This window comes from Pezoporus occidentalis, unplaced genomic scaffold, assembly GCF_034315485.1.
Source record: "Pezoporus occidentalis ecotype Australia unplaced genomic scaffold, CSIRO_AGI_Poc_V1 ctg108, whole genome shotgun sequence".
NCBI lineage: Eukaryota > Metazoa > Chordata > Aves > Psittaciformes > Psittacidae > Pezoporus > Pezoporus occidentalis.
Window position 1 is genome coordinate 1,406,492 of NW_026912865.1, and position 288,358 is coordinate 1,694,849.

Consider the following 288,358-nt stretch of genomic DNA (forward strand, 5'->3'; position numbering starts at 1 on the left):
GACAGCTGTTTTGCTCTGTGCTCGGCTTGATTTGACCATTTTTAATAGCATATTTGAGTACACCTGCTTTACCTGTGATGGTTTTCATATTTGGTTTCATTTTTAATTGGGACAAACCACCAGTGCTGCTGCGGTGCCTGCTGTCCAATGCTTCCATTCTCCTTCAGTCTTTTTGGTCTATGCATTCTCCCTGCCTCAGACACCCAGGTAACCACTGCCCTGCTAGTCAATGACCAAGTGGCTGTGTTCACCCCCTCTGCCTGCTATAGGGGAACCCTCAGACCTAAGCAGTTTGGTTTCTGGTTTTGCCTCCCCACTGGCCTCCTTAAGGATCACACTGCAGCTGTCTGTTCTGTCAAGATGTGTGGTGTTTCTTGTTACTCTCTTAAGCATGTGGCAATTATATCTTACAGTTGCAAAGTAGGCTTAACCCCAGTCATTGCAGCATATTTCAAACCCTAAAACATTATTCTATAGCTATAAAACACGCATAGTTTTAAATGCTTGTGTGAGCAAGGCATTTTCCAATTGTTTTGTTATTTTCTGTACTGCTTTTAAGGACATTGACACCTTGACACTCCATGACAGAAGTTCACACGTTCACACAGCTACAAGCACGCAGACACACACACAGACCCACGCACACAAAGGTCTGCAGAATAGATTTTAAAGTTTCTATGTGCAATAAACAACAAAGTCCCAGTTGAAAGAGCCCAGAGTGAAAGCTGAGCTCCCAAATGAATTAGACTAAAAAAGATAACACCCTGAGGCATCTGTGTGTCTCAGCATTTAAATTATATCCCTTGAAATATCAGTTTGGACTTGGTGCCAAGAAATGGTTGAAGAGCTTTTTCATGGATATACCCAATAGAAGACCAATCTGTTGAAATGAGATGTGTCTCTAATCATTTGGTATAAACATAACATGGTTTTACTTTATTATGTAACCTTGAAACATCTTGGTCTTTTAATGAGGATTTTGGATTGTTGCTAATGCTTTACAATTTCATGGAATTACATTGTCTTGGTGTTATGCTACAGGGAGAATATGCACTAGAATTTAACTTTCCACTTACTTAAATGGATAAAAGGATTTCAAGGTTTCTTTAAAAAACATTTTCTTTCTTTTTTCCTTTGTTTTATGGCTGTGTCTTGTTTGTATAGACATTCCATCCAAATTGCTATAGTGGTGAAAAAGCTTCTTAGCAGATTTCAATTTCTGAGTCATTTGACAGTTAATGTGTTCTTTTCCTTCTCAACTTATAGGTGCTTTTTTTTTATCTTTTTTAGGATTAGCGATTACATGGATCTGACCCCTGTAGATATTGTAGGAAAGAGATGTTACCACTTCATTCATGCTGAAGATGTGGAAGGCATCAGACATAGTCACTTAGACTGTAAGTACTTCCATTTTTGTCAAAATAATCTAGTACAATACTTGATTGTTCCTAAACTATTATTCGTATTGCACGACTGGGGTCTTCATCTTCCACCTACTTTTTTTGTAATAGGGTTTCATAGAGGGTAGCTCAAATACAACTTTTTGTATGATTTATTTTCAAGTCTTTTTATAGACATATAAGATTTTTCACATATGTGGAAATAAAAAATGATACTTGTATTACCAGAGTTTCCAGCAGCTATTCATTTACACGTGCTGTGCATTATTTTACTCTTTCAAAGAGGTATTGCTTGAGTGAGAAATCCCCTCCCTAGCACAGAAAATGAACTCTTATCTTTGTTTTTTATTTCTGAGTCATAATGAGGAGGTCAAAAAATGCAGCATATTTGGGATTTCTCCAGGGTTTTCAATACAGAACTGAGCTATAGCTCTGCCAGTGTTTTAACCACTCTGTGTATTATGATCTAAGTTGTCCTCATCCCAGTAGCATCTATGTCCCTGTTATTTGCACACGGGTAAGTATCTGATAAGGATAAGGGTAACAGAAGTACAAAAAGTATGACAAGATACAAACCTTACCAGAGAGCATGTGCATATGTCTGTGGGGGAAGGGAGGTTCAGCTCGATTCCTTGTAATTAAACTCTTTGTATTGCTCTTATTAAAAGCCATAGGGCCTAATTCTTTTCTTGTTGAGATCTGTTGACTTCAGCGATGGTGCTCCTGATTTACTGTGGTGCGAAAAGAGACTTAGGCCCATAATCTCTAATTTATCTGTGCCTGCAGTGAAGCCAGATAAGTCTTTGGAACTTTCAGTGACTGACTACATTTATGATTGACTTGTGTGTTTTCTTAATGTAAAAGGCTGTCTGCAAACTGCCTCTTAAATTCATAGTCCCAGATTTGAATAACTCTGCTCCCTCTGAACCATGTCCTGCTAGCATTTCTTAATAAAACACTAGCAACCCAAATACTGGCACATTTAATTAGCTTTCACAAAACCATATGACTACAATAGAAGGCAGTATAAATCTTAAATCCAAAATTACCTTGCATGATCTGCAAGGGAAGATAGGAGGATAACTGCAACTGGAAAGCAGGAGAACAGGGACAGTTTCTATGACAATATATGGCAGCCAACAATAGTATAAAGCTCTGTAAAGCTTTCAAATGGTCCCTGAAGTTTCTAGAAGGTGAGCTGTGTTTGGCATAAGAAGGTCAGGCTAGGTGTATGTCTGTGGAAAAAAAAATGAAATCAATTATCCAAAATGATAAACAAAGTAATTTTGCATCATTTGCATTTTGAGCATTTACTATTCAGGAGAATATGTCAGTTGCTCACAAATAAAGGAGCAAATTCAGAAAGTTACTTGGTGCTCTTGAAACTGGAAGTCAAAAATGACAAGTTGCACTTCCACTGCACTATCTGACCGAGGAAATAAAAGATATTTATGACTCAGACTTAACATACCACCTGGCAGAGATGAACATCCCATTTGAAAAAGACCTTAATCTTCTGAATGACCACTTCTCTCTGAAATAGAATATGCTTTATGAAACATTCATCTTCAGAAAACTGAGAGACCTATGCAGACAGTGTGAGTGCAGTGTGGTCCAGTGTATAAGCATCGGACTAGGAATCAGGAGACCCTGGAGACAGGAATGACTTCTAGAAAATGACTTCACCTTCCTGTGTTCCTACTCTCACTGTATGTCCAGTTTAGCTGATTGGGTTGCAAGGTTTATAAACACAGGAACATTCTCCCCTTATCAGCATCTAGCACAGTGCAGTTCCAAACTTGGCTGTGTGTCTGTGGAATAATTATTCTTGCTAGGCTGATTTTTTTTCAGTAGTTGAGGCTGGTTACGTCTCTTATGTTTATTTGTTCCCTTGACTTATAGGATATTCATAGAACCATTCAGGTTGGAAGGGACTCTGTGACATCGTCTAGTCCCACCTCATGCTCGAAACAGGATCAACACTAATTCAAAGCAAATATTTTAGCATGGTCTTGAAAACATCTAAATTCAGACTTTCCACAACTTCTCTGAGAAGCCTGTTCCAATTATCCTTAAAAGGGCTTACCTATCTTCACAGTAATTTTTTTTTCTTTTATCCGGTTAGTTTCCCTGGTTTGATTGCACAGCTCATGGCTCCGTCTTTGCAGTAACCTCCTTACAGGTCTGCAGTTAGGCCCTCATGAAGTCGCCTCTTCTTCAGGCTGAACAAGCCTGGTCCTACAGCTTTTTCTCACTGAGCAAGTACTCCAGCCTCCAACCGTCTTGACAGAACTCTGCTAAGCTTACTGAAGTTTATCAGTACATTTCCTTTGCTGGGAGCCTAAAATTAGATTCCCGATTCAACCTAAAAAGTGAAAAGTGAGAGGAAATAATGACTTTCTGTACACTTTTTAGTACAGCCAGTAGAGCACACTGGTGATTCATGCTTAGCATACTGTCCACCAGAACCCCCAGGTCCTTCTCCACAAAGCAACAACCCAGCCAGTCAGTCGCCAGCTTGTACCAGCAATATCATGCAATATTTTGAAGAGGAGCTTCAAGCTAAGGTAATGGTTAGAAAGCACTCAAGAAAAGCAGAAGCAGAACCTGAGAAAGCAGCAAACTGAAAAGCTTGTGTGTGATGGAGGGCTGCAGAATGCAGCTAAAAATCTTTATGGATTTTTACAGGAGAGAAAATAATTTTTAAAGCTTACAACAAAAAGAATCCCAAATTACAATGGTAGGTCTAAGGGTAAAAAGAAGCACAATTAAAACTGCCACTCTGCCTATTCACTGACAACATATCAGTAAAAACTGAACAAGTAACATCAGTACATCCTGCCTTCTCACCAGGTTTTCCAAAGACATCGAAAAGAAAAACAAGCAAAGAAGAAAATGTTTCACAAAATCACACATAAAAAGTCACGAGGCCTGTTGATGGTTTTAAATCACAGCAGCCCATTAACAACTTTGCAAAACAGGGCTTGTGAACACTATCTGTCTCAGACAAAAGAAGACAAAAGCAGTTTCAGGAATGTGACTATAACAAGTATAATGGTGAAGAATGTCTGCAGAATTATAGCAGTAACAACAGTTTTTCATAAGGGAATTGCTGCCTGAATGAAAGGTCAGTTACAGTCAAGTGACAAGTTTCCATTGGCTTCAGTGGGCATGGAGATTATGCCCTAAAAAAGCAAATTTGTATGGACTAGAATTCTGACCCCAGTGAATAGCAATAACTCCTAATGGATTCAGTGCAGTCAAGACTTCAACTTAGAGATTTTTTGTTAGTTACAGCTTGATTCCCATGGGGATTAATAAAACAGTGTTCATCTCTAACTCTACATATGCCTGCATTTATTCCAACACGGTAATACATGGTGGTGATCCCACGAGTTATTGAAGCATCAGTTTTTTTCAAACAGAAATAAAAAGTTTAGGGATATTGTTTCTATCCTGTTTCATTCAAGCCTTCAATGGTCATGCTTTTTTACAAATCTCTCAGCTAGGTGTTTGGTGTTACAATTCTGCCTTATGAATCTGTTTCCCATTTTATAATGCTTCATGGTCTCACAAGTTTGGGAAACTTCTCATTTATTTGTCTTCACTGTGTTTGTTGAACAAATCACTGGTAGAATCCTGACAGATAGCACTTATCATAAACCAAGTCTCTCTCTCTCAGAGGTCATAGTTAAAATGTTCCCTAGCTTAACAGCTTGTATACCATCCAGCATCGTGGCTTAGCTGTTGGCTCAGCTGACACACAGCAACTGCCTAAGCTGCAACAACTTGTGTTTGAATCCAAGCCCTCAAGAGCTGCAGGTCTAGCTGTACCCTGGCTCAGAGACAGTCCCTAATCCTAGCTTTTCATTAGGATATGTGGCATGAAAGAATTGATGTTGCATGTTTTATGTTTCATAGTTACACATCTAGAACTAACACCCCTCATGCCCCCGGCTCTGCTTTACCACTTGTAAGAATGAGGAGGGTGGTCAACCCTCTCTTTTTACTTACCTCTGCATAGAAACACTGTGGAGCTGAAGAATAGGGTAGTTCATAAATTTTCACAAAGCCATGGATAAAACTGCCCTTGTTCCAATGACAAGAAAATATCCCTGATATTTTGTATTAAAATATCCCTAGAAGGATACATTTTCTGTCAAATCAATATCAGAAATCAAGCAGCTTAATAAAATTACTGTTGTATCAGGTCTTAGCACCATCTGTAGAGCTCAGCAAGGGTAGCTGACAGTGCTCTCTGGATTATAATGCAGTGCTTGTGTGCTTCCCTTTGGTTGACACTGTTAACTTACAGAGGTCTGTAACATCACTTTTTGATTTGTGAAGCACATTTCTTGCTAAGAATGTGTGGGTGTCATGTGCTCTAGGAGTATATGTCTTCCACTTAATTGCAAAAAAATAATTATTTTTGTGAACATCAACTGTTTAGTGTTACTGTTCAATGAAGGTCATTAAGAAAGCTGCAAGGGACAATAAAGTTAAGACATCTGAAGGCAGCTATGAATATACATTCAGACAAATATAGGACAATGTGCCACCATTTGAAAATTAATATGTTGCTTGCAAGAACACTGTCACAAGTATATATTGGTATATAATACGTGTTTTTTCATTTTGGAATCCTAATTGAGGTCTAAATTCAGAAACCTGACACTAGCAAAAAAGGTACTTCTTGTCCTCAGCTATTGCTTAGAAAATATCATCCAGTTTCTTCAGGATTTGATTTACAGCTACAAGAAATACAGTTCCTCAGGAACACTGAGCCAGGGCAGCTCATTTCCCGTAAAGCAATGGTCTCTGATGAGTACGTTTGGTAGCACTCCCTCTGATCTGCTTTATCCGGTTGCCAGTGGTTAGAATAATCCAGTCTTTCTGAAAATAAACTATTCTACATTCACCTTTTTCACAGCTCCCCTGTTTTTCAAGGGATATTACCTTGAAATTACCTGCTTTCAAATCAGTTATATATTCATGATTTCTTTTATGTATGTTCAGTAGAAAAAAATCTATTGCTGTACAAAACATTGCTTAGTGGTTTAGCCTACCAGCTGTAGTTGAACTAACCCTTTTAACTTATGCACATCAGTTATAATTTTTTATTCTCTTAATAACCTCTAACACATGAAAAACAAATAGAATGAGTTGATAATTTCTAACAGTAAAATACACTTCACATATTTTGCTATCATGCTGTGGAATAACTCTGCAATGTCAAGTAGCACACAATTAGTAAAACTGTAGGGGGAAAAAAAGAAGTGTTTTGATCCTGAGGAATTTTTATCCTAATCAGATCGAAATTTCAATGCTCTTGTAGTGCTTAATATCTTCAATCACCAAAAAAATCAAACTGATTCCAATGTCAGGTTTTGCATTCTATGACTGAAATGAAATGCTAAAATATACAAATGAATCTCATGTTTGTACAAGTTTATTATCATCACTAAAAAGCAAGATTGATTCTAAATTAGGCTGATAGAATGTCTGGTGTTTAGCTAATTCTTAAACCAAGCCCGCCTGGCATTCTGATGACAGTCTAGTGCATCGTTTTCAGAGTATTGCAGAAGGGTTGATCTGACCACCTGCACAGTCTTCGTCTCTGTCCATACAATGGGCCAGCCAAGATTTCTGAATTGGACACTAGAATCCCTATGTCCTTTTGACTGGAGATAATGGTGACAGAGCAAGATTAGGGAACAGGAGATGAGAAACTAGAAGAAACAGGGGCCTATGAGGAAAACATTTTTTATTCATACAAGTTAAAAAGGGAGCATGGACTTTGGTTTTAGTCCATGCCTAGTGCTTGTTTTTCAGTAATAATGAATCTTAAAAAGCATACACTTAACCAAGAGTGTGCATGTTCCATGTCCTTTAGTCATACTCTGAAATCCTGCAGACATTGTGTTTGCTCCTGCAAATGCTTCTTTGGGTTAGGAGAGACACTGGTGTGTCTAAGTTTAATTTCTTTGTCTGCTCTCTGACCAAAGCCGGTTACTTTACAAGAATGGGGAAAACTACAATATACATATATGTGCACCTTGCACTCTTGTTTTCTCTGTAATACACTGCTAACTCATGGTTGGTTAATTCATTGAAAAGTGAAAATTTATATATATACTTACATTTCTGTTTGTGGAGGATAGTTATTACTATTGTATTGTTTGGTATTCTAGTTATCCATATTAATATTCAGATAAAATTTTGAATCCTGGTAATTTTCTACTCCTCATAATATTTTGTGGCTTTTTTTACATACAGATAGTGTGCTATTGGAAAATGTTTTCTGTACAAAAAGGATATAAGAGAGTTTACCAGAAGCATCAGATCTTTTGGGTAGTAAACAAACCAGAAAATGTTACAAAGTTAAACCTTTAAGCTACTTAAATCGTTAGCTGCTCAACCTAACTGCAAAGTATTGCCTTCTGTATCTTAGCAATACGCAGTTATTTTGGAAGATGTTTCAGGTATACTTTACATCAATGACCCTTTAAGTTAATTCCTGACACTGTTTCATCTTCAAGTAAAATTTAATGCAATACTGACTAGTACATTCCCATGGCGGTTTGTAGGCTTTCTATTGTAAGACATACACAGCTCAGTCAGTGGAAATTTACAACTAAACTCATCTCCTACTTTCACATTAAAAATGCATATAGTGCCAGCTCTATAAGTACAGCAGCTGCATTAAGGGGCTGTAGAGTGAAGGCTGAGCTCTGACTTCTGCTGGGAACCTCTGGTTTCCCAGTTACTCCCTTAATAATTTTCTTTACTTTTTTTTTTTTTTTAAAGTCTCTTTGTGATCAAAATTTTCAACCCCAAAGATGAATTTATACTTTGACATTATTCTTGTGATAGATTGCAGAGGCACATGATAAATTGCAAAGCCATAGGAATAAAAGGCTTTACTGTACACCTCCAGCAGCTTCACCTTCACTCTGTCCACTATTTCTGTGGTGACTTTTGCTACATAATGTTTTAAAATGGTGGGGAAGAGTACTTCAGCCATGTATCTTTTTACCTTTGTTGCTGAGGTTTGCTCCAAGATTAATGAGACCAAAACTATTCATCAGCTTGTAATCTGAGTCCGAAACAGTGTTGCTCCATTGAAAATCCAAGGATTTAGTTTGTAGCTTACTGTACACCTTGAAATATCCATTGTAAAATGTCATTATATGAAGGTATGAAGAAACTGTAACAAAGTTTTAGAAACACATTAGTGCTACTGTGGGTTTTTTTCCTCTTCCTTTTATTTTTCAAAGGTCTGGATAGCTGACCTTGTGTCTCTGAGGGAGGCAGTTTTCAAAGCCAGAAGGATATGAAAAAAGTATCAGTAAAATATGTAGCATATATCAGATATGTGACAGTGGGGCAATAGGTCTTATTAGAAGGCACACATTTGCTCGCCAAATGTCTACAAGTCTCCTGCCATCTAGCTCATAATTCTGTTTAAGTAACAAACATCATTTACATTGTTAAATATTTTTCATTGATAAAATCCAATTTGTGGATACCTGCCTTTTAAAACATCTAACTCACTAATTACGAAATCTATAGAAAAGTCCTTACAACATCAAAGGCTCACTTGATCCTCAGAGCTGTTACAAATAAAAAACTCTCTCCGTTGCAAGCAAATAAGGCACTTAATGCACTCTTTCTGGCTGTGATGCTATTTTTCCTGTGGGTTTTGAAAATGACCTTCCTGTAAGCATCAAGGACTGTAACTTTTCAGATAAAGAAACTTGTTCTTGTTTTAAGTCTATGCCAGGTTCATTCCCCTATAGCCCACAGTTTTCAAAAGCAGAAGCAAAAGTAATCCAGAATTAAAAAAAAAAAGAAAAACCCCTCTGTTTCCAGAACGAAGTTACCCTGTCAGCTTGCCTTGGGCCTTAGGTGGAGAAGTGGAGATTAAAGAGTCAGTATTCCTTTTCATGTTTCATCTGCCAGTTTTGTGAATGTAGAAAGAGTACTTGTGGCTGCAGCTAAGTATCCGACTATGATATTAAGTATGGCATTTTCATCCTCATGCAGTAAATTAAAAATATCCTTATAAGTTTACCACAAGAGAAATTCAGTATCAATACCATCCAGTCATTGATAAAGGAATTTCAAGGAGAAGGGTGAATAGCACAGCAGATGTAACCTCAATATTTTCACCAATTATAAAGAGCCTCTTTGTGAAGCTGTGTGAATATGTAAGATGATCTCATCATTTCCTATTTACTCAATACTTACCTGAATGCGCAATATAGTGTAGCTTTTAAATGCATATGCACATGAGTAAAATGTCCTTTTGTAAGAGGCTTCGCTAAAAGACTGCTTTTGATACAGAATTTCTTCATCTCCTCTTCAAACTGAATTAAGCTACTTCCTTCTTTTAAAACACAACTCACTATTTAGAAGCTTTGGCTTTGATTTCTCAGAACAGCCTTACAGGAAGAAACTATGTTCTTTTTCTTTTTGTAACCATATTTCTGAAGACAAACTTGTACTGATTTATTTTGATTTTCTAACAGAAATAGGTTCCTGCAAAGAACACTGACTGTTTCTTCTTTCCTCCCCTCCTTCACTCCTCTGCTACAAGAATATTGCTGTGTGCAAAGCTATCAAGGAAAACTGAAATCCCTCTGTTGGGAACTGTGTATATAGCAATATATTCATGCTTCAAGAAATAAGTGAGGTTTTTTTTTTAGGTCTTAACATGACATACTGTGTATTTCGTGATGTTAAGCGCTGAATTCAAATTAAGTAACTAGGTAACATTTGAGCAAATTTTAGTCAAGTTCATCATCGACCATTTTAGGGAATATAGCTGTGCAGCTAACATAAGGGTCACAAGTTTAAAAACACTAACCCTCAGTTATTCCCTTTGATTAAAGAGTGTTTATATATAAGTGTATGCATACAATTATATAACCCAATCCTGCATAAACCCATGAAACTTCAGCCATATGAGCCATCCCACCACTCTGGTCCTAAGTTCCATCTTACCCCATCCCACATTGTCTGCCAGACTGGGTTCTCCATGTGTAATAAAAATAGAAATTTAAAAGTCTGAAATTTAAAAGCTGAACCCTGATTCTCTGTAAGGAATTTGCCTTACAAAGTGCAGTCTGAATTAAGTTCAGGATATGGTCCACATGGCATTACTTTTTCAGAAATTTATGCTAGGCTGAAATCCGTGCTCTGTTGCTAGTAAGAGAACAACTTCACAAGCAGCCCTTAGGGTGGACTAATTCCTCACTTTCATTTCTTCTCTTCTCAAAATCAGTAACTTTATTAAGGGACTTAACAGTGTCCTTCTTAAGCGTCCTTCTAAGCGTGTTTTCTCAAAGTTCTCATCCAATTTCTAAGTTTCAGGTGGGCAATGCTAACAGTTAAAAAATACCATAAATTCAAAAACATTACAGTATTTTTCACTCCTTCCCTTTTATCACATTGAGAAATTTCTTCCCAAGCTATAGTATGAGCTTTCAGAACTGGCTTGGGGGTGCCTAGTGTACTCTCAAAGGATTTAAGCACCAGATTTAGCAGCACGGCACAGCTGGCCTGCCAGAGAATCTCTTTACAGAGAGAATTTTTATATTGAATCGTGGGACTTCCTTCAGAGCGTGGTCCACAAATCTCTCTTATGAAACGTGCTTCAGACAGATGCAGGAACGAAAATCCAGTGTATGTGGTAGTATATCTGAGCTGGCCAAATAGAGAGTGGGAATTTGCAGGTATGTGAACTTCATGGAAAACTCATTTTCAAGACAGTATTTCAGATATTCTTTGGATGTATAGTAATTTGGGAGCCTGAACTCTGACTGCAGGTGGTTTGTATACAACTCTGATGCACTGAATTCTCTTTCTTGGATAAACAAACCTCTTTTCCTTCAGAAATAACTTGCAAGGCTTTAATTTTCCCCTTTTTTTCCATAGTTCTGAAATGAATGTTCTGTTCAGCTTATGATACAGACTTTTCAGTGGTGCAACAACCAATATAAAAGGTACTGAAGGAGGAAGGACTTTTCTAGGATGAAATGGACTGAAAGAGCTGGAGGATCTGCATCCTCATAGCTATCACTATGCAGAATTGCAATGTGCTCTTGAGTCACTGGCCAGTGACTCACCTGGCACCTTGACTTTCTAATGTACATGAGGGCAGTTGTGAGGATTCATTCTTTGGTATTTATATAGCATGGTAAACTCCTCAGATAAAAACTGCTATGAAGAAGACAACAGTATAAGTAGTAGACAAAGGTGCAGATAGATTTTACTAGTTCCTGCACACGCCTGTGGGTGTCCACATTTCCAGAAAGGAGACAATATCACTCCAGACTTCCAGGCAGATCAGTTTTACTGTAAGCAGAGTATTTTGAATGTCTTATTTTACTGAAATGGAGACGTCTACCACAATCAAAACTTACAGCAGTACTTTTCATAACTGATGAAGTTGGGCTAATTTATGTGAGATTGTTTTCTAAAGTGGCGTACAACATTGGCTTCACAAAATTGCTGGGTAGTCTGTGGTTCATATTTTATCTTTATCCTGCTGTATAATGAGGTTTTGAAGCCAGTGAATTATCATAGCAGGGTGTTTAGAGCTTGGAATACAGAACTAAAAATTTAAGGAAACTTAGGGATCTCTGCTAGAAACAAACCTACTTAGCTAGAGGTAGCTGAAAAACAACAGGATCCAGATCAAAACTAATTTTTCCTGTTACAGCTGAACTTAACTTGTGCTTTACATTCACTTCACATTGAATTTTTTCACATGCATTTTTTATTCAGTAGTTGAAAAATTGGAGTGGGGACTGGGGGATCTGTCCAAGGTAAGAAAGTATCTGTGTTTGTATGGCTGCCTTTGTAAATATCTTTTTCTGTAGATATCTGTTGTACATGGATTTAGATACAGATACATTCATATATGTAATTAGGGGTATAGACATTTGGTTAACTTGAAAGCTCCAAAGTGTCGTTTGTCACATTTATGGTGGGAACTTAAATACTTATTCTTTTCTAAAGTGACTTTTTTCTTTCCCTCAAAAAAAAAAAAAAAGAAAAAAAGAAAATGTACTTCATGAAACTATTGTATATGAAGCACTTATTAGCCATAATTAAATGGACAATATGAATTTACTACGTCTTTAGGACTCTGGCTTGTTCTGGTTTAGAGCAAGATGATTAATGCAAATACATATTACTTGAGATAACCATTTAGCAGCTAATTTAGCCAAATTTATTACAGCAGTTAGAGGTTTTTCATTTTAGCAGACGGAGACAAGGACATGACAAAAGCAGAAGGTGTATATGAATGCACACTGCCCTCTAGTGCACACAGCTTGATGGGATTAGTGAGAAACGCAGAAAAGAGGAAGTGCTCCAGTAACAATAATACCCAGATTTTGTATAGTTTAGGTTTTCTGTAAAACCCTGCTGCTCTTTTCCACTGAAGATTTGCATTTCATCCCCTTTTCCTGACACTGAAGCATAAGATACAAACCAACTCTGTTTCAACTTAGCAATATTTTGGCTGAAATATCACTTTAAACACCTGTATTTTTAAGCCTTCTTGCTGTGAGCATTTAATAATGCTGTTTGGCATCACTGACCGCTTTTAGTTGTTTCTCTGTTTCCTAGCATATTTCAAACATTGGAGAGAGCTATTACTCTTTGGCTCTAACCAAGCCATTCTGTGCCTCCCTTAGGCCTCTGTCTCAGTCTGCTGGTGGATTTACTTTGCTCTGGTAGAAAGTAAATTCTCCCAAGACTTTCCCCCCACTGACCAGTGGAGATTTGGTTCATCTGAGAACTGTAAATTCTGTTTGACAAGATCAAAGAAACAGATGTATAAGTTCAGTGGTTGATATCGCCTGCGATAAGGAGAAATGATCAAAGCAGCAGGGGTAGCGTATCTTCCCAAACCTTTCAAATATCCAGAATCTCAAAGAGGTCTACCTAGGAGCTATGAATAAATCACATATAAATTTGCCTCTTTTTTTTTCCTTTACTTTTTTGCAGTTTGACATTGAGTGCATTGAAAATGTCCACACAGCAATAAGTATTCTGTGAACCAAGATTTGTAGTGCTTTTTACTTTTCTACTTTCACCAGAGTTTCCAAAAACAGATTAAAATTATAATTTACAAACTTGTAAAACATACAGCTAGTTATACTGAACTTAAGAGCCTGTCTGTCATCTCACTGGCATGCTGCATCAAACCTAAAGGAAGCCGAAGATCTTCTGCTTATACTTGTGGCATGTTGTACAACGACCAGTTTTACTGTAGTACTAACGTGCACTATATCTTGCTTCTGGTTTGTGCTTTTTTTTTGGCAGTGCTGAATAAAGGTCAATGTGTAACAAAGTATTACCGCTGGATGCAGAAGAACGGAGGTTACATCTGGATACAGTCTAGCGCAACCATAGCTGTCAATGCCAAGAACGCAAGTGAGAAGAATATCATCTGGGTCAATTACCTTCTTAGGTAGGTCTTCCAGTCACTTCTCTCACTTGAACTGCTGCCTCTGTTGCTTATCTCTGTTGGTGAGAGTTTTAGGGAACAATTGCCTACTGGAGAAAGATAAGAAGAACTCTTAATATGGTCCACCTCAAAACCAATGCCATTTGCTTATCTTTGAGACATCTGTCATGTCTCAGTACACTGGAATATTCTTGAATTATTACGCTGCTTTAGTCTTCAAATAAACTCTCCATCCGTTTATTGCATGACTCTGCTGCCCTGAAATCTACTCAACCTGAGCTCAAAGATAAAAATGATCCACACCAACTTTCAGAAGCTGTGTTATAAAATCTGGTGTGAAGTGTTGGGGACTTATTTATTTGGTTATTGGAAAAGCATGGAAGCAAACTTCTGGAATTGTACGAAAAGGTCTTTCTGAAAGGTGTTTGCCAGTTCACTCCAGAGAGAGGAATTTTCTCAGGAGGGAAGTCTTGAATCAATATATTGCTCCTGTAACCATCAGACAGCATTCACAATGAAAAATGCAAAGTAGGATTTAAAAATAGAAGTGGAAATTAAAGCTATTTTAAACTTTTGGAACTATTTTAGACAGAAATAGTGGTAATATCTTGAATGTAATTCCCTAAGAAATTCCATTTTACTGAGGCTCAAGTATTTTCTGAGCTCAGAAGACCAACAGTCACTGAGAGACAGTGAATTGTAAACCTGACCTTTTTCATCTGAAAATGCCTTTCAACACATTCTGTTTTGTGAAAATGTTCAATAAGATCAGGGGATTTTCTGTTTCATTCCAGAGCAGAACAAACAAACAAATAAAATTTGAAACCTTGAGATTGTCATGAAATGCAATTGTCATTTTCTGGCCTGTTCTCCTTTTAAGTTGCTCGTCATGGTTTGTTACATTCCCTTTGATGCCATGAGAGTTCAAAGTGATGTCTAGAGGTTGGATTGTGACTTATTATGCCAAGTCCAGCAAGCCCTGAAGAGACTGCGCCTGCCTAAACTTGCATGTTGAAGTACTTTCGATTCCCCTTTTGGGGAAGAGGAGGAAGTGACCTCTGGAAGGAGAGCGTTGGGAGATACTGTAGGAAACATTCTGCAGCAGTGGAGTGTTCATTGGGGCTTGCACGTTTCTGTCTTGCTATGATTGATCATGGGCATTTTTTAATACATCCTTATCCTGCTACTTTTTGGTCTCTTTTTTCAAGAATGAGGCAGAATGCAGCATTTCAAGAGAGCTTAAGCCTGCCAGTTCCACATTGGAAGTACAGCTTCACTGCCCCAGTCCTAGCAGGGCTTTAAAATGCCCAGAAATGTTCTCATATTCAGCTGGAAAAGTGGTACATAAGAAATATGAGGAGTTGTTTCTATCCCCTTTGCTGCTTCCCAGTGAACCTGTTCCACAAACATCCCACAAAATTGTTTTTTTCTACCAACAGAATATTCCTAAAAAAAAAAAAAAAAAAAGCAGTGTGGTCTTCCCCAGGTCCTCTCCCAGAACTTGATTTTTCTGCTGCATTCCCTCCACTGATCTGTTAAAGCAAGATTAACTCCTCCACTGAATTTGTATTTTTAATTTAGATTTCTCCTAGTACTGGAATCTGTGAAAGATCCAAATGTCCAAATAATATTTTAATGACAGATCAAGGCATAATTAGGTCTACTCTTAGCAGGAGTACTGGTCTGTATACATTTCCATGCATTAGAAAGTATGATTCAGCTGTCTGTAAAAGGATAGACTAATTATAGTGACAGGGAGGATTAATGCTGTTCTTGTTCTAGCAACTTGTTATTCACAGTGTGAAAGCCCTCAAACATCTTTTGCTGGGAGGGGGCAAATTTGGAGACTGCCCTGAGATGCAACAGAATAAAGTCACTTTGTCAGGACAAAACCATAAAGATGATAATTGTAAGAATGGCATTTCAGTGTGAACTGTGTGAACTCTGAATTTTCACAGTACGCTGTAACAGGCTGAATATGGGCAGACTGTCATTGTGATAGTGTGTCAGTCACCCCCAGTGCTGCCTCGTATTGTCCTGCTCAGGACTGTGGATTTTCTGCTCTATCACCAGGCTGGAATTTGAACCGCATAGAAATGTTCACCTATTCAAAAATGATTAAAGACTTTGTTTATTTTCAACATTCCTGTGCCACTTGTGTCTGGCTGTGTCTGTTCCCCTGCCTTTGCATGGATTTGGGAAAGGAACACATTTTAAAGGGTGCAAACCAAGAAAAAGCATAGGGTTGGGTTGGGTTTTTTTTAGTTTCTCTGGTAGTGTAGCTTTTTTACATTGCAGTCATGTTCATTGCTAACAAGTCACAGGTGAGCACCACATGAGCAGATGAAGATATGATTATAATGGGTGTGTTGACAGTTCTTTATCCCTAACATATGCATCTTAACATGCACATGTGCATCTGTCATATAGTTAGAGTAGTTGCTTTTGGTTTCTTGGTGATGTGGATGCATGTGTGCAGTGTTTAAGAAATATTTAACCTTTTTTATCTATTTTTTGGCCAGATTCTTTTAAGCAGTGGACATTTTCTTTAGCCCATACTGAGCATCTTCTTACTAACTGTATGTATGGTCTGCTTGATTAAAGTGTGGAAAACAGGAACATTCAGAAAAACAGGTATTAAAAGGGCTCTGGCAAGGTTGATAGAGAACACTGTTACAGAGATAACTCTAATAGACATTGCCGGTGGGAGAGAAACAGATTGGAAAAGTAAAAACACCCTCTCTGTCCTTCCAGGCACAGTAATGGGATCGAAATCGAGATATTTTCTTGTTGGATGATTACACAGTGTAGCTTTACTGTTAGATATCACACAAGCCGTGGTGCTCCACTTCAGTAAGAATGCTTTGATAGCTCTAAAACTTCACTAGAATCAAATAAGTTTTAGTACTTGGTCAATATAAGTATTTGACAGCAGTATTAAAATAAACCTTCATAAAATCCCTGCTGTGAAGCTCTGAGAAGCCAAAAAATGGATGTGTCTCTGTTTGCTCTGCTATTCTTCCTATTTATGTTCTTTGTTCCTGAACTTTGATATGAAAAGAGGGAAAAAGCATGAAACTGCAAATCATCCAATTGTGCTTGTATTTGCTGTTTTCTCTTCAGTAACCCAGAGTACAAGGACACTCCAATGGATATTGCACAACTCCCTCATCTGCCAGAGAAAACCTCAGAATCCTCGGAGACCTCTGACTCTGAATCAGACTCAAAGGACAACTCAGGTAACACACGTGCTTTGCCTTCACGCCCGCAAAGTTTCATACCATGTGAGCCACGGTCAGGTTTCCTGTTGCTTTTACTTCTTGAAGATTGTTGCATTATAACAAAAGCAAGCAAACAAAAAAATCCTGTAAAATTAAATTGAAAAACACTGGCAAAACCTTTTAATGACCTCATCACTTCCACAGTATCTCCATTTCCTCAGTATTTCTCTTCAGTCTGTGAATGCATCCTTGCCTACATTGCACTAAACTAAATATTTGATTTCCCAGCTAAGCTTCATGAACAGGTATTGTGCCTCATACACAGGGGACCTGGAATTGTAACTGTTCAATATAATTCTAGTTCGTATTTTTCCACGTTTGGAAGATAAGTGTCTGCTATCAATCTTTATGATGCCTTCCAGTATAAATACGTTTTTGAAGAGTCTCACTAGGGGGCAGTGAAGATTGCAAAAGTTGAGGGGTTTCTTGGGTTAAAAGAATTGTATTTTATTGGAAGGTATGGGTTCAAGCACTTGTTTCTAAGCTCCTTAAGTCTGGGACTTCGACTGCTTTTTAAAAGCTAATTGTACTTGTCAAACTCAATGTGTAAATTAGTTCTACAGATGGTCCAGTGCACACATTCCTCATTAGTTTTGAAAGTGGTTACCTAGGCACAGGTACAGATTTGGCTTTGAAAGAAGCGTGGTTTCCTGTGATCCAAGAACTAAGGGGGTTACTCTGCTGTAGTATGCAATAAATGTAGATCTGATTTGTCTCTCATGGCTAAAATAACACCCAAAAACAAAAATCTGGAGAAAATGAATCACAATAACACAAATCAAGCAAAAGCAAGAAGAGGATGAGGCCTTAATGTTATATCATGTGGCTGTTCTCTTTCATCTTTTGCCTTTGTTTGTTCTCCTTTGACAGCTTGGTTTGATGGTTTAAGTCAACATTAGGCACACATACGGGCTTGTTGCCCACCATTGTTGGGAATCTCTTCACCTATTTCCAGTGCTGTTCCTAAATAGCCAGATAACACACATGTGGAGAATGGTTTGCATTTTCTGTATGCACTGTAAGTTTCTCCAGGTGAGACGTGCACATGCATTCATGATTCCTAAGGCTGATACAGAGCAAGAAGCATTCTTTAAAGGTGCACAGATGTCTACATATCAGAAGATGTGTGTGAGTCTTGGCAGACAGCGAAGGCAATGGGTTGTTTCTTACAGAAGAATTAACTAGAAATGCCAAAGGACCTGAAACAGTAGGTCCTGCATGAAACCGACAAGTTCAGTTCAAGCTCTGATAAAATCCCAGGCAAATTTTGTGCTGCTTTAGACTACATCACTTTAAGCCCACTATTGACCAGCTAGAAACCATGGCCTTAAAAGAAAGTGTCTTCAAAAAACAGAAAACAAAATGTAGGAGAAATTGAGCCCTAGGTGGAACAAAAATCTGGATGAGATGTAGGGATTTATGGCTGTTACTTTGCTTCTGTGGGTTTTATTTTTCAAAACGGAGGGTCTCTCTGCTGCTGGCAACTCAACTAAAAGTCACACAAAGTGACTTGTGAAGTTCACTGCCCTGGATCCTCAGGCAGCTTCCCTGCCAAGCCAACCTTTTCCAGCACTGGGAAACTGTTTGGTATTGACAAGGCTCCAGGAATAACCGATCTTTAGAGGAAAACTGGCCCTTCCCCTCTCCCCCTAAAACAAGTATATTGAAAAGGGTAGTACTTGGCTCTGATGAGTGAAAAAAACATCTTTTATTTCCCAACAAAAGATTTCTAGCTGGCCTGTAAAACACAGGGTCTCCTGAAGCCTTTCATGACCCTTTCAAACACAGTATGATAATGGAGCGTATTCAGTTTAAAGACTGCTTTGGCTGTCTGAGTCCAGTGGGCTAGAGTGTTTATCTCATCCATATTAGAATGCGGTGAAAATCTAAAACACAACTAAATGAATTCAGGCAAGAAGAGTGACAGCTTCTCAGTGCTGTAGCTGGGCTATTTTCAATGGCCCTTAGATTTGGATCAATCAAGAATTTAAATCACTGCCTGATTTTCTCTTTTCCTGCGGGGGGGGGGGGGGGGTTTGTGTAGGTTTTTTTTATATATTTGATTCCCTTCAGGGGAATATGAGAAGACAGCCTAACAAGGTAACAGAATAGTTTTAACTGGTTTATTCATTCAGATTTATACACATACGACCTGCTTCTCTCACATGCGAGGAAATCAGCAGTAATTCTGCTCAAGTCAGAGACCATATGCCATTTCAAAAGTGGCAATAATGAAGGGAAAACAAGATGAGAGGACTAGAATCTTCATTAGTGAATAGTGCTACACCTGGATGCCTGCCCACAGTAGGAGAACATGGATGTAGAAGAACAATCACCAGAACATAACAATCATAATGGGATTGTTCAATGCCTCCTCTTTGGGTGACACAGCTACAATGCCATTGTGCTCACAGTTGTCAAAATGATTCTTGTCCCACAAACAGATAAAAAGGCCCTCTTCAGTCAAGGTACAGGACATATACCGTAGGCTTTCGGTGCATTAACAGTCCTGAGTCAGAGAGATTTATGGTGATCAGAACTCTCCCAACACAACATTGCAAAAAACTGCAGCTCTGCAAGAAATCATGCTTTTTGCCAAAAAAAAAAAAAAAATACAGCAATCATATCTCATGGGTAGGTAGAAATCTGGACTTGTGTTATAATATTCTGTTCCGGTTGCTAATGGTTTGTTTCACTTTTCTTTTGCTCCAGAGGACAATGAGAACTCAAAGTCAGATGAGAAAGGAAACCAGTCAGAAAACAGTGAAGACCCTGAATCTGACAGGAAAAAGTCAGGAAATCAGTCAGATAATGAAATGAACTGTAATGATGATGGGAACAGCTCCAGCAACCAGGACAGCAGGGACAGTGATGACAGCTTTGAAAACTCTGACTTTGAAAATCAGAAGGCCCCTGAGGACAGTTTTGGCACCCTTGGCTCTATGCAGATCAAGGTGGAGCGCTATGTTGAGAGTGAGTCAGACTTGCGGTTGCAGAACTGTGAGTCACTGACCTCGGACAGTGCCAAGGACTCAGACAGTGCAGGGGAAGTAAATGCCCAGTCTTCCAGCAAACACCAAAAGAGGAAGAAAAGGAGAAAAAAGCAAAAGGGAGGCAGCATGACCCGGAGAAGGCTGTCAAGCACCTCAAGTCCAAATGGACTTGACCCAGCTTTGGTGGACCAGCCCCAGCTGCTCTCGTCACCAAACAGTGCCTCAGTGCTCAAAATTAAAACAGAAATCTCAGAACCTATCAATTTTGATAACGATAGCAGTATTTGGAATTACCCACCTAACAGGGAAATCTCAAGGAATGAATCACCCTACAGTATGACCAAGCCCCCCAGCTCCGAGCACTTCCCTTCCCCCCAAGCCAGCAGTAGTTTACATGTCTCCATTCCAGACTCCGTTCTCACCCCCCCAGGGACTGAAAATACTGCCAGCCGTAAAACTCAGTTCAGCACCTCATCCAACTCAGCCTTGGCTCCTGTGTCCTCTGACCCTTTGTCACCCCCACTTTCAGCATCTCCACGGGACAAACATCCAGGAGGTCCCACAGCTTCCAACTCTTTGTTGTACGCTGGGGACCTGGAAGCCCTTCAGAGGTTACAAGCAGGCAATGTGGTGCTTCCTTTGGTTCACAGGGTAACGGGAACCCTTGCCGCGACCAGCACTGCTGCTCAGAGGGTCTACACCACTGGCACTATTCGGTATGCTCCAGCTGAAGTTACTTTAGCCATGCAGGGCAACCTCCTCCCCAACACCCATGCTGTTAACTTTGTTGATGTTAACAGCCCCAGCTTTGGGCTGGATCCTAAAACACCGATGGAAATGCTCTACCACCACGTTCACCGACTCAATATGTCGGGACCGTTTGGAAGTGCTGTGAGCGGGGCCAGTCTGACCCAAATGCCTGCAGGGAATGTGTTCACAACTGCCGAAGGACTTTTTTCCACTCTTCCATTTCCTGTGTACAGCAATGGCATTCACACTACACAGACTCTGGAACGGAAAGAGGATTGAAATATGACCACATACTGTGTTCAGTGTTATACTCTGAGGCATAGACTATGTTTTAATTTAGACCTTTAATTCTAGCACTTTGAATTTGAGCAGGTCAGCTTATTCTCTCAATATGATGGTCCCCGTTTCCTTCCCTTTCTCTTTAACTTGACTTATTCTTTAATGTAAAGATATTTTTTTATTTTTGCCTTCAGAGAGTCGAAGTACCAGTTGCCTGCCATTTTGTCTTCTTCTAAGGTGTGTGTTTTTCCTTTGCATCTTTATTAAGATGCCTTTAATATGTGTATGCCTCTGCCATAGAATACTCAGTGTTGTGGTAAAGAGATTTTAAAGTGACAACCATTGGTTTTACTTCAAAATGATCTTGATATGATCAAGATTAAAAGAGACAAGCATAAACAATGTGCCCTGTTTGACTAAGTCAAATGAAAGGGGGTTTTTGTTCCTAATTCCTTTAAAAATAGGGGATAGTATTTTAGAATTTTATGCAGAGTTTAATTCTCTTTTTATGGTTAAGATTTTCTTACTTGCACATAAAATAATTTGGGTTCTTAAAAAGTTAATTTCTGGCCTGTGACTAGAATGTTAAAAAGTTGGACTAAATGTTAATTACTGAAACTTTAACTTAATTTCTAAAACCATGGTGCTATCATTTATTAATCTGCAATGTCTTCATACAATATGCAGCTTGTGGGCTGGGTTTTTTGGAAAGAATGTGTTCCGTACTGGCTTATAGTCGGGTGCTGCAGTCTCCTTGGTTAGTTAAGACAAAAGCCCTCATTAACATTTGCTGCAGGACTTAAAATTTTTTACCTCCAAACTAACAAACATAGCCTCACATCAAATTTAAATGGGTCAGGAAGCCTTTTTCAAAAAGTGCTTAAAAACAAAAAACTCAATTTAATTGACGCGAGGAGCAGTTTCTTAGGTGCATATTGTTTTGCTTTATTTTTTTCTCAGTGTAACTGAGGCTAATTTTACAACATCAAGTAACACTTCAGAGTAAAAAGGAAAAAAAAAAACCAACCAGAAGACCTATTTAACATGTTTTGTTTTGGTTTTCATTTAATATTATAGAGGGAAGGTTGTAAATTTATTTTTGTTCTGTGATTTGGGTATTTTTTTGTTGTTTTTTCCTTATTTCTAGTATTGAAACCAATATGTTCTAAAACTAAAGAATGGGTTAATAAGCTTGAAATAGATAACTACAACTGAAAACTGCACATTAAGTAAAAGGAAAGAAATCTCCTATTTTGTCTTTGTTGCCAGAAATCACAGTGTAGTGTCAAACACTCCAAATGACTGTCAAATATAAATTCTTCTTCCACTCCATCTTTGGCAGCTGTTTGTTAAGGCATCTAATAACAGATGTGAGAACTGTAATGTGTACAATGTGTAAGTGTCCTTGGCTGTCAGTCCCATTGCAGTTTCAATGTGTGTTACTATATGCAGTATATACTAAGCTAATGTAGTTGTTTTGTCCTTTGTCTTCTCTGTGCTTTATCTCTAGTCTGGAGTGGTAAAGTCCCATTCCTGCAGTCCTAGTGAACCAGTGATTCTTGGGGGTTAGTGGTTTTTGTGTGGTGGCCTTCCTCTGTAATGTCACCTTATGCTGCTTCCACTGTCTGTATACCTTTTCATTTCTGCTGTTGCTTTGCTGTTGTGTATTCTCAAACCTCTCTTGCCCCTTCCTTTCTGCCCTACCCTCCACACTTCTCCCCTACCTCTTTCTCTCGCTCTCTCGTTCTCTCTTCTTCACTCTCAGAGATAAAAGACTCTTAACTAGCTCAAGGTTAATGGAGCCATTTTTCCCACAGAGGAATTCTGGGTATGACTTACTCTTCCAGTGTACCCCACAATGCACTACAGAGTAATGCTCAGATATATTAAATAAATTGATGCCATATAGCCTCAGTTGTTAACATTCCCAGAGTCCCTTGTGCTCGAACTGTAAGCAGAGGGTGCATTTCTTTGGTTTTCTCCCAGGTGGGCTGGCAGAGTAATATGTAGAGCAATTACCAGTGAGACAGGAAATGCTTTCAAAGGTTGACCAGCATTGTTTAAAAAGGAAACTGAGCTTAGAATTGTCATATATATTTGCTTGTGTGTGCAATGCTAATCTATTAACTCAGCTGTCCTTTGAATTTTTAATCACTCACTGTGTTGAGTCAATTCCTGCGATAGCTTTGAATTTGAAAAGCAGGTCCAAGCCACATCAGAGTAATAGCGAAAAAGGAATTGGACGCCACAAATTTAATTAATGAACTATTAAAGGTTCCATTGGAAGGATTTAAGTAGGTCTAAAAAAGGCAAGAAAGTTGATTGAGAAATTCAAAGTTTAATTTTGGAAGCTCTACTCTAGCTATGGAACAATCAAAGGAGTGCACCTATCAGCTACAAAGAACAGCTAGACAGCTGTTGTTGTTTTGGGTTTTTTTTATAAATGTTTCTGTGTTGTGTCAAAATGATTTCTGGTGATCTAAACTAACAGATAATCACAGCTGCTGTCTAAATCCATAGTGTTTAAAATTACAAAATGAAAAAAAAATTTCATTACCTGTGAAGACTGTGTCTGTGTTTTTAACTATTTCTTGTACAAATATATGAAATCTTTTATGAGGAGACTGGTGCCAAGTAGCTGAATAACGGGGAAAGGGATTCTGTTCGTATAAATCTTAGCAGTGTTACCAACTATACAATATAAAAAAAAATTAAAATGTTAAAAAGTGACAGCTATGGTACATTTATTTTGTGTTAAGCTAACCGAATCTAACTTCTTGAGTGCCTGGCTTATTTGAAACATTTTTTTCATTGATCATTGATAATGCTGCAAATCAGAAATGTACATACTTCATTTACAACAGGGTTCTTTTTATACTTTTGTAGATTCTCATACATGTCATACATGGTTGTCTTTATGTAACTTAATTTTTTTTCATCCTGCAGGTGCCATTTTCATAATAAACTTCTCTTGGATTTGTTACTATCTGGCATCATTTCTTTTACATATAACCATCCTGACTAATGAGTGCTGGTAGTATTTGTTTGAGCAGGTATTTTTTAACTGTTTTGGTTTGAAAAAAAAAAAAAAAAAAGAAAAAAGAAAAAAAAAACAAGAAAAAATAACCAAAAATCAAAGAGGATAAAGCTAGATATTATTTTATTGCAAAATGAAGAAAAGAAGCTGTCAAGATGTAGGTTAAGAATGCTAATCCAAATACTACAACAAACTTGCCACCATCCTAAATTTTCAGCTACCCCAACTCATTGTCATATTGAGCATTTTTATGCACATTATCAAAGCTGAATAATGGATATGCAACATTAACCACGATAGAAAGTGTGCATTTTTTCTTGATTAATGCACACTGGAAGAGGTCAGCTTTGGTACATTAATCATTTAAAATGCACTTTATATTTTTCATTTTTGTACTCTACAATGTTACAGCGAAACTCTTCAGTCACATTATATCCTACCTAAGCTGCTGATTCTCTTGAATGTGTACTTTCTTTCCCCAGACTGGCAACATGCAAGTTGTTGGTGTTGTGTGGTTAGACTTACAAACTGAGGACAGAAACATTCACCAATGTAAGAAGGAAGAGGTAGAAAGCCTTGACCTCACAACTGAAGGGGAAAAATATGTCAAACACAGTTTTGATCACACAAACATCCACACACAGTGGCTGACCCTGACAGGGAACAGCCATCAGTGGTTACACCTGTGTAAGTTCTGAACAAAGGCCCAGAGCAAGAGAGCTTGGTCTGTGCTGTGAAAAGCAGGGAGAAGCCACACTGCAGGAGGTGACATCCCACCAGGGTGTGCTGACTCTGCGGGGATGGGTCCTGTCATCGGATCTTTCTCACCCACCGTTGACAAGGTCTCTGCGTTTCTCCTTCATTCGTTGGTTCTGTACAGTGCCTCTCCCACCTGTGGCAGTGATTTATTTCCAGATTACATACCTTATTTTGTTATTGCTGCGCATGCAGTCTCTAAGAACACAAATCTGGGGCATGTAAAATCAAGACAGGGCTGCCGAGAGCCAAAATCCATAAGCAACTTTGAGTGCCCAGATCTTTTCCCCTCTATGGTGACTTAGAAGTTAAAACTACTGGGCTAGTCAATTCTGGATCAGATTTTGGTTGCCTTATTAACACTGATTAAAACTGCCTAATCGGTTGCACAGTTTTCAGCACTTCTCTTTGCAGCGAAAGAGACACTTGGCTGAAGTAGAAGCATGTGAATCATCTGGCTTGCTGGACTGATAAAACAGCAAAAAAAAAAAATCATTAAAAATGTATGCATAGTTGTAGCTCAGTGAGCCAGCCCAATAGCTTAATAGCCTGAAGTCTGGCTCTCTGAGTTTCCGAGCAGTTCAGGATTCCCACTTCCCAGGCTTCAAGCATTGAGTTTGATACATCTCCAACTTGCAGGGGGTAGAAAGGAGCAGAGGTTAGCGGTGCTGCTTTCAGCTCTGCTCGCATGTTCCAGTTGGCAATACATCTTGTTTATGAGGTAGCTAAGGGTACGGATGCCAACTGAGAGGAAAACAGAATTCAAATGGAGACTGGAAGAATGACCAGAATAAAGCATAATGGAAGAATAACATGCCTGTTCCAAATAAGTGTTAACCAATATTAACTAAAGCCACTAATTCCAAGAAGGAGCTTGAAGGGGGAGCATTTCTGAGTTGTTATAAAGGCTTTTTCAATCTCAGCCGTACTACCTGTACAGTGCATCAGAGCACAGAGGTAATGGTCAAAATGCATAGATTGCTCTAAGACTTGCAGTTGAAGAAGGAAGTTTGTGTATTAAAGAAAATGATGGAAAGGCTGTTTCATGGGGTTTTTGTTATAGCTATGCTGTTGCACTGGTTTAGCTCTTGGGAATGGATGTCTTAAATACTATTTGTAATAACTTTAGGAAACAAAAACAACTGCTTGAAAAGTTTGAACCCTTTGAAAAGGGTTCTTTGGGGTTGAGCTAGTTGCTATTATAATATTTGAGGGAAAATTGCCATTTGCCATGTAAAAGTTGGGCAACTAGTTTGTCAAGTAATTTCATCAAAGAACATTTCCTAAAACAACTGATCTCAGCAACTGCCATCTCTGGAAAGTTTGTTCCAGGACCACTTGTTTTGCAAGATCATATATGCAGGTATCTAAAAGCCACCTGAAGAGCTGCAAGGGAAAAAAGGGCTCTTTTGAAGCATCATGACTCAGAAAAGTTACAGCGATAAAAAATGCTTTGTGATTGCTTAGGTAACCAGCTCTGGCAGCTTGCACTTTACTGGTGATATTGTAAGGTGGTCATGTCACAGGAGCAGCTGTGATGCCTCTGACAGGACATTTATTGTTATGATTCTAGGAACTGCATTAGTTTAAATGTGTCCATGCTTTAAGAGCTATTTGCATGGTATTTTTCCTTCTTGCCATTGTAATCTCCTTATTTTCATTTGAGGGCTGGGGAGGAGGGTGGAAAGCTTGTATGTGCATTGTCAACTAATTTAATGAATTGTCACCTATCCAGCAAGTTTACTGAGGAGCCTCCAGAAATGTGAACAAATGGGATGTCCCGAGAGCCGCAGATGCTCAGGTAAGATCGAACCATTTATAAAACATGCACATGCATGCATACGGAGATACAGGTCTGCTACCTCTGAAAGACAGCTGGGCTTTCAGACTGGGCAGGGTAGTACCTATATGCCTAATATGCCTAATAAAGGTCCTTTCTTCCCCTCTTCCACCTATTCCTTCAGCTTTTCTTCAGAAAGAGTGAGTACTGGAAACTGTAAAACACAACCAGTCACGTCCACACTTCTTTTTACCAAATTAAACAGGATCTTTCTGAAAGAATAGTATTCAAGATAAGATAAGCCAAGGATGCAGAGTTCTGCTTTTAATTGACCCAAATCAGGATGGGTTTTGTTCAGAATCCTAAGTTCAGCAATGGAGAGTGAAAGAACAGCTTTTATTTCCATAATTATCATTAGTTGGGTCTTTGAGCAAAACAAAAGCCCAGAGTACTTCAGAATTACTTCATATAAATAACCATATTTCTAGAAGCATTTTACTCTAGAAGTAAAACCAGAGAGCTTAGTGACTCAGGTCCAAAGCCATGCAAATGAAGTAAATAATTCTGAGTTTGATTACCTTTGTAGGAAGTTAAAAATCTTCCCCATCTTGTAGGAGTTGTGTAGACTAGATGCAATGCAGAAAAATAAGGGATCTTTTAACAGACACCAAAGTACAAGGAGTACTGACTTAAAGCCCAGGCAAAAAAATAGTCATCGGGATCCAATAAAGGCTTATGGGAAGTCAGTGGAAGAAGGTTTACATTGGTTTGCAGATAGGAGACTTTATTACTGAGTACTTTGTCTCAAATTACCTTTCACTGGTTCTAGAGACATGGAAGGTATTGAGATTACCTTTTCCATTACAAGTTTTCCCGAGTAAAAGGACCCCTGTCTGGTTTGTAATAAAAAGGAATGTAATATTTTCTTACAAAAGGAAGGGAATCAGGTTTTCCTCTTGCTTTAAAAGCATTCACAGATTTATAGCAGAAATGACAGGAACAGGATGTATTAACCATATGACCCCTGCAGAATGGGTCTACTCTCTTGATTGATTTAAAAGTTTATCTGTGTCCTCTGAATAGCCACAAAGGGTCAAGTCTTGGTCCTGCTCACATCAATGAGAGCTTGACTAATGACTTTAATAGCTTCAGGAATAGGACCAAAGTTTTGAGCCAATACTTACAGGTGAATAACAAAACAGCCTATAGAAAGAACTGCAGACACATGGTGCCAGGCTAATTGGTACAGTGCATCAAGTTTCCTTTCTAGTCCTGTACGACACCACTCACACGCAAAGAGAGCAGCTCTTTTTTGTTTAATTAAAAAGGTCTTTCCCAGTCTTACCAAACTGCATGGTCTCATCCTTCCAGAGAATCCTGCCTTTGAAACAGGTGGGGTGTAAGACAGAGGCGCAGATAGGACTGGGGGGACTCTGCCTTCACATGCATGCTCCCTGGGAGTCGGCTTGGCTGCCTGGGTCTTTAATATGAAATCAAAGGACTCTGAAGTGGAAATTCTGGTGGACATCAAAGCTTGTATTTTCTTGAACTACCAGCAGTGCTACCTGATAGCAGCACCAATATCACCAGTACATCTTTCCCAGATTCTCTTCGAATCCCATCCAGGAGATGGGAAAGTTCAGCACATTGTAATGAGGTGAGTATTCACTGAAACCAGTTTCCAGTTTCTTTTCCTTACTGTGAATCTCTGAGGCCTCTTAGCATCCTCTGCGATCTCTCCTGTATCTCAGTTAAAAATTCCTTTCTTTCTTCTAGCCAGTTATCTGCTTTATTACAGCATGTAAGATAATGTCTTGCAGGGTAGTGACAAAAGCTGATTTTGGCTCAGAAAGTACAGTCTCCTTAGGTTATAGCAAATGCAAATCCCTCAAGATTCTCCAAAGATTTACTCTGAGCTGAAAACACACCCTAAATGCTGTGATTCATCCCTCTAGCAAGGACACACGGATCTTAGACTTCTCAGGCTTCTGAGAACATGCCTCCCACTTACTGCTCATTGGCATTTTGAACAAGTGCTGATTTTTGCTCTTTTTCCCACTTAAAAGGAAAGGTCCTTGCTGTTCTGTATAATTCCGCCTCTGCTGCAAGACCTGCAGCTGATGGGCCTGGCCCCCTTCAGTTCCTAGATGATTTTCTTCACCGAACATTATCTGAATTTACCAATTGCATGTGGACAGGACCATTTGCTCCCCATGAGGCCATACCCTTCATGTTTTCTGTATGACATTTTTACTCTTTTTTAATACCACCTTTGGTTTTGGCTTTGCCCGTCCTTTTCCGCTTCACAATGTCTTCAAACACACACCCATGGGTACATAGCACTTCCCCAGCGCATTCTATAACCATTACTGCCACTCCCTGGCCTTCTTACCAAGCCAATTTTATATCCAATCGAGTATTTTACCATCAGTCCCATACTTGCTAACCTTATAAATTAATCTGCTATGTGGCACTGCACTGAGAGCCTTTTCAAGTCCAAGTAAATTATGTCTCCTTCTTCACCCCTGTCCACTCTCATTGCCACTTCCTCAGAGAAATGAATCAAGATTGTTAAGCATGACCTCCCTTTTGTAAATCCATGCTGACTATCTCTAACCAATCTATATTAGATTGATATTAAATCAGGACACAGACTCAAAAGGGGCTTGCTATATAAATGCAACCTAAGGTTGCTTCATATGGAGATGAGAGATGGGAATTGCTGATACACTGAAATTGACAGTACCAGCTCTGATGGTTTGCCAATAACCTTTTAGTAGCCACATCCCTCCCCAGGGTTGCAACCAGAACTCCCCAAGAGAAAACAAAAGCTTTTATCTGTATTTGCCTGGCTTGTCTCTATTGCAGCAGTGAACGTGATCACTGATGATGAGAACTAAGTTCTGCTTTTATTCATTTAAGTCAAAATCACAAAGACATTGCAAAAAAACTAATTTTCAAAGAACGTTGTCACACAGCTTCTGAGAAGATCTGTATCTGCATTGCCTAAGGCGCATGTCAAAAGGCAGCACGGGCATTTGCTTCTTATACAAGCACAGCCAAAGAATAACCAAGAAAGTCTCCCACCTTGGCCAAGGTGCTGGAGAGAATGGGTGCTATGTCAAGTGCAACAATTTTTCCAATATCCCATTAAGGCATTTGGGATCTTGCTTCCCTGAAGCAGGTGCCTCCTCTGAGTGTGTGTCATGACTGACTGATGCCAGAAAAGCAACTTTTTCAATGAAGATTAACAACAGTGAGAGGTGTGGGCTCAGGGACTGCAAGATACAGCTGAGTGAATGACGTATGAAGATGGCAGCCTTCACAAGTCGGGTGAAGAAAGAGCCGCTCAGCAGTGAAAGCTGGCAGCAGTCTAGGTATAAGGGATATTTTGCTAGCTTTTATAGCGCCATGACTGGAAATAACTCTCTCAATGCCATAAGCGTAACTAAGGTCTCTTTAGTTTGGGTGGGGTAAAAAAACTGATCCCAACAATCTGTCTTGAATTTGTTTGACAACATACACAGCAAGTACGCCGAGATCCAGAGGAGTTCAGAGACATCCCTTGGAAAACTAACCTTTGGCCTCCTGCCTCATAGGACATCTAAGGTGCACATGGGGAGCCTTCTACACCCTGCTTATTGCTTCTATCCTATATATATATGCATGTATGGTTCCCTTGTGCCTTCAAATCAGAAATGCTGTAATCCACGTACGGTGGGAGTGATGTCGTTCTGTGAGGGTTCAGCACAGTCAGTGCTGCTGTAGGACTTGATATTCCGGCAAACATCCACCAAAACAAAGGAAATAGGCCCCCCCAAATCAGTTTGGCTTGCTTTCAAGGCCTTGACCCTGTAACAGCCAGTACAGGCATGCTCAGAAAAATAACTTGCAAAAACAGTAGGTCAATACAGAGAAGCATAACTTAAAGATAAGGGTTATAAGGGTATTAAAAAATAGCTGAAGCATGTCTTCCCTGTTTGGATTAAAAGACTGCTCACATACTTAATGATAAAAGAGTTCTGAAAAGGAAGTAAAGGCATCATTTATTTCTTAGGTAAATAAAAACCAGAAAAGTAGGGAGGAAAAAAAACAACAAACCCACAACAAAAAAAACAAAACAAGTTGCTACAGTTACCGCATCTCTAGTATCTGCAGCTAAAGCATGTAGTCTTTTCATTGGTGTAAAGATACATCACAGCTGTATAGAATCCCACAGTCAAAGAAGCAGAGGGGTTGGAACTAGATGATCTTAAGGTCCTTTCCAACCCTAACTATTCAAAGATTCTACAAACATGGTTTAATATCCTGTGCATGATATAAAGCTAGACATACAATCCAAGTTACCAAATATCTTTAAGGAATCAGCTATTGGATAGGCACCACGCTAGAAAGTTCCACCAGACAGCAAGTTATATACAGTATCCTTCAAGCAGAAACTGTATAGGTAGTTTTCTGAACAAATCTAATCATAGGTGACAGATCACATGATGGTAAACATCCCTTCTCACCATAAGACCCTGTTGAAACAGTGACCTTGCTGATACTAGTAAGAAATCTACTCTATAAGTGTGAAATTTGTAGAGTTAAGGATTAGACAAATTAGGAAAAAAAAGTGAACAGAAAATGTGAAACAAAACTAGCAGCAAAATTATTTATCATGACTATAAGTTTCTATCTTTGATTTCCATCTTATTTTTGTGAGCAAATGGTAAAGTTTTGTGAAGGATCAAAAGTATCTTCTTATTATTATGTTGGCTCCATGTTCTCCTGCAGCAGGTGAGTTGTTCTGACAGGACTCAGCAGCACACTTCAGAGAAAGGATGGAACTGACATTTGAGATGATAGGAGATATCCTTTATTTTCAGCATTAAGTGTCTGCAGGGACTCACACCAGCCAGACAGCTCGAGCACTGTGTGGCAGAGTCACAGTAGGGCATCTTGAGGTGCAGCACTCCACCACAGGCCTGCCTTGCTGACAGCCATCAGCTCTGCTCATTGTCCCTTGTGTTCATCATTCCTGGTCAACAGTTTCAGGGGCATACTGGCTCAAGTGGGTGTGGGCACAGCATAGAACTTCTAGATACTAGGAGCTGTCTAAATTAAAATCAAGTTGCTTAGAAAATTAGAATTCATGTGACTGGAAATCAACTGTGACAGCAATTTTCCCAAACCACAAATATTCACTTCACCAGTGGCTTAGTATAAGACTCGAGAAATACAAAGCTCATAAACCCTTCCATTGCTTTAATGGCATGGTGCTGAGGTGTATGTCATCCCAAACATGCTCCATGTTGGCTTTAAGGTGCTTCAATGAGACACGGGCTCTGTCACCTAGGTATGTGTTTATTCCTGTTACTTAAATTCATCTTCCAATTCACACAAGTGTCCTTTCCCAAAATAAATTAAGTCACTACAATGTTCCAGATCCTTGCTTAGACCGTGAACACAAACCTTTCTTCCTCTTAGGGATTCTCTGCAACTAAGCCACTGCTGCAGATGGAAGAGGTATCTCCCTGAAGTCCACATGTCCCCCTTAAAAGTGGGAAATCCTAAATACCTCCTTGGAGAGATTCTTGCTTTGGCTCAAAATACCTTCTCCCCTACTCTTTTGGCCAGGTCCAAAAGAATTAAAAACAGTGCAAAGAGTGATAAGTAAATGGATCTAAAAGAAAACCATCACTTCTAATTAACAAGAAGTGTGTGGTGATACTACTAAGTAGTACTACTTTGCAATTATACTGCTACTATTAGCAGAAGTAGTTGTATTGCCATCAGTAATGGTGTTGTATTGTAGCACCAGTATCACATCTACTGTCCCACAGCAATGATAGTAATGAAGATCAAATAGTTGAGGTATTATCAGGATATGTTCAAAGTACTGCAGGATTTTCCTCTGCTTATGGAAGTGTACTTAACTGGGAATGTTTACTTCCAGCTTCCTTGACCGTGTGCTTGCTTCTGCCCTTTCTGGTCATTGATAGACTCATTTTTTCATTTGTGTACAAGATTAGACACTGTCAGAGGTTAGCAAAGTAGGCAATTTGGAGGCTTCATTTTGGAATATTATTTGTCAGATGACCTTGTAATACTATCATTTCACAACTGCATGTGACACCAGCATTTAATACTCTGTGTGGGCTGACAGATAAAATTCAAGGCAGAAATCAGTAACTGTCTAAGGATCTGATCACCAGGAAGGTGGCCTGCCTTTCCACATCATGCTCAAAGTAACACTGCCTAAAGTAATCTGCACGAACAACTAGGAGAGGTTCATTAAGGTGGGCCACTAGTTCTTAAAATTATTCCCTTTATAATTTGCCACATTTGCCAAATTTGACATCTTTGTAAGGGGCATGCAAGAAGCTTTTCTTTAGTTATCTATAATGACTGATAAATGCTATATGATGTTATGTGTTAGAAATAACATTTTCCTTAGCAACATGGAAGGGGGCTGGGCATTTAAAATAATCCTCTGCTCCATACTATAAGAAGACGTCACAGACAAGGACTCACAGTCTGCCAAAATGCTGAATAATAATAATAATAGTTATACTGGCTTCTTCACAATTATTAGTTAGAACTGAAATCTGATTAGGTCTTCATACATATCTCACCTGTATACCTGACAGCCCTCTGCTGAGACATAAATGCGAGGGGCATGTGCTCAGTGAAGCTGACCCATATAGTGAAATAATTTATGAGAAATGACAATATATGATGAGAATACAGAACTTGATAATATGTTTATTTATTGATTGAAAATAAAATTTATGAACTGTGAAGCTGAAAACTGCACCATAGGGAATTGGTTCAAGAGGACATTGGGGGAAAGAGAGAGAGAGAAAACGCATGGGTGTATGTACATTACACGTAAGTTACAGGTTGCCTAAAGGCTTCTGATTCCACAAGCAGAGCCTCTGAGGATAGGATCTGAAAGCCTTTAATGCTACTAAGGCTTTGTCAGTAAGATATTTGCATATTTTGCCTACAAACCCAAAATGCTGTATTAATTCATTTTTATTTACCTTTCTGCCGCTTCCAAAAGAAACCTCGCAGGAAGCCGTTAATGACACAGCTTCATAAGAGATAAATTTCAGAGAGGCTTTGCAGGTAGTGACTGAAGGGGGAAAAAATGTGTGTCAAATTTGGGTTATTAACAACATAATCCTTAAACAGACGGTATCTCAAAGACTAATTCATCTTCAAATTTGACTGTAAAAACTGCATGATCCTTCACTCTGTGTGCACGTGAATTTATATTGCATGTCTTTTTTTCTTTGTGTTTACTAAAAAGGAAAGCAGGAGAATATTGAAACACTGCAATTCAGGCTGGAAAACTCAATTTCGTCTTCATGCTACTGCACCTTCCATTCAAATTTGGGTCCCTTTCTCCACAGTCCACCAGCAAAACTACAGGGCAAGCAGCTTTCTCTCACAGCCCATGTGCAAAGCCATTAGGTAGTCACAGGTCCCTTTTCCAACAGAGGCTGCCTGGGGAGGACCCTGTGGGAGCTCCCTGCAGGGCACCCCCTGGTCCCAGCAAGTGACAGCCCAAGAAATTAGCTCTCTTGGGGTGCATTTGTCATATCTGGCATCGTGTGTGCGTAATCTGAATTGCCACAACAACTCACCACAAGCCAAATCATGCTGATTGATAGCTAAAACATCCCCCAGCCTCCCACATACAAAATTGGAGCTGCTGTCCCTGATTTGTCTGCAACTCACAGCAGTAGGCACTGGGGACAAGACTTCTGCATTTTGTTACAAGTTAAATAATATTTTTTGTTTAGCTTAGTGCCAGGTTCTTGGTAGACAAACCTTTTGGCAAGCTGAATGAGAAGCAATTGCTCTGTAATCCCTGGCTGCAATAAAGCAGGAGTCCCGTTTAATACAATTTTAACGGCACGATTTTTTAATCATGATACAGCAAAAGCAGTCTCAACCTTTTCCCCACTTAAGCATAAAGTACTGAAACCTTTGTGTCTTCCAACACTGAGAGAAGTGAAAACCTTTTTCCTCTTGTGAATTTATAATATGCAGTACAAGCTTCTTTTAAACTTTCCTGTTGTTGAAGCTACATCTTTCCTCCCTCTTAAGATATATAATTTAGAGCTTCCCTCTTCCTTCCTGTACTTTTCTGATCTGGATGCTCTATTTATAGTCTTTGTAATATCAAAATTATCTCTGAGAAAAACCAGAGACTCACTCATATACATAAGGCAGCATAAATGGTCCAGTTCCATTGCCCAGTCCAGCATCTTTGCACCTCATTTGTCCTTTAAACAGAGGAAACATTTCTTCTAATTTATTTACATACTGATTTGTCTACATTTAATCCACATTTAATCATTTTATCTGCATCTAATTTATCCCCATACTGCAGCTCTTGTCTCTCTGCACATGTTTCATAGACCTGGTCTCCCACTGCATTCCTTGTTGGGCTGCCACGTATCACAGTATCACAGTATGCTAGAGATTGGAAGGGACCTCAAAAGATCATCTAGTCCAATCCCCCTGCCAGAGCAGGAACACCTAGATAATGTTACACAGGAATGTGTCCAGGCGGGCTTTGAATGTCTCCAGGGAAGGAGACTCCACAACCTCCCTGGGCAGCCTGTTCCAGTGTTCCGTCACCCTCACTGAGAAGAAGTTCCTTCTCAAGTTTAAGTGGAACCTCTTGTGTTCCAGTTTGCACCCATTACCCCTTGTCCTATCATTGTTTGCCACAGAGTAGAGCCTGGCTCCATCCTCGTGACACTCCCCCTTTATATATTTATAGACACTAATAAGGTCACCCCTCAGTCTCCTCTTCTCCAAACTATAGAGACCCAGCTCCCTCAGTCTTTCCTCATAAGGGAGATGCTCCACTCCCTTAATCATCTTAGTTGCCCTGCGCTGGACTCTCTCCAGCAGCTCCCTGTCCTTCTTGAACTGAGGGGCCCAGAACTGGACACAATATTCCAGATGTGGTCTCACCAGGGCAGAGTAGAGGGGAAGGAGGACCTCTCTCGACCTACTAACCACCGCCCTTCTAATACACCCCAGGATGCCATTGGCCTTCTTAGCCACAAGGGCACAGTGTTGGCTCATGGTCATCCTGTCGTCCACTAGGACCCCCAGGTCCCTCTCCCCTACACTGCTCTCTAGCAGGTCGTTTCCCAACCTATACTGGAACCTGGGGTTGTTCCTGCCCAGATGCAGGACTCTACACTTTCCCTTGTTATATTTCATCCAGTTATTCCCTGCCCAACTCTCCAGCCTGTCCAGGTCTCGCTGGATGGCAGCACAGCCTTCTGGCGTGTCAGCCACTCCTCCCAGCTTGGTGTCATCAGCAAACTTGCTGATAGTACACTCAATTCCCTCATCTAAATCGTTGATGAATATATTAAATAATACTGGTCCCAGTACTGACCCTTGAGGCACTCCACTAGTTACAGGCCTCCAACTAGACTCCGCCCCATAGACTACAACTCTCTGGCTTCTCTCCTTCAGCCAGTTCGCAGTCCACCTCACTACCTGATCATCCAGTCCACACTTCCTCAATTTAGCTGTGAGGATGCTGTGGGAGACTGTGTCAAATGCTTTGCTGAAGTCAAGGTAGACCACATCCACCGCTCTGCCATCATCCATCCACCGTGTTATTTCCTCATAAAAGGCTAAGAGATTGGTCAAACATGATTTCCCCCTGGTGAAGCCATGTTGACTGCCCCTCATAACCCTCTTATCCTTGATGTGCCTTAAGATGGCACCAAGGACAAGGTGTTCCATCACTTTCCCAGGGATGGAGGTGAGGCTGACCGGTCTATAGTTACCCAGGTCCTCCTTCTTGCCCTTTTTGAAGACTGGAGTGACATTTGCTTTCCTCCAGTCCTCAGGCACCTCTCCTGTTTCCCAAGACTTGGTAAAGATGATGGCGAGTGGTCTAGCAATGACTTCTGCCAGTTCCCTCAGCACCCGCGGGTGCATCCCATCTGGACCCATGGATTTATGGATGTCCAGATTGCTCAACTGATCTCTAACCCATTCCTCATCGACTAAGGCAAACCGTTCCGTCCACCTGACTTCATCTAAGGTCTCAGGGGTACAGGGCTCTTCAGGACTGCCTGCAGCAGAGTAGACAGAGACAAAGAAGGCATTCAGTAACTCTGCCATCTCTGCATCTTCTGTCACCAGGGCACCCATCCCGTTCATCAGTGGGCCTACATTGCCTCTGGTGTTAGTTTTGTCTGCCATGTACTTGAAAAAGCTCTTTCTGCTGTCCTTGACCCTTCTCGCCAGGTTTAATTCTAAGGATGCCTTAGTCCTCCTAGCTGCCTTCCTACATCCCCTAGCAGCAGCCTTATATTCCTCCCAAGTGGCCAGCCCCTCCTTCCATGACCTGTAAACTCTCCTCTTCCACTTGAGCATACCCAGCAATTCCCTATTTAGCCACACAGGTCTCTTGGCCCTCTTCCTTGACTTGCTACGTGTCGGGATGCTCCGATCTTGAGCACGGAAAAAGCAGTCCTTGAATATCAACCAACTATCTTGGGCCCCTTTTCCTTCAAGCAGCCTTGCCCATGGGATTTCCCCTAGCAATTGCTTGAAAAGGCCAAAGTTTGCCCTGCTAAAGTCCAGGGTTGCAATTCTACTTGCTATTCTACTAGTCCTACCACACAAGATCCTGAACTTCACCATCTCGTGGTTGCTGCAACCAAGGCAGCCCTCAACCCTTACTGCTTCAACCAGACCCTCCTTGTTAGTGAGGATGAGATCCAGCATCGCTCCTCTCCTGGTCGGCTCATCCACCATTTGCAGGAGGAAGTTATCATCCATACACTGGAGGAACCTCCTGGACTGTGGCTGGGTTGCTGAGTGGTCCTTCCAGCAAACATCAGGGAAGTTAAAATCCCCCAGGACGACCATGGCCTGTGACTGTGAGGCCGCTCTCAGCTGCCTGTAGAAGGCCTCGTCAACTTCCTCACCCTGATCTGGGGGTCTGTAACAGACACCTACAACAGTATCCCCCCTGCCAGCCTGCCCCTTAATTCTCACCCACAGACTCTCAACTCGCTCGTCATCTGTCCCTGGACAGAACTCGGTGCATTGTAGTTCCTCCTGCACATAAAGAGCAACCCCACCACCCTTCCTGGCTGGCCTGTCTTTCCTGAAAAGGACATAGCCCTCCATGACTATGTTCCAGTCATGTGAGCTGTCCCACCACGTCTCTGTAATTGCCACCAGATCATAGTCTCCTGACTTAACACAGGTTTCCAACTCCTCCTGTTTATTTCCCATGCTGCGCGCATTGGTGTACAGACATTTCAGGGAGCGAGCTGAGCACACCGATTTCACCCTAGGATTATAGGAGGCCTCCCAGTCTTCATTAATTCTGGAGCGCTGCCCCACTGGGGCAAGCCCAGCTACAACCCCATCCCCCTTCGAATCTAGTTTAAAGCTCTCCAAATGAGCCCTGCTAATTCGTGCCCCAGCATCCTTTTGCTTCTGTGAGACAAACCTTTCCCACTTGTCATTGTCCAGACTGGTGCCCTATAAAACCAGCCATTATCAAAGAATCCAAAGCCCTGCCTGTAGCACCAGTCTCGTAGCCAATTGTTCATGAACTGAATCTTCCCATTCCTTCCCACATCATCAGTGGAAGATGGAAGGAGTGAGGAGAAGATCACTTGAGCCCCAGACTCTTTCACCATCCGCCCCAAGGCCCTGTAGTCTTTCTTCATCCCCCTCAGACTGCGGGAAGCAGCTTCCTCCCCACCTGTCTGGAAGACCAGCAGCGGGTAGTAGTCTGTCGGGTGCACCAGGTTGGGGAGCGCCCTGGTGATATCCCTGATCCGGGCTCCAGGCAGACTACACACTTCCCTATGATGAGGGTCAACTCTGCATATCGGGCCCTCTGTTCCTCTCAGAAGGGAATCCCCTACTACAATGACCCTTCTTTCTTTCTTAACAGAGGCAGTCTTGAGGTGCAAAGTCGACCGCCTTTTCCTATGTGGCCTTGTGGGCTGGCCTTGCCCCACATCCTCACCTACCTCTCCTTCAAGATCCAGGGCCTCGAACCTATTACGGAGGGACACCTGGGGAAGCAGGGCAGGAAGGGGGGAGGGTTTCCCACGACGCCGAACTGGAACTCGCTTCCAACCCTCGTCGTCTTTTTGGTCCCCTACCTCTGTGCAACAGCTACAGGGCAGGGGCTGTCTCAGGCCATCCCCCTCTGTGTGAGAAGGCAGGGGGTCCTTCCCCTTTTGGGGGTATCTCCCTGGAACCGTTCCGACTGGCACGCCAGGGAGTTACTCCACCAGTCGATCTCCCTTTCGCACTCCCTGATAGTTGCACCCGCGTACACCCTGATAGTATGTTGCACCCGCGTACAGGTGAGTGCCGTATCCTGGTTACAACCTATGTGTCCTGGTTACAACCTAGAGCTGTGTCCCAGAGACAAAATGAAAGGTTGGATACATGAACCATGAGAGGCACCAGGCCTCACTGCCCCAGAAGCTGGGCAGAAAGTGCAGGGAAACAGCATCTTCACTGCACAACCATTGTCCTTCTCCTGCCTCCTTGACCACAGCGCCTGGTTGAAGCCAGTGAGATTTTGTTGTTCCTTGGGGATGGGGCAAGGAGGAAAAAGTACCACCCGGTCACGCCCTTCCACCTCCACCCCCTGCTCCCCAAGTACACCAAAGTGGGTCTGCACCCAGCCTTTCTTTTTTGTTTAGAAAAAGACCCATATTGTCCTGGAGGAATACAAAATGCCTCTATTCCTTGCAGAGCAGTTATTCCCAGAAGCAATCACACAGAAATCAATCCTCCAGCGAGTCCCTGGACTGCAGAACAAGTGTTTCAAAGCCTGACCCAGCTGCAGCGGATACACCTGGAGTCCATTACAAGCTCCCTTCTTCCTGTGATAGATGAGCAGCTGAAATGTGCTTAAATGAGAGCCCCAGCCTTCCTGGGTGCCTACCAGCCCCAGGCTGTGTTGGCACAGGCAAGGTGTACAGGGAGGGTGAAAGATGATGACGGCAGCAGTGACAAATGGCAAGAGAAAGGCCTCAGTTTGTAGTGGAGTGTTACACATGGTTTAGGAAGGGTTTTGCAGCTCTGTATGGAAAGGCAACAGTGCACTGCAGTTATATCTGTTCTTTGCGGTGCCGTTTTGTTTTCCTGGGTTTTTCTGAACAAACCAAGGAAATGTATCTGGAAAATTACAAGGTCAGCTCATGCCAGCAGCTGTTGCTGGAGAAGCAGCCCTGTGACACCATTAACCAGGACACTGCCACAGCTTAAGAAACACCGTGAAGGTGTTTCTTAGATCACAGCACAGAGAGACAGTGGAGAAAGTAAGAAAGATTTCTGGATAGAGGACATCAAGCCAGGGCATTTCCTAAAGCATTTAATACAGGGGAAGAAAAAACCAAAAAAGCTCAGGAATGTATGAATGTCAGCCATTTCCTCCTCCAGATACAAGTGCATTTTATAGCTTCAAAAACTACCAGCTGCTCTGTGTGGCTGCATCCTTTCCTTATACGTGCTGTCCTGGGGACATGAATGAGACGGGAAGGTGCCACAGCAGTGAAAATGAGTGTGTGGAAAGAAGGTTCCCCAATGCACATGTCCACTGAGTGTGCATGAGTAGCATATGAAAAGGTCTCTATGTGCTGATGTTCATGCCATGCAATGCTGATATGACAATTATTTTATAATCCTTTAATATATTTTTAACTAATTTAAAGTTCAGGGCTGGCAGTAGATTAGCCATATAGCTCAATTATTTAAATGTTTAACCCCTTCCTAACGTACAGGAAAAGAGGAGAATTTAGGTATTTCAGCTTTAATGCCTCATGATAATTTTTCCCCTACCTTCAAAAAAGGCTGCAAAACAAACAAATAAATAAAGTGAAATGAAAGGGCCAGAAACTGTTTCTCTTTGCTCCCTAGAAGTCATTACCAGGGTTTAATCCTAACTTGCAGTTCTGTAAGACAAGCAAACCACAGGCAGTGATAGAATAGGGCTTAGGGCTGCATGTTAGCACTGTAGGTGGGCACCCTCCCTAGCTGGCACCACCAGAGGTAATTCATGCCAGGCAAGACTCTAGAGGTGTCGATCTCCAGACTGGAAGACTATTTAGCTAATTCAGTTACCACATAAGTCAGCAGAGGCAAATCCACCACATCACCCCCAGTGGACTGAACGCTTCCTGGGCCTTGGAAAGTTTCAATACATATGTTTCTACATAGCTGCCAAATACCTTTCTTAAAGCTGTTCTTTGTCAATGGACAAAGTTTTAGTTCAAGTCATAGAAAGATGTCCAGTGACTTCTTTGTGTTTCATTTTAATACGGTTTTATATGACATTTTCTATTTATGTTTCTACCTCTTCAGTAAGAGAAAGAGCTTAATAGAGAAGAAAAAAGTATATATTCTGCTTACAAATGTAGGTGTGACAGATATACAGATATGCACCAAATATAGCCGTGTACAAACAACTGCGTCAGAAAAATTTGGCCTCTTCCACCTGCAAAACCTCACCGGAAAATAAAGCAAGCCTAATTTTGCTATAATAATTTCCAAAATAATTACTTCATCTGCTAGTGAATTTATTAAATCAAATCATCTGCTTGATTTATCTGTGTTAATTATTTTTCAAAGGAGTAGTAGTAAAAATAAGAAGTAAGAGGAATGTTATTTCTAAAGAGCAGTCATCCTATTGGAAAAGAATTGGCTGTTCATAAACAGTCAAGTTAAATTTGCTCTGCATAATAGACTAAAACAAGCCATTTCAGGCAAGTTCCCTTGCTCCTGATAAGACATATTTTAAACAGATCTGATATCTTAATTGTAATCTCTTCCCTCTGGGTAACAATGTTAAGTGCTACTCAGGTTAACATCTCACTTTACATTTATTTTCTTTCTTTTTATAATGTGAAAAAAAAAAAAAGCAAAACCAAAAATCCACAAACAAAAAACCAAAACCACAACCGAAAAGCCCCCCAAATTGAAATGTATTCACGCTCACACTTGTAAGAGCCTCGGAATTATATGGTGAGATTTTTGGAGACCTTTTCTTCCATCAGGTTTCATTAACGCATATATCTGCTAGTTCCCTCCTAGTGGTTCCTTTCAGGAGATCATTTCTCTACTGTGATTTGTAGTTAACAGAGACTAAACCTGGGATAAAAGGAGCCTGGTGACCACTTCTGCCTTTTGCCATCATTTGCTTGGTCTGAAGATAATAGTGGCAGCGCTGACAATGTTAAAAAAATAAAAAAAAAAAAAAGGAAATAAAAGAAATGAGTACTTCAGGCTTTCACCCCAAGAAACAAAGGCAAATATCCAAAGATGGAGAGAAAGGGAGAGGCTGTTGAAAGATTGCTAAGAAGTGGTGTCTGCTGAGACAAGATGTCAGCTTTGAAAAAGCAGCTGTTTGACCTAAATCTTTCCTGTTGGGCTCTTATTCCATGTGTTCAACTCACCCATGCGGCCAGCGCAGCACTGCATTGCCACTGCTATGTGAGGGCCCACAGTAACTTTCAGTTCTCTAGGCCACTGCACCATCTACACCTTCCCACCCACCACAGGAACAAGACCCTTCAGCTGGTGGGTTTCACAGTGCCGTGGCCACACAACATGGGAGACACAGGGATACAAGACCTGCAGACCCTCTGCATCTCCAGCATGTGATGGGATTCAAACGTGCATGATCAGAGGTAGCATCTGTGTGTGTGTTTGTGCACACATGTGCATTGGAACAATCTCCGCAAGGAAGTGGTGGACTCCCCAGTGGTGGACATTTCTAAGATTCAGCTGGCTGGGGCACTGGGACATCTAGTCCAGGTCATGCTTTGCCGAGAAAGGTTGGACCAGATGATCCTTGAGGTCCCTTCCAACCTGGCATTCTGTGATTCTATAATTCCATGTGCACAGGTCTCTATATCACTCACTTTGCCTGCTGCTGCCTCATACCCCAAGCTGCTCTGGCCCAGTCCCCATGTGAGAGGCATCTCTCAAGAGTGATATTGTGTGCCTCACAATATAAATAATAAAGAAGCTCCTCAGTCTTCTCTACACAAAAGTCCTCCTTTTGTTTAGTTTTGTTTAACCTAGGCTTTCTAAACTACAGGGAAGCAAAGGGCATTATTCAGCTCCTTCACATTAAAGAAAAACTTGTGGCTAAAGTGGAGCATACTTAGCATTTTGGCTGAAAAACAGAACACCTTACTTAGCACACACATAAGTGCCATCAAAAAACTTATAAATTTGCAGATGATTCCAAGTCACTCAGGAGGGCTTGTGCTGGAAATGACATAGGTGTGCTGGGACATTCATCAGCCAGTCGTCGGGGCCTGGGGGGCACGTTCCCTTACAGGGCCACTCTCTCTGCTCACATGTGAGGTTACAAGGGAGGGATATGCCACATCCCAACAAGACAGAAGACTGAGTTGAAGACAGGCTGAACAATCCCATACACCTAAAAGACTCTTCATATTTGCCTGTCCACTTGCCTGAGGCTCCATAAGAAGATGAAAGGGGTGCGGAATACACACCGTGGCTGCATGGAGATGGGTGCTAGTATGATCGTTTAACACCATGGGAAGTAAAATGTATCACAAAAAGAAAAAGATAGGTAAACAAAGCAGAAAAGAATCCTCTTATAAATACATTAGGGCACCTCAGATACATAAGAGATCTATAAATTATGAGCCATTGCCTAACACAGTTTGTACCACTTGGTGGCAACACTTCCATGTTTGATTTATTGAACCTTTCTTGTAATCTTTCTTCTGATGCTTGAAAGGACAAGTGTAGGCCCTGATACGTGCAATTAATTACTGCAGAGAATAAAAACTGAAGTTCTGAATGGCTTTACTGCTGCTTTCTGTCCAGGAACCAACTAAATAGCTTACAAGAACATGTTGCTTCAAGTGCTGAGACATTTCTAACAGGAAACTCACATGCCACAGACATCACTGAGCAGCCCTGTACAGCAATCTCATCTTAAATACTGTCAGAAAACAATTTCTTCCAATGGCCAACCAGAACCACAAAAGAAAGCATTGACTAGCTGCCTGCAGAGCACCAGGTGCTCTGGAAAGACAGTGTAGATGGCTATGACTGTGCAAGGTTCTCCATTTCAAGTGTTTTAAGACTGCAGGTACACATCCGAAAACCATTCAAGCTGTAGTCTTGCATAGTGCCCAAACAACAGCCATGCCATGGCTCTTTCTTGCAGTTTGAGTTTGAGCTGCAAGACTCATTCTTCAAGTAAAGATCACTCAATGTTTTCACTTGCTCAGCCTGGGCCCCCTGCTAAACCTGACAAATAATGTCATTAATGTCAACAATTTTCCGAATTGCAGGATGCGCAAACTCACTGGCATTGGGCCCATACCTGCAGTTTGTGATGTCCTGTCTTTGGCATATGTCACTCCAAAGCTATCAAGGGGCTACCTCTAGGAAAAACAGCCCAAAGTCTCACAGCAGCCCAGGGGTGATACTGACAGTGGGGATACTCCTGCATCTCTGTTCACTGGCATGGGCAAATTCTGGGTAGCAAAACTGTCCACAGACAACCAGATGAGGTTCGTGTGCTGCAGTAGCCTTCAGGAGTGCTATATAGCCCTGACCACTGTAGCTTTAGGCAGAACAATGCAAAAGGGACAATGCAAAGGCATTTACCTATTCCTCACCTCTCAGGAGACAGAGCATAAACATAATAACACAAAGTCCTTAAGAGCAGCAGCTGACACAGCAAATGGAGACATTTTTTGAGTCTTAAGGCCACAAGGAAGAAGTCTTCTAGACATTCCCATGCCCTTTATGACTGCTGAATGGGGTGATGCTGGCCAGGATGCTGTCACAGGTGCTCTCTCCAGAGGAGGTGGCAGTGGGGTCTATCCCCTCCAAAGTGTTGAGCCATCTTGGAGAGGACATGCCATCTGCATGGGCTGAGGAAACCCCCACCTCCTCCAAAATGGCCTCATCTACATCTGACCATGATTTGCTGACAAGGGGAATGAAAGGAAGCTGAGACTTGCAACAATTTTCATCTGCTCCTGGGCACATACACAGAGACTAAGCAAAGGAAATACACTAACAATAAGGGGAAAATGTTTGGCTTCTGATATTAACATATTTATAGCAACAAGAATACTATAGGTCTCAACCTTATATAAAATTTTGATGGAATGCCAGTTTTAAAAGTGAAAGAAAAGTTTAAAATTATTACCAAAGGTATTTAATATTAATATTAAATTCATCTAGGCTCAAGAACTTATATTCCAAGTGTTTGAATTTATGATCACATTAGTCAAGTTCTTTCAGATGTGTTGAAAGAATTAATGACTCAACTGAGAATTTACTTACAATATACTTGGAAATCAACACATCTTTGTAAAGGGGGGAAACTGTTCAACAGAGGTAGCAAATGCTGACTTTTGGATGGACATACACACATTCTCTTTAATCAGGACATGAACTGGGGAGGGTGCAGAGGTTCCTGACTTCAAAACCCTATATGCTCCCAAATGCTAACTTCTGATACCTCACTGTGTATTTCTTCATCATTTGCTCACCTTCTAAGTTATTTCCATTTTTAATAAATGATTGAAGATGACCTATAACTCAACATTTCCTAGAAAACAGAGAGCCCAACCAGCTGCACAGCTGCTCTGGATGAGAGGTAGAGCAGGATGTGCTCCCTGCTCTTAATCAGTTCTCTGCTGTACCTTAAGGCTAGATCCAAAGGGGCATCAGGCTTAGAAATTAGATTCCTGAACTTGAGACAGGAAAAAGAGGATGAGAATCCACAGCCTTATGCACTAGATCAAAAGGTTTGAGCATTAAATGGTAGGGTAAGTGTAACCAGCATGAACTGATATGGAACAGTACACAAGTTGCTACCAACACTTCACAGCTGTGGAAAACCTGGGTTCAGCTCTTTGCTGTGCAGAAAGATAAGAGATGATGCTCAGCACAGAGCAGTGCCAGGCTGCAGGGTCCTCCTGAGCTTCCTACTCACCATGCCTGACCTGCTGTACATACACCACGGGAACGTACAAGTGCATCAGGCCAGAGAGAAGAGGGCAAGGGAGAACAATTGTTCACAGCAGTGTCAGGCTGAATTTCACTCCTTGGTAAGGGCAGCCCTGGGCTAGTCCTGCATCAGTAAGGGTTAGTGGTCCCCACAACTATTCACTGGAATAGGACACCCCTAAATCTCTTTCTTTCCATTGCGTACCTCAATAACTTTAGCTTCAAAATCACAATTACATTACCCTGACACCAGACATGTCATCTACTCTGGTCAGCTGGGTATGAGACAAGGGCAAAGGAGTAGCTCTTCTCCCTTCTGCTATGGTCCACATGGAACCCAGACCCCAAAGATTCATGTCTGCTCGGCACTGTTAAGACTGAGGCAGCTCTAGACCAACGAGGAGATCTGCTGGTGCTCTAAGAACTTTGCTAAAATAAATGTACATGACTGTGGTGACAGGGAGGAGGTTGGGAAGTTCCAAATGTCTGGCATGCAGTGTAGCCCTTCAGCACCCAAGACCATGTGTACACCAAGTAGTTACTACAGTTTCATAAGCTGAGCTGCTCAACTGATGGTGGCTGTGTCCTCCACACCCCTGGCCCTGGGAGGAATTCACACACCAAGCACTGCGTTAGTACAATTGCACAGCAGATAACAGCACCAGATTGACTCTAGCCCTGCCATGTCCATGCATTGGGTTTGCAGCACAGTGAGCTAAAAATAATCAATCTTTCCCAAACTGAGGAAAGATATTGCAGGTGAGGACCAACAGAGTGGGAGTTAAGTAGAAGGGAAAATAAAACATTTGAGAAAAGAGAAATGAAAACAACTTTCTCTATTGACACTTTTTAAACTAAAGACGTAATTACCCTGTTGCAAGCCTTGACTACAGAGAAAAGCATCTTGTTAGGAACTAATTAAAGAATTAGTCAGTGTTTAGCTTCTCAGATAAAGGACCATAAGCTTCGAAACAGAAGTGTTTGCAATGAGCTTCTGAAAACTCTCTGAAGACAGCTGAGCTTAAGTCTGTTAAGCCTCTTCCTTCAACTATTAAATGTCTGTTCAGACATCTTTATTTTTTTTCTTCCTTTCTTTTATGTTGTTGTGAAAGAAGCCCCGGGTACGTCTTAACAACAGGCATTTTCTCCCTTGCTTGGAGTATGGGGTGGTGTGCTACCACGCATCACAGTGATCAGCACAGGGCATCCACTGAGCCACTATAAAGGTGGACAGGTGTCAGAGATGTCATGAAGTACAGTATTTAGTAAATAAAAACAACCCACTGTTGCTGCATGCCACTCCTAGGTTACGTTCTGACCAGACCTTTACCAGGCACATCCACCTTGCCTAGCCTGCCTGTATCAGCACTGTATCCCTGACAGAGACAACCTCTGGGTGCTATAGGGGATACCCGGTCCAATTGTCCCCTAGCCTAACACTGTGAGAAACTTTATTTTCTCAATATTTACTTCAGCCATTGGATCTGTGCTTCTCCTAGTGCTCCAGACAGGGGCTGAGCTTTACCCTACGGATGCATTTGATGAGAGACAAGACGCAGCTGAGTTAAACAAATCAAAAGACAGCAATAATGCCATAGCACCAGTTTTATTTCCCACTTTCCGTTCTGCTGACTGACATGGAGCAATGCCATGTTGCAAAACAGCTCGCAGGGGATTAGGCAGGAGAGCTAGTGACTGCTGTGGTTTGTGGTTTATTTACTACAGTGCCTAAGCCTACTCTGTCATGAGACTAGAGCTAGCAGGTTTTAGTTATATCACAAGTGGATGCTATACTTCTATGTTTTTCTAATTGTCTCTCCTCCAGTTTACTTAGGAGCACAAAGCTAAAAAAAAAAAAAGACAACTTCAAAGATGCACCTTTCAGAAAGAATAAATATTTTAACTATAGATCCTTTCTTATGTCAATCCTGGCAAAGAGAATAAGTCCCTTCTGTACACTGGAAAATGCAACATATCTTTTCTCCAGTAACAGTAGTAGCAAAAGAACCTGGAGGTTAGCTGAGTCTTTACAAAGGCTTGATGGTAAAATTACTGCTGTCTAAATTATTCTGCAGTGCGTGGTTTCATTTTGCAGCCATTTTAGGAAAAAGCACTGGTTTATATTACCAACATTAGTTGGCAGCAGAGGAGCGACTTACAGTTTTCTCAATTCCCCTGGGAAATTAGGCTTCCCTCTAGCTGCACTGGGGAACAGACATACACACACACACAAATGCACTCACACATGCCTGCCAAGACCAGCAGAGCCTCAGATGCTTTTATCTTCTTACAGGCAGCGGCTGCCCAGTCTCTGCCATGGCGCTGCAGAGATGTAGCTGGTTTCTTGGACTGGTATCATAGGGAGTGAGAGGAGATGGCAACAGTAATGTGTTATCTTTCATAAACTTTAATAGTTCGATGTCCACTGCCAGGGAAGGGACAATCCAGCCTGAAGAGCAGGGACAGCCAGCCTCTACAAGGGCTTCCAAGTGTACTTGGCTCTGGGAACTCTCCTTAGGGATAACTGGGGCTTGACTTCAAAAGTAGCTGAAAAAAAAGTAGCATGAAAGCCTCCATGGCAGTGGACCTGAGGGGACAGTCTGCAGAAAGGAAGCCCAGTTCCCAGAGAAGCTCTGTCCCTAACACCCACAAATGAGACACAGGCACTTCTGACTGCTACATTGGCCAGCAGCCTAGGCATGCAAACACCTCAGCTGGACCACCACTAATGCTGAATATGGGGTAAAACGTCCCCTTTTTACACAATTCCAGCTCAATACACAGTTCTCGGACAGGTGCTTCTTAAAAGCGGAGATTATTACTTTCCAGGGCAGGGGTTTTACTGCTGTGCTGCTGGCTCTTGCGTCACACAGCTCTCACACCTACCTGTGCAATGTTCTGCTCGGAAAGAGAAGCTTGGATGGAGGATTGCTCTGCTCCCTCTGCTCCAACAGGAGGTGTGAATTCAATCCAGGAGTAAAGGCAAGGCCTGCGTGGTCATGAGTTCATGTTGTAATCCCTAAATGCATAAGTGCTCGGGCTCCCACTCTCAGCTTTCTGCAACAGACTCCCCAGCCAGTTCCTGGTCTTTCTCCCATCTGCAGGGTGACATGCCTGGTCAAAGCACACACTGGCAGAGGTCAGCTTAGCACCAGTTCTGGGCTGCTGTTCCCAGGGTGCAGGACAAACTCTTCCACCACACTTTGGAGCCCATATCACTGCCATGTGGCCAGCTCTTGTGCCAGCCAGGTCAGCTCTCAGCTATTGCTGTCGTAAGTGTCCTGTTAACAGGACACTTACCACAGCACCAGCTCTACAGGGCAAAGGAGATCTCTTCTGAGTACTGCCATCCCTTCCCATTGCTTCGTTGCTAAACTGGACAATTTCTCAGTTGAGAAATCTTCTGTACTGCACACAGCATTATAGTGTCTGAAAGATCAAGCAGCAACAATGCTTCATAGCTCATGAGGCAACAGGGAGGAGGAAAATGCTTTAAGTCCACAGTTCTGGAAGTCACTGAAATAATAACTGTATGAGAGAGGCAAGGCTTGTAAGGAGAGGTAGTATTTTTTAATAATCAGACTGACACAGCTGAGGAAAAAAGGGACACATTCAGATACAGAAACATGTTTAAATGTGCTGGCCCTACTGTTTAGAGATCTCTTTCCCCCCTAAGTGCTGTAGCTTAAACCTCCATTCTGATTTTGCTACTCCGAGGCATTTAAGCACAAGACACTCAGCAGGTACGAGCTGAGAAAGTGTCAAAATTACAGGAACCAAGAACAGCTGTATGTAATCACAAGTGATCTTCAGAGACCTTATTAGCTTAGACCACAAGGTCCTTCTTTCCCTGTTTCTCACCAGCCACCCAATACAACACTTTTAAGAGCCAGCCAGATTAACAACTTTCCCAAACCTTGGGACTAGGCAGCCACACTGACTCCACTCCTGCTAAATCAGTCTCCAAGGTGTTGGCTAAAATCAGGGACTGCAAACTGCCTCCTCTCTCACCTCTAGCAGGACTATTTACCGCTGTGAGTCTCCAGCAAAGCAGCAGACCTCCACTCTTAACACTGAGTGGGTTTGCCACCACATGAGAACTGCTGTTGACTGTGGCTGGGCTAATGTAGTTTATTTAGCATGTCCAGCATTATTTAAAATAAGCACACATGCAAATGAAATTATCCTCTCTTTCCACAAGACACATTTAAAAACACACATTTCTATCTATGCTTTGTGAAAGAGGATGGGAGTTTCACCAAATGTCGGAAGTACTCCATAGAGACAAAATTATGTGGGAAAGGGGAATCAATTTTTACTAACTTCTCTTTCACTGTCATGCTACTTCGTAATTTTCAGTGCAACCTCTAATATCAGATGCATTCTCAAAAGTCATGGGAATTGTCAGGGCAAGTATATTTAGCCATATCCCTTTGGGTAGGTGGGGGAGGAAAGAGACCCCTAAATAGCTGTAAGATAACAATTACTGCAAACATATTTGCTTAGAGAAAGTTTAGTCAGAGTTCAGAGAAAAGACAAGCTCTTGGCAGCTGGATAGCCAATGGCCAACTGCTTCTTGAGCTGTCCCTACAAACCTTTACTCGAGGAGTAGCCTGCTTAGAAGAGAAACTCTTCTGCTTTACTTAGGTCTTCACCACATGCTCTAAGCACTCCTCAGTGGAAAAGAAATGCTTAAAGAAGTGGCAAACAATCCAGAATTCTCTCCCCTCTTTAACAAAAAAGTCATATCCAAGCTCTCCATAACAGAAAACATCTTTTACATGGGGGGGGGGGGGGGGGGGGGGAATTCCCACTGTTCACAATATTGCAAAAGAATCAAGGAAGTCCACAGCACTTTAACAGACGACTGAAAATGTCCTGGCTTTCATTCAGCTGCAATGTTAATAGGAGTGGGCAGAACCCTCCCCCACAGCTGCAAAAGAAAACTGTGGGATTCAGGCTGGAAAAGTAGCAGAGGGAGGATGTGAACGTTGTTATAAATAAAACTTATCGGACAACAAATGAATCATGAGAATGTTATCTGGTTCAACAGGAGTGTGAAAACAAATAGGCATTTCAAGAGGAGGATTGCTAGCAAGGTAAATAACTACAAAATAGCAGGAAATGACCAAAGAAATGTACCAAGCTGATGGCAGCAAACAGAACTCTCCCAAACAGCAGATTTCAGTGTCAGCTCTGTGCAGTGCCACCACCCTTCACCCAACTGTGTGGTCCTGCTCCCACCCACCACAGCCCTAGCCACGGAATGAGAAAAGACTGAATAGAGGTGCACAGGACATTTAACACGACCCAGTGTTTATTGACTGCTGCCACAGTTTTGTTTTTGTGTTTGACTTTAATAGTAACAGGAACACAAAATGTGATGCATTGTAAAATATTAATAGGGGGTTCTATATCGATCTGATGCAAAGTGCCAGCATTGTTGACCAGCATACAACCTGACAAGAGAAGATGTAGTCATAATTCACTCTCAGATATCTGCTGGAAGTACATCACAGTCAAAGTAAAACTAGTTATTTGCCTGCAAATAGATACATTTTCTTCTATATGCAAGTGGTGTTAGAGCCAGCTATTTTGCAACAACAACAAATATATATAATACATTCCAACATTTTAAAAAATAGGAAAGGATTAAAACTTTTAAAAAGAGAAGGAAAAAAAAAGAGTGGGTCATTTTAGATACTACTTTGCAGAGACCATTCCTCATAGAAGCAGAAGTAATCTAGAGAAAGGAAGATTTATTAGAGGCTACTTTGCTCAAAAGGCCAGTGGTTCTAAGTTTAAGAATAAAAATAGTCTCTAGATTTTCAGCACTGTCTCCTGGCCTTTTATTCCCTGCACAACAAAATCCACCTGTAAGAAATTGTGGCCTGGTGGCTCTGCATATTTTTCCAATGCAATTACACTTGGAAAGGCAACCATATTTCTCATAGAGCCATGAAAATCTTAAATGACACACACGTGTGGCAAGTAACATCTTCATAGATATGAATGATGAAGGCACATTATCTAAAGGTTGAGGGAAAAAAAACAAACAGCAAAACTTTCAGAGGTCTAAAATGCCTTAGAGAAACCACTCTTCTTCACAACTTGGTGACAAGCGCTGTTTAGCCATAGATGTTTCAAACAGTTTGCCACAAAGACAAAACACAAGGAAGGGAAAGTCTCCTTGAAATGCCCTCCCTACAGCAGCAACCTGCTTCTCCCAGAGTTCTTCAGAAAAAAATCATTCTTGCAGAACAGCTTGCAACAATTCCAGAGACAGACAAGAGAAATCTGTGTAGAAAACATCAAGCTTGTGGATTCCTACATGACCAACACCCCTTCGCCCCCATTAAACTACAGCATCTTCAAGGAGATCATCCCACTGATCTGGAAACAGGGTAAAGGGCTAGAATAGAAAACTGAGAACTGTTTGCAAACTCCTGTGCCCTCAACTTTTTTGTACTTAATTATATGTGTTAATAAAGAAAGGCTGCTCTCTGCCACAGAATAATTGCTTTCTGCTCTACCTAGATCAGACATATATTGGCTATAAATGAAAATGTGTACTTTATTTATAATAAATGAATCTATACTGCTCCATGCTTTACCCACCACACACATGCTGCTGACCACTGCTGAAGCCAGGTGGTAGCACCAATGGTAACTGAAGTACCTTTCTTTTTCAACCTTTCAAACCCACCACTTTGCTCTTCTGCTGTTCTAGGCTCCAGGGAGATGTGTACCAGCATCTCTTTCTAGTGCATTTTTTTAATGTTACAGTTTCTAACAGCAAAGCAAGCCTTGCTCTGCTCTGGTTTAGCTGTCTTTGCCCCTTTTAAAATCGTGTAGAAGAGTTAAATTTGCATGCCATTTTCAACTTTGCATAGCAATAGAAAAGGTCAGCTTTCCCCACGCACCCCATTTTTTAAATAATAATCCTGTGAGCCCCCCATTTCAACACCTCCCATCTTTCAGAGGGTTACCTCACTCTCAGGGAAGAGCCTCAACTCCTTCTCCTCCCACATGAATATTGCAGAATGAGAATTTCAAGTTATTGTCAAGTTTTGTTCAAGTCTATGTTGTGTTATTTAGAAGCAACTGTAGTAGAATAATATTTTTCCTAACGTTAAAGGACATTTATCAGATTATTCACCTTTTTCTAGTCTTGAATTGTAAGAATATATGTCACATGTTCCCTCATATTGCTCTCTTAAGGTGCATAATGGTCAGGTAGAAGTAAGTCCAGCCCATAAGACCATAGCTGGATCTCTGGGAGAAGCCAGAGAGAATGAGGGGTTTCTTAGCGCTACTGTACTTACATTCAAAATTCAAGGACAGGCTGAAGGATGCCCAGCTCTTCTTTTTCTTCCCCTCTCTCTCTCTTTAGAGAGAAAACTGCTAAAAAAAACTCCATTTCTATTAATATTTGTTATGTCATGAAAGTTTTGGGGTCTTTTTTCTATCCTAAGCAGCCATTACCCTTCTGTTATTGATGTTTAATAGCTGCCATTGCACACTACCTTTTCATTCCCCAGCTCAAGTGCAACAGAGCTAGCCTGCAGACCCATCACTACCACAACAGCCTGGCTTTGTGTGGTGAAGTGGTGCAGGGGCTGGTGGTTCAGACAGACCAGTTTTCCCACTGCAGGCTGGTGGCACAGCAACACAGGGCACTGAAGAGGGCGTCTGTCTGGAACATTTAGTAGGGTCTGACACACACTCAACTCGCATTCATTTTTGTCTTGTGCATTAGGTTGAGAACAATTATGTGAGTCATAAATACATCCACTGCCAGCTCCCAGCTTCATTAACAGCTATTCTGAACTGCATAGTAAGTGCTGGTCACAGAAGCTTAGGCAGACTGAAGATAGCTCACCAGTTACTCTTTGAGTCTAGTAAGTTAAAAAAAAATGAGACAAAAAAAAACAGAACCTGTGCTTTGCCATTTGAATAACTGATCTCACAGCTTGGGCACAGCAGAAGTAGTTATCTGGTGTAACAGATCTGTTGAAACAGAATTGCTGTTTCATGTAAATTACATACACATGCGAAGTTAAACAAGTGTGTTAACTAAGGATAAGCAGCACAGAAATAAAGTCTAAGTTACCCATTATTTATCATACACTTGTCAGACAGCCAGACATACTTTTCCTTTCAGATTCATGCCTGTGTCGTACAAAACATAGTAGATAGAGAAGTCATGAAAATAACACTTAACTCTATTTATCATTGGCCTTTAGTGCTAACACATTGTGTGCCATCAGTCTTCCAAGTTCACCAAACTCTTGGGAGAAAACAGCTCCTTTACCAAACCATGAAAATACAACCCATCCCGCTCAGAACAGGAAGGAAATGGTTTTACAAAGCTGTGGACAGATGCATAACTAAGTCCCCCTCCATCCTGGGACAGAAAGGACAGTGCAACTGCACAGCTAGAACTTGACTCTTGAAAAGCAAACAAATTCCAGGAAATGCAATGACTGTGCAGACAAAAATTTGTTTGGAAAGTCATGCTATCAAAAAGCTGAGCCAATGCTCTGCACAGCAAAGTGATGAGCAGTACATCAACAGGCCCACAGGGAACAGATCATAAGATGACACTCTACAAAGATCCAATTTAATTTCAGATTTCCACTATCTCTCCTTGCCCATTAGCAGTCTGCCACAGATTTTAAACTTGTAAAGCTCCTTCCCATTGAGCTAGATTCCCCCCCAACATAAAGTGCAAATAAGACTCAGTATTTTATCACTAGTTCCAAAGATTGTTACCTTGGCTACAAGAGTGATCAAAAGCCAGTTGGCTGAGCCACTACTTATTGATACCCTTTTTTCTTTCTCTTTAACCCTGGTTAGTTTTTCCAGCAAAAGGCAAATAGAAAACAAGTGCTCCTTCTGCCAGATGCACACATGACAGAAGGCTGCCATTAAGTACCATCAGTGTAAGATGCACATGCTAGACACAACCAGTGTGTTCTCGTGCATAACAAGAATTTGCCCTTGTTCGCTGGAAATGGAAGTCATCTTTGGGATCTTATTTCCTCACAAAGAGTTCAGGAACAGTTATTAGTCTTCATTAAGAGGTGCTTCTCTCTTCCTTGCATCTGCATTGAAAAGACAAAAAGGAGAGGCTGTTAAGCCAAGGGTTCTGACAGCATTCATCTGAAAAGTCAGAAACAGAATAAAGTTAGCTTGTTTTCAGTGGACAGCACTCTCCATCTCACACTCATGATATAAATTCATTACATGGAGTGCAATGCTGTATGAATCCACAGCATGTTAAGGAGACAGTCATATCAAAGTTTTGTATATTTGCCCTGTTGAAACTGAAGACAATTCATGCAGTATTTAAGTAGACTAAGAAACATTCAGATTCCAGATCTGCTATATTTACACACACACACACACACACACACACACACTCATGGCCCCTTGCTCATGATCCCCTTGTAAAAGGGTGAAGCCAGTATTTGCTTTGCATAGCAGCTACAGAGATGACAACAGCCAGCTCTGAAAAGCATACGACTAATCGCAACTTTGCTGGTCCCCAGCTGCACAGCATGTACCTTAAAAAAGACCAGTGCTCTCCACACTGTATTTCTGGAACTACCTGAAGCAGTCCCTGATCTTAGTCTGCTTCAAACATCAAACCTTTGAGCATGGCCCCAACTAGGGTGTTGAAACACATATGGACAACTTAGTCCATTACTCATATGCCATTACTACAACAGCAGGCAGTATGGCTGCCATTAGGAAAGCTGGGGTCACCTCTTTCCAGGGCTTCTGCAGAAGTGCCTCTGGGCTGACTTTCAGTCACCTGTGAGACCTAGTTGAATGTATGTAGGTTCTGAAGTGCAACATAATCACAGCTACTCTAGCAATTGCCTGCCAAAAGATGCATTTATTTCTAAACTTATTTTCTTCCCAATTCATAATCTATACATTCCCAGGTCATTATGAATATCCCCACTCAGAAAATTACTTGTAAATTAAAGACAAATCACTTTCGCATTACTGCAGGCCCCAAATGCCATTCAGTAAGCATATTGCAAATAGGCCCTACTCAGCCAGAATATTTTGAGAACATGATGCTGAAACTGTTTGTGTAAGTCTCATGACTTTGTGCTAAACTAATTTTGGAGGAGACAAAATATACTTCCCAAACAACAAGATTTGCTTAAGTCTTCTCAAGTGACTGCAAGAGCCACATAGGGTGGGACAAAAGCTCAGCAGCCATTTGCAACAGAAATTGGAAACTGCCTCTCCTGTTTTCTCCCCCCATCACACTCATGAGGAATACTGAGGTTAGGGCTGACTCTTCCTGTCACAACTTCTCCACTTTGCATAAAATAACTGACTAGTGGTTAGAGATGAAAAAGCTTTCTAAAAACGAATGTCATAACCCATCTAACTACAGAGTTATTCCTAGTCTGTCTCCGACTTCAAAAATATCAAAATGCATTAAATTCTCTCTGGTGAACACTTATAAAACAACCATACCGGTTAAGTTCCTGAACTTCTTTTTGGCTTCTGCTCTTTCTTCGGCATCAAAATACCACACAGTCATGGCATATCTATAAAAGAAAGAAATCTTGTGTTTGTTTCAACTTTTGCTATTAAAATAGTTTTATGCTTATGGAGAAAGCAAACAACAAACCTGTATTAGTAGATAAAAAATAGGATTCAAAGAGCACATCTTTATAGATAAATATAGAAAGCATTTTAAATATGGATTTTATCATCAAGTAAGATAGAAATATAGGTGAGAATTTCTGCTTAGAGGCACAAAAGATTGCAACTCCTGGTAACAGAGGACAAAAGTAGCTTACAGACCTTTGCCTGGTTTTCTGTTCTGGGATGCCTGTAAGCAACTTGGGGGCTGCCCTGCATCACATTGGCTTTTCATAGCCTGTTGACAGAGGGTAGCCTTAAGAATCCCTATAAGCATTACAAGGGCAAAAGTATAACCCAGCATCTCCCAGCCAAATAGCTATGCCTGGCTTGGAAGATTTCTCCTGTCAACAGTAAAATGGCTTTTTTTCCCACCACACAAGGAAACTTATCATTCAAGCTTGCTCTTCCTCATTTGAAGAGAGAACTTCCAGTGACTCAAAACCAGAAAATCCACTCAAAATCTATCCAACTATTTCTTACACATGTGCATGGAAAAAAAACAAAACAAAACAACACAACCCTGGCCATAATTTTAGATACAGATACTGGTAGAACAGATGCTTTGGTTTTCCCTGGCCAAATGTCAATACTGAATATACTACTTACCTGGTTGCATAAGAAGGCTGAACTTCATGTGGGTTCCTTCGATCTGACCAAAAAAAAAGTAATCGGTCAAAAATTGGCTCAACATCTGCTACATAGGACTTTCCTTCTGGGAATATCCGGAGAATTCCACCATGAAGCTGAAAGAAAAGGAAAGGTTGCTTTTTACACATATTCATGTGAACAATGACTTATTTCTTCTTCCTCAGCATCCAACAAATGGAGAATAAACATCTAATGATAACCCAGACAGCTACACGACAACACTGGAAAACCGTACACTGAATCTCTTGGCCACCTTGATTTTCCCAAACAGTTTGTAATGTTTCAGCAGAAACATCTGGCTAAAGTAAATGAACCAAGATAAAAGACAACACTGGCTCTGTAACAAGCACTGGGAAACCTTGGAGCTCCAAGTCACATCTCCAGAACCAGTGAATACCACAAGGCAGGTAAGGCTGCTCCACCTGACCAGACTGAGATCAGACTCTCCTCCCAGCTACTGCTAGATACTGCTTAGGATATTTCAGTGCCTGCATCTGATCATGTAGGAGTTAACTTTAACACCCTGGGAAGAGTGAAGTCTGTTCTATTGCTGGATTTGTAATAAATTTCTCATAAATGTATTATATCTGCCAGACAGTGTTTTCCCCACTCGTGACATAGCCTAGTTTCTCTACCATCTAATTTCTTTTTCAATGTGCCATGAGTTTTCAGAGAAGTTCGGTGATTTGCACACACTGCAGAAACTTCAAAAGATGCAGATGAACTCTGCCTTCTTCCTGCTGCTGTGAGAGGGCTCTTTGTAGGCTTTTATGCTGCACCACATAGTGCAGGGAAGATGCTGTCACACAGTACCAAACTAACTTCGTACCTCCATACGGCATGCAAACCACAGCAAGAAACTATTAGATCAGGTTTCATAGAATCACAGAATGGTTTGGGTTGGAAGGGACTTTAAAAATCATCTTGTTCCAGCTCCCTGTCATGGGCAGGGACACCTTTCACTAGAACAGGTCGTCAAAAGCCCCATCCGACCTGACCTTGAACACTTACAGGGATTGGATCCACAACTCCTCTGGGCAATCTTTCAAATGTCTCACCCCGCTCACAGTGAAGATTTTTTTCCTAATGTCTAATCTAAATCTACCCCCTATCAGCTTAAAGCCATTAATTACTCCTTGTCCTGTCACTACATGTCCCTCCAAAAAGTCTCTCTTCTGATTTCTTGTAGGTCCCCTTTAGCTACTGAAAGGCTGCTACAAGGTCTTCTAGAGTCTTCTCTTCTCCAGGATGATTTGATCAAGCCCACTCTCTCAGCCTGTCTTCATAGGAGAGCTGCTTCAGCCCACCAATAGTCTTTGTTGCCCTTCTCTATATAAGGCAACATGGTTACTTTCAAAGGCCAGTATGCATCTCCTTCAGCATATATTTGCATAAAATCGCCCTCATACCCATAAAATACTCTTCACCAGCATCCTGGATTTCAGTCTGGACTTCTTAGTATCCACTTGTGTGCTTTCTCAATGTTAGAATAAGCAGTACACAAAATAAACTGGATATTTACATTTCCTCCCACATCTCCTCTTTCATTTTATTACATTGAGATGTTTAATTGTCATACTCTCAGTAAAGGAACGTGTTTTTCAAACAATGTATTTTTAGTGGCATTGCCTCCGAATCTGAACTCACTTTTGGGGTTTCACAGTATTTACATGTGCTTAAAGAGCCTTGATGTGGAGGCTAAAGTGGCCAAGACAGGTTAGAGAGAAAAAAACATTTGGCAAATTTCAATAGATAACCCATGTGAATGGTTTGTGCCACATTATGACAACAGAAGCGTAAAGAGACATCCTGCGATTCTACAAACCCGTATTTTGCTTCTAACATAAAGGTACGGTAAATTCAAGGCTGATTTTTCTGCTTTTAGTAATTAAGGTAGAATTAAGAGCACCATCCTGTCAGGAGACCCACTGGTGGAGTCAAAGATGAAGAGGACAAACCATATGCTTGCTCCTTTTACTAAGCTCCATTGCTTCTAAGTAAGAAAACCACAAAGGCAACTTCTTGAAGATCTGCAGGTCAACCTGAAGGAATGGTACCAAAAATGCTGAAGTCCCAAATTTGGGCTGTCATTTTATTCTGCTCCCAGTATCCACTTATTCTTTAGCAAATTATGTTTTTCTTTCCAGTGCTTCATTGCTTTTTCCTCTAAACAAAGCATAAGAGCCAGCAGCCCAATGCTTAGAATCTTTATTCTATAGCAACAACACTGTGTGTGATGGGAGAGAGAATGATAAGGCAATAGTTCAGATTCTTACTTCCAAAGGGTTGCCATAAACACCAAGAAAATAAATGTAGAGATGGAGAATGGACCAGCTGTTCAAAAGTTCAGAGTTCACAGAAGCAACTGGCAGCACCAAAGCTCTGCAGTTTTTCCTTCTGCCTGTGGTTTACTCACCTTGGAGTCCCAGTTCTTATTCAGGTAATAAATACAGGTGATGCAGCGACCATCGCCATTTGGATTGTCCACATGACGAACATACCCAGTTCCATTTCCAGGATAGCAAGCAACCATAGCCTGAATGAAAGATACAGATTGTAAAAAAAAATAAGTTCTGCAAGATGCCTACCTCCACTTTGTCTTTGCCAAGTATCCTTCCACCACCAATCTGGTTTGGTATTTTTCAACAATGAACCCAAAACCTACAGCAGACACCACCAGAAAGTATCTTTGCACAAGCTTCTTTCACTGGATGAGTAAGCCAGTGTGAAACTCCAAACTGGAAATAAATATACTTCATATTTCACTATATGTATCATTAAAGTTGGAGGAAAAGAAAAAGAAAAGCACTAAAACACTGGTATGTATGGTACAAGCTTATTCTCTACGAACTATGTGACTGAGGCAGTCTCAGCTAAAGTTTGCTTGGGTTTCTAACGATGAGCAGTCGTTGCAAAACTGATTTGCAAGTCTTAATGAAAATAGCAAGCAATCTCAAGATGTCATGCCTTACTACCACCATACTTCTCTATACATGTTTTCAGTCCCCATCTAATACATCTCTATGGTACAACACAAAATGAGGGTCCCCAGAAGGTGTGGGTAAAAGTCCATAGAGCAAAGTCTGCAAAAACCTGCAGCTCCTTTGAACTATGTTTGCACAGGGCAGTGCGTGTTTGCTTTCACAGGCTGAGCCACAGAACTAACCAAACAGCTTTCAGACACATACTTCTCTCTTTGATCATCTTCAGACTTGCTGATACAATCACTTAATTCACGGGTTGTTTAAATTTCACCTTGAATAATGAGATAAGCCTAACATTAATTACTTCAAACCACATGAAGCTCAACAGGTCTTAAGAGAGTTTCTACAGCAAAAAACATATTAAACTTTAGTTGACACTATTAGCAACCTAAGCAGGATGCAATGCAAGAGCAGGTGAAACTGGTAGGGATCCAGATCCTTGTCTCAGAATCATTTCTTCACTACTGGAACTACTTAGTAGTGGTACAAGTCACCTGCCATGGAGTTTACTCTACTAAAGCTGTGATAACAGAAATCTTGTTCCCACTCCTCTGACATCTCCTTTGATTGCTTTCCAGTATTAGCAGAAAGAGTGACGAGATATTGTCTAAGTTCAGTTGGAAAACTGGACCCAGTATCCAGATGTGGCTTCCCCAGGGCTGAGGGCAATAATCCTCACTCCCCACCAAGATCACCAGCTCCCCTGGGAAGCAGAGCTGCTCCCCAGCCTGGCAGCCACCCCACCCCCCCCGGCAGCCTGTACTGCTGCAAGGGGCTATTTCCTTCCCAGGGGCAGGACTTTGCCTTTGTCCTTGAATTTCCTAAGGTACCTGTTGCCCTGTTCTCCCCAGCCCACCTTGGTCCTTTTGGTAGCAGCCCTGCCCTTCAGTGCGTCAACTGGTCCCACCTGTTTGGTGTCATCTCCCCACTTGATAAGAGAGCACTCTACCATCCACAGATAATGGTGGTCCCATGAGAAATCCCTGTGTCCCCCCATTTGTTACCAGCCTGTGGGTATAGCACAACTGATCAGCCAACACCCTCCAAGCCCGACCATCCAACCATTTTTTTTTTTACCCATCTAGTTTGCCATCCACCCAGACCATCACATCCTAACTTTGGATACAAGAGTATTGTACATGCCTTTCCAAGGAATGAAGATGCAACTGTGCAGCACTTGCATGACCTGCCCTCCCTTGGCACAACCTGCCAAGCACAGCTGATAACACCAAAGACTGACTGCACAGGCAAGAGCAACTAAAATTTTTATTTAGGGACCCCAGGTCTTGTTTTTTGCTTTCAAGCACACGCTAAAGCCATGCTGCTCTCACAGGACACTGGACCAGCCAGAGTATAGCACACATTGATTAAATCACAGAGGTAATTTTACTGTGCCAACAAACACCAGCACAGAAGTTACTGCCAGCCAGCAGTGCATCCCTTCGACTCTCTGTTACCAAAACCAAAATCTATCCACAGGAGTTGGACAGTTAGGACAGGGGTATCGGTACTGCTACAAAAATACTGCTCTACATTTCAAGTCACGTATGAATTGACTTTCTGCCCTCCCCACAAGCACCAGCAGAACAGTACCTGCAGGCAGCACTAAGTCACAAGAGCCTGCTCCTCACTCCAACACCTGAGGCCACAGCTGTTTGAGGGCTGGTGGCCTGCAGGGGCAGGAGATTATGCTGAACAAAAGTACCTTTAATTCTAAGTAGTAAGCCCTCTTCCATCATGCCTGGCAGTTGGCTAGATGCCTTGTCATAGGCCTGTCTGCTCTGCTGTCATTCTTCTGTTACAAACTGTTCTGCAGCTTTATTTATATTTCAATATCAGCCTGATAACAGCGGTAAGGGCCAGCCTACAGCCTAGTGCTGAAACAGGTTTGTTAGGGGCATAAACTGGATGGAAACTGCAAGTCAACTGCACCTGCAATGCAGAACGGCACAACAGATTCAACCTGGGGAAAAATATTAATATAATACCAGAGTTATGGTAACGAGAAATAAACCAAATCCTAAAACCACCTCCCCCTCCCCTCCCCGCTTCCCAGACTAAACTTTACTCCAAATTTCCTCTACATCCCCCTGCACAGCAGCACAGGGGACAGGGAATAGGGGCACTCTTCTCTGCAGCAAGCACAGCTGCTGCCAGGAAGCTGCACACCTACACCACCAGCACAAGGCCTGGCTCAGCAAGGCTCTGCTAATCATACCAGAGGGATGGTGCATGGTGGGAATAAAACTTCGTCAACTGACAATACCTCCATTTAAGTTGATGTACAACACAAAATCATGGACGCCTTAGAGGAGTCTCTCTTTGAAGTTAGACATTACTCCAAGACCACTGAGCTGCCTAAAAATCAGTCCAATATTACTATTTTTTAATGTGACAATCAAAAAGCTGCTGAAGAATAACAGACTGCAGGCCAGGTCCTTAAAGGGATTTAGGTGCTTTATTCACTATCGAAATCTGGGCAGAATGCCAGAGTTTTCCCGAGCCTCCATCATGTAATATGTTCTCTTAGCAGAACATGTGCTTTGACTCTGAGACATTGATGCATTATTTATTTATTTATTTATTTATTTACAGTGTGTACCTTTTGCATCTGTAGTGCACAGAGTCCCTGGGGATGAAGAAGTAGAACAATTCCCACAGAATTCAAAAGCACTGGCCATGCTCTAGCTTAACTTTAAGAAAAGAAGGGAAAAAAAAAGTTTTCTAGTAGCAGCAGCTAAGGGAGAACAGCAGAAGTGAAATATCCTTTTTCCTGGCATGGCGAATATTTGAATGAAACCTTAAACAATGAAGGGAAATCATTCTGGTTCTCCTAGAGCCTGTTGAAATGATATCAAGCTTTATCAGAGCACTGGCTGGAGCAGCTCCACAGCAGATCAAACTGGCCTCAGCAGGGATTCCAGCTGTTAGCGCTACTTTCAGATTCAGTCAAAGCAAACAAGAAACAGGAGATGGGATATGTGACCCGGACTTAATTTAGTTAACTGGTGAACACTGGTATTTGCCAGCTTAGTGCACGGGCCAGCTACAAAAGCCAGAGGCTGGATCATAATAAGCAAACCATTTACCAGGTGAGAAAGTGGAGTGTCAGTAAAAATTATTTCCTATAGTTTCAGCTATTGTATCCAGAAGAGCACACTCTGGCTTTGGAAGAATCTCCCTTGATTAACCATCTCCAAACCTAAACTAACAATAGCCAGCAGTGATAACCAGGAATGTACCCTACTTCTTTATTTCCAATACAATCCATTATTACCCATTACAATGGCTGTTAGCTGGCTTAAATCCTCTGTGTGACAACTCAAAGCAAGTTTCAGCAACACTGCCCCTCCTCACCCCCCAATACTTAAAGTTAAAATACATGAGTTTGTCTTTAACTGTTCAGCCATTGTTTAAGATTGACATACAGATGCACGCCTTTGCTGTTGCACACACACATGCCATAGCTTGAAGTCCAGTGCTCTGGTGGTCTAGTTGACTGTCATAAATTAAAGCCTACAAAACTTGGGAAATGAAAAGCAAATCACTAAGACTGCAGTTTCTGCACTGTCATTTTTAGATACTAGGTTTCCCAAGAGGGTGCAAATCAACCACCAGTTAAACAAGCAGTAATTACCAGCTTTAGTAAGGAGTCAGGAATCATCAGTAAATTCCACATTGCACAGAAGCTTGCAAAAATAAGTTATTCATCATTCAGTTCACACTCAAGTCAGCCAGAGAACTCTGAAAGTCAAACTGCAAGACACCAGCAAAGTTTGAAGGCAGATAAAACAAAACAGCTCCATAGAGAGGACTTTCCCTGCCTCCCAGTGCTTCTAGAAAGGGGAAAAAACCAAGTTCTCTTAGCTGATAGCCAGGACCATGCTGTGAGGCACCATTCGGCTACATTTCATAAAATAAGCAGAGCTGGAATGGACTGATACTTGGAACAAAATGCCGCAGAGAATACCTCAGCTAGAAGAGGCTCATAAGTAGAAACAAACACTGCTTAATAGAAAGCAGTGATGACAGGCCAGAAGGAGATGCTACCTTCGCCTGCTAGCGCTAAGCAAGGGCCCCCATGCACTCCTAGCGCAGACTGTATAGGTGGTATTGTAACCTATACTGATCCTGTATTTTCTTCTCAGAACTAGTACGACCTCTGTAACCAGCAGAGAAAATTCTGACCCGCATAACTATCCTACCAACACAAACCACCCTTACAGACTAAGCTAAAGACTCCATAATGTTTTGCCATTTTCTGTACCAGATTTGTCCTGTACGGTGCTGAACAGCTACTAGTTTTGATCCCTGGTATAGATTAATCACTGCATACAGCTTGCACATCAAATAGTTAAATTCAGAAATTACTTGTAAAGTCTGTTACATGAAAGGTACTATACAGACACAAAGCAACACTGACCTATGATACCAATATTATAGTTATCTGGAAAACCAAGGTATTAATAAGAATTAATGATGCTATAGCCACTGCAGCTTTCAGATGCATTTTTATTTGGCTGCACACTTCCAAGTTCCCCAAATTTCAGTCCAATATGTGGTTTTCAGTCCCAACCTTAGCACAAGCAAAAATTACTCTATCAGACTTTAGGAAATGAAGACTACCAGGATTCACTTGATTGACTTGGGTCTGACTGCATATTGTACTCAACCTGGTTTTAGTCTGTAGACACGCACAGTCTGTGCAGCCAGAAAGGGAAAGGCACACAGCATGTTCTACATTAAAAGAACATGAGTAGTCTGACATTTCATGATCAAAGACAAGAGATTCTCCATTGAGGCTTGTCTGACACACAGGCACAATGAGGTGTTTCTTTAGTACTTTCCTGTTGCACTCAATCACACCCAAGTGTTTTCTACTATGTAGCTTATAATGGTTAAGTGAATTATTTGTGAAAATTATTAAATACTAGTTTGTTTGAATTTATGGAAGTTAACACACTCAACTGCTATACATGAACTAGCAAAATTGGTCTAATTTAAAACTTTCTAGAGATGGGAGGGAACAGAGAGAAGAAAATCACATTAAAACATTAAAAATAAAAAACAATCAGAGACATTAGATTCATTGGAAGGGGAATCACTAATTTCAAGCAGGGAGTGACTGTGAAACCCTGCTTGCTTCAGTCAAAACATGAAATGGGCTTCATTAACAGTATTACACGAGAAACCAGTACCTCATTCCCTCACCCATACCTTGAGTATCAGTCTTCAGTCAAACAACTGTTATGGAGCTAAACCTCCTCTTTGATCAGCTTCTTGCTCAGAGGTGGAAGCAAGAGAGAGAAAAAGCTGTGTGAGGAAGGAGCCTATTTTCAGAAATTGAGAAACACTGGGGAAAGTGATAGAATTTGGCAGGCCAAGACACCTGCAATGTTTCACTTCAACTTTCATCTTCATACAGAGGCCTAAACCAAAGCCACTTGGATAACATCTAAATAGCACAAAAAGCCAACACAAACAACAGTAAAACCCCTAGGGCAGTTACCTTCTTTCATGAAATGCAAAGCAGATTGAACTACAAACTCAGCTATAAGCACAGTTTCCTGAATATACCTCCTTCATTAGCTTGCCATAGTCCTACACAACGAAGGTACCTTGGATGCAAGTGACAAGTATCTACTGAAGGGCCAAACAAGCCATGGCAAACAGACACAAAAGACTGATAGGACCTTGTACCAGCAGGTGACTCATCTCTGGAGCATTGTATCTTAGAGAGATCGATATGATCACACCTACTTTTGCTCCTTGATCCTGTAGTATATCAGCAACCCTGAAAATTTTAGGGAAAAGGAGGAGACATTTCTATGGCCAGGGAAGCAGTCACACAAATGAGAATACATTCACTTTAGATCTTCCAAGAACTGGAAACCTCACCTCTTACTTTTTATTCTATTTGGTCTTTTTGTATGCACTGTTATAGGTTGATTATTGTTTCCAGGTGCAGAGGCACATTTTGGAGAATTTTCTGAGGAACAGCCTGACAGCGGGAACTGTCGGAAAAACTACTGCTCTCATCTGCAGGAAAGACATGCAAAAATGCTGATTTATCTTTGCTTACCAACCAGAATGCTATTATTATCTGACATTATTCTAATTACCATAAAATGGAAGACTGCTTCTACTTATTAATCTTCTTCTAGAACTAAGTGTAGAAACAAAAAACTACCCATGAAAGCTCTGTTCATGGATTATCTCCATGACACTCAGCTGTTGATGTTGGGCATGTTATCTAGTGGTAGCTTAAGGAGCACCCACTAAGCTTTCAAATCTTATGGAATCTGTCTTTAAGGAAGCTAGATCACAGACTGATGCTGCTTAAAAAATTAGCTCCCTGTTAAATGAATCTGTGACGGGGCTTACGTGGCCTTTCTTCTGATTGACAACAAAATTTAGTTCTTCATGACCCATTAATGTGAAGGACAGCTTCAGCTTGTGACTATTTTTATTTCTTTTCTTAGCAGAACCACCACTTAGAGATAAATCTGAATGCCATTCAAGTTCAAGCTGGCTGCCAGGGCAGTGCTACTGTGAAGTGGAAAGCCACAGAACAGCCACACTTCGTGTCGGCTGCAACTGTCTGTGACTGCCAAGAGAATAGAGAGCAATTGCAAACAGTTTTGGAGACAGTGGCTGTCCCCACTGCTGGATATTAGCTGGGATCCTGAAGTGAAGGGGCAGTTCAGGAAACTATGAAAGAACACAGCCAAGGGAGAAGTTTTCCAGGCTTCCAAGGAGAGAAATCAGACTTGTGGTTTGCTGGGCAAAAGAGTCGCAGGCATCTTCCAGTGCACAGTGTCTACACTGCCCCTACCCCTTTTTTTAATTCTCCCCTCTTTAAAAAAGCAAAATAAAAGAACACGTCTTGCTTTCAGACCACCAAATTCCCAGGCATGGCCAGGAGAAAACAGAATAATGAAACTTATGGTAACAAATCTAAAATCACCATAGGATCCAAACCGTCCTTGAAGAGAGCATCTTTATTTCCTCTAATAATTAAAAGGATTAACCTCCTTCCTTGTTTGTTTAATTAAAATACATATTTCTGCAGACATGGCAATTAACACTTTTCTTCTGTTCCCCAGTTCTCTCATCTTCTGCAAGGGCAAAATCCCTGGCAGTGTTCAAGACCATGCTGGACAGAGCCTTGGGTGACATGGTCTAGTGTGAGGCATCCCTGCCCACGGCACAGGAGTTAGAATTAAGGTCCTTTCCAACCCAAATCAGCCTATGATTCTAGGTAACATTTTTAATTAACATCCTCCTCTGACCTAAAACTACACTTCAGGCTGCACCGCTGCTCGTTGTGGTCGTTGTGCCTTGCACGCACACAGAGACAATACAGTTTCAGAAGAGGTTAGCCTGCCGTGAAGAGCAGGCATACCATCACCGCGGGACCTGAAATTTAAAAGGCTATTGCCAGTGAATTAGTTCAGTCAGGGATATTCAGATTAAGTCTCCAATTAGCAGCTGTAAACATGCGCAGTGCATCAATGTATCAATAAAGGCTGTTTCAGTGCAGAAAGCCCGCCTGCCCCCGTGCCGCTGAGCTCTGGCTCGAGGCCAGCGGGATGATGGCTTAACGACAGTGCTACGTGCAGAGCGTGAGGCCATCCGCGATCAAACACAAACTTTACTCCAGAGTACACTTCACAGACACGCTGCGGAGGGAAGAGGGGAAACCCACGATTGCAGCGCAGACTCCTCTGCTCTGGTTCTTACTGGTGTCCCTCCCCCTCCTGCTGCACCCACGCTCATTTCCCACACTTGGGAAAAGAAAAAAATAATACTCTTTAATCAAATTTTAAGATTATTTTTGCCTGTTCTTGCAGCCCTCTTTCATCACCCAGGAAACCCCTTCAGTCCCCTCCTCTCCCCCAGGAGCCAAACCGGGATGAGCTGCGCTAAGGAAAACGCATCTCAAGCAATCAATGCAGACAGAGACAGCATCTCCTGTAATGAGTCCCAGGGGACAGGTGACAAGCACCACCCCGGCAGAAAAGCAAATTTGTAAGTAAGTGCAGGCTTATTAAGGAAATCTGTAAGGACCGTCGCTGTACATTCAGGTTCTCAGTGGGGAGTAAAGGCATGGTAACCAGCACAGACATCCTCTGCAGAATACCCTCATCTGTGTGGTAGAAAGATATTTCATAGTTCCTTAAATATTCCATCCTTTCATTCTTTGTCAGCCCTTATATCCTTTTTCAGTTCTGCTACTAATCACCCACAGGATTACACCACATTTCTTTTTTTCTCCTCTCCCCCCCCCCAGCATTTAAAGAACTGCCATATTTTGAAGCTCTTGTGAGTTAATGAAGGTCAGGAAAGACAGCCACAACGCAGGCAAACTGTTTTGTTGGTGTCAGAGTTGCCCAAGCTGGACAACATCCTTTTTTTAGCTATTATTCATTTATTCTTAGCCTGTGGGCCCAGGGCAAGCGAGCAATGCTACCCATGAGACTTACCAGCTCACACACAGTACACAGCACCCCTAAACCTTCCCCTGAAGGTTTTGCTTTTGAGGCTCACAAGGGCAACCCACGGCGCAGGCAGAGGAGGTGACGAGCCACCACCTCGAAGCAGATGTGCATGGGGACAGGGAGGCCCCAGCTGCACAGCACAGTCCCTCCTGAGGGCCACTTCCCAGGACACCTCTCGTGGCCTCACATGCCCCTGCCGCAGTGGAGGCAGCACCACACCAGGGAGGTGTTTTTCTTTGTCCCCTTTGGCTCAGTGTAAGTCTCTCTCCACAGCCGGAGGAGGACAAAGGTTCAGATTAACACAGTCACACTTGCCGGGTACCCCAATTACGCCTCAAGGGTCCTCCCAAAACTGTCAGAGCTGTCTGGGCTTCTGAGGCTGCTATGACATTACTGCATTACATAAACACAGAGGAATGAATGGTTCTCAAGTGTTTGTTATCACAGCAGTTGCACCAAATTAAGGCTAATTGATGAGACCAGTTATCTCCCATGTTAACTTTGGAAGGAGGCAGTCTCACTCACATCCCCCAGCCCATTTTTGCCTCCCCACCACGTTGTCAGAGGACCTTGCCTGCACAAGCACATTTGTTCCTGCACAAGATTTTGTGTGAATGAATATTTACATTATTTTAATTAATTTTGTCTACAATCTATATTAGATATAATAGATTACCATCAGATAATTTCTGCTATGCTTGAACAACATGTGTAGTCTCTACCTCTAAGGCTTCACAAGGAGATGAAGTTGTACTGCTTTGACTACACTGTACATTTCAACAGCACAATCTCTCTAGTGTGTGTGCAATTAAAAGGAGCGAATGTGTATACAGTGACAGCACTTTTCCCCACACAAGGGGAATAGGCTTTCCAGATTCAAGGAATTTTGCAATAATATAATATAAAGTAATAACTATACACCTGTTTTAAGGTTGGTTAGTGAGGAAAAAAAAAAATCCCAAGGGTTGTAATGGCTCCCTCCACACCATCTACACAGTTGGTACTTGCCCCAGTTAGATGTCTGTAGACAGAAACTAGGCAACTCTGAGCAAAGAAAGCATGCATAAACACAGACATGCATGCACACAACAGAGTTCCAGCCTTACATTTGCACATATTAAAGTTATTCACAAAAGCTCTCAACTCATAGACAAAGAAGCCTGGTCTCAAACTCAGCTGCAGGCAACATCAGACTCCAGATCTGAACACGGGCTGCTGAATTCCCACTTTTCCACTGGTCAAGCCTCTCCCACGGATTTATGCTGCCACCACCTGACAGAAGAGACCAACCCTCCAGGCTGTGCTGTGGCTATTCAACCCGCTGGCCGAGACAGTGGCCCTGCACAGCCATGGGACACAGCCATGCCTCAAGGGTTCCCTGCCCAGCTGCCCCCCAGCCCATTCCTGCCGGCTGCTCCGCTCTGCCTCTAGAACCTCACCCAGGCGCTCCCACTGCAATTCACTGAAGACAGGGCCCTTGGGAGGTTTCTCAAAACACACTTCAGGACTGGGTCTTAAAATAACAATGTTCTTGGGCATTCAAGGTAGTTTCTGCAGGAAGCAGCACAGCAACTGTTGAACAGGGGAAGTGTTCTCTCTGGTATGGGTTCAGGATGTTTCCTGAGGATGCGGAAAGCCTAGAGTAGTCTTTCTGGCTCTGTTCCCTCCTTTTTCCTTTTCCCTTCCAAAACCTTTCCTCTCTGGCAGCCCGTGTGATGAGAGCAGCATGTATTCGGAGCCACCGCAGGGGCAGCTGCGGGTGAGCCAAGCTGGCAGTTGGATGGGAGCTGCTCTCCCAGGATGCCAGCTGGTTGGGCAGCCAAAGAAAGCAACCTTCATCCCTGTCTCCTCTATTCCTTGGGATTGAGATGAGAGATGGTAGCTGCACAGGCACGACTGGCTGTGGTAACAGTTGTGGCAAGAAACAACCTGGTGAGGGCCTGCAGCTGGCTTTGCTAGAGGTGTGGGGTGCAAGTGCTGCTCTGCAGTGGGAAACACAGAGGGGGAGGCAGGACAGATACGTAGTGGCAGATCAGAGCTATAGGTTGTATATGCATATTTAGGAGTGGGGGTGAAGGATGTACTATCTATGCCCTTAACTATGGTCATCGTTGGCACAACTGGTGCCTTTTCCAACTGCAACCAAGACGCTGTACTAATACAGCTCATAATTAGTAGCAGTAGCTTCTATAGATGGAAACAGGCCTTCTACCATGTGCCAGCAAAAGACAGAGTAAACTAAAAGAAAAAAAATAAACCATATGTATTTATCTCAGTTGCAGACATCTTAGATAAGTGTAAAGAAACAAAGACCAAACAAGTCAATTACATTTTTATACTTGCCAAGAAATTATCGCAGTGAGTGTCACACTGGCACTGAGCCTTCAGGTCACCAGTGAGGCATCAGGTTATGTACCTAGAATGGTAAAATGCATAACTTTGACACTTCATTCTTTGACCACCATCTAATGCTGAATTACAGTAAATTTGGCAATGAGGACCGGCATTTGCAAACCCTCTCACTGCTTCTCTGTGAAGAGGAAGTCTGTAAAACAGTTAACCAGGCAGTGACCCTTCCTGTTGGCCTGCTTCAGAGGCACCATACACATACTCCACAGACAATGGAAGAGAGAAGACAAGTTAATTTAACAGAAACATTGGTGAACAGTGGAAAGAGTTATCAATGCACCCTGGGGACACTGTTCTCTTTGTGCACATCTAGTCACGTGCCATGGTTTATATATCTTAACAGCAGGACATACTACAGCATTTACAGTAAATCTTCTCCTTTTTGCACTTCTCAAACAACTTCTACCAGATTCCCTACAGGGAATCGGAAGGGGAAGGTGCAGTGCACACATAGTCTTCATCAGGAAGCACAACACCCTAAGACTGTTAACAGCCTAGGAACAGGCAAGTTGAGGATTGACACTTCTGCCTACCCTCCTCCCCTCTTCCCCCCCCCCAATATCTCTCCTCTCACAAATCCCTCTTGTTCTGCCTCTTTTGGGGTGGGTTTTTTTCCCTCCTTCTTCTTGTACTACTCACATGGTCCAGTGAGTGAGGGACTGTAGGAGACTTTCAGCACTCCCTGGAGCCTCAGAGCAGTCAGGAAGCTCCATGCTGGCATCTACCACCTTGAAGCCTGCTGTCCAGCAAACCGTACCTTGTCCCCTAGACTTTTCCCACTAAAGATGGTGTTCCCCAGCCTGCACTGACTAGCACCTATCTCCCTGTATGCATTACTGCAATAACTACTACTGTTAATGGTATAAAACAGGTTTGCCACAAGACAGTCAACTGGAATGGCCAGATAAAAACCATACCTGCCATCTATAACTTCCATCATATAAGGCTCCTTGCTCCCTCACAAGACACCATGTAAAAGATGGCCTGTATTTCACATCTCAGACAAAATGTAGACAAAGACTGGGCACAGCACAAGAAATCACTACAGTATTTCCTCAAGTTTTCTAAACATTCTAGCATAGCCTAAGCCGAGCACCAAAGTATGTGCTTCAGGCCCACTGATTTAAAAGACTCTTTAGAAAAAACTAATTAAGTGAATTGCTGAACTGAGGCCAATACTTTAAAAACATTTGCCTCATCAATCTGTTTAAAAAAATTAGAGTGCAAGAAGACATAAGCAATGATTAATTATTATTATGACTTGCAGACAAGAAAAATGCAAACATATTTCTTGTCTGGATTTTCAGGTCCAAAAAGAAAGCACAAGAAAGAGTCTACTGTGACCGAAGAATTCATATGAACTAGATATATACGAGACTCAAAATGATTATCTTTTTGCTTCGAAGTAGGATGGAATGACTTCATGTTTGGCGAAAGTTGTGGCTACCCTGACATTTTCAGCTGACAAGGCTTTGGACAAACTGTTTCCAGCCTGTGTAGATACTGTGTTATGCTGTACTCCTGCAATTTATACTATTCATTTTAAACAGGGTGGCTTTTGGTATGATGGTGTAGTAAGCCTCCATGGAACTACTACGGTCAGCAAAATCTCTTGCCTTATTTTATTTGCAAAAAATCAGAGCAACAAGTAGCTTGTTTAATCAGCTGCTTTCTACTGAGTGCTTTGTATGGTGTAAGTTTCTTTGTCTACTAATATTATCAAACCACAATGACAAGAGAAAAATGACTGTAGGGAAAAGCTCCTTCTGTCACTGAGAGATAGTAGATGCATATGTGAGAGTGAGTGATGGAAGGGAAATAGGGCTTACAGCTCTCTCCAAATCACTCACAGGAACGGTCAGGAGTGGTGTGCTGACGGGATGACATGCCTGTGAATAGTTTAAACAGTAGGAGATAGATAGTCTACTTGGCAAGAGCCTCCTTCATCCGTTTCCTTCCTCCACCTCACTACCCAAACAGCTAGAGAGACTTTTTTGCTTTTCTGACCAATTACCCGTCATCTCTTTTCAAAGCAATGAAATGTCTGAAACAAATTGTTATGTAATGTTAAGCCCCCCCCCCGCTTTGCCACATTCTGTGCCAGTGCATGTTATTCACCCCAGACCCCACCACAGAGATCATCTGCTGCCCTAGGCACAGGTACCAGCAGCAATTTCCAAAACACCTCTACCTTAGAGCTCCTCTACTAATCCAATAAAACCTTTTCACAGAAGCTTATGGAGTCTTGTGTTGCTGGCAGCTTTCTAACAATGTTATTTCAGTCTTCAGCTTTGTGACAGAAGGATTACAGTAATGATAAATCCAAAGAGGGCTTCAAATTCCCTCGAGCTGGTACGCACACATCCCCCGTCTCCATAAATCTAAAACCAGCACCACTTACTCACAGGCTTCCCTTCCTGACCTTCTCATTCTCACAAGCCAGGCCTCACAAGATGGATGAGCACTGTGTGGCCTGCTGGTACCAAAGGACCACTTGCCCCTGACACAATGGAAAAAGGCAATCCAATTGAAACAGAAACAGGAAAAAACTTCTTAAAAAGTGAATAAATAAAAAAAAAAAACACACAAAAGTAAGTACTTTGACTTTGTAAGCATCATCTTGAAAAATTTGATAAAAGTATTGATCTCTCCCAAGTGTGGCAAGTCTGTGCAGAAAGCATCAAGATTTCATCTGATTAAAAATGCATTCATTTTGGGGTCATTGTGGTTTTATCTTCTCCCTCTATCCAACCCTTTCCACATATGGAATGGAATTGCTGAAGGAATACAGACATGCTTGAAAACCCCCACCACCTCAGGGAAAAAAAAAATAAAAATAATAAAATAATAAAAAAAAATCTGTCTAGCACATAAGAAAAAGGGGGAGACACTTCCACACATTAAATCAAAGACCTTGCTCAGGAAGCAACATGCAAGGTAAGGCTGTATTACAGAGACACCATCCAGATAAGTTTGCAACACACTCAAAAAAAGAAGAGTTTACTCTGAAATCAAGTAAAGACACTGGTATTAACATAGGCAGCTGGAATCCCTAATGCAAAGAAACAAGTTCACTTTTACTGTGTACGGGCTGCCCTGCATCAGTGTTATGAGCACAAATCCTCCTCCATTTAAACATATACTGTTGTTAGCAGTAGTGAGCTGTAATGAACTGAATTATTCATTAATAATTACCTTGGGAAAAGGCTGCATACAAATATTAATAGCCAGGACCAGCCCCCCTCCCTTCCAAAATGCAAGCTCAGCAGGAGGGCACTGACCTCTGAATCTTCCCTTTTCCCTGGTGGCTCTCCCAAGGATACTGTGCCTTGCAATGGTGTGCACACCCCTCCTAGTCCAAAGGACAAACACTCCCCGTACCCAGAGGCACTATGCCACCCGTATTACTGTGTCCCTCCCCACATGGCTGTGGAAGGTTTACACTGACATTTAATAAGCAATGAGCCCTCATACAAAGACAAACTGAGAGGCACGTATTTACTTCAGGCATACTGGCAGACACAACAACAGGGCTACCACTGCAAGTCTCTGGCTTTAAGAGCCGATGTGGTGCTGAGAAAGAACAGTCACAACAATGGATAAGAAGGTACTGAGGAAAATATACTACCAAAATTGACAAATTTCACTGCTTTTCCATCATTGTCTAACTCCTAAGACTCATTAAGCACTGCTTGACTGCAAAATTACACACAATATATAAGAAAAGTCAGGTAACCTGCCCTGATGCAACAAACAGATAGACAAACTCAGGATAAACAGACAACTTTGCTATTAATGACACCTGAGAGCTCAAACTTATTTTGTTTCTCTTGCAGGATTAGCCACCTTCTGCCTTTCTCCATGACTACTACATCTGTAAAGCACATGGACAGGCTCCTAATGCAGAGCAAGAAAAGTAGCTGAGTGGTTACAGACTTCTTCACAACAGAGGGAAAGGAGGCCCAACAGCAGCCATCTGCTCCCAATGGCTCCAGTGCACACACGCTGAAGACAGCACTTTTTTCCCCCCTGCCTGCCGCGGGGTAAGTCTACCAGTGCACTGCAGTCAGCTTCTTAAGAGTAATAATATATAGCAAGTACCAAACTCAAGTTGATTGTAACTTCAACACCCAACTGTGAGCTCAAACACCATTCCATAGAGGCTGCCCGTGATTCTGAACCCGGTTACAGGTATATGCATCGGTGTCTGTAAAATATTGACCCATTTCTCCAATGCCCTGTCCCTGCTGAGTGAAGACCCAATCTGAAAGATTCTCTGGGTGCCACTTTCAGAGAAGTATCTTCTGAAAGTTTCAAAAAATCATCAAGAATAATTTGATGAGGAACAAAACCAAGAGCTAATATGCCCAGGTTTATACTCATCTAACGTTTCGATTGTCAAGTAAAAATTATACATTCCCGTGTATAATTAACCAGGCTAACTAATCTTGCTTGACAAACACAGATATAAACATCAGCTTTGACAGTGAGCCAAAGCAACCACTCTAGGATCTGTGCCAGTGCTGAATTCCTCAGTCTGATATCATAAAATGACTTGTCTGTTGTATTTGCAGTTCCAGTGGCTCTGGACTCTGCCGGCAGCCAGCCAGAAGAACAGATTTGAACTTACCCTTTATGCCAGAACATGTGCATTTGATTAGAAGAAAGAGAAATTATGCATATTTCTTCTGGATAATGGTATTCATCAGACCTCCCATTGTATACTAATTGCAAGGCACGCTGCTTACACACGTATCAAAAATACTTCGTAACGTATAATAAACCAGTATATTTCTATAGGCAGTATTGCTCTTCAGCTCTATCACCAGTTTTGTTTTCCTGTACTTCAAATGAGAAAATTCAGCATTTCACTCCGTTTTAGTTGCAAAGGATACAATTTGAATGCTATAGAAGAGAAAACTTTTCTTTCTTCATACATACATGCAAAAATATCTCACCTCATTACATTAGTTACAAGGGACTTGGTAAAACCACTCAATCCAAGCCCATGACATGTCATGCATTTCTTCAGCCCTCAGGACCAGACATCTTGGTAACAACCTGCTTAACAGACCACGTTTCACAAACTACTTAAGAATACCCCATCGTGTGTGGTAGGCAGAAGGACCCTACCAGAAAACCCTACCCAATGCTTTGGTTTCCAGCACTCACTGGCCATGAAGTGCCACCACAAAAGACCTGCTTCTCCTGTGGCAGTCAGAGAGGCCACCAGGGTGAGCAGGGAGGTGTCATAGCTATAGGTGGAAGATGCAGAAAACATCCCACAAAAAAGTGAAAGGCCCACACAGAGACTCTGAAGCAAGTTCTCAATAAGGTTCACATCCCACAGGGACTAAATAAACTAATCTTACATTGAAAACACATTGGTTTTTTTCTCTTCAGGCCATATACTTGCACTGAATGCAAGCCGTTGGGTTCTGAAATAAAATCAGTCATGGGCTTCCTTCAATACAGGTCAGCTCTCAGGATTATGACTTTCTGCCTTATTTTCTAACCAGCAGGACTTACTAGCATCAAGCAAGTGACAACACAAGTTCAAGGTCCCCAAAGGCAGCCCTGACATAGATTTCAACCCACGATGGCACCCGAGAGGATACCAATGACTCACAGCAGGACACGCTGTCATCAGGACTAGGGTGCAGAGTCCAGGCAAGGCACAGCCACACCAGTTCAAAGTACCTTCCACCCCTCACCCACGAGGGCCAAGGCAGCCCACTGGCGGCACATCAAGCACCAACTCAGCCACAGGGGCCACGAAAGCAGGTGCTGCCAGCATCACTGCGGGACACTGCCTGACCACAAGGAGAGCTGCCCTTCTCCCACAGAGGCAGAGTGTGAAAGGGGGAATAGCCACAGCCTCTCAGCAGCAATGAGCTATCCATCCATCCTGCCACAAACATTTCCACACACCAGCCATCTGACTCGGTTCCTAGAAAAAAAAAAAAAAAACCAAACAAAAAAGCCACCAAAACTATGGGCTCAAAGGAGACATTTCTCAGATGGCTTCTTCTGGAATATTTTACTAAATTTTTTTTATGTTGTTGCTTTTAATTTATATTTTTATAACAGGGACTTTTCTACAGGGCAGCACATCAAGCCCCCACACATGCCATTTAACCCCAAGAACAGGCACTGGCACCTGAGGAGCAAGAAGCTGCAGCACATCACCCCTTCCGCTGCCATTTCCAGCGCATCACCTAACACAGGTGTGCTCCAGGTGACTGGCCTCACAGATCAGGCTGCAGCTTTGCTTCCAGGCCCCAACTACCCACCAGCTCCAAAGCTCTACCAAGCATCAAAGCTCGAGCAGAATGGAGACAGGTCCTCAAAACTAGAGCAACCTCTGTCACATGAACCTTTTCACTCTGAAGAAAAGCCTGAGCTATCCTTAATCATTTACCTACTAGAAAAAAGGAACCACTGCATTATTTTTTATAAAAGAGAAACTCTAGCCAAGGAGAATGCAAAAGCTAACAAGCAGTACATTGGGTCTGTCAACAAAAGAGTGCTTTAGAAGAATGTTGTCTGGTTATTTTGATCATTTAACCATGTTAGCTAATATTTTAAAATACGACTTACTCCAAAGACAGATTTGGATCACTGGTCTGAAAAGATGAAAGGTTACATTTCATTATCAGCCCTCAAATGTCAACCAGCAGCTCTTAAAGAGTATCCAGTACCTTCATAGTTTTACTTCTGTCCATTCTCTTTGATGCAATCTTAACTTTCTTGTAATGCTGTTGAAATTCATTCAGACTCATTTCTCTCATGTAGCTACAAGGAAAGTTTCCTTTATTGGACAAAAGTCCTTCTTGTCTTCTTACGTTTGTGTAGCTACAAAAATAATATAAAGCACTTCACACTAAGCAGATAGTAAGCTGACGAAAGTTCATTTACTAAGCAAACTTATCCCCCTCTTCTAGCACTTAGGCTGAAGATTAAAGTCATACTATTGGTTTAAAAGCATAAACCTCTAAATAATGAGGCTGATATTACATAGATTCATTTTCAAGACAAGAGGAGTTAAAACGTAGCCAAAGGCTTAAATTTTAGTTTAGTTGCTCTGGACTCTTATTTCCATCTAATACCTATATCTCAAAACAGTAATTTCTAATAGCACTTGTCCAGCTAAGAAGTTCTGGTCCAGTTGCTCAGAAACACCCCACAACCTTCCAGATGTTAAGCTGTGGAAGTTTTGTGGGCATCCATTTATGTGTATAAGCTAGTAGATAAAAATACACTGAATGTAGGATTTTTGTGTATGCTTTCACAAAACCAGAAGACAAGCAGAATGACTGAAAGGTAGAAGGGAAATGTCTGTAGGTGACGTGGGAATCTGCATGCACTGTAGTAGTCAGTTGGTTAGTCATAGGAATATCTTCTGTCTGAAGGCATCCCACATCTCAGTTACAGATGGCAGCTGCTATTCCAGGGCCACACATATCCATGGCACTTATTATTATAATAAGGGGAATGGTTACTATTAATTTCTGACAGAAATTCCTCATAGTTTTACAAATTATACTGAGTCCCTTTCAAAGCTGAACCGTTGTGTAGCACTTCCATATACTGGAAGAGAAGACATCTTTCACACTAAAGCACAAGGGCCTAAAGTCTCTCTTTATAGAAAGGAGCTATTTATAAAACACTCTGTCCTGTCTGTTACTGCTATTTGAACAAAAATGACTGCAAGAACACTGCAACTCAGGTTTAAAATAATCTCTACAACCCCAAAAGACCTTTCCCCCCACCCAGTGCCAACGGCCTGCATGCATCCAGTTGACTTTTTTTTCCAAATACCTTGTGAAAATGCTGGACAACCTCCTTTCATTCCAGTCCAACTTTAATGTAAGCCCCTGCTTCCCCCACACCCATGTAATCAGCAGTGTAATGCAGCAGTGCACTTCCATCAGTAATCAGACAAATAAAAGTCACCCAGAGAAAAAGAACTAGGATGACCGTAAAGGCATGCCAGAGCAGAATGGTTATTTATACCCCGTAACACCAGGCTCGTACCAGGAGTAAATGAAATCCACTCTAGTCACATTCTAAACCAAATCTACACAAGGTTTAACTGAACTGATGATTAGCAGTTCAGTGGAGCTAAGCACAGGAGCAATGTTTCAACCTTTTATTATACCCACCACTGTGTGCAAGTGTGCAAGGGCACGCACACAGGTTTTAAGGTGTTCCCAAGCACTTCTAGATATCACCATACTGCTTTGTTTGCTGTAAAAAAAAAATAAAAAAATAAAAAAATAAAAAAAGAATCTCAGTAGCACTCACACATCCCCCTATTCAGTGCAAATGAGGACCAACAGAAATTATGACTTTTCACTTCTGTATTTTAAAAGTTTCACCATTTCTCTTTCTGGCATATCACTAAAAGAAACAGGTGTTTTGAAAATGTACAATAAATTCTAGAGGTCAAGTCAGAAACAAAGAAACAGGGACATTTTCAGCATTTGGGAAAATGAAGCAAACTTAGTTACAAGCCAGTACACTTCTGCCTCAGCAGAACTGAGAGGAGTGCTGAGGAGAAACAGTTGGGGGTGTTGGCTGATGAGAAGCTCAGCGTGACCCAGCAATATCCAGAAAGCCAACTATCCTGGGCTGCATACAAAGAAGTTTGACCAGCAGGTCAAGTGGGTGTCTTCTCCCCCATTTACTCCCCTCTTGTGAGAGCCCACCTGGAGTCCTGCATTCAGCTCTGGGTCCCCCAATATAAGGTGGCTGTGGAGCTGTTGGAGGCCAGAGGAGAGCCCCAAAGATGATCAGAGAGCTGGGGCACCTCTCCTATGGAGACAGGCTGACAAAGCTGGGCTTGTTCAGCCTGGAGACGACTCCACGGAAACTTCAGAGCAGCCTTTCAGTCCCTAAAGGGGGCCTTAAAAGAAACCTGAAGAGGGGCTTTTCACAAGGGCAAGTGATGACAGGACAAGAGGGAATGGCTTCAAGCTTAAAGAGGGTACAGTTATGTTAGACATTAGGAAGAAGTTCGTTACTGTGCAGGTGGTGAGGCACTAGAACAGGTTGCCCACAGAAGCTGTGGACTACCCATCCCAGGAAGTGTTCAAGGCCAAGCTGGATGGGGCTTCAAGCAACCTAGTGGAAGGTGGCCCTGTCCATGGCAGGAGTTGGAACTAGACGATATTCAAGATAACTTTCAACCCAAATCATTCTATGATTCTTTCCTTGTCTGTTTTCACAGAATCACAGAAAAGCCAAGTTATCCCAAACTGAAGTTAAGACAACGTAAGTGCAAATAAACTTCACTGGAAGTAAACCTGCAGTACAAGTGTCCTCTCAATTTCTGATAAGAAAAAAAAAACCCAAAGCAAAACAAAAAAAAAGTTTGCTCTGCTCAGACTGAGCATCCCCTGGTTTATACCATAAACCCAATGCAGCAACGATAACCTCTTGAACTATAAGACGCTGGCATGAGTTAGACCATCGAAACTGCTTTGGGTATCTCATGAGCACAACCACCCAAATAATGGGATCTGAGGCAAACGCCGGCGCAAGGAGCAGGCAGGTGCTTCGGAAGCTCTTCCCACCACCTGAAAAAATGCTCCAGAGTGAAGGCACGATCAAGGCTAGACCTTTTTGGTGGGGTATTCCCCGTGTTGCCGGTCCGCTCTCTCCGCAGCTGGGGAGAGCGACAGACAGCGAGGGGTGCAGCAGGTCTCCGGTCCCACAGCCGGGAAATGGAGCTCCGCTTGCAGCCACCGGGACGGTGCGAAGCGATCCCGGCGTCACAGCCAAGGGCCCGACCGGGATCCGTCAGCCAAACAGCCCGGCGCAGACCCAAGCAGGACGGCGAGCTACACCGGAGCGGCGCAGGCAGTCCCGGCTCGACCTCCGCACCCGGACGCGCCGGCAACGGCTGGCGAGCGGCTACCCATTGCGGGCGTCCCGCGCTGGTCAGCGCCAGCGCCTCCGCCATCTGGAGCAGGGCTGCGGGGACAGCCCAGCCGGGCTGCCTGAGCCGACACCCGCGGACAGCCAGGACACCGTACTGACGGGCGCCCGCGGAAACTTTCTGTCAGGTCTCACCAGCAGCTGCGAGGCGGGTCGATCCGGCCGGGTGCCGGTGCCTGCGGGCTGGCGCCCCGCGGCCCCTTACCTTGGATCGCTCCTTCACGTAGTACTTGCCGAGCCGGCTCCCGCAGTACATCACCAGCCGGTCTATCAGCGTGAGGAGGAAGTTGATGGCCTCGCAACCCTCCTCCGTGCCGCCGATCCACTTGATCTGGTCGCCGCGGAGGTGCCGCTTGGCCACGCCGCGGCTGGGGCCGGCCAGCTGCCCGTCAGCGAGCTCCCCGTCGCGATGCATCCGCTTCACCCGCTCCAGCACACAGTCCCCGATCACCTCCCCCAGGAAGTTGTCCAGGTAGCAGAAGCCGATGTCGTGCAAGCAGGGCACGACATACTCCAGGGCGATTCTCTCCAGGTCGAGCCTCATGATGTGCCCCAGCGGCATGGCGCGGCGGGGACGGACGGGCGCGCCGCTGCCCTGACGGCGCCCGCGTCGGGAGGCGATGCCCTCCGGGCCGCCGCGGACTCCAGCCCGAGCCAGAGGGGAGCTCCGCCGCGGTGCGGGGCCAGGCGAAGTAAGGCGAGAGAAAAGTTTCTCCGCCGCGGCGGGCTGAGCTGCGCCCGTGCCGGCGGTGCTGCCGGAGCTCGAACAAGGTGCGGGAAGCTGAGCCGACGACCCCCGCCCACGACACAGCCGGGTCGGCAGATGGCCCCGCGCTGATTAATACGGCAGCTACGTGCGGGATGTGTGCTCGCTCCGCCGCACGTGGGTGGAGCCCGCCCGCACGGCACAGAGCGGCACAGCGCCGCGCAGCACGCACCGCCCCCTCCCCGCCCGCAGCCGGCCAGGACAGCCAATCGGCTGCTCCTGGGGGCGTGGCTATCCCGCGGGAGGGAACATGCGGCGGGGCTTTACACACGTGCGCGCGGGGGGCGGGGCCTGCGGTCCCGCGAGCCCCGCCTCCCCGGGGGTGGGCGTGGCCAGCGCCATTGAGGAGTTGTCCCTTCGCATGTCGGCCCAGCAGCCCGCCGGGGCACCCGCACCCGCCTCGGGGTCCTGGGCCGGGCCAGGCGGGGTCTGTCGGCGCGCGCCGGAGCTCTCCCACCGCGTCTCGCTCCGCGGTGGCGGTTTGAGCACCTGGCGGAAGCATTTCGTTAGGCGGCAGGTACAGGTCTCCTGGGCCAGCAGTGCGCTGTTCTGTGAGACGTGTGTGTAATAAAGTCACGGTTCCCTGAGTTATTTCCCCCGTTGCTGGCACCTCCCGGGCTGTCGGTGACTTCGTGCCGTGACAAACTTCATTCCGCGCTTCCAGGCGAAAACGCGTCTTTGCCCGGCGTTACCGGCTTTCGGTAACGCCGTCCCTGCACCAGCCGACCACAGAACACGATCCCGCTGCCGCTGTTCAGTCCGCCCCGGACTAAACGGCGTGCACTCAGCTCAAAATGCTTTACGAAAAGTTAAAAGAACTGCCCAGCTCCTCTCACAGCACCCAACACGCCCGGGATTTGCTAAGCAAACAGACAAACCAACCAACCAAGTCTCCACAGAGACCAAAACTACAGCAAAGCCACGTTACGGAGAGACGGTGTCCGCAGGCGAGGGGGGCTGGAAACCCAGCGGGACAGGGCATGGGGGGACGTGCCCGGAGGAGCCGTGTCGCAGGCTGGGTCGAGCGCCTGTCACGTCCCGGCACAGCGGCCGGTCACGGCGCGGGAGTTACACGCGTCTCAGCTGGAACTCAGCACACTTCACCCCGTCCAGAATCCACGCTGAGTGTTCTCCCCGTCCAGCCACGAATCCCGCCAGGATTGCACGCAGCCCTGATGCTGCTTGAGCTGCGAACTGCCGACCCGGACACACGCAGGAGCGGGTCACGTATCCCACGTCTGTTCTGCTCGGGCTCTGCAGCGTGTGCCCCCCAGCACACAACACCAAGCACAGGTGGGGTCCTCCAGAATTACGCCCTGAGAACTCTATCGAGAGCCAAGCGATCAGATAAATTCATATGCGGTGAGATACAGATTGTCAAAGGACTTTATTCGATTTAGATACACACTTCACATTAAAGTGTGGTTATAATTAATAAGATACAATTCTGAATCTTATTAATCCCTTAAGGCTTCTCTGAAGAATCAGTCAGGCATGGTAAGCTAAGAGCAGCTGTAATAATCAGCAAGAGATGCAAGATTAGTTCAGCTGCAAAATGTCAATGTTATGAAATTTAGATACATTAGGAAAGATTACGGCTGCATTGTTCTACCGTTCACACATTTTTGTCATGTAAAAGCCCTAAAATCCTTTGATTTTCTTGTTTTTTTTCACCCTCTTGTTTACATGTACATGTGTGCACACAGCCCTGTGCCAGAATCAAGTATTTGTAGACTCTGAACATCGAGCCTTTTTATCAAATGTGATGCTGCCACTTTGGCAAGTCGAGGGCTGAGAGGGCTATCTTCTGGCTGTAGCTGAAGCTGGTCATTGCAGCTCTTTTTTTCTCCTTCTGATAGTCTTTTTGCATCAGGAAAAGCCACCTTAGAGAGAGTTGTGCCTTAGAAAGTCGAGTCCACAGCCTCACTTGCAGCATAATGTTCACAGAGTTGTGAATGTTTTTATTCCAAGAGCATCGGTAAGTTGTCTTCCTCAGGAGGGCTTCTTCTGCTACTCAGCAACGCAGGTTTTCTGGTGGACATTGTGCTTGTTTCCTTGAAGCACATCAGTGTTTTTCACACCTAGCATTTGCAGTATCAGTCAAATGCATTATGTTGCCATGTGAAGACAAAACACCAGGAGAAACAAGCCCCAAGAACAGTGATTTTACCTGCAGGTATTTAGCGGCGCTATTTTACTTCAGCTGTTTGCTCCCCCCTGACTTGTGGGAAGCATGATGTTGATGAAGGTGCATAGTAGAGACTCTGACTGCTTAGGTCACGAACTCATTCTGGATAACGATATGGGAAATAATACTGGATGCAATATGTAAGCATGGAAAAAAGGTTTCTAACCTAAGCAATCACAATCTCTATCACACACCAACACCACCAAGAATTGCAAATTTCTGCCTAGCCCACAGGCACTCTGCAAGAGCTCTCTCAATCCCCTTAGGGGTACCAAAGCTGAGTGGAGAGATGCTGGGCTACAAATTAAGTCATGAACTTGCCAATGAAAAGGCAAAGTAATCCTTAGTGCATACTATCTTGCACAAGGACCACCCACAGAAGAAAATAAAGCAGGATCAGATACTGAACCTTCCTGAGCACTTCTTTTGCTCAGCCAACCACTCCACAGCTCCCCAAACAAAGGGATCGTGTAGCACATACAATATGAGTATTGCACAGGTCATGAATAGAAGCATGAAGGTGTGAAATAAGGCAATTCACAATGTCACCAACACCTTTGGACACCCACAAAGTTTGTTTATAGTGCTGTGTATCACGGGCATGAAAGGCGTCACCACATTTTAATTAAAAATCCTACATCATTCAATTATATATGAGCTATCCCTCTGCCATGTAAAGTTCTATTTATCCTTATACTGTAGAAACTTTTATTTTCCATTCTAAAATTAATTCTATATTTTCTCATTTCCCACTCTAGAATCTCATCTCCAAAACTTTTGATTCCTGTGTATCTGCTGCTTACACCTGCCTCCATGGTACATACTGATAGAGTTCAGTAGACTAAACCAGGACATTCTGCTGGCAGAATGATTTTAAGGAGGTTTGGTTTAGAGGACAAGGGTGATTGGTGTCAGTAAAGCCTGAATACCTTACACACTAAAGCTTTTTTTTTCTTTCTTTTTGACAGCAGTGTTTACAGATGAACTGCTCCACACTTTTTAGGGCAGCAAATTCTAGACGTTTTGAGTCTTCTTTTCAGATTCTTCCGTTCAGAAAGCCAGACCCCTTCTGCGCAAAGAACTGAATTTCAAAGGACCTAGCAAGAGAAAGGGAAGAGGAGAAGATTATTCTTTATATCAGTGAGAAACTGAGAAATGGTATTTTTAACACCTCAGAATGTGATTCGTAGAGCTGATGTCTCACAATCTGGTAAGACAATAACTGAAGTCCTGCCTACAGAAGGAAGTTTTCTGATGATGTGGGTATGGTTATACAACCACTCTCACAGAGGGGCAGGCAACATTTGTAGGAGGGGTGACATACCAGCGCTAGAACACCTTGCCATGACTGCCTGAAATATTGCTAACACACCTGTCCTTCCCACTCCTCTGCAGCACGGTTCATCCCCTCCTCTGCAGGGCTGACAGAAGGGAATGGATGGGTTTGCCTCAGCCACTTCAAAAGCACAAAGTGCAGAGCCTTAAACTCACCTTCACTGGGGGCTTAGCTTTACACAAAAGCAGCAGGAGCATCAGCACCTGTGCCTTTCCTCTGTCATCTGTGCAGGTAGCAACTCCTGGCATGTTTTGGTGTGGTGTCTCCTCTGACTACGACAGTGAGACTCACTAGAGCTCCTTTGTCAGCACCCTTAATATTATGTCATACTGAAAGCAGGTGTGAGAGCAAAGGTGCGTGTCATGGCTTGAGCTGATCTAGCAACTCTTTCAGCGCCTTTTCCCCCACACCCCTCTTTGCACTTGCTTTGGCACACTTTGGACTCCTCCACGGCCTATCCCATCTGCTAAGGTGGCAGAAAAGCAACCCTGAGAAAAACAATAGAGTCACTGTCTGCCTGGTCAGGGAGTTGAATGTCTTGGGTCAGGTCCAGTGAGATCTGCTGGAAGGATGGGAACCATCAGGACTGACCCCTTTGGGCAGGGGTGAACAATTTATTTGATAGCTGAGCCCTCACCAATGTCTTTCCTCCACTACCACAGTCATCTGGCCTGTATCAGGGTTCAGAGTTACTTAACTTGTGATAAGACTTCAGGGTAGGCTTTGATTCAACTTAAGATTTACTGAAGATTGCCTCGTTTGTAGTAGACTGTGAACGTGCGTTAACTGGTGCACCAGTATCTTCCAAATCCTAGTCTTGCGAAAAAACAACTCTATAAATGTTGTTAATACTAGGGGAACTCAGCTACCATTAGCCACAACTGTTTTCTCAAAGCTTTTCTAAAGCTTTCTAGGTGTAAAACTGGCCCTCTGGGAAGCAAGATTTCCAGCTTCCTGATGGGATTAAGTACCCCTGTCTTGTTACAGCAGTCCCCGAGATACGCTGAGACTTAAATTTGCAGCTTTTACTGGCTTGTCCTACATCTCTTCTGGAGGAATGGATGTTTGTGTCATGCTGTCAGCTGTTTGAAGAGCGTGGGGTGTTCAAAACTGTCCTGTAGGGAGTTAGCAAGTGAGCAGAATGCAAGTGGAGCAAAGTTGCATAGTAAATGCAATTAATGCATCGTCTGACAATATAGCATTTGGCAGCTAATTTCATGGCTATCAACTATCATGCTATCAAGAACTTGGATCTAAGTATGGCTCTGAGGAAAAAAAAAGGCAACTACTGAGGCTTTCATTATGTAAGCAGAGAAGTTCAATGTGGTAAGTAACTAGTGCAAACAAGGGAAAGGAGTAAGCTTTGCTAGTGTAGTATTTTTGTAAAAGATTCAAGGATTTTTAAATTAATAACTTTTTAAGAATCTGACTCTACAGACATTCTTATATTTCCATGTTTTAGAGAGGTTTCTGTTACCTTTTTATTTAGAATGCTAAATTAAGAGCTACTTCTAGGGCAAGTATTTACATTTGAAATTAAATAGCAAATTATCAGAAGTAACATTATGATTAGCTTAAAACTGATTTCTTTTTTAAATAGATATTCTTCTCCAAAAACCATATCTTTTGCTACCAAATGTATCTCAGTGTTTCTGGGATTAAACAGTAAATCCTGACAACAGAGAAATAAATCTACCCCAAACGGTGCATTGTAATAAAATAGAGAATCTGTCCAGGGAAGCAATAATCCACCGATCAGAAGACCGGAGCGACAGCTGATTTAGCTTGCCAAGGATTTCAACTCAGAGTGAATTCAGAAATATAAATTTTGAAAGACAAGAAATCAAAGTTCTCAACATTATAGAGGACCAGGCTTTGAAATCTTTCGTATGTCTTTTCTTTCTCAAAGACATTAACTAGTCATTTAACATCAATACTGGTGAGGAAGGTCAGAAATAAAGTTGCTTAACATGTTTTTCCTTCTGGTTTGCAGTTGCTGAGTTTTCAGATTTCCAGTTCACTCACAGCTTCCAAGGAAAACAAGAAATATGTATATGATAAGTATACGATGTAAACAGAAATCCCCTTTCCACCCCCAACCAAAAAAAAAAAAGAAGTAGGATCTTTAGGGATAGACAGTTTTAGGGATCAGACTTTCCACATTTCCAGTCCTATTAGTCAATGAATGAGTAGTAGTTTATTATCTGGATTTCATAATTAAAGCCTCTGCTTGCAATTGTCAGTACAGCAGTACAGGCAAACTTCATTTCTGGGAAATCTCTAGCTGGCAATGAAAATTACAGTTGGCTTTGAGAAGTTACTGTCCTCCTGAAATGCTGGGACATGAAAGTGAGACAGTAGAATTGTCTGGGCTGTTGTTGGGCTGTTGTTTTTTGTTGGGTTTTTTTTTTGGAGGAGAGGGTGCTGTGGTTTTGATTTGTTTGGTTTCTGTTTGGTTTTGTCTGTGTCTGTGTGTGTTGCTGAAACATAGAACAGCAGAAGACCTTATACATGAAGAAAAACAGAATTCTGGTTCTTCTTACATCTTTCTGATTGAAATCACTACAAAAACATGGTCTTCAGTATGGGTGAGTGGCGATACCACTTTATCTTATTTCATCTTCCTGCCCTTTTATTTAGAAAGTCTCTACCTACTACTGGAAAATATCTGAGGGGCTCAGAAAGAATACATTTTAACTCTCATGCCTTATCTCTCAAGAATTACGGTCCTCTGCTTGTCTTTGGAATATGGTATGTCCAAGTTAAACAAAGAGAAAACAAGATTCTTTAAACTACCTGACTGAGAAGCCAAAAAGTCTTCCTGTCAACCACTTTAAGACAATTAAAGCAGTGTATTTCTGTCCTTTCTTTTCTATGCTACAACTATTGGTGCATTTATATACCTACAAAGGTGTTTCATACTGTCATATAGACTTCTTTTGCATCAGGAGGAGAATAAATCCTATAGAATATAAGGCACATTCACATTGCTGTATTTATATCCACACCAGTAGTTGTAACGATATAATCATTCTGTCAAAAAAAATCTAACAAATACTGGTTATAAATGTTGTGTGTAGCCAGGCCATAAATAACATGACACCTCTGCCTAATGAAATGCCTATCTATACCATAATTTTTTTTTTCAGTTGTGTTAATGAAAATATACTTTGCTCTTTTTTTTTTAGTTGTTTTATTAAAAATAGTGTTGACTTTTTGCATAAAGATCACAACAAAATAGTTTGGATCTGGGTTTCTGTGATACAAAATGAATACAAATGTAAGCTTTTTCTATATTCTGTGTTTGATGATTAGGAGCAGATGTTCATGGTCTTGGACATCTTATTGTATGTATAATTACTAGAGCTGTCCTCCTAATCATAGCATGCAGAATTGATCACTTACCATATCTAATTAAAGCAATTTTTCTTCCTAATGCAGACCCATGAAAGTGCTGTTCCCTAAATTCTGTTCTGAATGGCTTGCTAATAAAACTTATATCAATGATTTGTTTTCCTCTCTTAAATTAGTGTTTCTAATAAAACTCATCTATTTTGTAGGATGTTTGCCAGATGTTACTCTGAGCAAGTACTGCCTAAGTATTATTTTGGCTGCATAAAATGTAAAATACGTGTTCATATCAAGTTATAAAATTAATGATTTACACATATAAATAGTTGTAGTGCCAGCCTCAAAACAAAACTGCAGTCAGTTTTTCCTGTACGCAAACACCCTCATGTCAGGACATACACTTTGCTCAGTATAAAATATTATTTGAGTTTTTTTTTTTATTTTTGATAAAGTTTAATTAAGATCTTGACACTGATGTACTTCTGAGGATCTCGTTGGTTCCTACCTCTTGTTCATACATTTGATTTTCTGATTAGCAATTTATTTCTTCTTTTAGGGTTTGTTTTTTTTTTCATCAAGAGCTGATAGCAAGCTATCCAGCCACACAGTGGCAACAAAAATCAATGTTATTAAGTGATTATCATAAGTTAAAAGTTAACAGCAGAATTCACAGTAGGTATCAAACACACTTGCAGAGCTTCCAGCTCATGTTGGATACATGCTACACTATTCCTCTAAAATTCCTTGTCCTGGTGTTTGAATAGGCTGAACATAGCTTTACCAGCTCTGACACTGGGCTACCACCCTCTTTGATGACCAAATGACATCACCTTTCACAAACCTCATGAAGCTCAGTAAAAAAACCCACCACTTCTAATTAAAACCTGCCTTTTCAAACATACTCTGCTGTTCCCAGCTAGCCAGTAGTGTCTCTCCTCAGCGAACCTTTCAGAGGCAATACAGAAAAGAAAATCAAATACTTCATGTAGTGTGTAGGAAAAGCAGATTCTTAAAGGAATTTTAAGTATTGTGGACAAAAAGATGGTGTGGATATCTTTTCTCATAAGTGGTGATTTTGTGTTTTTTTTTAATTGTGATTTACAGTGCCCTGTAGCACTGAAAAGAAATCTATGTGGTTTTGTGCAGGCACAATATGGTGACTTAACTGTTAGATAAGGGTGCTTAATGGAGAAAGACTTTGTGGAATCACTGTCTTACCTAATTAGTTATAGAAGCATAAGGAGTGAAAAATATTATAACCAAAGGAGTTCATCATTTATTTAAAATGCTTTCTTAAAATATAAAAATAAAAATAATTAATATACATTTAAAGCATTCATTTGATAGACAACCCAATGCTCCTACAACTTACCTTCTGGCCAAAGCAAGGTTCCAGTTATCCTAATTCATTGTCACAATGGATTAATTCACCTTAATTCATGGTTTTCAGTATCTGTCCATAGAGGCTGATGTTAAATTATTTCTTTGTCTGTTTCAGTATGAAATGTTAGCATGTCAGGATGCCAACCATATCTGGTATGTCCAAAGAAAGCCCCTAGACACAGTGACCATAATCTGCTTTTGAAGAGGGACATTTTTGACACCCTTTTTTTTCCCATAAGGGACTTTTTGAGCTGTCTTTCCTGCACAGAAATTGTAGTAATTAGACTCAGTTCAAAATGTCATCACTTAATAAACAGATCATTCTTGCTTTGCAATTCCTTCAGTGCCTTTCTGGGGATTTACAAGTCAGAGGGTATATAGCTATTTACTGCCAAAAATCCCATGGAGGTTCAATAGCAACCTCAAGGGAAGTCAAATCTGGAGGTTACAGAGCAGCACCACTTATGGGAATGTGGGTTGCCCAAACCAGAAGGAAGCAGCTAAGATCTTCAGTGAAGACTTATCTTGATTTAAGATAATTTGAACATATGCCAGGTAATTGCCATACCCAGAAATTGGAGCAGCTAGACACATATTCAAGGCTTTATGACTGTGGTAAGTGAGCCTCTACATGATTCATTCTTTAGTAACTTTCAGAGAAAAATATCTATTTTTTTCTGGGTGAGTGGGTAAGAAAAACACCCTGAGAACACTCATGACTAAGCTTGTCTCCCCATTGTGTGGTGGTGAGGGAAACTTCATCTGGGCTCTTATCTGTGCTGATGTGATCTGAATGGTCTGTTATGACCAGAACAAGAAAAAATCTCCAGCCTTAAAACTGTTCCTTTCCTCTCTTCCCTAAGGAAGAAAAAACTTATTCATGTTTTGGAAACAAAGATTTTAGCAAGTAACCGCACCCTCACTTAACTGGGAATTATGATGTGATCCTGCCTTCTGGCTTGGGGGTGAAGAATCACCTGAAGAGATCTGTGCTACATTGCCTGTAATTTCAGAGGCTGATTACACAGGTTTTTTTAGGCTTGTTCCAGGTACTAGTCTATCCAGGGGCCCCAGAAATCTATTCTTCAGGCCACGTTATACCCCAGGAACTACTCTGCCTTTTAAATGTAAGAACTGCCATTGAAATCTTGCATGGGATCTCAGTAAAGTCTTAGGAAAAATACACATGTTTCTTCTGGCAGAGTTATTGCTTTTCTAGAGGCCAGAAACTCAACAGATTATAGTACATTGATCATTGATTGGATTGATTCATTGTTCATGATTTTCTTATGTCTCTGTTAAAAACTACATCTTTTCCATGAAATAAAGATGAATTCACATTTTAAAGAACATCTTATGAATAAGCTGCTGTTTCAGCAGCAAGTTGTTTGAGTATAATTGAGAACTCAACTTTTTTGTTCAGACATGGACTTGGGCAGTGGATTGTGCCATGCAGATTTCAGGTTATGCTTACCTATCTTGCCTTGTGATAGAAGAAGAATATATAAGGGCAGTATTTATTGAGGAGATAGGGCGCAGCGGCAACATCTAACACTGTGCTCTAAGGAGCTTGCTGTGGCCACTGAGGGTCTGCTCTCATCTCCCAGTGCAAACACAGTGATGAGCCAGCACTGGAGAGGGAGAGGAAGGTAGGGAGCCAGAGAGGTCGCTTGCCAGAGGCCTGTAAAAACTCACTGGAGGTAAACTCTCTCAGTCACGTGGCTTATAGTCATAGAAACCTGTTAGCATTCACATACTAAAAGACAGTACTTTACAGGATCACAGAATCAATCACAGAATCCTAAGGGTTGGAAGGGACCTCAAAAGATCATCTAGTCCAACCCTCCTGCAAGAGCAGGGTAACCTAGAGTACATCACACAGGAACTTGTCCAGGCGGGCCTTGAATATCTCCAACGTAGGAGACTCCACAACCCCCCTGGGCAACCTGTTCCAGTGCTCTGTCACTCTCACAGTAAAGAAATTTTTCCTGATGTTCACATGGAACCTCCTATGCTCCAGTTTAACCCATCACCCCTTGTCCTATCACTGGACAGCACTGAAAAAAACCTAGCTCCATCATCCTGACCCTCACCCTTTACATATCTGTAAACATTGATGAGGTCACCCCTCAGTCTCCTCTTCTCCAAGCTGAAGATTCCCAGCTCCCTCAGCCTCTCCTCATAAGGGAGATGTTCCATTCCCTTAATCATCTTAGTTGCCCTGCGCTGGACTCTCTCCAGCAGCTCCCTGTCCTTCTTGAACTGAGGGGCCCACAACTGGACACAATATTCCAGATGCGGCCTCACCAAGGCAGAGTAGAGGGGGAGGAGAACCTCTCTTGACCTACTAACCACACCCTTTCTAATGCACCCTAGGATGCCACTGGCCTTCTTGGCCACAAGGGCACATTGCTGGCTCATGGTCATCCTCCTATCCACCAGGACCCCCAGGTCCCTTTCCCCTTCACTACTGTCCAGCAGGTCAGCCCCCAACCTGCACTGGTACATGGGGTTGTTCTTCCCCAGATGCAAGACTCTACACTTGCCCTTGTTGAATTTCATCAAGTTCCTCTCTGCCCAACTCTCCAGCCTGTCCAGGTCTCGCTGAATGGCAACACAGCCTTCTGGTGTGTCAGCCACTCCTCCCAGTTTAGTATTATCAGCAAACTTGCTGAGGGTACATTCAGTTCTCTCATCCAGGTCGTTGATGAAAATATTAAACAGCACTGGTCCCATCACCGACCCCTGAGGGACTCCACTAGTCACAGACCTCCAGCTAGATTCTGCCCCATTGACCACAACTCTCTGCCTTCTTCCTTCCAACCAGTTCTTGATCCACCTCACTACCTGATCATAGAGCCCACACTTCCTTAGCCTATCTATGAGGATGCTGTGGGAGACAGTATCAAATGCCTTACTGAAATCAAGGAAAACCACATCTACCGCTCTACCATCATCCATCCACCTAGTTACTTGCTCATAGAAGGCTATAAGGTTGGTCAAACATGACTTCCCCTTGGTAAAGCCATGTTGGCTGCTCTTAATGACCCCCTCATCCTTGATATGTCTAGAGATGGTGTCAAGAATAAGTTGTTCCATCGCCTTTCCAGGGATGGAGGTAAGGCTGACCGGTCTATAATTGCCCGGGTCCTCCTTCTTGCCCTTCTTATAGACCGGTGTGACATTTGCCATCCTCCAATCCTCAGGCACCTCACCTGTTTCCCACGACTTACCAAAGATGATGGAGAGTGGTTCAGCAATGACCTCCACCAGCTCCCTCAGCATCCGCAGGTGTATTCCATCCGGACCCATCGATTTATAGATGTCCAGACTACTTAACTGATCTCTAACCCAATCCTCATCTACCAAAGCACACTCCTCCTTTATCCTGACTCCTTCTGGGACTATAGGAATCTGGGTCCCCCGGGGAGAGTCTGCAGGAGTAAAGACAGAGGCAAAGAAGGCATTCAACACCTCTGCCTTCTTTATATCCTCTGTCTCCAGGGCACCCACCTCATTCAGCTGTGGGCCTATACTGCTTCTTGTGTTAGTTTTATTCGCTATGTATTTGAAGAAGCCCTTTCTATTGTCCTTGACCCGACTTGCCAGATTAAGTTCCAAGGAGGCCTTAGCTGTCCTAATTGCTTCCCTACATCCTCTAACAGCTGTCCTATATTCCTCCCAAGTGGCCAGCCCCTCCTTCCATAATCCATAGATTCTCTTTTTCCATATGAGTTTGCCCAGCAGTTTCTTGTTTAACCATGCTGGTCTCCTGGCTCCCCTACTTGACTTCCTACTCATTGGGACACTCTGATCCTGAGCTTTGAAGAAGCTTGAATGCTGACCAACTATCTTGAGCCCCTTTACCACCTAGTACCCTTTCCCATGATACTTCCCTTAGCAATTGATTGAAGAGGCCAAAGTTTGCCCTGCGGAAATCCAGAAATGTGGCCTTGCTAGGTATTCTATTCCTCCCACACAAGATCCTAAGCTCCACCATCTCATGGTCACTGCAGCCCAGGCTGCCATTGACCGTCACTACTTCAACCAGACCCTCCTTGTTGGTGAGTACCAGATCCAGCAGCGCTCCTCTCCTAGTTGGTTCGTCCACCATTTGCATTAAGAAGTTATCATCAATGCACTGGAGGAACCTCCTGGACTGTGAATGATTGGCTGTGTAAGTCTTCCAGCAAATGTCAGGGTAGTTAAAATCCCCCATAAGGACCAAGGCATGTAGTCGTGAGGCTGCTTTCAGTTGCCTGTAGAAAGCCTTGTCAACTCCTTCATCTTGATCAGGAGGTCTATAATAGACCCCCCCCAGCTGTGCCACCCATATCAGCCTGTCCCTTAATTCGCACCCACAGACTTTCTACTTGCTCCTCATCTGCCCCTGGACAGAACTCAATACATTCTAGTCGCTCTTTCACATAAAGAGCAACTCCACCACCTCGCTTTGCTGACCTATCTTTCCTAAAAAGGACATAGCCATCCATGGCCACATTCCAGTCATGTGAGCTGTCCCACCATGTCTCTGTAATTGCCACCAGGTCATAACCTTTAGACCGCACACAGACTTCTAACTCCTCCTGCGCGCATTGGTGTACAGGCTGCGTGCATTGGTGTACAGGCATTTCAGGGAGCAAGCAGAGCACGCTAGTGGCACCCTTGGAAGGCAGGAGGCCTTCTGGTCTTCGTTCATACTAGAACATTGCCCCACTAGTTCAAACCCAGCTACAACCCCCTCGCACTTCGAATCTAACCTAGAGCTCTGTGAGTGAGCTCTACTAACTCTTGCCCAGGTACCCTTTTTCCCCTGCAGGACAGGGTTTAAACAACTACCCTTTCCCTCAAATGAAACAATAGATTGAGAGTTCTCCCTAGTCTGCCATTCTTCAAGCCCTAGCATGTTTCTCTTGGGCTTGTCCCCAACAGGCCCAGTTATCTCCCCTTCCCCCTTCCTACCTAGTTTAAAGCCCTGTCGATGAGCCCTGCTAACTCCTGCCCCAGAAACCTTCTCCCTCTCTGGGGCTGGTGTATCCCACCTGCCACCAGTAAACCAGGTGTCTCATATAGCAGCCTATAATTGAAAAACCCAAACCCATGCCTTTGGCACCAGTCCCGTAGCCATACATTAATCTGCAGTCTCTTCCTATTTATCTCTTTACCCTTGCTTGTAACAGGTATGGAGGCAAACACCACTTGTGCTCCAGACCCTCTAACCAGCTGTCCCAGGGCCCTGAAGTCTCTCTTCATTGCCCTTGCCCTGCTTGTAATAATTTCATCACTGCCAACCTGAAAAACCAGCAGCAGATAGTAGTCAGAGGGCTGCACCAGATCAGAGAGTTTCCTTTTAACATCTCCAATCCGAGCCCCAGGTAGGCAGCAGACTTCCCTGTGGGATGGATCAGGTCGACAAATGGGCCCTTCTGTTCCCCTCAGAAGGGAGTCACCCACCACAATTACTCTTCTTTTCTTCTTGGCTGAGGAAGTTCTAAGGCATGGGGGTGAGTGACAAGCCCTAGGTGACTCACTAGATAGTTCTACCCCTCCATCTCCATTTACCTGGCCCTGTAGTTCCAAGACCTCATACCTGTTATTCAAGGGCAACTGGGAGGAGGGAAGAGATTGTGAGGGTTTTTGCTTACCTCTCCGAGGAGGGACCTCCCTCCATACTTCCTTGTCCCTTAAGTTTACTCCTTCTGTCTGATGGTAGGAGGGAAGGGGATCCATCACTTGTTCAATCACTTCCCTCTGCCCTTGCCTTAGGGTGTGGCTCCACCAATCAATTTCACTTTCACACTCTCTGATAGCTCTCAACCTTTCAATGTCCTCCCTCAGTTCAACCACCTGCTTTAGCAGGTCATCTCCTTGCTGACACCACACACAAGCGGTGTCACTGGCTCTGTCAGATACAAGTGCCAGGCTCAGGCATTCACTGCAGCCAGAGACCCGCACGGCCGCATGTCTGCAGGAAGGCTCAGTCTGGGTACCCACGTTATTCCTAACTACAGGTTTTGATCGAGTGGTGACCATGATCTGTCTGGTCGATCGGTCCGTCTACGTCTCTTTGCACAAGCAAGCAGTCCTTCCTCCTCCTGCGCTCCAGGCAAGTCCTCTTGATCAGGCGGTCACCCCACTCGCCTGCCCACGCAAACTGCTGTGCAAACTGCCTCGGCCCTCTCTGGTCGCCGCGCTCCTGGTCGCCGGCGCTCCCTGGGCAGGTTTTTAACCGCTCACAGCTGCTGCCGAGCCTCCTGGATGGATGGATGCTCAACACTTTGCCAGCCCAGCACACAGGAAGAAACTGAATGTAGAAAGAAAGGAAAACGCTTCTCGTATTATTCCGCCAGCCCTTCTCAGAAGGCTGTAAAAGATATTGGCTGCATATTTTCCCAGCTTGTCTCCTACCACCTAGGGATTCCTCTTGAAAGATATTCCCTTAAGGATCCTGTCTGGAATAGTTTAACATCTTTCATTAAATACTTCTTTTGCTCACCCTTCCCTATCCCTTTACTTCAGTGTTCCCAGGAGAACTTTTACAAGATGTTGATCTTGCACAGTAGGGGAAAAAATACTCAGCACCCAAGGCCTTAAATGGAGTTTTTGCTTCAAGACTCTAATTAGGGTTTAAATATCTGTTTTAAAGTGGGGAAATAAAAGGATCAGGACCTCAAGGAGCAAATTTCTGCAATATCATTCTACACCTCTGCAAAATGTCTTCTGAATGTTTGAACCGGGGAGGGGGGGGTGTTAAGGGGGGGTGTGGGAAGAGGTGAGCATGTATTTTGTAAGCTTATGTCCAGAGGCCAACAAAACACCAACAGAAGCAGGAAATCCTACAGTGTTGACAGTGGCAAGTTAGCATGGTATACCTGGGAAAGTATCCCTCCAGAAGTGTCTTATTATTATGGACTTTCCTGAAGCATCTACTGCTGCCACAAGGAGAACAGTAAGTAACTGGACTTCTGCTCCAACCTAGTATGGCCTTCCTTCTGGGAAGAGCTAAGAAGACAAGCAGCTGGATGCAATTCAGACACTGGAAACAACACTGGAAATAGTAGTAGGGAATACACTGGCAACCAGAGGAAATATGACCCTAGAGCTAGAGATCTGAAAGCATGCAAGCCATTGCCACTTGCCAATACCTACTTCACACTCCATCAAGTCCCCTCTTCCTCCTATGGAGCTCTCAAATGACTTCATCATCCCACAACAATATCTTGTTAATAGAGTTCAAGTGTTTTGTAAATCAGTGTCCTTTTATTGTAAGTGATAACCATAACAATAGACAAGAGATTAACAATAGATACAGTAGAGATAAGCACCAGCGAGCAGACTTACAATCACTATATCACAGTCATCTACTTAGTCCTACTTCTCCTGTTCCCACTCAAAACAGCAGTACACCCCATGCTCAATGTGAACTTCACAAATCCTGTGTACCAAACCCCAAGTAGGATGGGCAGTCTAGTGTAGTTTTCTTGTTGAGCTTGAGCCATTTTATGAGATGCTTCCATTTGCCTGTTGGCTTTCCACAGACCTACTCCACACCCTCTGTGATTACTTGCCACTTGTTGGCTCTTTTAACAGGAAGAGAGTATTGCATTTCATCAGCCTGGAAAAGACAAGACAGGCAGGAACATCTAGTATCCTGAATATCAACTAGGTGACTGGGGAAGGAACAAGTCCTTACTAAAGGCTTTTAGTAACCAAATGTTTCCTGGATTGCCTAATGTTCTTTTCCAGCCAGGGCTGATGGCACTGAAGCATTCCCAGTGACCTAGACAGTGACATGAGAGTTATTAGCTCCTGGTTAACTGCCTGGCAGGTGGGTGAGGATAACAAAAAATAGCACCCACAAACAATTAGGAACTTGGAATGAGTGTATATGGAGACTATAGTCTCCCTGTATGTTTTCTTGCTGAAAATTCACAGCTCCAAGGACATGATGGTTTGTTTCATTGCTGGCCAATATAACAACCAGATTCAGGAAACTGTATGTCTGTCCTGCAAAGACAGCACTCACAAGCAGTTAGGCTTAATTCCTCTCACACATGTCCTACACCCTTAGGCATAGGTTTTTCCAGCATCCTTCCCACTGAAGCAGGGTATATCCTGACCTAACAGAGGGAAAAGGCTTAGTTATTCAGTCCTCATCTATGCAGGTGATGAAAGGCTCAAGAATGAGACAGCCAAATAAGTTAATAGATTAAACAGAGCAAAAGTCAGTGTCTGAACCTCAGCTCCCACTAATGTGGTAAAAGCTGGTATAACAACAGGGCCCCAAGAGCATCCTTGCGCCTGCAGGTCTGGCTGCAGGGTTCAGGGTCCTTTTGGTGGCTGTGGGAAGAGGCTGCCAGGCAGTGCTGCTGTGAGCCTCAGCAAGGGCTGAACCCCGCTTCCCGTGGGGATAGATAGCAGGCTCAAACTTGTTTTGAGCCAAGCCTCTACCATGTGTCTCCTACCAAAGTTTGGCCACCTCAGGGCTGTCTGACCCTGGCTCCCCTCACTAGGCCTGATCCTGGCCCCAGTCTGCGTGCTGACATCTCAACCTGGCCATATCCCTGTCCCAAATGCTCACCAGCCTGCCCTGGTGCCTGGCTGGGGAGGGTGTGATGGTCCTGGATGGGAGGCCATGCCTTGCCTGCTCAGCGGGTGGGAGCCCCAACTGCTCACAGCACCCTGATACACAGCTGGTCACACTGCTGAGGTTTCTAAAGAGGCCGACTGCAGTGAGTAAGATTGAGGACATTGGACATTGGTTATCCATGCACTTCCACACTATCCATGCAGAGAGAAGAGCTAGGACATGACAAGGGGGATCAGAGTTAGCCACCAGCAACATTTTTTTGGGTGAGCAAAATCAATGACCTTGTGCCTCAGCAGCTGCATTTTTAGCGAGCTGCTGGGTAAATTTGGAAAGACAAAAGCATTATTATGTTGCTTGTGCTAATACAGGTGTATCTGATGCTACCATATACAATAGATCATGACTGGAATAGTACTACCCAATGCCCATATTTCAAAGAAAATGTAAAAAAGAAATTGAAAGGCTCCTAAAAAGAATTATATGAATTGCAGAAAACCTGCTTCACAGGGAGCTTGAGGAGACTGTATTACTTTACAGAAAGAAAAGTCTTCAATTTGGTATACAAACATACAAAGCAACCCAACAGCTAGAAGCCAAAGCTTCAATTCTAGATTAGCAATAAGGGGCACAGCAAAGGGAATAACTTAGAAATGCAAAAACCATTTTTCCACTATTTGAATTACATAAAAGAGCATTAGAAATTTTCAAGTGTCCTCTATCTTGACCCAAGCTAGGAATTAAATTACAAACACCACTGTGAAAGTTCAATGGTTTCTACTACCCCTGTTGGGTAAATATCTTTTACCAAATTGAGGTAAAGATATTGGAAAGTACAATTTCCTTGGTCCTAGTTTAAGAAAGAAAACTGAAGAGAAAGGCAGTGGGAGGTGGCCCTTCCCTTCTACTCAGCATTGAGAGGCCAGACTTGCAGTAATGCATCCATTTTTGGGCTCCCCAGTATAAAAGAGACATGGACATACTGGAGACAGTCCAACAAAGGGCCACAAAGATGATAGACAGGAGCATGTCCTATGAGGAAAGGCTGAGTGAGCTAGGGCTTTTTAGCCTGAAGAGGATAAGGATCAGGGGGATCTCACCTATGTATATATGCAAACACCTGAAGGGAGGGTGTGAAGACAGACAGAGCCAGTTGTTGGTGTTGCCCAGAGACGTGATCAGAAACAATGTGCACAAACTGAAACATGGCAGAGTCCATCTGAACACGAGGAAAAACTTTTTTACTGTGAAGGTGACCAAGCACTGGCACAGGTTGTGGAGGTTGTGGAGTCTCCCTCCTTGGAGATACTTAAAAGCTGTCTGGAGGTGGTCCTGGGCAGCCGGCTCTATGTGGCCCTGCTTGAGGAGGGGCTTGGACCAGATGATCCCGAGTTCCCTTCCAACCTCAAGCATTCCATGGTTCTGTGGTTCTGAGAACAGAAAAGACTGAATGGGTTGTGAAGGTGAAACAAAATTGTGGTAGCCACCAGCATTGCTTGCATGTATTTCTGACAATGATATGGCATGAATCTTTTTTACTTGTATTGCAGATGGTTTTTTCCTCTGGTCTGTGGAGCTAGATTTTGCCCTGGGTTTTATCAGTAGGGTCTGAAGCCAGATCACTCCAAAGAACCTGTGATCTGGGGTCCTTCCTCCAATCAAAGATCTACCTTTTGATATGGTGGCATTTGGCCCTGGGAACAGAATGAAATGGAGCCTATATGAAATGTCCAGCCAGTCTCTGCCAAAAGTTTCTAGGGGAAAAGTACGAACGCCTTGAAATGGATGAAAACACAATGTAAAACAACAGACCCTGTTCTAACACTAAATGGGTTAAGCCTTCTATTCTGTGAAATGAACAAAAGTGCTGTTACTGTTTCCTTCTTGCTTGCCAGTGTGGTTTCCTCTGCAGAAACATCTGTGACAGCACAGAATTTTTGAGGACCTAGTTAGCGATGTTAGAAAAGAATGTTAGTTCACCAGGCAGTGTGGGGAATAATGTAATTTATATGTATATCTATGTTTGTTAAGCATCTTGAATATTCCTCACATCCCCGTGAATCTTGTGTGGTAGTAGCCATGGAATGCAAAAATCATCTAGGGAATTCCTCATCGCTAAGTTTAGCACTGAAGAGCTAATGGCTTCAGTATGCTGTATTGTTTAGATGTGAGGTTAAATTCAGAGATCAAACTCAGATCCTTTTCTGGAAAACCAGTCTAAATACAGTCAGGGTGTGGAAGCTCCATTTCTGACTGCCCTGCATTGGACCTTTGGAGGTAGAACACTTTGTTTAGAAGAGCAGTAACATGGGTAAAGAAAAGGCATTAACTTAGTTTTTCATTTCTAATTCTCCAATCACTAAAACATTATCTGTCACCAGAAGAAGGAGCAGCGTTAAAAGGACCACTGACTTTAAGGAAAAGCACATTCACTGAATTCTTTAGAAAAACAGAGCTTACTCGTAAATTTAATTCCCACATCTTCAAAGGAGCCAGATTATGTAAACTGGCTTATTTAAATCGAAAGGTGCAAAGGATCTAGATCACTGTAGTTCCATAAAATATGTCCCACTTTAATTCAGTTTCATAAATTGTTATATCTAGAATTTACTTTCTAACCAGTGTTAATGGCTCTCTGCCTATGTTCAACCCTTTTAAATCTCCTGACCCATTTTCAATGGGTAAGAAATTGCCTTTTGGTCATATTCCCACATCACTGACGTGACTGAAGAGTTTGGCCAGAATTTTGTGCCTTTAGAATACAAGAGCTGTAATCTGCTGTTAATGGCTACAGCTATGCTTAGAAAGACTGTGAAGTAAAACCGGAGCTGTGCAAACTGCTAGACTTACCAAAAAAAACCAAAAAGTCATTCCTCACTGGTAATAGCTGACCATCACAGGAAAAGAACATTAATTATTTTTAGCTGCATTTATGCAACCAGGGTAAAAGACAGTTAAATTAATAATAAAGACAAAAGATTTCTCAAATAGAGTCTTCTGGAGCCTGTGCCAGATTGCAGTAATGAAAACAGTTTATCAACAAATATTGTAAAATCAGCAAAAGATAGAAACCCATACCTCCATCTGCTGTCTTTTATGTAACATTGGTAAACTCACCAGAGTGGTCAAATATGATGATGTGAAGGTAATCTGGAGTTATAGAAAGTGGTTCACATAATACAGCAGCACCACACTTTTGCCTGATATTTTAGGTGTCTTCTCTTGGGCAATCCGAAAAGGTTCACTAAACCGGTAGTACAGAATACTGGTTTTGATCTCTCTAGCAATGCCTTATATACACTCAGCATAACCTTTACATATGCTAATGAGCATTGGTGCAAGGGGGTAGCACTTTCAAAAATAGCATTGTGTCCTCCGAATTCCAGAGAGATTCCTGCCCATGCATCCTCTTCCCTTTTCCTGGCTGTTACCTGGCAATAGTCTCTTCTGCACAAAAAATTCAACAGTGTCAGCCAAGCCATTTAAATATGGAAGCCACTGCGATTAATGCAGATCTTGCCTTCTTGCTTTACCCCAGCTCCTTAAAGGAGGAGGGAGGGAGTGACTGCATCCTCTGGTTTGAGATAATTGCAGCTCAAGGCTCCAGTGCACACAGCATCTGGCCTCCTGCTGCTGCTCACAACCAGCATCAATCTGTTCACAGGACTTTCAAAGGTGCATGTCCTAAATATTTTGTAATATGAAAATTCAGGCAGACTTTGTGATTCCCATAGGTTACTTGTGATTTTTGTTTTGCAACATTATTTTGGACAATAGAAAGTGTGCTCCTTACACACCTGCTTCTGCCATAGCCCCTGCAGTTGAGGGCATCCTCTACAGGTCCCAGGGCTGGGATTCAGATCAACTCAGCATCCATCTGGACTAGGCAGTAAAGAGAGATGGGATTTCCTCCCATACCTGGAGTCCTGCAGTGAGCGCTCAGCTAGGGTCAAGAGATGCCATTAATAACTGCAGGTTTTGAAAGAGTTGAAGCAAAACATCAGTTGATAAAAAATTTATCCTTGCTAAACAAAAGGGACTGAACAGGAGAGAGAATTTTCGCAATAATTCAAGAGTAAATGATAAGCTTTTCACAAGCTATTTTTAAAGTCCTATGTTGTTGTTTTTTTTAAACTGGTTGTATGTTTGTAAAAGTTGTACATGGATTTAATATTATACGTAGAACTGAAAAATCAGTATATATGAGAAAGACAAGTTTTCCTACCTATGCTGTTTAATTTATGCTGAGAATGGTTACAGTTAGGGCAAATGAGGAGAAAATAATGTAGGTCTTCCAATGTAATACACCTGCCTTACCATTCCTTTTACTAAGTAGTCTAAGATAAGACATGGTGCAGAATGTGAATGGATAAGCAGAAGTATAACATCGCAGTGAAACTGGGAACTTCAGCATTTCTAAAGAGATTACCTACTGTTCAATGCAGCATACTTTTAACAATCAAAGAATAATCTAAGTTAGTTCATTTTGCTAAAGACACTGTCATTTTCTACTAGCAAGACATACAGCATTTTGCTATTTTATGGTCACTGGTGCTATTCCATCATTCTGTAGAAAAAAAGTAATCTACAGAATTGTCCAATTTTTTTTTGTGGTTAGGACAAAATAAGCTTCCCACACTAAATTAAGGTAGATTTAGATTGCATACAAAATGCAAAACAAACCTTTCTGATGCTATCCAAAACCAGCAGCAGGCTGCACCAACTATTACCACTTTTTTACATTTAAAATATTGTATGTATAGTAAAGGTAGCTGACAATAGCAGTTTAAATCAGTTATGTTATCTACTGATATGGGAAGTCAGAAGTACATAAAGGAGCAGAAAACAAGCAAACAAAAATTCCATAAACTGCATTTTAATGTGACAAAAAAAGTTCAGGCTTTATGATGACAGAGACCAAGCAGAATATGAATACTAGCAACTTTTTCAATAAACGTGTAATTTGAATGCAGAGCTTTAGGCATAACACAAAACTTGCTTTGTATTGACAAAATTTCATTCACCCCAAGGTGAGTTTGATGCTGGAATACATTTCTATGAGGAATACTGTTGTTCTTGTGAAAACTGAGGTATTCATAATGACTCTTTAATTATTAGCTGAGACATAGGACAAAATGTGTCTGCACCCAGTGTTGCTAATAGCACCTGGTTGATGTAGGTCTTTGTTTTTCTCACACATCTCAAGTCACATGAGGATAATGTTGACCTTATTTCAAGGAAGAATTATTTATGTCACTTCCTTTAGTTATAGAGGTTGTTCACCCAGACATGCCTGACTGAAATAGAAAGGATGGATTTAAAAATTCAGTGCCAGACACACCGAGTCGACAAAGTACTTTATTTAATCTGTAAAATTAGTTCCACAGCTACAAAAGGCAGAGGAAGAGACAGATTCAGTACACCCACTGAAGAACTCTAATATCATTTAGGCCCTCAAGCAGCCACCTGTCAACTTCTATCCCTAATATTGTCCACATTCTTATCTAGCCAAACTGCTCCATTAGTAATTCTTTTCTCTCCACTTTCACTGTGATATCTGCACTACCGTCTCTTGCACAGCCCAGCCTCTCAGCTCTCTCAGTTTCTTATTTTTTCCCCAACAGAGCCTCTGGAAATCTGACATTCTTGAAGATGCCTTCCTAGGAGTGCTCTCTGGAACATACAATTATTCTGCAATCCTTAGTCACCAATCCTTCTCTTTCCTTTAAACTCCAAGGAAAGGAGATTGAAACTCTTATGTGTCAAGGTGACAAAGGAAAGCTATGTTTAAGCAGAGTATGAAGTTCAGAATATCTACAGTCTTCATAAGTGGACATCCTTAACATCTTCCAAGTCCCTTTCTCCTCTTCCTTAAGTTCATTCTTACTGCTACTTGGAATTTAGCCTGAACAAATACAAATTATAAGAAGTCCAAATCTTCTCAGTCTTAAGTTTCGAATGAAAGAAATCCCCATTTAGCAGGTATACACTCCTAAATCCCTGCTTAAATCTAGCCCTAAGAGAAGAAATTATATTAATCTGCTTTCATTCTGAGTAGGATATCATGCAGGAAGATAAAAAATGCTCAACCAGTGCACTTTGGAGTGTCATTCAGATCAGTCAAATATTCCTATATGCAGGAGCTTTAATGGATTTTCCACTCAGGTACTAGTCAAGTCAAGCCCTCTTCAGCATCAGAAGTGTGCCTTATATCATGAGACACCTTATTTTGCAGGCATATGTTCTCTGTTGTCCACTTTCAGTATGCTATGGAGCACAGCATTAGGTACCAGTCATCTTTGTGTTTATTGACTCATAAAGGTTACCGAATGAAGAGAAATGCTTGTTATGTCATACACCATTACTTGTGTGGACATTACAGTAGGCATTGCTTCTACTCACATTTTAGTCCAATATGACTCCTGTTTTCCACAATTAAGCAGTAATAGGTAATAACTGCCCCATGACAAGTTTATTTTGTAGAGCCTGAGAACTCAAGCAGTGAAGGATTAGTAGTGTTGCTTTTATAGTTCGTGTTCATATTGATGTAGTAAGTAGCTAAACTGACAAAATGGCAGTATTCCATTGACATATCTTTCTATTTTCACTCCTTTATGTAAGTGCGTCCATTTCCATGTTTACTCCATTATCATTCGCTAATACAGGAAATAATTGAGACAGATTTTCTTTCAAATAGTGCTCTGCATCATTGACTTTATTTTAGCTTTGCTGTAGTTACACTAACAAAAACAAGTATGTGAGATATGAATGGTCTTGTCACAGCCATTATCTTTCTCCTGATGGCTTTTTGAGTTCAGCATGGACTGTACATGTAGCTTTTGGAATCACAGAAATAAAGGCAGGAAAGGACCTCAGGAGGTCACCCATTGCCTCTCCCTGCTGCAGGACAAACAGCCAAACCACAGCTAAACAGATCTGAGTTCTCTCTAGCTGTTAACATCTGATCCATGCCCATATGACAGTCGTTGGTAGCTGTTCACCTCAGCTTCAAGATCTGATCTATTTATAGATGCCACGATTTTTAATAGATAATGTGATTCATACTGTGCGTTGCATGTATAGCTCTTTCCATTTTGCGCTCTTACTGTCTCCCTTCACAATGCTCCGTGTCCTCTGCAGGTCTGAAAATCTAAACATTGCAGCAGAAAGAAGGCATTTCCACTGTCCCTTTACCCAATGCTATGATCTGCAAATAGTTTGCATCAGCTTCTGTGTTCTCTGATAAATCCTCTGCTTTCACAACCCTGAGGAGTTATAAATAGCAACACATGATACCGTGTCTTGAAAAAGCCACCCAACTTCCCAAGAAACTGATTGCCCAACAGAAAATGCAGGAAAAAGAGCAAATAATGTACCAGGTAAGCAAAAAGTCCGAGATTTTGTTTCACTCTTTCTTTCATGTGCAAAGCACTCAGACACAAGTGTAATTTCTAAAATGATGAAGTTTGCAAAGGCTGCACAGAGCTTTCCTTGAAAATCCTTTTGCACAATGGGAACTGCACTGGGATAATGAAGTGGTCTCCAAGCTGGTGGTCTGTGTTCTAGCAATACATTACTTTCCAGGTGTTGTTTTGTTTATTTGTTTCATCTTCATACTGCCAGGCATTGTTAAAATTGCTATCGAGAGGCCTACATGTAATGGTAGGAGCTTGTGTGCAACTATATAGAATTTACCCACAGCAAAATGTGCAATGGAAATTTTGCCAGTCTGGGATTTTATCCTTGGGACCATCCCTCTCTTCAGAGTTACAGATGACGTACAAAAGTATTACTAGCTTTGCTTCAGAAGCGGAACATCAGACAATGAGCAAACTTTTCTATCACTGTTGCTAAGTGTGTCTAAGTAAAACTCCAGCTCATTGCCTTAGAAATCTTGTCCTTGTGCTTTTTCTGACAGCATTAGCAAATTGTACACTTTAAAACCTTGTGTGGGTTTGGACGTTGGTTGGGGGTTTTTTTTTGTTTCTCTCTGGGCGGGAGTTGTCTAGTGCAATGTGCTTACACAGTGTCATCACAGTGAACTCTAGCTAGAGTAATGCCAGGAAGAAGAGCTTGACAGTATGGAACAGATTTAGAATAACCAGCAAGGGCATAGCCTCACAGCAGCCTTGACAGAACTTGTACCCAAGTGCCTGCTAACTTGTACAACCTTGCTCTGTATAGAACCTGCCTCACAACAAATGCCAGGGGTTAAGAATGAGAAGTAAGATTTGATTTACACCATAGAAACAGAAACTTAGAAAGATTTAGTGGTCAAGGTATTAATTTCCAGACATAAGTCTCAGGCAAAATTTTGAGACCTATAGTCCATTCCCACTTTAGGATGATGCACTATGATATGCTGTATTGTAATATGTTTCAGGGGAGGACAGCATACTAGATTCACTGGAGAAGAACAGTTTCATTCCCATCTGGGTCTGAAAAATCTATGGCTTGATCTTGGGATCTTGAGAACAGTCACTGAAATAACTGACTCACATAAACAGCAAAGCTTCTCCTATGAGCAAAGTTGTTCCATGTCTTCAGTACCAAGTCTAAAACCTGATGTGTCAAAGACAAAAATGCACTGGTACTTAGTTGACAGCTGGGCTTAAACCACAACAGTGATATACTGGCAACAGTTGATTTGCAGCACCCCAACTTTAAACAGTTATGTCATGCTGCAAATATTTCCAGAGACACTCACAAATGGCAGACACGTATCTGCCTGTTAGTATAAGGACATGCAGAGGAGCACGTTTCCAGCTCTTCGTCATTCAAAAGTGATTGAGACAATGTCCTAAATTCCAGTGATCCAGATGGAATGGATGCACACGTAGGACCCAATGCATACAAATCATCCCACTAGACTCTTCACTTAGCTTGTTCAGTTCCTTTTCAAGCAGAGTTCCTGTTTATACTAATGTGACTACTTTCACAAGGGAGGTTGTAAGTGTACGAGTCATTGCACTGCTCCTAAAGATAGGTCATGGCCCTTAAGTACACATTTATCAAAAAGCTGATAGGTAACAGATGATGTAACATTGGTGATTGAAGAAGACATCTTTTGGCAAAATAAATTACATGGAGTGAATTAGCTTTATGGATCAAAACCCCATAAAGCACAGTAGGCCAACTGAAGAACGAATGTTTTTATTACTGAATGCTTCTGTTAACAAGAATGTAACGTAAAACCTGCACAAGAACAAGCTAAATTTATTATAACTCAGAGAAGATAATTAAGTTCATTGGGATTGCTTCTAAGAATGGTAACTTTAGATGATTTTAAAAAGTTCAGCTGAAACAAAAAACCTCTTCTTAGGTTTTAAGGACCCAGAAGAGTTATGTACAGCAATCCTAAGAAGGAGTATTTAAACCAGGTAGATAAATCATCTGTATAAATGTATACTGTCAAAGTAAAAGCAACCAGGAAATCTGGCCACGTCATGGATTTCCAAGTCTCAAGTTTAGGAAGATGAAGACACCAAGGAGCTGTTTGTCCAGCTAAGCACATGTAGTGTGGCTTCTGAAAGAGGCTAACGCCAAAAGAGAATGAGAACTTGCTGGAACTATGTTTAACAGTCAGGTTGGGAACAGAACTGTGATTTTAACTGCTGCCAGTGGAAGTCTTAATTGATGCTGCTGTTCCTTGTTCTGCAGCTATCCATCTATGTACAAATATGTATATGCCAGTCACAGCACTACTGCTCTTTGGGAGACTAAAGCAGCAGTGCCAAAGTGTTACAGAATCTGGTAAAAACTGGCATTCATACAGAAAGGTATTTGTGATTTTCAGAAAGAAGGGAGGTGACAGCACAGTATTTGCAGAGGATGCTCAGTTGTGGAATGATATGGGCAGAAGGGACTATGAGTATGCAATTTGGGTGAGAGCATACAGTGTGGAGATTACACCTCTTTCCTTGACTGTACGCGTCTCTCAGGTTGCAGACATCTCCAACACCAGGGCTTCTAGCTTTGCTCTACACAGGTCTCATCAATAAGGATTTCAAATTGCCCAGGGCATTCAGTGATTCATCTTATATAATAGCTCAGTGTTGCAAGCTGATGGAGCTCAGCCAGACTCAACAACAGTGGAAAGTTTTCAGTGTTTTTTTTCCTTTTTTATTTCAAGACTGTTACCTACCCCTCTGCTCACAAAGCCCTGCTCAGAGCCCACTGACCATCCATTCCATATATCTCACTGCAGGGTGCTTCAGTTTTGAAAACACTCAGTTCCCACAGTGATACTATTCCTAGCATGTGAACAGCATAGCTCCAGCATTCTTCCTGGGGGACATCCCTAGGAGCATATGATGTTTTAAAGCAAGCTGGAGACCTGAGAACCACACTTGAACAATCAGATATAAACTTACAAGATTGTCCTAAGGAGGAAGTATGATGCAGGAAAGTAGTTTGCTGAATTTAGAACCATAACATTTATGATATTTGTGTTGCAAGGCAAAACCCTGCATAACCAGACATTGGGTAATGCAGGTTCAGTTGAAGCGGTGTTACACGTCTAACCATTTACCTCCCTATTTCACTCCAATAATCATGTTACCCAGGGACAGGCCTCCTGAAAGTACAGGCAGGCTTTCTGTGGTAGATTGCTGATATTCGCTCAAAAAGGCAAGACCACCGAACCTTTGTACTTGTCAATATTTGTACTCCAGCAGCTGGTGACTAATGGCTTAACACATTGATTCTTGTTGCCACCCTCCCCCTGTCTTCCAGGAAAAATAAGATTCAGTTTCCCAACTCAGGGGATTAGAAAAAAAATAAAAAAGTGCAGCCCAACCCCTGTCTCCAAAATAAATATTCTTTATTCTCACAGCGTCCTTTACATCCAAACGCACCCCAGGCTTTTATTAAAAACAAAACCAAAACCAAAATACTCCACCCACTACCAGCAACAAACCCAGCAGACAGTGATGTCTATTTTAGGGACAAAGCCTTAGTGTTTTGTGTGAATTCACTCAGGAGGTTTCTACTTGATCTAGAACGAGAGCCCAAGACTCGCATTTCAGTACCCTGTCAGCTGCATCAGTACAACCTACCTAGTACTACCCTGCCCAGCTCTTGCCTGCAGATGTTTGCATCTAACTTGTAGTCATTTATTGGCAGAGGTGGGGAGGTTGAAGCAGCATGTTTAGTAGCCAAGTATCACCCCCTGCACCCCTGAATACTTCAACTTACAATACATCAACTTACAGTTGCTGCCTCTCACCACTACACTTAGGTAAAGAATGAAGCAAACACAAACCAAGTTCATTCTGTGTACAAGCACGGTCAACACAGGCATAATTCTGCAAAACAGCCTGCAAAGGGCCAAAGACCTGGAGTTCAACTCCTTTGACTTCCAAGATCAAGCCTGGTCTTCTCACCTACTGAGTTTAGCTTATATCATTACAATTCACTTTACTCCTCCTGTTTATGAAAATGGCTGGTCTTATTAAGTAGGAACTCTCTTCTCAGCAAAACCAAACAGACCTGTACTACATTAAGCAGGCAGTCACATTACCTGCTATGCCAGGATGTAACTCACCAATGATTAAAGTTTGATTTCCTTAATGAATTTCTGAAAGTGTACAGTTTCACATTTTATAACTGTTAGAAAAGATAAAAACAAAAATGGGAAAGGGAAAACAAATACAGCCCAAGGAATCATTAAATTGTCTTATGCTATGATTTTTCTGCCAAGGCTACCCAAAAGGAAAGACATCAACAGTGAAGTGGTGCTTCTTCAGACTTTGCCTTTAAGGAGCTGGCTCTGCCAAGAAGTCTTAGTGCAATTCTTAGTTTATGGCAAGATTTAAGTCAAGATTGCAGCAAGAGTACTGTGTGTCCCTTCAGCTCAAGGGTCCCATTTCTTGGGTCAGGTATTGCCAAGACATCCTGTGTGAAACCTCTTCCCCAGCCCACACGCAGTCCCAGAGATGGCTGATGCATTTTACGTAACAAGGGTCCAGTTGTCAGAAGCCAGAACTGGAACTCAGATCAACAGAACAACTCAGAACAATCTTCTCCAAGAGTATCTTCAGCACTGGGATGAAGCAACACAGATTTTCAACCTATATTTATTTGTTCATATGCAATCACTTGCTTGTCATAATTACCTCTACAAATCCACCTACACAAGCATAAACCAAAAAGGCTACTTATTTTTCTAAAATGAAAATGTTTCTCCAATAAAAAATTGATATTGCAACAAAAATGTGTTTTCCTTTCTTTCTTTGTGAAAAAAAAAAATCTGTTGATCTGTAACATTCCAATTTTTGCTAGAAATAGTTTTTTCCAAATTTAAGTGAAATAAATCTACAAATTGGTATTTTTGCTCCAAACTTACCAACATCTGAGGTTCTTTGGGAAGACAGTTTTACAGAAAACTACCTGAACACACAACATTGTTATTTCTTTCTTTTTCCTATTGTTTTTGAAAGGTTTTCCACAGCAGTCATTTACAGATTTCCCAGAAAGATAATGCCTGTGAGTATATCAGCCACATCCCTCAGCTGACATTACTATTCCTAATATTGGGGGTTGGTACTAGATGATCCTTAAGATCCCTTCCAACTCAAACCATTCTATTATTCTATTATTCTAATGCTACATTTATGTGTTTTAGGATAAACATCTTAAACTGGAAAAAGCAACATTTAGCTAAAAGTCCTCTGCATGAACTACAAAAGCCTGGTCAGGTAGCAGAGTGAAACAACTAAGTTATGTGAAGTGGCAGAAAGCCGTTGGTCAAGCTCCAAGATGATAGGGTGCTTGAGTTAAAAAAACAAAATACCTGATCACTTGAGCTGTTACAAGATATTGCCAAAATAAACCACAATTATTTATTCAGATGATGTCCCTTGGCTTTCCTTTCAGGAAAACTGCCAGGAAATAAATGAAGTATTCACTGAATCAACAACCCAGAAAAGACACTTTAAAGAAAAGTCTGAAGTCAGAATATGTAACACGCTTCATTTAACTAAGCAATATAGTTAGATAAAGACTTGTTTTTCTTTAGCTTACTGAGATTGCTTCTTACTATTTAAAATTTACCAGGTTTATTTAGAATGAAAACAATTAAATAGTGCAATGAGTTATGCCACCAACAAGAAAAGACACCCAAAATAATCCATTTCCATTTATGAGAAATATTTTCCTCTCTAATTTCTCTCTTTCTTATCAGTGCTACTTGGCCAGTTTAGCCTTTAGTGATTTTGCTACATGATATATTATACACAGGGGATAATTAAGTTGATCATTACCTTTTAACTGCCTGGGTTCTTTTCATTAAACATGTACCTAAAAGCCTGGGTTATGAAAGCAATAAATACAAATAAGGGGCAGTGGTCTGGAGCTCATCAGCCATTTTCAGTGTGGAAATACACAGTGTCAAAATCTGAGAAGCCTGAGGTATGAGATCTCATGCTAACAACTGCTGCCTTGCATAGGAAACATGGGGAATACATGGGAGTCCTCTAAGATTGACTTGCCTTGGGCCACCTTCTGAGAGATGTGCACCAGTGGAAATCAAGTCTCTTATCCTGTACTGTCTGGATCCATTGGCTTTGTCAGAACTCAGGCAAGAAGTACAGAGCAGGCTGTAGGGAGGGTGGAATAGTGGTGGTAACAACCATGGGCAGCCAAGTGAGGAGGGTCATTTAAAGAAAGGCACACAGTATCTCAGGATGCAAGACCTGAGAGCCCCTGGCATGTCTGCTTTTAACTGCCATATGTGTGTCATTTATGCTTGAAGTCAAAGAGTTGCTAAAACAGAAAGGTAATATGCCCAGTGGCTGTGAGAGCAACTGCTGTAATGTTAGAATACTTCATGGCTAAATTAATTTAACTGATACATCTGACAGCACAACCTGTTTCTTAATACCTAAAGCCTGACTAATGCAAAGCATATGAAGAGAAGTTAAATTACAATGTACCCCATCTACAGTTTCTGTGGTAAGTAGATTAGCTCATATCTACAAAAATAGTGACATAACTCTCTCCCCCTACCTCTTTTCAAAGGAAATATATACCTTGGGCACAACTGATATAAACCTATACACGATTTTCAGTAACTGTCTGGTGTCAAATGAAACTCACAAAATTGTTTCATTAATCCTGACTAACAATTGGGTCTAAAGCACTCCGAATGAAGTGTGAGCCAATTTCTCTGTAAAAGACCTACTAACAATGAGAGAAAACATGAATAGAGAAGTTTTGAAGAACCCCAACTTTCTTTCTGTTGCTAAGGGATACAGTTCCTTGGTATACCCCATGTTCTCAGCAAGTCTGACTCACAAGAAATCTGGCTTTCAGTAAATAATGAAAGTCCTGCAAGGCTGAAAACAATGTAAGAAGGGTTAAAAACAAAACCTTATCAAATAACCAGCAAATGAAGTACTACTTTATACATCCAGTTGCACACACTAGGTAGGATTTACTATACAAGTGCTCTCTATAGGCTATATAACACACCTGGAAAATGGTTGTTGAGACAGATTGGACGTTGTTCCATTTGGAAAGTGGTGTTTTTACTGCGCTATTCCTCCTTCTGTTGAGCCCAAGCAGCTCCTTGCTATTTGTGTCCTTTTTTAAATTATTTTCTTTTTCTCTGCAGCAGATGCCACTGCCAAGTATCTTTCTCATACAATATCTCCCTGTGGCTCTCACTTTTCATAACCTCTACTTGTTACATGGAATGGTTTCAGGGACACAGAGGTTAAGGGTGGAACTTACCCAAGTGACTTCCAGTTTTGGATGTCTCCATATGGGGTGTCTGAAACTAGTGACATCTTGGGGATGGAGTTTTTAGTTCCCATGAAGTTCAGAGAAAGCTATTGGTGGTCGTAACTTCTAAAATTAGGTATTCTGAAAATTTTCACTAATCTGCTTTACCCCAAAGGTCACTGTGGAAGGCGAATACAAAGTCCTAATGCTGGTTTTGGCAGTTGCTGGCTAGATTTCACAGGAAAGAAAAAAATCCTTGCTCTTCCATATATGCTTACATATGTATTTACTTATTCTGCGCCCATAATTTCAAGATCCTCTCCCTCCCTTTATCTTGCTCTCATCACCATGACCACTTGGAATGACTGGATTTGGATTTCCTATGGTATTTTGCTGAAACTATTCACATGAATTAAGATATTCATGAGTTTAGAGACTGACCTTAACCGACTGACTCAAAATAACTTCCTTTAAAATGCAAAAAAAAGTCTGCATTTTAAAACAAATATAGGACGCATAACTATATTATTGTCTTTATAACTCTATACATGTGTAATCAAAATACACAACTTGAAAATCTGGGATAACTATAAAAGCAATCCATTGTAATAAATGAGGAAAAAAATACCAGACAGGATTTTTACCACTTGTTCACCTGAAAAGCAGGTCAAGGGAAATTTTTCCACTATTTTCAGACGGTCTTATGCAGAGCTATTAATCCTGTGACTCACAAGTCAGTAAAAGGTCAGTGGTCTTTTCATGTACATACACTAACAATTATATTATAACAAAGTTAAAAGAAAATTCCCATTGGGGAAGGATAATAAAACTGGAAAAGAAATGTGAGTAATAAGGGAAGAAGAAAAAATTCAAAGGGACTAACTTTAAAATGAAACGTTTTTGATTATTACAACACAGGTGTTACAAGAGGAAAAAAAAACCTTAAAAAGTAACTGGGATAATTTTTCGTGCAAACACAGGAACTTTCTTACAAATCCTCTATCCCAACTTATTTCCCCTTTTTTGTCATTATGCTTACTATTAAACTTCCCAGTAAAATAAATAACTGCTATGAAATCCTGTGAACTAAATCCTGTAGTTCTTGTTCAAGCAAAAATTCCCACTGACTGAAGTAGAAATTGTATTTGAGCATGGCTTTGATCAAACTTGTTTTATATTCTAGATTGCCATGAGTGAAGCAGCAGGAAACTATATCAAGCAGATGGAAATTTGAGTTTAAAAGCAGTCCTTCTATAACCTGCTCCTCCTAATGCACTTCACATCTGGAGGAATACCCATGTTAACCAACATTTTGTTCATCGAAGTCAAAACATCTCTGAAGTCGGGAGTCTTCATATGCCTCCTTCATTGCAGCCGAGTAGAAACGGGTATGGGTTTACGGAACATTTTACATTACACGTAGGTAATTTAACCATTTTTGTTATAAAGTTTCCAAATGCTAAAAGCTGCAGTCTCATGTAAAAGCAGTGCCAGTGGCTTTAGGAAAATTATGTGTGAGATGTTTCTTTTTACTCTGAATTCTGACTGAATCTACAGGAATGTATCAGCACTGTTTGACTGGGTCCTGCTTTGGCTTTCAGGACAGTCTGAAGCGCTCTTCTTTCTTAAGCCTCCAAGTCTAATACCGTCTTACATTTCCTACCTAGAGAATCCATATTGTTGCCTCCCATGATAAAACAAGAAATTACTCTTGGCAGATTTACATGAAAAAATTGACCCCTGGATTAAAAGCTATTGACTGAGGTTAACCGGTATTTTGTTTTTGGCTTAAATAGGGTCACCAATTAACCTAGAAACATTTGCTGCAGTTTCAAAAGCTGAATTTGGTGGTTTCTTCCTTATCTGTACATGGAGCTTGTACAGTTCTTTTGCATTAGTAGGTGGGCACCAGAGACAGTCATAAACAATGGCACTAACCTGTTCCCTATTTTGAGATAAATGATTCCCACATTCCAAAGATGTGATTACAGTAACACATAAAAGGCAGGGAAATTTTAGATATTCACATCTTCTCAATAAGCTGTGCTACCAAATTTTAAACTCCACTTTATGCCAAAGAGGTATGCTGACCTTTATGCATACTACTAGGAAAAAGGCTGAGATATACATAAACTATAAAAAACTTTGCCCTTTCTGAGTGACTTCTGTGTATATGAAGGTCTATCTTTAGCTATTAGATGTTTCATAAATCAGAAAGAGGATGATTAATCACTGGCATTATCTTTTTCAAGAAAGGTAAGCAGCTCCTTCCACCCTAAACCAGTCTGAGTAACTAACCGTTGTTCCATTTAAAGATATGGGATCTCTGATGCTGAAAGTAAGTTTAAGGCCATGTGGTTGTGCAAAGCCCCATGTGTCCTTCTCAGTCAACATGCCTGTGTTAGCCCTTGCAGTCTGAGCAATTTCCTGTTCACTTCATCATACTTTGTACACCCACACTTCAATGTATGCTGTTCCTTGCTACCTTCTAGCACCTATCATGAAATAAAAGCAATACTGTCCTTCCCAAATCCTGAAGGATACTGTCCTACACATACTGAACTCAGTGGTTGACATTACAGTTTGAAGATTTCGCTTGCAGCTCAGTGGGATGAAAGGTTCCATATAGTTCCACAATGACACCTTTTGACCGTGACATTCAACTGGGAAAAGATGCACACAGAAAACATTCACCTGGACATTTGATACAATTAGCAAAAAAACCCAAGAGGGTATCCAATTTCTAAATACTTAAAATTAGGAGATTTACAGCCGTTCAGAGAGCACTGCAGCTCTGTTGTCACAGTAACAAGTAGCAGGAATACCATTGCTGAACCAAATCACATTTGCAGTCGGTCTCCCAGCATTGTATTCAACAGAATATATCTGAATGCTTTCCATTTACTAGCACATGAAAGAAGGATGTTAACTTAAATGAGAAGTAGGGACACAGGATTATGGTCACATCTCTTATTTAATATGAAAGCAACATAGTGGGAAAATCATGAATGCAGTTTTTGAAATACAATACTCACCATATTCTCTAACGTTCTGCTGTGATTCAAGGCAATTCAACCTTAATCAAACTTCAGAACCCTGGTTATTCATTTGCAAATGTTTAGCTTTTTTTTTTAAAGAAATCTGTGACTATTGATATAATTAAGAACTATTTGGTGGGTTGCTATAGGAAACTTTTTCCAGCTAACCCAATACATCTACAGAGATTTCAGTTACTTAATGGTTCATTGGAAGTAGAAGATAAGATTTATATTGAAGAGTCTGCATGGGTGGCCTTTTTAAGATAGACAAAATATTTGTCTTCATTAAAATAAAGAAAAGAAAAGAAAGAAAGAAAGAAAAGAAAAGAAAAGAGGAAGGAAAAGGAAGGAAGGAAGGAAGGAAAAGGAAAAGGAAGGAAGGAAGGAAGGAAGGAAGGAAGGAAGGAAGGAAGGAAGGAAGGAAGGAAGGAAGGAAGGAAGGAAAAGAAAGAAAGAAAGAAAGAAAGAAAGAAAGAAAGAAAGAAAGAAAGAAAGAAAGAAAGAAAGAAAGAAAGAAAGAAAGAAAGAAAGAAAGAAAGAAAGAAAGAAAGAAAGAAAGAAAGAAAGAAAGAAAGAAAGAAAGAAAGAAAGAAAGAAAGAAAGAAAGAAAGAAAGAAAGAAAGAAAGAAAGAAAGAAAGAAAGAAAGAAAGAAAGAAAATGCCTAACAACAAAAAACCTAGAAAAACTTTAAAGTGTCTTCTACCCTGTCAATACAGAGGGGGGAAAAACAGTTAATGTTCTCCTTGTATTTATCAGGTTACTTGCAAGAAAAAGAAAAGTAACAAGAATGTTGCCCAAGGAAGTGGTAAATGCTCCATCCCTGGCAGTGCTCAAGGCCAGGTTGGACAGAGTCTTGGGTGACATAGGCTAGTGTGAGGTGTCCCTGCCCATTGCAGGGGAGTTGGAACTGGATGATCTTAAGGTCCTTTCCAACCCTAACTATTCTATGATTCTGTGAATACTAAAGGAGGAAGAATGCCATACTATTTGAGTGAGGGGCTGATTCATTTCTTCTCTTTGCTTGTGTCATTTCATTTTGATTGATTATTAGAAACACTCATCTCAGAAGAAGAATGTTTGCATCCTTTGACTGGTTTTCATGCTGAGTCATTACACCATCTAATTTAGAGATCTAAAACCAAGTATGTACACTTTGTAGTCTGCAGGAAGCAATGGAACTGAATTTAAAAATACATTTTCTTAAACAGGAACTGAAAGTGGCTCAAGGATGCAGAAAAAAACCTAAAATATTTCCCATGCCATTTCAGAAAGAGCTTGGGGAACATTTCTTTGAGAAATAGTCTTTTTAACAACCATTCCTTCTACTATGCTCTATAAGCCTTGCAGCAGCACAGAACAGTGCTCTAAACTGTGCTTGTTAAGTACTGTTTAGGTAAGACTTGCTCCAGCCAACCACACTGTTTTAATGTAACTGTGGAAGACTGTCACTGGTAGAGCACCAGTTAGCCCTACCCCTGCTGTTCCTGACAGCTAAAATCTCCCCAAATCTTGTCCTTCCAAAGTGAAAACTATGTCCCAAGGCAGCAGATATCTCTAGAGCAGCCTCAGGTAGATGTGAATTCAACAGTCCAGAAGAGCTGGTGTCCACAGTTACTATGCCAGACCAGTTCAGCCCAAATCTCACTTCAGTGCCTTTACCTGAAGTTCCTGGTTGCCTGGAACTAAGTTTGCAGGCACTTTCTAGGCTATTCACACCTAGATCAATTCTTCTTAGTGACTAAATATGAAAAAACATCACACTGATTTCTCATCATGTGAACTGCCTGCTTTTCACCAACCCTATTTCAGTCAGTTCCTTTCAATGTTAGCTAATCACAATAATCCTGAACATGTTACAGAATATATTTAAGTTTAATTGTCATGTTTGGGATCATGCAGATCTGATGATTTTTTATTATTACCCTGCTTAAAACCATCTTTCTGGGGTATTTCATCTCTTTGGTTTCTCCATATTCCAGCACTAGAATTCAGCAAGATGTAATTCCCTTTTCTGTCACCTTCACCTTCCAAGTGACCTATCTGGTGTTAAAAAAACCCATATCAGTTCCCAGGGAAGAATACACACCACTGCACAGCAATGCTGAAGCTGCATCCAGCACTGCTTTAACAGCAGCTCCATTTGCAAACAAGTTTGGCACGATTTGGGCAAAGAATAGCCAACCAATTTACCATTTGCATGGATATAAAGGGAAAAAAAAGTCTGGCACAGTGTGGTTTCATATCACATAGAGTTAGTCTGAGATTTCAGTCTTGCCTTTAATCTCAAGATTAATCTTAGTTGATGGTTTCAAGCAAGACTCTTGAAGAGGTGACTTACAAAGAACTGCTGTTCAACTATCACATTCAGTGCTTGCTAAGTAGTTCAGCCCAACTATGTAAGAGTTAAAAACAAAGTCCTAATCATACAGAGGAAAAAAAAAAAAAAAAGGAATCCAAAGTCCATTGTTAGCAGGGAGAGGCAAGCACAAACAGCAGTTAGCAAATGCTAAATAGGACATGCAAAAAGACTTCCATCACGTAAACAGAGATAATTATAGGGTTACAGAAATTTCCCACAGAGTAGCAGACAAATTTGAAAAGTCATATTGCTAACAAGGACAACTACTGAGAGAAGACCTCCGCTGGGGCAATAAGAGAAAGGAGGACAAGAACAGAAATGACATGTCAATTGACTCTTAAAAAGAACACAAATCTGCAGTAGCATTGCAAGGATGATGAGATGGAACTAAACAAATTCTAGTCCGTGTTTAGAATTAGGGTGTCATTAAAACCAGTAAAAGCAATATTTCTGGCCCTGTTTTCCAAGGTCCTATGACAGTAACCATGAAGACTGACTTTTGGACACTCCAGTATTAACCCTAACACACTTACCAGGTTTGTCAGGTAGTTTTTCCTCTTGCCTCTGTCCACGCCTTTCTCTTGACTTATTTTTTTTTTTTATTATTATTATTTTATTGTAAGAGACTTTTTAATTTTCCACCATTAATTGTTAAGCTCTCAACAAGACAGAAGAGAGTTCAAAGTCAAAAGCCAGGAAACAAACAGACAGGGCAAAGCCATAGCTGTAAAGACAGATGAAGATGCTGTAAAGATGATTTAAAAAAGGAGTAAAGAAAAGAGAAGTAGGAAGAAATGCTGGAGCTTCAAAGCAGTAAGTAGGAAAGGAAATGTTGTATATTGGTATGTGTTTTGATAGGCTTATTCTCTGTATAACTATGTAATGTTGTAACTTTTAATATAGCAGCACAGAAAAGGGAAGTATGGGATTTAATTGCTCAGGCAGAGTTATGAGGTATGCAGGCATACGTGAGCTCGTGCACACAGACCAGAACAAACATGAACACTTATTGTTGATTTGATAAAGAAATATAGCATATTTTGCTGTGTGCACCAGCCAGCTGCCAACTCACTGCTAAACTGAATGTGCCTACAGTCTCTGCTGCCCCACACAGTGTCTGAACTGCTCATTACTGGCTTTCACAGAGAATAAAGCAGAACACCTTGACTAGTGAATAGTAAATGATCTTGCTAATCTCTTTAAGCATTCATAGATCACCCCTAAGGAGAACATATAGGTGCTTGGGATATGATGAAGGGTCACATACCAATAAACCCTTTGAGCCTCTGTCTTCTCTCCCTTGACTCTAGAAACCTTCCTTTGCTTATTAGTGGCACTTCCTAATTTGCATGAAGAACTCACAATTTTGGAAGAAGGCCAGCAATACTGATCACGCCACTTTCATGGCAATTTCAGAGCTATCTATCTCTTTGCAACTCCACTCCTTCACCATAGAATCTTACTTGGAAAAAGGCTTTAGGAAAACAGGATCACTAATGAAACTGGTATAGAGGGAGTGTTTATTTGCAGCAGACCTACACAGACTTATACCAATTGTTTAATGCCAACACTAAGCATGGAATACTGCTAACTGTCTATTCTTCTTGGAAAAAGTGGGCATATCCACATATAAGCAAGTAACGACAAGGTCCCAGAAGCAGCCAACCATGTAGATGCAGGTCTGTGCTGTTGAGAAGGCTTCTAGGCCAATTCACGGGTGGTCTGATAGCTCCAGCTGTATTTGCTCTCTGAAAACTGCGGTTTGTTCTCACAGGCAGTGTTGGACTGAAACTCAGAACTGGGTGTCTGCCCTTGCTGAGAGAAAGTAGGAGGGAGAATCCCAAAGGGAATGTTTGCAAGCAAAGCCCCTGCATTTCCCAGTGCTGTGCAAGCACGTGCCTTCTCCAGCTTCTGGCATCACACCATTTCAATTTCCTGCTGCACTCAAGCAAGAATATTTCTGTCGATCACTTTCTAATGAGCAGTCTCATCAGCATTAGTGCTAAAGGTCTTTAAAACTGCACATAAGGAAAGGCAGGTGGGTCAATATGGAAGACATTATATGAGAGGGCAGCAAGTTTAAAATATTTCTATTGGAAGCTGACCTGCTTCAAGAGATTAGACCAGATGATTCACCCAGATTTTCTGTGATTCTAAGAATTCTGTTTTAGAACCAGTTTATCTCAAGTTTACTCTCAACCATTGAGTTTTTTGGAGTAAAAAGGAAGGAAATTAAACTGCAGAATGATCCTGTAAATATGTTTGTCTTAGCTTCTTCTACTAAGTAAGAGAATTTTGATTCATTAGCTAAGTCTCACTCTTTTTGCCTCATCAGAATAAAGGGCTTAGAAAATCAAAATAATTTCTCCATGGACCAGGATATAGTTAGTAACCTACATTGTAAAAGCAATCTGTGAAAGTTTTTCATGCTGTCTCTCAAAAATTGTGCCAACCCTTTTCAAAGCTAGAATACAAAAAACTATGTGAGGTCTCTGGCAACTAAGAGGGAAATATATGGACATTAAGCATGTTCTACCTACATAAGAAAACACAAAAATGAAGAACTGAAAACCCTTAGGGTGGGACAAATTCAAGTAATGAAATACAGTCTAAAGCCCACAGAAGACTCGTGTCATTTGGCCATCAGACCAAAACGTACCTCCCTCTGCAGCAATTCCCCTGGACAACTATCTGCTTTTGTCCTTTGTGAATCAGGGGGTTTCTTTTTTGGGTATTTTTAATAATTTTACACAAACTGTATGAGTTGTGAGATCTTTTTTGTTTGTTTTGCTTGTTGCTGGACTCTGTCCAGAAACTTGTCTCTCTGCCTCTAAAGTATGAGTCTCATCACATGGCACAGTAAAAATAAATCAAGATTTGCATTTCTCAATAGCCTTCAAATAACTATATGGAGTAAAGCCAAACCCAGCCTCTTCATTGAAACAAACAGCTTGCATTTTCACATACCAAGATTGCTTCTCCTTCATGTAGAGAATAATTTTTGCCTCCTGATTTCCACATGGCCCACTGTGCAACTTACCACCAGCCACATTTTCTCCCTGGTAGCTCACGTAGTAAGTGATTTCAGTCAGCACGTTCAACCACAACAGCAAACTTTGATAGGATTTCCTTCAACTACTGAAACATTTAGGCACATATTCAGCTCATGACTCAGGGTGCTTATCTGTCAAATGAAACTCCCTCTGGGATGTGAAGTACCATCATCTCAATCACTTCTCCTTTTCCTCCGAAAAAAAAACAAACAAACATTCATCACACTTCTGAGTCTAGGTCCTTCCTTCTTTCCCATCCCTCACCCATCCCTGGCCAGAGGCAAGCTCTGGAGAAAAAAATGAACACAGGTACAATTGTTCTCGGCTTCTACCCTGTGCTCATTATATTGGCAAAGTTCGAAACCATTTGCTTCTGCCACTGTACTTTTAAACACTGTAGTTGCAGAATATCAGCAAAGTCTCACTACCGTTCCTTGCGATTGGTTCCTGTCTCTCATTTTGGCATGCCTTCATTCGCCAGACTTATCACCATATTTTCATATTTATCTGGCATGCTATTAGACATTCAGCCCTTACAAATAACATGTCTTCTCAAAAGGGAAATTCTTCCCCCCCCCCCCCCCCCCGCTTTCTTTTTTGACTGTATGCTTGATTTTTTTAAATGTAGAGCCATCTCTCCAAACTAATGTGAAGGAGACAGAAAGGAAACAGGTGCTAGAGGCATTTAAAAAGAGCTGCCCATGGTTAAGCTACATAATTTAACAGGGAAAAGAAAGAAAGAAGGGATGGATTTCTGTCCAAAGAATGACATGTTCTCCTTTACTTTTATTTTTCTTTTCTAACAACCTAGATAAAGGAAACCCATACTTGTTCACAAGCTAAGTAAACATAAGAGAGAGGTCATCTACACACAAATCTTAAATTGTGCTACCTATTCCACAATAGTTAAAAAAACAACCCAGTGTAGCTACTCCTATGCAGCAGCTGAACAAAACAAGGGTGGTGTAGGGCATGTAAATACACAGTGCCTTTTACTGGCTTGGATGTTTTGATGAAAGCCTCGATGCTTCAGCTGAAATAGTTACCCTGGTACTAAGATGTGCAGTCCATATCTTCAGTAAGAGATGTGGAATGAGCGAGAATCCTGAACCATTGCTGTTCTGAATTATCTTTAACAACCTCTTCCACCCATATTCTTTCCTTTGTAAAAAGAAACCCACCACATGTAATTCCAGAGGAACTGCTGATTTTGTGGCCAAGGCTACATTTGTTAAAACACAGAATAGAGAAATCCTTGTAAAGAGTTAGCTTTGCAAGTCCACAGAGTAACTTGGCTGGTTTTTACTTAGACTGCTGGCCAAAGAAAATAAAGAAATGGAAGAAGCTGTCAGGAAGAAATCCTGGGCAGATAGCAGGGACAGGCAGGGGCACAGACAAGAATGAAGAGATGTAGTGTGCATAAGGAAGTAGAGAAGTTTGAACTTTAGAGGAAGCCAAGGATACACCTTGTGAGAGCAGTAAGAAAGGAAGTTTCTATACGTGCCTAGGATTGCACCTGCTAATCTACACAATGCAAACCCACAGGAAGTGACTCAATGGTCAGAGACTGACACACAAAAGGAAGCATCCTATATTCCAGGAAAAGGTATTTGGCTTGTGCATGGACATAATGTTTTTGTTCAGGTCTTGAACTGCAACTGCATTTGGCTGTTTTTCTCATATGCAGCAATTGCCCAGTTCTCACTTCTATTTTTAACTCAAGCCCATCAAAATAGGAAATGCAATTTTTGAGGAGGATTGCAGTTCTTCATCTGCATTTATATGAGAGAAGGACTGGAGCCATAGTGCTCTGAGCACCTAACTGAGCCTGGTTTCTCTGTGTGTCTTCATCCATAATGTGGCAGCAAATAAAAACTAATAAAAACTCACCTATTTGATGTTCCAGGCAAGGCATGAAGTGGGAAGACCATTCTACTCACACTGAAAGTAGTTTGTGTCATATCTTCTTTTTTTTTTTTCTAATTCTGATTGATACAGCAACATCACGATATAGTACCGTTATATGCACATATGTCAAATATATGAATCCCAAAGACAAGAAACAGACATCATGGCTACTGATCCCCACTGACTCACACAGCAAAGCAAGGGGATTTCAGTGCTAATTCTCTTTGTTTCTCTGTCTATAATGGAGAAGAGGCAGGATGAATTAGCTGAAGTAGCTCCTTGTTATCAAAGTCACTGCAAAGTTGTACAGGTTGCCATCATCATTTGTAGACAGGATATACATTACTGGAATTTTCCTCTAGCCAACTGCTCCCCTATCATCACCTTAAAGTCTCTGAATGCACCACCTGGAAGTCCTTGTCCTGGGGTGCGCCTGGACCAGTGTCCTATGGACCCAAGGCATCGGAGGAGCAGCAGTTAGCAGGAGGCCACCTTGATGCTACTCTGCAGACTTGCTCTAAGTACCACTTGGCAGAGCCATAGCATGTGACCATCAATTTTTGTAGCAAAAGGCAGAAAGTTTCCAGCTCCCTTTTGCCTGATACAGTAGAAGCTTAAGGTCAAAACACACCAATTCTGTCCTATCCAAGTGCTTTTTTTTTTTTTTTTATTGGACAGAGTAAATACAGACTCTGTGGATCCCAGCATACTGCACACAGACAATTGGAGGCTCCCGTAAAGGCTCACTGAACTGTATTTTGAGCTGGTGTTAGCCCTGAGGATGATAACTAGTCACTGTTCTTGTGCGACGTGCAAAATGTCAGGGGAATATAAAGAAGTGTTGTGTTCAGGAAACATGTGATGTGACTAACAGAGGATGACAAGGGGTGTGGTTATCATGAGATATTCACCTCCTTCAGTGCCTTCATGAGACATGAGAAAATAAGTATCTCCCTCCTCTCCTTCTCAGGGACATATTTATCTACTTAGAACTAAACCTCCAGAAGTTATCGCACAGCTCTTATTAAAAGTCCATTTGAGGCAGTTGCTCAGGAAGGAAGTTCATTACAGAGTTTCTGAATTGCTGTTCTAGATGAGTAATGCTAGACACAGAACTCAGCTGACTTCATAGCAAATGGTTTATGAAAAAGCTAAGCAAGTTCTTGACAAGAGCAATGTATTTCAAGAAGCCTAAAATTACTTTGGTTTTGAATATGAGATCCACAGGTAGGATAGGCTAATCGCATTTCTGCTTCTCTCAGAGGACCACCTAAGTCTCTGTCTCTCAGCCTTGTGTGAAATCTCAGGGCACGTATGAAGAATTGTATGGCCAAGAAGCCAATTGACATGTGCATATAAAAAAAATCTGGATGCAAAAGCAAGAGGAAAGGAACACACTGCTCTGGAGAAAACAGAGCTGAAAGAATGAATGGAGGAAGCAGAGAGAAGAGCACTGGAAGGGTGTTTGAGTAAGGACATGAAAGGTGAGTGTTGGTCAGAACAGGAAACTTAATCAAACGATGAAGCAGTAGTAAAGGAGAGAGCAAGATAGAGAGTGAAAGTAAAATTAAATGGACTTTGGGAAAGGAATGAAAGGGAGCTCAGGGCCTAGCAGTAGCTTCTTTTCTAACACCTGGAAAAGGTACTGTGAGAGAATTGAGGAGTATATCAGTGAGAAAATCAGTGAAAATGGTGGATAAAGAACTGGCTGGATGGCCGCACGCAAACAGTTGTCCTCAATGGCTCAATGTCCAGCTGGAGACCAGTAACGAGTGGTGTCCCTCAGGGATCGGTGTTGCGACGGGTCTTGTTCAACATCTTTGTTGCTGACATGGACAGTGGGATTGAGTGCGCCCTCAGCAAGTTTGCCGATGACACCAAGCTGTGCGGTTCGGTTGATACGCTGGAGGGAAGGAATGCCATCCAGAGGGACCTTGACATGCTTGTGAGGTGGGCTGATGCCAACCTCATGAAGTTTAACCATGCCAAGTGCAAGGTCCTACACCTGGGTCGAAGCAATCCCAGGCACAGCTACAGGTTGGGCAGAGAAGAGATTCAGAGCAGCCCTGCGGAGAAAGACTTGGGGGTGTTGGTCGATGAGAAAATGCACATGAGCTGGCTTCAGTGTGCGCTCACAGCCCAGAAAGCCAACTGTATCCTGGGCTGCATCAAAAGGAGCGTGACCAGCAGGTCGAAGGAGGTGATCCTGCCCCTCTACTCTGCTCTTGTGAGACCTCACTTGGAGTATTGTGTGCAGTTCTGGTGTCCTCAACATAAAAAGGACATGGAACTGTTGGAACAAGTCCAGAGAAGGGCCACGAGGATGATCAGGGGACTGGAGCACCTCCCATATGAAGACAGGCTGAGGAAGTTGGGGCTGTTCAACCTGGAGAAGAGAAGGCTGCGTGGAGACCTCATAGCAGCCTTCCAGTATCTGAAGGGGGCCTATAGGGATGCTGGAGAGGGACTCTTCATTAAGGACTGTAGTGACAGGACAAGCGGTAACGGGTTCAAACTTAAGCAGGGGAAGTTCAGGTTGGATATAAGGAGGAAATTCTTTCCTGTTAGGGTGGTGAGGCACTGGAATAGGTTGCCCAGGGAGGTTGTGAATGCTTCATCCCTGGCAGTGTTCAAGACCAGGTTGGACGAGGCCTTGGGTGATTTGATTTAGCGTGAGGTGTCCCTGCCCACGGCTGGGGGGTTGGAACTGGATGATCTTAAGGTCCTTTCCAGCCCTAACGATTCTATGATTCTATGATTCTATAAAAGTAATGCATGAAAATGAACACACTGGGTCTGGCAAAAAAAGAAATAAGGGGAGGGGGAAAGAAACAAAAAGAAGACAATAGGAAGAAAAAAAGAACAAAAAGTAGATCAAGCATTTTATCCATTACTTTCTGTTTTGTTTTTTTTTTTTGGATTTTATGTCTCCCAGAATATCCCCTGGTGAAAAGAATGGAATTATATTTCCCAAAGAAAACAGCTATTTAAAAAAGGAAAATTATTGTGTACAGAACCGAAATGTTACTCTTCACCTCCAGCCCCTATCCCCCTAAGTGACCCCTAATTTCCACTAAATATTTACCATGTAAACTCTGGTTTAGACAGGTTTACACCTGTAGGCATGTCAAACCACAAAGTACGGTTCAGCTCTTCAGAACAAAAAAGACAGCAAATTCATTCATTCCCAGTATTCCTTGTAGATTTTCATAATGATTCTACAGAATTGAAAATTAGTTTGTGGTGTTTTTTTTATCATTCCAACATCAGGAGACACGGTGTGTTACAAGACCAGGAAGTGGTTGGTGGTAAGAGGCAAGCATACATGCTTCTCTCTCCCCCTCATACCTTGTGACAGAATAATTTTCAACCCTATCATCACCACCCATATATTCAGATCCATGTTAAAAACTTAGATGCACCTATATAACATACCCAACTCTTGCTAAAAACTCAGACATGACAGCCAAAGGGTTGGGCCTCAGGGCTTTGGGTTTGTGAATGTGAGAACCAGCTGCTAGATTAAAACGTAAATTGTGCTTAGGTGGATAACCGTGACTTCAAAACTCTAATATTGTTACCTTCCTCAGCTTAGAGACTGCACTGGTGGGGGAGACTGTGGAAAGTTCCAGATTGATGGAGGACCCTGGGGGACAGAAAGCCTCACAATTACAAAGACAGAGCCTATCTCTGCTTTTTTCCTACAGGGAGCATGGCCAGGCTTTTGGGATATGTCTGCTTAGCTGCAGTAAGAACATCCCATAAAAACAGGGCATGTGTTTTGAGCAGTACCCAGGTGAGAGTATTAAGGGAAAAGAAAGGCTGATTTTGTATCAGAATATTGTGATAAAACCTGCACCATCGAGACTACTTACACACTCTGCAGCATCCCAACACTTCTATATGACATTTTCAAAGCACTCCAGAAAAGTTTAAATAACCACAAACTAGGCTAACTACTTAACACCTGAATAGTTTCTTGAAATAAAGACTGGTCTGCAGCCTTCTTCTAGAGCAGAAGCCATACGGAAACAATACTGCAACCATATTCACCACAGGAGTTTAACCACTAGCATGAAGCATGATAAGATTTCTGAATGTTCCTCACTCTGGGAACAGACCAAAGCTGGGGCAGAGAGTTGATCCAAGAAAATCAGATGACCAAGAAGTCATGAGCAAGCACACATTACATGCATATCAGACATCCACTTTCAAACTGAAAGCACAAAAAGCTTAACTTGAAATAGCAGACTAAAAAAGGAAAGATGTACTTGTTAAAAAAAAAAACAACAACAAAAAAAAAACAAAACCAAATGAGAAATCTTGTTTCTCTGTTTTTTTATGAAATACCTACAACAAGCCATTTCTATCAGAGCTATTCTTGGGATCTGTGTTTAGAGCACTTAGAACTAAATCACAAAAAAATAGGATTTTAAAGAGAATTAACTCAGTGCCAGAGGCAAGCCTAAACAGGAACAGTTTAGTGATAGTAACCCTTCTTACAGAACTGCCCTGTACAATACTTGATTGACTGATCACATATTCAGCTATCTAAATACAGTATGACATCATATTATCTGGAAACTCTTACTGGCTCAATAGGCACTTGGGACAGAGCCTATTTACATGGTTAAATTGTAATCCTTCAATAAAACATGGTAAGGCAGAGCTATGCATGTGGGTAGAGAGACCCATAGGCTTCAGAAAAACTTCATGCAATTAAATTCCCTATGGGATGGGACCTGAGTGATGCTTTAATGATTGCCATGGGTATTTCAGCTTGAAAAACAGTTTTTTCACTCTTTAACCAAGCAGATGACTCATCAGGAAATGAAATGCCTTTGTAATGAGGGGACATAACACATAACACATAGGTAATACATAAGCTTCCTATCACATTTCTACATGTGTAATGACATGAGCTCTACAAGCAGCCCAACAGGTTGAGTTTGACTCCCTGTAGTGCAGACACTTCTGGCTAAAGCTTCTCATGTCTAATATTGTACAGCCTTGGCCTTCAGCTGAGCACTCATCAGATCCTCCATTTAGATGAATTCTTTCGTGTATAATATCATTAAATTCACACTGCAACATTTCCTTCTGAAGGGTTAGCAATAGACTCACTTGGGCTCTAATGATCTTAAAGTTCTGCACTCCTCCATTCAAACAATTTAGCCAGTTCAAAGCCTACTGTGAGTACCCTCCTGTTAGAAAACTAGGCTAACTCTAAGAAACTGTCATACTAAGCTGTAGTTTCTAAGGCACTGTTAGAAGTAGCTATTTCCTTACACATGATATATTGTAGAGTGAGGGCTCTGGTAATCCATATTCTCTATGGTTCCATCTAAATAATCCAGTCTTCTTGAGAAATGTTTTGTAAAGAGGATCTAATTTTCAACAGGACCAGGGTGGCTTCAACCAACCAGAGACAAGGTAACATAGATTTTTAAAAAGCATTGACAAAACCTGCTCTCAGAAATGTTAGGCCTGGGTAGAAATGAAAGTTATGTTACTTGTCCACAGCTTGGAGTTGATAAGTGAAACACAATGGTCTAGAAAGAGAGCACAAGAGAAGCACGCAACCTGAGCTGTGTTTTCAGATAGTAGACACTGAGGGTAGAAACTCAGCTGCACTCAAACTGGCAGGAATTTCTGACCCTATGTATCTCCAGTTCCTGGAAAGTCCCACCAACAAACAGCAAGAACACATTCCCTCTGATAAGATTCTGTAATGTAGCAAATATTTATCTTTGTGACCAACAGTTTCTGCTGTTTGTTTTATGATGTTATAGAATACTTGGCTCTGCACCTGAACTGGGGCAAGGTGAGCAGCCTCATTGCCTGCGCACTAACGTGCTTTCATTGCATCACATATCCCCCAGTTCTCCTCCATTTGAGTTAAGATCCCATTGAAGCTGCTGCCAAAGCACATGGCAGGGTTGGCAGCAATGCTAAGGGTAAAAGGTGAAGATATCTTTTGAAATATCACCAGTTTCTACATAAAAAATAATGCAGGAAAAAGGCTGTTTCTTAAGGTACCTTTTGTAATAGCTTCACTTGTTGCAGCATTCATTAGGACTGTAATCTGAACTTCACTACCACTGTGGGAAGCTCTGGAAGGAACCTCCTATAAGGAGGACTGAAACAAATACTCAAAATTGTATTTCTTCTCCATCAGAAAGAACTTTTGACTAAATGAATAAACTGGACATACATATTTTGATGTCAAAATGTCTTGAGAAAGGGACTGAGTTTGTAGCAAAGTCTGACTGCACACCCAATTGCAAGGCACAGCACTTGCCTACTATCAGGGTGAAGAGGTAGTCACACAATTTGAGACACTGACGTCTCTACAGAGCCAGTGAAACAGCTCAGTAACACAGAGAACAAACTACATAACTATTAATCACTGCTTTCAGAAACGTCCTTCCTTGCATGCCTGTTCTTACCCAAGAAAAGGTGCAAGAAGCAGAAGCCTGAAGTAATGTTTTGATAGGCTAACTTCCCACTGTGAAGTCATAGACATGATTCTCTTTTAAGGTATGCAGTTCCATACATACTTAAAGCTTTGGCTTAGACTGTGTTAAAAGATTACATTTCTTCAGGCTGAATTGTGCAGAGACAAAACAGCTTCAATCAATAATTACATCACTTTGATTATATCAATAAAACTTGATTGATTGACCCATCTTCCCTTTATTCATGTAACACTGAATGAAATGAAGAACATCCCTTAAAATAAGTGAGACCTGGTCAATCTTTTCCCCTCAGTCTTAGTGTTTCTCATTTCTCGGTTAGAAGAAAAAAGCAGTTTGGTTTATTTCCTGGTTTAAGGTCTGAAAATTTGTAAAATCTATTCCCTTCACAGTAACTATAACATAATTTATCAGATCTCAAAGACTCAGGCATCTCTGTGGTTCTAGATTTAGCCCCTGTGAAGAGAAAATCATTCCATTCTGGAATAAAGCCAGATGGAAGGTATTCCCCCATAACCACATCTCTGCTGCTCCCTCAAGGACCCTTCTCTGGGTCATTGTTTAGTATTTCTGGCTGGTTTTCTTTGGCAAAATCTTTGATGTAATAATACGCAGCGAAGCAAGCGAACAACAGAACATTAACATGAAGAGCATATGGTCTACGCAAAAGAACACAACAAAATTCTCATTTTCCACTTTTCAAAACTGTCACCATCCTAACAATAATTGCCATTTTACTTAGGTTAGACAAAGTTACAGTGTAATTCAGGCCATTGCAAAAATCAGAGACTGAAAGTGTAGTTCATTGGTCCACTGTGCTTTTCTTGAACAGTTATCATTATAAATTATTTAAAAACTCCTTTTCTGCAACACCTGCAGATAAACATAGGAGAGATTCAAATTTAAAATTACACTAAATGATAACAAAGGAACCCCAAATGATGCAAAGCTTGTCTGACATTGCTACAAGTGTAGGAGTGAAGACCAAATTTGCCCAAAACCTTGAAGTCCAGCTTTCCTTTGAATCCTAGAACTTCTGTACGACCGTGTGTTACAGTAGAAGTAACAGAAAGTGAGGGAGGGATGGATGCACACTTTAGACTCAGAAATCATCTAATTGTGTGGGTATTTATACAATTTTTCTACTTTTTTGCCATCCCCATTTGCCTCACTGGAGAGCATTTGAGGTCAGCCATGTCTCGTGGTTGAACAAATGCCACTCCTGTCAGCTATTTTGCCCAGGTTAATGTTTGGCACTAGAATGAGTCCCATGCTAAGTTGTTTATCATGGTGACCGTGATAACATTACTTTGGCAGTACCTATGGCTATAACTTGCTTTTCTAATCCACACAACAGTTTGCATATAGTTTGTTAAAGGGAAGGCATGTGGGTTTAGTTTTATAATTCAACACAGGAGCTTTGTTTTAGCAAAAAGTAATAAAAAGTTCAGTGTGGAAAATGAGCACAAGTAGGTCTGAGTCTAGCTGCGTATCTGATTATGCACAAATTTCTTTCAAATACTCTCCTGCATGCACTGTAATCAAACCAGTCCACAAACAAATCAGTGTTGTCCTTGATTGTTTTTGTCCTCTCTGCTGCCAGATATGTACCCTTCACAGGGACCCAAGAGTGATATGACCACTGATTTCAGTGGGGCCCAGATTTCAATCTTGATCTTCCCTGGTCCAAAGGAAAATGCTAAGAGTGTCTCCAGGGACCCAGGTACTCACAGAGAAATTCAAAACACTTAAAGACACTGTGGCAGCACACAGGGTTGTCAAAGTAGCAGAGAGCCTTCCATATTGATTAGTTCCATGTTTAATGTATACGATACTCTTGCAGTGTTTGCAAATAACCTCTTTTGTATGAAAACAGGAATGGCTTAGTCAAAGCCAGATCAAAGAGGCACGCATGATTCACATCCACTAAATAAACACTGATGCCTGATGGCAGTAATGCAGCTATTTATATTCATTGCCTGATTTAACCAGTGGCATTCCTTTAATATGATAATAAGCACAGGCTGTTTGCTATGAAAAAAAAAAAGATACTTGAGTGCTAAACTTGCTCTTAACACCAAATGAAAGTGATATTGGTGGGCAAGTTGAGATGTGCTAATTAACTTCCCCTGCAGACAAAATCAGAAGCTTAATTTTAGATTATGCTTTGGAATTTCATGCGAACAGATAAGCGGGCAACTTCAGTGGAAGTTAAGCACTTGAATACATTGGAGGGTATTCTGATAGCCAAGTCTCATCAGTGACCTCTGTGTTTCATTGGAATCGCAATCCTGCAAATCTATTACTTCATCTCTTTTGTAGTACCTGGTGCTGCAAAAATGAGGGCAGAGCACTCTTACAGAGCATTATCATCAGTGACTACAGCCGTTAACACACCCAAAACCAGTATTAAACTGGTGTATAACCAGCAAGTAGCTCTCAGGAACAAAAAGTATCAGAAAGGCAAATGACAGACACCTCCCCCTGTTGAAAGGGAACCTGAGCTGACCTTGTGCCATCGGCACTCTTGGGTGACCTGCACTCAGCAAAAGGGCCTTCCAGATCCTGCTGTTCCACAGCCGCTGCTGGTTACTGTCATATTCCAGGCAATCCTTTGCCTGTGATCTGTATTACTTAACCAAAAGAAGACAGAATGCATTAGTATGAAAATACTTCACAATGAAGAAAATAATCTGGAAGAACATGCTGAAAACCTGTCATTGTGTTTGTTACCTGTTCTTATACTTTCTCCCTGGCACAACTATCAGATCACTGCTGGGAAAAAGGATACTCTGTTAGAAGGACCTTTGATGTGGCCCACTGTCACTTCTCCCCCCTCCCCACTTCATGTGTTATGGTATTCACATGACACAATACTGACTATTGTAAAGGCAATTTCAGTTTTATCCAGAATCATCCATGCTGCAAGAGTATGCATTCTTCACCCTGCTTCTAATAACTATTTGATTTGCAGTGGTCAGTTGTGCCCTTGGACAACATGAAGATGGTGAAATCGTTTAAAACACATGAACTATGAGACAGTATCAGGGGAATTACAGGATCTTTTGAATTTGACCATGAGACTGATAAAAAGAGCAGGTTCTAACAGAAAAGCAACAATGAAAAAAGTCCAAGAATGCAAATTCTGATGGACATTGCACCCAGGGTGGTATGCAATTATTTTGAGAAAGTCCAGAGCTCTATGGATATCTGTCTTAGTCATTGGGAACTAACCCAATGTAAACAGAATGGACAGACTCTTTAAATCTATTAGTGTCGTCACAGGAATAGATAGGGTAAAATTAAAAAGGGAACAACCAACAACCCTCCAGAAAAACCAACCAGCCAACAGAAAAAAAGCCAAAAACCACAAACCCAACACAATTCCATGTAGACAAGGCTTCAGAGTTTTCTCAAAGAGCATCTCTTATCCTCTTTTCCTTTCATTATTCTACTTCAATAAGAATACTTTCTCTCCTATGCATACTCAAAGATTCATAAACTCTGTTTCCATCCATGTTAAAGATAGGAAGTTGTAGGTTTGTTTTTATTCAGCTCTTTTGGGAAATTTCTTCTTGAAACTGTGACATGTCAGAGCAGAGGCATGTTAGATTTGAAATCTGGGACTTTTGCCTCCACCTTCATGTACATTTACCTTTCTCCATAATTTACTATTAGTTCATCTATTGGTAAACTTATCTGATTTGGATAAAGACTGTTCTTTGATGGCCCCTTGTGCAGTAAAATAGCTGCTGAATTCTATTTCCTGTACTGCAGATAAGGCTGCTTCAGTTTTAGAGTTGCGCTTTGACTTATTTGCTGATTTGCTTGATAAACAGAAAGGCTTTAAGCCTTGAAGGAAGATGAATGCATGTTGTGTCAGAATAGCACAGAATAACCGGGTTGCTAGTACTTCAAAGACAGCTTGCACTTCCTTATTAAAGAGCTGCAAGAGAAATGAATTAGTTATTTCTCCAATAATTAATAAAGTAGCTATTACTGTAACCAGTAATTTTGAAAGAGAGATTTCAAATCTTTACGTGTGTCCAACACACTGATAAAAAACAACATTAATTACAACTTGAAGGAAACACCAATCTCTTCAGAGATTATTGCTTGGATAATTGAGAGTGCTTGAACTAAGATGCTCCTTATAACTCTCATATCCTCAGCAACATCTAATGAATCAGACCTGCTTCTTCAGAGGTGGATTTGACATTGTCCCACAACCCCAAATATACAGATGTAACAGTGCACCTGCAGACGACAAGCTGTTGCCTTGACTCATAATCATACTATGTTCCACAAAGATACATTGAAAATACATCTGTTACTATGGTTTCTGTCACTTGGTTGTCACTAGGGAAATCCTCCCCTTGTCTCAAACAGCTGCATTCCTCATTCATTAGGAAACCATTATTAGTTTCAGGTAACTACTTTCATTTCCTCCAAACTCTTCTGAGGTTTAGATCAATCAGAGATTCTTTACAGACATAGTGTTGATCTGGACTGCAAATTAATTTTAGGGTACTTAACATTTCAAGAGTTTGGAAGGTAGGCAGTCATATAAATGAATTTTATTTAGCTATTCCCCCAGTGTTTGAAGAGGTTGTGTATTGGTGTTTCTCTATAAATGCCTGAAGACTGTTCTCGTAGCCTTTATGAAGTTGCTCAAATTGAAAAATGTCCGTAGGCAGTAAATGCCCTTCAGTGTAACTTTGAAAATGCATTATATTCTCCAGGAGTCTGGCTTTTATTTGTCTTTTGTAGTATTTGTATGCTGTTTTCAAGGTTCTATCTAGTGCTGCCTTAAAATGGAGATTATTTTACTGAAAATAGTTTACCCACCTTTTCCAACAAACCTCTGTAAAAGTGATACTAATTTTGTTAATGTAAACTCAAGCTGCCCGCCCCCCCCCCCAATATGAGAAGACTCAGGCTGAGTGCTGGTTGAATCGTTTGCTTTTCTGGGAATACAGCATTTCTTAGAATTGGTTGAAAATGCAAAGCTTTCTATGAATATGAGGACTGCCTGGAAGTCTGCAGCATGTTCTCTGCAGCAATGAAAAAGCGTTGCATCACAGCTATTGCCAATGCAGGCTGTTTTCTATTCAGTTCTTACAAAAGAAACCTGGAGATCAACTGCCTTAAACTGTTGCGGCAAAGATAAAAAGTGGAAGCTTGATTTTACTAGCAACATTCAGCCTTCCCACCTTCTAGTAAGAGAGGAGGCCAAGTAACACCTACAGTGGCTAAAACATTTAGAGCTAAGCAAAAGCAAACACTGCATTCCTACTTCTTCTTGAAGAAGAGACGTAACACACGGAAACAAATGAAAAAGCAATCATTACAGGCTGCAGCTCTTTGGTGAGCTGGGAAAAAAATCGTGTCTGCCTACAGGAAGGCAGTCCAAGATTGGTCTCTTGGATAATATTCAGTTTCCATTGCTTAACTTATTGAAAGAACTTTGTGAATACAGAGATATGGTTATTCAGTTTAAAGCTTAGGAAATTCAGGAATAAGGAAAGTGAGGCAATTGACCCAAAGGCAAATTGGTGACAGAGTTGTGAAGAGATTTTATTACACCACTCTTACTGTAACCACTAATCAGCACAGCCTCCAGTACTAGAGGAAGAGGGTATTTTAGCAGTGACATCCTAGTATTCCCTCGTACAGACGCAGAATACAGAACATGGGTGAAGGCCTTATCTCTATTCTGGCACTCCTCAATCTGCTAAAAATGTCCTACAAGCCCTTGTTCCTACCAAGGCAGGTCTGCTTTGCTTTAGGTTGCACTGGAGAAAATGCTAAGGCTCCTTAATGAGGGCCTTCTCTACCTCTCCCATGTTGGATCCCAACAGAAATGCAGTCTTCCACTCTCCTACAAGACTATCTGGGGAAGAGTCCAGCTGGAATGGCAGTGCCAAATAATGGAAATGACTGGAAAAATGCAAGCTACATTCATGAATGTATTACCTAAGAGTGACCTCCTGTGTCTGTATCAAGTGTTCTCATCTCTTTATGGAGAACAGCTATCAGAGTATGAAGCAACAAAATATATACTGAAAAAATAAGAGGAGGATTCTGTGGAAATTAACACTTTCCTCTATGAATTCTGTGCATGCACAAGTCTTAGTGCCTTAAAATTTTATCGGTGCTGCGCAACATACTCAACAGTAAACTAGCAAGTAATAAGTTCTAATAATGGCTCCTGCTATAAATTTATCTTCTGCAATTTTGTAGCACTGTGTGAAGGCAGGAAAAAGTCTATGACATGCATGAATACTGAGGACTCACTGCACACCTGCATTGGACTGAGAACTTCATTTTTTAACTTGGCTTCAGTTGTTTCTCTGCTGTATTTTACCTCCCTCCAAGATAAAACACAGGTGAGGAATGGAAAGAATTCTTGCAGATGTCACAGGCAAATAACAACTTAAAAAAAACCAACAATGTAATGCCCTGTGTGTGTGCTCCCTCTGAATGGATAATCATCAACACTATGCTACTTTCTACCTGCAGGCCAGAAATGGGGATCATTTGGATTCTGCTGGCATCCACATACAACAGCCAGATGAATGCCCACCAGAAAAGGCTCTCCCAGGGCAGGAGGCACTCTGTAATATACTGAGACTCTCTCCTGTCAAGGCACTATTACCATAACACCAAGCTCTTATAACAACAAATTTCCTTGCTGCAAGATACAAGGCTTCTTAATTTGGATGGACTCAAAATCAAAGGAAAGCATTGGAAAGCTTTGGTATCTGAGGGCATGTGTTATCCATCAAACAGAACTTGGGACTAGTGCACATTCACAACAGCTATAAACAGCTGCTTCCTAGATAGATTTCTGTGCTTTGACAGTTTTTCCCAGCATGAACTTGAGCCAAAAAACTCAGTGTTCTGCTCTTCAGTAAATTCACACAAGAATGGGATTGTGGTTTAGACATTCCTACCAGTGCCAGAGGCTGTGCACATAGTAAAATTGACCAGGCAGGCAGCTCTGTACAGTGGGGACTGGCAGCTCCCAGTTCTCAGTTCTAGAGTTACATGGTGAGCCAGTCAGTATTTTCTTGGATTCCCAGCTCACCATGACAGAAATCCAGCTTTCACACAACTCTTCCTTTGATTCACCCAAACCAGCAGCATCTAAACCAAATGCTTCCTGTTCAATCCTTTATTTCTTGGGAAAACATTTGGCCCACTCTATCCACAGTCTTCTCTAAGAGCTCTGCTGCTTGTACCTCTGTACTTTGCACCTTCCATTCCAGCTCCTCTTGGGACTGTTGTCCAGTATTGGGACCGAGCTATAACAGGGTGCAAACAGCAGCCTATGTCCTTAGCCATCTGACAGCTCATGCTATTGCTTTTCTTCAGCTTATTGGCAAAGCAGGGAGGGGAGGGACAAAAGGCCTTTGTTATTGCGCTGTGCAGCCTGTGAGCCAGAACTGAAACTAGCTGGGTTCCTCCGATGCCACCATGGCTGGATCATGCCCAAGGGAATCCAGGCAGAAGTTGCAGTGAGGACAGCAAAGACAGCCTTCCAACACAGGGTTAGTTAATGAAGCAGAGGAACCTGCAAAGCTTGTAAGAGTGGGACCCAGAGGAGTCATGCCAGATAACTTTTTATTTTCTGATTTTACTTTTCAATTAAATTTGACATTTTTGAGAATGAGCTTGGTTACAGACTATTAATCTGTGGCTGAGAGCCAAGGAAGGAAAACACTTGAGTGAGAAGAACTGAACACTGAAAAGCTTTGTCTGCAGTACAGCATGCTAAGATGTTTTAAGTGAGTTTTGAGAAAATCAGTGGCAGTTCTCTCCAGTGTAACACGGACATGTTCATACAGTACTTTCAGAAAAGGAAAGGGCCACATTTTCAAGCCTGTTTTCTTCATTTCTTTTACATTCAGAAGGCATATCAGCTAGTGAAAGTTGAGCACTAAGTGATATTTGCCACCAGCTGGGCAGAGCTGTTGTAATCTAGCTAAAGTGAAAGGATTGCAACCTCACAGCAGACTGAGGACATCTAACTGGACTTTTGGAAGTGGCTGAATTTCCAATTTCAAGCATATCCAGATCACATGTCAGATTTTGAGGAAAAGCATGAGAAGTGTCATGATTTTTACCTGAAACTTGATCATCTACAGCAGCTAGAAGAGATCTGCATTTGAGAGCCAGTTCATATGCGATTCTTTGTGGTATCAAGATAAAAAATGAAAGCAAACAAAAAAAATACTATGAACTGAAGCTACCACTTAATTTCACTGCATACTTCTGAAACCATGGTTTTGACACTTAATCCTTAGGGTCCTGATTCATTTGATCAGGAAAATAGAATTCAATTTCAGCAATGGAATAAAATAGAACCTGGAGTTGCACTTTCTGGAAAGATCCAAGATGTGGATTTGAACATTATGTCTTGGATACATCCCTTAAAACAAATCAACTAAAACCACATGTGATGGGAGTTAAACAGGCACCTGTAATCTCAGAATGAACAAGTGTCAAATGGATGTTTCCTCTGCAAGTTTTAGACGCAGCTTTTCTATCAAGTGTCTCTTGCATGCAGGAAGAAGCCCTGGAAAAGTTTGCCAGTCAAATAGGAAATGGAAAGTGTTCAGAAGCAGATGGAAGGGATCTTTACAGAAAATTTCCATTGTGTGTTAAGGCTTTGATCACAACCAGGCAGTAACAGAATACAAACCACTATTAAAACAACTTATTGCTGTGAGAACCGTAAAGCAAAATGAAGGCAAAAAAGTGACCTCACTGGTAAAGATTATGATCCCCTTTCAATGCCAGTCCATTAATGATATGAGCTGTTACAGCTTTTGATCACAGTGTCTTAACCCTTTAGCCTAAGCTATAATTGCCCTTTCTTGCTGGAGTTATTCAAGTGCCATTGAGGAAGGGCTTAAAGAGTCCTTTTATATCACTGAGCCCATCTGTAGAAGACTACTGTTTAATTGCTGCTCAGTGAATCATGGTTATGTATGCTAAGATAATTATGAATGGTTTGTTTAACAAAACAAGAAATAGGGGCTTTTTAAAGCATTTGACCACTGCTGAAAGCTCTAAAAAACAGAAGTCCACCAAGCTTGTTTCCTATATATGTATTTTTGGTCCCTGCCTGTTCTGTACTTTTGGCAAGCAAGATGAAAACTTGTGAAAGTCGCTTTTGTTTATGTGAAAGAGTCAGAAGCATGAGTTCATAATGAATTGCAGATATGGTTGTCGTGGTTTAAACCCTAGCCAGACAGCTTGTTCACTCACTCCCAGTGAGTGGTGCCGGGCTGAGAGCAATCGAGGCCTGCCACGCCCCGCCCCCCCCAAGGGCTCTCCCCTTCCCCGCTCCTGGAGGGATGGGGAGGAGAATCAAAAGAGCGTAACTCCCACGGGTTGAGACAAGAACAGTCCAGCAACCAATGTACAACACAAATCACCACCGCTACCACCAACGACAACAATGATAAGAGAAAATAACAAGGGAAGAGAATACAATACCACCGGCCAAGAAACGAGTACGACCCAGCAGTCCGTGTCCTTCCGGGTAACTCCCAGTTACCCCCCACCCCAGGCATGACGTGCTGTGGTATGGAATACCTCCTTGGCTAGCCTGAGTCAGACACCCTGTCTCTGCTTCCTCCTGGCTTCCCCTCCACCCTGGCAGAGCATGAGACTCACAAAGTCCTTGGTCAGGGTAAACCTCACTTAGCAACAACCAAAAACATCGGTATCACCAGCACTGTTCCCAGGCTGGAAGTCAAAACACAGCACTGCACCAGCTACCACGAAGGAGAAACATGACTGCTACTGCTGAACCCAGGACATTATCCACCCCTTATTCCATACCATTCACTTCATGCTCAGATCCCACATTTTCAGTATACCATCGCTCTTATATATATACATCCACGTGCACACACAGACAGAGAGAAAGAGATTATTTCTTAGTGCATGGACCAATCCCTATAATGCTGAGTCCATTCAGTCCATGATGTCAGGTTCCATCTCTTGTAACAATCTTTCAGGGCAGGAAAGGCTGTGTGCAGTATTGGATCGTTGCCTGCTGATGCTGGTCGTTCCTTTACTTCAGAACTCATCCGGTTCTATCAAAGTTCATTCTCTGCTGGGATGATGGTTGGAGGGAAGTCAGGGCTAGTTGCTGGTGACCTGAAGACATCTAGTTGATGGGCTATAAAAGTATTTATTACACAGCAGGCAACAGCATTCAATTAAGTTCACTGGCTGTTTTCCCCTAAAATCAAATCCCCTTGAGGTATACATTGGACTTCCCCATCTTCCCGTATTACCCACCAAGTATATCCAGGTCCCTGAGCAAAAGCAATCCCATGAGTGGGTTTGCCTTTACCTGAAGCAGGAATAACCCAAACTGTCTTCCCCAGCAAATTCTTCATATGCACCACGGGAACTTTGTCCCCCTCTACAATATGTAAAAGTTCTGACTGGGCTGGGCCGGCCCTGTTGGCAGATCCTCTGGTGTTGACCAACCAGGTGGCCTTTGGTAAGTGTGTATCCCAATGCTTGAAAGTTCCCCCACCCATTGCTCTCAGTGTAGTTTTTAACAGCCCATTGTACCGTTCGATTTTCCCAGAGGCTGGTGCATGGTAGGGGATGTGATATACCCACTCAATGCCATGCTCTTTGGCCCAAGTGTCTATAAGGTTATTCCGGAAATGAGTCCCATTGTCTGACTCAATTCTCTCTGGGGTGCCGTGTCGCCACAAAATCTGTTTCTCAAGACCCAGGATAGTGTTCCAGGCAGTGGCATGGGGCACAGTGTATGTTTCCAGCCACCCGGTGGTTGCTTCCACCATGGTAAGCACATGGCGCTTGCCTTGGCGGGTTGTCGGCAGTGTGATATAGTCAATCTGCCAGGCTTCCCCATATTTATACTTTAACCATCGTCCTCCATACCAAAGAGGCTTTAACCACTTGGCTTGTTTAATTGCAGCACGTTTCACACTCATGAATAACCTGGGCAATAGTGTTCATTGTTAAGCCCACCCCTCGATCACGAGCCCATCTATACGTTGCATCTCTGACCTGATGGCCTGAAGTGTCATGGGCCCACTGGGCCAAAAATAATTCACCTTTATGTTGCCAATCTAAGTCCATCTGAGCCACTTCAATCTTAGCCACTTTATCCACTTGTTGGTTGTTCTGGTGTTCCTCAGTGGCCCGACTCTTGGGTACATGGGCATCTACATGACGTACCTTCACCACCAGGTTCTGCACCCGGGCAGCAATATCTTTCCACAGTGCAGCAGCCCAGATGGGTTTACCTCTGCTTTGCCAGTTGCTCTGCTTCCATTGCTTCAACCACCCCCACAGGGCATTTGCCACCATCCATGAGTCAGTATAGAGGTAAAGTACTGGCCACTTTTCTCGTTCAGCAATGTCCAGGGCCAGCTGGATGGCTTTCACCTCGGCAAACTGACTCGATTCACCCTCTCCTTCACAGCAGTTTCTGCAACTTGTCGTCCAGGACTCCATACAGCTGCCTTCCATCTCCGATGCTTTCCCACAATACAGCAAGAGCCATCAGTAAACAAGGCATACTGCTTTTCACTTTCTGACAGTTTATTATATGGTGGGGCCTCTTCAGCATGCACCGTCTCCTCCTTTGGTGACATTCCGAAATCTTTGCCCTCTGGCCAGTCCATGATGACTTCTAGAATGCCTGGACGACTGAGATTTCCTATTCAAGTTCATTGTGTAATTAGTGCAGCCCATTTGCTCCATGTAGCATCAGTTGCATGATGTGTAGAGGAGACCCTGCCTTTGAACATCCAGCCCAGCACGGGCAACCGGGGTGCCAGGAGGAGCTGTGTTTCAGTGCCAATCACTTCCGAAGCAGCTCGAATCCCTTCATAGGCTGCCAGTATCTCTTTCTCAGTTGGGGTATAGCTGGCCTCAGATCCTTTGTATCCCCGACTCCAAAAGCCAAGGGGTCGACCTCGAGTCTCCCCTGGAGCTTTCTGCCAGAGGCTCCAGGTAGGACGGTTCTCCCCAGCTGCAGTGTACAGTACATTTTTTACATCTGGTCTGGTCCGGACTGGTCCAAGGGCTACTGCATGAACTATCTCGCGTTTAATTTGCTCAAAGGCTTGTTGTTTCTCAGGGCCCCACTTAAAATCATTCTTCTTCTGGGTCACATGATAGAGAGGGCTTACAATCGAGCTGTAATTTGGGATGTGCATTCTCCAGAACCCCACAGCACCCAAGAAAGCTTGCATTTCTTTCTTATTAGTTGGTGGAGACATTGCTGTTATCTTGTTGATCACATCTGTGGGGATCTGGCAATGTCCATCTTGCCATTTTATTCCCAAAAATTGAATCTCCTGTGCAGGTCCCTCCGTTTTATGGCAAAACCGGCTTTCAGCAGGATTTGGATTATTTTCCTCCCTTTCTCAAAGACTTCTTCCACTGTATCGCCCCACACAATAATGTCATCAATGTATTGCAGGTGTCCTGGAGCTTGTCCCTGTTCCAGTGCAGTCTGGATCAGTCCATGGCAAATGGTAGGGCTGCGTTTCCACCCCTGGGGCAGTCGGTTCCAAGTGAACTGGACACCCCTCCAAGGAAAAGCAAACTGTGGCCTGCACTCTGCTGCCAAAGGAATGGAGAAAAATGCATTGGCAATATCAGTCATGGCATACCACTTGGCTGCCTTTGGCTCTAGTTCATACTGAAGTTATAGCATGTCCGGTACGGCAGCACTCAATGGTGGTGTGACTTCATTCAGGGCACGATAGTCTACTGTTAGTCTCCATTCTCCATTAGACTTTCGCACTGGCCATATGGGGCTATTAAAGGGTGAGCGGGTCCTGCTGATCACCCCCTGACTCTCCAGTCTACGGATCAGCTGATGGATGGGAATCAGGGAGTCTCGGTTGGTGCGATATTGCCGCCGGTGCACTGTTGTGATCGCAAATGGCCCTTGTTGTTCTTCGACTTTCAGCAACCCCACAGCAGAAGGATCCTCTGAGAGACCAGGCAAGGTAGACAGCTGCTCAATTTCCTCAGTGTCCAAAGCAGCAATACCAAAAGCCCAGCGGTACCCTTTTGGGTCTTTGAAGTACCCTCTCTTGAGGTAGTCTATGCCGAGGATGCATGGAGCCTCTGGACCAGTCACAATGGGGTGCTTTTGCCATTCCCTCCCAGTCAGGCTGATTTCAGCCTCCAGCACAGTCAACTCTTGGGATCCTCCTGTTACTCCAGAAATATAGATGGATTCCATCTTGACAGCTTGATGGCATCAGGGTACACTGTGCACCGGTATCTACTAGAGCCTTATACTTCTGTGGGACTGATGTGCCAGGCCATCTGATCCACGCAGTCCAGTAAATCCGATTGTCCCCTACCTCCACCTGGCTGGAGGCAGGGCCCCTCTAATGGTCATCACAGCGTTGGACACTTAAGTTGTGGTAAAAGGGATTATTCTTCGTTATCACAGGAGCTGGAATAAAATCAGCTCTTACACTCCATCTGGGAAACTGCTCACCAGAGACTGAAGCTGCAGCTCTCATGGGATGATCAGTCTTGGCCCTTGCTCCCCTCTTCAATTCACTCACCCGTTCCTCCAAAGCTGAAGTAGGTTTTCCATCCCACTTTGTCATGTCTTCTCCATGATCCCACAGGTAAAACCATAGGGTAGCCAGTGGCATATACCTCCTGTATCTCCTCTCTCAAACAATAGGACGCCTTTTGTTAATAGCTGAGATGTGTGTTGGCACACGTGAGGAGCCGGATAAATCAGATAGATCGTCCCTCAATTGTTTGAGGTCCTGGGACAGTTTTTCCACAGCTGAGATGATGGAAGGGGTGAGATTGCCTTCGAACTCTCGGAGTTTATGAACCATTTCATCCACTGTTAGTGGTACTGTGTCATTCCAGGTTACTGTTGCCAATGAACGGGCATATGATGACGGCGCATTCCGTGTAAGTTTTCACCACATGGGTCGTGTACATTCAACTTCATCTGGGTCTATGGGTGTATCCCCGTTATTCGGCTTGATGTGATAGATCATCTCTACGATGGCTGATTCCCCCAGAGACTGGATGCCTTTGTCTATAGTAGTCCACTTGGCCGAACGACTCATAACATCGTCCTTGTATGGAAACCTTTCTTTCACAGCTGCCAAGAGCCACCTCCAAAGACTGAGGGACTTTTTCTCTCTTGCAGTCGCTTTGTCAATTCCCCCTTCTCTAGCAAGTGATCCCAGCTGCTTGGCTTCTGTACCTTCTAGTTCATAACCATTGGCCCCATTGTTCCAGCATCGGAGTAACCAGGTGATGATGTGCTCCCCTGGTTGACGGGTAAAATCTTTTCGCATATTCCGCAGCTCGGTTGAGGTCCGAGGTCAAGAAGTTACCTCTTCTTCTTCTTCTTCATCATGTGATGATGACTCCTGATCAGATGCTAGACCGGGTGGTGAATTCATTGTTTCTTCATCTTGCTTCACCCTTCTTGCCTCTTTTTTGCTTTTTCTCTTGCGTACAGGGGCAACCGATATTGGTACGAATTGGTCCTCTGGTTTGGCTGCAGTGATTATCACTGTGGTTTGAGTAGCGACTGTACTTGTTGCTGGGGGTGGTGCAGCTGCTGTGCTTGGAGCTGGGGTAACCGCCCTGTCTGTTGCAGTCGAAGTTTGAGCAGCTGCTGTACTTGCCGCTGGGGTAGCTGCGCTGTTCATTGCAGCCAAAGTTTGAGTAGCGACTGTACTTGTCGCTGGGGGTGGTGAGGCTGCTGTGCTTGGAGCTGGAGTAGCTGTGCTGACTGTTGCTTTGCCCTCAGATCCGCCGACATTCCTTTCCTTTTGAAGGTGCTGGATAGTGTTGAACAAGGCCCTGTAAGCATAGGCCAAGCCCCAGCATGTTGCCATGATTTGTCCATCTCTGGTATGGCCAGAATGACCACACACCTCATTTAAGTGTTTTAATAATTCTTCTGGATTTTGCAGTTGTTCAGTGGTGAAATTCCAAAGTACTGGAGGGGCCCACTGACCTAGATACTTGCCCATACTATCCCACACACCCTGCCACTCATGGCTCTCCAGCCTCAGGGAAAATCTCTTGGTCCTCCTACATCGTCGTTTGACCCCAGACAAGACCCAAACCTGACTCTGCTTAACTCTTGAAATCAGTCGTGGGCAAAACACACTCTGTATGCGTGCCAGCATGATGATCCCCATCACGATCAGCAAACAAGTCTCAACAGCATTAAAAGGCCATTCAAAAACTTCAAAACTCTCAAATGTAAATGGTCTGGAGGGAGGACTGGGAGGGTAAAAGAATATCTCCTTCACAGGTTGAGCACCTGAGAAGGAGAAAAAAGATGTGTAATTGCTAAGCACTTCTACTATATGCCTCCCAAAGTATAAAGGTGGTGACCACACTGGGAACATAAGCCAGATCAGTTTCATCAATGATTCTATTGTATTACAAGCCATTACCATAAAGTACAATGAGACAAAAACCTTAGCCCAAGCCCCACACTTGAAAAACACTAATACAGCAAATACCTGATGGAAGTAAGATACGATATACTGAAACTGTGAGATCAAGAGGAACAACCTTGAGAGACAATAAATCAGCATCGTGACGAGTGACTATTAATCTGGTCAGATCTGTTGCTATCTCAACCCCTCGTGCCCCACGTTGGGTGCCAAAAGAACTGTCGTGGTTTAAACCCTAGCCAGACAGCTTGTTCACTCACTCCCAGTGAGTGGTGCCGGGCTGAGAGCAATCGAGCCCCCCCCCCCACCCCAGGGCTCTCCCCTTCCCCACTCCCAGAGGGATGGGGAGGAGGATCGAAAGAGTGCAACTCCCACGGGTCCAAATCCTGATTATATTTCATTTAAATTGTTAATAGCTTTTACTACAGATCAGAGTCTTTGCATGCGAGTTTCTGAACCTGGATAAGTCTTACTGCTGTATCACTCTGGGCTCAGGAAAATATGCCAAATTCTGATGGCTAAACTACAGAGATCATATTAATAGGACTGAATTGGCCCAATGTTATTTCATATTTCAAATATACGCTATCTGTCTAAATGCTGTATTCAAGTAAGTGTGCCTAGGAAGACCATGCAAGCAGGCTCCCAGCTGTCACGGCCCTGAGGGCACTAACCAGCCTGTCCTTATATTATCAACACTCTTTCCAGCACAAATCCAAAACATAACCCCATACTAGCTACTATGAATAAAATTACCTCTACCCCAGCCAAAATCAGCACATTCTACCTCCTTTATTCCATACCATTTATGTCATGCTCAGGTCCCACACTGTACAATACATCCACATTAAGCACCACCCTGCTTCCCATCCTTTCATACAATACACTGATATCATTCCCTTAATCTATGGACCACCCCTGTGAAATATCTGTAAAATGTCCATAAATGTCCACAAATGCCAACAAAATGTCCACTGAGTTCATTTAGTTGCTCACTTTGGGCTCCATCGGTTATGGTGGTCAGTCAAGACAGGAGAGGAGGTGCGTTGCATGGAGCTATTTGGAAAGCCAGTTCAGGCTGGGGCTGCTGTACTTGCATTCCTTGTAAGGCTTGTCCTCCGCTGGTTCAGGTGGTTCCTGCTACAGTAGTTCCTATAGTATGCAACTTAAATCACGGTTTACAACAATTTAAAGGTACATCCAGTACGATCTCCATCCCTGTTTCCCCTGGGCTAAGTTTAACATTTGCAAAGAACAACTCCCTTTGCTCACAGCCTGGCTAGCACCAAGGGGTTCCTGCTATAGTAATTCCTATAACACCCAGCTAAAGTAATGGATTATTTTCACCCAGGATTAAATCACCTTGAGGTACGCACTGGACTGCCACATCCTTCTGCATTACCTACCAAGTGCATCCAGGTCCTTAAGATAAAAAATCCCACAAATAGGTTTACCCTTTCCTGAGGAAGGAATAACCCAGACTCTTTTTCCCAAAAAGTTCCTTTTAAGCACTATAGGGATCTTATCTCCTTCCATAGTGCACAGGGGTTTTGATTGGGCAGGTTCAGGTCAACTGGCAGATCTTCCAGTGTTAACTAACCAAGTGGTTTCTCTTAAATGTGTATCCCAATGCTTAAAGGCCCCAGCCTTCAGTGTAGTTTTTACCAGTCTATTGTATCATTCAACTTTCCCAGAGGTTGGTGCATGATAGAGAATGTGATACACCAAGTTAATGTCATACTCTGCAGCCCAGGTGTTCATGAGGTTGTTTTGGAAGTGAGTCCAGCCATTCAATAGTTGCTTCCACTATTGTAAGCACAGGCTGCTTGACATGGCAGGTTCATGATAGTGTGATATAATCAATCTGCTAGGCTTCCTCATATTGATATTTCAGTCACAATCCTCTATACCAGAGATGCTTGGCCTGCTTAATTGCAGCACACGTTTCATATTCATGAATAGCTTGTGCAATAGCGTCGATGGTCAAGTCTACCCCTTGACCATGAAGCCATATATATGTTGCACCTTTTCCTAAATGTCCTGATGTGTCACAGGCCCACTAATCTATAAATAGCTCACCTTTATGTATAAAGTACTATCAATTTTTCTCATTTAGCAATGTCTAAGGATAGCCGGATGGCTTTCACCTCTGCAAATTGACTCAGTTTACCTTCTCCTTCAGCACACAGCAGCTTTCCACTTTCAATATTTTGTCACAATACAATAGGATCCATCTGTAAACAGGACATATGGCTTCTGGTAAATTATTATATAGAGAGGCTTTTTCAGCACAAGTCACTTCCTCTGGCAACGCTCTCAAGTTTTGGCCCTCTGGATAGTCCATGATCACATCCAGAACTCCCGGGTGGTTGGGGTTTCCCATTCAAACCCATTGTGTTATCAATGCGATCCACTTATTCCATGTAGCATGAGTTGCACAGTGCATAGAGGAGACCCTCCCCTTGAACATCCAGCCAAGCACATACTGCCAAAAGGAGCTGTGTTTCAGTACTAACTACTTCTGAAGTGACTTGAATTCCTTCATATGCTGCTGATATTTCTTTTCTGTTACAGCGTAATGGGCTTCAGACCCTCTAGCTCCCCAGTTCCAAAACCTTAAAGGTCTCTTCCAGCACTTTCTGCCAGAGGCTCCAGGTGGGGCAGTTATCCCTGGCTGAGGCACAAAGCACAGTTTTCACATCTTGTCCTGCCTGGACTGTCCCAAGTGCTACTACACGAGCTATCTGCTATTGAATTTGTCCAAAGACTTGCTGCTGCTCAGGGCCCCATTCAAAGCAGCTCTTGTTCCAGGTCACTTAATAGAGAAGGTTTGCGATCAGACTAGAACCCGAAATATGCAGTCTCCAAAACCCCACAACGCCTAAGATAGCTTCTGTTTCTTTTTTGTTAGTTGGCGGAGACATTGCTGGTTTTTTTTTGTTCACACATGTTGGAATATGACAACACCCATCTTGCTCTTAGGCAATAGGCATAATAAACAAGGACTGTAGCCTCAAAATTAACTTGCTGCTAATTATGAGGCTTGGACAGGAGTGCAAATAAGCTAATTGGAACTGAGTAGGAAATTGTCTTATCCTGGGAAAACTTCACCATTTCATAAAGCCTTCAAGGTCCCACAGTGAAGCAAGATGGATAAAGGCCAATTAAAATCTTTGCACCTAAACCTAATCAGGTAGCCCTAAGACTGTCCTGTCTTTCTTCCTCCTATTCTCTCCATCCCCACAATGAGTAGTCCATTAAGCTTGCTTTAGCTGAGATTTAACAAAATATTGTGCCCTTAATTTTCATCCTTTACTAGGCTGGTTTTGTATTAAAATTCAGGATTCAGCTACTCTGGAAGTTATTTGAATGTATGGTGAACCAGAATATAAATGGTAACAAATCTATCAAGGAAGTCGATTAAGACGAAAATCTTTTTTTTTCTGTACTGTTTAAGAGTTTAAGGATTTGGTGCTACAACTTTTACTGGGGGGGGGGGGACACAACAAACTTTTAATTATGCTCTCCTCCTCTCTATCCCTTAAGCAAAATGCTGAAGAATGCTCTCAGAATATCTATGAACCCTGCAAAGAATCCTCAAAAAACTCAGGGAAGGGAAGGTAAACCGTCATCAGATTGCCACTTCCAAAACAACATCCAAGCAGATAAAACTCAGCAATCTGATGTGGCATCTTTTCAACAAGAAACAACAGCTGCTTTCACACCATAATCTTTCTTCTGCCAGGCATTTCAAAAGGTAAAATTTGAAAGTTACAGAAGTCAAAACCTTATGGGAATAATTTTGTTAGAAGTCAAATAGAATTAGACTGTGCATAGACATTTTAAAAGGTAGCAACATAATGCTTAAGCATATAAATAAAGTATGGGCAGGTTTTGTAGTCATGGTGGAGTACAATACAGATTAAAGATAACAACTTAGCCCAAAAGTGCTTTCATGTCAGTTATATGAAGTATGATGGAATATGGAGTGGGGATGTAAAGGAAGAATGGCTAAACAGAACAAAAATAGGAACCAAAAGTACTGTATTAGAGTGGAAAGAGGCTGAACACCTCCTTGTACTCCAGCTTCCAGGAGTCTGGATTACCTCCAAGCCCCAAAGAGAAATGTCTTCTGAAGTTACAGATGTACTCCATAGAATTCATCGTCAAATTGTCAAAGAGGTCATACAGCCAGAGGACAGCAAAGGAGGAAGAAACATAATGTGGTTAAACAAAGGATTGTTAGCCTGACCACAATTATACACAACATTTTAGAACAAACTTTGATGGAAAGCATAATTAAAGACATGGACGGAAGTAGAGAGAAATGCTGCACAGGTTTACTAAACACAGAACATGCAAGACTAAACAAGTAAATAATTATTAAGGCTAAGGAGAAGCAGCTGATTCAATCTACCTGGACAGTGGTACAATACTTATTATGATGTGGCATAAGAGAAGAATTGTTAAGTCAGAAACTAGAGATTAATATAAGTTTATAAATTAGAAGAAGAACGGCCTAAAGGGGAAATTACAGGGAAATTAGAAGCCTGGAGACAAAGGATAATTAATAGGCAGTTGCCCAGGACTCTATCATAGAATAAATTTGATTCATATTTTCTTTAATGCATCTGGTGCAAAAATGTGATTGCACCATTAAAATTGGTTGTTGTCTCAGAACATAAAAGCATCAAACTGAGGAAGATCATATTGTTATTCAAAGAGAGTTGAATCACCTTGAAAACCAGGGTGAGACATACAAGACGAAAGTCACACACAGTATCACACAGTATCACAGTATGCTAGAGATTGGAAGGGACCTCGAAAGATCATCTAGTCCAATCCCCCTGCCGGAGCAGGAACACCTAGATAGTGTTACAAGTCATTTGTATCAATTGTAACGACATGCATGCAGGTCAAGCGTTCTTGCTATAAATATATCTATTGGGAATAATCAAAGATGGGGAAAGCCTGAGAGAGGTGGAGACTCATGGATGACGATGAACTACCAATATATAATTCGGATTGTGGTGCAATAGGTTCCTCAATTTGAACAAGGAAGGGAAACACACAGCACATATCCCACAGAGCAGTGTACATACTGCTTAACAGGTAGGATCTTTTTTGTGTAATTTTGTTGACTGAGAGGTACGCTGTCTATGAAAACATAGTCAGTGACCAGTGGGAAAAGAGAAAAGATAAAGGAACCATCGAAAAAGACAAGAGCAGCATAAGAACAACTGCATAAATTAGCAATAGGTTTCAAAAGAACACATAAAAGAGGGCAGCTAGGATAGAGGATCATCTCTCTAACCTTGGAAGCAGTAAGACCCAGGCATAGCCTTGCAGTACAAATAAAAACTACAAAGAAAAGCTAGATTCAAACAGAACTCAATCAGTTGTTGGAGGAAGTTACGTAATCTGGCTGTCTGCCCATAGGGCTTCCAATGACCCAGGAGTTCCCATCCAGATCTACATTCCTAATTACAAGGTTAGTATTTGTCTAATTTTATCACACTGTAAATTCTTTTTAAAGAGACCTGAACTTCTAGAAGTAGGTAGTCCATGGCCTGGATGTTTTCCATAGCTCTTGCTCTTCAGTGCTGCAGAAGAAATCCTTATAGTGCAAGTGAATTCCTTCTGCCTCTAGTGCATAAATAATATTTCCCATGAAATAGAAAGGAGACCATTGTCTTGATCCTAAAGAAAATTACATCTGCTGCACATTGAGAAACTATAAAGGGAAGATGGAAACACTGAAAACAGATTGGAAGAGTCAAAGACTCTTATTTCAAATTGCAACCTTTGACTTTGTTTTAGTAATTTTTCAAATATTATCCCCACTCCTCCTTTTACATCATCGCCAAAGCAATCAAAGAACACAATACAACTATAGCAGCAATGCTCAGGAGTTCTTTCAGAGTCTATATTGAATTTTTTCAGCTACTTATTTTGTAGTAAGGGACAGAAAGCCTGGAAAGATAAAATATGGAGTAGGAATGAAGTTTTCTGATCCCGCTGTCAGAGAGAAGCAGACTATTTTAATAATTCAATGAAGGCTACAATTTTGTTTGTGGTTCATGTTCCACTGTCTTTGAAGAGGATCCCCATAGCGGGTCAGGGGCTTTTTCCGCTGTGAGAGATAAGCAAGGCAGAAGCACAACTGGATTTCAAAATAACTGCTTTACTATTCATCTTTGAAGAAGTTGTAAGTTTCCATAAGCTTCAGGCCTTCTAACTTCTCAGGAAACTCTATAATGTTTAAAAGGTTATTATGGAAATTGGCAATCAGCTTCAAATGTATTGGAAGTGGAAGGTAATGAGAAAATAATATGTATGTTGTTATAACCTAGCACACCATACGTCCCAAAATTATCAATAATGTGCTCCTTTAGAGGAAAAAATAAATTGATAGTGGCAAAACTGTCCATTAACAAATGAATATTTGTTGAACATGGGCACTTAAGGAGATCATAACATAGCCTGAGACAATGTGTCAAACATTTTCCGAGATAACTGTAACTTGGTGCCCTGCTTCAAGTTAGCTTGAAATTATTCTGCCCTGTGGCAGTGGGCAGATGTCACGAATTCTTCTGAAATTGCCAAGGGAGGAAGGCAGAACAGTACTATTCAGCTTTACAGGCGAGCGAGATGTAGCTTCTCAGGGTAATATTTCTACATGACAAGATGCCTCAATCCTCTGTCATTTGGAAGAACAGTAGACAAAAACTTGAGTATAAGCTACCCAGGTGTGTGGGAGCCTCTGGGAGTTTCCATTACTGCTTCTAAGGCAAGAGACAGCTCAGGGAGAGGAGCAGATATAACTGAGGTGCACTTCAGTAATTGCATTGGACAAGCAGACCATTGTTACTTCCTTGCAGAGAGGTGACGGCTTACACACAGGCACACATAATGTTCTTGTCAGAACACAGAGGTGAGGATTTCCTTGAGGAATAAATGCTACAAAATATCTAACAAAATGAGACAGATTTAGTGAATGGAGTAAAATAGAGAATAGAAATTTCAGGAAAGAAGGAACCTATAATGCAAGACTCTTCTTTTCCTGACCGCACTGTTGGGCTATTTATAGAGGTAAATTTCCTAGTTCTCTATTTGCCATACCCCAGCCGCCTTGTCCCAGACTTCAGAAAAGGCTTTCTCTATCAAGTTTCATTGTCTCATTCCAACTTAATTCACCTTGCTTCTTTAAGTGCAGTCTCATTATGAATTTAGATAACTAATATATGCTGGAATACACCACAGCTAATTTCTTAATTACCTATACCATCAATACAACTGTAGACAATATTTTCCCCTTTGACTACAGTGCCAGATAAAAGTATCATGGCTGAAGTGTTCCTGGTGTGGCCTCACCTTCTTTTTTCTCAGCTGCAATTGCAGGCACCATTCCACAGGATGGCTCCTCAGAATAAGGGCTAACAAAGGACAATGTGACTAGTAAGTTGTTCTCTCATTATTTTGGGACGTTTCTCCCACTTAAAGAACTAAAGGAAAAGTAAACATGATTGAAAGCATGGTAAGTCAGCTTGAGGAGCAGTTCTGACCACAAGTGAGAGCAAGATGACTGCAAAGTCATCTGTCATGTCAGATTAAATGAAACAGGGTCTGTCTGTAGTAGATCAAATGCACTTCACTTTGACGAGGAAGGAAGATCACCCAAGTGCCATTCTTACCTGAATTTTTGGAAAACCTTGAGTCAAAGGAGTATTATCTGCAACATGGGAACCATGATGCAACTTGAGAACATTTCCTCTCATCCTATCAATTGTTAGCTGGGAGAAGAGACCAACACCCACCTCACTAAATCCTCCTTTCAGGTAGTTGTAGAGAGTGATAAGGTCTCCCCTCAACCTCCTTTTCTCCAGGCTTAACATCCCCAGTTCCCTCAGTTGCTCTTCATCAGACTTGTGCTCTTCACTCTTCACCAGCTTTGTTGCCCTTCTCAGCACCCGCTTCAGTACCTCAATGCCTTTCTGGTAGTGAAGGGTCCAGAACTGAACACAGGATTCAAGGTCCACCCTCACCAGTGCTGTGTACAAGGGGATGATCACTGCCCTGGTCCTACTGACTGCGCTGCTTCTGATACAGGCCAGGTTGCTGTTGCCCTTCCTGGCTGCCTGGGCATAAAATGGCTCATTTCAGATGCTGTCAATCAGCACTCCCAGGTCCTTTTCCACTGGGCAATTTTCTAGCCACTCTTCCCCCAGCCTGTAGTGTTGCATGCAGTGGTTGTGACCCAAGTGCAGGACCCAGCACTTTGCCTCATTAAACTCATGTAATTGGCCTTGACCCATTGCTTCAGCCTGTCCAGATCCCTCTGCAGAGCCTTCCTACCATCCAGCAGATCAACACTCCCAGCCAACTTGATGTTAACTGCAGACTTGCTGAGTGAGCACTCGATCCCCTCATCCAAATCACTGATAAAGACATTAAACAGAACTGGCCCAGTTCTGAGCCCTGGCAAACACCACTTGTGACCAGCTGCCAACTGGATTTCACTCCATTCACCACCACCCTCTGGCCTTGGCCATCCAGCCAGCTTTTTACCCAGCAAAGCATTCACCATCCAAGCCATGAGCAGTCAGCTTCTCCAGGAGAATGCTGTGGCAAATGGTGTCAAGGGCTTTACTAAAATCTAGGTAGACAGCATCCACAGCCTTTACCTTATCCACTAGTTGGATCACCTTTTCATAGGAGGAGATCAGGTTAGTCACGCAGGACCTGCCTTTCATAAACTCATGCTGACTAAGCCTCATCCCCTGCTTGACCTGTATGGGCCCCAAGATGATTTGCTCTATAAACAGAGTCCCTTGGGAGGCAGTCCTGAAGGGTAGAGGGGTCCAGGAATTCTGGACCTTCTCCAAGAAAGAAATCTTAAAGGTGCAGAGGCAGGCTGTCCCCATGTGCAGAAAGACGAGCCTGCGGGGAAGATGACGGGCCTGGCTGAACAGAGAGCTTTGGCTGGAACTCAGGAGGGGGAAAAGGAGAGTTGATGACCTTTGGAAGAAGGGGCAGGCAATGCAGGAGGACTACAAGGGTGTCATGAGGTCATGCAGGGAGAAATTTAGGAGGGTCAAAGCCCAACTAAAACTTAATCTGCTTAGTGCCATAAAAGACGATAATAAAAAAAACATTTCTATAAATGCATTAGCAACAAAATGAAGGCCAAGGAGAATTTCCATCCTTCATTGGCTGCAGCAGAAACATAGTGACAAAGGATGAGAAAAGACTGAGGTACTTAGTGCTTTCTTTGCCTCAGTCTTTAATAGCAAGATCGGTTGTTCTCCAGGTACCAAGCTCCCTGAGCTGGAAGACAGGGATGGGGAGCAGTATGAAGCTCCCATAATCTACGGGGAAATGGTTAGTGACCTGCTACAACTTCTTCCAAAAGTCATAATCTCTTCTTTTCTTTGAAGAAGGTCCAGCCTTTGCCCCTCAGGTCTGCCTCCCAAGGGACTGTGTCAACCAGGCTCCTAAACAGGCCAAAGTCTGCCCTCTGGAAGTCCAGGGTGCAGTTCTGACCCCTCCTTACTTCAGGAATCGAAAACTACCATTTTGTGATTGCTCTGCCCAAGACGGCCTCCAACCATCACATCACACACAAATCCTCCTCTGTCTGCAAACAACAGGCCCAGTGGGATGCCTTCCCTAGATGGCTGTCTCACCAGCTGTGTCAGAAAGTTAACATCCACACACTCCAGGAACCGCCTAGACAGTGTCCGCTCTACTGCTGTATTTTCAGCAGGCATCTGGCATTTTGTATCCTAGATTCAGCCAGGTCCATCATAATTTTATTAACAGGAAGGTATGTAATTTTTATTGAGGCAAAAGACATACAACTCTTTCCATTGCTATATCAAAACTATGGGCATAGAAAGTGGAAATACAATCGTCCTTACTGTCTCTGCATTGCACTCCAGCCTGTACCTGTATCACCAAGGAGGGATTTCACTTGATCAAATGCAGCCCTTTACAGTACAGACACACACATCTGAGCTTCTTAAGTAAATTCCTCTTATGACTAATGTAAAATGCGTAAGTTTCTAGTGTACAAATCATCCTAAAGAAGATTTCTCAAGAAGAGCAAATGTACTGTGCCTATTCCCCACTGATAACAAGTGAAGCCTGGAAAAGCTTGGATACTGCAGATTGTGATGGTGCCTATGCTTATAGTGAAATGAAATAACTTCAGGAATTAAAATTGTCCCTTTATTTACACATTCTTCCAGCAGAAATATAAAAAACAAACTTTGTCTATATTTACAAGATTCAACATTGTCTAAGATAATGGTGCACTGCACCCAGAAGAACAAAGCTCTCCTGTGTTGAGAGCAAATTTTTAAAAAGGTGAAGTAAACCATTTTTTCTCATGTACTGTTGTGCAGCCAGTCAGAAATCCACATAGGCAGAAGCTCTTTGAAAATATATGTTGCTTTCTATTATCTTTGATTATAGCCCCAGTTACAGGTCTCCTCTTTGTCTACAAAGCTAAGAACATGCAATGCCTGTAAGCAGTGATTGACAATCACCACAAGAGAGGTTTTTGGCAAAAAAATATGGGGCCTGAAAAAAACCCCAGCCATTTTCTTTTCTGTCCCTTCTTGTGGTCACAGTCACTACCTCCAGCATTCACTTTCCCTCTTCCCAGATCACTTCATCTTCTGGAAAAATACCTAGAATTGTTAGAAGAATTGCTAGAAGTATTGCTGTTCCAAGTCTCTCAGCTTTAGGAGGAAGCCAATCAACAGCAGTAAGAGGCAGCCACCTTTATTTATCTCAAGGGAAAAATCAACAGGAATAAATGAAGGTCACATCCACATGAGTGACTTATCTATAGCAGTTACAGCAGCTCAAAGCAGAGCAAATCCCATTTGTAGAGGTGCTTTCTCTGTCTGAGAAGAGCTGTATAGACTGCCTGCCTGGCAGCCCAGCATGTTGTACATGTTTACAGCTAACTGAAGACTAAGTCTGTAGAGAACAATTAGGCTGCCTAATCCGGCCTCTTGTCCACCACACAGATTAATGTTTCACACATGTACTCTTTACTAAATCCTAGAGTGGACAACTTTGCCTATGCAGGTATTCAGCTCACATCTGTATATTAAGGCTTAGGATGACTACTAGAACCTGAATTAAAGCCTGTGTAGAACATTTTAAACATAGTGTAGTCCTGTGACTCCAGACTTCCTCTGGAGAGCACTTCAGCTATTTCATTACCTTCCCAGCTGAAGAAGTACATCTAATTTAAAGTCTGATGCTGTTTAACTTCAACTACCAACCAGCGGATATTGTTATTTGAGTTAGCAAGGTTGAGAAGCTCCAGACATCTTTTCCTAGCAAAAAAAAAATATATATACAACCATTGAGTTACCTTCCTTTTGATTATTTTAATAGCGCCTAGATCCCACCCTGATTTTTTATTATTATTTCCTCTTCTACTTGTCTCTTATTTCTCTTATTACTCCGTTTTGAAAGTTGGATGACTGATACAGAAGAAAAAACATGCACAAAAATAAACAAATTAAAAAAATTCAGCTGCACAAGAAGCCTTTCTGTTTTCAGACTACTAGATAATGTACCTCTGTACTAATCTGAGAGATTCTTCTGGTATTAGAATTCCTTAACTCATATATACTTTTTTATCACTACTGTTTACTGATAAACTCATAATTGTTCAACCAAAGTGAAGTGAACATTTTCCCTGATAAAGGAATGAATATAACCTATTGGCATGGCTTGAAAAATTACTTGTGAGTTCTACAAGTCATGAGCTTTCAGGCTCATGTAGTTTGTTATACATGCACAGACGAAGGAGGATTTTTAATGGCTGACCAGTTGCAAATTTTGTTATGAGGATTCATAACAAATAGGAGAGGATCTGGTTCAAGACCATCTTAAGAACCTGAATGTGCACAAGCCCATGGGACCTGACGAAATCCATCTGTGGGTCCTGAAGGAGCTGGCAAATGAAGTTGCGAAGCCACTGTCCATCATATTTAAAAATCATGGCAGTCAGGTGAAGGTCCTGATGACTGGAAAAAGGGAAATATAACCCCCATTTTCAAGAAGGGGAAAATGGATGACCCGGGGAATTACAGACCAGTCAGTCTCACCTCTGTGCCTGGCAAAATCCTGGAGCAGATTCTCCTGGAAGGCATGCTAAGGCACATGAAAAACAACAAGGTGCTTGGTGACAGCCAGCATGGCTTCACTAAAGGGGAATCCTGCCTAACCAGTTTGGTGGCCTTCTATGATGTAGCTGATGCCATCTACCTGGATTTACGCAAAGCATTCAACACTGTTGTGCATGACATCCTTATCTCTAAATTGGAGAGACATCAATTTGATGGATGGACCACTCGGTGGATAAAGACCTGGCTGGATGGCTGCATGCAAACAGTTGTGGTCAATGGCTCAATGTCCAGATGGAGACCAGTAACGAGTGGTGTCCCTCAGGGATCAGTGTTGGGGCCGGTCTTGTTCAACATCTTTGTCGCTGACATGGACAGTGGGATTGAGTGCGCCCTCAGCAAGTTTGCCGATGACACCAAGCTGTGTGGTTTGGTTGATATGCTGGAGGGAAGGAATGCCATCCAGAGGGACCTTGACATGCTTGTGAGGTGGACTGATGCCAACCTCATGAGGTTTAACCATGCCAAGTGCAAGGTCCTACACCTGGGTCGAAGCAATCCCAAGCACAACTACAGGTTGGACAGAGAAGAGATTCAGAGCAGCCCTGCGGAGAAAGACTTGGGGGTGTTGGTTGATGAGAAAATGAACATGAGGTGGCTTCAGTGTGCGCTCATAGCCCAGAAAGCCAACCGTATCCTGAGCTGCATCAAAAGGAACATGACCAGCAGGTTGAAGGAGGTGATCCTGCCCCTCTACTCTGCTCTTGTGGGACCTCACCTGGAGTATTGTGTGCAGTTTTGGTGTCTTCAACATAAAAAGGACATGGAACTGTTGGAACAAGTCCAGAGAAGGGCCACGAGGATGATCAGGGGACTGGAGCACGTCCTGTATGAAGACAGGCTGAGGAAGTTGGGGCTGTTCAACCTGGAGAAGAGAAGGCTGCGTGGAGACCTCATAGCAGCCTTCCAGTATCTGAAGGAGGCCTATAGGGATGCTGGAGAGGGACTCTTCATTAAGGACTGTAGTGACAGGACAAGGGGTAACGGGTTCAAACTTAAACAGGGGAAGTTCAGGTTGGATATAAGGAGGAAGCTATTTACTGTAAGGATGGTGAGGCACTGGAATGGGTTGCCCAGGGAAGCTGTGAATGCTCCATCCCTGGCAGTGTTCGAGGCCAGGTTGGACAGAGCCTTGGGTGAGATGGTTTAGTGTGAGGTGTCCCTGCTCATGGCAAGGGGGCTGGAACTAGATGATCTTAAGGTCCTTTCTAACCCTATTTTATGTCATCTATCTATGACAGATATTATCCATTCAGTCTGTCCTCCTCTGTGACTAAAGAAAGATCTTGTCTTGTGCTAGAAAGAGAATCTTACTTTCCTTAGCACAAAATCTCCAAGTGTATTAGACGACTACCTTATTTATTAAGTCTATTTACTGTTGTTGATGGATTGTATACTAACACAGTAAACAGTGTCTTGAGGGAATGAAAATTATTTCTGCTTTCATTAGGGCTCTAACTTTTCTTTTTCTGGAAAGATTTTCCTTCTGGGTCCTCAAGGTGAAAGCAGACACCATTTGGTGCTTTACTATAATAAAGTAAATAATTTCTTCTTCTAATCATATTGACCTTGTGATCTATCACCACTGGAATTTATATTCCTGGGAAACTGAGAAGTTATATTTTCCCTCTTCCAGGAATATAGCTATCTTTCTGAGCTCTACCTGATCCAGATCTAGTTTAAAATGAATGGAAAATTTTCTTGGTATCAGATTCTGTATGAAGAATGAAAAAGGTGAAATAAATAAAATGTCAGACATAATTGATATTATATCCCAGAAATGTTATTAAACTGTCAAGCTTCTGATGAATTCACATAAACAGACTTAAAATCAGACTGAACGTTTCTTGTTTTAGTTAGATGCCAGATTTATTTCTTGTTTGAGAGTAGAAGAAGCTACTGGAAGAAGCCACAAGACATTCCTACACTGCCCAGCAAGAGGGCACTTACCAGTCATGGAGAGACAGACTCCAAGACAGGTGAGTGAACAAAGTCTACTGGGAGAAGAGCTTAGTAGGGAAAATACTGCTCTCAAGAGGTTAGTGTTTCAAGAAGAAAATTAGCTAGCTATGAAGTCAGATAGAGCTGTGTTCAGTATGTAACCAGCAAGTCTCAGGACCCAGGGGTCATCTGTTAAATCTTCTCACAAGCACTCTCCCCATCCATTTTCCCATGCCATTCTTGTACCCCTTCCTGTCAGCCTCTGCACAGGAGAGGAAAGTGCATCAGATTTTAACCTCTCATTCACTGGGAAGTAGGTCTTTCACTGTCGCCTGTGCCAGGGTTGGAGGAAAGATAATGAGGTACTGAAAACGCAAGGTGGTTAAGTAAATGTCAGGTACTGAATGATCAAGATTCATAAACTCTCCATGGAGACTGGAGTACAGTGAGCTGGCTTATTAACCAGAGGCCCTAATACCCAATAGTCAGTTTTGAGTATCTATAATAAAGGGTCATCACTGTCAATGTGAATTTCCTGTACACGAGCCGTCAAGATTGCTGCAAGGCATTTCATTCATAGAACAAAGAAACAAAACAACAGCGGGAACTCATTACTTCAGAGGTTTTCTAAACTCTTCGGATTGTCTAAAATAAATATTCAAAAGAAATCATAGATGCAGTTTGATCTATACTGAAGTTGCAGAGAAGTCCAGCAAGGATCCTTCACAGGCATGAGGAAGGACAGCATTACCTTCACATACAGACTTGTAGAAAACACCGTTGTTCCTGCTTCGGAGCTTAACCTTATATTTTCTGAAGCCTGGAACAGTTGGTGGCAGACGGATCCCTATTATTGCCGGTAGGCATTCCTCAAAATACATCAATTATACTATCCAGTTGCATTTCAGATGAATTATTCTCTGGTTACCAAGGCAACCAAATACGCATAGCAAGAACAAACCATATTTTTTTGTTCATGCATACCTGGGCTGCCAGAGGAACCTAAGAAAATAGATCACCTGAGCAATGCGCATGGAGTCTCAAGGGAACATGGTTCTTATCAGCTGTGGGACATCTGCCTGCAGAGCCAGAAACATCACCTCCCACCCCAGTCTGCGTAGTGGTGTTTGCAGCACTGGAAAGACCCAAGGGCTTTGGAGACCATTAAATTTCCTAAACAGCATGAGAGGAAGTAGAAGGCAAGCACTGATGGGAAAAGCAGACCATTCTCATATGTCTGTGTTTAGGAAAAAAAGCTTGTAAAGTCCTTATTAAGAAATCTGTGGTTTAAAATGTGTTTTGGCCACACTTCCTGTAAGGAGTAGAAGATGATTTATCCTGGTTGACACTTGCAGACAAGTTATGTTCATTATCAACTAAACTACATACATTGCTCACAGGCCATCAACAGTAATTTTCTTTGTATAGGCAAGACTTCAAAGAGGAAAGACCAATCTGTAAAGTAGACTTAACATCAAAATACTTTTAATGCTTTTGGTATCAGCTTGCGTGTAAACTAGTCTTACATGACAAGAGAAAGAAATGAAGAAAATGAATTTAAAAGCTTCTTGAAATAATCTTTTATTCCTCAAGTCATGAAAAAAATAACATTAAAATGGTGACCTGAATAGTCACCTGAAGGCAATACATTTATTGTGAACATCACTTGCCTATCTCTACAGTAATATTTCTTTTGTTGAATTTTAATGGTTATTCAGTAAGTAAGAAATTCAATAAATCATAAAACTCTTCCTGTGACAGTACACTACAACATAGTGTTGAATACCAGTTCTCTAAATGAAGGAATATTATTGAAGATCCCAAATTACATACAACACATTTGAATAGTTTTATTAAAAAAAAAAAAAAAAGTGTGATATATATTGCCTGGGCATTCTACATTTTAAAGAAGTTTTTGTTTTCCAAAATAGCCACAGCTTAGAAGCAAAATCTGTAGGGAATAAAGGTAAGAAGGAGACACATTTCTGCTTGATATAGGCAGGAGGGTAGGGCCTTACACTCCTGTTTAGGAGGGGGTTTAGACAGCCCTTTGTGCCAAAGTGTAACATGACTGTTATTCCTTCTTACCTCCAGTTTCAGGTATACTGCTGAACTGTGGCAGGTGTCACAGTGGCATCCCAACCTTACAGCCATGAATATCTCTTAGATAAAGACAGAAGAAACCATATAATATATATCCTAGTTACACGTGAATATATGATGTGTTAATAAAAGTATGTCATGGAGTACCTAGTCCAGATTGCAGTTTGGTCCAGTAGCAGGGACATTAGACACCTGTTCTCTGACAGCTTGTTATGCCAGTCACACACAGGATGGGATGCAAGGGCACACAGGGAGCCCTGTCCTTCTTCCCACCCCACACTGTGCCCTTGTCTGAGCCAAGTTGCAGTATGGAAGCTGATATAATCACATTGCAAACCAGTGGGTCATCACTCCCAATACATAAACAAGAGAACCTTAAAGAGTATAATCCAAGAACAGTAATGGAAAAGCAGGGGCTAGAGTGTAGAAATGAGAGAGTCTGGACAATTTATGATTCTAGAAAGGGCTAAGATTTGGGTTTAAGATAGGACAATGGTCTAATATGAGTTACTAAAGGTATAAAAGGGGTGATCAGCTTCTCCTTACTGCAAAGTGCTGATTTACATTATATATAGTTACCTCCCAAAGAAAGGTCTGTCCAACTTAACAATCTATGAAAAGAGTAGCAGTAGCTTTACATGCCTTGCACAGCCCTGAAGGTTAAAACACCATTTCTTTTCTGGGCCCCTCATTACAAGAAAAGTATTGAGTTGCTGGAATGGGTTCAGTGGAGGGCAATGAAGATGGTGAAGAGTCTGGAGCACAAATCTGATGAGGAACAGCTGAAAGAACTGGGGCTGTTTAGGCTGCAGAAGAGGAGGCTCCGGGGCGAACTTATCGCTCTCTACAGTTACCTGAAAGGAGGATGGAGAAAGGAAGTGCCTGGTCTCTTTTCCCAAGTAACCAGTAATAGGACAAGAGGTAACGGCCTCAAGCTGCTCCAGGGGAGGTTTAGATTGAATATTAGGAAAAATTTCTTTAACGAGAGGGTGCTCAGGCACTGGAACACACTGCCCAGGAAAGTGTTGGAATCACCATCCCTGGAAGAGTTTAGTGACATGGTTTAGTGGTGGACTTGGCAGTCACAGTATCACAGTATCACAGTATGCTAGAGATTGGAAGGGACCTCAAAAGATCATCTAGTCCAATCCCCCTGCCGGAGCAGGAATACCTAGATAATGTTACACAGGAATGTGTCCAGGCGGGTTTTGAATGTCTCCAGGGAAGGAGACTCCACAACCTCCCTGGGCAGCCTGTTCCAGTGTTCCGTCACCCTCACTGAGAAGAAGTTTCTTCTCAAGTTTAAGTGGAACCTCTTGTGTTCCAGTTTGTACCCATTACCCCTTGTCCTGTCATTGTTTGCCGCTGAGTAGAGCCTGGCTCCATCCTCGTGACACTCCCCCTTTATATATTTATAGACACTAATAAGGTCACCCCTCAGTCTCCTCTTCTCCAAACTATAGAGACCCAGCTCCCTCAGTCTTTCCTCATAAGGGAGATGCTCCACTCCCTTAATCATCTTAGTTGCCCTGCGCTGGACTCTCTCCAGCAGCTCCCTGTCCTTCTTGAACTGAGGGGCCCAGAACTGGACACAATATTCCAGATGGGGTCTCACCAGGGCAGAGTAGAGGGGAAGGAGGACCTCTCTCGACCTACTAACCACCGCCCTTCTAATACACCCCAGGATGCCATGGGCCTTCTTGGCCACAAGGGCACAGTGTTGGCTCATGGTCATCCTGTCGTCCACTAGGACCCCCAGGTCCCTCTCCCCTACACTGCTCTCTAACAGGTCGTTTCCCAACCTATACTGGAACCTGGGGTTGTTCCTGCCCAGATGCAGGACTCTACACTTTCCCTTGTTATATTTCATCCAGTTATTCCCTGCCCAACTCTCCAGCCTGTCCAGGTCTCGCTGGATGGCAGCACAGCCTTCTGGCGTGTCAGCCACTCCTCCCAGCTTGGTGTCATCAGCAAACTTGCTGATAGTACACTCAATTCCCTCATCTAAATCATTGATGAATATATTAAATAATACCGGTCCCAGTACTGATCCTTGAGGCACTCCACTAGTTACAGGCCTCCAACTAGACTCCGCCCCATAGACTACAACTCTCTGGCTTCTCTCCTTCAGCCAGTTCGCAGTCCACCTCACTACCTGATCATCCAGTCCACACTTCCTCAATTTAGCTGTGAGGATACTGTGGGAGACTGTGTCAAATGCTTTGCTGAAGTCAAGGTAGACCACATCCACCGCTCTGCCATCATCCATCCACCGCGTTATTTCCTCATAAAAGGCTAAGAGATTGGTCAAACATGATTTCCCCTTGGTGAAGCCATGTTGACTGCCCCTCATAACCCTCTTATCCTTGATATGCCTTAAGATGGCACCAAGGACAAGGTGTTCCATCACTTTCCCAGGGATGGAGGTGAGGCTGACCGCTCTATAGTTACCCGGGTCCTCCTTCTTGCCCTTTTTGAAGACTGGAGTGACATTTGCTTTCCTCCAGTCCTCAGGCACCTCTCCCGTCTCCCAAGACTTGGTAAAGATGATGGAGAGTGGTCTAGCAATGACTTCCGCCAGTTCCCTCAGCACCCGCGGGTGCATCCCATCTGGACCCATGGATTTATGGATGTCCAGATTGCTCAACTGGTCTCTAACCCATTCCTCATCGACTAAGGCAAGTCGCTCCGTTGACCTGACTTCATCTAAGGTCTCAGGGGTACAGAGCTCTTCAGGACTGCCTGCAGCAGAGTAGACAGAGACAAAGAAGGCATTCAGTAACTCTGCCATCTCTGCATCTTCTGTCACCAGGGCACCCATCCCGTTCATCAGTGGGCCTACATTGCCTCTGGTGTTAGTTTTGTCTGCCATATATTTGAAAAAGCTCTTTTTGCTGTCCTTGACCCTTCTTGCCAGGTTTAATTCTAAGGATGCCTTAGTCCTCCTAGCTGCCTTCCTACATCCCCTAGCAGCAGTCTTATATTCCTCCCAAGTGGCCAGCCCCTCCTTCCATGACCTGTAAACTCTCCTCTTCCACTTGAGCATACCCAGCAATTCCCTATTTAGCCACGCAGGTCTCCTGGCCCTCTTCCTTGACTTCCTACGTGTCGGGATGCTCCGATCTTGAGCACGGAAAAAGCAGTCCTTGAATATCAACCAACTATCTTGGGCCCCTTTACCTTCAAGCAGCCTTGCCCATGGGATTTCCCCTAGCAATTGCTTGAAAAGGCCAAAGTTTGCCCTGCTAAAGTCCAGGGTTGAAATTCTACTTGCTATTCTACTAGTCCTACCACACAAGATCCTGAACTTCACCATCTCGTGGTCGCTGCAACCAAGGCAGCCCTCTACCCTTACTGCTTCAACCAGACCCTCCTTGTTAGTGAGGATGAGATCCAGCAGCGCTCCTTTCCTGGTTGGCTCATCCACCATTTTCAGGAGGAAGTTATCATCCATACACTGGAGGAACCTCCTGGACTGCGGCTGGGTTGCTGAGTGGTCCTTCCAGCAAACATCAGGGAAGTTAAAATCCCCCACGACGACCACGGCCTGTGACTGTGAGGCCGCTCTCAGCTGCCTGTAGAAGGCCTCGTCAACTTCCTCACCCTGATCTGGGGGTCTGTAACAGACACCTACAACCCCCTGCCAGCCTGCCCCTTAATTCTCACCCACAGACTCTCAACTCGCTCGTCATCTGTCCCTGGACAGAACTCGGTGCATTGTAGTTCCTCCCGCACATAAAGAGCAACCCCACCACCCTTCCTGTCTGGCCTGTCTTTCCTGAAAAGGACATAGCCCTCCATGACTATGTTCCAGTCATGTGAGCTGTCCCACCACGTCTCTGTAATTGCCACCAGATCATAGTCTCCTGACTTAACACAGGTTTCCAACTCCTCCTGCTTATTTCCCATGCTGCGCGCATTGGTGTACAGACATTCCAGGGAGCGAGCTGAGCACACCGATTTCACCCTAGGATTATAGGAGGCCTCCCAGTCTTCATTAATTCTGGAGCGCTGCCCCACTGGGGCAAGCCCAGCTACACCCCCATCCCCCTTCCAATCTAGTTTAAAGCTCTCCAAATGAGCCCTGCTAATTTGTGCCCCACCATCTTTTTGCCTCTGTGAGACAAACCTTTCCCACTTGTCGTTGTCCAGACTGGTGCCCTATAAAACCAGCTGTTATCAAAGAATCCAAAGCCCTGCCTGTAGTACCAGTCTCGAAGCCTGTTCATGAACTGAATCTTCCCATTCCTTCCCACATCATCAGTGGAAGATGGAAGGAGTGAGGAGAAGATCACTTGAGCCCCAGACTCTTTCACCATCCGCCCCAAGGCCCTGTAGTCTTTCTTCAGTCCTGGGGTAAAGGTTGGACGTGATTATCTTAAAGGTCTTTCCCAACTTAGTGGTTCTCGCCACACCTAGGTAAAAGAAAAAGAACAAAGCACACAGACAAAGCATAGGGAACGATGCAATACAGCATCATGAGAAAGCAGCAAGCACCTCAGGTACCCCATAAATTGCTAATCAGAAAACCTCCTTCTATTTCACTGTAATTTTCAAGCTTTATTTTTTCCCTTCCTGAGCCAAGTGCAAGGTCTTGCACCAGGGTCAGAGCAATCCTGAGCACAAATACAGGCTGGGCAGAGAATGAATTGAGAGAAGCCCTGGGGAGAAGGACTTGAGTATTGACTGATGAAAAGCTCAACATGAGTCAGCAGTGTGGGCTTGCAACCCAGAAAGTAAAATATATCCTGGGCTGCATCAAAAGAAGCATGACCAGCACTTCAAGGGGGGCAATTCTCCCCCTTCTACTGTGCTCTTGTGAGACCCCCACATGGAGTACTACATCCAGCTCTGGGGCCCCCAAGATAAGACGTACAGAGAATTGTTGAAGCAAGTCCAGAGGAGTGACGCAAAGATGATCAGAGGGCTGAAACACGTCTCCTATGGAGACTGGCTGAGAGAGCTGGGTTTGTTCAGCCTGGAGAAGAGAAGGCTCTGGGAAGACCATAGAGCAGGTAAAGGGGGACTACAAGAAAGCTGGAGAGGAGCTTTTTAAAAGGACATGTAGTGACAGGACAAGGGGGAACGGCTTCAAGCTGAAAGAGGGTAGATTTGGATTAGATATTAGGAAAAAATTCTTTACTATGAGGGTGGTGAGGCACTGGAACAGGTACCCAGAGAAGCTGTGGATGCCCCGTCCCTGGAAGTGTTCAAGGCCAGGTTGGATGGGGCTTGAAGCAACCTGGTCTACTGGAAGGTGTCCCTGCCTGTGGCACAGGGGTTGGAACTAGTTGATCTTTAAGGTCCTTTCCAACCCAAACCATTCTACAGTGCTGGGATTTTGATGTCCTTTTTCTCCCAGAGGGAAACTCCATAGAAAGATATTTGTTTAGGAGACTGGCTTGTAAGGTTGCTGAGGCAAGTTCATGTCTCTCAGCAGCTCATTCCCAATAAGTGGTCTCTCACATCTCATGCCAGTAACTGCATTACTCAACTGTAAAGCACTAGAAAGAAAAGGAAAAGATTTCATCTCTCCAACCTCATTACCAATAGCAAACTTCTGAAGAATATACTGCATTTGACAAACTAGCATGCTGCTTTGAAAATAACCTGATAAGGTTTACCTGGTCATACAGCAAACCACAGGAAGACTCTTCAACAGCATCAGTTGAAGCCAGAATCAGCCACAAAAGTGAATAGCTAAGAAAAGTGCTGTATTTTGCTGTCACTGACTGTAGCTAGGCACCAGGAAGCTTTTTAAAAAGATGCCTACCTGCTGGAGGAAAACAATTCTAAAAGGTGACCCCTGAATATGTACATTTCCCACGTCACTAACATTTACTAGCAATTGATTTTTTTTCAATTCTTAAAGCCCTTTCAGTAAAAGACAAAGATTGATCTTTGCTGCAGTCACCTCTAGAAACCAGCCACCTGCCACAGGCTGTCACTTTGATCAGCATTTGTTATTCTTCTGAAGGAAAGTGCTGATGCTCTTTGACTTGGAAACACATCTATGGTACAACTGGGAAAACCAATTGACTCTGATCTTTTTGCTGTGGTAGCAACAGCTGTGGCAATGACACAAACACCAGGTATAAATCACAACTGCATCCCCACCAGGTGCTGCTTAAGAGGACCTTTAGTCCATAGCCTTTCTTCCATTCCAGCACAACCAGTCAATTTATCTATGTGACTCTATAAAGCTTTTCATAAAACCTCTAGTGACAGGGTGTCCTGGGTTCAGCAGTAGCAGTCATTTTTCTCCCTCTTGGTAGCTGGTGCAGTTCTGTGTTTTGACTTTCAGCTCGGGAACAGAGCTGATAACAATGATGTTTTGGTTTGGCCAAGGACTTTGTGAGCCTCATGCTCTGCCAGGGAGGAGGGGAAGCCAGGAGGAAGCAGAGACAGGACACCTGACCCAAGCTAGCCAAAGAGGTATTCCATACCACAGCACGTCATGCCCGGGATGTAACTGGGAGTTAGCCGGAAGGGCTGGGAGACTGCAGGGTTGGAGGAGGTATTGGTCGGTTCTTGGTTGGGCTGGGGGGGCCGAGTTATCGGTCAGCTGGTGGTGAGATGTCATATTCTCTTCCCTTGTTATTTCCTTTATCATTATTATCATTGGTGGTAGCAGTAGTGATTTGTGTTATACCTTAGTTACTAAACTGTTCTTATCTCAACCCGTGGGAGTTGCATGCTTTTGATTCTCCTCTCTGTCCCTCCGGGAGTAGGGGGAGGGAAAGAAGGGGGGGGGAGGGGGGGAGTGAGTGAACGAGTTACCTAACTGGGTTTAAACCACGACACCCGGACTGCACAGAATCCATTCCAATACTTGACTTGAAAAATATCTTTAATGTCTAGAACAAGAACCCCTAGCTGTTCTTTAGCCACACTGCTGCAGCAGACACTGACACATGCTGGTCTTTTCCACGCTGCACTTGTACCATGTTAAACCTACCTGAAGGCTATTACTCATTCCTCTAAATTAGACAGATTCAGTTCTTCCAGGCTTTCCACAGAGATTGTGCTTCCTAGAACTCTAAAAGTTCTTGCTATCCTTCTCTAGTCACAGTTGACCATCCTTCCATCCCCCAAATGTCAGTTCTTCAGCACATAGAGACATACTTTGCCTGCAAGATCTTTTGGCATCATCTACTGTTCATGCATGCTTGCTCCTTATCTACTTCCCCATCTAGAATTTTCAGGCTTTAGAAATGAGTTGTCTGAGCCTTGAGGCCACAGGGAGATCTGATCATGCCTTTTCTGTGATACCTGATATACTCCACAGCTAAATAAGAATCACTTCAATTAACAAGATTCTCATCTACTTTATAAAGCATAAGAATCTTGGTCTACAACAGGTTTCTTTGCAGGGAGCTGTACGTTGTGGTAGTACAAAGTGCCACCATCTCATTTGCATTTAGGCAACAAAAAATTCCAACAATAATCTGCTGTACTCATCCTGTACTAGTCAGGAATCCTAAGACATTAAGCTCATACACATAGATTTAGGTCTATGTGTGCAAAGAATTGTTTTTAAGATAATAATGCAGACTACTTAGGAGGACACAATGTTTCTGTTTAGATTTCTCCCTTCCCAAGAAATTAGCATTTCTATAACCACAAACTACACAGAAATCAACACATCTTATCTGTAGGATAGAAAGTTACCTCCCCACATTTACAGATTAAACTATACATAAAGCTGCTGGGAAAGCATCTAATGAAGTCGTTTAATATGTGAGGAGGAGGCAGCGTAGAGGGAACAGTGCAAATGAAAGAGGTCCAGTTGCATTTGTTTCCTAAAGCACGCACTAGACAAGCAAGCACAGCATGTTTCATTAGAAACAATGAAATCTCCTTTTCAGCTAACTGGCACTTTGGCAAGGCTGCTGATAGATCAGAAACTCAGAGCACAATTTGTTTGCCATGCTGTAGCCTACTTTTGTTTAATTAGACAGCCACTGTTGAATGTGCTCCTGCTGTCAACAACAAACCTCCAGACCCACATTCACACGTCAGAGTGTTTTGTGTGCATGTGTATATGTGTGTACGTGAGCTCTTGCTCATTCTGTGATTAAAAATGTAAGCACCTACTATTTTCAGCCTGAAAGGCAGCCAAAACCTTTTTGTTCAAGTTGGCACAGGGAAGTCTCCCTGTGCCCGTTCCATCGTATTAGCAGCACTCCATAAAATGGCAAAGGCAGAGGGATACTTTTTAAACTTTTTGAGCCTGAAATTTGAGGGTTTCACTTGCAACTTTGAAGTAAAGGCAAAACTTGCTTTTGTGCAGGATGCATTCGTGACGTAATTGCAAGCCCTTTGCAGGCGACTGGTCTCCCTTAGCACTGAAAAGGCTCAAAGCTTTTAATTAAGAGCCTGATCTAGCTCCTGCTAAATAAACTGAATCAGACCCTACCCAACCTGCTTCTCAGTAAGATCCAACAGTTTCACCATAGCTATAGTAGAAGCATAAATGAGTCTACCATTGTGCATTTGGACATTCAATTTCCATCTTCCAGAAAATATTCTCAGTGGTAGAAAGAACAGAAACACTTGCAAACTTAAAAGAGTTGACATGGAAACATTGTCTCAGTGATCAATCAAATACTTCCGTGTACCCTTCATCTTTCATGTGATGAAGTCCCTGACAAGTCTGTTTCCTGTGGTCTTCCATGTTAACTGAGCTGACAGCACCTTCCTCTTGGAGACTCACACCATAGTACATCAAGAGCCGCAGACAAGAGAGGAGGCACTGACTTACACAGGAGGACAACAGAGAAATTCAAGTACTTTATACAACAATGCAGCAACATTTCTAGCTTTCTGGAGGGGAAAAAAAAAGCAGCTCTCCATTTGTTGAATTTTAAGAAAGCCAACACTTTGCCACAGATGAGTTTTGGTTTGTTTTTTATAACCAGACCTTTTGGAAAACTTTTTTTTTTTTTTAATTTAAAAATAACATTTGACCAACTTTATTCAGTTATTATATACCTTAAGAAATTTCAGCTGACGAAAAGATGATCCATCTATCCAATAATTTCTCTATAAGACCGCACCTTTTTGCCCTTAGGAAGGCTTGTGGGACTGTCTGGATGCAGAATGTAGTATCAGAACTACTTCAGCAAGTGTTGACATGTCTTAATAAATACAAAGTTCATGCAAAAATACACACACATTCAAGTATGCTCTGTGCACTGTATTCAGTAAATGCATACAAAAATACTCATACTTACAAGACCAACCTAAATATGACAGTATAAAAATCGCAGCATCACAGTGGAACAGATCTCATTAGTTACACACACTTGTAACAGGTTGCAGAAACCTCTGCAGGAAGTGACTTTGGTTATTTCATTGTTCCAAGCAAGCCCCAGAATCCCAGTGGATACTGCCCAGTGCAGCTGAAAGCCTCAAATTTCACACAAACCATTTAAAACATGAAACAAAATGATCCAGAACAAAAGCTGAGCTGCCAGCTATTTATAGCCAGGTCCTAGTAACTCTAATTCTCATGCTCAAGGTATAATCCCTTATAATTTAGCCGATTTCTGTTTGGACTAATAGATATTATTTTCTGTGTCTCTAAATTGCCCTTGAACTTCAGCTGAGTAGCGTGTTCTGTTTCCCCTCCTGATTAGGACTGTTTAGAATGGCCATGTCCTGTTAAGCAGCTGCTCTGTTTCCCCTCATAGCAAGCAAATTGCTTTCCTTCCAATACTAGTTATTTTTAGAAGCAAGAGCTTTTAGATTAAAAAAGAAATATTGCATATCACAACATTTGCTCTCAAGGTTTATGGTTTTTAACCCCTCTGGTGAATCTAACTCATTTACCTTTCTACCATCTTCACCTTTTCACCTCCCACCACTACTTCTGTCACACTAGGCCTACCCTGAGAACATCTCTAACCTTGTGTAAAGAGGAAGATTAGAAAACAGACAAAGGTGGGTCTCTCAACTGTATAAAACTCAGGAGTGTTTGATCGTACTGTTACAACTCAGCATATTAGATCATCTTTCATCCAAGACTAAATCAGACAATGGTGTTTTCTGAAGGTTGCGTAAGGTCTCAGTGTTTAACTTCATAGGAGATCAGACTCTTGACACATGATTTTCAGAGAGCTTGAGATCTGTGGACTACTACGAAGAAATTTGCGGGACAGAAAAAACAAACTTGTTTTTCTTATAAGTTGAAATGCACACTGTGCTACTAGAGAACAGTGAGGTGTCCACACCATGGTTACAGCTTACCCACTGGGGAATCACTGCCATGTGATGAGCAGATCCACAAAAGTTTTTGCACCAGCACCAGCAACTGCTTAAAGGTTACACTTCAGTGATACACTCTCAGACAGCTTTTTCAGTGCTTGCTCCATTAACTTTGGAGCAAAATCAGTCTTGGAGGCAGGCAGAGAGGAATAAAAAGGCAAAGCATTAACAGGAGAAAAATGAAGTCCCATCGCTCCCAGCTATTTCCATTGACTGGAAGCGAAGAAGCACTAATAAGAGCTGCAGCTTAAAATGGGCTGTGCATATGTTAAGATGAAGTTCTGATGTGCATTTTGCATCCTGTATTACAGATTTGAGTCCAGGAATGGAGCCAGAGCTGGGTAGTCTTTGCAGTCTGTTGAGCATGTATTAAAATGGTCCCAAAAGTAATTAGATAAATTGAATGAAATCTGACGTGACAAGCAGGGGTCATCCTATTCTATGAAGGCTCAAGATGGGAGACCAAGGGGCCAAACAACTAGTGATTGAAGGGCACAGCTAATTAAAGTGCCTGCTATATTAATATTTATGTTAAAGTTTCCAGTAGCTCTGGCCTTGACCTGGCGGTTGGGTATACAATGTGTGTCCTTCATTTTAATAACTTTCAGCATTATTTCTCATATGGTTATGTAAGTACTTTAAAGAAGATATTATACCTGCTTCTTCCACATTCAGAAAATGGCTGATAAGTGGAAAAAAGGCTGAAGAAAAGCTATGTAAGTTTGAAAACAAGCCCCTCTCCTTTAGTTAGCAGAAAAAATAATAAAGGCAGAAAACACTGCCATTTATTAGTGCTTTCTATCCAAAGCTGTCAAAAAATGTCTTTCCATCTTTATGATACTTTATCTTCATTTTAGGGGTAGGGAAACTGAGGAACCACTCTGAAGGTTTGTTTGAGAATCGCTACATCTTGGGATACCTACATACCAGTACTCCAGCAGTGCAGACCACTCCAGCTAAAAGCTAGTGGAGCTGTAGAAGCTTCGTATTTATTACAGAGAATTACTTTCTAAGTTCATCAAGTAAGTGTGTGAAAGAGGAAGAGCAGGGGAGAAATTGCTATGTATCAAGCCACAAAAATAAACACAAAAGTACTCCCTCTCTAACTTTTCACTCAGTTCAAAATGGAGAATACCAGATACACTTGAAATAACACAATAGAACAGTGGTGCACAGGGCCAGGGCTACTCCTTAATGAAGGCCCTGCCAAAATGCTGCCAGCCTTGACATCTACCCTGTGGGAGAGCCCCACCAGCATGCATCCTCTTCCCATCGCTCCCAAGCAAAAACAGAGATCTAGTGGTTGGGCCAGGAACGGAGCCTGGGGCTTCCCTTCCCACCCAAAGGCTGAAACTGTTGAACTGCAAGTGAAAACTCATTCCTCCCACCTTGCATCTTCCCCGTCCAGAAAAATTTAATTATATTGGAATTAAAATTTGGCAACTTCAGCCTGGATCTGTAATGGCCAAGACATTATCTTTCAGAAAATAAATTTTCACAAAAAGAACAATCAGTTTATTTAAGTCACCTTCATTTTTATCTTGCAGAGAGGGAAAAAGATTAGAGAATCTCACAAAGTGCTGCCTGTTCTACAACCCTACCCTGTCAGCAAGACTGCAGACATCTCTGTCTGGATGATTAAGTTTCAAAATATCCGCAGCTAGCAGGAACACTGAGTTAAACAATTCACGTATATTAATACAGACTTGGGAATTGTGTCCTGGTCCCCTTTACCTTGATTTGTCTCTAATGTTGAGGTTTTGTAGCACAAAGGGGGAGCATAACATTTCTGAGATTCACGTGAGAAACATGGCACAATCCAGATTCCATTTAAAATTATGCATATAGAGGGATGAATAAAGGTGTTCCTACCTGGATGTTTTCATGACAAATTTTAATAATCCTTTTAATTGTACTTATATTTTAGGTAACAAGAGGGTACCTGGAATTTTATGTACAGTCTGTAGAACTAGGTGCAAACACTGGCTTTCCGGCACCTGGCCTCTGTGTCTGAGTTAGAAAGCTTTGGTAGCCATGCCAGCACACACCATTGTTTGTACCTGCTGCAGTTCAGTTGTTACAGCAGCAGTTGCAGCAATTCAGCAAGTAGAACGCCTATTTTAGTGTCTGTTTTATTACCAAGACAGATAAAATTTGTGCGAGTAGTGCTCAGGGAACCAGCGTATAACAGTGCATGTGAATTAGAAACCAAGGTATTATCTAGATGAACTCATTAGCATTTACAGGAATGGCTAAACAGATTTGTTTCCCCTATCCATTGTGCTGCTCTCCACACAGCAGCTATTTGTTCTGAGACTCTTTTAGCAACTTACCAGAAGAAAACAGATAAAATGGCAGTGCTGGCTGGATTAACAGTTCGTGGCAAACAACACTAATACCCCTACAGAATATGCAAGAATACTAAAAGATTTGTCTACTATATGTCTTTCAACAGATTTGATGTTTCATGCACCACAGTGCTTCCCATGCTTTGTAAACAGGATGCAGGAAAATGACTTTTCAGTCCCAGACCCACAATGGGACTTTGGCATCCCTAACTCCCACCCTCAGGTGCCACTCAGCTCCTACGCATCTCAGTTTTCAGCTTACCATTTTTCCTGCCTCAGGAATTCGTGACAGTTTTGAGCACCTCAAGCATATTTCTTCCAGAATCAAAGGCATAGCAGCTGTGTCCACCTCTTCCTTGGGGTGCTGTTCTCATTCTGCACCTCTAGCTTCCTGCAAGGCACAGTCCTACAGACACACGTAGGACTACTGCAGCTGCTGCCACAGCATGAGGATGGTATCACTTACAAGCATAAGCTTTATCTAGAAGCAGCACTTACAATGCGAACTGTAGAAATCCTTCCCAGACCTCCTCAGCATGAACAGTGCTCCATAAACAGAAGGCTCAGCAGAATAGGGATGTCTAGAAATCTAGAGACAAGGAAGGGAACCAAGCAACTCTCAGTAGGCATAGACTACAGCAGGGTTCAGGTCAGTTCAGAAACAGCAGAGGAGGATCTGAGAGTTGATTAGTTGACTTTGCATAACTGGATATTGAATAATATTCTGTGTAAATATTACCACTTCTCCATGTGCCTCCCAGTTGCCAGTGCACCTAAGTTCTGGCTTTCCAGAACCACTAGGGATGTTTTCCCTCAACCTGCAATTCAAAACTATTGCACAAGTAACACACAGATAAGGCAGTGTTTCTGCTTCTCTGTACACTTTGAAGTCCCTTGCTTCTTACTAAACATTGTATAACACAGTGAGTAGTATTTGAAATACTATGGGCAGCTTTAAAACTGATTTTTTTTTTTGTCAAAAGGAATTCTTTATATTGATTCTTTTCTTAGTTCTATACCCTTACACATTTTTTTCTGTGCTAAAATAGAAATGTGTTACTGTTACAAGGTCATTAATGAGAGATGTCTCTCTTTTGAGTCATGATCCAATACGTAAACCATGCTATTGTGCTGCTCTGCACCTGAGGAAGATGGCATTTCAGCCATTTCAACCTATTTGCAAACTTTTCCAGCAAAAGCTCTCCAACATGAAAGTCCCTGGGAAGGCAAATGGCAGTTCCCAGTGACTAAAATGACAAGACCTGCAGTCTGTACCTACATACAGTGGTGCCAGCACTCGGATGTAGGAAGCATATCTCAGTTCTGCATAAATTAGTAGCAAAGTCAGATTTGGTTTTCAAAACCTTTCCCCATACCAAGCCTGGCTCCAGGCCATTCCCAGCCCTGTGGATTGGGTGGAGTTTTGTCTTCCAAGATGCTCCTTCATAAATAAATAAACAATCCCAGCAAGCTCCGGAGCAGATCCATACATCCCATGGGCAATAAGACAACACCCCAATTCTGTCTGAGCTCCCGGCTCAGAGTGCATGCTACACATGCACAGAGGCACTCTTACAGCTATGTTCTTACCACCTCCTCACTCCTATGCTCTGGTTCTTTGGGCCAATGAAACCTTACATTACAATATTAAGAGCAGGGCATTACACATATAAAATCAAGTACTGTAGGTTGATTTTGGATAAGAACTAATGAGTGATCATGACAAAGATTCCCCTCATGTGTAAGCCCTATGCACAAAGTACTTCTCTTCCAGAAAAAAAGAAAGAGAACTGCGAAATAAACAGCCACTCCTTTTGTTCTAAAGGGGTAGAAATATTTTGCTATAAACCAATCTTTTCCCCCAATTTCTAATTTAATTTTTTTCCCATATATCAAAATATCTAGACCTGACTGACTGATGAGCTTCGGATGCTTGTTCCAGCTCCCAAATACTTGCTTTCTTTCTGAGCTCCTTCAGACAAGCACAGAAGGGGTATGTTGGATTCCTTCACGAGCTCAGCACACTGTCAAGATGCTGCAGAAAATGCAAAAATACGTGCTGCCACAGATATCAGCGTCAAGCCTAACAAAACACTCAAGCAAAATATCTCTCCTTGTGAAAAGCCCAAGAAGAAATGTCGGGGACCTTAAAGCAAGCAGTTAATTCCTTGGTTGAAAACAAGTCTTTGCAACTGCTGAGACAGAAATAAGATAGGTGACTAACTCTAACCTCCCAGTTAGAGCTTTCCTTGTCTTGTTTTTATTTGTTTTAGGCATTCTAAAAATGACAGGCTGAAGACTTAAACAACACTGATGTTTTAATTTGTGATATAAATCATGTAACTGTCTGCAGATATCCAAAAGAACCAAGCCCTTACCACATGCTCCACACTGGGTGAGTATTAATAATGCTGTACACAGACTGCTTTTTAGAAAAAAACATCCCTTGGTTATATAAAGAAGAGTAAAAATTTAGATCTGTTGTTGAGGAGAATAAACAGGATTCTTTAAAGTTTAAAGAATCCAATCATCTACTTAATGTACTTGAAGCTAAATAGTGCCGGCTTTCAAACAGCCTAATTAAAATCTACCTGGAAGAAAGTCAATAGTTTGCATATCAAGGAATACATCACTAAGGAATGCACATCTTGTAGAAACCAGAACAGAATATGCATAGGTTGATCATTTTAAGGTATTAAGTGATAGGGTTTAGACACTGACTGCAAAAGCATATGGCACAATATTGCAGATTCAGAGAGCCACATATCGAAGGGGGAAGGTGGGGCTGGAACAAAAGAGAAGGTACCTGCCTCTATACACAAACGAGTCAGACTTGTTTGACAGACAACTATATTTGAATGTTAAATTCATTTGACATTTCCCAATTTCCTCACACAACTCAAAATTTGCACTTTCATATTTCCTGTCCTTATCACCTTCCCTGGTCCATTGCAAAGTCCGGTTGTTTGAAAGACAACAGGCAAGGTAACAGCAGGATGTGACTGAAGCTACAATCTTCCTGGTGGATATTTCTGCAGCTCTGCTGGTTGTCTAATTGTGGAGAAGGAAAACTAGCTTTTTCAATGTGTTACATTTAGAAACTTAAAAGGTCTCTCTTTCAAGTATTTGTCAAGAGTTCTGCCTCATAACTGTGATCTTTCTTGCCTGCTAAAATACAATAAAAACACCTGAGTTTTGACTAGCTGAAAAAAAAAAAAGTAAACAACCAGCACATGAAAGTACTGCCTGTAATCTTAAGTGAGAAAGTGTTGTAACTGAGTTGAAGACAATATGAGAATTCGGCCTTAATTCTTTCCCCTGCTAAATGCAAGCAGATAACATGTCAAACCACTACTAAAAGTTACTAATTAGCTCACTCAGGTATCAATTGCTTATCCAGCAATTTTTCCTCTTTAGACACTCACTTCTTTAAAACTGGCTATTTAATTCACTGGCAAAACTAATAAGGTCTTGGATCACATCATCAGTGCCAGATGCAGTCCAATTCACAATCTCTTGGAACAAGTTAAATACTTTTTTTACTGCCCATCTAACTCAGGCTGGTCTCAAGGCTTCATGTTTCCATTCATGTTTTCATTCCAAAGTTAACGTAACAGCACCAAGTTCACTCTTACATAAATTAACAGGACATTTAGGATCTCTGGTGGAATACCAAATTATGTAGCACAGCAGCAGGTAAAATCTTTGACAAGTGAACATCAAACATTTGTGAAGCAACTACATGAGCAATCCCCTGGAAGGAGGGAATTGAACTTCCACCCTCACATGGCTGTGGTCTCCCAGCTGAAGCTGTCTTCAGATTTCGGGGCCAGGCTGATCAAAGGGAACTCCTCTCCCCCTCTCTGCACAGAACTTGCTCTCCACATGGCTGACATGCCTTTAGTAGCATCTCGTGGTGATTTACAGCCATGCTGTAGGAGCAAAGAGTCACTCGAACCTGCACTGCAGCTCAAAGGAATTGCTTGAAGCTGAATAAACTGACACATTGATGCCAAGAAGAGAACAAAATCTCATTGCAGGCAAAACCACAATGCTTAGACAGAAACACAAATGTGAAAGCTCTCTGAAGATCCTCCCCTAACCAGAGCTAAGCGTTCAGTGCAGAAATAAGAGTTGCTGTGTTGAAAGTGGACATATTTCCACTTTTCTTTCTCACATAGAGAATGTACCTCAATATAACTTTCAAATCAGTAGTTTACAATGAATGGTCAGCTGTTTATCCACAAAGCCAAAAGACCTTTCTGAAGCTCACTGAAAACACCACTAAAACTTGCAGCAATGTCTGTCTGAGCAAGAGTGATCTATTGGGTAAAGATTTTACATTTCCCTCCCTCTCTGTTTTTCCCATACAGCTTCTGGTCAGAGCTTGGACACCCTCCCCAACCTCTTTACTTTGGTGCTTGCACAGCCCTGATGGCCCTCTTGCAGCAGCCCAGTGCTGTCATCTCAGCATGTTTCCTCACGCAAATCTCTGGTATGAGAAGCAGAGGAGCAGCATGTCTCCTGCTGGTGGAGAAATGAGAAGAGGAATGAGGCCCAGCCAACAGATGGGAAGAAAAGGCAATTCCTGACTCTGGAACAGGGATTTGAGAGGGAAATCAACTTCTCCTACAGCACTGCCAGCCAGCCTCAGCCCTGCTGTGCTTTGCAGGAGCAGCAGACTCTTCCCCCAATAAGCTGAATCCCTGGTGCAGGTACTCATAGCTTTTAACAGAGCTTCGCTCATCCCCGTTTCACAAACACCTCTGCTTCCTATGAGCAGGCCACACACACTCCCAATACTGTCCCTGCTGCCAGAAATACTACACTTACGTTGACATGGGGTTGGATCCAGCTAATTAGTCCTGACTGATAACTGGAATCATTAGCCTTGCCTCAAAGGAGGAGTACTTTGGCCAAGCACTGTTCTGTTTGGGCACAGCCATCCTGCTCTGGTCCCAGGGCTACTGCTGGTCTAGCTCTGGCTTAGCTACAGATGTCCTTGGTAAGGACAAACAACAACAAATAAGATGCTCTGCACTTGTCTATGACACTTGGCAGAAAAACAGGGTGCACCTAAGCTGAAAAAATACTTTCTTTTTTGGACGTATAAATGAGAAGTTTCAAAAAATGTTGATATTCTTGGTTTTAATCCAATTTTAATTAAAATTAATTTTAAAATTATTTCAAAATAGAATTTTAAATTAGAAGTTGTTTTGGAAGGTGAAAATCTCATTCAAAAATGTTACCCTACGGAAGCCCTCCTCTTTGTTGCACTTAAAGTGTACCAGTTGACATTTCTTCCTGTCTTGTTCAAGCAGTGCTCCAGCTGCTTCCATCACCTGTATACAGCAGCTCAAGAAGCCAGAGCTGGGCACTCCACAGAGGTGCACAGCTACAGACCTCAGGCAAAGGTCACAAGCTGCAACAGGAGAAATGCCAGTTGGCTACAAGGGCAGAAAAAACATCAATAGGAGTAGTAACACACTGTAAAAGGTGTCTGGATAGGCTATGTGATCTCGTTTTGCAGAGGTGTTCATGCTTGCTTGGGGCAGTCTGAGCAACCTGAGCTCATGGTGTTAGCCCTGCTTTGGACAGCTTGTCAGGCTTAAATGACCTGCACTGGTTACCTCCAGCTTACTCTGTGGCTAAAATATGGCCCGTTAGAACAATTTAAATGCTGTCAGTTGTACTTTATTCTTCAAAACCATTCTGGGCAGCTTTATATTAGCTAAAGCACCTTATCACTTCTGTACAGCAAGTGTCTCCTGGTGGCTGAAATGAAGAAGGCTGATGTTTTCTAAAACTGGATTATGTAAACTATAAAACTGAAATGACATGAAAAATCACCTGTGTCTTCATTAAATTTCAAACAAAAGTTCTCTGGTAACATTTAAATAGATTTAAAATTTAATAGGAAGCTTCTGAAATACTGGTTTTACATAACATAACAATAAATCCTAAAACATAAATGCTTTCCAAATTTCAACATAATTTTAATCCCCATCATGCAACTAAAAACTATGACAAAGCATGTAAAGGACTGATGAGGTGCAATATGCAGAAGAAATAACAGGTTCAGAAAACAACTTTCTGATTATTACAATATTTTCATTATGACTCCTGTCATATAATCATATATAGTTGCATAATAATTCAGAGAAATGAAGAACATTAGCACTTAATCAGTGAAAAAAATCCTTATCTATTTATTGTCTAACTATACTTCAGGTATTACATATCAAAAATTACTTTAAGTAGCTTGCAGACATACTCTTCCTCACTCCTAGGAGATACTCAATTCGAATTTGCTGTGTTTTGCCCATGCTCAGACTGACCCACTGCCTCTTCCCAACTTGCAGGTTGTCCTTCAGAGACAGGCTCAGCTGGGGCAAGCCAGCTTCAAACCTCTGAATTCTCCCACATATGACAACAGACTGCCCCACCACACCTCATTAAGTTGTGCTATTGTCACAAAGTTAAACAGCCTTTTTTGTCACCAAAACCATTCCCTCCTGTTTATAACTCATCACTGTGACTTGGTTTTGGTCTTATTTCCATAAAAATGTCTTACAGTTCTCCCCTTAAGTCAATATTCCATACAACCAGCTGCCCTAAAATCCTTTCTGGCACACACAAAAGACTGGGAGGTTTTGGCGTAGCCTCTCTCATCTACAGATTCTACCAAGTAATCTCTGTTAGGAGATATCAATACAAAAAGTTGCTACAGGAAAAAAAAAACGAAACAACAAAAAAAAAAAACAAACAGAAAACACAAAACACCATTACACTGTATAGGACCTTTCACACTTCATAAAGAAGAGGTTTGAGTATAAGCAAGGATGTCTCCAGAGGTTTTATTCCTTTCTAGCAGACCCCTACATTCATGCTTACACTGAACTGCATCCTGCATTATCATTTCACTCAGCCAATTCCAGGCAGCAAAGGACAAACCTTTCCAGGCTTCTGGAGTAGCCAAGAACCACTCTGAACTCAACAGGCTGTATTTTTGTCAGGAACTTTATATTGCAGCGGGTTTTTTTTCCAGGAAGAATAGTTTTTAAAAGCAATCCTTACTGTGTGATTTCCATAAGAGTAGAAATGGAAAAGACATCTTCAGGGTGGCTGCGATCTGTCTTGTTAGGACAGGATGGGGCCACAGCTTGGTCTTTGATTGATTGTTTGCAGTAAGTACTGAGTCTCCAGCAGAGGCTACATGCTCTAGAGGCTAACATTTTGGTAATATCTGGACTTTCATCTCTGTAATCAAAGGTAATGGTTTTTTTTTTTTTTACTGAAAATCTGTTAATTAAGTTAAGGCTTATTAAAGACTTGAAACAAAAAAGGCTTTACACTCAAAATTCCCAAGAGAATTGCTTACAGAGACTTATCACTAGAAAGGGGGAAAGCACTGCAAAATGATGATCACTGCAACAGCAATAAAAGTCATGCTGAAACCCTGACAGAACCTGAAAGGCTGCAGCAAATCGTCAGCCAGCCTGCTCCAGTGCCCAACCCCACTCTGAGCACAGAGACCTCCACCTTTTCACACTCTTGCTCCACCTGGTTCTGGCTACACTGGGGGGTTAGGAAGACATGTGAGCCTCAAGTGACTCCAACTCTAACATCTCCTCCTAATCATGTTTTCTACCCACACATTTGGCTACTTAGGATTAAAAGGCAACGCAAAAACCCTCTGAAAAAAAAACACATTAGAAGTAGCTTATTGTTCTCTTATTCTGAGCATTGATCTACTGATGCAGGCAACAGGCATGTGAGACTGCTTTTTCCATCGCTGCAATTTGCAGAAGATACCTGACTAAAATGTGAAACTCACAGGAAAGGGCAAATCTGCACCTGACTGAACAAACCCTACTTTACCACTTGGGCTTGTTGTCCAAAAATTAGGGAACAGGCACTTCTTCAATGTACCCCTGAATGTGAATGCACTTATTTTATAATGCCTACATCAGTAGTTTACTAGATACTGTGGAATTATCACAAATTAGCAACAGTGCTTTCCATTCAAAGAAATTGGGAACTGGGAAAAACATATCATACTGACATCTAGAAGCAGAGGGCCATAATTTTGATTTATGGTGAATATCTCCAGCTAATCTGCGTTAGAAGATTATCTGTATGAGAAGGCAAGAAGATAGGTGTGCTGTTCACAGAAGATAGGTGTGGCTGTGGAAGCACAGGAAATGTGTTCAAAAGAATACACTGGGTTCTATCATAACCGCTGGGGCAAAAAAAAATGAATGTGTGTCTTCTTCAGTCAAATTCTTCATGGATTTAGATCAAGAAGCCTCACCGAAGTCAGCAGACCACATCACTCTTTGGTAGAAGACCATGGATTTTCCACTGATTACACCAATAGCTGCAAATTTTTCCTATGCCTGCAAGTCTCTGTACTTTTTGAAGCTCCTGTAGTGCTGACCTCCCAAGTTAGATCCGCAGAGTACAACTCAGTGCAGCAGCACAGACACCAAGGACAGAAGCCCACAGAAAAATGGGAGGAAAACATATGACCAAGTATCCTTTGAAAATTGACTGCAATTATATTTAGATGTTGCAAAGATCTCTAAATTTCAGAGAAAAGCTTGAATCTTAGAAGTAATCAAATCTGATATAGCATTGTTGCTTCACTGCCCCTTCCTTGACCATTAAGGCTTTCTTTGGGCCATTGGGAACCACTTTCTTGGAGCTGCCTTGCAAGCGCCTGCTTTGCTGCAGTTCAGCCAACAAGCTCACCCTTGGAATATAAAGGAAGAGAGGGAAGGAGATGAAAAAGAAATAGCTCCACATAATTAATCGTAACTACTGTTTGCAGCTGCATTTGCAAAGCTAGATAGTATTACAGTTCTGGGTACAAAAAGTAATGTGGAATGCATCCTTTTTTATAGCTGGTTCAAAACTCAAACTAATACTGAGCTTTAAACATAAGAAAGGGGAGAGTCTTACTATATTTACTCCCAAGTACAGGAGCTGGCAAAATGCCATCATACATTTCAGAAAGAAGTCAGTAACTCTTGAAAAAGCACAGAGTCAACATAATACCTCAGAAAGTAAAGGAGGTGACTATTTGTATGAGAATGCCAAGTTAGCACACTCATCCTGAAAAACTCCCCCTTCCCTGTTACAACCAGCTTCATTCCAGGGTGAACGTGCCATCTTCTCGTACAAGAACACAAAGAAAAAGCCAGCACAGCAAAGCAAAATAAGAATGCACATTACTCCTAGTCCATGAGAACAAATGCTAAAAGGAAGGGATTGTGCCAAAAATCCCTCTTACTGTCACGTATTGAACAAAGACTTTGTCTCCACTGAACATTTTTCCTATACGTTGTACTCAGCATGTCAAAGGTTGTTGGGGAAAAAAAAAACCTAACAAAACAAAGCAAAATTGTATTCAAAGCTTTGGTTTCTTCCTGCTTCCTTTTCATATTTAAGATGTTGAAAACTCAGGTACTATCTTTGCATACACCATTATTCATCTTTAATTTAATAAATGATCTCTTCAATGTATAAATGGTTAGCAGTGCATATAAATTAGCATTTATAAAAATCAATTATATTGTCTCATAAGACAGAGGAGAAACCAAGACCTTCATCACTGGATCATTTGTATTTATCTGTTAATTATAAACCTTAATTGTCTCTTCTTATCAGATTAATTTGCATAAATTGCATAAGTTTAACGTTTAACAGGTCTTAATACCAGAATACAATTATTCTTTAAACATTCTTTCTTGAAATATTCATTATTAATCATAGCATTAAAATTAGAAGTTCTGATAATTGACCTTGGCTTCTCCTTGGCTCATCATTATCTGTCCATTGAGGTCATTTATCTCATGATTATGCATGCTTTGTGGATTCTTATTACTGATGTGCTTAGTTTTAATTGTACTTTACAGCCTGTCAGATTTCTCTGAATTTTGACTTAAAGCAGAATATTTTGCATGGTTCCACAAAAGTGGACTTTTTATAGTATAGTCATCCTTTTAGCATACCTACACATAACAACACAGTGGGTGATGGGAATCTTTCTATATCTGGAGTATTTGGACTACTAGGTACAACTATTTCTAGCCTCATGAGGAAAGCTTTGTTTTCGTTGGATGACTTATTAAGTGAGACGTGTAAGCTCCAATATAGACTCAGAGGGAAAAAAAAAGAATTAACCAGGTATTATATTTGGCAGATCATCTAATAGCCTCTTGCTCTTCATAACTTACCAGACATCTCTAACTGCCCTTTTCGCTAGCTTTTTCTTTAGAGATTGTGGTTTATTGAGCCTAGGAGGTAATGAAATAAAAGAAGACCAAATACTGACAGATATATTCAGTTGAATTTGGCTGACTTGAACGTAAATATCTTTTGAAAATGCATGCAGGGCAGAAGTAAAAACAAGTGGGTTTTCTCCTCTGTGAGATCATTCACTAAGTCTCACATACAGGGATTTACTGTACTGGATTTTTCTTCCAGTCAAAATTATGCATATTACTTGGTTAAGAAAATATTTTAGATATGAGATATGCTTCTAAGTAGAGACTAATATTTTAAAAAACATTAAACTAGGCTTTCTTATATTGTCTACAACTGCTGTTATTAAAATGCTAGAGGTGCTTCATGTCAATAGCGTCTGAATTCAATGCCTATTCTCCTAAATGAGTGAGCCTAGTAAGGAAACACTGAATCCAGTATTGACTTGAAATTAGCGTTATCTCTTATGACTTGACTCTGTTCCCTTAGCAGGTTCAAAGCTACCGTACGCTTCAGAAGCATCACTGATGTATTTCCAACCAGTTGCTGGCACCAGAATTTCATGGGAAGTTCAATTTCTGAATTCAAATAAAACCTGAGAGTGACTCTGTGCAAATCATTTTTCTGCACCAATGGCTTTCTTCTGCTGGGATTTCCCATGCAAAAGCATATGCATGAATTAGTGGAAGAAATTCAGTAATGGGCATTACCATCACTACATCTGATCTGGTATACCACCATTATATGCTATCTATCCGAGAGCAGACAGCCTATGACTCCTATATACATATCTAGTGGGGAGCCAAAGGAGAACTGGTGAGATTACTATTAGGTTGCACAAAGTAGAAGTCATAGCAAATAGTAGCAAATTGCCAATGCTTCCTCAAAGTCTTTCAGATTACTAATTGAAGGAATGCATTGAACAATTTTTAGTCAGGTCCATCATCTTTGTAATAACTCGAGCTTGCTTCTTGATCCGTAAAAGGAGACCAATTCCTGCCACTGACCTGAAGAATATTGCCTTTTTTTCTTCTGCACAGAGGTCTAGCTACAACTATCCATTTCATCTCAAAATCAGACTGTTAGAAAATGCTTTGCTTAAACAACACCTTGATGCCTGATTTACTAGGTGGACATCTTTTATGTAAATACATTAACCACCTTGATTTACATTTAAAAGAAGGATGGCAGTGTCTTGTGCATGTCATTCTTTCATCACCTCATCTGGGCAGAAAAGCCTGAAGCAAGAAGCATTCCTCTGCCACCTAAGACACCTTGCAGAAATACTAAAGATCCCTGATACAGGCAAAATTCTTCAGAGGAGAGTCCTGTGAATACACCAGTCAGAATCACCACCTGGAAGCTGTGCCTTGCACATGTGCTGGACATTCTCCAAGTGAGGGATTCCAGTTGGGCTTCTGCCACACTTGAGAGTTCCTGTTCCTCCACTGCTCATGTCCCCTGGGCCCAGTTCTCCCCAGGAGCACATTAGCAGCACTTCCCCACGACAGAGAAGCAGGAACAAACAGATACCTGCAGCTTAAGCATCTGCTGCATCAAGGAGCAAGAGTCAAAACCTTTAACAATAGATCCGCCCACATTAACAGCTATAATCTACTCCCTTTATTGTACAATGTTAACATTAAGATGTCACAGAAACCTGCAGACTGTCAGATGTTATTTTAAAGGCAGTTTCCTGTTACTCTCACCCTCTATTTGGTTTCCTTCTGAGGAAACCAATCTAACCACAACAGGGCTGTATTCCAGGTGGATCTATTATCACCATCCAGCAGCGCCAAGCATGTGGCAGCACGCCGTTATAACACCCGCATACTACAAAACTATGGTCAGCTTCCCAGCTGCTTATCCACAGCAGATCTAATCCTACCCTCAACCACACTCTGCAAGATGACAGCCTCTCTCTTAAGATACCTGCAACATAAGCTAATCAAGTAATCAGGTGTGATATTTCTGGGCTTTTCTATACAAAGTTCACCTAGCAGAAAATATTTATAGAGTTTTTTAGGGAGGTTTTCTTGTGATTCTGAGTACTGACAGCTAAGAATGAGCAGACAGGATAACCCATGTGCTATATTCTGTCCATGTTCCGTGTGATTTCATGAGCTTTTTGTCAAAGGTGTCACATACGCTTTTCTCAGACTACAGATTTCCCCTTCTACCTACAGAGAAATTCATTCAGCAGCTTTTCAGCTGCTGGACTCAACGCCTGAAATTTCATTAAATAAATAAATAAATTAAGGAGAGAACCTGCAACACTGGAATATTTGTCTCTTTTTGTGGTTCAGATAATCAAAATCTAGGTTGTCCAGACTGCTTCCTCTGGGTATGCCATCAGCTTCTTCCCCTCTTCAAAATACCTCCCCCTAAGTCTATTTCCAAGTCCCTCTGCTGCTGTTCTGCCCTGCGTGCCAATGAATTGCAAATTTACCTCACTTCTACAGAGCTATTTATCTCTCTCCTTATGTTTCCACTTCTTCATCAGTCCTTTCCAACATATCTACATGGATGTCCAGGGACAGCTTAAATTGGAAGGATTCTTCTAGTCAAACAGCAAATATTTTTTTCACTTTGAGTAACATTTTTCTGTATGTCCTTTTTCAGCTACCAGAGCAGGTGCCAAGATGTTAAACCACATCGTCATTGTCACTGCTGAAAACACCAGCTACCAAAATCATTTACCTTCATCACGCTATCAATTATGTCATCCCCAACCTCATTTCTTTAAGTCATTCTGTTGGTTCTCTTCCTTATTGAATCTTCAGCTGTGAACATAGAAATGTAGAATGGTTTGGGTTGGAAGGCACCTTAAAGATCATCTGGTTCCAACCCCCTTGTCATGGGCAAGGACACTTTCCACTAGACCAGGCTGGTTAAAGCTTCATCCAATTTGGCCTTGAACAATCCCAGGGATGGGGCAGCCACAGTTTCTGTGGGCAACCTGCTCCAATGCCTCACCACCCTCACAGCAGTTTCTTTCTTATATGTAGTAAAAATCTACCCTCTTTCAGTTTAAAGCCATTGCCCCTTGTCTTGTTAAGGATAATGGCTTGCAAACTTCATCCTCCAGTTCCCTCAGGACCCATGGATGCATCTTATCAGGTCCCATGGACTTGTGCACCTTCAGGTTCCTCAGATGCTCTTGAACCTGATTTCCTGTAGTGGGCAGCTCTTCATTCTCCCAGTCCCTGCCTTTGCCTTCTGCAACTTGGGCAGTGTGGCTGAAGCACTTGGAAATGAAGACTGAGGCAAAAAGAGTCATTCTTCATATCCTCAGTAATCATGTCTCCGGTTTACTGTCAGGGAGTCCCAATTTTCCTTCATCCTCCTTTTACCACTGACATACTTATAGAAGCTTTTCTTGACGCCCTTGATGTCCCTGGCCCTATTTATTTCTGTCAGGGCACATCATATTTCTACTCAAAGCAGCCAGGAAGATGGTAGCTACTTTATGCTTACAGTTATCACAGAGGAAAACATACTCATATAATCACACAACTTTCTCCCTCCCCAGACATGTGCTTCAATGTCATTAATCAGACCTGTAACCTCTTTGAAGCAAGAGTTGAGCCACCACTATGTACAGTAGCCAGGGTTGAGCCCTGCTGGATATTTGCAGGAATGATCACTGACACAATGATGATCACTTTGATAACAAATGACAATTGCTCCCAATTTCTTAAGTTTACCATTGGCAAATAACCTGTTTAAGAATACACAGCTTTTAGATCTCCTGTGAAGAAGTTTGGCATTCTTTTCAGCTGTTCCTTTGCACAAAAAGGCCATCCTTTCAATACCATAAATTAAAACTTTTGAGAAGTCCATTTTAAGAGGTAGAGTGGGTTAAGACTCTGAACAAACTAGACCCAGGTGACTTTGGCTCTAGACTACAGAAGACAGAGGTCTTACTCTATTGCCAAAGCTGTAAGTTCTCAAATTCCCTTGCCATGACTGTATTGCACTCATCCCGTTATAACACAGGATGAACAGGCTTAACCCTGAAACAATATTTTACTAGTCTCAATTCTAAGAATTTTTCCCTGTTTGCCTCTAGAACATACTGACAAATACTAAATCCTTGTTTTGTGACTGTGTAGAGCTTCATCCATTACATTTATGGAGGAAAAAAAAGAATCTATGCTGACTTCTAAGAAAACTGAGGCCAAGTTTGTTTTCTTAGTCTTACATCTATATGACAGAATACTCTGATCCCTTTCTTTTCCTGGAATACAAGCAGGTTTCATGTTTCCTGTGTGTATAATAAAAGTAGTTACCCTCTGGCCAACTCAGATTGTTGTTTCTGAAAATTGTTTTTCTCTCTGGTTTTATTGGGCAATGCAATTATTTGAATTGCAAGAGCACTGTCTGAACAAACCCGGGGTATCAAACCTACCAGCTCACCTATTTCCTAGATAGTCAGGGGCTGTAACAAAGCTTGCTATCTTTTTCTTTGCATAACAAGCCAATAAAAGTGCAGTCACTGAAAGAACCAGTTTGTGCTGTTGAGACATGTGCATTTTAAAACCCAGTAACACAGTTGTTATGAGGCACTTTAATATTTAATGTGCAGATTAAGTGCATATTTAATAACTCGTGCGTGAATGCAACTCATGCACACAGCAGTACCTACTTTGCTTTAACACAAGGTCCCTTCAACCACAAGGTTGAAGCAGGGAAAACAGCATTCCTTGGTGAATTTATAATCCTTGCAGGTGAGAGGGGTATCACATCCTTGCTACACCACAAGGAGAGTTTACATTCATCTTCTAAATGTTTACCTCCCATTCAGACCCCTAACAAAGAAAACTGTCAGCAAAAGAATTATGGACAACACACCAATGACTGGTAGTGGCAATACTGTCCCCTACAGTGTGTAAAACAGAAAACCAGTTTGTATCTTGCTCTAGAAAGGCAGGTAAAGAAAACCAGAGGCAGAGGAAAATCCAGAAAAGTAGCTAGACCTTTTTTGAAAGCAAGCAATAAATATTAACAACAGGGGCAATGAAGTCACACTCTGAAACTTCTCAAACCACTCTGTAGCAGGGACTGACAGAATCATAGACAGATTTGCTTTGCAGGAAGGGTCATGGTAAGATATTCTGATGCATGGGACACTTCTGATTTTTCTGAGCTTCTGTGGTTCCCCCATAGCTGCGCTGTGCAAAGCCCTTCTACTTAGCAGCAAGCAAAACATCTACCTTGTTCCTACTCTTAGCGACTACATGCTTAACTAAAGCTTTAATCATTGTGCTCCAGAACATACCTAACCTGTGCTGGTTCTCTACACTCACTCTCTTAGCTGAGGCCCTGCATAAAACTTCTGAATGGAAAAGACTAACAGCTAAACCCTGCTGCATGTGGCTCCTTTTCTTAAGTCACTTAGAAATGACTGGTCTAACACTTCCAAGAATCCCACCCTAGGCTTCACAGAAAGGCAAATGAATCTTGTACATTGTATTTTTAAATTTAAGAAACATGGTTTGATTGAGATAACTCTGCTTTTTGATTAAAGTAAAAAAAGTAGAGCAGAGCCTCTCAATAATACTGAACTTGTCACTTTACAATGCATGCAATAATTTAACATTGTGTGCTCAGTATGCATGAAGTAACAAACATTTCATTATAATGTTGTATTCATGACAGTATATCTGAACTGCACAAAAAATAGAGTCAAAAATAAACATATTTCTCCAGAGTTTGATTCGGGATTTAAGGAGGTCTGAAGTTGGTTGTCATGACCCTCTCTTTGCAAAAGTATCAGGTGATAACCCAAATACACCCCATGAAAGTTAGCATCACCCCAGTGGTTTCAAAGAGCTTACACTGATCCAAAGCAATCCCACAGGATTCATGTTTTGATCCCTTGTAATAAATTTTTGGACTTTATTGTCCTTCATAACACATGGACACTTAGGGCCAGATTAAAAGTATTAAGTCTCCTAACTACTGAAATTTCACTCATTCCAGTGGACCCTTAGACAGAAAGGTGGAAATTGCACATAAACTAGAGCCTTAGACAGTCACTACCATGGCACCTACAATTTCATTTATGGTCAAATAAGAAAGTGTTGTATATGATGCAGGATGAGAAGAATAGAAAAGGAAACAAGTTCTGTGGTGTTTGTTTGGGCTTTTTGTTTGTTGTTTTTTTTAAAATAAATAAAAAAGTCTAGGTTCTCACAATGAAGATTATTTTTGCCAAGGATGTGGATAGGAAGAAAAGACATTAGATTAGATGAAGGGATTGTTTAAAGTCAAGACAGAAACTAGGTTAATCACAGGCAACCTTTCAAGCAACTATCAGTAGTATGGTCTTAGCACCAAGGGCCAGTAATTTTGGATTTAACACCCAAGAAAACAAAAGAGACTATGAAAGGATATTTGCACATCACATTTGAGACTTAACTGAAGACATTGAAGTCTCTGTCAAAATTAGTGACATCCTAGAAGCTGCATTTTCCATTAGCTGCAGGAAAAACCTTTCAGCCGTATTGAATGGCAATAGCTATTATACATGCTTGGATGAGGCAGCTTCCATTTCTCATTTATCAAGATGGTTTCCTCTTTGCAAACACCCCTCCATCCGAGTGCTCAGAAAGCTACTTTTAAATACTCTCTTATATTTTCAGAAGTGCATACTAGGTTTGCCATTTTCATCCAAAATAGTAATTTTAAACTGATAAACCTTTAGATTCTCATAGCTAAAGGTCATTTAGGGGGCACTGCTTTCCACGTAGATGATTCTCACCATATACTCAACTTCTATGCAGTTGATTTACTTCTGCACATAACCAATCCGTTTCCTTCTTGTCAGAAAACATTTCTATTTTACTCCAGTCATTCTCACACCTCACTGGCTGCTTTGGCTAAAAATGATTTTCTTAGATGTATTCAGTCTTTGCTTTCTCTGCTGCCACTATCCCAAGTGGAAAAAGATTCCAGTGTCTGGTTAATTTAGCACATTCTCCAGCCCACCGCCACCTAGTAAAAACACCAAGGAGGGTGGTAATACAAGCACCACAGATCTTCAGAATTTATCATCCCTCCTCTTGATTCACTAGCAATGTTTTTCCCATTCCTACTGGTCTTGAGAACCACAGAGAATTTATTGCCTCAATGCTGTGTTGCAGCTACAAGCATCTGAAAAGCACCTTCGTGTTTCAGAAAAATGTGTTCCCGTTTTCTGAAGTTTAAATGGTCTAAGTTCAGGCTTTTCATTATTCATGTCACTGAATGTAATTCTAATGCCACAAAAGTGTCTAGTAATCAAATTCAAGGGAAAAAAAAAATCAAACCAGTTTTGAAGGTCCAGATCTACTTCTAACCCCACATCTTATTCAGTACGATTTTTTAACTAAACATTTTGACCTCTATTGGTTTATATCTAACTTAAACAAAACTCACAAAAATTCTTAAGTAATCAGAATGGTGTTACAGCATTTTCTAAGGTGTAGGAGCAAGTCTGACTCTTTTAGGATGAAAATTGGCCACGCAACCCAAGCTACCTTTTGTGTCATACAGGTACACACCTTGTTCTTCCCTGCCCCAACAGGACTAAGAAGTCCCAGGCTTCTCTACTTCTAAACCTCTTATCAACTTCAACCCATAACTTGTGTTTGATTTTCATTCTGCAGACTTAAGTTTGGTGAACAGTGTTGCTCATGCTATTCGCATGTTCTCATCATATTCATTAAGGTTTTAAACAAAGAAGAAAAATGGGTTTGTTACTGCTGTGTTATGGAAACAGAAAAATAAACCCTTATTCTCTCAAAGCAAGGAGTTCTCTGGCTCTCATTTCATTCAGCTGCTGGCCAGGCCTTGGAGCTTCTGCTCATGCATACATACCAATCACCTTACTTGGTTTTGGAGACCTGTTCTGACCCCACTTCTAGTGACATCCAGCAATGGGAGTTTTGCCAGGGAAGCTGGGAATGCTCCCAGTTACAGAGCACCATTAGTAAAGGCTGTTCTACCCCAACTAACTAAATACCTTGAGAAAATGAGGGCGGATAGGAAGAGAATCAGGTTATCTACTCCACTACTGACTGAAACCCATCCTCAAGTTCCAGCTATCAGAAGATCTCTATCCATTTTTCTCCTGTGTCGTTCATGGGCATAAGCTTCACTTCCAGATACAGAATTTCTCCTCTCACTACAAGAGTCTAATGAAACTTGAACCCTGACTTTTCAGGAAAGCATCCATATCAAATGGTGGTGCAGGAGCCTTCAATTTGCTTAACTTGCTATTTTCCACACACAGCCTGTGCCAATTAAAAATAAATGAGGTCATACAGAATATACTATTAGCTGCTTTTCAGGTTCAAACAGCCTGGCTCCTCTGACACAGTATCATACACTCCATACATACAGAGGACAATTTTGGTATGTTGACTGAACACAGCACAGTGCTGTTTGCTTTCTCTCCCCAGCTTAAAAATAAGCCATATAGAAGACGCAGTGAGTTTGGTCAGCTTAATTTACAGAATCGTAGAATCATAGAATGGTTAGTGTTGGAAAGGACCTTAAGACCATCTAGTTCCACCCCCCACCCCCCCCCCCCCACGGGCAGGGACACCTCACACTAAACCATCTCACCCAAGGGTCTGTCAACCTGGCCTTGAACACTGCCAGGGATGGAGCATACACAACTTCCCTGGGCAGCCCATTCCAGTGCCTCACCACCCTAACAGGAAAGAACTTCCTCCTTATATCCAATCTAAACTTCCCCTGTTTAAGTTTGAACCCATTACACCTTGTCCTGTCACTACAGTCCCTAATGAAGAGTCGCTCTCCACCAAGAGTCCCTCCCCATCATCCTTATAACCACCCCTTCAGATACTGGAAGGCTGCTATGAGGTCTCCACGCAGTCTTTTCTTCTCCAGGTTGAACAGCCTCAACTTCCTCAGCCTGTCTTCATACAGGACGTGCTCCAGTCCCCTGATCATCCTCGTGGCCCTTCTCTGGACTTGTTCCAACAGTTCCATGTGCTTTTTATGCTGCGGACACCAGAACTGCACACAATACTCCAGGGGAGGTCTCACAAGAGCAGAGTAGAGGGGCAGGATCACCTCCTTCAACCTGCTGGTCACGCTCCTTCTGATGCAGCCCAGGATACGGTTGGCTTTCTGGGCTGCAAGTGCACACTGCCGGCTCATGTTCATTTTCTCATCAACCAACACCCCCAAGTCCTCCGCAGGACTGCTCTGACTCTGTTCTTTGCCCAACCTGTAGCTGTGCCTGGGATTGCTCCGACCCAGGTGTAGGACCTTGCACTTGTCATGGTTAAACCTCATGAGGTTGGCATCAGCCCACCTCACAAGCATGTCAAGGTCCCTCTGGATGGCATTCCTTCCCTCCAGCGTATCAACCAAACCACACAGCTTGGTGTCATCGGCAAACTTGCTGAGGGCGCACTCAATCCCACTGTCCATGTCAGCGATGAAGATGTTGAACAAGACCGGTCCCAACACCGATCCCTGAGGGACACCACTCTACATTCCAGTCTCCACAGTATGACAAAATAACCAATCCCTTTCCCAGTGCTGTACAGGGGCTTGGGCTGAACATCAGCTAAGCTCGTTTATACTGTTCTCCTTTTGCTCAGAGGAGTTCTTGGTAGTATGCAGCTATTTGGAGGTCAAATCAATTATTGTAGTCTAGTATGCCATTTGTGGACTGGAAGCAAGAGCACTTTCAGTTTAACAAGACTTAATAGAGGTTATTAAGGGTGTCTGACATTTTTTGACCTTTGCTCTTCTATTTCAGAGTTTGAATAGGTCTGATTTAATTAGCCAAAACCACTATCAGAATGAATGCAGGGGCAAAAGCTCAGAAGGATACATGTATAGGAAAATTACCAGTTCAATAACTTTAAACCATAGGCAAACACATTCAATGGGAGAACTTTAAATGATTGGAAGTTATGAACAGATCACACCAGCACCATAGTTTTGAGCACAACACCCACCACTGCTTTACTTTCTCAAAACACAGTTAAGGAAAGTCTAAGTGTGGATGCAGTCAATGACTGAGGGTTATTTGGTTTTGGAAGGGGGTGATGGTGTCATTGGTTTTTTGTTGGTTGGTTGTTTTTTTGGTGTTTTGATGTTTTTTGTCATCTGGGTTTTTGTTATTGTTAAGGTTTTGTTGTTTTTTAAACATAGCCTTTGGAAACATCCTCACAGAAGCACAAGTTTTTCTGTGCCTGGCTGCCTCCTCAGGGTCCCACATGTAATCTCTCTCCAGTTCAGCTTGGAGCCTGAAAAACAGGCACTGACATCAGGCTAATATGCGTTTTCTGAAGCAGATGATCTGTGTAACTCAGGTAAGAGCCAGCTTGAGTGAGGGGCTCAGAAAGTACATCCTTTTCTCATTGGGTTCATTGCTCCTTACTGGAGCATTAAGAGGGTAGTTTACTCCCAAATGTCATGTTTAGCTCCCATTTTGAACTGGTGGACTCTGTCATGACCCTGGCTTTTATTATTTTCGCCTGGCCTTCTTCCACACATTATTACTATTTCTATTGTCTCATCTCCTGAAAATAAAGGGACACAACATAAAAAAATTCCTGCTCTGTGCCCATGGAAATATATATCACACAGAAATACCCTGAAGCTTCATAACATCAAGCTTTGTTAGGAAAATTATACTGTATCCTAGGTCTAGGTTATTCCAATAAATGTAAACAAAATATTGCAACTTGCAAAGTCAACTGACCAGTAGCCCACATCCAACCATCAAATGACTTATTTATCTACACTGCTGACAGTACTTCCTTTGTCAGAACAATGTTCATTTTGCAATATTAAGGTCAATATCTTGGGAGAAGAGAATAAATTATAGAGGAAACAGTTGTAGTATTATTTTCAACAGATTTCTGGAAATGATTACATCATATAGGCTGTAGGAATGGATTTTCTAACATAATGACACTCCTGTCTCCCAGACGCAAAATGTAGGTGTGCTGATTTACAGCACAAATCGTGCAAAATACATTGCAGCAAACTTGTGCAGATGGGGACAGATGCACATACAGGTGCATGTACAGAGTGAAGCTACAGTTGATGTAATCAGTGGTGACAGGTATAAAACTCAAGACATAAGTTAATTCTTTTTTAAAAGTAGTTATGTTTTAGAACATTATCTTAAAAGGGGGGAAAAGGCATATTTAGATAATGGATAGGGAAAATCTTACAAAACAAAGCCAAAAAATATTTATCTCTGAATCAAGATACATTGGTGGAAAGGGAGGGAAAGAAAAGCAAGTTAGTTATCTGAAAACCCCAGGAGATAAGTGTGGAACTGATGGATGAAAACTTAGATAAATATAATTGAAATATTTTTCTACAGTACATTAGATTTGGACTTCATTATAGTTAATATATTGGGGTCCACACCACACTGATACAATCTAAAACATACTAGAGATATCCAGTGAAATTGGGAGAATTACATTTACAACCAAGAAAATAAGTAGTCTAGGTAACAGCCAGGTTCTGACAACAGACAATCTGAGAAGATAAGCCAAAGAAACTGCATACTTGGGAAATGAAGGATTTGTACACTGAAATGAAAATGTGTATTAGAAAACTTGAGTTTCAGTCAGATGAAGAGGTAGGCAGTTTGGGATGAGTAAATCCCAGCACACAACACGGGATAATGCATCAGGTGTTAGACACTACATGAAATATTTGTCTAAGATTTTTCCTCAGATACTCAGGACAAAAGCCAAGATCCAAACTTTCAGTGCCAGTTGTAATGAGTGTTTACTGTATAGCTGAGGAAAATAAGACTGAAAGATAGAGGAGCTTGCAACAAAACATGTTTGAAAACCAAATTGTACTCTTTTGGCCAATAGCAAAAAAATGGGGAGTTTATCTTAGGAAAGTGCTCTGGAATGAGCATAGTTAAACTAAAAGAAAGACTTAAGCACATTTTGCATGGCTTTATGCCAAGAAAAAAAAAAAAAATCCTGCAGCTCTTTTTATGAGACCATATACAGACCTGATTTATTCCAAGGGGATGACAATTCAGTCCACACTTTTTAACAGAAAATAAAATACCCAAAGAGACTTGCATTGATGTCTGCCAGGAACAAAACTGAGTTTCAGGCAGACTTTTCCTACCTCTTCTGAAGAAACATCAAGGTTTTACTGCCAGCAAATTACAGCTCAGGGACTCAGGACTTTGGCCCACACCAAAGAAAAAGTACTAAAGCTACTGAAACCAAATATTTGTTTTTTCCAACAGCTGTAGGAAGGCGAGACTCTTCAAAGGAAGTGCTGGTCTCAGATGTATCTTCAGCACTATTGGAAAATTCAGAATTGCACAAGATCAACAACTGTCAAGTATTCAGTTTGATATGCTGAAGAATTTATTACCATCCATGACTAACTCCTGAAACCCCATGCCCAAGACCAAGTTTCTCCTGTGGTTTTTTTTCCATGTGTTACTTCATCTGAACGTTTTCACCATTTTTCTGTTGTAGCAATACATAAATACTATTACTTTCCATTTCCCAAGATACAACATTAGAGACATGCAGTAAACATATTTCTCCTTGCAGGCCTCAAAAGACAGAGGTTTTATTTCAGAGGGATTTGATGATCCAGCAGGAATATCTATCAGAAATTTTGATTTAATAGCTTCCATAGCTCTAAGGCATCCTGCGGTAGTTTATTTCTGTTTACCACAAGCTCAGTTATTAACCAAACCCTCTAGCCATCAACCAGATAATCTTATACTCTTGGGAAACACAGACATTCACTTCCACTTAATCTTTAGATGAAAATTAATGAACTAATTTCAGCAACTGGACTCTTGCACCACTGCTTATTTATTCAGAGGCCAAGACACAAATATTGAAATGAAATAATCAGAAATTTTTGATGCTGTGTCACAAAGGAGGAAAAGTAGAACCTGTTCTATTGGCGAGTTCTTGACTTCTGAAGCATCTTGAGAATAGAGTCTCACAGGATATGGGAGGAACAAAACAGGAGCTTTAAAAACAAAAACAAGCACCACCTTCAGGCCATAATTTGCTGCCTTTTAGGCATGCAGATAGCATCCACTACAGACAACCATTTCATTACAGTGCTTGTATGCAATTCCAGGCCTAAAAGGCCCCTCTTAAACTTCCCAGTTTATACTCCAAAGAAGCCATAGAAGTAGAACTCAGTATTTTGATAATATTATTTCATGGCTTGGCCAGAGAGTGACCTAGGGTGCATAGCTCTGAAAGCCAGTTATTTCAACAACTGTGAAAGGCTGTTCTGTCCCTTGAGATGGGCAATATCTCCACTTAGAGATTTACACTTTGGCATTTTGGTCTACACATGGGACTGGCAAAATGTGGACTGGCAGAACCTTCAGGAGCAACAATGAAGGGAAAAAATCATAGAATCAAAGAATCATAGAATCAAAGAATCATAGAATCATAGAATCGTTAGGGTTGGAAAGGACCTTAAGATCATCCAGTTCCAACCCCCCTGCCATGGACAGGGACACCTCACACTGAACCATCTCACCCAAGGCTTCGTCCAGCCTGGCCTTGAACACCACCAGGGATGGAGCATTCACAACCTCCCTGGGCAACCCATTCCAGTGCCTCACCACCCTAACGGGAAAGAACTTCCTCCTTATATCCAATCTAAACTTCCCCTGTTTAAGTTTGAACCCGTTACCCCTTGTCCTGTCACTACAGTCCCTAATGAAGAGTCCTTCCCCCGCATCCCTATAGGCCCCCTTCAGATACTGGAAGGCTGCTATGAGGTCTCCACACAGCCTTCTCTTCTCCAGGCTGAACAGCCTCAACTTCCTCAGCCTACCTCCATACGAGAGGTGCTCCAGTCCCCTGATCATCCTCGTGGCCCTCCTCTGGACTTGTTCCAACAGTTCCATGTCCTTTTTATGTTGAGGACACCAGAACTGCACACAATACTCCAAGTGAGGTCTCACAAGAGCAGAGTAGAGGGGCAGGATCACCTCCTTCAACCTGCTGGTCACGCTCCTTTTGATGCAGTCCAGGATACAGTTGGCTTTCTGGGCTGCAAGCGCACACTGAAGCCGCCTCATGTTCATTTTCTCATCAACCAACACCCCCAAGTCCTCCGCAGGACTGCTCTGACTCTGTTCTTTGCCCAACCTGTAGCTGTGCCTGGGATTGCTCTGACCCAGGTGCAGGACCTTGCACTTGGCATGGTTAAACTTCTTGAGGTTGGCATCAGCCCACCTCACAGGCGTGTCAAGGTCCCTCTGGATGGCATTCCTTCCCTCCAGCGTATCAACCAAACCACACAGCTTGGTGTCATCGGCAAACTTGCTGAGGGCGCACTCAATCCCACTGTCCATGTCAGCGATGAAGATGTTGAACAAGACCGGTCCCAACACCGATCCCTGAGGGACACCACTCGTTACTGGTCTCCAGCTGGACATTGAGCCATTGACCACAACTCTCTGTGTGTGGCCATCCAGCCAGTTCTTTATCCACTGAGTGGTCCATCCATCAAATTGATGTCTCTCCAATTTAGAGATAAGGATGTTGTGTGGGACAGTGTCGAACGCTGTCCAAGTACGTGTCGAACAAGTCCAAGTACATGACATCAACTGCTTTACCCCTGTCCATCAGTTCTGTAGCCCCATCATAGAAGGCCACCAAATTGGCCAGGCAGGATTTCCCCTTTGTGAAGCCATGCTGGCTGTCACCAAGCACCTTGTTGTTTTTCATGTGCTTTAGCATGCCTTCCAGGAGAATCTGCTCCAGGATTTTGCCAGGCACAGAGGTGAGACTGACTGGTCTGTAATTCCCTGGGTCATCCATTTTCCCTTTCTTGAAAATGGGGGTTATATTTCCCTTTTTCCAGTCATCAGGAACTTCACCTGACTGCTATGATTTTTCAAATATAATGGCTAGAAACCAAAAGAAACCAAAATGCATTCTGGATCCTGACAGATATCACAAATTGGCTTTTAGACCAATTAGTGCCCTTTGTAGTTGCTTCAGAAACTGAACTGTATCATCCTTCCTGCTACCACAGGATTTAGTACTTTTGCATATTTACGTATATAAATTGCATCCAGGATAGCCAGCAAGCAACTGACAAGGTGATACTCTGTATATAATTTGGTTCATGTGCGCTTATACAGAACTCCTCAATAAACCACCTTAATGATGTCATTGCTTTTCCTATGTGCCTGGACTTAACCTAGATGAGCATTTTATACTAGCATTCCCCTTACTAAAAGCTATTCCATTCACCTAAAGTCACACCTTATCTGATTTCTCACCCTTCCTGAGAAACAAGGTTTCTTCCCTAAGGCTTCACAAATGGCAACCACAGACCAACTTTGCAACAGCTACCAACACAGCATCAAAGGAGATAAGTGTCTCTTGAAATATGTACAAACTCAACTTTCATGCCATGACACAAGACCAATCTTTAAGAAACTTCCTTCTTCTATGCAAGTAAGATAAACACCTATTTGAAGGAAAACATGCCTAAGCTATTCTGTGGGGCATAAAGTAGGAAAGTGAATGATTCATGTCCAACACAGTCACTTGTTGTTATGAAGGCCCTGATAAAAACACAGATTTGACAATTCCAGTTAGCAATCTCCATATATAAACAGAAACTTCACCCACAGACTGATGACTGATTCATCTAGAGAGCTGAATTTGTTAGGACCTCTAGAACAAGGGCATTCCTGCAGAGAAAGCAAGTGAAGTTGGTACTGACACCATTCACACTATAGACAAATGCACCAGTTTCCAGCAGTGCCACTGCAGGACCTTGCAGTAATCCTTAGGTAAATACCTATTTATTAAACCACTGCAGGAAAGTTTTGCATTTTGGTGCAGGCAGGAACAAAAGAACTGAGTCTCGGTGAGGACTCACAGGCACTCTTAAGAGACAGACCGGTATGAAAGACCTAAGCAGAAGACCCATCCAGGCATTCAGCTGGAGGAATTTCAAAGGCAGATTGAGTGAGGTGAAGAGGGTATAACAACTAGCATATCACACAAAGAGAGACTGTATTCATCTTGGCAGTACTCTGTCATCCATCACATCCACATTCACATCCACAGTGTAGCTACATCCAGCGTCACCTGACGCTGAGTTCACCTGACACTAGGTGGCCCTGCCTTGGCAGGGGGGTTGGACTAGATGACCTCCAGAGGTCCCTTCCAACCTTAACGATTCTGCGATTCTGTTCCAGAAGACCATCCACTCTGACTGACTTCGGCTCAGTGTCAACCACATCGTCTTTCACCACACAACTCTCCGCTCAGAAGATGTGGATGAGGCACCTTCAAAAACCAAAGGATGAATTTAAGAAGCAGACTTAGTATGGCAGAACAACATTCCTGACAGCTTCCAGTGGCAGAACACACAGAATCATTTACGGCATCGTACCAGTTTCAGAGCCAGCTTTATCAAGTAAAGCTGGGACTAACAGCATGAATAATTCCTATTTCCAGCTGTACTCAGCACAGGGAAGTGAAAGGCATCTAGCACAACTAGTACCTTCACTTCTCTAGAAGCAAAACAGAACAATTTTCATATACTGGAAGGACTGAAGACAGTAAGATGAAAACCAACTAAGTCTGAAACCTATGCAGTTAGACTCAAAATTTGCCTGAAGGCATGTACTACTTTTCACACCCTTATGCTTCTTTTATCTCTCCCCCTTTGGCAAATTCACAGACACAGACACCATTTAAACAATTAGGTTTCCTTCATTTTCTTTGCTACTAAATAAGCATTACTTAAGAAATTAAGGCATTTTATTGAGGCAACACAGACAGTGTGGTTAGGTTTACTAATGGCCACGACAATTTTCATGAATGACAATGCTTGAAGCCCTGTTTCAACATTTCTGCACTGTAAAGCCAATATAGAGCTTTTAGAGACCCCAAATAACAACAAAACCAAAATATCTCTTCAGGGATAAGGAAAAAATGTAATGAGCACTTATTATCTAGATAATTGCTTATGCTACAAAGGTTGATTAAGAGATGTGAGCAAAAGCAGTAAAAGGAATTCATTCTTGGCCATGGACAGCATGAGGGCTTAGGGCAGTCCCCCCCCTTCCCCAGTGAGAACAGAGCTTGGAGGGGACATGGTACAGACGCCATGTAAACAAGTACTTTGGCTGTGTGCAATCACTCAAAGTGATTTATTTGCTAAGAAACACAGGAGGTGCAAGAGTGCAAGTCCTTAAGCACAGGTGATACACACACACAGGCATTTAGAAGTTTTACTTTTCATGCCTTAAAACTCTCCTGAGCACATGCTGCCCTGCAGAGAGAATGCCACCAGGTTTCTAGAATGGAGCTACTATTACAGAGCAAGAAGGAATCCTTTCTTCATTAAAAGGAGTTCATACAATACATTTCCTTCTTTTGAAATTTAAGAATCCCATAAATTATCCCAAAATCACTTTTTATGGAGAATTCCTTAAGGAGACTGTTTCAGTGCTTTTGCCTAAGCTCTGCTTTGGGCCCTTTTCTTCACAGCCCCAGATGATTTGTTTTCTCATGTATATCCAATGTACAGTACCTCCACAACTATATAAAAAGCGTGCAGTGTAAGTTTAAATAACACTTTAAAAAGTGAATTTAAAAGTATTTTAAGGGGAAACAAATCTAGTTAAACACATTTCCAAGAGGCAGACCATTCTAAATATTTATTTCCTTAAAATTATATCAGTCACCTTGTGTGACTTGTGACAGCAGTATATACATGAAAGATAATTGTAAGTAAATACTTCAAGGCTCATACAGGGAATTTCATAGATAGCCATCTCAATGGAGAAGAAGAAAGACTTGACAGGAGCAAGTTAGTAAGGCCTATTCTCCAACAGAAGAGCCTCCAGGCCAGCTGATTGTAAGGGAAAAAAACAGCAAACCAAAAGCCCAGATGTTAACATGGAGTTAGAACTTCCAGTGAAGCAGCTACACCAGGGGCTGCCCAGTGTAATGGTCCCACAACACACAGCAGAATCATTCCCTTTTGACCTCAGGCAAACCCTGAGGAGAAGGCACCTCAGTCCCTCTTTTCAGTTATTCCTCAGCTTTTTTCCAAAGACCTCTCCAGAAAGGAAAATTAATGTTAATTACAGGGTTTGATTTTCTTAGATGAAGTACACAAGCCTCCTTCTGTATAAAACTGGGCCCTATTAAATGCTGAAATAAAGAAATTATAGACTCAAGATTTTTTTTCCACTAATTCTCTGAGCCATTCAGAACACCTTGCAACTAAAATAAGTTGTATTAAAATTAAATTGTTTTTAAAGCAGCAGTGATCTCATGCTTTTGAGCCAACCTACACCTTAGAGGTTCTGGCAGGATTCTTACAGACAGGCTGGAAAAAATCGTGAGAGGAAAAAATTGTGAGAGAAATACATTCTTTAAAATAAAAAAAAAAAGAAAAATGCACTTAAGGAGTGCCTGTTGAATTGGACTAAATAAATTATTAAAACAACAAGAAAGATGTGATAATTCTCTCTTTAAAATGACATAAACTCTCCAAATAGAATCAATTGCTAACTTTTTTTATTTTTTTATTAAATTACAGATAAGGATTATATTTTCTTATTCTAATCCTATACCACAGCTTTTTTTTTTTTTTTTCCTTTTTATTTGCAGAACATTCATAAACATTTCATCTTATTCTCTGGCAACAGATTTTCCATTTCTTCCCCTCTGACAGACGCCCTTTGCATTAAGCTTTCCTATGCACTGTGCAACACTTCTGGCACCAATGATGGTATCTTGGGGTTGCCCAAGGCTAGGATTTGCTACATCCTCCCATGTTTTTTAAGTGTTCCTTCAGGTAGCAATGGTGGGTAAATGGGTATTGCTGCTCCTGCTCCACATTTGCATTGCGGTAGTTTCCAGATACCTCAGTCAGGTGGAAGCATGCTATCGTGGCACATTGAGGACACATGACGAAAAGATGTTCCTTACTTAAAAAGCCCGCAGTCCAAGCAAAGATTGTGATGGGAGTAAGAGTTAGGTTTAAAGAAGCCAGAATCCACAACAGAGTTGCCTTCAAAGGAAAAAGTACAACATGCAATACTGTAAAGAGTTGAAAAAGTCAGAGGAAACAGATCTACTCAACAAACAATTTCTGCCACTTATAAATTTTTTAAAGTCCACTGCAAAAGAGAATGAAAGAGTCCTGCTCTGAATTTATAGCAGTACTTTTATTTCAGTTTCTTGTCCTGAAAATGCTGTCCACAGGAAAGTCAAAGCAGCAGAGCGGGTTTTTCCCAACCCCCTTCCAATAGTTCAATCATCTCCATTTCAACAAAGCAAATTTGAACATAAGGCTCAAATGTGTTCTTGCAAAGTCATGTATGAGGAGAATCACAGGCAGCTGATACCAGTGGAAGTAAACTGAAGCAGTGCCAAGTTAAATGATACCAAAAGCAGACTCATGTATTTTATTGCAGAGCTTTTTTGCCAGACCTTCCTGAAATCATCCTGTGCAATGGATTTCAGTACCAGACCTGGCATCTGAGTACTAGAGACCCAACAGAGATAAACTGAAGTAGTCCCCAGGTTGCCCATAGCCAGCGTAGGGTAGATCCCAATGTGCATCTTAGATGTGAGAGTAAGACACCCTTTCATAAATATCAGTTCTTGTCTTGGAAAATAATCAGAGAAAAGGGAGACAACACATTTATTTTCACTTTTTTACTTCCGTCACAGTCATTTTAGATGGCACCTAAGCAAACAGGTCTTTGTCTTTCTTCTTAACCGGGAAAGTTCACTGTAAAAAAAAGGTAAGCATGAGCACTCATTTAAATGTTCATATTATGCATTATACCGAGTCATCTCCAAACACTGTGAGATCAAAGAGAGATTCTTCCAATCACTCAGAAGAGCCAGAAATGCACTACACAGCACTGCCTTGGTGGTTTAGGAAAGCATTTTACATTCAGGTGAATGCCATTCGTTCTGAAGGCATTACTCTTGGGAACCTACATTATTTTATCTTTGAGGAAACCTCATAAATGAGATTATCCTGCAATATTACCAACTTCCTGGATTGCACAGGTATCTAGGGTCAAAAGCAAACAAACAACTTAGTCTGTTCTCAGTGTAGTCCTAATTTTTCTCTTTCCCATAAGCTCTTGAACATCCTTAAATGTCTACATTTCTCCCAGTTCCTCAGTTGGCATTTCATAGCTGTTTACACTTACACCAAGTAGAGGTGATGCAGGTAGAAAATTCGACCATGGTGATTGTAGAATATGATCACTTTGGCATCTTTATGTGACAAAAAGGACAAAGGCAAATATTGAAAATAGCTGCTCCTCCCTACCACATCTCTGTTTGCTTCCACAGCCCCTTGACTATCTCCTGTGCTTTCCTGGGGGCAAGATCCACTCCTTTTTCTAATCCTGGCAACTGCATTTCTTCCTTCAGCTTGAGCAAGCTTAGATCTCCTTGAGCTGCTTTTCTTTTGCAGCTCTTTCCTGCCAGAGTTCTCCTAAATCACAGGGGTAGCAAAGGTCAGATTTGTTCCTTTTCTTTTAAGAAAAGGGTTTGCTCTTCACATATTTTTATTTTTTTTTTTTTACTCACAACTGCAAGAGGCCAACCTAATCCTGCTTTTCATTGTGGTTTTCCAAGTGCATGAAAACCCCCAACAATCATTTTAGCCCAAAGTATATTTCTGCAAGACACTCGCCACCACTTGCATTCAGTTTCCTTTCTGTTCCCCACACTGTACACCTGACCCTTGACCAGATCATTTCCCCAACTTTATGAAGCCTTTTTGTGATGTACCTAGTCCTTTCAAACCAATCTTTACTCCCGTTCAAAGTTTCACCAACATTGTATTTTTAAATGTTATTTCTTCTCTGCTATTTATTATTACCCACTTTAGGAAGCCAGTCCATGAACTTAGATAACTTTGTTACTCCCCAAGATGATTAATGAGGTGATCTTAAATATCAATAGCTCAACACCAGCATTTTGAAAAACTGTTTATATTACACAGTAACAAAGCCATTTGTAACTTCCACAGAAAACGACTCCAGAATGGAGATATTTCCTCCAGTTAGATCTTTGTTTATCTTAACCATGAAGAAAGCAGACCCCTTTATTCAAAAGTTGCATGCTGTAAGTTTCCAACATGGAATGTTCTATGTCCGCTGGTTTCCAGAGATAAACACTAAATATTTCCCTATGAAGATGCAGCTCTGTGGAATTAACTGCTGTATTTATAAATTAAGCTTGTAAATGAAGCAATTTTCCTGGAAGAGATTGACACTGGAGTGTTCCTTTTCTAAACATAGTGAGATACTGTGCAAGTCAAAGCTGGTATATTAACAGGTTGTATACGAAGCTAAAGAAAAGCTGATTACATTGAAGTCTGCTTTTCACAGCTGCCATCCTAATACTGACAACATACTGTACATTGCAGTCATGCTTCCTCCTCCAGTAATTTATATTTCTACTAAACACATTGGCAAATTTCTTTGTATAAAGAGGAAATTAAGCTGGAACTTCACCTGTCCAAAACTTTTGAAATAACATAGATCTCTAAAGCTAGGGTTAGAGGGTTCTATAGCTTCACCTGTTTGTTCGTTCGTTTGCTTTGCAGTTTCTCTGCTTGTACCCTTCCAGATCAGGCTATGGTCAGAAATAGAAAATGAACTACCACAAAGAATGGCTATTCTCAGAAATCCCAGTTATCCTGAAAGTAGCAAGTACCAAAACCACAGCACCTCTCTTGTGAGCTGTCTCAGCTTAAACACCTTAAGCAGTTCAGATAAGGTTTATCAAAGCCTCTGGATATGATTTTTTCAAGCCTCTATGGCTGTCCACCGTCAAATACATGCATTAGACTGGCTTGTTCAGAGTCATTTCCCATCCTTTCTGCTGGAGTTGGCAGTTACATAGACATTCTAGTCTAAAGCCAACTCTCAGCTTCCCAGGAGTAGCTATGGCTCCTAAATCTGGGACCCAAGCCAGCCCCACATTGCTCCTTGCCTAAGGAGTTTTGGGAGGGCAGTGGCAGGAGGCCTGAAGAACCCTGGGTCTGGGCAAAAGAAACCAAGCAAGAGCACCAGGGAGCACACCAAACAGATGGACAGTAATGTGCAAGAGTCCCGAGAGCCCACCCACTGCTGAGGTGTTGGCAAAGCTGCCCTGAAACTCCCCCATGCTTGCAGCACTGTCAAAAACCCATGACAAGGGCCACCCAGACCTTCTCCTGTCACATCATAAAACAGACTTGATGGTAGAGACTGTTTAGGATGCACCAGGATACAAACATTGCAAATTGATGAGCTCTTGAGCACTCATTGCTTCCCTTTCATGAATAACTACAGTATTTGCATAACTTCTTTCACCTTCTCTAGTGTGGATGCTGCAGGAAAATCCCAGCAATCAAAGAAAGATAATACAATGTATACACAGTGGTCTTCAATGTCCTGACCATGTTTTGGAAAAAAATTCCTTCCTAGAACATGCACATCTATTCCACTAATAGCTATTTCCAAAATCTAAATGTTTAATAATGAACGACTGCACAAGTTCACCAGAGGAGGAACAGATGAGAGGTGGAGTGAATGGGATTTTAGCAATGTTCATTGTCCTAATTACAGTGAATAATATTTTGGCAGAGTGACTACAGTGCTGGTTTTTCCAGGAACTTCTAACAATCAACAGACTATTACCTCACTTAGTCACACCAGAGACCTGATCTTCCGGTCCGATGAAGCACGTAGGATGGGCTTAATTTATAACACATGAACAGCCTAATTGACTTGTTTGGCATTACTGAAGTGCTGAGGAATGAATATGAGACTCAAGTGCAGGTTCTTCTGCTAAAGGTTTTCCCAGTGTTCTGCATACTGAAAACACGCCAGGCACCATTTCTCCCCCGCTAAACCTCTATGTTGCACTTGCTACTGTGGGTTTATCAGAACTATGGGATTGTGGAAATGATTAGTATCGTGGTTAACCTGAAGAAGAGGGAGGCAGCTCCCGTTGGCGGCAGCTCCCGTTGGCTGCAGCTTGTAAGAGGAAAGAGCAGGTTATGGAGATGAGCCCCAGCACTTTAGTTCTGGGAGACTGCCTGGGATTTGTTAGTACATTTCACAATCTAAGATTATTGATATCTTGGCTATCCAGCACTGACTTATCTTTTCAGGTCTACAGTCTGGATGGAGGGATGTGACTTTGCAGCCAGGCTTATGCCTCATCACAAGTGTCACCTCCAGATGGGAATAATGCAGCTCACGGAACACAAGGCCCCACCTGAAAGTCCCCAGGAAAGACCAACCATTGCTGACAGGGCCATCTTTGAATGTTTCCCCTCCCAGGCACTGCAGTCTGCCACAACCACCTCCTAGAACAGAGCTGGTGGGATGCCCTGACACCCGCCAGACTGGCATGTTTTAATTTGAAAATTCACAGTTTACCACTGTTTACTTGCACACGAGCCCAGTGGAGCTGAAAGGCACAAGTGAGAACCCCAGCCACTTAGGAATGGTTGGAGAAGGTTGAGAGGTTTGGCTTTGCTTGCAGTAATTGCAAAGCTGGTAGCCAAATGAAAGCAGACTCATGAAGTTCAATGCCACACACACTTTTGCTTGCACTGAGAACCTGCAACCAAACACAAGCTTTACAAAAGGGTAAAAAAAGAAGGAAATATTTCAGCTTTCCACTGAAAAGTTCCTCTTGGAACTTCCTTCCATTCATGGGTCTTTTAGGGCAGAGAAAGCTAACAAGGAATAAACCTAGAATTGGAAATCAAATAATCCTATTTAATTTTATAGTTGTTGACACAACTTGTTACATGTGTTTCCTACCAGAATAAATGAAATCACAGTCATCTGATTTCCAAATTACCATATCTATTGTTTCAGAAATACAGGGTGTAAATAATTGCAGTGCAATCGCCTATGTCTGGACCTCTCTCATCCGGAACCGTTATCAGGATTAGCATAAATTACAGTGCCATCTAATAATGAAATCACTGAACACTGATTGTGCCAACTATTTAAACCTGTAATTATTGCTCATTAGAAACATGTTTCACGTTATTTGCCCCTTACGGACCCCAAGTTGTTGTCAAAAGACTCCTGCAAAGAATTCTACAAAGAAAAGTGTACAGAAATTTCAAACGACAGGCATGAATTTCATTTGCAAAGACTGTCTGTGCAGAAGAAACGTGCTGTAGACACCATTTATCCAACCTGAGATACATTTGTATGTGTTACCAGAAAGAAAAGTTGCAATTGGTGAAAACATGAAACCTCCAGTGTAATCCAGATAGGTATGAACAATATGTGGTTTTCTACCTAAGTGGACAGTGATTTGCTCAGTGGTCATTATCATACTACACAATTAGGCATCATGTAGTTAACAGACTCTAAATAAGCTCCTGACCTAGCCAGAGGGAAGGCTTTCAGCAGATTTTATCATGGCTGGGTGGGGCCCAGGTGAGATAAGCATCTACCTTGGACACCACACCAAAGGCAGTACAGGTCAGATGCTAGAAGCAAAATGAAAATAACTACAACCTTTGCATGTTCCTCTGTAATGGGTTTGTAGAAGACAGTTGAATAAAATTTTTCTGCTTTCCTGCAGATCAAGCTCTTTGCAAGATGACCTGGTTAAAAAGGGGCTCAGATAAGTGCTCATCTTACATTTAACAGATATTTTAAATCAATTTTCCTTAACAAAGAGAAATAGATTCTTTTGGGGGCTTTTTTTTTTAACTATCTTTCTATTGCAGATAGAAAAGCTTTTGCTACAGGGATAACAATAACAGCTTCTATCACTTTCAGAAGCAAAAAGATACACAGGCAAGAGGGGAAAGACAAATATATATCATTTGGAAAGACTGACCTTGGCTTGAAGATCTCAGCTGACAGCAAGCCTATCCATCTTCCGTGAGGACTCCTTCCAACAGCTGATTCAAGTTACAGTTTAGAGTTTCATTCCTGTGGTGAGTGGGCTCATTTGACACACAAACAACCCAGCTGCCAAGGTACATATCCCTTATACAAACTCATTGCACTGAAGGCACACCTGTTAAGGTTATGCCAATACTTCACAGATTTGTAGGAGCCCATTTCAACTTCATCCAGGATGCAGAAAGCTTGGAGTCTAGCTTTTCTTTGATCAGAAGGCCCTGGTGTTACTTACTACAGGCCCTTGGGCAGAGAGACTCTCCAGCCTCCTGATAGTGGAGTGATCCTGCCAAGCTTTCTGCCATCTGAACCACTATAGTGCCCTGACGCAAGGTCAGCAAACCTAATCACTGGATGGGACACTTAACTAATTAGTTCTGTACCTTTAATTTCTAAGTATCAGCTGGCAAGCATTACAAGCCTTACAAAATGTTGTCATTTGATAGGAGTTGGCTATAAAGCAATTGCAGGACTACAACTATATCCTTAGGTGATGTGAGTGCAGCTATTTTTCTTGGTTTTTCCTTTCCAAAAAATAAAATAATTAAAAAAAAACCCCACACTTCTAAAAAAAAAAACCAAACCAAACCTTTTTCTTGAGCAGGTGGGACACAACACGTTCAGAAAACAAGCCACAACCGTTCTGTTGGCAGATCAAATTAAATTACCCTGGCAAAGCCAATCTAAGCCTTTTTGTCCCATTGCAGGCATTCACCCTCGGACAAAGCTTTGCATACCTGCGTATTGCCTTGCTTATGTCTGTAGTCTATGGCATTACTGCTACAAATATTTGAAATTCAATGTCTGATGCAAATAAAAAGATGACTTTGACTAAACAAGTACTAGGAAGTATTGATGTACCACCATTAGCTCCACTTTTCTGCATCAGTACTCACTATGGTGAATATCTTTGCAGAACTGATAGTTCTTTTCACAAAACCACCCTCCCACACCAAAAGCTATATTTGGCTGTTCTCATCTATATCTTTGAATGATGTAGAGCCCAAGTGTATTCCCTTTTTCATTATCAAATAATCTTCAATAATTTGCTGGGCACTAAGTCAGATTCTGTTATTTGGTCTTTCTCTCCAGCTATTTGGCTTTGCCAGGCCTTGCAGGTTTATAATTTATGTTTCTGGAGAGAAAAAACTCCAGAAGACTGTTTATTAAAAAGAAAAAGAAAATCAGCACTTTAATAATTTGTCAGTGTCTGCAATCTTCAACCTAGACTACTCTTTTGTGTGGACAGCCCTGGTTTCTGTAGCACAAGATGAAGAATATGCCAAATGAAGTAGACAATATCCATCCTACACAGGATTGTTAAACTTCATTAAAACTGTTGAAACCTTTAAATGATTTGTAGTTAATGAAATAAATTTCATTTCTTTAACATTTAGTGAGATAAACTGCAATTCTATTCAAGTAATTCTTCTGCTTTTCTGTCTGACAGTAGAAGCCAGGAATTTGCTTTCCATTTGACTGCAATATTATACTTGGTGGTTTTATTCTGTTTTGTACATATAGAAGTGGTGACGTGTTGTGACAAGAGGACAGACCTCGTATTACCATGTATTTATACTCTGCAGAAGAAATGATGGTACATGAATAGGTATATTAAAGAAGGTTGCTGTCCTTTATGCACATGAGAGGGTAAGGCATCATCCAGCTTCACAATTATCTACCCACTACCTATTTGTTTACCCAGTTTAACATACAGAGAACTAATCAAAGAGGAGAGACTGGGAAAAGAGCAGAGTTTAAAGTAGCAGTGGTTTGCAAATGCATCACTGGAGAGCTGAGAGATTTGTACATCTTGGACAATATACCATGGCTCTGAAGTGACTCCACCATTTTAATATGGATTGGTTGCCTTGCTCATATTTCATTGAAAGGTTCTGTTAAACCTTTGATTAAAAATTTTCTTAGTATACTTCTGACCAAGGGAGAAATAGCACTGCTCTTGCTGTTGGTACAACAGCAAACCAACAGTCATTCAAAGAAACTGCATTAATGACACAAAACATGGGGTTTGTGTACTGGTTTGTGTTGGCTTTATACCTGCTTCCATCTCATTAGCATCTCATACAAGCTAATAGCTAAAAAAAAATCTAAAGAAGAATTTGGTTAAAATTTTCCTATTCTGGTTACAGGTAGAAGAAAGGATACTAGCAAATACTGCTTTATTATAAATATGAAGGGAAAACCAGTAAGTCTTAAAATAGCCTGAGATACCAGACCTTAAATACATCACTTCTCAACGGTCTGAAATAGCAGAAGAAGTGTCAGTGCAGACAGAATAGGAAGGTGAATGCATCCTTGTAGTTAGTACTATACACGGAACACGTTTTAGTACAGGTGAGATAAAAATGCTATTATCACATTCAATATGTATAAGTGTATAATGGGTTTGTTGAGAGGTGTATAAATATCTGCCTATCACAATGCATGTGTGTTCACATGCAGGTATAAAAAAAAAGTTGGAGTTGAAATCTCTGTGCAGTTATGTCTCCATAAAAGCCTGCCTAGAAACCCCAGGCCTACAAGCCCTCAGCAATAGATGGCTTGGCTCCAAGGTGCTTGCAAAGCAATATGGTTTTAGCCTAAAACAAACATACAAAAAAAATGGCACCATGAAAATTGGTTTTAGAAATAAAGTTGATGATAGCCTGGATGCTTTGAAGTCATTTCTCTCAGCACAAAAGGGTAAGATCTTTTTGGTATTTCCACATGTAAATTCTGAGTCTTAACTTCTCTGGGAGAGATAAATGTGATATCAGACTCTAGAGCATTACATATTCTCTCTGTCTCTGTCCCTTTCTCTCTGTATATATTAATTTTATAGATCTTTTTATTGTCTCAACTATACTGGTTGCGTGAGAAGCAGAACAATAGGCCAAGTACTTCCATTTCACACATGCCACCTCTATAATTCAACAAAGAATAGTAAAAAAGATCTATAAACTTGTTATAAATCAGTGCTCTAACCTAAATTAACCATTGAAATAGATTATCATAAAAATAATGTCATAAAAATATTTTTCACCTTTGTAATCCGTGTGTGTGTGTGTGCATGCATGCTTATGTGTACCCATGCACAGGATGCTATGAGTGTGCCAAAGCCAGTGGCAGTGCTAACAGTGTGGCAGGCTGGACTTCTGCAGCCTTGGAGGAGATGGCAGGCAGGCAGGGCTATGAGGATAAGCTTTAACATCTCTGTGTCTGGGAAAGTAACTCATAAACAGATCCACTAAAATCTAATTACTCTATATAACTCACCTTTAGTAGTAGTGAGTCATCTCCGCTTTCTTATTAGCAGTGAAGCACTAGTCTTTTTGATTATATTTCTGAGGCAATGTTGGAAAAAAGATAAAACTCAATCAAGCTGCAGGCTAAAGGATGTGACAATTTAAGCAATACATAGCTTTGGCCAAGGTTGGGTCCTGCTCTGCACTCCCTTCACACCATATGCCCCAGCGTTTGATCTTCATACATTATGCTTCATGAGAAAGGGATGTGTAAAGACAAGGAGTTCAGTATTTGACTGACAGGGCAGTGGTTCAAGAGCTGGTAGGTTTTTTCCATCCAGCTGATACTCACTCCAGAAGACACGAGAGCAGAGAGCCCAAGGTGGCTCTCCCAAAGGCCTTCTTTGCCCACATCCAGCAGTGTCTTCTCCCTGAGCTCAGGCGCTGTCATCCTTTACTTCATAGTCATCATACAGGAACACATCTATGTTAACTCAGCTGTTTCCAAACTTCACCCATCAAAATGAGGTCTTTGTAAATGTGGAGGTGCCATACTTCTAACCATAGCAACAGCCACCTGGAAAACCAACTGCACCAAGGTAAGAGTAACTCTGGTCCAACCCTGGCACCCTTCTGCAGCCTGCTGCTGCTGTTAGACTTTACATCTCACTTTCCCAATCCATATATTGACAAGGCGATTCTCTCCACAAAAGTGAACTGTGAAATCTTCCAGAAAGGCATTTCAGCTGCTGAAATGGTAGAGCTGGGTGTCAGCCACCTGGTACGAACAGGATCTCATCAGCACTGGGAAGCATTGCCTTTGGTAAAAAATGGAAATAGCACAGAGAGCAACTGTGCCCGTACAATAAAATGGGTTAAAAATCTAGACAACCACTTGCATTCCTGCTAGTGGCACAGGGAAGGGAATGTGAAGAACAACCACCTTATGAATAAGAAAAAGAAAGCCTGGGGAAAACATGTAAGGGCTGAACTGAAGAAAAGGGAGTTGTGATACATGACAGAACTGAAAACAGCCATTTGGGAGGCATGGATGCTTCTTTCCCCAGGTTAGAGGGATGGTCACCACTCCAGGAAGAAGGCTCTGAGGTATTTCCTAACTGGGGATTTTAGAGCTAGCCAGAAAACACAGATCATGCTGAGGAAACTGAATTATTTATCTCTGCTCACTGGGTTCACATATATATGAGCAGCCTGGTTCTTCCACAACCAAAGTGTTGGTGCACTGTGTGTAAAAGTCCTGATTTTGCTCTGGTGTAGGACACTGAGTTGCTGTAAGAGTCAGACAGATCAACTAAAGTTCCCTTTGTTTGCAATTAGCTACATCTTTATCTCAAAATAGCAAAGCATAATCTATCATTTTTGGGGCTAGGAGTGAGACAGTAGGTGCTGAAGTAGGATGGAGCTAAATTAAAGCAACTCTACATAGCTGTAACATGAATTTGTTAACATAATTGGCACCAAAGTTAATCTGACCTCTGCAGTAGTTCCCTTTTTCATACATTGCTGGAAACAATGGGGTTCAAAGAATCATTGCCCCTGAAGAGGAAGAACTGTGCATTTTGCTTTCATGTGCCTTAGTCCAGTAGATAAAAGAAACTCATCCTTCAAGGTAGGACAGTCACCATGGCATTCCAAATAATCATTGTTAGAAAAGCACTGAACTGCTAGGCCAGTTAATAATGACACCACATTTTATTTATACGGCTCCCATCTGCTGAAGCCTTCTAGGCAGCTCACAATGGGTTTGATTTCCAGCCAGACCTTAGCATAGCTGTTTATATGGATGCAAATAACAGCAGTTGGATGGCAGTGTGCATAAACAGGTCTAACTACTAATCTTTGTGGCCACAATGCATGGCTTTATTCCTCCATGCAACAACAAAATCTCCATCTGAAAAACCCCTCTGACAAAGTACACAAAGCATGAAAAAGAACTAAGTTATTCTGAGTTTTTAATTGTTTCAAAGAATTCAGCATTCGGCTTGGCAATGGAGGGGATCACGAAAGGGATATCACTACCGTGCCCACTGATTAGTGATGGCTCCTAACTCCATGCTTCTCAGGATGGAGCACAACACTTCAAAGGTGAAAGACCTGGACATTCATTTCATTCTCCCATCACCTCCTCTCTTGCTCACCACAATGCCCCCCTCCTTCACCCAGCCCTAATACTCTTTCTCACCCAACTCTGCAGGCATCTCCCTGCCAATCTCTTTTCTCTCTTCCTTGCCTTCTTTCTGAGCTTTGTTTCAGCTGTTTGCATGTTTCTCACAACCTGTTTTCTGATGCAGGACACTGACATCTGCCATGGCCCCTTCCTATGCTACCCGCCATTGCTGCCACCTCACTGTACCAACGTGCACACCTGAGCAGCATCTCTATGCCCTTACTTGATGCTGCCTTCTATGTACTTGCCCTTCACCAGCATGTTTCAGCGTGGATGAGCGGCCTCTCTCTTAGTGTCTGCATAGACCAGATTTCATCTTTTTGTCCTTCACGCTGAGGAAAGATGGAAATATGAATACCCTGTCAAGCTCAGTGCTTATTGCTTGGAGTACTTCTATCGACTTGATGGAAGCAAGCACGGTGCCTGGCAGTGCTTGCAGAGCTGGGCCTTTGGATAATGGGTATATTTATAGTATATGCATTGCTTATGTACAGATAGCTGCCAAAGTAGTAAACAAACAAATGCTCTCCATAAAACAATGAGAAAGTAGGATCATAATCTTTGATCGATGAATGAGGGTGACAGGTTTAAAAAGGCTTCCTCACTCTTTTATACAGATTGCTTTTCTGACTGCCTGAATCTCAGCCAACATGAGGAGGCTGAAAGTCTGGAAAGGGAGCAGGAAGAGCAGTGCCCACCCTACAACTCACCCACCCTCTGAGGGGGGTGTGAACTCTGCCTAGCATTGACACCATGTGGCAGGATATGCAAAGAGAGGCTCTTTGGCTGCCAAGAGAGGGAGGGCTCAGAGCCATACTCCAAGCCATGTGCTAGCCAAGCTTCACCTCCAGGAGCAGGAAATGGCATAAAGTCTACCAGGGACCAGCAGGGACTTCCAGATTGGTGGAGACCAGTGGGTGTGAGAATGGTCTTCCAGCAGAAACTGTTTGGAAGATCATGTTTCATTGAGGCTCTCAACCTGAATCTACTTGAGGACAAGTCCAGGCTTGGTTCATCCAACAAGTTCCCCAGTGGGATGCACTGGAGAGACACGTTAAAACTAAGATCCATGTATTGGTCTGCAACTTGGGGTTGTTTGGATCTAAGTTTTAAACCAGTATAAAATCTACCTGCAAACTCTAAATCTGCATTTACACTTCCCACCATATACCTGCAAGAAAATTATGATACGCTCAGTGCAACCTCTTTTTTTTTAATCAGATACAAACTAACAATCATCTGTTGAGTCAGATCTCAGTTCCATATACTTTCCTGAAAGTCCAGAGAGATTTAAAATCAGCAGTCTTCATCAAGACTCTAAATAATTGATTAAATTCAATTTAGAACTTTGTTAAAGTGCTGCTTTTGCATTAAACTGAAATATATGTCTTAAAAAGCAGCTTAACTGAAAATGCGGGACAGTTGTAACATACTAACCCGATAGTCCATGATATTTTTTACCTACTAGATGTGAATGGCCTGATTTTCAGATTACTGTGCAGTAATAGCTGCAAGTTAAATCAGTGGGTGTTTACTGATTTGAAACCCAGGCCATAAGAGACATTTTCATTGAAATAATATTAATAATATATTATTAATATATTAATATATATTAGTAATATGGATTCACTAAAATAATATTTTATAAAGGGTCTGTACTACCTGAATAAGAACCATTATTTATTGGTTGAATTGCAGAATAACATTGATGTTGATGACTCAACTAATAACTTCATATTTAAATAGTGAGTTTCAAAGCAAAGGATCCTCAGGCATTACAGAGACAGGAAGCGTAGAATGATAGAATCCTAGAATAATTAGGGTTGGAAAGGACCTTAAGATCATCCAGTTCCAACCCCCCTGCCATGGGCAGGGACACCTCACGCTAAATCAAATCACCCAAGGCCTCATCCAACCTGGTCTTGAACACTGCCAGGGATGGAGCATTCACAACCTCCCTGGGCAACCCATTCCAGTGCCTCACCACCCTAACAGGAAAGAATTTCCTCCTTATATCCAATCTAAACTTCCCCTGTTTAATTTTTAACCCATTACCCCTTGTCCTATCACTACATAAACGTGCCATTGCAATTTTAGGTAGACAGAATGCAATTATCCAAATTGGATTCTGGCCAGAACAACGGGCACTACCCCCCCTATTCTTCTTTTTAAAGAAGTTCCCTGACAAAAGCGATGGCAGCTGTTACAAGAGAGGAATCCATCAGTTGCTCACAACACCCACCTACTTGATTTAAACAGCCTTGACTCCTACCACAGACAGGCGGCAAAAAAAGAAGAGACTGGTCAGTCACCTACACGCAGAAGGCTGCATGCTAATTTTCCCCTTCTTGGATTTCCTGCTGGAAAAAAAATCAAATTTCCTACTCAAACAGATGTTTTAATTTTTCCTGGAAGAAGTGGACTCAGAGTGGTTTTGAGTGGGGTGAAGCTGCTGGGAGGATTTACCCTGTTGGCCAAGACACACTGAGAGATGCAGGGGGAAAAACAGTTGCATCCTCAATCATCCCTTACACCCTGCCACCCTCCTGTATGCAAAGCATTTTTAAGACGTGTTCTGCTACATCTCCATCATTTCCCTTTGCACTCAGAGTCACCAGAATCTTTCCCAAGGAAGGGATTTTGCAGATACAGATGGTAAATAGCCCTGCACCCACTGAGATTAGCATGAAGACTAGAGCTCACAGGAGCGCTCACTCTGACGAGATGTGACTGCAGAGCAACTGTTCTTCTCCTGCATCAGCATCTTCCACCACTTTGCTATCCCAAAACAAATACCCTCAAAAGACAAGTGTTCTCCCTGCAGCTTCTCCCTAAATTGCTAGGCATTACATAGTCTCTCTGGGATTCAAGTATCATCTCAATCACAGAACAACCTTTAATGGCCATTTAGGATTCACAAAAGCCCTGTTTCAGTGGAGCACTCAAGCCTGGCTCCAGACGACCAAAACAGGTCAGGAGAGTACTTACATCCTGAAAATGGGTAGAACTTAGGTCATGTCTAAATCCTTCCTGAATAGAGAGGAGATTATTCACACTTAAAATGCATATTTACATACTGTACTGTTTTGGGGCCCAAGACTCGCAGAAGAATTGCACTGGACCAGTACTGAACCCTACCAAAAAAAAACCCACATTCTCTCTGTCCCTTTCCCCCTTAAATACCTCCAGAGCTGTTAGCAGACCAAGGCTATTCTAGAACTAAAAAGGGAAATTTATTCAACAAGCACTATAGCAGGTGGCAGCTGCTAAACAATCTGCCACCAATCAGCAGTTTATGAAAGAGAGTAAAGAATCCAATAATAACTCACAGTCGGGGAGGGAGACACCAAGCCTGCAGTTACTGAGGGAGGCTCGTAATTAGACAGTCAACTCTTTGGCAAAATTATTTCTCCTAAAATCTGCTTAACTGGTAAAGTTGGCACTCCACAGCTCCTGCAGGCAGGACACCCACAGCTGAGCCCGCTGTGATGTAAGCTGTAGGTTATTGCTAGGGGGCTTCTTGAGAGGGCCAAGGCAGTGAAAAATGAGGCTGGTGGAAAACCCAAATCATTTTATCTGTTTCCTTTTGCCCGTTCCCTTCTCCCGGAGAAAGTTTATCCTTATGCAAGCCCCCTGACCTTTTAGGACATTCAGAGCTTTCTGAGACTGAAGTATGCGGACGAGTCAATGGCACAGTTTTCTCTGAAATATTGCGTGGTGCCAGCCTGGTGAGGTGGGACTTAAGCTGTACAGAGTATGGGGAAGATGGTGAAGGTATGGTGACAGGGTACTGGAGTCCATCTGCAGGTGTCTGTAACTATTCATCTCAGCGAACCGAGTTTGCCATGCTTACTTAAAACTCAAAATCATGCAGGTGTGAAATTAGGCAAAACAGATCCGAGTTCAACTTCTGAGAAGGTCCAAGAAAATTCCACCCAGCCTCATAGTAAACCTTTTTTTTTTCAGTTAGATTACAGCACCATCTACAGGCCTTTCCTGATTTAAAACTCGCATCAGGCAAGTTGTTCCGCTACCTGTATATATATTTCATGGCTTCAGTGGCATGTCTAGTGCAGTCACAGACTGAACAGTCCAGCTTAGTGTAAACAGGGAAAAATGCCTTTACACTGGGCTTAGAAAATACTTTGGTACACATTACAGACAGGTTTGCTTCTTCACAAGAAGTGGCAAATTTGTGAATGCCCTGAGATTTTAATAGCTTGACTCTAAAACACAGTGTTAGGGGGTCCTTCAATTCAGTTTTATTTTAAATATTCAACTAAAATTGCATGTCTGTTATACAGATCTGTTTAGCACAGTTGAACCAGAACTACAAGAGAGAAAAATAAAAATGCAGAAATTAGATTTCAGCTAAAAATGGAACAGTAGATTTTTACTGTGGTTGTATAGGCTTAAAACACTACTGTCCACATTGGACCACATATGCAGAAGCATTAAGAACTGTTGGTCTACCAGGATTCATTATACTTATCCTGTTTGACTCAGATATGTGAACTCTACAACACAAAACCAGGGTCATCTCTGCCTGGAAACTACTATTTGCTAAATTACTTGACAGACCAAAAGAAATTCAATTGCTCCTACACATTTAGCAGATCCTAACACAAGCACTGATTCAGGGTAAAGAGGGCTGTGGTGAAGCAACCTACAGGATAGAATTAATTGTATTAAAATAGCATCCCTGCATGCCATATTTACCTGCTGCAATAAGGCGATTCTGCCTTCATCTGAAACATCAAGCCACAAACAGAACACAGGCTGACCACTGCTGACATTAAACACAGTCACTCAAAATCCAGCATCAAACTCCAAATAAATAAGAGTTAAATGGGACTCTAGAGAGATTTGGGGGAGAGAAGGGGAAGTCTTTGGGAAAACTTTACCTGCCTCCTGATGTTTTGGCTCTTAGGGGATAAAAAGTTATTTCAAGCTGTTCTCTGCAGCTAGGAGAGAGACAAGTCCTTTCATATTTTAAAGGAGAGTTGAGATTCAAACAAGCATGTGATGAGAAAGCCTGGAGCTTTAAGACAGAATATTAAATATCACAAGACTTGTGATAACATCACAAGTGCTAGCAGCACTGTGTGAATCAGCACACAAAGTCAACTGTAACTTTTCTTTATTTGAATCTCTGCCACGAACATAATATAGCTCTATACAATATCTATGTAATACAGGGACCACATACATAAATGCCTTTCAAATAAGACATTCTCGCCTTCACTTCAAAACAGAGAAAGGGTAAGTGGACAGGGGGAATATGCATGTGTCACATTTACCACCTATGTGAGGATTTTTTTGTCTTAAATGCTGCTGTCTCAAATGCCACATGTGCTATGGAATTAAAAGCCATAAAGTTGCTGTCTTTCCGATGTGTAACAGGACAGAGTGCACACCAACCGCTTTGGATTAATTGCACATATAAAAACAGATTTCTTTTTAAAAAGTCTGCGTGCAGGGAAGAATCATTAATTTTACTTGAAGTGATTCCCAAACAGGATACGGAGCCTCTAACAGCCCTTTGGTTGTGCCAATTGTTTTGTGCAGGTGTTTAATCCAAGTGCTCGACCGCACGTAGGGAACAGTCATTCTGCAAGCACCGGCTGGAGCGGGAGCTGCATGGTGGTGTCACATAGCTGCAAGGGGTTGATTCCTCAAAATCAGCAGAGACCTTGGGAAGCTGCTAATTCTTGTAAACAAGATCCTGGGTTTTATGGAGCAAAATGGAGCAAAAAACACTGAAGTACATGAGAACCAAATCCCTTCTGCAAAAGCCTGTTTTATTATACTAGTGAAGCACTAAAACCTGCCATAAACAAGCTGATTGCTTATTTCAGCCTCTCTGTGTCTGCAGCCAGGAAAAGCAGACACAACTGCAGACTGAGTTGAGTTGTGGGTATAGGAAACATCTCCTGAAGGTCAACGGTCCCTGTATTTTTAGGTTTCATTTGAACTTCCTCCTTCGCACGGACTTGAAAACAATATAAGCATATTTGAGATAAAAGCTGAGCTGCAATTGTTGTAAGCACAATACATCCCACCCTCTGCTTTGTAATGCCACAGTTTGATACAAGGCTGCAGAAAGATTGGATGGCTCCAAGGTGAAGGAAAGGGAGAGGTCCCAAGGCATCACAAAGGGCTTTTGAATCTACTACATCTGATCACGAGGAGTCTGATGAAAAGAAAGGTTCCCTTAAAAGCCAACACGGCAACAGTGAAACAGATTGTGTGCCCACCTCTGACATCCAGGGAAGTGGCTCTGCTGAAGGAATCAGGGTGTTAGTGGCAGTGTCCTGGAGAGACAAAGAGGAGGAGACAGGAATGCTGCACCCCACGGCCTTACACAAAGCGGCTGTCTGCGGGGGCTGAGTTGCAATCTTGGAACTCTCTTGACTTTTTATCCCAATTTCTTTATACAAGGCCACCTGCCATGGCCTTTCCTGCTCTAAGTGACTCAAGCAAGTCCCCAGAGTGGCTCCCATGCGACAGATCTCAAATTAACTCAAGGCCCTGCCTGTGTAGTGGCTTCTAGAGAAGTAAAATCAGGACCTCAAGCTAAAAAAGAGGTGGGAAACTATTAAATGGGTGTAAAGGCTATAGATGATACTTTTGATCAAAACCCAGGAGGTCAGCCCTGAAGAGTGGGATGCAGTCTCAGGAGAATCTGCACTCCAGTCTGTCTTGACCCAGAGTCAGCAGTAGTTTTACTCAACCCTACCCAAAAATTTGTGTTGCATTAAAAATTGACAAGCCAAATATGTAAACTTATTAAAGCAGCTGAAGCACAGAAACACAGATGGCAGTGGCTAAGTGACTCACAGTCCAGCATGCCTCGGAAGTACGACCACAGAGAAACCCAACATTTCCTAGCCTACCTACAAAACATCACTCCAGCCAGCACCAAACCACTCAGTGTGGCAGCAGCACTCTCTACCCTGCACTAATAGCACTGAGCATTTCTACAGAGCATGAACTCTGAAACAGTCTCTTCCACCAAATGGAATGGTTGGTGCCATGGGCAGGGACCAGGGCTGGAAGGGACCACACAAGTTCAGCCTGGATTTCACCAGTGAAATAGAGCTGGCATAAAGCAAACGCATTCACTAATGAATTATTCCAAGATAATTAGCAGTCTAAGGGAGACACTTGCAACAGCTTAATGCTTAGCATCAAGGGAAGCTAGTACCAAGCTCAGCACTGCCTCGGCAACTCACAAAAGGAAACAAGGCAAAAATAGAGGGGAGGGAAACATGAAGGAAGAAAATACAACATCTGTGAGCTGTTAATTACAAAGGTGCACATGTTGGAGTAACAAGGATGTTAATAGAGTTTTATTAGGAGACAAGAGAACTGTTTTCAATATCTTTGTAACAGAGCCAGAGCCCAGTGGGCCCAGCAGTGTGCTGGTGCAAACAGCGTTTTGCCAAAGCCTACTGGGCTCCAATGTCAGCACTCAGCACTTTCCACACGGCACAGCTGGTAAAACTGCCTGTGCGGCGCACGGGAGCTGCAGGGGTCCGCAGTGTTTCATACACTCAGTGGTCACGCACCTGGTCTTTGACACCGATTTGCCTGTTTCAAGCCATAACGAGTGTTTGTTTTCCAGTCCAAGTACTGGCTCTAAGTGTAAAAATCGGCCCACTAACATGCTGGGGAGTTGCACGGGAAAAGCAGCAGCAAGCATACAGTGCCTCTGTAAGGAATACTCCCATGTGAGATCAGTATTTTACCCACATATAAAGGGATAAATAAACAGCGAATAATCTGATATCAATCTTACTCTGCTCTTTTCTCCTTTTTTTTTTTCAAACCATGCTCAAGGCAACTTAATTCAAATGCTCCTGTGCAGTCAGTATGCAGAGCCAAGTTGAGCCCCCACTTATTAAGGAATATTTAGCACCCTCACTCTGAAGCTCTCAGATCAATGGAGTCCACATTCTTAATCTCATGTTGCTCCTGCTAACAATGTGATTACTGTAATGTTGGTCCTGATCCTCAAAGGAAAGAGGATATTAGAGCAGAAACCTCTAGTAATGAAATCTCGTGTAATCAAAGAGTGTTTACAGTGAAACGCTCACATGTTGCCATCAAATCAGAGCCTCACAGTGAGATTTCTGAATGCCTCTGCAATTATACAAGTACCACAAAGTGAAGTTGGGTGGCAGGCAGGTTATTTAACATTTATTGCTACTACACAGCACACTGTAACTCTGCAAGCAAAAAGGGTGCAAGGGATAGCAGTATTTCACAAAATACACAGAGAACATTTATAAGTGCTTTCAGTACATGTTTCTCCTATTAAAAATATACTGCATGCAGCTCAATAAACTGTAAGGGAAAAATCTTTCCAGCCAATGGTAAGAGAATGAAGCAGCCAGATTAAAAAAGAGGTAATGTGAAAAAATTAGGCATGGTAAGCAGAAAGCTCATGGAAGTGCTACCCCCTGTGGAACAAGGTAGTTTAGCCTACCTCATACCTGATGATAGGTGAATCAAAGCAATTTTCTTGTTACCAGTGGAATCAAAAATCTGGTAGAATCTTCTTGTTACCAGTGGAATCAAAAGTGCTGCAAGTGCAAACAGAAACCCTTCATCTGCAAATCCTCTGCATGTGATAAACCCACAGAAGAGAAAGTTATTTGTGTTAGGAAGGGTTGCAGGATTAAGCCCTCAAGAGAGGAGTTTAAGTAACAGAGGGCAGAGTGACTTGCATGCACAGGTGCTTCCACTTGTGTTGGTAAATGCAGTTAAAATACTTGCTTTTGGCTTGTCCCCTGAGTTAAAGCTAAGTGTGACTAAAACCAGCTTCACTTCTTGCAGATCTAATGCCCATTATGATGCTCAGCAGCTCACTCTGCTACAAAAATAGTTAAATGTTGTATTTGAAACAGTCTTTCAGGATGTTCTCAGCAATATCAGTAGCTTTCAGATAGATGCACCCATGTTATAATCAACCAGTTGATCATCCACCTTTAACAGTATCCTACAGTAGTTACCCTCTCCTGAACAAGAAGATCCATAGAAAGACACGAGTGTTTGGCTCTTGGTCACCAACTGATTTTCAGAGGTGGTGCAGGGGATAGGTGGTCAGCTATTAAGCAAACCAGAAAGCCAGATATCTCCTCTGCATGAACTAGCATGCCAGAAACATGGCCATCAGCTCGGCCAGCTTCTGCCAGGATCATCTTCCATCAAGATCACTCTTTCAGGATAGTGCAGGTGCAGTTTGTGAATCCAGTATATTCATCAGCAGAGCCTGGAAGCTACATCAAAAATTGGAGCTCATTTGATCTAGGCACTGTACAGATACATTAGAGACAGGTTCTTACCCAGAATATTCAACTTCTGAACAAATAAGGCAGATAACGGCAGGGAGGGAAAGAGACAGCGGAACTCGCCAAGATCACACAATAAAGGAAGAACCAGTAACAAAAATGTTGTACCCTACCCTGTCTGTTGTGCTGTTCAAGGGCTTTTTATTTTCTGTTCATTACTTCTTAATTATTTTTGAGTACTGGAGAAAGCAAAAAGCTAAAGACAAACAAGCCCCCATAGAGTTAGAAAACATCCCTGCTGTAAGGCAGACTCAAATTGGCTGAGTTTGCAGCCAGAAGAGTTCCCAGGAGAGGGAGCAGAGCCTGCTGCTACAAGAAAAGGGTCAGCTGGCTTCTGAAGCAACAGGTTTGGTTTCCAAAGCCCATGGACATATGAACAGAGGAAGTAAAGCTTGAGGCAGAAACTTGGAGAAAATTGCACCATGGAAGCTGTGCACCCATGAGCAGACTGCATCTTTCAGAGGACAGGAACATGCACTAACAGGCTGCCATGTGCAAGCATGAGATGGCTGAGACACAACTGTACCGCTCTAAACTTGACTCCTTTGGGGTAGGACTGCCCTGGTCCTGCACGTCCTGTTGAAGTTCCACAGCTTTTTAAAATCGGGGCGGCTGGGTTACTCTAACCCTGTGTGCCTGTAAACTAACTGGCAGCTTAAAACCATCTCGGGTGCCACTGAAACCCCACTTTTCTGTACTGTGGAGCAAGTGTCTGGTGGACGGGGTGTGCGCTTTGGTGGACAGCATTCAAAATGAACTGAACACTATATGGAGTGGCTGCATGTACTATGCTACAGAGTAGCATATTATCAAAGCTACTCTGGCTCAATGTAAATGCATTGGGTGCTTACTCAATTTTCAACTCTTCTCAGACAACAAACTCCAGAAAGTATCTTCCATTTTATTAGATATTCTATGCCACAAACTATTCTCTATGGCTTTGTCCAGCACTTCTCTTTCCTTCTCTCCTTGCCCCCCAAACAAAACTCTCAGGTAAATTTCCAACACATATCCATAGCAATTTAATATAAAGTTGGTTTTGAAAAGCATTTGTATGAACCAATTACCAAGTACAAGAGAACTGAGCAACAGTTTTCTTTGATGGAATTATCAGTAACATTGGGTGAAGCAGCAGAACCTAACTTTACAGCATTTGCAGCATTGATTCTCATTCACGTTTCTCAACTCTACAGAAATATTCACTACTATAATGATGTTTTAGACATATTAAGAAAGTGTGTAACCCCCTACATAGCAATAAATATAACTATGAAATTACACTGGTTTTCTGATCTAAAAAATTACAGGGGTATGAATGTCCCAGGTTGCAAAATCAATTTCCATATTCAACTTAAATGTTTATCAGTCAAAACCTTTAATTTCCAGTTCACATCATTATCATGAGTTCTGCTCTGATCTTCCTGCAACAGACCCGACTCAAGTGGAAAAAAAAAAAACAAAACATAAGAGAAAAAGCTAAAAAGGAAATCAGAAACTGAAGCTCCTGCAATGAGAAGGTCAAAATACTGCTTAAGTTTGGAACAGGCAGAGGCATTTATGCCAATACAGAGTCTGTATTACTCATTGCTTTTCCCCAGCTGGGTAGCTTTACCAAACATTATATTCTGCTGGGTCTCAGCTATGATTTTGTTGGACGTTGCTCCACAGATACAAGATACGTAGCCACAACAGTGTAAGTCATATACATTGTGCTCCTATACCATTCATTTGGTTGCAGAACAATAATAATTGCTATGTCACCACTAATCCTCTCTTTTCTGGTCAGGTTTTTTATGTTATGGCTAAGAATGTACTTATTTTGTTTTAGTGACCTGAGAATGTAGATAGGTAATACTTCACACCAGTCTCCTGTTCACACAGATGCAAGCACAGTACAGGTGTGCTTTGAAAACACCGCCACAGTTTCAGAGAGCACAGAGGACTGACGTGTAATTCATGGCCACTGTAAGGCACAGGCAATCAAAGCTGTGATGGAGAACTTCCACCAGTAAAACATGGCCCAAATAAAAGTCCAAAAGGTTTAACATACCCACTGCAGATGACAAGGATCCTGAATAATTGCTCCAGGGATTGTGTGTACTATACAACCATTTCAGTGCACTAAATCAGAGTGGTGATTTGGTTTAAATTAATGTCTCCCTACCACCACTCCTGCATTGATCATGCTGCTAGACCCAAGATAAAATGTCTATCAATAACCTCATAAAGCCAGGGAGAGGGAAGTATTTGCCGGCGACCATTGGGGTGGGAGGTTTCCCTCTCCACAAAAATGCTCTGGTAGGAACAAGAATGCGAAGGGTGATAAGAAGGTTTTTTGCAGGCACCACACATTTAATCTGTCATGCACAGTCGAGAACTGCACTTAATTTACAAGTCAATCTCATCTCCAGTTGCCTCTTTCTTCTGCAATGTTTTCTAACAGGTCTTAGTGGTTCAACTTCATGGTAAGCCTCACTAGGAGGAGAAACTGGCACCAAGAACTAACCTCACTTACAATAATCCATTTCATGTTCCTCTTGGTGTTTCTTTCACATGGAAAAAGCACCAGATTAAAGAAAAACACATGATAGAATTACTTGTCATGCCTGTCTGAATTTTAATTTGTTGAATAAAAACTGTGAATACAATCTGCGGATGGAGATACAAACAAAGAAATAGAACGGGTAGAAATAAGATCTGAAGTCCATCAGTAATTTGATTCAGCTTGCAATTGTGGTCACTAATGGCTGCAGTAATATGCCTGGTTTTAAACAGTTTCTGGTCTGGAAAACTAGACTATCATAATTATTGGAATCGACTTGATGGACATAGTACTAGGACACATAATTTTGGAGAGGGATTCATGTGAATTCTTTTGCTTTCTATGGATCAGCTCTAATGAAAGGCATAAAAACCCTGATTTGTCATTAGTATAATATTATGCAGTCATACTTTTTACAGTTTATTTGTAAACCTTGAGCAGAAAACAAGAGTCTTGAGTCTTGAGCAGAAAAAAAGGGTCTGTTTCATCAGGCATCTGACAAATGTCTTATGAATCCATAATTTCCCTCCTTTTTGGCCTACCCATTTCCTTCTTCCCTACAGTTCTGGTTGAAAGGTTCTTTCTTTTTCTTTTTTTTTTTTTTTTTGGGGGGGGGGTGTTGAATGGATTTTTCTTTTTTAAGGTAAATTACACATGCTGCAAATTCAGTATGACCACAGAGAGGGAAGCTAATCTAAACCCTCTTCACTTGTCATTTTCCTAGGTTACAGTCATGTTTCTTGCCATGAGCTGTATTTTCGGTTCAATGGATTCAGATACCTTTTATGGAATTCCCAAAGGTGCTCAAAGTTGATCTGGCAGCATTTCCTTTAAAAATTAACTTTCACTTGTAACCAGTGTGGATAGGGTACCAAGCACTTTTGAACCCACCCTTAGCAAACTACATGGAAAAGAACTTCTTTAAGTATCATCCTTCTATTTTCTTTGATACCTTCTTCATGCACTTTTACTCTTCTGCTTCTCTATGGTCATAACACGGGTCTCATACCTTTAGAAATGGGTTCCTTTTCTCAATTCTACCCACTATTATTTGACCTAATGCAAAAATCCAAGTGGTTTCACTTGTTTCGTTCTCCTTTCCTTCACATGTTTACCTCTCAATGAGCTTCACAAAGCTTTCCTAGCCTTATATAAAGCATATTCCCTCTGAAGGCACATTGGTAACTTTTATCAGAACACACTTCCCCATATATTTTGTGGTCTCTGCTCTTAAAATCTCCAGGAACTTGCCTGCAACTAAAGTAAAATTTACTAGCCTATTATTTCCTGTTACTCTAGTGCTTCTTTCATAGACTAAGATAACGTTAGTTTCCTTCATGTCCATTTACACCTTTCTGCCTCCCTACAGAACTATTAAATATTGTAATTCATTCAGTATTCTCCTGCAGTGACAAAACCCAGCACGTTCTTATCCCTCCCACTTGCCAAAGACAAGCTAGCAACAAACTCATCTGAGACCACAGATGCTAAAAATTATAGACACGGCCTCTTTCTGTGATTTCCCAAAATAACACAAATCTCTCATAGGTTTTATTGGGATTCCATTTGAACTAAATAACAGTTTTTTAGAAATATACACTCTGTGTTTTAAGAATTTCCTCTGATGGGAAATCCACTACAACCTTGGTTTTAATTTGGCTGCCTTCAGGTTTATCTTGCTAACTGTGAGCAAGTCAACCCTAAACTTTTCTTCAGTGTAGCTAACCAGACAGTTGCATGTGCGGCTCATTTATGTTCTTACAGCCTTTTCGGGTGGCAGACAGATGTTCAAAGGTAAAGCCCAGAAAGAGGGGAAACCAGAAGAGATAATTTGCAAAGTTCTGGCTTTAAAACACATTTCTCAGGTGGGTAAAGAGAATGCAAATTAGATGCCAGTACCATACCTGTCCTCTCCTGGTCTATAAAGCAATAGGGCACACTTGCAGGAAAGCAGCATGGCTGATGCAGACCTTAACAAAATGCTTTCTCTGGGTGCCGTGCTCCCACAACTTGGTCCTTAGCCTCTCCTCTCCCACCAGGGTCTGCAGCCTGCCATTGACAGTGTAGCTGCTGTCAATGCTGGTGGTATGGCAGATGCTGGTGGTATGGCAGATGCTGCTCACCAGCACAAGAACACCACAGTCACTCCCAGTTCTTGGCCACAAACCCTTTTCCTGGGTCAAGTCCTTGAACAGATTGGCTGTCGCTGCCTTGCTTAGCAAACACAAAGAACCCTGGGGCCTGCTGCACACTGATGCTCTCAGGGTCTTTTTCACTTTTCCTAGAATCCATTTTTTTAATAGGCTGGCCCATCTATGAAGGCCTTCTGGCAATCTCTTCCCTAGGCATTTCTTTGAAGCCAATCTTATCCTAAAGCATCAAGTAGCTCTTTAGCTGTGAGGAGGAGTTAAGTGGCCTTGTAAAAGTCACTTGCCAGGAGATTTGAGGACAGATATGTCAGAGCACCTCCAGGGTTTCTGGCAGCTCTGTGGTGCCTTTGGATAAGCCAGCAGTGCCAAGATGTGCTCAGGAGGAGGCAGGTATGGGCTTCCCCAACACACAGGGTCTGGACGAACAACAATAACTCTGCAGAGTTTAAGTCCTGAATCATGGAACGTTTCCAAACCCAAAGACTTGCCTGCCAGTCCTGAGTCCACTTTGAACTTCTGGGGCTTTCCCAGACAAAAGGGGGAAAGAAAAAAAGAAAATCTGAAATAAAGCAAAGCCTTCATGGGCTAAACCACAATGTCTCAATCCCTCCCTGCTTACGTTAACCCTAGCAAATCTAGGTGATGCTCTCTATATCTGAAGAGTATGAAGCAATATTAAATTAACTATTAGCTTTAATTTAAGACAAATCCTTTATTGATCTTTAATACTTTCAGCAAAGAGAGAGCTGTTTGCAAGTGAGGTTTCTGTGTGCTTGCCTCTCAGTTTTTTAATTAGAAGCTGTTTCTGCTAAATCGCAGGGCTAATAGCAAGCCTGGCTTTTACCCATCTTTCTCCTAAAACACAACCAATGTAACAGGCCTCGTGTAATCAACCACAATGGATCTGATCCTTAAAAACAACATTTGAGAAAGCAGGTGTCTTCCGGCGAGCCTCACGCCCTGCAGATGGGCGAGACGATTAAGTACTGCAGGAAATGCTGTCTCGCGCTGCAGAAGCCATACCAACAGATTGGTAATGGTGCTATTCTCATGAGGAAAGCGGGGGTCATTATTAAGTGGATGGAAACTGTTGTTCGTAAAAGACATTTGTACAAACATAAACCCTCCTTTACTATCACGTTAAATTTATCACAATGCAAAGAACTGTCAGTAAGAGGGTATTCAGTCTTCCCCCCATCACCACAAGGCCATTTAAAGCAGATATGTTCATCACTGGTGCATTAATCCAAAATTATATGTTCAAAATTGATCAACATACTCATCTTCCTCAAGTTCTTTGCACTTCCAGTGGAATCCCTTTCATTCCGGTACAAGGTAAAGTTAGTTGCTGATTACATGAGGCACTGGGAGCAATGCCTATGTAGTGTACTTAACACCTTTTCTCATAAAAGAGAGAGAAAGAAAGAGAGAAAAATCTTTCTTGCTGTATAAATTTGCATGCAGCTATTACTCACAGTAGCCCTGTGACATTTGGCTTGAAGAAAAATGCCTTTACTTTCTCTCATAAAATTTTGCTTGTGGTTTGCTTGGCTAGCAGCTAAGAGAAACCTTCTGTCTCATCAGGCTTCCACTTTCTGTAATAAACAGACAAGCAATCACCCCAATTTTTGCTGAGAATTCAAGTGCTGCAGCACTTGGAAAAGCAGTATGGAGGCAGAAGCTCACTCTGCTACCCAGCTACAAGACCTGTGCTGACTACAGCAACACCAAAAGACAGCAGAAGCATTCCCAGAAATACGGGAAAACAGAAAAAAAAAAAGACTGCTCTAATCCTTCCTCGCTCTGCTGAACGTCACCAAGACTCAACATGTGACATTCACAGTCCTATCCATCACTGGGATAACAGGATCTCTTGCTACCATTAATTTTTCAGTCCAAGTGGTAGCAGTCTGCTGAAATGCTTAAGGAGATGGATGAAAGTCCTATAGAGTAACAGGGGAAAGGCAATTCATAGCATCATACAAAACGCAGTTTAACTTTTTCTAAAGAGAAACCCATCTTTCTCCTAAAAGTTCTCCAGAAAGTTCTGTTTTTAAACCAGTGTTCTGACTTTAAACCAATGCTCTGGTTTTAAAGCAATGTTTGCAGATTCAAGCATTATGAAATATCATTTCCTCTGGAAATGCATCCCTACTCCCACATGGGTACACATAGGGGCCGTAGTGTTGGACTAGTATTTCTCCACAGGACCTTGCCGCAGACAACATACGGAAGACTGAAAATCAGGGCAGCAACTAAATCACTCTTTGACAAAGACTGGCTGGTTTTTGAATGTAAAATCAGAAAAGATATATAATTTCCTTAATAAAATAAATAAAAAATTAATAGCAAAACCAGTAAAAAAAACCCAGCACAGCAGTTCCCTACAAAGGGAATTAGTTTTAGTTAGTTAGTTATTTTTTTAAATATTTTCCCAAAAAAAGAGATGAGCAAGTAGAGCCAGACTGACCTTGAAGTGTTACACCATTATCTTCTGTGATATCTAGCAGAAAAAAGACCTACAAATTATTTCATAAGCACCTGGCTCATTACATCTTACAAATTATATCCTCATTTATCTATATGCACCAAACAGTACCTATTCATCGCCTTCACTTAAAAACACATTGCCCTTCTTTCTAGCCTAGTTAATTTCCAGATGCTAATTAAATTTATACTCATAAATGTATCTGTTTAGCATGCATGACCAGATCATCCCTCAATATCCATTATCCATTGTACATTCCAACATGTTTACTTACTGCTTTTGTTTTGCTTGTTTTGTTTGGATCCATTTCCATCAGTTTAGAGAAGGAAGCTTATGAATTTAAGTTTCCCATTTTGATGCTGGGTGGCTGGGTTCTCAGGCTTACTGCTTTTGTAAACAACTTTGTCTCAATCTACTGTGGGGCAGAGGTATTTTGAGATTATATCAGCAGAATATGGAAGAGCAGAATGGGAAAAAGCACTCTGAAATGTGTTCATTGGGCCTTTCGGCAAAGGCAGAGAACGGTTTTCTGCCCAGCCCTTCACTGCACGGTGCAAAGCCTGGCTAACGACTGTTTCGTGGATTTCCCTGCTCCACACAGTGTAACCAGCACAACTCAGACTTCCTCAGGAAGGATCTGAGACTGCCATGATGGAAAACCACATCCAAGTTCTGGTCCAACTCCTGTTGCAGACTTGCAGGATCTGGCCAAGAGGACAAGCTGGTAGCACTGCTAAGCAACTCTCTGGTGACTTAAAACATCCACTTTACAGGCAGGCAGAGAACACTCTTTTGACTTCAGTATGCAGCCACAGCACAGAGCTTCAGAGAGAAGTCTCAAAAGAAGAAAACCTGAAAGGTCCCTTGAGCCCTTCCCCTGCTCTTCTCCTATATGCTGCCATAGCATTCACCCTTCCCAGCTCAGATTTGCCACACTTGGGCAGCTGCAGCCCAGCCTTCAGTGTCTGTCCCTGCAACTATCCCCTGGACTTCCCTTGTCACAACGGGGCTCTTACGGGAGGGACAACAAAAGGCAGATATTCCTTCTTCTTTGTTTCCGAGCATGCACCATCTCCCATTTCAGAGCCTGGTTCTCTCCATGCTCTCCATTGTTTTTATTTTTTTGGTGTTTTGCCCTTTTTTTTTTTACATCAACTAATGCCACTAACCTTGGTCTGCAGCTTAGTGACTAGGACTTGTTGTCAGGAAGGCTACTTGTCCCATGAAAAATCCTAAGATTTCAGCAATTGTTTCTATTTCAAAATGGGTTGGGTTTGGGTTTTTTTTTTTTAAATCTGCTTTTTTAGCAGTGGAGAACATTTTGAAAGAATCTGCAAGTTTTGTTGTTCTTTTCTCTTCCTAATACTTCCTTTCTGAAATCTCTGATTTTGTTATACTGAATTAAATCAGCTGAGGAGGGCTTCAACCCAATTTGACATATCATAGTGCAGGGTACATATCGACATACTGCTACCCTGTCTCACTGAAATTAAACCTCAGGTCTGTCTTAGGCTTCCAAGCACCTCACTCAGGCTGCCCCTTCTCCCCTCCCACACTCCGTCCCCCGTGATGATTTTCAGCACAGCTCTTTCCATCCTGGAGCTCTGTGCAGTATGGGAAATGCAACCGGACATGGAGTCTAGGTTTGGTGGGGCACAGTGCTCACATATTTCCACTAGCAGAGGTCACTGCAGCTGCTCACTGGGGCGCAGACGAATGCTGATTCAATCCAAAAGTTACCTGATTCGATCAGCATCAAGCATATTTTGAATCAGATCAGTTCAATGTGAAACACGAACCCTCCATTTTCTCAATGGAAAACAATGACTGTGCAAAGCCTGCTTTTTTTTCTGTTGAGAAAATGTAAGTGAAAAATTCCCAGTGCAGAACCGGTAAACTTGAAACTGTGATCCTTACTTAGTCAAAACTTCAAGCTGGTTTTAACTTACCCCTAATGCACATCCCCCAAACTACCAAAATATATCACTGCTCACAAACTCAGTGAGAAAGATTCCTTAAAAAAAAACCCACAGAAATACTCCAAGGAGGTTCACTTGACTGACGTGTTTAGCTTTAAAGCATTACAGAAATGGACTAGTAGGAAGAAAAGAGCAAATACAGCTCTTGTCACCAGGGCTGATTTTACTGCTAGTAAAGCGAGGAGACTCCCACGCGCTGTAAGAAATACCTGAGACTCTGTATGCTGCAAAAGCAAAAGCAAACAATGCAGGCTACTGGTTAGCTCACACGCCACCAAATCAATGATTTGCTTCGGCATGGGATCTGCAGTGATATTTCATTCACTCTAACACAGACAATCATTATCTGCATGTGGGTACTGAGAGGACAAGGCACGAGCGTGGAAATCAAGGTCAAGGAGGCAAGAAAAACTCCCTCATTTATCCCATGGAACAGTTATTCTATTCTGCAATAACTCGGGTTAACAAATAACGTAATAAAGATTGGCGTGCTGCCAGGATGACTGAATTGATTCCTACACTGCACAGCACAAATCTTTTGATCTCCCCATAAAGAATGGGAAATTATAGCCACAGTGGGTACCTCGCAGGAAAAGCAAATAAAAATGAAATGAACATTTCTAGCAGTTTTGACCTTGCTTTGGGGAATACTGCTTTAAATTTGATTGCCCTGCCCACTTACTATTTCACGAGGAGACACAAGCAAGTCACAAAGACAGCTTTTAGTATTCTCTTTGATGAAGTAGAAAACTGGATAGTCTTCTCCCACCCACTTTTCTTTTCTTGCTTTTTAGTCTTCTTTTTTTTTTCCCCTTGGTTTATATACTCAACAGAAAAGATTTTATCCAGGCTTTGATTTGATTTTCAGGGTTTCTGGTGGGAAATTCTTATCGTGGATATTTTGCTTCCATTGGGGTTTATGGTGCTATTCTGTTTAATTATTTCTGGCATTTTGCCCATCAAATTGTGAGTTTCTTCAAAGGAATGAAATGACAGGAGGCCTCCTTTAGAGCAATCATGGATGGGGTTTGAATTTTGTTGTCTTGGAAACAAGCTAGTTCTTGTCATTGAATATATTCATAAAATAATGGTTGAAACATCACTGATAATAATGGGTTCTTTCCTTGTGAAAATGCATGTTCTGGGGACTTTGCTGCGAGAGGCCCTGTCAAAGAGTTTTTGCAGATGTTAAAGCTAATTTCAGTGCTTCTGGTTTAAAATCCCCAGCTCAGGTGTCCTACCACACTGCACCTGCAGCCGGCTGTGCCCACAGAGTCAGGAAAGCCCTGTCACCACTCTGCACCCTGATAGTGCCAGCTAACCATGTCCCTGCAGCAGAGACACCAAGGCACCTACCTTCCTGCCCCCGTTTGTCAGGACCGGATGGCTCTCAATCATGAGACCAGCACCCAGCGTAGATAACTTTGTCTGCATTGTGCCGATTAGGTAGAAAATATATTTTTCAACATGCCTGCTGATATAAGTCCCAAGGTTCATGGTATTTACACCCTGTGCCAGAGGTCTTACCAGCTTCTCAGCAGGCGCTTCACTTTTCAAACAGATGGATATTGATTGATGTGAAAAACCCAGAGACAGAGGTATGTCTTTTCGGGAAGGCTATTCAAATCGGGAACCTGCTATCACTCTTTGAGCTTCTGTATCAATCAATCTGCCTTTGGTTTTGGTTTTTCATATATATTTAAAACAAGGAAAAAAAAACGAGACCCTGCATCAAGATGGTGTTGGGTTCTGAAGGATATAAATTAAGCTGAGCTGTGCAAAACTTGACAAACTTCTATGGCTCCCTGAGACTGCTGGTGTGTCTGCATGGATGTGCACATATGTATGCATGCGTGTAGCACACACACACTGGGGGGGGAGGACTGAGGGGAAGGTATAAAAAGCCACCAGTGGGGATAAGTCATAAAAATCTTCCATTCCGCTAACTTGTCCATGAACCGTTTGGCTGGATATAGTAAACCTGTGGGACACTTGAGAAAATTAAAACTCTAAATTATTACTAGAAAGACTAGCCATAATAGATCTGCTGTGAGAATCTTACTAGCAGTTTTACGATTTTTTTCTGTCCTTCTCAAATCACTACATAATGACACTCAATACTCAAATGTCTAACAAGGCCATTTAACATAGCCTGCAGAAGAGGATTCTCCTGTGAAATTTTACTACAGCCTCTTTACTGCAAAGCTTTCTCAGATTATTAGTAATTTGCATTAGGTCTATTTAATTTTGAAGAGTGCCATTTCAGTGACCACATGCGTATCAGAGCTTAGCAAGTGCATGTGTCTAAAAAGTTACCAAAAGGTCATAGGAATTCTACAAGGCATTTGGGATTTTTGAATTTTCTCTTCATTGCAGCAAGGAAAACCAGCACGAACCCTTCCAGAAGGCCAGAGCCTCTCATCTGAAGCATGATGAGTTGCAAGCACTAGCAGTGTGATATACACATCCCTGCAGCAGAATCTCTGCCACATAAGAGAGTCTTTTAGCAAAACTTTCCTGTTGTCCTGTGAAAGAATAGCCTGATGATGGCGGATTTCCTTTTGGAAAATCTGAAGGAAAAGCACAGTTTTTTGTGTAAGCACTGGTAAGAGCCACCTCTTTCCAAGCAAGAAACTCATGGACTGCCGATGTGACATTTACGCTGCCACAGAGTTAGGAGTCACTAGAGAAATTCTGTAGTGCTTGAAGACAGTGCTTCCAGGTGAACCAAAAGCCAAAGGATAGCAGCAAATAAAAACAATATAAAGAAAGGCCAGTTTTCTTTCAAGAAGACATTTCTACTTTCTCCTTCTAAACCATCCAACAGATGCTTTGAATGCTCCCAAAGCCCACAACAAGGGTAACACCCAAAGGAACAATCATCATAACCCCAGGCATCACTTGGGCTTTTCTGAGACCCCAATCATTTGATAACTGTGTCTCAGCAGAAGGACCACATCCTGCACCCAACTTTAAAGTCATGCCTCAACGGGTGCAAAAATTGATCTTAGAGCCATGTAGTCTCCTGACACAAATGTCGGAGGATGAACTGCTGCTTCCCATTGGTGAGATGGAAAAATGCCCTCCCAGTGCCTGGTCTCCTGTGCAGCAAGGGCAAGTAAACTGCTCATAGCCTCACCACTTTGTGAGTATATTTTTATGCCTTGACTATTTTACACACATGCAATATTTCAGAGTCCTATCACAGTCCCCCGAGTACCAGGAAAATACAATTGTCCTGGCTCAGGAAAGCAGGATCTCGCCAACAAAATTAGCTCATCCTTGTGAGTCAGACACTCCAATCAAGATGATAGAGGCTCTTACAGTAGGTCTGAGAGGGAAACACAGCCTTACAAGGACAGGGCATTTCAGGCTGTCGCACATCAAGATTCAAAAGAGATCTGTGTTATCCACCGTACCATTGCATTAGTCTGAATGCACACTAAAGCATAGGAAGGTGAGGAGCAGACGGGAGGAGGAAAACTCTTTGCAATCTGTTCTTCATAAGTCAATGATTATGAATCAGATATCTAATGAAGCAGTAATAGGAATGATGACTAAGTAAAGTAGCTAATAAAGTTAATTTATGTGAAGTTAAAATTTTTAGTACTGTGCATTAAAGCAAGCATGATGTCTCAGCATAGTAGGGGCAATGTTAGTGCGATATATACCAAGCACTTGCAATGCTTCAAGATGATAATACAACTAGATATGCTGACCTCCTGCGTTTCTGATTAAAAGCTTTGTTCTTCAGCACAGACCAACCTACTGGCCTTTCCATGCCACCTGCACAACTGCTGGGGAATGTACCCTGCTCAGTAGCTCTGGGTGCAGCACAGCTGCTTGCCCCACCAGGAAAGAAAAGAAACAACTGAAGGGACCAATAAAGCAAATGTTTTCCCTATTGCTTAGTGTCTCCATTTTCCTTACTTTTTTTGTTTTCCTCCTCTTATTTTTTCTTCTTTTTTTTTTTAAAACGTAAAACCAAACCCAAACATCTGACTAACCTTGACTGGAACAAACCTGATACTCTGCAATGTTCATAGTGGGCAATAAACTATGGCACATATAGCTTCTCAACACTGCATTTCCATTTTAACTGCTCAGCTATGAGAGTATTTCACTCATACTGTAACTCAAATGATTACAGATTACTTTAATGCAATTTGCTCTTTTTTTTGCTTTCATGGATTTTAGAAAATTAATAGACATGAGCAAGCTTGCCAGGAAGTTTGAAGGCAGAGACAAATGAAGGTCTTGGGAGCCCAAACACAAGCTACTTAGCTACTGAAACTATACCCTTCTGAGAAAGGAAATATGTAGTGTGATATATTTGTTTGCTGTCACCGCCAGGAAGGCCTGCCAGGATAGCCTCACTGCTTTGGCACGCGGTCAAGTCCTCTCCCTATACACAAAGTCAAACCAAAGCCAGGGACACAAGGACACCCCAGGGCTCTGACTGCCTTTGGTCTAAGGACACTTTTGCTAGTGAAAATGTAGCTGAGGTGAATCAAAAGTGAATATTTTGGAGAAGCCTTCATGGCTCAGGTTCTCAAGCCAAGAATTTGCATGCACCCATCAAGCCATGGGCTCATTCTACCACAATGGTGAAGGTCTCAGCAGCAGATACATGAGGAGACTGCATACCTGAGACCCCAAAAAGGCACAGTAGCTGGCATCTTCCAGCACCAAGACACAGAAGAATATGTTCAAGGGCCCTGACAGGACAAAACAGCCCATATCAGCCCTAAAGCACCTCACCTCATCTGCCTCAGAGGGACTGGTGTCCACCACATAGGATGTCCATGATGTGGGGAATGCCAAGGTGCTTGTGGACAGCTGCCTGCAACGCAATACACTCACGATCCTCAATGAGAGCGCTGACTTTAAAAGTTGATTTTTCTCACTGGTATCAAAAAACAGATGATACTTTATTAAGATGTAATTTGGGGACAAGAACACTCAACCAAAGGCACAAGCCAAAGGGGTAGTATTTCTGAACAGAGGCATTTTATTGCGTATCATTTCTCCCAAGCATTCTCTCTCCCTCTCTGAGCCTCCGCCCATGAAATTGAAAGATTTCTAGTAGAAATGCCTTTGTTGTATCAGCTTTGGAAATATGGATTACAGTATTCTGTGAAAAACATTTATTACTCTGAACTGTGACTCGGACATTGTTGCATTTCTAGGGTTATAGATTTTCTTTCAGCTAAACTAAGGCTGTAAGTCACAGTGACAGTTGTAATGTGTGTAATACCACAGTACCAGATTCTATTACATACATATTTTTGCTAGAGGTTTATGATGTTAAAAATATTTCTTCTTTTCCCAATACCTTCCCCTAACTGTTGTGTAAATATATTGGAACCTATAGCACTGAAGTCAATTTCCAGATGAAATGTGCATGGGAACAAGTAGTTTGTCCTTTTTCAAGAAAAAAAAAAAAAAAAAAAAAACAACACACACACTCCCCCCTGAAAAACTAACAAAACAAAACCAAAAACCAAAAAAACAAGGATGGAGGGGAGGAGAACGCTGCATACAAACTAATTATATTCAAGCACAATATTGAATTGTAATAAAAGATGAATGAGAGAAAGTGTGTGTCATTGTGAGGAATGGGGAAGGTTACAGAAAGCTGAGACTAGGGAAGGATTTATCATGTGTGATGCTTCAGGCATTGTGTTGAAAGATCTGCAGACTTATTTGCAAGAGTGTTTTACGGGAAAAATAGAGCAGTCTACATAGGAAAGAATTACTATAGATTTTTATCTTTTATACAAGACAAAGATACAAAGATAAAACACTGTTTCTATTAGGAAAAAAAAAAATCCATAGAAGAAATCCCAGTCGCAATACAGAGGGGGAAACCTTTCAAACTGAGCTCCAAGGCCATCAACTGCATAAATTCAGGGAACAGACATTTGTTAAAATAGAGCTGATCCATAATTTTTAACATAAGCACAAAAGTATGCTGGCTTTAAAAGAAAAACAACACAACACAACAACTGCAACAACTAGAAAGCTTCCCAGTTTTACTTGCAAAACCCTGGTGCACATATACATGCAAACAAACCTTTTGGCTGGTTGTTAGAATTCAGCTCTAGTACAGTCATAACACAGCTGTGGAAGCTGGAAAAATAATGGCATTCGGGGTGTATTAGTATGCAAACGGGCATGCCAACACTTCCACTTTGCTTCCAGAATTCCTCTAGCCTGCACATGTCATGTTTCAAACCAAATAGGGCTGGAAATCAGGAGGATCAAGTACAGCTAACATCTCCTCTTCCATTGTTCCTCCTTAGTGGAATCCCTAGCTGGGGCAACATGAGCCTGCTCCACTGTGTCTCTCAGCAGAGGTGGGATCAAGATGCTCTAGCACTATTCCAAGCAAGTATGAACCTGCTGGTGTGTTCAATGGCTACAGGAAACCTCTGGCTGGGCTGGGCTGGGCTGTGCGCCAGACCCACGGAGCGGGCTGGGAGATGAAGCTCCCTAACAAGAAGCACGTTTTGCTCTTCCATCATGCTTCCAACCACAGAGCTCAAAGCCCTGTAAAACAGGCGTATCTGAATTAAGCTTCAGGACATATTTACCCAGCTCACAAGGGTATTCAGTTCTCTATTTTACAAATGGAAAAACTAGGGCACCAAGAGGTTAAGTAACTTGCCCAAGGTCATTGAGCTGAATCAATTTCAAAACTAGGATTAGACTGAAATTCACTTTGAGCGTCTGATCACAGAAACGCAGACAGTGTTGACTTTTTTTCCAAAAGAAGCTACTTATATGCTAAGCTATTTAGGGTTGAAAGGCAGAAGTAAAGAGCTTACTTGGGGAGCGAAGGGATTTGTTTATAAGGAGTTTAAATTTGAGGAAGAAAGAAACAGAGAGCCACTGTACAGCATCTCCTTCAGAGCTGGAGCCTCCCGTTGGGTACCTGGCCAGCTAACCTGGTTCTTAACCGTGAGGGCTGCACAGCCCATCCACAAGCCAAAGTCCAAACCACGGGACCTGAAACATAGCCACTGGGGGAGGGAGAACCAGGTCCAACCCCATGGCTCAGCTTTCCCACACATCCCAGAGAGGGAAGGAAAGGGACCACGATCTCCAGCCTAGGCCTCCAGCTCCTGCATAGCAGCATTCCAAACAGCACTATGCAGGCCAGAGCAATGTCAGCAGCCTTCCAGTCCACACTAGCAAAGAGCTGGGACAAATGGTCTGCCCTCACCCTCTCTGCCCACCCCACTGCAGCCTGTTTGAATGACATGGGACACTGACATTTCAGCCCTTTTCCAGGAATTCCATTGCATTCTGATTTCTCTGTGCAGCATTAAAAGTAACATTAGGAGAGAAGGTTTACCAATCGCAGAAACTCAATTAATGGGGCTGTCAAAGCTCTGGCAGACTTCAGTGCCACCAGGATTTCAGATGCAATTCCCATGACAATCTTAGCTTGACCCTTCCATACATATGAGCTATGCTAATGCTTAAAAATGCAGCTTTAAAAATATTTCCTTTTTTTAACCACAGGCAAGTGCGTCTGGGCCCATCCCCACAATGGACCACATGAAAGGGGATATAATACACCCTTCTAGGCTGCTGCACAGACTTTTATCTCCTCTGCAGCCTTGAAGGATCCAAAGCTTCAGCATGAGCTATTAAGGGAAGAGAAGACAAGGGTCACTACAACAGCAAATGCCCCCTATGTTCTGCTGCTAGTAAATTCATGTCTATTAATTGCAATAAGTTATCAGGTTATACCAGCAAAGTGACATGCAAGAAGTTCTCAGAAAAACAGATAATGACAGGAAAAACAATCAGGCTACAGGTTTTGTTTGCCATCCCCCCGGGACACTATGTAAATTAAAGCATTTTTTTCTTATGCAAAGAGCAGCACCACGTAAAGAACAGTATTTGCAAAACTGCTGATAGTCATATGGAGTATGAATACGCATTACAATTATGAGACCAACTTTTAACTGCCAGCAGCAAGAGTGACTCCAACAGCAACACCAGCAAACACAGTGATGCCTTGAGGTCTGGCAGGGACGGGCATCCCATCCTACCAATTACTGTGTGACCACAGAATGACACCCTTAATCTGAACAGCATCTTGTCCAAACATACATTCAGAGATCTACCTTCTTTCTGCTGGAGGGGTTTGAAAAATACTAGTGCGCAAATGAGTACTTACAGAGGAGAGTTGGCAAAATTCCAGCCTCTAAAGTGAGATCTCCCATATATTTAATTTGTTCTGAAGAAAATTTTACTTTGTGCTTTGCAAAACTCTTGCAGAGTTATGGACAAGCAAAATAGCTCACTGTTTTTCTGTGTAAGTAGTGTTTTAGATACTGGCCTATATGCAGTTCAAAAAGGGATTGTGAGATTACAGGCTGAGTTCCACAGGTTAACTAGCAGGTTTAAAAGCTCAGCTGTAATGTTACATTAACATTGATTTCTGTGCTTAGCAGCCTATTGAAGTCTAGAGCACCGGCATGAATTCATTCCATTTTCCTTTCACCACAGGAAATTTCCCATTTTCATCTCCTTCCAATGGCTACACCCCTGCAGCCATCACCTCTACACTGCTTGTCCCACAACGGAAATCTACTCATGCTGCAGCTGGGTTGCTAGCAGGGTTTGCTGGTTAGTGCAATGCAGGTGTTCCCTCTGTGACAGCAGTGCAAATACAGTCCAGAGCATAAGTTAGAGTTGCATTACATCTTTTGTGCAGCTTCCAACCAATGCACATGGGAACAGACCAAGTGACTTGCCCAAGGTCACAATAGGAATCAGTGACATAGACTAATTCAGAGCTTCAGCAAGTCCCTCCAGAGCTCTAGAGCACCTTCAGGCTGCCCACATGGGCTGGGCTCCTCCTTCATCCATTTGTTTGGGAAACAAATGGCAGAGAGAATGCTTTTGCAAACCAGGGTCTTTGAAAAGACCTTTCTTCTGGATTTCAAGAGCCAGCCCCAGGAGTCTATCCAGATCAGTAAGTCTAACAAGCTTTTGGAAGCCTTTCCTTTCAACAACAAGCTCTCAGTGCGGGGAGAGACCAGACACACACAAAACCAACAGAGAAGTCACACATACTCAGTAGAAAAGAGTAGAAAGAAATTGCGCAGCACTAGACAAGAAAGCCCAACTGTTCGGAGATCAGAGGACACCACAGTGCTCACCAGTAGCTGTGCACGGCAGGACTGGTTTAATTCACTCTCCGTGAGCAGGGGCATTATTTGTGAGAGCTTTCAGAGGGGAGTCATCTGCAGACACCTTATTATAAACTTCTGCAGAGGTGAAGTCAGCGCTGAAAAGCACTTCTCGTTCTGTCTCCTTCCTGCCTGCCTTGTTCCCCACACATCATTTTCTTTTATCAAAATGGATGGCAGTATCAAAATTGAAAGGAAGTAGAAGCTGTGAAAATAACAGACCCAGGAAAAGAATTTTTAATTTTGCCTCAATTTCTTTGATGATGAAACCAGTGCTGAATATTAAGCAAGTCCTGAGAGCTGAACATCAAGAATAGCTGAAAGTTTTGCTTCAGTCAGAAATGTGAGCAGAATTCCTCTATGACCCATTTCAGCTTGTTATTCAGATACAGATAAAACTCTTCTGAACTTCTCTGGGCAGATCCTGCTATGCTACATCCATGCCCCTGTCCTTCGACTTTCCGTGGCATCACGGTTAAAGAGTTTGTCTGCATTTTTACTAGAAAGGGTGGGGGTTTTCCTCATTTAAAACCAGGGTAAATTTTTGTTTCAATATAAAAAAATAATTTTCAGAAATTTATCCAGTAAATGTAAAAACTTTTTTTAAATTCTACTGTAATGTCTTTTCTATGATTCTGTTTGGTTTATGAAAAAGTTAAATTACACCTTAAGGCCTACAGGCAAAGGAAAACAAATATCATTTTTCTTTTTGACAAACCCCAAAAACACCATAGAAGAAAATTTCCAAACTAGATTACAGTAATGGTCTCTTCCAGCCCTAAAAACCTCTGAGCCTCCCTTGATGTGATTAATAATAAAATTGTATCTAGAGCAGCTATACAAACAAAAAGCTCCACTTTGCCAGCCCTGCACAGGGACGGTAGTAATTTATAAAACCTGAAGCAGAAACACCACCAGAGGCGAAGTGACTGCTTCCCAAGAGGAGCGTGGTGGTGGAATCGCGCCGGCAGGGCAAGCTGCACCTCCCAGGATGGAGCAGAGGTGTGCAGCGGCAAGGGGAGGCGGAGGCACCACCAGCATCATGCCACACACGGGGCTCTGTCCTGGGAGAGGAGTAGAGTGGTGGTGGGTGAGGAGAGGACTTAGTTGGGCAAGATGTCCCAAACGCTTCCCAACACAAGGAGCTTGAAACTATAGAACCTTTCCAAAAGTCTTTTTTCTTTTTTTTTATTTTTTTTTTTTTCTGTTGCTTGGAAGGGTTACAGTAACATCAATGTCTTTTGCTGGATCTAACTTCAGAAATTTAATCTTTTCTCCTTTAAAGACGCTTCCAAAAACTTGAGAGTAGTTCGGGTGAGAATAGTGGATTCCTCACAAATGTTATCAGTGCAACTTGGCTTACCTATGGATGTTCAAAGCAACCCAATGGGAAACCCAGAGTCAATCTGTTTTGGCTTTTTTTTTTCCCTTCCACATACACAAGAAACAAATAAACTCATTTCCTCATATTTAAAAATAAAACATTGGCTCTTTGTTATTCATTAGACAAGCTCTGCATCATAAAAAGCTCCCCGAATCTTAACTTTTCTACATCACTCAATTATTGCAAATACCCAGAAAAAAACCTGCTGGCCTCCTACCTCCTCGAACATTGGATTTAATCTTTGCTAATATTTGGGTTGGGTTTGCATGTTGAGAATCTTAATAAGAACATCAGTTATTATTTTTTAATCCAGCTTTCTGAGGCGATGCAGTTGATATGACAGTGCTGCCTGTATCTACCAGTTCTGCTTCCGGACAGTAATATCGAACCACTTGTCCAGTTTTAACCAAATCTGACATAAGTACACTGCTTCTGCTAAAATGAGTTTCTAGTGGGAACTGGGAAAACCATATCATTAGATGCCAGAAAATCTACCTCATATGTGTTGTAACCACAGGACAAGCTTTGATCAATCTTTGCATTTTGTTTAACAAGAGAGAACTTCTCCACAAGATGCAAATCTATAGCAAATTAAGTTCAATAAACTCCACTCCTCACTCAACAAACAGCACAAGAGCTGCTATGGAGAGTCCCACTCTCCCTGTGAAGAAGGGAAGTGCCCAGGAGGCACCAAGTCCTCCTCATTTATACTATCCAAATGCCCAGGTGCATGAGACCTTTCTTATCAACAATCTCCCCACTGCCATCAGAAAGGATCTTCAGTCTCAGGCAGGACTTTGCAAACATCACCGTTATGAAAGATGAAGACTGGACAGGGATTTATATGGACACTAAAATTTGACCACTTCAGCTCATGTCTTGCTCACCAAGCAGGAGCAGTGGTGAGCTAGGTGCCCAGCACTCGCTCTCATGGCATGTGTAAGAAACATCTGGAGCACTCAGGAACAAAGGCAAGCCAGAAGAATTACCCAAGCACCATGCTGCTGGGGGAAATCACACAGGCTCCTTGCAGGTCAGCGTGACTGACTGTGGTGGTCCCTCCACAGGAGGCAGACAGTGGCTCAGGGCCAGAGCCCAGCCAGGCTCTCCGCAGCGTGAGTCACCCTGGGTCAAGGAGCCAGAAGTGGCTAGCTGATGGAAGCCTCTCTGAGAGCCTTTACTCTATGGATGTGAACCTGTGGCTAATCCACCAGCTCACAGCAGTGCTAGGCTCCCCACCCCCCCACGTCCAAAGTCCCACCATTAGCTTCCCCTCCCTCCCAGAGCCGCTTATGACCTTCCTATGTGTCCTGCTGAGCACTGAACCTGCTAACTGGCTGCACTCTGCTTTAGGCAGGAGAGACAAAGCCACAGCATAGTGTGTTAACCAGCCACCAGTGGGTAAACCAGGGCCTGCAACAAAAAACCTGCTCTGACAGCAAGGATGGGACCATTGGATATCAGAGGCAGGGTGGCTCGGAGCAGGAGGCAGCAGGCAGGCAGTGGCTCAGGAAAGTGCTGCCTGTACCTCTTATACAGATGTGAAAAATTAAATGCCTGAGAAGGCTCTTAACAAGCCTCCTGCTGCAATTCCCTTGTCCAGCTCCAGAGAATGCTGGGATGGCCGCCCTGCCTCCGACAGAGCCACTTTGTCCCTGAGCACCACTAATCATCCCACCACAAACCTGGAGCAGGTAAAGATACCTAACTGTGTTGCATCAAGCATGTCAGGGGCTAAGTGGAGAAAGCAAATGCTGTCCGAGCCATGTTCTCCACTTTCCCCCTTCTCCCCCTCACCAGCTCTCATACCGCTGCCCCTGCATCAGTGTCCCACTGTACCCATAGACTTTGACAGCTTTTTGCGACCTAATGTGCCTGTTTCCAGCAATCTTGCTTACTATTAGCTTGTTTGCCAATATCTTTCATTCTGGCTGTGACAGGACTGACGCTTGAAGGAGACAAACAAAACACCAGATTCCCGAGCCTTCCTTTTTTGCTAGCACCTACTATTGATGGCACCGCATGGGAACACCCTCAGGGAGCCCGGCGGGACAGCTGTCCTTAGAGCAGCACTTCAGCATCAGCACAAGTTCTCCATCCGAATAAACCAACTCGCTGGCAAGAAAATGGGAAACTCCATCACATCCAGTGGACACACGGCAGCGGCTGATGAAGGGTTTTTACACAATACAAAATCACAGCACAAAGGACACTTATCCTTGCGCTAGAACACAGCCTTGCTGTCTCCAAACCGGGAGCACAATTTTGGCCTTTGTTGTCAGAAACAGTTTGATGATGTCGAGCGCTGACAAGCCAGCTTGAGTTGTGCTGGATTGCCCCCTGCAGCCGAAAGGTCGCATTGTCCCCAGCGCAGGTCTGGCCGCGGCGCACAGGATCAGAGCACTTGCAAGCTCCGATCCCCGAGAAAAGACTGCTATGATTTTAGTAACATTTGCCTTCCCAGCCATAAACAGAGAAAGCTGGTTTGCTTGTTTGCTTCCAGGTGGTTCCATCTGATTGCAAGGGGAGGTTGGCAAAAGAAATTACCTGTTAAGAAACACTGCAGCCTCCTGCATTCTTTCCTTCTGCTTGTGGATGGCAATCTGTTTCTAGGTATTTCCTCTCTCTCCACGATATGACAAACTGAGGAGAGGGGGAGAGAGAAAGGGGACAGAGAATCAGTGATGAAATATTTTCTAATCCTTCCAAGCAAAGGAAAGCAGCATAGTAAAGGAGATGTCAAGAAAAGGCTTTTTTTCCCTGTCCCCACACTTCAAAGAGATGTACCCTTGTATAAAAGATGCAGCGCAGAAGGCCAGACAGAGACAACTCTGAAGAGCGTGCAGAGCACAGACACAGACAGAACAAGGGTGGTCCCCATTTTGTTTAGCAGCAAAGACAGTACCAAATAATCAGTTATTTTACTCATGTACTTATGTCTCTGCCTCACCACACTGCTGTAAAACTTTTGAAGTATCTTGGTTTACTTGCTAGTAAACGCTGGGCTTCAAAGGAATAGGAAATGGATGCTGAATGGCAAAGTGACCTTTTATTACTCCAGCTACAGTTTGTAACCTGGAACGTTACAGACCATTTTTCATTCTACTTAAAAAAAAAAAAAAATAAACCCCACTAAGGATGAAACTTTCAAAGCAGCTTTAGTCAGAGTGTTACAGAGGAGTTCTGACAAGATACCAAAGTGTATTTCCTGGTTTCAGTCATGTAGCATGGACCGGGGTGACAGGAGGTTATAGCTGTGTCTCATTGCAAAAGTCTCTTTCTGGCTTCATTAGTTGTCATTATAGGCTCTTCCCTGGCCTCAGATATTGCCCTCTCGCTCTGTCTCCAGGTGTTTGCTCTGGCAAAAACAACCTTCAATTCCTATAGGTAAGCAGTTGCCAGTGTGCAAGGTGGGTAACTGAGGTCTCCCCAGCGAGCGCGCTCTAATTCAGATCTTCATGCACTCAGTAGTATATGTAAAAATTTGGTGGCTATTTTGGAAACATATCCACTTGCTTGATTTTGTCTCCTAAGAATACTCTTAACCATGAGAATAACTGCTATATAACACCTTTTGTTCATGTGTTTCATGAATTTGCCTTCAACTAGGGTAATGGGAAAGGATTCTGGAAGAAACACGGGAACAACTGCTGCCATTTGGTGTTTCATACTCCCACCAAATGAAAGCAAAAGAGTAGCCTCAGACTTCAAAACATGTTTCGTAAGATACAGTATGCCTCCTTTCCAGTGCCTACCATATTTATATTACCTTGGGCGCTGGGAAGCCTGGCAGTTAATATGGGGTGGATTGATACATCAATACAACCAGAGACAGACAATGACCATTTGTGCTACCACACTCAAACTACACTGTTTAAAAAGCACAAACAGCAAAGACCATGTGATCATGCAGCTTTGGTCTCTGGCTCTAAGTCTTGGCAGGATTTCTAGGTTAGGTAGCACAAAATGACGAGACATGGCGTTTGTCACATTACCAGTACTCACATTACATTCAACCACAGAGCCCATGCCCCGTTTTTTCACACTTGGGCATCCCTAAACAGCAAGAGCTAAAGAAAGACAGCGAATGCAGCTCTCCAGATCATACCTGTGCAGTAAAGCCTGGCATCACTCCTTATGGGTCTCTGCCCAGAGACTGGCACTCCCCAAACCTCCCCCAGGTTCAGATGGGACCTTGGATGCACCACCCTCCTTCCTCCCCACCCCTGCCTTTTTTTAATCTTTGAGATGAAGGCTGCAGGGCCTGATCAAACCCTTTTATGTTAAGAATGCAGAGGGACAGCCTAATCAAATGGTGGTATTTAGCAGCAAGCTAAATATCGAAGGACTTTGGAGAACAGGAAGAGTACACTGCAGCGTCCATGTGATAACAAGCAAGGGCAAGCTGATGAAATACATTGGCAAACAGCGGTCGGGACAAAGGAAGAGAAAGAGAGAAGCCCAAGAATGAGAAGAGGAAAAATACATTTAGAGTGAAAAGGGAAAATATTCTGCAGTTTGAAAATTATGAGGAATCAAGATGGAAATAAACATATGCTAGGAACAGGTGGGGGAAATATGAAAATAGCATAACAGGTCACAATTAGAATTTGATACAAATTATGCTGCAAAGTGAGAGACTGAATTAAGAGCTCAACAAGCAAAATATTAACAAGACTGGCACCATTTGCTACAACCATTTTAGGCTGCATTTATGTCATAACTAGGTGAGGGCCTCTTTCCTTTTACTTTTTTTCCCAGAAACTGAGAACAGTACATGATGGCTTGCACAAATACCCCTGACCAGGCAGAAAAGAATAAGCCAGGACTTGCAAGACTTATAACTGTCTTGTTCTTATTTGGAACAAATGGACTGAGCACAACAGAGGAAAAGATAACAAAAACAGAATGGGGTTAAAAGGAAAAGCAGGACTTCTATAAAAGTCCATATGAGCCATTTTCAAAGGGAAAAGCTGGAGAAATCCACCTCCCCTGTGAAGAAATAAGAGAAGGCCATGCTGCCTCAGCACCCCAGCTGAAACTAACAACTGGGAACTCCACTCCTCACTGAGTCTGTGTTTTTTAGTGGATTCATTTTAGAAGCGTGTTTCTCTCCTCCTGGTGAGGAATAAAGCCAGCCTTTTGGCTGAACGTCAGAAGATTTGTGAATGCAAGCATGGAACCTCCATAAACAGCTTAAATCAAGGTTTTCTTCCAAGCATGCTGATACTGAGAGCACGTGGGAGGCAAATTTAGACATCAAACAAGGGCCTGCACAGTAGAAATCCATCTGGCTACACTCAAAAATGGGCATTCACTGACTCAGACGTGCTTTTACACTATATACTAAGCCATTTGGATGACAGTAAAACTGAGCCAGTCAGGAATATCATCGTGTTTATATCTGCCAGTCCTGCCAGGATAAAGTTGGTACATCATTTATGAGCATTCAGCATTCCACAAGGCTCACAATATGGGAAATTCATCTACAGCCTCCTGTACGTAAATAATATTGCATTATCTCCTAAACTGGTACTACTGATATTGTGTGGGAACAGATTTTGTCTTCCATCAGCAGACTAGTGGAATTTAATAACATTTTTGGTCATCCTGTCCAACTGGAAAGACACATCACACACACCATACTAAATGGCTCATCATCAGCTGAATATATAAATCTGAGAGAGCTGCAGACAGCCGTAGAGTGACAGAATCTTTTATTGAACATGGATGCATTTTTCTCTGACAAATGGGCATCTCCAGGGAGTTATAATTTATCAGTTGTGCACCAGCAGCATGTTCAGTATTGCACAAGCCTCAATGAGAAGACGGCCCTGAAGAGTTTGTGATCCAATGCACCGGATTTTGCAAATGCTCTGGTTGAAATATTCACTTGCACAAAGTGGGGGTGTCTGGTGGAGGGGGTGGTATCTTATGCCCATGGAGAAACAAAGCAAGTGGAACATAATGGGAAATACACAAGAACTACCATCGCAGTTACACAGTCTGGAGGTTTCTCTAATGGCAGTCAGCAGCTGCCTGGGCACAGGGAGCAGAAACCAAAATGCTGAAAGGAGACAGAAAGATGCAAAGGTGGTGCAGCAGCTTTAGGAAACACCTCCTCCTATGTAAACCCATGACAAGGCACCCTTTGAGTTCAGTGCAAGCATGATTTCACACTGATTGTCACGCCAGCACATGCATGCAAAAAAATGCTGTGTTCCCTTCCTCTCTAGTGAAATCTCATCTATCATAACTACTCTGAAGCACTGCTCTATTAACCCTGCTCCAGGTGCTGTGCCCTATTTTGATTTCTGTTCTTTGCATGAAGAAGTGTGTGTAAAGTCTAAGGCATTATAATAAAACCAGAGCCCACCTCAGGTGTAAGAACTGGTTCTAAGCTGATGGGAACTAACAGGAGCCAGCTAAACTTTTACTGGTTTCCTCACAGTCCTTTGACTCTCTCTATTTCAGTCATAAGAAGACATTAGAAAGGCTGCTGAATTTTGATAATACAATAAATCTGCCTTAAAAAGAGGCTGAGTTCTGGGACCATCCCCATTTCCTTTGGAAATCCCATGTGTTATTTCTGAACCTGCAGACACCATTATGTTTTTTTCTAATTTAATTAACTTCCAATAAAGCTGCTTATACTGGAAACAATAAAACTCTTTCTACCATGTCACTCTTCTTTCTTTAACACACATACAAAACACACACAAGCCTCAAGAAAGCTCCAGGCATTCTAAGAATAGAAATAACCAAATACCACCAAATATTTAATTTTCTATGCTGGAAATGAGAAACAGGTGTAATTAAAATAACACTTTTTAAATTAAGTGACCTCTCTTGACCAACCATCTGTGAATAATTCAGATTTTTTTCCCCATTATTACTGCAAAATTAAAACTAGGGCATATAAATGACGAGATCCTCTTTAACTATCTTTAAGCACCAGCAATACATATTTTCCACCAGTTAAAATCCTTAATGATACCAAAAATCTGTCAAGCATAACTCCCCCAATTCATTTGCCTGAAACCATCAATATTTTATCATGCATTTGCAGTTGGCTTTAATTTAACAGTCCAGGTTACTAATCAAACAAAACACCCAAGTCATTAAAAGTTAGCGTGCCATTTAGAAAGTGCATTTCACGTTTATTAAAATATCTTTCATGGAGCCATTAGAAGGCTAAAGTTTTAATTACAATCAGATATTTAGTTCTACTTCAGTTATGCTTTTGGCACTCTCTTGCAACTGCCTTGATTAATCTTCCAGACAGAGCTCATCCATTACCTTCTGAAATTATTTTCCTCTTAACTTCTTCATAATTCATCTTTCTTCTTCCCCCCTCCAAACATGTAAAATGCATTAAAAAGGTGTGCACAATACCTGCCTGAAAGATAAGTCATTAGAAAGATTCCATTTCAAATGCAATTTATTCTCAAAAGTACCAAATAGCCATAATTCAAACAGATGTATTGAAATTGAAATGTACGTTTCCTTGTCTTTGTTGTCATTTTAACTATTTTCCTGCAGATGAGAGACTAATATGTGCTGCTCTTTCTCCTGTCTCAGGTTTTGAAATACACAGTTCAGCTGAATTTTGCCTGGGTAATTCTGAGGGCACCTCAAGATCACACACAGCCTCTGTCACATAAAATTTCCCATCTTTTTCTTCCTCCTCAATATAATGGTCATATTGCAATACATTTAACCAAACTTCTACACTGAGACCATTTCAGTGGCTTTTTTCCACCCATTTTAACTAAGATTGTGTGAAACCTCAGTCAGCAGTAATGATAAAATACTCTCATTTTGATTGATATTTTAGATCTTCGGTGTAACTCGAGGAACAGTCACTTACACTGTGTTTTGCAAAGATTCACCTGAAATGGAGGTACGAATTTGAAGAAAGACCAAGGAAGCAAATATGAATCTGTCCCAGAGGCCTGTCCCGTATCCTCTAATGAGCTGAGCTTTCATATATCCTCTGTCTCTGAAGTAGAGACAGTTTCAAGCCCTCCAGACTCTACTGGGACCTGTATCTCATTCTATGTGCTTGCTTGCTGGAGATATAGCCAGTTTGGATTACACACAAAAGCAAAACCTTGAAGAAACCCAAGTGGACAGTTGGAGATCAAGCTTGTTCATCCAGAGTTTTAGATTCTTATGCATGTTGTTTTTTTCAGTCCCTTCTTCAAGGCTCAATCTCATTCCCAGATTGAATGGGATCAGTGAATGGTCTTCCCTATCTCTGTTCTGCAACATTGCCCTTTACTTCTCCCATAACTGCAGTAAGTCTATTGAGATACAGAAGACATCTCAATAGACCTGGAAAGATCCTGACAAACCTTAGACAGGCCTTTCCACCCAGCTGGTAAGCTCTCCTCTGCATTTACCTCTGTGCTCAACCCACAGGTTCCCACTATTTCCTCCTGGAGGAGGATGGACTTCCCAGGCTACTCCTTGCCCCCTCCCCACAGGTGGTCCAGGAACCAGACATCACTGGGGAGAGTTTTGGCCATGCTCCCATTGGAAGGCTCAAGACAACATCAGTCAAGCCATTCATCTCCCCCTCCTCCTTCATCAGTTGGGTGCAAGGACACATCTGCCTGCTCAAGGAAAGCCTCTGTGCTCACATTGGTCTGAGCCAAACCCAAATCAGCATCTCTCCTACAACATCATCTCACTACAGGAGCAAAACCTGGAATTTCAAACCACCAGGAATTGCACAGGGGAAGCAGGAGATAGGCCAAGTCCAGTTAAAGCCCTCCACCCTCATTGATGTAATCAGCAGAACTGGCTCCAGGCAAGCTCAGGAAGAGAAATGCAGAAGCTTTTCAAGACATAGCTCAATTACTTAGGCAACAAAATGGGAGAAGCTTGAAAAACTTCTCTGCACAGCCCTTGTACAGCCCTGTGTGCATTATATTGAGAAGCATGCCTGTACTGCCTTTTGGGGTAGACGATATTTATGTTTTTCTTTTGAACCTAACAACTCTATTTATTAATTGATATTTTATTGTTAAAAAAAACCTGCAAATTGCTTTAAACAGATCTGTTGGGATTTTTTTTGTCATATCCTTAATCAATAATTGGAGAAGAAACAGGAGCGTGTAAGGAGGAGGGGGAGAAACAGGGAATTACAGGAACAGATTAAAGAGATAGATGGGATATTGTGATTACCAGTAACCTCAGGTCTCCGATCAATGTCAAGTACTCCACACAGGCCAAGGAAATAGAGGAATGGCAGCACCATTTGTAAAACAAAGGGGAAAAGCAGACTGGGCTGGAACGATGTTCAGATTTGGAACCGGCCTTTCCCTGACAAAAGCTCAGGGTCAGGGTTAGAAAAAGGTCTTTTTACTGCAACCATGTTTCCAATATGTATACAGAAACTCTACTCTTTCCCATGCGTTGGAGAGAACAGCCGGCTAAAACCGATGATGCTTTCTGAAGCAAAGCTCAGTAACATAGCACCATCTAGTGCCAGCTGCGGAAAGCAGAGAGGAGAAACAGGCACTTCCTGAGAGAGCTGTGCTCCTTTAAGCCAGACCCTGCCTTCAGACCATTTTAAACGCGCGACTTCATGACAAACAGACGGGCCAAGGAAAGTCCTGGCCGAGGAACTGGAGGATGGGGCTGTGACAAGAGGAACAGAAGAAAACATGGGGCTATTTACAGCTCTTTTAAAAAGTAAAGGGCAAAAGTTGTGATGAGGCTGTATGAAACTTATCTCAGGAGAAAGACTTGTATCACTGAATCTTCAGGACACTCTGTTTTTGAAGGAAAACTTAGATTTTTTCAAAGGTGGTGCTCGGGTCATCTTTGGAGTTTGGCACCTCACTGCTATATAAATCATTTGTTAGACTTGCTCCCAGGCAGACCACTAAGCAATGATAAACCAAAATTATGTTTAAGATCCTTTCCACATAGGACATAAGAGAAAATTTCTGTAGGTGGAACTGTTTAAGAGAAGCCAGGGACATGCCCTTACTAGTACACGTGGCCTGAAATCCTGTCCTCCTCACTGGAGTGCAGTGAACGTTATCACTGATTTCAATGGGACTATGATTTTTTCATTCTTCCTACATCCCATTATGGCAAGTGCCAGATGCTGAACTTATCCAAAGCCTCCCATCCTACATATTGCACTTCACTAAATTCACAGGTGTACCAACTAATTAAACCTATTGGAGCTATAGGCAGCCTTAGAGAGCAGAACATAGGAAGAAAATTTACTCCCTTTCATACATGGCTTAAGTATTGCCAGCTGACTGCTGTACTTCACCTAAGTGAAGCAGAATCTTCAGAGAAGCATATTGTCTGCTCTATGCATAGAAATCATTACATAGCTACAAACTTGGAAAATGCAGACTTCTCCTGACAGCAAAATTCTGTTGTCCCTAACTAGGGAGGACTGGGGCTCAAGGAGATAATACTTACTTCCATCACTGAGCTAAAGAGTTCATTTTCTTGTAAGCAGCAGAATAAGGGCTGCTGAACCAACTGGAATAGGATTTATTTCTCTGCTTATAGAGCATCTTTTCAATATGGCTCCTAGCTCTGTCAGACCTTGGACACCATAAAAATACCATTATTGATGCTAATACTTACAGTAATAATAAATTTTAAGGAAAAAATAAACTATAATAACCAGATAGCAATAAAATGCCAGTTGCTCTTTTGCCATAGCTGAAGTATATTAACAGGAGAGGAAAGCACCAGTTCTTCTGTCTTTATCTCTTAACTTTGATGGTAAAAGTAAAAGACTATAACAAGAAAACAAGGGGAAAAAAATCTAATGTGGAACTAAAGCAACATTTACCACATCACCTGATAATTGTAATTGCATGATGTATTTCCATTTCTCTAATCTTTAATCTTCTTCTATGTAGATTGAAAGACCTGCAGGGCAAGATTCCTTCTACATGTCAGTTAGCATCTAGCACAGTGAGATCGTGATCCTCCCTCTGGCCTCTAGGAACTCATGAAATTAAAATATACAAATGATAATGGTCCACAAAATAGACTCCCAAATAATGTGGACAATACAGTACTCAGGTTCTCAGCACCACCAGGTACTTTGCCAGCTTGCAGAATCGAGAGCCCTTATTCAGGAGCCTGGATTTCACTGGCCTGGGCAGAAGCAATTACTGTGTGAATGATGGGCCAGTGCTACCACAAAACCAGGAATTCACATATTTGTCAGGAGGTGTAAATGGGACCCTGCAGCCCCCTCATCTCCCCAGTAATCCTGCAGCTACTTCAGATGCCTGACAACAAACTTGACAGAGGCACTAGCACGCACATTACCCCAGAGCACATGTATGTTGCAAGCAGGCGCAGATTTGCCCTGTGTTTATGTCTGCTCAAGCACTTTTTTTGCTAAATCTCAAACTGGGTCTAAACAAGTGAGTCCTGAGCCCAGGTGCTGCTTAAGCAGAGCAGGGCTGCTTCACAGCCCCGCAGCTTCTGCCTTGCTCAGGGCACACATGGATCTGCAAGTAGGTGTGAAGTGACTGATGAGAAATGAAAAAAAGAGAACTGCACTTGTTACACCAGAAAACGGCTGTAAGGAGCATTCTTCTCTGTTCTGAATGCACAACCTTCCTCTCTCTCCCCAGTTAAGTAGCTAACCAAGCCCTTTCTGATGTACCTCTGTGGCCACCATCCTCACCTGCAGCCGAGAGATTTTGGTACAGCTTCCTCCACAGCCCTCAGGAGTTCAAACATGCATGCCTCCCGTCACAGGTGTGTAGCATTTAGGGTCAGGATGTTGTCAATACCACCAGGTTTTTAAGGAACACTTAGCTATTCCTTGGACTAGAAAAGGGAAAATTTCCATCTACACACTTAAAACCTCAACTTGAAAGAGAGAAACAAATTCCTCTTCCAATAAATGCTTAGATTTTAACTGTAAAGATTCATGAATATTAATCATTGTGTTTAAAGCCAACTACAAGATCATTAAAGCCTTCCTAAATATTAATTTCCCATATAAGCATAACCTACTGTGATAAGAACTTTGGTAGCCATCAAAAGGATAGACAAGCTGAGAATATACAGATATAAGGCCATGACAAAATAATCTGTCTTTTCAGTTTACATTCTAGGAAAGTTTAAGAAACTGATTAGAGAATGAATGAACAGTCATATGGTGCAAGCTGTTTTCAACATGCATTGTACATTCAGAGTTTAAGCTGTTTTTAAACCAGACACAGGAGCACAGTTTGCTATTTAACTCTCTAGAACATGTTGCCTTTCTCTAAGGGCAAGATATTGCCGCTCCTGTTTTATGAGCACACCAGCTCATTCAGCTATCAAACACACCACTCTCACACAGGAATTTAAATTTGCCTTTTTCACACATTAGTATGAGGTTACCAGAAAACACCTGATAGAACAAATTAACAGAATTAAAAGTAATAATAAAAATATCAAATAATCATAATAATTTTATTATTATGCCACTCAGTCTGCCACAAAAACTCTGTGAGGCAGAAAGATGAGAGCCAGTAGACATTGCCCACAGAGTACTCTTACGTGTTGTGCTCCCATCAGGGCTACAGTGGAAAATGAAACCCTACAGGCCAGCAGAAAGCAAGCAAGCAAGCAAACTGGCAGAGACAAAGCAGACTCCAGATTAAGAAGGTATCAGCCAAAGAAAACAATACACGGTTCTAGCGCCCCTGACTGCCTGACAGTCCTCCATGACAACTACACAAACTCCTTCCAGGAGGGCAGGATGATTAATTACTCGGGAGAGGCTTTTGCACTAACATCCTGATTTCAACAGAGATACTGAAATGCTCTTCCTAGATTTGCAATAAGAGGTTTGGATACATGTGTTGACTGTTTACATTTTACAGCAAGAATCATTGCTTCTAAAACACAGATAACTCACAGAAAGGAGGGTGTTGTAGCTCACTGAAAGACTGGCGGGACAGAGAGCAAGGCAGCGCACACTGCCGTGACCAACCCTTCTCCAGCTGCAGGATGAGAAACATAAAGGCACCCAGACTCCTTCAGGCCTTTCCCATGTCTGGTTTCTTTGATTCCTTGGATGATGTTTCAGAGCTGATCTGTGCTGAGCAGCTACTCAAATACCTCAGGAGCTTTTGCAGCATTCAGGCTACGCATAGCAAAAATGTGTATTTGAAGAAACAAAGCAACAGCTACGAGCAGGTGGTCCAGCAAATTGGACAACTTCATCTCAGCAACCATCTACTCCAGACTGACAGGTCTCCTTCCTCGGTTCTTGAGCAGTGGGGAACACCAGCTGCAGGACTCTGTTGAACTGAGATAGTGCAATCTGCTGACTAAATGTCAAAGAAGATGCTATTTTAGAGGTCAAAGACCACTTCAGAAACTTCCAATGAAGGTACACCAGCAACAAGGACACAGAAACTGAAAAAAAACCAGGATTTTCTCTAAAGAGTGCTCAGTAAAAGTTTGTGCAGAAGAGCTGATGGCAGAAAGAAATTCTTAGTGAAAGATGGTCAGGAATACTAAGGCTGGTAGGGAGTCAAAGCATAAGGAAACAACATAGTAACATTTAATTAGTCTGGAAAGTATTTAGGGTAAAAAAAGAGAATAGAAACTCAGGTATGTGAACATGCCAGCAATATTATTTTACCTGGGTTATAAATCATTATTCATGGTTTGCTAATGTCAAGAAAGCAAACTAGTAATAGTACTAGACTGGATAATCAAAGTCAACAGTCAGCTAAGGTGATATTAATTGTATTTGACTGATGAGAAGGGGCGGGAGAGTGAATAGCTGGCAGAGGGAAAATGTAAAATTTGATGCCTGCTAAATGAGGCATGATGAATCATGGTTTTTCTTGTCAAAACCACTGTTAGTTTCCCCTCAAGCTGTAAGCAGGTAATCAGGAACATGTGTCTAGTTTTAACCAGGGGTCTGATCCTTCTCCTAATAAACGCAACAGAAATTATTATAAGTGATACAAACAGGAGCTGAAAAAGACCAAGATAATGTCCTACAGCCACAAGCTGAAATTCCATCTAATTCACAAAACGTACATTCAAAGCAAAGCAAAAATAATCCAGGGAGGGTACCTATTATCTCGCATGAACAGCCAGCAGTTGTTGACAAGACTTAATAGCATTTCCCATGAAATTGGGCTTAATCTGTTTTTTGTTGAAAACTATTTTTTTTCATGTATTTATTAAGAGTAAGTAGAATTTATGACAAGATACTCTCTAACCAAAGCATTAAAAGTGGGTCTCAGCTAAATAAAATAATACAGCAGCAATATAAGTCATTCAGATCTTAGGTTAAGGCTATTCAGATAATTAAAACCACTGGTTTGTGTTTATCTTACTTGCTACATCTTTCCAGAAATTGTTCATCTATTAGTCTACTCTATTAATGTAAGCTGTTGTCCTGTTGCAATGTGCATGAGGCTGAACTGCACTTTTTTGGGGGGAAAGCAGTAACAGTTACATGCTTCAGCTGCATGTCTGATGTGTTCTAAACCTGCTCTCAGTTTTCATTTAATTTTAGAGAACCAAGACATTTCCTATTATCATTATAATAAAATGAATTTGTGGTAGGGCAACTAATAAATCATTACTCTCTTTAGTCTTCTTGTTATGCAGAAGACAACTCTGTCCAATTATTTGGGCAAGAGCCCTGGGGGTTATGCACATAGAGACTTACACCACATAACAATGCCTGAGATTCATTCTCTCTGAACTCCCTTTCAGACATTTTTTCTGTATCGTTCTGATGCAAACTGACTCTAGATGTTTAACAGCAGGCTGCAGAAATAATTTAGGCACAGAATAAACAAAGCACTTCCTGGGGATGGACCGTTCAGCAAGCAGAGCCACAGTCCCTTCAGGATCCCACTGAATCCAATGAAGAAAATGCCAAGCAGCAAGGGCTGTGCAGTAAAAATAATGCAGAGAAACTATGTGGTCTCCACATCCAAAATTTGAAAACAAAGATAAAAAAGAGCCTCAGCCAGTAATTCCATTGCAGAGCTTCTTCCATCTCACCCAAAGCATCTATTAATGGCCACCTCAAATGACTGTGAAAAAAATGAATTCAGTGATAGTCTGCTGGTGTGTGGTGCACAGAAGGAAATTAATGTTTTGAGAAATACAGAACTGGGACTTCCAGCCCACTAAATCACAGGATTGGACGGGAGACCAATTCACCACAGTTCAGACGCAAATTCAGACTTCCTCCAAATTTGGAGGGAATGAGAGCTCAAGTTCTAATTTAGACCCATCTTTAACTGGAGTTAATCTTTAGCTCATGAGCTTAAGGGTCTGTTTATGAATCATTCTAATAGTACCTAAACAATGTGTATACATTGCCACTGAGATCAGTGAGCAGGCCTGAAGACCTCAAGGAACTAATCCAACCATTGCAGACAACAGAAGGCATAAACAGAGGTCAGGCTGGAAAGAAAAAGGGACTTAAGTGCACAGCAGGACTTAAATCCAGCATCTGCCTGCAAGGTAAATTCAGAGGTGTCATCAGTGACATGTTAGTGCTAACGAACTGATCTCAGGCAACCTAAGCTTGACGGCTTACCTCTCACTGTCTTTGCAGCCCTGTGACTACCCAGGTCTATTCTAGTCAGAGAGCTCTGCTGCGCTGCTGGAGTACTCAGGAGCCCATCTCTGCTGGGTTTTTCTTGCTGCAGACATGGCTCCAGACTCTCCCTGCACAGGTCTTGTAACCACAACTCCTTCCTCAGGCATGCACACGTCTTTGTGACTCATGCACACCTACAGTCACAAGCACCACCTAAATACTTCATCTTCTCCCTCCCTCAGACACAGCCTGCATAGCACCTGCTGAGATGCTCCAGCATTCACCCCACCATCAGGAAAAGCAGCAACAGTAGGCTTGCAGATGATCTGGAAGGACCTACCTCCTGTCCACCAATTACTGGGACAGATGTCAGATCAAGCTCTTGTGTGGGTGCGTGCCAGAGGAAGTCTGGCTTTCTGGGCAATGTTTGAGCAACAGAATAGGCAGAAGCATGTGTGGACCCCATGCAGTCTGTAGATTGCTGCTCAGACCACACTGTCATGCATAATTCAGAGAGAAGACACCGCATGTTATTAAAGCCTTTTCTGTAACAAAGCCCGTGATGTGGAAAGTGCAAGCAAACAGTTACTCATACTTACTACGCAGGTAGTAAATAACTTGTGGGTTTGATATTCTCCTCTTCTGAGGACGTTTTCGCATTGTGTCAGTCTCTTTTTTTTTTCCCCCTAACATATTCTATTCTTTTTTAAATTGCAATGCTTGTGAAAGTAAAAGCACCGGCATCAGCGACACAAACAAACTCCACATAACCTGTAAGCAGATTCCTACAAATACTCCTTCACTCCAGCCTGAAATACCCCTGCTGATCCTATGCAAAAACTTCCAGTTTTATACAACTGCCGGCTGTTGATGTGACCTTTCAAAGATCTGAGAGTTGAAGTGAATTACAGAATAGTTCAGTATGCCTCAGACAGGCACTAGGAAGAAAGCACAGCCATGTGTGTTGTTCAGGAGAGAGTAAAGCGCTGTTATATATGTGCCTTGCTGGAAACCAGCCCTTCATTTCTCTCTAACAACAGGGTCTCCTATTCTGTGCACATTTCTGCAAGGAGTATACATTGGTTTGTTTGATAACTTCAGTGTAAGCAGCAAAGAAAAAAAGGGAACTTTCACTTTTTCTTTGGTTTTGCCCTTTTCCCCCCACAGCCTTCTGCGTACATGTGAGATTTCTTCCTTCTATTGCCTAAACCAATTTTAGCATTACGCCTCTTAGCATGATGCCTCTTAAACAAAGAGATGCTGAGGTTGACAGGGACCCTTTGCAGGTGATGTAGCCCACCCCCTGCTCTTCTGCAGGCTTCTAATCTCTATGTTACAAGCATGCAAAAGCAGAACATGGGCATGAGGCATTCACCCATGCACTCTTCAAAGGACTCAAAAGCCTTTCTATCCCATTAATTTTTCCCTAGATTGTCCTTTTTTATTTTTCCCACCAGACAAAAAAAAAAAAAGCAGCATCCTTGTGGGGTACTATGAGAAACAGGGAATGTGCCATTGCGGAAAATTCCCAGAACCACCAGGTAGGGATTGCACTTCTTGCAAAGGCAGATGCAAATGAAGCGTTAGTAAATTCAAACATCTAATAGCACAGTCTATTGTCAGTGGTAAAACTGTCGAGAAGGCTGTATTTCCACTAGGTGTCATTCCCAAAACTGCCACGTTTGAAGTAACTTTTTCTGTAAATGGAAACACGCCATTTGCAGCTCCCCCTCCTTCCTTTAGGGTGCTTTGATACAGCCTGTAAAACCAGTCCTCACCTAAGAGATGTCCTTTACATCTGCTCGCACAAGTGTGAGCTGAGGCTCTCTGCTGTGGGGGTATTTGGTAGGGTGAAGAAAGGAGAGCGCTCATCTGTGAAGTTTTGGAGACAACCGGTGGATATTTTTCTTTTCCAGCCAAGCAAAACCACATTAAACTGACATGCAAACACGTATCAGTCTGCAGTAAAAAAGGAGAGAGGTGGGCAACATCAGTGTAAACTGCATCTGAAAAACGGGCCTGGTACAGAGGGGGTGAGGCCAGGCTCTGAGGCTTTCCACTCACACACAGCAGAGGGCTGCGTTGTGCTGAACAGAGCCAGGACTGACAGTCAGGAGACTTACTGCAAAAAACAAAACCCAAGCCCGAGCAGAAACAAATCCCGTGGTCACTGTAGGATGGAGAAGAGTCAGGAAGGACCAGTATGATCTCCTCATCGTGCCAGAGGTGCTGCCGTCATTTCTGCTCCATCTCAGTAACTCGCAGTATAATGGGATCTTCTGGCCACACAACCCATCTTCCCCCAAACAAGCTTCTCTCTCCTTTGGTCTTGATCAGATTTAATTTTAAACATTAATTTATTTTGCTACACACATTTATTCCACGAAAGAGTGGTTGCTTTGCTGCTATGTATAAATCAATTGTTCATTCTTTGCCGGAGAAGTACATGCAGTTCTGCTTACTCCATCACAAAAGGGATGCATCAGCAAAGGGAGTGTTTCTGGGACAAATGTTATGGATCATTAGAAACCCAGGAAAAGTATAGAGGCAGCACAATGAAACAGGCTGTTATCTAAGAAAGAAGATGGGTGCTTCAATATACCCTTTAAAAAACCACAGATACTGTGTACCTGATAAGGCACAAAATATTTTATTTCAGTGATTTAACACATATACAGTATGCACCGTTGCTATAACAACATGCCAAGAGTGCTACTGCCATAGCATTAAAACTGCAGATATTTGTGATGGAGCTTGATACATAAGCAAAGAGACAAAAGCCTAGAAGGCTGCAATAAGCAGAAGCCTGAGGTCAAGTCACATACTTTTCTTTTGGGGAAAGAGGTGGAAAATAAAGAGCTGCAGGATTCAAATGAAGAAAAACCAGCATTAGATGGTTTTAATGACCACACACAGCCTGAACAACTGCCTAGCATCAACACTGCTTCTCCATAACGGATTCAGTTTTGTTGCAATGACAAAAAATGGCCCATGTCAATACAAGGAAGAGCTCTTTTTCACCTCTTGAATGACTAAGCAATGAGGCTAACCTACCATCCAAGGTGCCCATTTAATGACGAGCTCTTCTGTTCCTGGCTTACCTTGGGAAAGATGAATTTGTTCCCATTTTGCTCACTGTGGTGTGTCAATCCTCTGGAGAAATGACAAGTATTGCAGTCTAGATGAATTTATTGATGAGCAACTGACTCATATATTTTTGACAAGTAACAGTTTTGGTGTCTCCTGGAGTTTTATCAAGGGAACTCTTTCCTAGCAATAACACATGAGGCAGAACATCAACAGAGAGGAGCTCAGTCTTTATGGCACCTACCACTGAGCGGGCTTAGTACCCCATTGCTATTTTCATTAAGTCACCCAAGTGCCGAGTGACTTTGCACAGGAACAATTCATACAGGAACCGATTTCACAAAGAAACTGACCAATCAGGATTAGTCTCAGAGGTACAGCAACTGAACATTGGGCAACTCAGCCTGCTCCCAAATGAGTCACAAAAATCTCGTCATCGGGGTAAATGCCAAGATATACCAGCTACAAGTCACAGCTGTCATGCTCCATTTTAAAAGATTTGTATCCTTATGAACTGTTAGTGGGATCGAGACAGAAGCATGATGCTGCTAACCTTGAAACACTGGAATTAACCATTTCCACAATCATTTAGATGGCTCTGTCCTGTAGCACTGATTCAGATGACTGAATTATCTCCTGGACCAGAAAGGAGACAATTTATATATATATATATATATATATATATATATATGAAAGAGCAAGAACTATCAGAAATTTAGAACCTCACCTAAGCAATATATTTTGCATCTCAAGAATTATATGAGATAAATCTAATTTAAAGGTTGTGGGTTACTGTCTCCTTTTGTGTTTCCTTGTACGTCCTGTACAACCTAGGGATGGGGATTACTCTGAATACAAACAATCTTAGCAAAATAAACATGGGAGAAACTGCAAGAAATATTATAGATATTTTTCCATCACCTGAGAAAAGAGTGGGTCTTATTCAGGAGATATAAATCAATAACCAAAGCCAAATTGAGGAAAGCCTTGCCTGTTTTTTTCAGACAAATATGGTCCATTCATGCCAGCCTGATAAACACAGTGATGTACTAACACAAATTAACTAATCTTGCTGTCACACAGTTTGCAGCTTTGTAATCATTTGTAGCTCAGTTCATTGTCACTTTTCAATGTGTCTTAATTGGCTGTAAATTACTGCATTGTATTTTATATACCTGGCTTTGTTGCAATTTCAATTAACACTGCTGACATTGTATTTTCATTATTGTTATTATGCTGACAAGGAACAAGTTTGCATGTGTTTTCTGTTGGCCTCCGGAACATCAGCTTTATGATAGGCTGTAAGGTTCACCATTACTGAGCTGTCCCTCAATATTAAGTTCAGAAAACAGCAAACACCTAAAACCACAGAATTTGGCCAGTGCAGAGTCAACCTTCTCCTCGCAGTGCTGAGAGCTAACTGTATGGTGCATGACACAAGCACTACATCCAGGCCACCCATGTGCAGCATCAGCACTCATCCCCAAGGATCGCAGAACAGACCTACAAAAGGTGGGCACTCTCCAGCACAGTTCACCCACATCTGCTTCCCTTCTCCATGACCATCACAAAATCCAGGAGGTGCACAGGGATGTTATGAAATCACCATCACTGGGGATCTTTCAGGTTAGACAGACTTCAGTTCAGCAGATGATGCTTGCTGATCTACACAGCTGGTCCGGCACGTGAGTGGAAGATGAGTAAGGCAATGTCCAGCCTCATTGTCTCTATGGATCTCAGATTTTGCTATCCTAGCATTGACTTGACTTTCCCCCTTCCCTATTCATGAAAACAAACATCTTGTTTACTTAAAAACTCACAAATGTGCAAAGAATTGAGTGCTGCATCCCCTTCACAGCAGTCTAACTGGTTTTGACCATTAGTACACTGATCATTAGACTGTTTCAGAAAACATGAGTAAATTGCCACACTTGTGAGCAGAGGAAAACAGAAAAGGGGCACTGCGCTGGCCAGTGTGCTCAAAAATCACCTCACCACCAAAAGCACTCACCACAGCATGGAACAGTATCACATACCAGTCTGCTCTGTCCAAATATGTGGATGGATTGCCCAAGAGTACCTGGAACAGTTAAGATCAAGAAGACAGGTAAAATACCTGCTAGATTAGACATAAAGCTGCAGTCCAATTAGAGGTGTGGTAGGAGCATACCCGAGCCTGAGGCTTCCTCACCTACGGGGACAGGAGCAGAGGTGCTGGGGGCCACTGGTCCTGGACAGCCTGTCCACAGCCAGGTCCCTCCACATACACTGCCAGGAAGCCCCCAGCTGGGAGCCCTGTAAAACACCAAGCACCAGTCTGACTACAGTAATCTCAAAGGATCAGGAAGCCACAGCTGGTAAAACTTTGCTTTAAAGATGGGCCCAGAGAAGCCAAGATCACTGCACAGTTGGGCTGTTAAGACCAAAGAAAACAGACACTAGCACGGCATCACCTGGGCACTGCTGTCATTGTGCTCTGCATACCAGGTATGACAGCAAAAGCTGAACCTACAAGAGCCATCCCATATGGAATGGGATGCATCTCAGCTGTATAAGTCATTTGGTCCTTGTATTTCAAAGGCAACCACTGTTGGTGGCAAACAGAAAAGCAAAAACACATACTTCTACCAGGTTTCACCAGAGAGCCATGATTTACATGTGCTTTTGAAATCTACAAAAGCAGGTATTTGTTCCTTCCCCATACCGAATGCTTCTGGTAACAAGAAGTAACAAGCCTTCCCTGACAATGAGGGGAAACTTCCATTAGCATATAAAACCTGCGGGCTGGAGTAAGCAGTAGGTCATAATCAGGAGTAATTTTATGGCAGACAAAGTCAGAGCAACGTACTGGACTGTGGCTCACCGGCAGAGCTCCTAGGTAATCTATAACTAGCACTCCACATTTCTTTTCAAACCAATCTATCTACAGCTGCTGCATGAAAACAACCTCAGCAAGTAAGTACAACACAAGTGTAAATCTAGATGTAGAGAAAGCTCAAAGAGAGCTGAGGAAGCAAACAGGAAGAGTTGTTATTGCACAGGTTATGTTAAAAATCAAACCAAATAAAACCAGAATAGTAGGGTAATAAATACAGAAACTATGTTATCCATAATCTAAAATGCAGATGTCCTTGCCTAAAAAGCCTTAAGGAAAAGATAACCAGACAAAAGCTAAGAAAATGGGATGAACCAGGAAACAGACTTGTAGTACAACCAGAAAGGACATAAATTTGAAACAGCACATGAACTGAAAGGGAAAAGACAGAGCAAAGAGGGACAACAGCAGAAGAAAAGCAGGAGGACAACAGAAAAAGAACAGTCTTGTTATCTTCCTAAACTCATTTTGTTTATTAAAGATTTTGACTGTATGCAGAGCCTGGGCTTGGGTGTGCCTTGTTTGGCAGTGAATTGCAATATAAACAAACTCCAGCTGTGATGCACGGAAGGTCTAGGAGCAGTGGGGAACTTAATGTCTCTAATGCCTGGTCATAAAATGAGGCATGGGAGGCTCCAGATAAACTTTGGCATGTAACACATTTCTGAGGGGAATTAGGAACTGGATAAATAACAGTTTGTCACTGCTGTGCTCTGGATATATTTGCAAAATGGAAGTGGTGATGAGATCAGAGTATTTCCTTCTGCGTTGTGCCCAGGCAGTCATCCTTGTGCCTCCTTTTTAACTGCAAGAGCTATGGTAGATCAAGAAGAGGGGAGAGACGTAAAGGAATACTGTGTTTAACTTACCTTCAGGCCTACCCTTTAAGCATTGCAGCTATGTCCAGATTTGACTTGAAATATAAGCCACCTAAAGTATGGGTTTGTGCCACGGTAACATAGTAAGTTTTTTCCATGCATATAAGCTTTTCAAAACAAAAAGTAAGTGTCTGGAAGTCAGCTTTAAGTAAAGATAAACAAGACTATGTTTTCAAAGCTTTCATTAAACCCACAAGCTGGAAAACAATCATAACCTTTCCAGTCTCTCTGCATCACAAGAAGAAAGCACACAGGGACCACATTCCTCCATTGTGGGGAAGCAGAGTACATTTGTGGGCACAAGCTATCCCCACTCAGCTCCACCGCCCTCAGAGCACAGAGCTTTATTTGACTCCATATTTGCCTGCTGAGGTTTTCAGAGGCAGAGATAAAAGCACAATTAAGGACAGCATATAAAACCTCTGTGCCTGAATTCACAGTCCAGAAGTGCGGATTTTTAACTCTTCATCTCAGTACTACTCCTTACCAAGCAATGCTATGTACTTCTATGCTGTTGTTTTGTTACCTAGGCTCCCATTAGTGCTTACTTACCCAAGTTTGACCACAAGTACTTACATCCATAATAAAAAGATGTCTAACCCGCCACCCTGGTATGCAGGATACCTCTCCCCCTTCACAAACATCAGGAAAACATCACTACAGGTCTGGCTCTGAGGCCAAGGTTTGGGAGCTGCAGAGGCTAGTACAGACACTGAACCATGCTTCCCAGTCTCCAAAGATTAGTTGGAGCCAGTTCTGGAAAATAAACGGGAGATGAGGCTGATGAGGGACAGCAAGCAAGGAGGTGATGGCAATGACTCAGATAAGAAGTAATGCCCTAAAGACAAAGAATTATTTCAGCTTCTTGAGTATAAGAAGAGACTTCAGATACCAAGAACACAGCAAAGTTGCTTTCTTCCACAGGCGTCTGGTAGGATATATCACAGTAGTATGCTCACAGAGTGCAAAAATCACTTATCAACAACACAAACAACAACAAAATACACACACACTCTGTGTGTGTGATAAACCAGTGCAAATCAAAAAGTCAGTGCCCCAGTTCCCAAAGCAAAGCATGATGCTGTGGACACCTACACACCCTCTAGCACACAGACTGATGGGAAAAGGCCTGGCTCTTACCCAGCACATCCAGTTAACCCACCTCCTCAGCTGCCCATTTTCCAGCCAGGCCACAGCCTTCAGAAGCAGATTCTGGGAAGAAGGAGTCAGTAATGCTTCATGCACGGCTCCATCTCCCTTCAGAAACACTTTGTGAGCCAGAATTTGGTTTAATCCAGTTTCTTGTTGTCTTCAGCCACAGATGGCCATTGCAATTATCTATCTAGTGGCTTCTAATAAAAACAATAATTAATAATCAACATTTTGTGCTACTGGTGTAATTATGAGCTTCCACTGAGCAACACATGAACACCCAATACCAGGCAATCCCATCTCTCGGGTTATTACCAGTTTTTCAAGACACTATCATATAAAATGGTCCTTACTTCAAGTCAGGACTGAATCATCCTATCATCCTACCAAAAGCAGGTTAAATTAAGATGTATGGATGTTTACCACTGTCAATCACTCACCAATTATGATAAAAAAGGTTAATTCTGAAATTAACCTTTTAATTTTGTTAATTCTGATAATTTTTTAAATTTTGTTTCTATCACCAAAATATAATGCATTAGGAAAATGCCTTTTTTTTTTCTCCTCTTTTTTTAAGAAATACTTTGATTTCCACGGGCCAATAAGAGCCAAGAAGTACATACGACAGATAAGTTCACACAAAGTATCCACATTTATTCCATCCTTTAGAAATGCCTGTTCCTTGGAGTAAAGTTTTGAATACTCTTCAGCTTGAGGTTCCAGCTTTAACCCAACCTAGAACACAGTATCAGCAGACAGAAAGGAGGCATGAAATTCATCCCTGGCAGTGTTAAAAGCCAGGCTGGACAGGGCCTTGCGTGACATGAGCTAGCGGGAGGCACCCCTGCCATGGCAGGGGAGTTGGAATCATGTGATCTTAAGGTCTTTTCCAACCCAAACCATTCTGTGATTTTATTACTGGATTACCCCCTTTTCAACCCTTCATTATGCCAAGAAACTGCATTTAGCACCGGTATATGTCTGCAGGAATGGAAAATCTCTGATGTTTTTCCTTCTGTTATCCCTTGTTACCTTCCGCTTCCTCAGCTGTTGCCAGGCTCACCATTAAAGTTAGCGGGAATGGATCTGCAGAAGACGGTAAGCAATGGAAACCTTTCTCCCTAATTTTTCAGGGCACTCTCCAGTCTCATCCATCACATTCTGGTGCTGATGAGTGATGATAACACCATCACCAGTGGTGTAGCATAGAGCTGGTAGTGCAATAAGCGTGCAACCTGAGGATGACGTAGGGTTTCATAAGGCTTTGAGAGGTCTGAAACAGTATCATAAAGCTAATGCAAGTAGGTCCTATTTGAACATCTCTCAAGGGAAGGCAAAGAGCCCTGTCCACCCAAATGTCTTAAGCACAGCCTAAAGTGCAGTCTAAACCGTGAGAGGGTTTTTAGGCAGTTTGCCAGAGATACACTCATTACAAAGTGCAGCAAATGGACTTTCATCAGAAAATGTATTTTGATTTTATTCTTCACTGAAGTTCAATGTAGTTCAATGTACCTAACTGCCCTAAATAAGAAGTAAAAAAATCTCACATGGATCCGCTCTGTGCTGCCACAGACTGAACTATACCCCATACTGTAGTCAGCTCAGGCTATCTGCAGTTCTCAATCCCGTGCAGAACGGAGCTGTTCAGCCAAGGATTTTGCATCAGCAGTTCCCTGTTGATTTGCCTTGAGGATAGAGATCTCTCACTTCAGAGCCTTCAAACAGACACCACACTTCACCAGCACTAAGCTCACTTTACAGAAGCATTTACTCTGAGCAAAAGGAAATACAAGTTTTTCGCAACTATTCAACTCCATTGGATTTAGTTGGTTTAAGGTTTGAATTTTAAGTACCCACTTAACAGAGGGAGAACAAATAAGTGGTAAATACACTACACTCAGCACACAATACAGCAAGGTAGCATGATCTCTCCTAACAGTTCAGACACACTGAGTTGAAATCACAACACTTGGCACATCAGTGACACCAATCCCACCGATTTGAATGTGGCTGGGATTGCCCAGCATTTTGACCAGGCTAATCCCTAATCCCTGCACTATCTATCTGAAGACAACTGGGAAACTGAGGAGGAAAGGAAGAGCACTGGCTCAAGACAAGCAGAGGCCTGTCCTCCACTCCACTTGTTGCTATGCTATCACCATTACGGCGTGGGGCTCATGAGGTCCAAACCAGGGTGCTCCTCACCGCAGCACCACGGAGCCTGCAGCCAAGGCACTGGACCTGCTGCAAGCACACACTAAGTGGAAAAAGGAAGGAGCCAAGTGAAGGCAATGGGCTTCACCATTTCTTGAAGGAGCAGCTGAAGTGATAGGCTGTACCACTGATAGCTTCAGCACAGTTTCAAAACAAGCTATATTTTCCCCAGTGAGAATCCAAATAAAATCTTCTAAAGACAAAGAAATATCACAAAATTATTATCTGCTGCTAGAATATGTACATCCTACACTCCTGTTCCTTTCTCATTACTCTGTTTCCCTTGAGTCACCAAGAAGGGGGCTTTCACCAGTGAGCATCAGAAAACCACCCAGGGTTTCTGTACAAGTTGTTGGCTTTTTCAAATTCAATTTTCCCAGCCTCAGTGTCCAAAGCTCTGCTCTCCACTTCAAAGACCAGCCCTATTGACATGCTGTGACCCTCATCTCCCTTCAGCTTCATTACCTGTATCAGGTAGCCTTGGATAGATACGCTTGCATTAAATAACACTGAACTGCCTCATTTATTCAGGCTGAGATGAGCCCTACAGAGAATGTGTTTAGCTCAGGGTTTCGAACAGCACGCCCTGCTGCCCTCCCTGCAGCCAGCCCTCCTTATCTTTCACCACCACTTTCCATCTCCAGTTCTCTCTCCCCTGCTCCACAAAGAACATATCCAGCCTCTGGAGCCTTCAACCTCAGCTCTGCCCTCTCGCAGCTTCACCAACCACAAATGCTTTTTACAGCTGCCAGGAAGGACAACATTTTGGAAAAGAAGAGTATTTTCTGGAAGTGGAGTGGGTATTACTATCTCTTCCCAAACATACTTCACAGTCACTCTTTATTCCTCTTCAGACATTGCATACAAGCTGTTTGCTAAGATGCCTAAGAAGCATTCCTGGGATGGGAAGAAGGGTGCCTATCAGCCAACCAGGGGCTGCAGTGCTGACAGCCAGAAATGATCAAGACTTGTAATTGATTAGGCCACATGACCTTCTTTGCTACATATTCAGTGGCCTTATGACACATGTCCTCACTTCCTTAACAACTGATCTGCACCTCTTCCCTTCTACATCTCCTCCTCACATCCCTTGGTACAGGTCAATGTTGCATACAGGAGAGGAGCAAGGAGGTATTCATCCACAGGCCATCGGGTTTGCCCTATCACATACATGTGAACAGGCAGTATTTCTTCTGGAAGGACAGGTAAGATAAAAAGATTCTGCCTTTTACTCTGAGAATGCTGTGAGGTCTGGACCGCATCAGGAGTTAATCACAGAAAGCTCTTCATCGACCTCAGATTAAAAACAGGGAAGTGTACAGAAAACAATCTAGGTCACATTACTAAAGATGAGTATAAGACAGAGGATAGCAGGAGTGCCTAGGGACAAAATCAGGAATGGGAAGATAAAGTGAGATGTTAACTAGAAAGGGACATTAACACAAATTCTTCAGCAACTGGAAGAACAGGAAATCCAGAATAGGAATTCGGAAAAGAAAAATATCCCAAAATGGCACAAGTCCAAGACAATTTTTAACCCAAAAGCCCCAATAAGAAGAACAGGTTGTGATAACTTGGCCATCTTTTGCATATTTGTTCATATAATGTTCTTTGTTCTAGAATAATTAAAAAAAAAACAACCAATCAACCAACAACAACCAGAGGAATTAATCCCAGAAGTGTTGATGGCCATCCTGGAGAACTCACAGACAGTTTCTGGCAGACAGAAAATCCACTGCACCTCTAACAAGTGGAGGAAAAAGAGGAGTTGGAAATTTAAAACCTGCTATGTTGAATTACCAGAATATTTACTAGAATCAAGCACACCATCTGCAAACCCACCAAAGGTACTAAAGCAGATGAATGCTAGGGAATGAATCACACCAAGCCAATCTGGTTTCCTTTCACAACAGAGCAACAGGCCTGTGGACAGGGAAGAAGCAATCAATGCCAAAACTCAATTTCAGTAAAGGCCTTTGATGTCACCTAACATGACAATTTTGTAAGCAAGGTGCAGAAACAAAAATTAGATCAAACCACCATAGGATGGCTGCAAAAGTCATCAGACACTGTTCCTAAGGGGTAATTATCCACAGCTCCCTGTCAAAAAGGAAAGATGCATTGAACTGGATAACTGCACCATTTCCAGCTACATTTAGTGTTTTCACTCAGAATTTGGACAATGGAATAAACCTTATTAAATCTGCACATGAGAAAATAGGGAGAACTGCAAGTATACTGGACGGCAAACAGAATTCAAAATAAAACTGGAGAAGCACTTGGGAAAAGGAGACAAATGGAGCAGGAGCTTACATCAAGCATTACATTTTCATAGCAACATCCAACAGAATGACTTTGGGACATTGTGAGGTAACAGCCCTAAGAGGATGGGAAAGCAATAGATATCAAGTGGAAGGCAAGTCAATATAACTCCACTGTGAACAGGCAAACATCAGACAGGGATGTATGAACAGGATTATTTCATGTGTCTTTCAGAATTTTTCCATTTTAGTTGGCACTGATAAAGCCTCAGATGAGATAACATCCAGTTTCAGAAAAGATTTGAGGCACCTTAGCTTATGGGAGATAGTTAATTCCCTGCCTCATCCCTCCAGCCTTGAAATATCTAAAAGCCTGCTGCAAAGAGAAAAGGAACAATCAGTCACCTTTGCACACAGTGGACAGGACAGGTAGCAACAGGCTTAGATGGGAGCAGAACTGTGGTTAGAAATGAGGAAAATCTTCATAATTGGAAGGGTAACAGCCCCACCCCACAAACAGATTGCCTAGTTTGTTCCTTTATTTGTACAAGCATATGATGCATGCAAAAAGCATCTTGAAAAGACATGTAAGGACAAGAACAACCAGATCTCTTGGCTCCCAAAACTGGAGATGACCCACTGATCACAAAGACTGCCTTCTTTTCAAGGCCAGGCACTGCTTTTTGCTGTGCTAGCAGTTCCCAAAATGAATCTGTAATTCAAACAGAGCTTTGCAAAAGCACAGAGCTGGGAACAGCTGGGGAATCAGCCACTTCCAGACAGATGGATGACATTTAATTTTCACTAGTGCAAACTCCCTCCTCACTAACAGCACTCTCAGCAAAGGGTGATTCTTGGGGGATGGTTGTTGCTTGATGGCTTTGCAGGAAGGTTGATTTGACTACAAACCTTAAACTTACAGCTTGTTTAAAAGCATAGCAGTTGTTTGATGTTTGTAATCCACTTGACATTCTGGCTTGTTATACCAGTACATCAAGCTGGTATGACAAACAGGCTAATTAAATGGAGAGCAGGGACTATTTTCACAAGCTTCACCCATACCATAGAGATAAGCTCTAATTCCTTGCGTGCTGTCACTCAAAACAAGTCACTGTGTTTCGAGTTATTGCCAGGGGGGTTGCAGGGATCAGGTAGTTACCCTGATACATCAGTTGCCAGTGGGAAATCTGTCTCATTCCCAGAGTGAAATAATCGGTCTTTCAGTTGTAAAGCAAAGTTGGAAGCATTTGGGGCCAAACACATACAGTGGATCAAGGGATACCTAGCCTGGACATGTTCTAATAAGGATGTAACAGTCTTCCTGATGCTCTCCTAAATTCATTTGGATGTGAAAGCAAGGACTGGAAGCCAGGTTCCCCCAGGTGTGTCACCATACTACTGCATTTTAGCTACCTAAGTAAAGTTGGTGTTAACCTCAGCTACCAAGGGTACCCATATCCTGTACCAGTTAAGACAGACATACTGACAAGAGAAATTAAGATCCTCATTTTGTCAGTATCTCAGAGCCCTTATAGTCCAAAGAAGCTAAAAATTACTTTAGACAAGAGCAAAAGCTCCTCCCCACCCTTTCCAACTACTGCAAAAGGACACCAAATAAAGGTCTAGTCTCTGACTGAAGGCACATAAGTGGCACTTTTTTAGGGTTCTGACACCTACAAAGAAAAAAGTTCTTTACAAAGTGGGGGGTTTTCTTGAGGAAGATCCAGGACTGGAAGACAACAAAGCATTCCTTTTTAACAGTTCTTAACCACACATTGTTTGGGAATTCACAAAACAACATCAACAGCAATTCTGTAATAACCAAAAGGAAGGAAAACAAATTACTCCACAAAAACTAACTGCAAAACCAGGCTTGTTTTCCCTGGTTTACAGCTTCAGGCTTTTCATAAGAGCAACCAGCTCCCATAAATACGCTATCTTCAAGTTTACAGGGAACAGCCTCAAACTAAATTAGTGGGAATTAGATTCTTCTCTTTGCTCTCTTCCAAAAACAATACTTTACTGAAAATGGAGATGAGACTTCTGGATTTCTTAACAGCAGCCATTCATGACTATGACATGCTAAGTTTCAAGTATAAGTCTCCAGCTGTGGATATGGACAAATCAATGTTTAAGCCCAGAAGAGAACTTGGAACATGCACTGGGGGGGGGGGGGGGGGGCAGGGGGCAGTTAGTACACTTTAACAATGTACTAACAACAAGGCATGGGGCAAGTCCATGAGACACCTATTCTGAAAATACAGCTCATCAGAAGGTACATAATTCTGCTCAGTTCATAAGCTGTTCAGTTTCACAGGAAACAGATTTCAAAACATTGCAGCACATGCTCCTCCTGATCCTTTCTCTCATTTCAAGCTCAGAAAATAGCACTCTGTGCTCTTTAGTTTTTTCAGTCTCATTAACTATAACTTTCTTATTGGCTAATAGTAGAACTGAGGGAAATACAATCTGGCTGACCTTGCTATAAAGGTCATCTTGGGACCATGTCACCATCATCATCTCACACATTCCCTGTACTTCATCATCCTGAGAGATCCTAATACTTCAAGTTCTGTATAATTCTCCTAATGCCTACTGCTTCAGTTGTCATTATAGAATCATAGAATCATAGAATCGTTAGGGTTGGAAAGGACCTTAAGATCATCTAGTTCCAACCCCCTGCCATGGGCAGGGACACCTCACGCTGAATCTTATCACCCAAGGCCTCGTCCAACCTGGTCTTGAACACCACCAGGGATGGAGCATTCACAACCTCCCTGGGCAACCTATTCCAGTGCCTCACCACCCTCACAGGAAAGAATTTCCTTCTTATATCCAACCTGAACTTCCCCTGTTTAAGTTTGAACCCGTTACCCCTTGTCCTGTCACTACAGTCTCTAATGAAGAGTCCCTCTCCAGCATCCCTATAGGCCCCCTTCAGATACTGGAAGGCTGCTATGAGGTCTCCACGCAGCCTTCTCTTCTCCAGGCTGAACAGCCCCAACTTTCTCAGCCTGTCTTCATACAGGAGGTGCTCCAGTCCCCTGATCATCCTCATGGCCCTTCTCTGGACTTGTTCCAACAGTTCCATGTCCTTTTTATGTTGAGGACACCAGAACTGCACACAATACTCTAAGTGAGGTCCCACAAGAGCAGAGTAGAGGGGCAGGATCACCTCCTTCGACCTGCTGGTCACGCTCCTTTTGATGCAGCCCAGGATACAGTTGGCTTTCTGGGCTGCAAGCGCACACTGAAGCCAGCTCATGTTCATTTTGTCATCGACCAACACCCCCAAGTTCTTCTCTGCAGGGCTGCTCTGAATCTCTTCTCTGCCCAACCTGTAGCTGTGCCTGGGATTGCTCTGACCCAGGTGTAGGACCTTGCACTTGGCATGGTTAAACTTCATGAGGTTGGCATCAGTCCACCTCACAAGCATGTCAAGGTCCCTCTGGATGGCATTCCTTCCCTCCAGCGTATCAACCAAACCACACAGCTTGGTGTCATTGGCAAACTTGCGGAGGGCGCACTCAATCCCACTGTCCATGTCAGCAACAAAGATGTTGAACAAGACCGGTCCCAACACTGATCCCTGAGGGACACCACTCGTTACTGGTCTCCAGATGGACACTGAGTCATTGACCACAGCTGTTTGCGTGCAGCCATCCAGCCAGGTCTTTATCCACCAAGTGGTCCATCCATCAAATTGATGTCTCTCCAATTTAGAGACAAGGATGTTGTGTGGGACAGTTCTGACTGTTTTGCACAAGTCCAGGTAGATGACATCAACTGCTCTACCCCTGTCCATCAGTTCTGTAGCCCCATCATAGAAGGCCACCAAATTGGTCAGGCAGGATTTCCCCTTAGCGAAGCCATGCTGGCTGTCACCAAGCACCTTGTTGATTTTCATGTGCCTTAGCATGCCTTCCAGGAGAATCTGCTCCAAGATTTTGCCAGGCACAGAGGTGAGACTGACTGGTCTGTAATTATGATCCACGTAAATGTTTTGGTATCACTCCTTCACCTGACTTCTTCATTAGTCCTTAAGGAACAATAGAAAAGCTGGTTCAAACTGATTTCTAGAGATCACCTAGTCCAACCTCCCACTGAAAGCAGGACTGCTGCCAGCAGTAGTTCCAATCAGGTTAGTCATGGCTTTATCCAGCCAAGTCTTGAAAACCTTCAAGGACAGAGGTTTCACAACTGCTCTAAGAAACTTGCTCCTGACTCCTAACCATCTTTGTAGCCTCTTCTGGATAGTTTCTCACCATGCTTCTGGAACAAAAGAGCCCCAAACCAGACAGAGTACTGCAGCTACAGCCTCAAAAGCACAAAGAGGATAATAATCTCCCTCGATCTGGTGGCCATGTTTTCCTACACAAACAGACTGATGTATTTGTGTTGTAAACTCACTGTTGACTCACATTCAGCACATGCCACTGTAACTCCCAGCATCTCTCTCAACAAAGTGGAGAGTTCCGCCCTTCTCTTCATCAAACTGCATGAGGTTTCTATCAGCTGAATCTTGAACCCCAGCTCTATCTTTCAGCATATTAATTCTCTTCCTCACAGAGGAATGCTGTAATAATCAGGGTCATGATACTAGTAGAGATGATGTTTAGTAAAGATACTAAACCTCAAACCCAGTATCACCTTACAGAGTATTCCACTTTTAGCTACCTTACAAATGAACAATGAGCAACTGATTTGAGCCCAGTGGTCCAGCCAGTTCAAGCCACCAAACAGTCCATTCACTTTACTCATACCTCCTCTGGTCCAAATGAAAACACTCTGGGAGACTGTGTCAAAAGCCATTCTAAAGTCAAGGTACATGAACATCCAACACTGCCCTCATCCACATAAATTGTCATTTAATCATATAAGGCCACCTGGTTGTCTAAGCAATCCTTTTACACATCTCCTCTACAGCCCATCCTTAGTTCTTCATGCTTCTTGTGTGCTCTTCTTCAGCCTTCTAGTTCACTAACAAGCACCTTGTTTACATAAGTAAGCCTTTTGCTTATACTCGGGGCTTTCTCTCCAAATGTTAGTTTTGAGCCAGTAACATAAGCAAAAGAATAAGCTGATGCGAGTCTGACACCTGTAAGCTTAGCCAGTAACTCAGAACCATGCAGCCGCTCGCCCACTTCCCTCCCTTCTTCCTCCCCATCTCTTGAGGAGCTGAACCCTGGGCAGTACTCAAAATCAGACCTAGCGTGCCTTTGGTAACTCCGCAGATGATCTGATAGCACAATCCTGTTATGCCAGCAAGAATATTATGCAAAGACATCTTCCAGCATTTCGTAACCTTACCAGTATGTATTAAATAGCAACACTGTAAAATGTATTCTGAGGCATCAATTTCCTGCTATTTGAAATACACAAAGCAAGAACAGCTTGAAGGAAAAACAAAGAGCAGACAACAGCTAAGCAGGAGAGGAACACAAACTTAGACCAGAGGATTTTTGCTTTAAATTCTTATCTGGTCATACTTACTTTGTCTCCCAAGGTAGCAAGCAAACAAACTTCATAGAAAAGGCAAATACAGATCAATCATTGCTAAGATGATTTTTTCCCCAAAGAATTCTTTTGGGATAGTACATCTTGTCATTGTGAAATATGGGCCTGAGATACACTGTCCATCTCAGATTACAGGAAGCATAAAATGCAAGCTATGACAAGACAATTCCACCTGCAGATGTGCGCATGAATAAAAAACAATTGTATGAACATTAGTGAAATCTGATCATCTATTAGTTCCAACCATGAGATTTCTTAGAGCAAGCAGCTCATACAGGAACATGCAGGCTTATGAAGATTTACATCCATGTACTGTCAGTTTTAATGAAAAAGCAACCAGCTACAACTATAAAGTGAATCTTGTGCTTCTTTATTAAAGAGGTTATCCAGATAATGTTTAGCAGGATTAAATAAAATACTATGGTTTTTGGTTGTTTTCTTTTTTGTGGGAAGATAGTAGTAAGCCGTTTATTAATCATATGCTTCATTTCTAAGCATTAAAGACTAGAAGTCTTTATTGCTATTTATTTCAAGCAATAAAGACTAGAGGAGCCATCTATGAAATCAGTCACCTTTTTACTGTTAAAACACCCTCAACATAATACAGCCTACTGAAACTGCTGTGACAAGATTGATACTGTCCACAGCACACACCCTTAAAGAAAGAGGAACAAAAAAACAAAGAGAGAGTCTTCCTTTAACCTATAAAAGTACGTTTCAGCCAGTAATAGGCTGCTACAGAAAATCACCAACACGAAGGATGGCTGTTCCCTGCACAGACACACAGCCTTTTCTAAGATTCTTACATTTAGTGTGTAGCTGCAACTGGCAAATCCTATATCCAATTTAGTGATTACTGCTCCATGATTATCTGTCTAGCTTAAGACAGGTGTCAAGGCTGCAGGGTTTTCCATCAGTTTATTTCATCAAAACATCCATTTACGCAATACAAGATATAACAGTAAAGCCTTTAGGATGATTACTTAGTCCCTAATCCCAAACACCATCACTCCAAATCTCTAAATAAATATATAAATCACTGTCACATCCTACCAGAGCTAGCAGGTGCCTTTTTGGCATAAAGGTTCTCCAACCTAGATAAAAACCCATGGGTACACACATTCCAACCACACAGCCTAAACATGCAGCTGTATTACCAGGGTAGTATTATCCACTCTTAAACCAACTCTTTTAGCTTGGCAGCCATTATGTTTATATGATATACTTTCTTTTGTCTAGTAAGTTTTGGGGCTTAGCACAGGGATCAGCTTCAGATTTGAAAACAAAGCTACACTTTCTGTTTAAAGAAATAACTCCTACGTTATTCAAAACATTAGAAAAACCAATTTTCTAAAGATTTAAGTTTCACAGAAACCAGAGGCTTTGTAAAAGAGTTTTCATCCCTCAGCTCACCCTGTCACTTGCTCAAAGATAAACAAAATTTTCATTTCCAGTCTGTCTTTGGTATCAATTGCACTTGTATGCACCTTCCCTTCGATTTTACATAATGACCCAATTTTATATAGCTGAAACTCATTTAAAAACTCCTGCAGAATGAAGAATGCCATTAAGAGAGGGTCTTCTCCACACAAGAGAGTATAATCTGTAACAGACGTCAAAATGTCAAGCAGTTACATACTTGTGGGATTACAAATTTTAACAACAGCAAAACAAAGGGAACAGTTGTAAGTATAAAACAGGAGTCTGATACTTGACAAGTCTCCCTCCAAAATAAAGCATGTCTCTGTACATTCATATTATAAAGTCTAAACACCTGATTCATAAACAGATGCAGCTTATAAATTGTACATATATATCATCAACTTATTCATTATTAAAATAAGCAGTACCATCTACAAAATAAAGTGCTAGCCAGTGCCTTAGTTTGGTTTTGGGGGTGTTGGTTATTTTTTTTCTTTTAATACGACAAGAAGTCCACCAACAAAAAGATAAATTTTGTTACGTGTACGTGCTGGATGGCTCATAGAATCCATGAGAGCACTGCAAAGAGGCAGAGCAGCAACACAACCTCGGCATAGTCTGACTTTCAGCCAAGGCCGCCTACCAGCTTTTGTATATTGTGTTAAACATTTAGTGATAAGGTATTGCATAACATAATTCCCTGTTTTACTTAACTGTAAGTACTTGCAACATTTGAGAGAGACACCTGCTGCCATTGCAAAACTGTTGTGAAGAAAAAGCTCAACCTTAGTGATGCTTTAGAAATCAGATCAGCATTTGAATCAGGTTTACATCAAGGCCTGTTCAACTCTTATACAGGTAAACTCTCAAGGAGAGTGGATATTAGTAATTTCTCAGTCTTCAACCATGCAAAGACTGTTTCGATGGGTTAAGGATCTTGTCACGACAGGTTACAAAAAGCAGATGGGTTTCTGCTGAAATTCCACACTGCGATCAAGATCAGGTCTAGTATTTAATCTCTCCCTTTTACACAGAGAGGAAGTTGGATCCAGCTCTGGATTACGATGCCAGATTTTCTCCTTAAACCACCATTACACAGACACAAGGCAGAGAAGACAGCAGCTCTTGTGCTCAATGATGACTGCTGTCTAAGGCTGATCTAGCAGACCAAATGGAGAAAACGCCGCCAGCCACTCAGAAAGCTTCATGATTTTGTCTTAAAAAAAACAAAACAAAACAAACAAAAAACCAAACACTGGTGTCAGGATAACAGGTCAGCAAGAGGGGAAGAAACTTTTCCTACAATAGCAGTCGCAGAAACCATGAGCAAATTAGCAGATGAAAGGAACTCTTGGCACCGAAAACATTTACTGGGGTCCCAAGTCCAGAGTATGCTGCTCTGGCATTTCAGAGGATAGCTGCTGCCTCCACAGCTTTATGCACAGCCCACTAACCCCATGGTATCAGATCTCTTCCAAGTTTTGTCTCTTCACCTCAGTAAAAACTCTATTTGTCATTAGCCAACAGCAGATACCACTTCTTCAGTATTTATAATGCACACTTCATTACTGCATCTGAATGAAACAGGGCAACACTTCACACCATACCAGTTACACCAATTTGCACTACTACAGTGCACATCTGTAATGTAAGACACATCTTTACAACGTCATGCACTTCTCACACCTATTTCTTTTTAATATTGAGTATTAACACAAAAGCACAAATAGCTTTCTTGCTAAATTTTGACATCTCACTTCAGGATTCTCTGGTGAATTCCTTCACAGGGTAGTTAAGAAACCAGAAAACAAAACAAAACAGTAACACAGCCTATCTCTAAACTAATTACGACATAATAATTTCTGACAAGAAATAAACTGGTTTTATGTATCTGTGTGTATATACATATATTTTGTGTATGTGTCTATATATATATACAAAAAATAACTGACCCAGGACACACATACATACACAGATCCTGGATCTGTTTCCATCTCCAGACTGACTTTCTGCAATACTATGCCTCAGTTTCCTCTTTTGGTTAAGGTAGCCCCTACTGCAAAGGTTTTTAATGATTACTTCTCCAGCACCCAGCCCTGATGCCAGCCAAGGTGCCCCTGCAGAGCTGGCTCTGGAAGCCACCAGGGTGAGAGCCTATGCAAGGGTCCCTGCCAGGGCAAGCAGCACAGCAAGTCATCCCACTGAGCAGGTGTCCCAGCCACACCTTCTGCCAGCCCCAGGCAGGGGCCTACTGATGGAGCTGGTATGCTCAGTCATGCTGTTAACACAGTTAATGTATTTCTGATGACTCAATCTAAACTCTAAGAGCTATTGCTATCAAAAGACTAGTATAAAGCCACTTACAGAGGGCTCAATATTTTTCCCTCATTTCTCACAATTATTTTTTCCTACTTTATCTAAACTACTGATGGCTCAATTATTATCACCCTCTTTAAGCAGAAGCATAATTGACCAGCTACCTCCACCAAATGGTATTTAAGCTACCTTCCAACTCCAGTTTGCACACAAAAAGCTCACATTTCTATCATATGGTAGATATGATCCCCCAACTAACATGACAATAAAGCAGACCGCAGTGGGAAAACAATTTGGCAGCCTTGACTCATCTATTATTCAAATTTAATGATTAATTAAATCCCTATCAACACTCTTACCTGAAAAAAGAAAACTTACTCTGCTTCATAATTATTATTCCTTGAACCATCACTTCACTAGGTCAACTTTAGGAAAAGGACACACTGCAGAAACTTTCTTCTAGAAATTCAAACTCCAGTAACATACAGTATTTTATTAATGAAAATATTCCATCTTTAACAAAGTATCCAGAATCTAAAATAACAGCCCAAGACTATGAGATTCTTGGTTTATAATTAAAAACAGAAATGCTGAAAAATACTGCACTGAAATTAACAAATTGAATCCAAGTATATCGATCAAGCCCACTCCAACGTAACACAATTGGAGGTTACAGTTTCTCTTTTTTCCCCTCTCAACAAGAAGCAGATGGCTGATAAGTCAGTATATCAAAGCCCTTCTATAAAACCTTTCACAATTAAAAGTTATGTTTACTGTTCCTAAAGCCACCACACAGAAGGGCTTCCCCGCATACAACTAAAACCCTTTCTCAGCAGTAGATGTGTATCAATCACAGAAGTAGTTCAAAAGAAATAAACATCACAGTACCAGTTTGATCCATGGACAGCAGGAATTTATGCTACATTACTTCAGAAAGAGTATGTTAACCTATCTTTATCTCCATATATACTTAAAATACTCATATAAAAAACCAAACACAAACATACACACAAAAGCCACCACCCCAAAAACCTACTATGTTTAGATATCCAACTATTTAATAAGCAAAGGCACTTGCTGAGAATTGGGAGACTCCTACTAACTTTGGTAAAGCTAGGGTTCACCTAAGAAGCTTACAGCTCCCAAGATGATAATGGAGTTTTTAATCAAATACATATGAAGTTCTTAAATACAGGGGGGAAACCCACTCTTTTAAGTATGGACTTGAGAAAATTAAATACACCTAAAAGACCTTTGTCAAGCATCTTTTACCCCTTCTTGGAAAGTTCTGAAAAAAGCAAGCAGTATTCAGAAACACATTAACTTCTCCAAGAAAGCTCTGCATCAAAGCTCTGCTTTTAAACTTTTATTTTTTTAAACAACAACAAAAAAAAAACCCGCACTTAGGAAAGTTGCCATCATCTTACATTTCAGGATACAAAACTGAAAAAAATCCCTATTAAAAAAAAGACAGGACTTCATCCAAGTATTCAGCTACTTATTGCTGTAGTTGTAACTCAAGTCCATTTAAGCCCCTATGTTTTGGTCATTTGTAGTGAGAACACGTTTGGAACACTAGCAGCAATAGAAAACCCCTTTCAAACCCAGACATAGCTACACTGTTGAGTGAACATTAGCAGAAACCACAACCACTGGGACATAATAAAGCATCCTGTAAAAGTACAATTGAATTGATAGCTAGAAAAACAGGGATGATTTAAAGTGCTATCCCAAAGCCATATGTGGGCCTATGCCAGTAAAGAAAAGTACTTTCCCCACCACTAGATAAAGCCCCAGACCACAGTAGTACTCCAAACATAACGAATACGGTCTTCATCCTTCCTCAATGCCTCATCTTCCCTCCCTCCTCCAACAGGTAGCATACAGAAACTTGAAGGAATTGCTAATTCCAAATGTAGGTGATACTCACAAATATACTGTTGAACAAAGTCTGAACAGCAAAGAGTACACCTGAGTTCAGTCGTACAAACTAACTTCTGTAAATAGCGTTAGACGAATATATTCATGTCTCTAATATGAATCTAAATGTATTTTCTTACAAAACGCATTAATAGAAATATCCAGGCAAATACATACCATACAATAGCAAAAGCTTTAAGCCCCATTTAATAAGATGACTTTTCAATTAAAAATAGAAGGCAATTAAGATTTACTCAAAATTACAATTAAGAAAAGCTTTCACAGTGCAATATTGAAACTGTCACAAAGTTAAGAAAATACTGATATCAAAGTACAATCACAATGTTAAAGTAGACAAAACTACTATACAAGGGCTTATCCTGTAAAACTAAAAGGAATGAACACAACATAGGGGACATCTCACGTCCCTGCTCTACGTATCTTGTTTGCTAGTCTTCAGAGTCATAACTGTGTCTTTCTGACATCAGCAGAAGTCTTGTTAGAAGTAAGATGTTCATTCTTCTTGTTCGCAGACCAGATTTCAAAGCCCAATTACTTCTTGAAAATATGGTCTTCATCACTGCACAATTTCAAAGTAGTGCAATATTGCCATGATGTGCTGAGGCATGAACACGTAGCCCGTGTACAGTGCCATTCCAACAATGGAAACGAGCATGGAATCTGAATTACAGTTGAGGAAAAGAGCATTTGAAATAGAAAGTGCATCAGACATCACACAGCATTAAAACTTTCCTGGTAACTATCTTACAAGACTGCATGTTTAAATCAGACGGGGTCAACTGTATTTAGCAATTAAAGACTGGAAGAACCACCTGAACATCAAAAAAACAGAACACCAGTTTCAGCAATGAGCTGAATTACAGAATGATGCCTTGCAAGTTATCCACTGCCTCGTCAGGGACTCAAGAGGACAGGCTAAAGTATGGGAAGCGTGATGGAAGAACAGAAAATGGGCACTGAGAATACACAACTTCTTAACATGCATCTTCCCAGGTGCTAAGCAAGTCTTCCAAAAGCCAGTGCCATGCAGCCAAGCAGAAAAAAAGTCAACCATTGCAAAAAATAGCCCAACAAACCAAACAAAAAACACAATAATAGGAATAGCTGTACTGAGTAAGAGGTTTTATTTGTGCATGTCCTACTCATTTTTAAGCACACAGCATTAGAGATTGACCTCAGCTTCCTGGAACAGAATGACCTAATAAATTTAATTCATGATGCACAGAGCACATCTGCTGTGAAAGTTGTACTGTTAGCACAATAAAGTCAGGAAACCTCACATCCACTCCTAGCTGCCAGTGTCCTCTAGGCTCTAAGTCACTGCATTATTTGGTTCATTTCTCCACCCACATGTACTCAGACCCTTTCTCATGGGCAAGCACCTCAATTTATGTGCTGTTTGGAGGCATTTAGGAAAAAGAAACCGCAGGAGAAGTGAAAAGTATGAGTAACATTGTGACATGCACCTATTTCACTCACAAAGCCTCAGCATCAGCATGGCTTCAAGTCAGGTGCTTAAGTAAACAGACACTCATTAGAAGATCACACTGCAAAACAAGCTTCACATGAAGCTAAACAATTTTAAGATGACTACTTGATCAGTTGAACTCCTAACAGGGACCTCCTGTAAAACACACATAGAGAAGTCAGACAACAGCTTATGATGTGTACATACAACTGGACCTTTGTTCAGCTTTAGGGTTCCTGCAGCTTTATCTACAGAAATTATGGCATCAGATTACTGAAAGATTATGCCATTCAAAGTTTAAGGTTACATAAATTCAGAAGTACTTGAAATTAACAATAAGCTGCTGATTTCATCCAACTACCTGCATTCAGTAAACTTAAGACAGGAACACTATAAAAAGCACTGCAGATTAACAAGCATGATAACAGTGGACAGCAGTACTCGGTTTCCACAGGTGAAACCAGAGGAGCTCCACATCTTTGAGAAATCAAGTCACCACAGCACACATGTAACATGCTCTGTGACCAACTTCCCTGTGGCAGAGCAGAGGTGTTAGTTGTGCTTATTAGAGCATACTAACTGCTTGGTGTGTTTTTAGTCCCAGAAGATTACACAATATGAGATGCTAAAATGAAGGTCAACTCATAAATCCCTGTTTCCGTATCAGCACTCACTCCTGATTCTGGAGCATGAGCAGCAATGAGGCACACAGCAACAGAGCCACACACCATTAGTTCCCAAGGCCGCTGTGTCCACGCTGCACTCATACAGACCTGGCCCTCCAACAGCGAAAGCATCCCGTGTGAGGATGCAAAACTGCTTTGCTGACCCGGGATGGCAAGTGATACTTGTGCCACTCACATTTGTAAACTAAGTGGCAATTACTTCACTGCATTTTATAACAGTAAACATGCACACACACCTTAATTTACCTAAATACCTTGCACAAGTTAAAATGCTCCATGGCTAACACAAAGGAAAAACAACAAAAAAAACCAAACTCATTACTAATATAATTGAAGAGAAAGCAAACATGAAGCTTCCTTCGTGACAAAGACACAGCATAAAGAGAGGAAGATACGGTAGCAAGGAACACTTGCTTGAAGGTAAGATCCCCCACCCAAACAAAAAAAGAGAGGATGTTATCTCCACTTCTACTGACTTTACACAGTAAAAAAAAACTAAATCACACAGCTGTAACTTGAGCAACCACTTCTATATAATAAATGCAAGTTCCTTTACAAAATTGTCCAGTATCTCAGTAAAAACAGCTTCTCACTACTACTTATACCCCTATCTTTGTTGATGTTTTGGTTAATTACTCTTTGCCTTTCAACATTAACTGGAGATGGCTCGGGGTCATCCCTGTCAGACATCATTTTAAGTCAAGATCAAAACAACCACATTTAAGACAAAAATACTTGTGATGCCTTAACAACAGCCGGGAGAGTATACTGCCTGTCTGAAAGGGGCGGGTAAAGAAGCCGACCTGTAAGCAGTCTTTAAACACATGCCTTCATGTAAGCATCTATCAAGTTCTTCCACTCCAAAAGAGCCAAGCAAACTTACCAGTTGGAGGATTAAATACTCATCTAACACAAGCCATATGACAAAACGCCATAAGCTTAAACATAAGCTTCCAAGGTTTTGCAGCGCGCATGTTTACTTTCCAGTAAGCAAAAATACAAAAGAATTAATAAAAGACACCAGTGCTTAAGGGAAAGCTTGAGATTTCAGTGCAAAAGACGCGAGAAAGTGCTACCATAACCCTAGAGAAGGAAAATTAAAGAAGTAACTTCGAGATATAAACCTATGCTCGGCGACAGGCTGAGGAACACCAGCATGATGATTACTCCCCAGCGTTAGCTTGTGACCGTGAGGAGCCGTGCCTGCCAGGAGGGGACAAGCGCCGGTGCCGGGCGGAGGCTGCCGCTCCTCCGCTGGCGCCTCAGGCCAGCTGCCCCAAGCACGGCGCGGCACGGCCCCGCTCCCCGGCACGGCCTCGCTCCCCTCCCGCCGAGCCGCGGGCCCCAGCCTCGGAGAGCCCCGCCACCGGCCAGCCGCCCTCAGCAGGGCCACGGCCCTGCCGCTTCCCCGGCACCGCACCCGTCGGGGCCGCCACACCAGCCGGTGGCCTCAAGGGAAGGGGACGGGAAGAAAGGAGAAAGCAGCCCCCGGCGTGCCGGCGAAAGGATACTGAAGACGGTGCGCTCCCAAGGCTCCAGCATGTACAGCGCGGTGATCAGCAGGTACTGGTAGTACAGCCACGACATCTGCTTCCACGCCGAACCCAGCGCCATGGCGCGCCTCGCCCTCTGCCCCTCCGCCAGCGGCCGCGCGCCGGGCCCAGGCCGCGCGGAGACGGGGCGGTGGCAGCCCGAGACCCGCCCTCCCTCCCGCCGCCACGCCCCGCCCCGCGCCCGGGCAGCCCCCTGAAATGGAGGCGCGGATGGGGGTGTCAGCGGACTCGCTCGCCCTGGGGTGGGCCGCGGCGCTGCAGGGAGCCGTGAGACCCGGCCTCCTTAAATCGCATGGCTGCCGTGAAGCCCGAGCGGTCTGCCTTTCTGAGTCAGGCCCAGGAGACGGTGCTGCAGCCGGTTGTCCTCATCCTCTGTAATCTAAACCGATGTTCTGGGAAGTACCGAAAGCCCGGACACTGTGCTCCGTGGGGCACAAGGAAAGCATGTTGAAAATGCTCAGCGGCTGTCTTCACTGGGCAAAACCCACCCAAAAACATGGCTGAGATAAATGAGACCTTAACATCAGCCGACTCTGACCAGGTTAATCCCTTATGAGCAGGAAGAATAAGGATGCCATAGATCAACTGTTAGCTGTAACTGTTGCTAACTTGGTGCTTCCCTAGGGCACCTGGGCCAGAAAGCAGAGGGTGTGGGATGCCCTGCCCTGGCTGCTGATCAGCTTGATACGGAGAAATTCCCAGAGCCTGGCCTGGGACCGCATGATTAGAAAGCCTGTTGGCAGCCTATGGTCGCACTCTAGTTTGGAAGACAGAAGATGGAAGCCCACTGGAAAGCAGTATACACAACCTTCAGGCTCCATGACTAAGCACAGCAGGAGGCAGCAGGGCCGGCCCCCGTGCGCCAGACATGCACACCGCAGATTAGAAACTGGTATCGATACTCGTCCCGCATAGTAAATCTGTTTGTGATTATGTCACTGTGTTGTGTGATTATGTCACTGTATTGTGTGATTCTGTTCTTGCAGCAACCCCCCCCACACACCTTCAGCTGCACCATTAGCACAATGAGTAACGAGGAAACAAGAGTCACAGGAGGATGCACACAGGCATTACTTACACAGCTGCAAAATACAACCATGGTACTAGCAGATAACTGAAAAAGTATTTTGTGTGGCAGAATCCGAAAAGACATTTA

General features: G+C 42.0%; 3 protein-coding genes and 1 long non-coding RNA gene across 9 annotated transcripts in view; 1 reads left to right on the plus strand and 3 right to left on the minus strand.

Moving 5' to 3' along the window:
* NPAS3 (neuronal PAS domain protein 3) overlaps positions 1 to 24,173 on the plus strand; it is a 607,962-nt gene extending 583,789 nt beyond the window's left edge. For all 6 annotated transcript variants that reach the window (XM_062623101.1, XM_062623117.1, XM_062623146.1 and 3 more), the window contains 4 exons: positions 1,291 to 1,397; positions 13,740 to 13,887; positions 17,008 to 17,123; positions 19,878 to 24,173. In XM_062623101.1, the coding sequence (XP_062479085.1) occupies positions 1,291 to 1,397; positions 13,740 to 13,887; positions 17,008 to 17,123; positions 19,878 to 21,187 (1,681 nt within the window). In that variant the 3' untranslated portion in view covers positions 21,188 to 24,173. The remainder of the gene's footprint in view (positions 1 to 1,290; positions 1,398 to 13,739; positions 13,888 to 17,007; positions 17,124 to 19,877) is intronic.
* Positions 24,174 to 51,091: 26,918 nt separating this feature from the next.
* On the minus strand, positions 51,092 to 81,860 carry EGLN3 (egl-9 family hypoxia inducible factor 3). The gene is made up of 5 exons (XM_062623090.1): positions 81,159 to 81,860; positions 59,534 to 59,653; positions 57,076 to 57,212; positions 56,296 to 56,369; positions 51,092 to 54,899 (listed from the first exon to the last, which is right to left on the minus strand). Exons 1-5 carry the CDS (start codon positions 81,513 to 81,515, stop codon positions 54,862 to 54,864), a joined length of 726 nt encoding a protein of 241 aa, XP_062479074.1. The 5' UTR covers positions 81,516 to 81,860; the 3' UTR covers positions 51,092 to 54,861.
* A 15,380-nt stretch (positions 81,861 to 97,240) lies between these two features.
* On the minus strand, positions 97,241 to 224,519 carry LOC134165638 (uncharacterized). Its single transcript, XR_009965595.1, has 3 exons — positions 223,633 to 224,519; positions 103,792 to 103,861; positions 97,241 to 98,779 (listed from the first exon to the last, which is right to left on the minus strand). It is a non-coding gene; the product is annotated as an uncharacterized LOC134165638 (long non-coding RNA).
* A 59,129-nt stretch (positions 224,520 to 283,648) lies between these two features.
* Positions 283,649 to 287,340, minus strand: SPTSSA (serine palmitoyltransferase small subunit A). The gene is made up of 2 exons (XM_062623161.1): positions 287,161 to 287,340; positions 283,649 to 284,155 (listed from the first exon to the last, which is right to left on the minus strand). Exons 1-2 carry the CDS (start codon positions 287,261 to 287,263, stop codon positions 284,052 to 284,054), a joined length of 207 nt encoding a protein of 68 aa, XP_062479145.1. The 5' UTR covers positions 287,264 to 287,340; the 3' UTR covers positions 283,649 to 284,051.
* Between the last annotated feature and the right edge of the window lie 1,018 nt (positions 287,341 to 288,358).

Coding starts and splice junctions, on each gene's coding strand:
- EGLN3 (XM_062623090.1), bottom strand. CDS start 81,515: ATGCCGCTGGGGCACATCATGAGGCTCGACCTGGAGAGAATCGCCCTG. Junction 56,370..57,075: donor CAGCCTTCTTATGCAACCAG/GTAAGTAGTATA, acceptor TTTCTTTTATAG/ATATGCCATGACTGTGTGGT. Junction 54,900..56,295: donor GAAGTTCAGGAACTTAACCG/GTATGGTTGTTT, acceptor TTTTCAATGCAG/ATGCAAGGAAGAGAGAAGCA.
- SPTSSA (XM_062623161.1), bottom strand. CDS start 287,263: ATGGCGCTGGGTTCGGCGTGGAAGCAGATGTCGTGGCTGTACTACCAG. Junction 284,156..287,160: donor TTGGGAGCGCACCGTCTTCA/GTATCCTTTCGC, acceptor ACTGTAATTCAG/ATTCCATGCTCGTTTCCATT.